The sequence below is a fragment of the Cuculus canorus genome, chromosome 11, assembly GCF_017976375.1.
Source record: "Cuculus canorus isolate bCucCan1 chromosome 11, bCucCan1.pri, whole genome shotgun sequence".
In the NCBI taxonomy this organism is placed as follows: domain Eukaryota; kingdom Metazoa; phylum Chordata; class Aves; order Cuculiformes; family Cuculidae; genus Cuculus; species Cuculus canorus.
This window is the reverse complement of record NC_071411.1, coordinates 12,623,794-12,893,442: the sequence shown is the minus strand read 5'-3', so window position 1 is coordinate 12,893,442 and position 269,649 is coordinate 12,623,794. Positions and strand designations below refer to the sequence as shown.

At 38.5% G+C, this 269,649-nt stretch overlaps 2 long non-coding RNA genes across 2 annotated transcripts; both read right to left on the bottom strand.

The window, feature by feature from the left end:
* Positions 1-42,006: 42,006 nt before the first annotated feature.
* Positions 42,007-79,297, bottom strand: LOC128853309 (uncharacterized). Its single transcript, XR_008451759.1, has 6 exons — positions 76,991-79,297; positions 70,801-70,959; positions 70,573-70,679; positions 67,475-67,552; positions 49,113-58,818; positions 42,007-42,112 (listed from the first exon to the last, which is right to left on the bottom strand). It is a non-coding gene; the product is annotated as an uncharacterized LOC128853309 (long non-coding RNA).
* A 4,560-nt stretch (positions 79,298-83,857) lies between these two features.
* Positions 83,858-196,934, bottom strand: LOC128853317 (uncharacterized). Its single transcript, XR_008451773.1, has 12 exons — positions 196,621-196,934; positions 195,928-196,055; positions 195,586-195,745; positions 193,221-193,320; positions 173,745-173,825; positions 171,884-171,977; positions 170,005-170,174; positions 113,312-113,522; positions 108,806-108,883; positions 91,721-91,835; positions 90,888-90,940; positions 83,858-87,663 (listed from the first exon to the last, which is right to left on the bottom strand). It is a non-coding gene; the product is annotated as an uncharacterized LOC128853317 (long non-coding RNA).
* Between the last annotated feature and the right edge of the window lie 72,715 nt (positions 196,935-269,649).

Sequence of the window (269,649 nt, the reverse complement as noted above, 5' to 3'; positions counted from 1 at the left end):
CAGGGTGGAAGACGTGTCCCACTTACAGATGCACCTGGAATTTCATAAGTGCTGTGGATGAACATGTTTGAAGTGTTTCTGACTTTTTGGTGTTTTGGAGCGGTTTTTGTTGCCTTTTTTTTTTTAAGTATGAAAAAAAAAGCTATAGGAGGGGGTGGATTAATCTGCACATTTTAAGGTTTTGTGTAACAAATGTTGAATTTCCTGGAGAGACTCCAAGGGGAGTGTGACCTGTGTTACAGCCCTCACATGGGACGTATGAACCTGGGGAGCACTCAGATGGGTGCCCGAGGAAATGTGGTTCTCATTGGAAAGCAGCGGGCTGATGCTGAGTATTTAGCTAAAGATACCAGATTTTATCCAAAATGGTTCCTACTTGTTCCTCAGGGTAATTTAAAGAAGATCTGAAAGACCACTGAGGTTCTCACCAGTGCATCACTGGTCTTGGAGACCTTCTTAAGTGTGGTCCTAGGGCAGGATTCAACCTGGGAATGACTGGCGTCGCTCACTCCTGTGAGCTTCTGCCATGCTGTATCTTTGCAGATGACTGGACACAGAGTAATTGAGATTACTTACATTTTTAAGTAAGTTCTTTTTATGATTATTTATTCCATGATTAAAAGTAGCAATGCGGGTTTTAATAAAAATAAGGTTATGATGTAAGAGGGATGTTATCCTTTATGACTTCAGACAGTCATCATTCTGAGTGTTCTTTATTTTACTTTAAGTGGCAATTTATACAAAACACACATACAAAAAAGTTACTGGGCTGTTTTGACTGACAGTGGAGCGACAACTTCTAATGGCACAGAAGTTCTGGTTAATTATTTGTAATTAAAATCAGAGTACAGTATTTCCAAATGCAGCATGGAACAGAGATGCCACTGAGTAAACAAATTTGCATAAAGTGCAGTGGAATCAGATCATGTGACACACTAATTTGCCTAATGTAAAAAAAAAAAAAACTTCTTGAGGAAAAATAATTGTTCCAAAGAGTACTGTCAGCAAAGAGATCTGAAAGTGGCAGTGGCAAGTGACAGGAAATAGCTCTGGAAGAGTGGTTTGAGGAACATTGTGAGACAGAGGTGTGGAAAGCGTCATTGCAGCTAATAAATCCACTTGTTTTTGTTGTTTCTTCATCGGGAGTAGTTTAAGTGATTTTTGTCCCAAGTTTGCAGAGGGAGCATGTTTTTTTTGTTGAAAAATATTTGGTTTATTTCAGTTCCTGTGACCATCACTGGTTGAGGATTTTCAATTACTATAATTTATTTTATTATATTATTATACCTTATGTTTTTCAATATGTTTCTTGAAAAATTTTTACTTAAAAAGTAATGAAAAAACCTTTACCTTTCTTAATTGCTTTTTTAACAACTCTAGATATGCCGATGAGCTAATTATAGCAATGTCATGGTTGCTGTCTCAATGCCTCTTAGCTGCCATGTTTTACACATTTTTCTGCCTTTTTTTCATGCAGCTGGTGCTGAGCTCTGGTACGCTCAGAGTGGTGCTGCTCTCCTGTGCAGGCACTCACTCTTCCAGGGCAGAAGGGTCTCTATGAGTTTACTTGATTCTGATTTTTCTGAAACTCCCAGCCCTTGGAGTCCCAGGACAGCAGAATTCTGAATAACAGGGAGAACTTGGCTCTTCGCCTTGTTTCAATAGGGACAAGAAGAAATTCAGTCTACCTCGAGGCAGAAAAGTCATCGAGCTCATTCTATGGCTTACTGACAGTTTTACATTTTGGATATTATTATATTTTTTTAAGAAATAGTCACAACTACCACCCCATCACCCACCCCCCATTTCCCCACCCTTCACACACCTTGTGGAGCTCTGAAAGCTTGAAGCCATGAGCCAAAAGGTTCAAAAATCTGTGGTGAATGGAATGTGCAGGGCTGTGACTATGTGCCCGTCTCTGACTTTCAAAAGTAAGAGTTTAACTGCCTGAATGAGAAGCTCGTATTTTGACTAATTTTGGCAAACCTCATAAAAATATGGATTTCTCAGTCCTATTATTTATGAGGTTAAATTTGTCTACGTCTCTCCTTGCCAAATGTTCAGAATATTAAAATTTTCTCACATCTGCAGTTTAAGTTTCCTGTTAAAGAAAGGAAACTTTAAATTCAACTGGCTCGTTTCATCAGCCTGTTATCAGCGCCCATTGTATTTTCAAGTCTGTGTCAGTATGACAAGACATAGCTGAATCCATTTCTTCTTATAATCAAGATAATAACTACTAAAAATTGATGGATTTTGCTGCAGTTGAAAATATGGACTAATTCTTGCCATAATTATCAAGTCTTTAAATGGTAATTGCACGCTGTTACCATCCATCTGCTGTCAAATTTATTTCAGTAATTGACCTCCTAGTCCAGGAATTAGAGACAGACTTTGATTATTGGTTCAATTAGTCTTAAAGCATAATGTTTCTTTTTTTCTTTAAGGTATTTTAGTTATCCAGCCAGTCAAGGAATGCTGCTAAATATTTCTTGTCTTTATGACTTTATATCAGTACTTGCTGCATCTCATTTTAAATGGTACATATACATATATCGATAAGGGGTTTGGTGATGAAGCATTGACTGGCTTTGTGCTGTTTTACTTTGAACCTTTAGTGACACTTTTCTTGGGCAAGGGACTGACCTTTGCTGCAGAGGTGCTATTTTCTGACAAGAGATGGCGCATTGGCTGTTTCTGTGTGGTTTGCCTGGGCTGCTCCCTGCCCAGCGCTCCCAAACTGAGCTGCTCTCGGCAGTCTTTTATTTGCCTTTCAAGGGAAAAAAAAAAAAAGTCAGGTATAGGTTCCATAGAATCTTATCCACACTTGCTAATATGAGGGAGGAAGAGAAAAGGATAGATATTTTTCTGGGATTGTTATAATAAGGCAGGCGTTGCACACAGAACAGCCAGGGCTTGGGTTGGGGGAATGGAAGAAAAGAAACATTGTGTTCTTGATGCCCACAGTTGATTTGCCAATAAGGGCCAAAAATAAGTGGACTTTTTGCTCTAATTTATTAACTACTTTAGATACTTGCTCCCCAATAGCCTTTTTATAAAAGAAATAAAATCCTTTGACTCCCTGACCATGGACCATGCTCTTTTCTGGGACAATGCTTGGCTTTTACCTGGGAAAGGAGGAGGGGTAAAAATATGGGGGCAATAAAATTCACATTCAGGTAAAGTGTCTATGCAAACACTATGCAAGTCCAGCTTAGGCTTTCCAGCTGAAATAAACACTGACTTTGTTTTAAGATTTATGTGGAAAGGTGAGTTTTAGACAAAGCCATGCCTGATAAGCAGCTGAAAGGGCAAAGAGATTTTGGGTGGAATTAAATCAGCACTGGACCTGATCTTGTCATGGAGGGATTAAAAAAAATACTCACATGGTCTTAAACTTGCCCTTCCTCCTTTTCTCTCTCAATAGCATATTTACCTCCTGCACATTTTCCTGTTGGAAATTCAGTGTATTCTGTCTGTTTGCCTAGGAATACGTTTTTCTGCTTTTTTTTGCACACACACGAATGTTCATGCAGGAATGGAAGAAAATGAATGGAATGAAAATGGTTTTCAGGTTTCCACCCTAAGAAGAACAGTGAATAGTAAAATAAAATAAAGTATGTAACAGATAGGTGATACAGACTTTTTAATTATTTCTTTACAATGATATTTTATGCAGTTCTACGTTAATTTTAATCACCATTGTGAGGCATCCCTAAGTTATATTTTATAATCCACATCCCTCCAGGATGGTAATGAGAGCAGTGTAGCACAGCTCCCTTTCATGCAGCCATCTTCTCCAGGTCTTAACATCTGCTGGTGTTGCAAACAGAAGTAACGCTTGCCTTTTTTAATTCTAAATAATCAACATTTGATAACTTTTTTCATAAGAGCAAGCGGTTGCTAAATATAAACCAACACAGCCTGGAATTTCATATTCTGCCGTATTCATCTGGAGTTTCTGCTCTCTGCTATTATCCCAAATCCCTTCTGTTCTTTGCCAGTCGGAGCAGAAAAGCAAGTGTTACTGTGGTTACACTGGGGAAATAGGCAGATGCTGCAACATGCATGATGACTCTTCCAGGAAATGCTTCAAGATAATTACAAGTAGCAATTGTGCCAGGGATATTGCTTGTTCCTGTGTCTCTTCAGATAATAACTTTTATAACCTACTTGGCTGTGTCCTCTGGAAGGATTTGAGGGCATAGTGGTTGTAAGAAATCACCTGAGATTATTATTTTGCTGAGTCTTCTCCCTCCTGGACTGAATGACAGCCTTCCCTGCACCTTGATAATGTGTGTTCTAACTCTCTCGCCTCCAGTTCTTGAGCTTTAACTGTATTTCAGCATCTATTTTTTTATTCTTTAAACTTTTGCTGCTTGAGGATTTAAGATGAGACCTTCAGAACAGCTAAAACACCTGAGTCCAGTGCATAGCTGCTGCCTAACCTGCAAGTGCTTGGCACCCATGGATATATAGGTACAGATGTATTATAACACTAAACTTTACCACCTCCGTGCATCACCTTTCCTGGGTGTGTGTACCCCAAAGCATTTGCTCTTAACAATGTGGAGCATCTTGCGCATGAGCTGGCAGAGGGATTTCCAGCAGAGTTTCTCTGTCTCCTCATAGCTTCACTTCTGCAGGTACGACCAGGGCAGACCTAAGTGGATACTGAGGCAGATGGATGTTGATATGTATTCTCCTCCAGCATCCCTGTACTGATGGGATTGGGCTTCCAGCAGGGTAGAGGGCCCTGTGACAGGAGGTGAGACACACAGACCTGACACACCTGAAACTGGGAGGTCCCCTTCCAAAAGGGGGTGCTCCAGCCTGTGAGGGTGAGAAGCAAGGGTGGGGTGCTATAAATAAGTAAATCCCATGGCAAAAAAACCTCTATCCTGTAGTCTTATTTCATTATTATTTGTTACTCTTGCCTGGCAGTAAAATTCAAAAGTTCCAGACAGACAAAAGATTTAAGATATTTGAAAGGCATCTTGGGCTTTGGTGTTCTCTGTTTACTGGGACCTGACTTCTACCGAGGCTGCAAAAGGATTTGCCCCCAGGTCTCATATGTTTGTAAGAAATCAAAGCATCGTACCTGTGCTTGAGAAAACAGTGGTGGAAGCACGCTCTCTTTCAAGTCATCTTTGAGAACTGGTCTTCAGTCAATTCATTCATTACATTATTAAAAGGGCATAAACAGTTGGGGAATTCAGAATTCCCCCCTCTCTGTAACTTAGCCTTCATAGCAGAGTTGCCAAATATATGTATTTTCCCTCTACCCCCCATACAAAACAACAAGCTTAGCTGTTTCTCGGAGACTATTCATTTTCACCACATCAGGAACTTATTAATTCTTGATGAGAATTCAAGAATTAATCAATTCTTGATTGAATTCTCCCCAGAGAGAAGAAACTGGGCCAGATTTGCCTTTTGGCTGCTTTGAGTCTGTCTCTGACTCAACACACATGGTAACAGTGGTATAATCACTCTGCTCAGCTTCAACTCCATATCAAATGCATCTTCACAGCTAATGTAGGACTCTGAAGACAATTTCCCTGCTACAGGTACTGTCTGATGAGAAGAAAGTGGCTGGAGACCCCTGTAGTGCTTTGGCTTTGCAGTCTCCCTGCAGCGGTTGTGGCGAGTAGCAGTGAGAACAGCCTGAGGGTTGCTCTAATGGAGGGCAGGTACAAGGCCAAGGCAATCAAAAGGAGAGGAGAGGGGGGAATAAAAATATATACATAGCTTCCTTCAGCTGGATTTTATGTGTTGCAGCCGTAGCTTGGGATCTGGCCACTGGGTAAGGATACAGGAGGACTGAGCGCTGGGAAGCTAAGTCACATTCGGAGTCAAAGACCCTCAGTGTTTTGCTGATCTAAAGTCAGTTTAGAGGCAAGGATGTTGGATTTCTGCAGTGGAGTCTGAAATTGGGCCCTTGCTTGCTGTTAAGAAGTTCTTACGTTAAAGCTGTTTGCTTCTAGTGCAAATCTTACAAGTATACTGTCTGCATTAAAGACAAATCAAGTCAGATTTTTGAACTAAGATTTCCTCATGGTTTCATTCAGTCATGGTGTACTGAGGAATTTACATTTAGATTTATAGTGTTGACCTACTTCCTTGTAACTGTATTTTGCAGAAGGAAGTTTCCCTGCGAGATTTTTAGTGCTGTTTAGATGAATTTTACTTGACAGCTCTATGTCATTTATTTATGACTCCCTTGCAATGAGTTAGAAATAATTTGCTGTTGTGCTAAAGACTTGCCCTGTTTTCATAGGGAGATAAAGTTCCTTTATTTTTCTTAGACTTCTCATGAAAAGTAAAACGTGATGACTTCAATTTCAAGGTGAATTAGACATGGCATGAACCCTATAGGGATGCTTACAATATACTTAATTTGAGCTGCACTTCCATTGTCAGCCTGTATAACTCTTGACTTAGTAGCATGGATCTATTGGGCTTTTTTTAAGTAAGTTTACTATTGCTTCTTCAGAAAATATTTTCTCTTCCTCCCTCCTCCTTAAAGGTAGAAGTCCAGTCAGACTGTATTCATAGTCAATACACTTCCAGATTCTAGTGTTTACATTTCTTTTTTCTTAAGTATCATACTTGGATTTTTGGCATTTGATACTGCATGCAATTCACTGACAAAGTGAATTTTTGGGTGTGAGCTCTTAGTAGAGGAAAATAATAGATAAGACAGAAAATACATTGTTGCTTCTACACAATCTCTTGTCCCCAGCAAGCTACTCTTCTACCTACTGATAAAGCTGGTGTTGATAGCGTAGCTGGGATTAACAGCCATAGTTGGTGGTGTTCTGCACTTACTACCCTCTTCATTTATATGTAAACCGTTTTTTTCATGATCTTTTCATTTGCAAAGTGTTTTGAAACTTACAGATAAATGTGATTTATAAGAACCGTTGCTATTATTAGACTCCCTCATTCTAGAAAATAGCATAAAATACGAACTTATTAAAGAATCTGTCAAAACCAGCCAAGAAATTTTTGTTCCCATTATTTGCAAGAGAACCAGTTGTTGAAGTCCCCGTTGGTGGCTGCTCTCCTCACCAGGGAGTGCTGTGCAGCAAAGGTAGCATTTGATGAGATGGAAAGGAGCAGCGCCATGAGTGTCTTCAGTGTGTGACAACTTCAAGTCAGTTCTCCATACTTTTAGAGCAGTCTAACTCATCTCTCACTGCACGGTGTGTGCAGTGGAGCCATCCAGCAGCACAACGAATGCTGATTTCTGAGCACATCCGCCTCTGGGGATGGACCTGTTGCACTCAGCCCCAGCAACGGTGTTCCTTCCTCCCTCCCTCATGCTTATGCAGTTGAAAATTTTGTTTCATTTTTATTCCTTCCAGTCCTTCAAAGACAACCTCTACTGCTTTGAAGAGATTGTGGTTGGAAGCAGTAAACTCACCTGCACTTGCGTAACCCCACTGTGAGCACTAACTGGAAGTAGTGAGGGCTGTAGGAACTTTCCTGCCTGACCCAACAAAAAGGCAGGTTCAGAAGGGAATCAGAGCATGGGACAAGGGCAAAGCGTTTAGGCTTTTCCTCTAGGCTTGGGCAGAGAGCTGAGCTAACCCAAGAGAGAGCTACTGAGAAGCCACAGAACAGGAACAGGTTTTAGTCTTTATTCAGATTTTCAGGTTTCTAAATTGCAATGGAAGTTTGGCCATGGCTCTCCTGGGAAAAGCACACTGGAATGTGCTGAGTTTTAACCTCGGTGCTGGAGCATGAGAACTAGAGGTGGGAATCTAGAGGGCTCTCAGTGGGATGGGGAGGAGTAGCTGCCTGCGGGTCAGTCCTCTCTGAGTTTGTGCTTAAAGTAGCAGGGTGTTTTGCTGTTTGTTTGTGCTTTGGAGAACACTACAGTGCCTTTGCAGTGCAGAGGAACCGCAAGCAGTGCCTGTCTCAGCAGCCTCTGGATACCTACCATGGTGATGGTGATGAGCTGCATTGAGGGTAATTGTGTTGTGGCCACCGATTTCACCTATGAACGGCTCTAGAGCATTTAAAAGAGTGAAAGAAATGTCCTAATTTTCTTCTCAAAGCCTCTGCATGCTCTAAGTGAAGAAGATACACTGGCAGTGATAGAAAAAAATGGGGTTCAGGTTTTATGGATTGCTGTCCTGACTCCTCTGGCAGGAGAAGGCTCCTATTTTAACCAGCCTCATCTAGGACAGTGTGAATAGCTGAGTGGGAAAGGCACAAAAAAGAAATCTTAAAAATAAATAAATAAGTTCACCAGGGGACTGAGGGAGCACTCAAAATGAAGATGTCAGCACAGAAAAGGAGATTGATCAAATCTAGTGACCTGTATAAACAGATGAAAGAAATTGTAGCTGGTCACTTATAACCATGTGAATTGAATTAAACTGACATTGCTTGCTGTAAATAGAGTATTGAATATACGAATTGGTGGCTCTTTCTGCTCTTTTTCGAAGAAGCAAGTAGGCAGAAGGCACAGGGAAATGGCGCTTGGACCAGACTGCGTTACCCTTGTCTGTCACAGGCAATTAAAATGAGCTATTGATGTTAGAGTTCAGTTCCCTAATAGCTAAAATACAAGATGGGGCACTTGGTCAAGTCTGCTAGGAAAACAAATCCCGAAGGACCTTTTCCAGTCTTTGTTTTGCAATGTCTGTTTTTAGGATAGAAGGAGGTGGGCTTATGGGAAGAGCAGAACAGTGGTATCACAGGGTCCATTCCTCTGAGAAGCAGATGCAGAAGATCTCAAGTGTTTATGAGTTGGTAAGAGATTGACCTTGGTGTTTCTTAAAACCTGTGGTTGACATTTCCCTAACTCAAGATGCATTACATCAAACAGAAGGGAACTCTATATTAGATCCTATCTCTATGGCAAGAGACCCATTGATCACTGAATGAAAAGCGAGTGGTTGCTTGGTGCAAGGAAGCATGGTTTCATTATGTCTAGTGTCTGCTAATGGGAAAAAAAAAAGTCTCAATAATTTATTTACTGTTCTCCAAAAGATCCAATCTCACAAAGATGAAAAAAATAAAACTCGTCTAATTCTACTCCCCTCGATGCCCCTGGCAAAATAATGTATGACAAATAGTGAGTGGGGCGATTAGGAGCATATGGCAGAGAATATAAATGAGGAGTTGAACATGGTAAGCAAAAGAGCATGAGGAAAATGTATGGCCAGCAAGTTTAAACCTATTTCTGAATGTCTTTTATATATGACAAGAATGAAAAGTAATTTAACTAGTTGCACCTGTCCATTTGCAGATGGAAAGAGAACTGCCAGTGCTTCTGTCCTCTCCCCAGCAGGGAGGGATGTGGGTGATGATGCTGCTTCACAAGAGGGAATAATTTATATCCAAACAGTGATTAAGAGGCAGTTAAATGGCAGTGACTATTGTCAGACTCTGTTAAATTAGTAAATCTGGGTAACTGGCACCTAAAATTTTTAAGAGCTGTCTGAGTGACTCTTTGGATCATTAATGTTTATTTTTAATAAGTCCTGGATCACTAGGGAAGTTTCAATAGGCTGGAAGAAAGCTCATGTTCTGCCATTATTTAAAGAGGGTAAATGGGATGACCTGAGTAATTACAAGCCTGTCAGATGAGCATTCAATCAATATGTGTTTCATAGTACCAAAGTAAGGTCGTATATCTGAGAATAAAGAATGTAGCTGATACTTGCAGGATAGGAGATTTTATCCAGAGAAGGAGTGTACAATAGGAGAATACTGAATAGGTCTGGGGAGAAACGTTCTCTTTGTCACAGGGGAACTCTGCATGGCAATGTTGCTGTCCTGTTTTCACGTCCACGATTCATGAAGCTGCTTGGAAATTCTGAGGTAGTTCAGGGAAAATCAGCAGACTGATTAAAGATTTTGCAATCCAGCCATATAAAACTAAGTCTGTTTAGACCACAGAGAAAACGCAAAGGCGTTCCCTGATCAGTCTCTAATGATTCCTGCTGGGATAATACCAGCAGAAGATGTAGTAGCTACAGCTTGAAGCCAGAAAGCTCAGGCTACGAACAATGTGTGCAGTGTTCATTAATTACTAATTGGATAAATGATGATTGTGGCAAATCTCCACTACTAGATTTCTTTGCCACAAACTCAATTTGTCCAGCCATTGTTGATGGCCTTTAAACGGGAAGAAACATTGGTTGGCCTTCCTACCAGGGAGGCTTTGCCTGGTGTGCGGGGTTGCAGCTGGTGGCTGTTGCAGGTCATAAGAGTTTTGCTGTTGGCTTTGGCCGAGGACCCGCAGAGCAGGCTGGGGGCATGGCAGGGTGTATGCAAGGGCACAGCTTTCAGCAGGACCTCTGGAGTCAGAGCAGCCACCCTGGAGGAACGAGAGACGGCTGCCTGCAATAAAGTGTAAAATTGATAATCAGCCCTTTAGGTTGCCAAAATGTGTCCGATCACTGAGCTCGGAGACGATGCCTACATAAGCTCTTGTATTATTTATAGCTGTCTTAAATAGCCGTGCAGGCTGCAAGGCTATTTTTTGAAGGTGCAGTGTAATTCCGAATTGGAGCCTATTTTTAACAACTCTCCTGGAGGTCAGGATGTGTGTGGCTGTTTATGGCCTCTGCAAAATCTAAAAATATTTTCCAGACATAACATTCTTTTAATTCTCTTCAGAAACTTATGATCTTCCTGGTTTTAAAACAACCCCTGAAATCTCGTGCTGCCCAGGTTATTTTCCAACTTCCTTTCTTCTCTTAATTGCAAAAATTAGCAGCAGTGTCTTCCTTGGCTTTCCTTTTTAGTTATTTGTTGGATCTCCTGCATCGAAATACTATTGTGTATATGAGACTTGGATTATGCATTACCAATACAATTTGCACATTGATGTAGGCTTTATAAATGGTTTATTTTAAAAGAGAAACTGCCAATTATTTTAGTGGAAAAAAAATCATAAAAATCCTAAATTCCTGAAAGAACTGAATTTGGAAGGTCTTCTGGAGATTGCAGAGTAGGTATCTCTTGTTAGGTATTAGTATCCTGATTTTTCACCAGGAGTTAAGGAGATGTGGAAATAAAGTGGTGTTGTGGGAATAAAGATGCTTTTGACAAATATCCCCGTTAAAAATGTGTGTGTATTCATTGTATTGTTTGACTGTTAAGAAAAAGTTGCGTTTGGAGGATTTAAATTACATTCATTTTGGAATTTATATCAATACTCTGTATTTTCTTTCAAGGTTTAAAACTAAACAAAGTCTGTCAAATTGATCTTTAGAGGAAAAGTCTAGGTGTCAGGTTTTGTAGTACAATTTCCCTCTTTATTTTCACGCTTTCCTTCAGGTTAACATTTTAACCTTTCATTTGATTCCAGGCAGGTAAAATTTAATATTGATATTTCTCACAAAATAGGCCAATATTTGTTTCCTAGACATAGCTGCTAGTAAAAAACACTTCAGGAGGTTGAAGTCCCTTGATGCAGTAGACAATCATAATGGTACACGGCTGTTCTGAAAGTAAGAATAGCTCCTAACGGCTTTGACAACCCATTTGTCTCACCCCCACTGTGCTGAGGTTACGTTTTGCTGCATCCTCTAGAATATATTTGTTTCCAGAAATTCACTTTCATAGGCTCTCCTTTGACTTTCTCTTTCCCTTTCCTCAAAATTCCATTTTTTACCTCTTTCTTTAGGGAAGGGAGCCTTTGAAGATTTCTATGTTATTCATAGTATTTGTAATGCACAAAAAGTCCATAAGGAGGGCTACTAGAATTAGCATGTGGTTGGGAGTCTGATTTGTTTCTTCCTCATGCCTAGTAAATCAGTTTCTGCTCATTTGAAGTTGATGAGCCTGATTACCAATGTTCCTCTAGCAAGCAAGTGGAATTCTATTGATTTGGGTGGAACCATGTCAGATTTATAGTTTAACTTTAATCGACAGAATCTGACTCAACGGAATATAACTGGTAGGGTAACATTACATTCAAACCCAAATGATTAACAAATACATTTGTTATATATACACACAGATCTTAATCTAATGTTTTTCTTAGTGTGCTGTATATCTTTAGTGCTAAAAATAAGAAAACAAACATTGTTTTCATTCTCTAATAGTGAGTGGTTTGTTGGTTTGGTGGTTTTTTTAGTAAGTGCTTCTTTGTTTTTATCACTGAAAAAAAAGGTAGTGTCTTTGCAACTGCAGTGTTGTCTAATGAGACCAGCAAAGTTCAGAATACTATTGATTGACAGAGTTTTGCCAAATAATAGTCAATTTGAGTTAGTGTGGACAAAAATTTGCTCTCAGATGAGCTGACATTGGCCTCAGCTTTCAAGCCCTAAAAATGAAAAATATAGTCTTTAACTATTTTAATGTTTGCAAACATGCTTTTAATAATTGAGCAAAACCAGAATCAATGAGCAGCTAACATCTAATTTTTGTGAAACATATGGAAGTCCCTTTTTATAGCGTTTTTAATGAAGTCTTAATCATTTTAATACATATATATTTTGAGTGTTCTCAAGCTCTCTTTCATTGGTGTTAACGTTGACATGTGTTAATTGGCAAATGACTATGAATTACATTGTGCTGTAACTTCGTTTAGGCGTTCTGGTTCCTTCTTGAATCACTTGGGAGTGAACAATCAGAAACTTAGTATGAAACTTTGATTGCACAACCTCATTTATTCCTTTTTTCAGCCTCATGTTTTCTTTTGTTTAACATTATGGGGAATTATAAGGAAAGGAAACAGGTAAAATGGAGGTTGCTTCACAGAGTATGTTGACTATCAGTAAATTATTTCCAAAGAACTGTCGGTCGTGGAGAGCTGCTACAACATCTTTGTTGCAGCCTCTGAAACCATAAAATTTTGGACCTATAAATGGAAGATTAAGAGGATGGGAGTGGAGCAGAGGAGGTGTCTGTGTGCAGACCACCACCAGCATGTACCACCAACAGATCCTTTTCTGCTTACAAGGATGAGCTAGGGTCTCCTCTTGTGCTAAAAAGTTGTGATTTCCTTCAATTAAGAACAAGCTGAGAAAGAAACTTAGCATTAAGAAGAGAACAGCAAAGAGAAGAATCCCTGCCCTGGGATCTAGACTTGGACACTGGCTGAGCTCTGCAAGGTTGATAGCACCTTCATCTTATGCTCCTTGTGCAGGAGATGTCTCCTGGTGAGCATTGCAGCGGTGATCAGAGCATACGCAGTGGGTATGCAGCTCAGGTTCAAAGGCTCTAGCCATGCCTCTGATTTATACATTAATATATTCCTTATAATTTATGCTTTAATAGTTTTATTTTTATCATTGCTATTTTCCCTTGAAGATGGTAATTACTTTATATTCATGCTTCAGTCATTATCAATTGATGTGATCATTTCATTTTCTGTAGCTTTGAATGCTATGGAATGTTTCTGGTTGAGAAGTCTCTGCTGTACATTACTTATTTGTAGCCAACGTAGCTGTGAGGAGAGGTGCTCTGTGTGGGCATGTGTTTAGTTTTTTGGTTTACTGTCTAGTGACTCATCTACATTGTGCTCTCAAGCATCTCATGACTACCTTTGCACAGACAAAATACTGACACATCTCTGTTTTCAGGTATGCATATCTTTGTTTCACTTGTATGTTGAGACTTTACAGCCCAGGACACCTGGGGACAGCCTCTCAATTTGTGCTTCTATGAAAAGGAAGAGTATTTTGTGGAGAACCTGCCCCTGCCTGATCAAGGAGGCAGAGGTGTATGTCGGTTGTTTTTGATACCTGCGTGTGTAAGTGCCCGGACTGATCCTGCAATCTCATTTCCTGGGTCATGAGATGCTTGATGCTGATCCAAATCTTTTTCCAGTTATCCTCAGCCTTCTAAAATATCTAGTGCAGAGAGAATTTCTTTATGGTAATATATTTTTTTCAGAATAGCTCTTTAGTTTTCATTATAGCGGTGTCATTGCAAGGCTCAGCAGTTGTCTAAATATGGGTTTAGTATCCACAGATATGAGAGAAGGAGGAAATACCAGTAACTTGTTTCCAGCTACTTGTTTCCAATAGTTAAGCTGAAGCTTGCTAACAGAAATATTATTGATTAGCTTTCAGTGTAAAAAATTAGGTATGTTTGCACAGATATGTTCAGCATCATTATATATTGATTAAATGTATTAAAGATAGATAAGGTACAACAGTGATAACCATATCTTCTTGTCTGAAGCAATGGCTTTCATTAACTTTATTATTAAGTTGGGCATATTAACACTCAAGTCCTAAAGCTCTTCTGCATGCATACTCAACATTTGTGTCTTATAGTTTACTGATATGTAACTCAAGTTTTCCAACAAAATCATCTTTGGTGTAACATTTCATGCTTTTCTGAGGCATAGGTCGTTCAGGGGAACACAGTGCAGAAAAGGAATGAAACTACTTGCCAAAGCAATTTTGACTAAGCATGAGAAAAACATGTTTCTTTGACATTAAAAATCGATTTTTAAGTTTATGTTCACATTTGCTTTGAAAATGTGACATTCCCTTCGTTTTCCAGATAACCCAATTCAACTGCTATTTGCTGTGTACTGCTTGAGATCCTGAAATTCATATGTAAGCAGAGGTGATGTCACTGGAAGAAAATGAGGGTGTGCTGACCTTGTGGTGGTATTTGCCATGTTGCACCAAGGTTGCCTGGGCCAACTCCATTTATTCTAGACTTGGTGAGCACTGGAACTTGGCTAGTTATCATGATGAATTAACAGGCCAAGAAGATCAAGTGCTTTAATCATAATTGCATGTTCATGAGGCAGATTTCAAGGCAAAGATTTAATATCTTTAAGTACAAGAGATAATAATAATGGCAAAAGTTATATTGTAAGGAGTCATTTCAGTTTCTAAAATCATTCAGAAAAGGCAACCCCACTCAACCAAGTAATTTGTGTAGCTACATAAATATTCCCAGTATTGCTTAAAGCATTTCTTTTTTCCTCCTGAAGTCTGCAAATTACACTTTTATGAGATGCTGTACAAACTAACTACTATTTCTATTCAGAGTATGATAATATCTCCTTGCCTCTCAATGAAATATTTGTCCCCTGAGAATCTGTCAGTACCTTTCCTCATAAAATACCTGAAAATTGAATAAGGTGTTAAGCTTTATTATGTACATATAATACTGGTACCTGTGGGATGATGTGTAGTAACCTTATTTACAGAACCTTAAGATGTATTTGCAGAATATATTTTAGGGTGGGACAACTCTGGAACATGTATTTATAATATCTTCTTCTTACATGACTTGATCTTGAAAACATCCCAGGAGTCTTATCTCTGAAAAAAAAGTACAGTCAGAGTATAACTCAGTACCATCTGAGTATAACTTTAAATTGCAGCATTACAGAGAAGCAGGAATAAAATGTGTATCTAATGCAGTTATACTATGTCAATCTCTTAGGCAATGCTGGTTTTAAGTCTTTCTTGCTCAAAATGCAAAAAAATGATATGGAAATGTAACTTTTCTTATAAATAAAAACATTGTGGATGCTGCATTCACAGAGATTCTTCTTTTCAAACTGGGACATGAATTCTCAGATACTACAGAAATATGTTAGAGACCTAATATTGATGAAAAGTCTTAACTTTCTTCTTCCAAAAGTGCATTTCCTCTACTCTGGAAGGAGTACTTCCTCCAATAAAGCATACAGTGAAGAAGCTGCTCCTACAACTGCAGATATAGAATGGATTCTTTGCTGGGCTAAGATTACATGCAAGGTTAGAGAAACACACCTCTTTTCAAGACAAAATCCACTCCCTTTGGAAGAAAGGGGGGGAAAAACTTCATGCCACTTAAAAGCTATAAGAGGGCCTATATTTGCAGATTTTGAATTAATTTCAAATCTCTATTTTTTGAAAAAGCAGCTGAGAAAACATAGAAACATTTACTTGTCAGAAGAGGTATCCACTTCATCTGGTTTGTGTGTGAGAAATTCTTCTTGGCTAAAATATGAATATTCATTAGGGCTTCGCAAAGTAGTGTTGTTGCATTATCCACAGGGATGCTGATGTAAAAGTATTTTATAGAATCTTTTGAGAAGTAAAATACAGGACAAACCAGCTTTTTGTCTTAGCTCAAGAAAGGCAGAGATTTCCAAACATTTTCATTTTTCCCCAATCCTCTTAGCAGCTACTTCACAGATAAATAATTCTATTACGTTTCCATTTGAAACTCGCTAACATGAACACTTTGTTGGTTTTAGTTATTTTATTTTTCTTTACTAAACTGTTCTTTACAGGCCTGTTAAAAAGCTGGAACTGAATCCATGTCCAACCAAACTGATCAGCATTTTTGGGTATGACTTCAATCACAGCATGGTGTACAGTCATTTAATGTAACTTTATACAATGGGGCTATTTGGATTATTCCCTAGAGACTATCTGCAGGATCTTAAAGAGAGCTTTGGGTATCTCAGGAGTCTCAGCACTATATATATTTTTCATTACATTCCTGCTGCTTTTGTAATGTTTCCAATGTGTCAGTGTTAGGTACAATAGTAGAAGAGGGTTTGCAATTTACTTCATTTGGATAGCAATGTAGTCTAAGATGACTAAACAGACTTCACTTGTTTGTGGAATTAATTATTAAAATGTCCTCAGCGATAGCTTATATCAACCCTCTATGCTTTTACCGGAGTTTTTTCCCTTATGCAAATGCCACCAAAAAAAGCTTGATGGTACCAAGTAACTTTCTGTTAATGATAGCGGTCTCTCCTCATGTCCGTTGTATTATTTAAAATGTGACTTCCATTAGTTATTTGGTGTAATGCGTTTGTGGGGGGCAAAGTAAGCTTTATTAATTATTGTCAGCATCTAAACTAGTAAATTCAGATAAAAAAAAAAAGACAATGTTTTTGCTTCCTAATTTTCATTTAGTTGTTGTCAGATGTCAGCTTTCGAGTTCAGCTTGATACATTTTCAGAAAATGTGCAGATTTTTTTCTTACACCTGATTGATTTAAGGGTCGTCTTCTATATGCTTGCGGCAACTCTTGGTTTGTCCTGCACTGAGTAATTTAGGAAGAATTCTGTGGTGTCAGTGAGCAGCACTTCCATGAACTTGGCAAAGGAAATCTTACCAGAGTTTCCTGTGACGAAACTTCATTTAAAAATAACTGAAATGAATTATCTGTCAATAATTCTCACAAATTGCCCTTTCATCACTCAGTGGCTTCATTTAAAAGTGTGTATCTGTGAGCATATCTTAAAATTGAAGAATTTGGGAGTAGATGTGAAGCAGGACATTTGGAAGAGACTCTGCTGTGAAGAAGCAAGTTTAAAGGTCAGAATCATGGGATTTTTTTCTTAACTGAGATAATCTTTGAAATCTTTTCAATCAGTTCTCTCCACAGTCCAATTTCACTTTTATAACACCCCTTACTGTGCAAGTCTTGGCAGGAAACTTGCCCATCTTGCGGAGTCTTGCATGAATAATTCATTTAAGTGTCATGCTGATTCTCAAAAGGTTGGAATATTTCTTTGGAGAAAGTGTTTAATAAGATTCTTCCAACAAAACAAAATATAGCTTTGTATGAATTTTATGGGGTAGCATCTCTTAAAAGGTTTTGCACAATCAAGAATTTAATGTACTGAAAAACAAAACATTCTACATATTCGTTTCCTAGGTTGAAGTGTGGAGATGAAGCTGCCTAATTGGGGTCAGAAACTTCAATCTGTCAGATCTGAAGGCATAGGCAGAAGTTCTAGAAGTAGGATGCAACCCCTATTTGACTCCTTACATTTATATCTCCGCTTGTGTGATGCTGTATGACACAGAATGAAGCAGCACTTCCACTTGTTTTCCAAGCCAACAAAAAATATCACACAGTTGCTGCAAAATACTGTCACTCTGAAAGTCTCCCAGTTGCACAGCATCCCAGATGTTTTGTTCAACAAGGTATCATTTAGCCCATCAGACAGAGGAAGAGAGGCATTTGCAGTCTTCTGAAGAAAGAGTGAGTTCTGTGACAAATGATAGATGTTTAGAAGTTAATGAAGCTTATTAGAATAGAGAGTATTTTTGTTTTATTTGGTTTTCCTTTTGAAGATGACTTTGAAATGAGCTTTGGTGGCCCAGGAGCCTAATATGAAATGGGAATTCCCTTGAAATCTTTCCAAAAGAACTCTTTCCACTTTTTAAATTTTTCATTTTGTTTTAGCATTATTACAGTTTTTAATGGGAAATATTTTGCTAGAAAAAAATAAAAGCAAAGCCCAAGTAAAGAACCAGACAGTGTAGTTAGAATGCAACATCACATCAATCTTGTTGGTGTTCTCAGGAACATGTTGCAGTGTGTGTATTTGGCATCTATGCAATTAGGATAAAATATTTTGTATTGTTCTGAGGATGGGAGACCATCATGTTTCCAACAGGACTATTTGTTGAGGAGGAAAATAATTGACAAGGGAAATGTTCTTCATATATAATTGTTTCTCATTATTAACTGAATTAACTAGACTATCATTATACTGTTGTCATTTCAAGCCAATTCATCAGAAGAATTTGGCTCAAATCTAAATTAGGGCAAAGGGTCTCATTGGTGTTAAGGTGGTGACAGAATACACTTGACCTGAGTGTTGAGGCTATAGGTCTGACCTTGTCAGCAGTGAGTAAAGACAAGGAAAGAGCCAGAGAAATTTGGGGCGTGTTGACTGTCATACCATGACTTTGCCCTCTCTATTATTTCAAAACTGGAGTGAGTTACAAGGTTTCTTTCAGGTCTCTAGTTTAAGAAAGAATGGGGATCCCTTTCTTCCAAACTTTCCTCTGGCACTACTGGATCCTGCTTCCCAGTGAGCTGCGAAATCTCCATCCTTTGAGTTTTTCAAGACTTGGCTAGAAAAAAAAGACATGACTGACTTGCAAGAAGAGCTCTACTTTGAGCGGGAAATGATGATCTCTCGTGGCCCCCTCCAACCAAAATTTCTGTAAATCTATGAAATCTTTAAGGCAAGAGTCACTTAGGGCTTCCGTGAGGCTTTGAACAACACCCACTTACACGGGACTGATCATGGTCAATAGAGTGGGGTCATAGAGTATAGCTCCTTGAATTTCAGTGCAAAGATGCCAACAAAGCCACCTGGATCAACGGACTGCCTGTGTGCACGTGTGTGTCTGGTTCCCCACCCTGCGGTTCTAGCCTTTTTTTACAATCAAACTTGTGCTTGACAGACCTGAACACTTGCATGTTCATTACAGCTGAAATGTCTTCCTATATGGATATTGCTCTTCATAGTGCCTTTCAGGGAGTTCATTTAAAGATTATATTGGTGACTGGTAGTTTTCAGTGTTTGTGAAGTAGTTTTCATAATCAGGATCTAAGAGAACTGAACTCTTTAGGCTAGCTGATTTTTTTCTTTTTCCTAGTTGTCATTTAAGTTGAAATTAATATTGTAATTGCTTTCTCTGGAGACTCTATAGCTTCATGCACTTTCATTTATGAAGAGAAATATGGATGATGGGTGACTAACGCTGCTTAGTTAGGCATTTTTTAAAAATAAATACAGAATCTGTCAATCCTTTCTCTGTCATGGAGAGAAACAGCTCCCACTTTCACACAGTCTCTTCCTTCAGGGGATTCTGTCTCGGAAAGTACTATAATAGGGAGAAGCGTATAGGTTTTGACTTCTTTGGCAGATTTCACCCTTTCCTTTGCAAATATGCTTTCTGTTTTCTGATAACATTTATGGGGACTGAGAAATGTATTTTCTGTTGAAGAAGGTAGTGTGAACTTCTTGGAATGACATTTACCACAGCATGTTGAGTCCATATTCCCTCATTTTATAATTAAGGATAATAAAACTTAAACATCTTTAGCCTGAGAAACTCAGCTTAGTTTATTGACTGGGATGTCACTTTGTAGATTTAAATTAGCTGAGTCTGTCCTTGATTGTTTAGAGGAAGCAGACTGGTATGTCTAGCTCTCCATCTACGTCCTTTGCATGCTGCTTCCCACCAAGTTACTTTTTTCCCTGCCCATAGCTGGTGATTGATTATTCAGTTCAGATTCCTCTGACTTAAAGTGTCAAGAGGACACATTCTCGCTTTAGTGTTATAAATATACAAGATTTTCTTTCCTTCATATTAGTTCCTCGCTCTTCCAACATTCATTTCTTACCCCTTCTCTTCTTGTGAATGGTTGTTTGCTGCTGCTTTCCAAGCCTCCTTAAGCGTCAACCTGCTCTGTTTAGAAAATTAGTGTAGTCTAGAAAGTTCAGGGGAGCAGAGAGTGAAGCATAGCAGAATGAGCAATCAGCCTAGATCCAAACAGAAAAATTCATGACCTAAATGAAATGTCTCCCTCCAGATGTCAGAACACTGTATAAATGTTTCATAAAATTTGTTTTCCAGGTCAACTCCAAACCACAGTTTTATGTTTGTGGTTTAACCCTTACTGTTTAGTGAAAGCAGCACAGTGGGATTGGATAAGGAGCAGGGACTTGTTCCTGGATGTCCCTGTTCTGGGGAGTAGTTGCATCCCTAATGACTACAGTCAGGAAAAAAAATGTGCAAGACTCATACCCCAATCTTGAGGATGAGGAATAATATCACATGGGTTTTCTTTGTATAAAAATCCAAGGAAACCATCTCCAACCCCCATGAAAGTACATCATAGCAGGTGTAGTATCCTGGGGCAAAAGCATTTAGCAGTGACTGCTAATTCAGCTGCCATTGGTCCTGTGGGAGCCAAACAAGCAGTCTGCAAGGTCTCGCCCACATCTTATTGCATAAGAAAGCTTGTATTTTTACACTGCAATAGAGGAAAGAAGATGGCAGATGGCTGTGTTGAGGAAGTGAGGGCACAAAGACAAAATTGTTTGTAGGGTGAACACTTTTCCAATAACTTAACCCTTGCAACTCGTTGAAGCATTAAGTGTTTTACTTACCAGTGAGGGGGAAATCCTGTCACTGCTGCTGCACCCTCAGAAGTGGAGATGCTTGATTATATGTGCTAATTCTCCACTGTTGAGCAAAGATGCCTGGCACCAAGGCTTCACTGTATGCGAGATTGATCTATGTACTCCAAGTTGGCCCTTGTGATTTTTCCTGGTGCGAGGAACTGTATCATGGCAACCTGTTTGAAAGCCCAGCCTGAGCTCGCTCTGCCTATTATTAGCAAGCCAAATGGGACTGAACCTCACACATTTTTAAGTGGAGCATGGGGACTGTCAGCAAATTCTGTTAACAAGTGGCAGAATTTATGTGCTTGTGGACTGGTGCCTACATTGGAGATCTATTGTATTCTCTTTTCATGCTGTGCTGTTGCTGTTTCTTTACAATTGGAGAGAAGCTGGCATTAAAAACATCTGCTACCCAGTTGGCCCGTAGTTGCCAAACCCTTCACTCTTTTTCTGCCAAGTAATACCTTGCCAGCAGTACCGTTGTGCTTAAACGCTAGTTCCCCAAAGCAATGCTTGCAGACGTTAGTGCCACTGAATCAGCACTAATGCTGATGTTTCACTTCGAGAAAGCGAAGGATTTGTGAGAAAGCAGCACCTCCAGGAGCAAAATGAGCACGCAAGTGCAGAAAAAGATAGCATGTCCTACAAAAGAGCACACTAAGAGATTCCTGTGTTTTCCTGAGATTTCCTAACATTTGTTCTGGATTTGTTAGTTGGGAACTAGTGGCTTGATTCAAAGGCTGTTGTCCTGCACTGAGGTCCCTACCTGCTAGTGACAAACTAGGGCACACAGACCCCCTAGTGTAGGTGTCCCAGTTGTAGTCTGAAGTACAAAATTTCATAGTGTTCCCAGCGCTCTGTCCATTCGGCTGCATTTTTGCAAGCTGTCATTATAGTGCTGATGTTGTGGTGAGACGCTCCAGGTGGGTCAGAGGCTGTCTGAAGTGGTGTACAATCACACACTGAGAAGAGGTCATTGTCTCCAGCATTCTTTCTGCATGCTTTTACTCTATTTAAAAGGATTACCAATAGATAAAGAAGTTGTCAACTATTCATTTCCATTCCTTGCTCTAATGGTTAGTGGTTTTTTTCTGATTGCTTCTTGAGCAATACAAACACTCCTTGTAATGTATTTTCATAGCACAGAAAGAAGAGCAGGGACAAATTGCCAAAAACACTGTGCAGGAGAGGTGAGCCGGGGAGTGGCAATGCTTCTGAATGACATGAGTGCTGACCCTATCCTCTATAATAACAACATTTTGAGATTAAGTACCTCTGGGGATAGCTAGAGATCTGCAGCCAATATGCAACGGGCTTTGTTTTGCCCATCGTTACCTGTTACTGATTTTGGGGAGGAAGGCACTGTGTAGCTCTGTGCTTTGTGAAATTGTTGAATGGAGTAATATGTCATAGGGGAAGAGATGTCCATCTGACATGCAAAATTGGCTCCCAAGTTCACCGAGTACTGGAGAAGACAACATACATGCACAGAGGCAATATGTGGTCGCAAAACCATTACAAAAAACGTGTTTCTATTCTAAATTCTGTGAAAAATATGAATAGCGAGCACTACAGCTGAGGTTATACATCAATACAGCAGCCTACAACACTCCTCTGGGAAATGGGCTCCCAGTAGAAAAAAATTATTGGTGCTATTTTCAAATACGACTGAATCTTATTGATGCATATAAGCTGGAAGTTCTAGCTAGAAAGGAGTTAAATGTAAATATTATCAATACACTCCAAAAAATTGCTTGTGTGTTTCTTTCTATTCTTCACGGAGTAATGTGTTCCTTCCTCCAGGCAGCATTTAAACTTAGGCTGCTGTCAAGTTTCCAAGCTCGCTATTGGATTTTTTGCCTTTTCATAATTGCTCTGCTGTCCTATAGTTATCTTTCAGGTTTTTAAACTAATACAGTCTTTACACTTTTCTGCAGCTTTATGCATTTGTGACATCAACTCAATTGCAGAGTAAGATCCTTACTGCGTGATAATCCCCCAGCATAATACTATTTCTTGCTGAGATGAAATTTTCCTTCCACCTGTATCTGCTGGATGCAACAATGGTTGGCAAATATCTCAGGTTTTGCCCTATGTTATCACTTTGCTTATTAGCTAAACAAGAATATCAAGCTGGTAATATGTGTATAACAACTTATAGATATGAAAGATGGTGCTGGGCATTTTCTATTTTACTTCATTCAGCAAAAGAAGAGCTGCAGGCAAGTTTATGATGATTTATTTATGAATCCATGGGTTTGGCTGTGCCAGTTTTACTCTCATTACTCTGAGTAGCCAGAAGTCATAGTAAAGGCTGTTTGCGAACTGAGACAGTTTATCTCGATATACAGCTGCAATGCAAAACTCTTAATCGCTTGTTTTTCATAATGCACGATTAAGCTCACTTAATCAGAAAGAAGAAAAAAACCAGAGTTTAGTAACAATGCAGCAGGTGGGGACTGGGGGTACTAGTCCAAACCACAGGACTTAAGATACATAGAGATGCTTTTATTTTTAGGCAGTCCTGTCAGTACAGATCGTTGTTGCTAAATTTCCCTGTTGTCTATAGCTGCACTTAGAAAGACAGTGGTGAGGGTTAGATCCATGCGTGGTTGCTTTCTCTAAATGTAAACCCACGTACTTTGACCCTATTTTAGGCAGCTGTGAGCTGTTTTGCTGTAGGAGTAGAGCGTGGCTGGTTTAATCCAAGTGATCAGCAGAGGGCACTGATCTAACAGGAGTTGAACTAAACACAATTGTCATTTTACTTCAGTGCAGTCTAAAAGGACCCAAGATTAATCTGTTAATATCCTCTCGTTCCTTTTCCCTCTTATATCAGTGTTAATTGCCAAACAAGTGACAGCTTTCTCCGGTACATTATACTGGTACATTATACACTGCTGCTGTAGAAATGGTTATTTGCAAATTCGCTACAGACTCTGCCACAAACTAGAGAGGTTTTTATGTTGTTCTGTATGTATGAATACAAATAAATAGAGGCTGCAATTTCATCTATATCAAATTTAATCTGCATGCTGTGTAAAGCAGTCTAAATATTAAAAACAGATTATAGAAGTATTCCAGAGGAATAAGTTTATTTATCATAGTTTGCTTTTGAATAAACTTATCTGCTTCCTTTGGTTTTATTTTCCTTCAAACGAGGTATTCCTCTGAGGATTACAGTATTTTTTTACCTATCCAGAACCATATTTAAGGCCTGGTTTAAACCTGTTGTCAGCTGGGCAGATAAATGACTGAGACTTGACAGAAACGGCAGTCATAAACCTGGCCACATAAAATACCCCTGTAAACTCAAATATAAAACATAAACAAAAGGCCAGCATGGTTGTGTTGGGGTTGAAGGAGATGGTAAACAGGAGCATAAGCTACAGGTGGTGTTTCCCCACATCCAAAGGCAGAACCAAAGTCCTGAGCAGTGGCAAGGGATCACGGTAGCTGCAGATAGGGTTGCAGGTGATACGGTGTCAGCAGAAGTGATGAAGGTTGGCATGTCTGGAAATTGCTCTGACAGCCAGGGCCCTATAAAATTTTAATTTGAGAAATGAACCTGTGCTAAACTTTGTGAGTCAACCCTGCAGCCTTTACTTGGGAAAGATTTTTGCTAAGATAAATGAAAATAGACTTAAAGGCTCTGACAGTAGCCAGTGGGTAAGGCCCTGTCTAGCGTCTGGCAAATAACACGACCTGTGTCACAAGAGTGGGGTCAATAAATAAATATCAGTTTGGTGGAAGCGTGTCTTGAGTGTCACAGCGTTATTAAAAGCCTTTGAGACTGAGCAAAGGGCAGTTTTGCAAAGTTAGTCTCGGAAGGGTTGGTCTTCTACAAATTGTATTTCTATTGCCTTTTATGTACTAGCCTTACTGAAAGAATTATGGGAAACTTATATCCTGGGTGATTTTCTGAGATTTGGCTTGTTTGTTGTTTTTGGAAGAGTTTTTTGATGCTATTACTGAAGTTGCAGTTTAGATGTTTACTGACCATCAGGATCCAAAACAGAAAAGGAGTCTTAGTCTTAGCTATTTGGAATGAAAATACAAATGATGACACTTAAGTGAGGCCACTGAGGACAACACTTCTCGCTGTTTCCCAGAAACTGCCTGCCAGATAACAATTAAAATAGGCAAATTTCTTGAATGGCTGGAAAGGGGTTACCCCACCCTGCCCAGTTTACACTAAACCCAGCATGTTTAGTATTAATTTAGGGAAATTACTCTATGAATTCCATACTGTCAGGAGTCAGCAAATTATCAATTAAGGACTCATCTATCTAGCTTTGTAGTCAATTTCAACAGAACAATACCAAATTAGTGCTATCTCGGTTGAAGACAGATGACCACTTATTATGTTCAAACTGATCAGTATAAGAGATGTTAATTTCAAATACGGATGTAGCATCTTCCCAGTTGATGGGTAGTGCACCCTTGTGTGGGCTAACCACTTTTTAAAATACAGTATTTGTACTGCGTAGCCATTCTTTTAAATGCCTTTTTAATGTAAACTAATTTAAACTTAAATTTGGGGGCCTTTTCCTCACCAAAATAGATGCCATTTTATCTCATCAATATGCAGACGACTGGATTTTGTGCTTAATTATACTTTGTTTGTGGCTTAGCAATGCCTATTTGACAGAGAATCCTTATTCTTACCTGTGAATGTTAAGCAGAACTTGACTTCTGTTCAGTCTGGGATACACCAGACTTAATCTGTGATGTCTTTCTGTTTTACTTACTTGATTTAGTCTTTTTTAGCAAATATCTAAAAAGAGTTTCATAAACTAAATTAGGTCATCTCCAGTGAGGTCAGTCAAATTGGGTTGTGCAGAAAAATCCCTGACCTTAAGCTATATTTTGCATATTCACGGCAAAGGAATACAGCCCAGAGTTTCTACTGCTTACAGCTGTTCTTGGGTAGTTTCTGTCCATGAATCAATGCTCACCTTAGGTCCTACTGCAGGACTTAATCTAAAAGTAGATGCAAGTCCTCTCCTAACGCATATTTACATATTATACTAATATTAGAAACCCAGTAAATCTACCTTTATAATGCTTGAAGCAGAAAATGAATGTAGCTACAGCTGCATGTATAATCCTGCAGAGAAGAGATGCACGGGAGATATTTAGCCAATATTTCAGCTACTGTGGAAAGAGAAACTGTTCTGAGTGTCTTGAGTCAAGCAGCTGCAGCAAATGAAACGTGACTTTTTATCCATGATCCAAAGAGGAGTGAAGAACTGTGTGTTTCTGGTACAGGAGGCCATCCCAGTTGAAGGACCCGACAAGAGGGAGAGCAAGCCCAAGTGGGCTTTGTTTGAAGTGCTGTTCTTCCATATGATCATAACTTTTGAAAAGAAAACTAAAAATAAAATAAAAAAAAAGATAAAGAAAAAAAGGCCTTTTACAGCTATTGTACTAATGATACTAAGTCAGGGGAGTATGAAGGAGATGTTCAAAAAGGTCTTCGATCCAAGGTTACATTGCTGTGAGCTCAAGGTGAGGAGTATGGCATAAGTATTTTACAGTTGCCAGTGCAGAAAATTCACCACAATCCTTACTGAACTTGGTTTCCTTAACAAAATAAGTTAGATTTCCTCTCAAGTCATACTGCTATTTCACAGTAAGCAAAGATACAGCTAGGAATAATTGCTTTAGCGTTTAGTTTTGAGTAGCTTTTTCTTTCTTTTCACCTGCCAAGCAAATAGGAAAAGCACTTGTACTTGTTTAATGTATGCTATTATCTAGAAAGAAGACAAATTCCGTAGAGTTGAAGATAACTTTATTTCTGTCACCAAAGAAAAATATGTATTTGATCCAATCTATGCTAAAATTATCTTTGGAGTTCTTGAGAAATAAAAAAAAAAAAAAGAAAATCTATATATCGCACACTTGGCCAGTACCCGATGACAATAGCCTTCAGTTTTTCCTGCTGTTGTCTTACTAACAACAACAAAAAAGGTAGAATATAAGCTTATGTATTAGTAAAGGTAGAGTAACAGAGTTCCCATGCACCTCATTTTACAATTTGCTTTGATATGGAGTGAGAAATAACTGAGCACAACCTTTACTGCAATAATTGGATTTTTGCCATCAGGAAAAGCTTGTTACAATTGTGTCCTCTGAGAAATAATACACTTTTTAGGTTTAGTTTTATAGAATCCATTTTCTGTAACCTTAGAGGCCTCAAATTCCAGTGAGAGAGACGAGATGTACACGTGCTAGATCTTTCCCCACCTGAGTCAATAGTCTGTCATCATTCTGTCAATAGTGTTGGTTGGTTTACACCACCACAGACTAATTTTAGAGCAGTCTCCTTTGTCTTTCTCTTTTTATTTTGCTTTCTTTTTTTTTTTTTTTGGCTTCAAGCCATGCTGTTTTGCTAGTGATTTTTCTCCCTCTGCACAATTTCCTTAAAGAATTATAGGCAAATATACTTAATTTTAAAATCTGCATGGATATTGCACCTAAAAACGTATCAGTTATTTAGCCTACAAGGATCAGAGCCTAAGGACCAGTAGTTTAAGGATCTCAAGTGTTTTAAATTCACCTCTGGTTCATTCCTCCATCATACCTGGGCTCCCCCAACCCAAGAAACTGTAAACATGTAAATAATTAAACACGCACAGATATCATTAGTAGTACCAAATACAACTGTATTGCAAAAAAAATTACCATTTACAACTTTTTCAAGGACTTTTTTTGTCATTCTCAAACCTACAGTTGAAGCTGAAATCACACCAATATTAAAAAAATGTATGCAATGTTGTTGCTTCAGATCTCGTTATCAAACATATCTATAGTCTTACTAACATTGCTGATACAATGTAAGTAAAACTTCGAATACGAGCCATAAAGGAAGCCAAATATAATAAAGAAAATTTTTATTAAAATTGAATTATTATTTACCGTATTTCCACTCTTCTAAAATTATAACAGCCAGGAGACCGTTATGGTAAGGTTTAGGTTATTATTTTTAAAAATAAGTAGTAAACAATTTCACTTAGAAAAAAGACTGTTGTGTGCAAATAGTTAACAGAGTTAGCTACTTAGTGTATGTGACCTGATGGATTAAAATCTAACTGCAAGGTACCTGCGAAGACAATAACAGCTCATGGAAGTGAAAAATCAGTGGAGAATGCAACTGCTTCAGTTTCTGCCACTGTTGTCACTCTCTCTTTGAGGTGCCATTTTGGCAGGAAATCAGCAGAAACAACTCCGTAACAACCCTTTCTCCAAGGAGAGTGATTCTGGCAAAACTTGGCTGGATGTAAAAGACCAGCATGACTTCAAAGCAATACCATACCTGTGGGGATGTAGTTATTGCACTAGGGAATCCATCTGATCAGAAACAGTACGTTCAAGACTGGTATTCTCCAAAAGAAACAACAGGAAGGTTGCATGTGTGTATCACTGCTGATGTACTATTAAAGTCTCCAATGTATACAGCAAATTGTCTCTTCAGCATCACAAGGTCTTAGTATCATATGAGTAGTAATCATGTTTGAGAAAGCTATATACACAAAACTATAATTACATAGTGTATTCTTTGACTTTTCTAATAGTAAGATCTCTGCGAACTATCAGCTCTCTGAAATCTTTGGATTTTCAGAAATCTACAGCCATTTAATGGAGTCAATCTGATGATGCACATATCATGTTCACACCTTTTCCCTTTGGAGTCAATAGCAAATAGTTCCCACTGGCATTGATACGAACAGGATGGGGCCTTGAATTATTAACAACACAGAATAATATAAACTTATTTTATAAATACAGCCAATGTGAGTTTGTAAGTATGAGGTGGTAGTGGTGAGCCATTTTCAGTAAAAGAAGAAACATATTAATTTAAAGTGCTTTGATTAATTTGAATTTACTTCGGACTTTGCATAACCTTCTCTTCAGTGCTACACAAATGTCTTGATAGACTCATTAAAATCTGGAAAATGGGAGAGAAAAATCTCAAGATCAGAGATTCATGAAAGAGCTGAAATAAAAAGCTATAACCGAAGCGGGAAGTTACAGAGATGATCAGTGAGAATTTTAAGTTTCAATTTCTTTCACTTTGTGGGTTTATCACATACTAACTGTTACTGCACTATTTTTATGTAGTGGAACATACACGTTACAACCTATTGATTCATGTTTTTGGTTTTTTTTTTTCAGGGTCTTCACTCTGCTATTCTACTTGTGTTGCTCACAGTGAAGTCTCCTATGATGTCTGTGGTAGAAGAGAAGACCTGGCATTAGTAAGCCTGTGGGAAATAATGATTCTTGCATGCTCAGTTTGATGTTGTCTTGGAGGCCAAAAGAGGAGAGAACTCTGATTTGGAGGAATCTCTTAAGAGCTAAATGGCTATTTCGTCCTTCTATGATAGAAATAAATTGCAAATGCAATTTACCTCATCAGGGAATGTGCGTTAATTTGGTTTTCAGAATGCTCTTTGACTTGCTGCTAAGCATAATATGCCTTGAATGCATGTTTCTTACATGGTTTTTTTTTTACCTCCAAATAGACAGTGCAACTGGCAGCGTTTTATTTACTGCTCTACAATCAAGCCAAAATTGTTTTCTCATGTCTGCTGTACCACTGAGGTTAAAACTTGACTCTTATCCTTAAGGATACCTTGAAATGTGACTTTTATTCTGATAAAAGATTTTTGGTTGAAACTCATATTTACACCCCAATTTGATAGAGAAATTTGAGATTTTCCTTATCATGATTGAACAGTATGGAACAAATTGCCTCAAATTAGGATTCTCTCCACTTTAAATTGTTCTATTGTTTAGACTAGAGCTGGCTGACAGTTTCTTCATTTATCTTTGGTAGACTAACACTGCAGTGGACATATTCGAGGCATTAGGCTGGTGCTGATTTGTCAACCTTGACCTTCTGCCACATTAGCTCATTGCAAACCTGACACTCTTCATTTCTCAGTTGTAGATTTTTTTTCTGAGCTTTCTGAGCCAAGATTAGCCACCACTGCTTATGTGAAAGATAGATGGATATGTATCAAAAGCCATCATACAGTGTTTTCTTTTTTTATATTGGATCCCTATTCACCAACTTGCATGCTGCATTAGAAACACATCTCATTGTTCACAGCTCATAACAAAATCAAATTGCTACTCGTCTTCACTCTGATTTATTTTGTAGACTTTGTCTGCTCTAATAACAGCTTTTGCACAATGGACCAGCTTATGCATGAAATATAGGCCATTGACATTAGCAGTGAGTTCTCGCTACTTAAAGATCAGAACTAGTCCCTGTTGGATATACTGGTGATTCTTTCTAAAAATTGGATTCAGTCAAGTTTATATTTAAGCTTAATTTTTTGAAAGGATCATGGTTGTTGGAACTGAAATCTGAGGACCCAATTTTGCAAGTTTACAGCTAATACTAGTGTGTGAGTACTTCCATGACTGCTGAAGTTGATCCTATTTTCACTTTAAGTTGGGTAAAACTGACCACTGTTTCAAAGCCACCTGGAGAAGCAGTCATCAGGGTCTCATCAGCTGCTCTTCACCAGGAAACTTGACTCATTTCTTCACAATTTCTTGCAAACTTTGCACATTCAAACATTTGACCTCATGTTTGGTCCTAACAGGGATTACCACCACCAGGAAATTCTCATAGTAATTGTTCCTTTTATAGGAGTAAGGTGTGACTCCTACTAAAAGTTGTCTCTCCTCTTTCTTTGCATGTAGAAACCCATGGAGAAAAAACACCATTGCACAAACAAAAACCCCCAGTGATACTGCTCACAGTTAGGGACAGTGGTCTCTCAGACCAGTTCATCTTCATAGCCTGGTGTAACTCTCAAGACTTTAAAAATACTACTGCTCAAAATGATGATCTAGGGTAAATTGTGCAAACCCAAAGGATTTGAGAATCAGCTGCCAAGGAAACATGAAAACAAAGGTGCTGATTGCAAGTGGTGGGAGAAACAAGGCTAAGCTCATCCCATCAGGGAGTTTTATCATCAGTGTCATCTCAGCTGCTGTATGAAGAGGGGCTCTTGGAGGAGAGTGAGCTCTGTGACACCCTTCGGTCATCACTGAAACCACTTGCAGCTGCTTGACTGCCAGATGCTTTTGGGTAAATCACAGCTGTGCCACTGAAAATGCAGTACATTAGACTCAAATCTATGCCATTAAATCTTGATGTCTCATTTTCAGTTTACAAGTTTTCTTTCTTTGCAGCTATTTAGAATGTTTTGATTAGTTGGTTCTTGCTTTTTCTATCCAGTATTTGTAGAGATCTTTGTGAGCTAGTGGAGTTATGTGTGGTTATTCAAGTAAAGCTCAATAAAATAGTTGAAGCAATGCAGTCTTTAACTAAATAACACTCCTACAGAAGTCAATGAGAATTTAATATGTTTAAATACCACAGCCCTAGATTTAATTAAGTTGTATATTGAAAGAAACCTAAATTAGCCATGTAGGAGGTCTAGGGAGACCTTTTTTCCTTCTAGACTAAGCATTGTGTTTCATATAGTGACAGACATCCAAATGAAACTCGGGGTCACCTCCTTTCCTTGGACTACTGTTTCATAGATTATTTACATTTGCGGTACTTCATCTCTTAGTGTAGGCTGACCTGACAAAATGTAACAACGCATAATGATAACTTCTCTTTACTGACTAAAACTTACAAAAATAGAACGATTGCCCTTCATGAAATACTTGGATTTCTAATATTGGTTTAACAACACTCTTGACCTGCACATTCTTGCAAATTCTAAGTCTTATTCAAGCAAATGTCATGAAATGAGCAACAATTATTCCACAAATATGGTTACGTCACTAGCATTACCTAATACGCAAGTTATAGTTGTTGAATTTTCATGTCTTCATTGGCAGCGACTAATATTCCTTACTTCATAGTCTGTGGGGAAATAAGGAAAACTGTAAGATCATAAACTTTTTTGGAATTGGTGTAAATAACTGTAAGGCCAAGAATAATTCTCAGAACAGAGCTAGGGCCTTGTGCTTGGTAGAGGGTTTGAGCAATGACGTGTAACGAGGAGTTACTGCTTGCTATTTTAGAGTAGTCTTTTGTTATTGTGGTTCTTTTTTAAGGACAGAGAGTGAACATATTTTTGTCCTTTTGTGCTATTGCTATTCTTGGAGATTGCGAGATGCATATTGGGAGTGCTGGTTGATGAGAAGCTCAACATTAGCCGGCAATGCACACTCACAGCCCAGAAGGCCTATTGTATCCTGGGCTGCATCAGAAGTATGGCCAGCAGGTCAAGGGAGGAGATTCTGCCCCTCTACTCCACTTTTGTGAGACCCCACCTGGAGTATTGTGTCCAGTTCTGGAATCCTCAGTATAAGAAGGATATGGAACTGTTGGAACGGGTCCCGAGGAAGCCACAAAGATGATCAGAGATCTGGAGAACCTCTGCTGTGAGGACACGCTGAGTTGGGATTGTTCAGCCTGGAGAAGAGAAGGTTCCAGGGAGACCTTTTAATGGCTTTCCAGTACCTTGAGGGGGCTACAACAAGCCAGAGAGGTACTTTGTAAAAAGGCATGTTGTGATGAGATTTGGGAAAATGGCTATAAATTGGAGAGGGGAAAATTTAGACTAGGCACAAGGAAGAAATTCTTGATGATGATGGTGGTGAGGTACTGGAACAGGTTTCCCAGTGAAGCTGTGGATGCCTCCTCCCTGGAAGTGTTCAAGGCGAGGTTGGATGGGGTCTTGGGCAGCGTGATCTTGTGGGAGGTGTCCCTGCCCATGGCAGGGAGGTTGGAACTAGATGATCTTTAAGGTCACTTCCAACTCAAACTGTTCTATGACATAAAAAGCTGCCAACATCTTAACATCTTGTTCAGATCAAGAAAGAACATGGCGAACTGCAAATAATAAAGGGAGGTTAGTAAAGATGATCAGGAGAGACTGAGTGAGAATCAGAAAATAATTGGCAGTTTACAACACCTTAAAATCAGGCTGACTTTCAGATGGCAGAACTTCTAGGCATGTCCAGAAGATGAGTTTCTCATGACTCTGCACTTGCAGTGATGATGAAGTGTTGATCTTTATCAAGTCTGAGCTATCCACATTATCTCCTTCCCAGACAGCTGTGCTCTCTGAACAAATCTTATAGCTAAGGGGATGGAAAAGTAAAGTTTCCAAACTTGTTTTGACAAGGATCTTTTTCAGCCAGCACTACAGGCTGCTGAGGTCACACTCACCAACTCTTTGTCTTCCATGGAGCCCGGACTTCATCCTGCTGCTGGAGCACATGAAAGTTGTCATCATCTGATAGCCACTTGTTTACATGTAGAGGGAGGTGAGAATGATAATTCCTCTCAAGAACACTTCATGAGTTTTTTCTGACTCCAAATTACAGAACACACTAATCTATTGCCATTTTATTACGCATAAGACACAGGTGAGGCCATGCAACACTTTATTCATGTCTCATACCACAGTAACTGTAGTTTACATCAAGAGTTGTAAATTACCAGACAATTGGAAATAGCATAAAGTAAATGCTTTCTAAAATTCTTTAATATGAGAGCTAATAGCTGTAATGCATGTTTCCTGTAACTCAGTTCAGTTTAAACTGATAGTTAATTGGATTGTCATACTTACATGGGTAAGTATTCAAACATGTCTAAACTTCATAAAACCTCCCAGACAGAAAGAAAGACAGTATTAGAGCAAAATAAAAAACAAACTTTTAAGCACATTTGCACAGCAAGCTCGATAAGCACTTTTGCTGATCTGCATGAAACCTGTACAATTTAAATGCCATTATTCTTCTTGTCAATGTTCAGGCAAATTCTAGTAGTAGTGGAAAACAAAAAATATTAAGTTTACTTAATGAAACCTATTGAAATGGGTGGCGTGATACTGAATTATTTCAACTGGAATATATACACCAGGGAAAAGAAAGATCTTGAATATTCACATTACAGCTCATTGAAAAGGCAATGGGCTATGCAACAAGATTGACAACAAAGGGAAAAATGATGAGGAAAATTGCCTTACTTATCTGCTAGAGTGCTCTTGACTGCCAACTGTAATTTTATGGTTCATTATATAAAAAAATACCATTAATGTTAGTACTTGTGTATCATAATCATGCGAAGAAGGGAAAAAGTTCATTGAAATGTGCTCCATTTTTAATCAAGACACTATAATTGTGTGTTTTTCAGGCATCATCAATTTCCATCAATTTTACTGCTGCAAAAATAATGTGCTGCTATAGTTCTTCCAAAGGTCAATTCCTGCATGAGGTACATTGACTGCAGGGATGTAAACTGTAAATAAACAGAGGCATAATTTATCTCCTCTGATATTATTCGATTCATCATAAGCTTTAAGTTGATAAGTGAAGAAAATAGAATCTCTGGTTTTAAATTTTCTGATGCATCAGATAACTTAGAAATTACAGGAACTTTGGTTATATAAATGTTGTTATAGAAAATGTCAGGCAACAGCCAATATTAGCATTGCAGAGCCAGTATTACATAGCAAATGCATCTGCCAACCTATCTGTGTGCTTTCAGTAGTTTTGAAAATCACAGTATAGATAAAATTGTCTGAAACAGTGGCAGGCTCTGCACTGTGGTGTGTTGCATGCCTTATGAATTAATCCTTAAAACCTTTGAACATCACAGAATTTGGGTTCCTTTAACCTAAAGGGAACAGTAGTGTTACTAACCCAAACACCCTGTGTGTTTCTTTAAAAGGGACACAAAGGAATATAGTGACCCATTAGAATATGCAGAAAGTTTTGTGCAGAATAAGTTTCCCGAGTTAATATTTGCGCTGTTCCAGTACAATGTCAGGGGAAAGATCTACAGCAGAGCTTCAGACCCGGTGCAACCCCAGAGCAAAGGGGAGTCCCTATACCATGCGCTTTCTTCTCAAGAAAACAGAGACTATTACTGGATGACATTTTCCTAGAGAAGGGATGCTCAGGCTTTCTTTATTCCACAAACCTGTGATTGAGACTGACCTTGAGCAATAGCATCGCTTTTCCCCTGGGAATATGCTCCAAGCTTTGAAGCCTGGGCAAGTTAACTTCTGCTTAGAAGTTACAACTTGGCGACAAATTACCAATGCTCATGGTAGATACATTATCAATATTTTTAAAGGCTGCCTTTCAACTACTGCTGCAGAATATTGAAAAGCAACTGATTTGCCTTATGGGCAGACTCTGCTGCAGTTGATCTCTTATTCCATTGAACACATCCTCTTCTTGCAAAAGAAAAATACTACCAGGATTTCTTTTCATGCTCAGTCTTGTAATCTTAATCTAAACTTCTTGCAGGGCAATCTGCGCTTAGATGCCTGAGACTGAGGGCATGTCTTTGCAGAGGCCAGGCACTGCCTTTCCACCCTCAGAGAGAATCCCAAATGCACCAAGTCCCTGTTCTCTGTGTCGAATTCCCAGGGGACCCTGCAGAATGGACTACAGCACCATATCCCCTTGAGCAAAGCAAGGAAGGCAGCTTGAGTTTTTATTAGTCTTAGACACTACTTCGATCACAACTTTTGTTGCATCATGTGAAAGGGGCAGTGTTACACACCACAGCCAGAAAGAAACGTATTTTCTCTCTGTTATCCATTTTTTTGAAAGATCCCTCTCCTTAAATAAAGAAAGAAAAGCCCAATACACAAGAAAGGGCTTCTGCTGGGTAGCTCATATTAGGGCAAACAGATCATAAAGCTGACATTACTTGGATGATCTATTTGTGTAGTATTTCATCTGTACTACTATAATACGCTACCAGACTTGTGTTGCTTTGATGATATATTACTTGATAAAATAAGGTCAGCTGTCGAAAATCTATTCCAATGTCTGAGGCACTCAAAGTTTTGTTGGTTCATTTTATTCCTAAAGAGCGCATTCTTCAACACGGTGAAGTGAAGGATGGTAAGGATGAAGCAGAGAGGCTTTATTGAGGCTGGCAAGCCCTCCAGAAATCCCATCACTTAGCTAAGGTGATAAGGCCCAAAGCCCTGGGAATGAAGTGCAGCATTTGCTGCCAAATGAAACCTCTCTTCCAGCTCAGCAATAGAACCAAAATAGCTGAAATAATACACACACTAATACCTGTTTTCAGATAAATGGCATTGTATGCTTAACACATTCAAAGTGGGACCATCCTGCAGTGGATGCTGAGCAGCCGGGCGGTAAGTGGTGGGGAAGCCTCTCTCTTCTCTTGCCATCAGCAGAAGGGAACGTCTGGAATAATGCTTTGCAAATCTCACTGTAAAGCCATGGCGTTATTCACAGTGTACGATTAGTCTTGCGTGATTTCCTTGTTATAAATGTGTAACACATGCTACAGTGCAGAATGTGATAATATATTCTAACGTGATCTTTAATGCTGATATTTAAAAACCTGTTCCTGAATATGCAGTTTAAATTTCACACAAATGTACATCTACCATTTTTTCTGTTTTAAGGCATGAAGTCTTTCAGGCAAAAAAGTAGGTTTTATTGTCAATCCATTTTTACCCCTTTCTTCAGCTCTTCTATCTACAGCTAAATATTTTCTTTATCCTCCACAGAAAAAATGAACTATTCTAAACCAATATGTGCTGCAGAGTGTGCGTGTGTTTGTTGGTAAGTCAAAATACAAACGCTGTGAGAAGATATCTCATTTGTTTTCCATCCCAGCTCTTAAGTGATGTGTTAGGAAGCAATCATAATAAAGAGACGCTGAAGGAGCTGGAGAAATTATTTCTCAGTTAGACAGCAGCCTGCTGTTATCTATAATCTAAGAGGTACTAGATAGAGGTCATCTTCTGATCAATGAGGTGAATTTCATTTTATGATGCTGAAAACAGACAGAGAATGGTACAATCAAATGTTTTGAAAGAGAAAACAGAAGCAGTCAGAGAGTGATGGAAGTACCATAACAAAAATAAACAGATTTATTGCTATATATAGCCTATTTTCCAAGGACTTTATAGTACAGAAAGAGGATGTTACTCTGATTTAGCCCCCCAAATATACAGAGTATTGCCAAGATTTATAATCACTTTACCTGCCCAGGACAGTTTTCTGGACAAATGGAGTTAACGTAATGCACTGCTACATTCAAAGATTATCTCTCATAAAGGATAAGAAATTTAGTTTCTAAGCTGAACACTTAAGTATGTAATGTAATGCGACTTCCAGGAATTCCCATGCACAAATAGCGCTGACAGATTTTCTGTTTCATAGTCTTCATAAACTCCAACACAACTGAGTTTCTTCCACATGAACTGACTCCAGGAGGCTGGCTCTGGCCAGCTGTGGTGTTTGCCCGTTATTTGCTTTTCAAGTGCAAAGTTGCTTGGCCTGCAGCATTGGAGGCTGATATGACTTTGGGTCATTAAACAGTACAGATTACAAGGCTTGATTAAAATTTTTGCTATTGAAATTTTACAGCTGGTTTGGAATATTAAGGATGGACTTTTTGTCATGGTAATTGAGCAATTATTTTATGTATGATTTAGCCTGAACCTTAACCAGCGTCTGCTGTTCCATTAAAGAACTAGAGAAAGGGAGAAAGCATTTGTTGTGTTTTGGAGAGTTTGGTTACAAATGACCATCCGGCAAAAAGTTAAAAATATTTTCCCATAGAAATATGGATTTTCATCATAAGCACAACTGACTACTTGAAATGATTTGTCATGTAGCAATCTAGATAATTCTCATGAATAGAAGCAAGGTAACCAGTATTGATAAAAGTAAGTAGATAAGCAAGAGAAAAAGGTTGCTTAAATACAGAAAAAGATAAAGAGGTATGAAAAATGTATGTACCGGGACACAGGCAGTGTGTATCTGCCTCAGTGCATTGGGAAATCATCCATTTCTGAGTGCCTGACTTAGTATTTGTTTTTGATGTATTGACTGCAAATGAAAGTTGGTATTCCATGGTTAAGGTTTGAAGAGTGACATTAGACCTACACTTGGATCCCACACAACTGTAGATGGAAAGGTGTCACCCAGCCAATGATGGCAATGAGCAGATGGTTATGTGTGTTCATAAATGAAGTATCAATTGAAGTAAAACTGCGAGAGGAACCTGAAATGGCAAAGCAGCAGCATGCAGGGGAACCCAGAATTTTAATTGATCAGTTGCTGTTATGTCTGTTGGAGGATGCACAAACAAAGGTGCACTATTCTTCTGGCAATTAAATGTAGAAACACCTTTTTACATTCTTATATGCCACATCCAAAAATACAGCCTTCTGTATATGTAGATTTGGAAAGATAGTGCTTGTCCCAAGTAGCAGAGCTTACTTTTCATCAGCACATCTAGCAGAGAGGCGTTTTTTTCCAAACCTTGCAAATTATCTGCACAATCAATGGAAAGCAAAAGAGAGCCTTTTGCTGTCAGCATGGCTTAATCTGGAATTCCCTGGTGTCTTCAGATCCTCGTGCATCAAAACATTAGTTTGCTTCAAAAGTTTGAACAGTGACTCAAAGTCTTCAGGAGTTCAGAAAACTACAAGAGAAAATGAACTAATGCCTCCAATTTCTTTGGCTTGCAAACTTCAAAACCCGTAATTGTGCTGGAAGTCTTTGATCTCAGTATTACTTTTCTGTTGCCTTTGAAGTCAAAAGTGTAAGGGTATTGCAGTGGGATCCTAAGGTGTCAAGTGTTCATTCCCTATAGCTACATTTAAGGTACATCATATTAGCTGTTGACCACCAGGTGTTAAAGTACGTAACCATATGCAGAGAGTGTTTTCCTATTGAAGAGTGTTTCACACATCAGTAGCTTCAGGGCAGATTGATTTTTGCCAACAAAGAGGTCATGGTAGACTACTGATGCACAGGACATCTGGAAGATGTTTTCTAGAACAAATGATCAGTTACGCATTTTTAATAATCAATTGTTGCAGCTGAGCAGGAGTGAAAATGATGTCAAAAGTTACATACTGAACAGTGGCATGTGCTATTTTTGGAGTTTATGAGGGAGCCCTCCAAAGGGGGAAATCAGTGAGGGGTTTGGTTGGAACAGTGGGAATCTCTGCCTGCCCCAAGACTGGAGCTTAAGTCTGTAAATTGGTACCAGCATCTGCCTCTGTATAGCAGAAGTGGAAAGGAAAAATGGAAAGAGCTGCATTTATATGACTTGTAAAATATTCATTTATGTGCTGTGCTTGAGGTGAATCGATCTCTAGAGAGCATGAGGTTTCTTCATCTCAGTCAAATTAGATTAGAGGTAAGAGCTGAGTGGGATAAAATGTCACAGGGATGGCAATGGGGCAAAACAGTGAGGACGTGCTTGCCTCTGATCCCATGAATGAGGCAAGGGCGTCATTAGGAAGGGCTGAAACTGCAACGAGACCAAGGCACAGGCTTACCCCTGAGCAATTGTCTCTGGGTTTTGATTCCAATAGATGTCAAATTGTTGAAATATTTTTGTAGATTTGGTCTTCAGTGACTTGTTTTATCTGTCACGTTATAGCAAAGTTAAATAAGGTCAGGACGTATTTACAACATGACTTAGAGTGTATGGTGAAGGCAAATGCAGCAATGGATACAGCAGGATTTATGCTTTGCTCCTTAGCATTGCTCAGACAGCAGGTGTGCTGCAATGATGATAGAGAAATCCAGAGCTTTGTGAGGGGTCATATGTGGCTGGACTGACTTTTTTATTTCAGCTTCTTGATCATCAGATGTTGAGCAGTTGCCTCATTATTCAGAGCACGTCAAAGGCAAAGTTTGAAAATATGGTATGATAAACTGGAATTAGTAAAAGTTGTATGTTTTGGGCAAGATGTTAACTGGTGATTGTTACTTTTGTTAAAAGTCTGTCTTGAGTTACTCCTTTATAAATGGACATAGGCAACGTAATTTTCTGGAGAAAAATAACTCTAAGCAGTGCTCATCTGAATGTCAGTAAGGTTTCCATGGCATAAGAGCAGTAGTTTGTATCTAATTGGTTTCTCTAAGTTCGTATGACCCTAGCCAGGTCTGCGCACAGTGCGTAAGACACGGTGTGGGCAATCAGAGCTGGGTTAGCCCATGGCTGAAGGAACTAGTCACGCCAGTCCCGTGGGGTTTTTTTCAGTTAAAATGTTCTTTGAAGACTTTTAAGTGAGCTGTGGTGTTGTGAATACATTTTTTTCAGTCTTTTTCTGATGTTAAGGAATCCTGAAGAGTTTTTAACAACAGACTTTTACATAGTTAAACTGAGAAATAGCTTATATAATGTTTTCAGCTACTTCTGGTGATAATGTCTTTACCTCAGGAGCAAAGTATTCATGATGATGTCAATAAAGACAGCAACTTTGACAGCATTTTTATATATCAGCATAGATGTAAAGTGCTGAATATTACCTGTATTATCAATTGGTTAGCACCTTCAAATAGAAAGATGTCTCTTTAGAAAACTGTGCCTTTTATGAGTGTCATCAACTTCTGTCAGGCTTGACACAGCTGAGTTTGACTGGGTTTGAGGTGTTTGTTGTTGCTTAAACTTCTAAAAAGCAAGTGAGTATCTTCTGAGAAATGGGTGTTGAAAAATATGTTCAAATATTAACTGCTTCATTCTACTTTTTTATGAAAACTGAGATCTGGGGAGGAAAAGACTTAAGTAATAGAGTGATTTGCCATGCATGTGAAATGAAAATGGCACAGGTACAGTTCATGCATAGGCAGTGACTTATTATATCTCTAAATATCTCTCCCTTTAAAAGCTCTCTGATTTAAAATCTTTGTGCAGAGTCTCTGTTGCCTTTTGGATAATTCAAGGGCAGGGAAAGAACAGTCAGGGCAGCAAGTGCAGATGGGCAGCTGTGAGCCTACTGCATGTACGGTATTATCATACCAAAGTGAGTATTATCACACCAAAGAAAAACAACTTATTTGCAAGTATGACAAATACTTTTTTTTCCACATTATAGAAGAAAGATTCTCTGTATTTCTAAGTCAGTGCAAATTAGCATGTATTCATACTTTATTATCTATCTCAGATGCATCCTCCTGATGGATGGAGAAAGAGGGCAGGATTACTGACAAAATTCTATAATTCTACTATTTCAGCTTTCTCAAGTGTTTGTTGGTGAGCATAAGACAGAAAGAGAACATAACATAGGTCATATGTCACAGCTCACCACTGGCTTATGCCTGCAGCTGGTGGCTTACGAAGAGCAAGGATGGATCAGATATGCGTCCGACAGGTGACACAAAATGTTTCCAAAATCATCACTGCCAGCTTGTAAGGAATCACTGCTTCCAGCTGCAAGCCCTTGGACAACTCATAGAGGTGTGCAGTGCTGTTTCAGACCACACTGCTTGAGCCACCTTCTTTTCTGCCTATAAATCACCAGAGATGCAAACTACTCATCTCCCTCATCTCGCAGTGGCTTGCTGAGGTGAAATGCAGATGGAGACCAGTAAGGAGCTGCTTTCACTATGGGATACCTTTTTCTGAATATTTATACTGGAGATATAAATCATGCTTAATGCATTACTCAGTATAATAGATTCCTATAATTAAATGAGAGCTTTATTAAATAAATTACCACAGTGGTAATTATACATGTAATACACCGTATCTCTGGCAATTCCTTTGACTTTATTGCTGATAAAACAACTACCTTGTCTATTTTCATGATGCTTGGTAATTTAAGATGACTGAGAAAAGTTAATTTTTATTTGTCCAAGAGGCCTTTAAAAATCTTACCATTAATATTATTAGCTCAATATTGAGGCAACATCATTCCTAATAGTTTCTACATACTCACAGTGCCAGTGACACCTATGCCAAGTTTGGAAACACAAACTTACCTAAATGAGCAATGGAAACACATTGGTCATATAGTAGAAAAATGTTGGTTTGATCTGTGATATCCCCAAACTGATTTTTCTCGATGGAGTGGAGAGCCAGAAATTATATGCATCCAATCAGTAAGGACCTTTATGTAAATTATGTGGAATTAGAACAGCAGAGTATAACTTAATGATATTGGCCTTACCTTTTTGTATATTAGTCAATACTTGCTAAGTTTACAATTTTTCCTTTTCCTTGGCTAAGTTCTTTATATATACACACAAGAACAAACTCACCCATTGGATACTTAAATTAAGTTTCAGTAAGGCTTTATTTTTATTTACTGCTTTCAACAACATATGCACATCTTTCAAATCTCTACTGAGCTGCATTGATTCCTGTAGTATCATCTCTTAGTTTATTGAGCACAAGTGGTGACTGATTGTCCCTTGATACTTTAGGAAGACCTAAAAGATACAAGAATGTAGTTTTAAGCAGGCTAAGACTTTATTAAGCTGCCACTGCATCTGGGAAATTATTTGAGATGTTTGCAAATTTCTTGACAATCTTTTTTTTCCTATTGGAAAAAAATGCTGATTTTCCAAATTCTAAACTGTTTGCTAGGCAGAATTTGATTCAACATATCCAATTAAGAAGAATAAAAAGCCAGTGCAATAGCAGGTTGACACTGTTAACTGAAGATTGTGCTTTTTTCTGTGATGGCAATTTTTCAAAATTTTAATGAACTTAAAAAAAATTGAAACCAATTAATTTGACTGACCTAACAAAAAAAAAAAAAAAACGCTGGGTGTTGATGGGTGGAAAAGTGAGATCACAGATTAACACCCTGTCTCGCATGTATTTTCTCTGCAAACTGTTGAAATCTTGTAGGACAAGGAAACACAATCTCCATTCTACAGGGAATTTCCTTGCCACAATGCTGCTCTCCACCCAACCTCTGCTTATAGACAACTTGGGAAATCAGGAGAAAAAGTCAGCATCTCAATCTAGCAGGTATTAACAGTCTCTTTTCCTCCTTCTCGGTGTCTTATAGTTAGTGTCTTCTGGTTTCCTGAGACCAGCTGGCTTCCATCACCCTGGGTCCTGCAGCCTGGGGTCCTGCTGCCTGGGGTCCTGCTTCCCTTTCAGTTCTTCCTTGGCGTACGCCAGACCATCCATGGTCCTGCTTTGCTTTGCTGGGATCTTTCTGAGTATCTCCTCTTATTCTTGATCCACCGGACATCACATATTTGTGATAAACTCATATTGATCTAATAACAGCTTTACTTGAGATTTGTATTACTGTAATATCAGGCTCCTGTCAAGCTGCTTTGAAAACATGGTCTAGTTCAGAGAATGCACTTAAATTTAAGTCAAATCTGAAACTCTCTTGAATTAATAGCATTTAAAAAAATTAATTTGTACTTTCACTCAATAGATTGCAGGAAGGCTAGCAAGTCTTTTTATTGTGATTTGAAAAGAACATAGCATGAAATTGCTTCAGTAAAATAAAAATAAAGTAATAGTAGCTTTCTATGGAAATTTGCAGCATTTCTCTCTTCAGTGGCATGTGAAAATACATGTGCTTTGTATGAATATAGAAATGAAGAAATAATTTATCAAGCAAACATATAGGTACTTCAAGAATTTCTATTCCTTTGGAAACATTACTCTTTTTTTGACACAGTTTTACTGATCTGTTGTCTGGTGAATAGATCTAAGGTGGGAAAGAATACTTTGTTTTATGATAAAGGAAAGGAAAGAAAGAAAAACTGAGCATTAAGATGCCAATATATGTTTCATCTACTTAACTTCTGCCTGAGAGAACTAGATTCAATGCAACAGTTTCACCTTTGCAGAAGTTGCCTTACTTTCCCTGCCTTTTCTCACGAGTCTTCCTATATTTACTTACTTTGTATTTTACCTTTCACAAGAAAGCAAAACATCTACTTTCTAAAGCTATACAGAAATCAATACCATTGAGTACTGAAAGGCCCTAGGTCTGTTAGACTAAAGGGAATATTTTTGAGGGTGATATTCCGTAAGTGCAATTAGGCATTTATGTACCACTAAAGCTTATACGGTGCCTAGAGGTATCTAAACAACTAAAAATCTGCAGCTAGCTGCTTATTGATAAACAACATGAACAGGATTTGCCATAGAAGATTTTGCCTCAGTGACTCTATAAGCTCATCCCCTTCTGCAGGGGTGGACATTCCGGTCCACGGGGCTCCCGGCTGTGCCTGACCCACACCAGCCGCTCTGTCAGGGGCTAATGGACGGATACATCTCGGGAGAAAACCAGGGTTCAGAACTAAAAGACATATTTTTAGCAGTACCTAGAATCTTGTCCTATCCAGGATACACAAAGAGCAAGGCTGAAAATTATGCTAGCAACCCTCACCAGTCCTCTGCCCCAGCCACCATCAGCTACAATTAGAACATTTTTGATGCCTATTTATCCACCCTTTGCATAGGTGCCAGTGATGGAGATAGAGATGCCATGGACTGAACTGGTCTGTAATTTATAATGTAAACATCTTTCTTCTGATGCAAATAAGAGATTATATGGCATAGTATTTCTGATGCTTTCTTATTTTTGTAAATATAGTTAGAAAATAGATTTTCTAAAACAGAAGATACATTGTCCGCAGCCTTTTGGATGCGCCCGGTCATATTTAGAATCATATCCTCTTGGCTTCCTGGGGCTGGACACAACACTTTCTGGCATGAGCAATTACTTCCATAGCCGAGAGAGACCCTCGCTGGCGAGACTGGACATCCTGGCATCCTCTGGACAGCCCATTTTAAACTCCTGCCACACATCTGGAAAGGATGCAACCTGCTATGTAATTGAAGATGATGGGGTAGCAACTTAGCTCCTCCATCCAGACCCTTCTTCATGTTTCTGTAGCAGAATATACACAGGCAATGAAGTACAATGAAGAAATATTTGACTGAATATGCTGAGGCAGTGTTGTGGCTACCTCTAATAAACACGAACGCAGCAGTTGTTGTGTCAGGAATATACATACTCATTCGCCTCTAATGAATGGGAATCTGCTGAATGATGGACAAGGTGGGTACACACAAACCTGCACGCACACATGCATTTCTATCATCTTTCCCCACTACCTTCGTTATATTTAAAACACAGCGGAGTATGTCTTCAGGGCTGCAAGATCATTACAGAAATGAGTATTACTGTGACCTTGATCACTGGGGACATGTGCCAAAAGCTGCTCATTGCAGCTATGGCTCCTGAGGGTAAAGGGAAAAGATGCTTAAAAGTGAACTTTGTGCTTTGTAAATACCTGGCTTGTCTGGACAGATAAGCTGATGTAGTGTCTAATTTGTGCCAGGCATGACCCTACCTGGAATTTCAGTCTGGAATAGATGCCTAGTGGAGTTCACGGAAATATCCCACCTTAGCAGGCTGGTGAGTACAAAATATCAGCTTTGCTACTGAGACTCTGATCTTCAGACTTTTAAATTTCATTAATGCTTTTATCCATGCCACTTTGAGGGGAATATTGATCAGTTCTCTATCCTCAATATTATTCTTATTTCTCTGAGAGATGTTAATAGAAAAGATGGTGTCTTTGTCCAGATACAGAGGTTTTATTTATTTGAACCCCTCTCTCCTTACTTAAGTTTTTGAAGAGCTATCTAGCACAGGTATTTTTCCTTGATTGAGTTTTTCCTTGTACATTTCCCAAAGCAAATAAAACCAGACTGGAATGGAATTGAGGGAGTTCACACAGTGTTTTGTATTGGTTGGTTTAATAGGTATAAAATTCATCTAATTAGTTAAAGCCACACAAATGTATGTTACTTTGAAGCTTTATTATGTACATAACAAGTAAAGTATCTCCATCATGTGAGTTGTGGTTTTCTGAATGTAATGAAACATGATCTATTTTTAAAATATGGAGCAAATTTGGTTGTATCCATTTTTTAAACAAAATTTTCTTTGCCTACAGTTTTTGGGAGGATAGCGGAAAAAAACCTTTTGGAAGACTTCATAGGCACCTATCAACAGATACATCCCAAATCACTTTTAAAACACTTAATATTTTTATCTAACTTTACAGTTGGATTCTTCAGAGGTATCTACAGAAATCAGGTTGCCAGCTCCCACTGATCTTCAGCACAAAAGACTTTCTAAAGCCTACAAGAATATTAGATTTCAAGCAGTATTAGGAAATTAATCAGTTTATATTAATTTTAAGATTAAGAAGCAAACATGGGAGTCACTAATTTATTTACTAGATTCTGATAGCCTCACTGTGATTAAGCGTAATTTTCTTTATTTTCCTTATCTTCTTTGCAGTTCTGGCAGTTGTCAAATGTATTTGGGGGACAACACCCAACCAAAACCAACAAAAAGTGAATGCCATGAGTGTAAGAAAGTGTGATGTGAAATGCATAGAGAAAACTAGGATGGAGATTTGGTCCTGTGGAGTTCTTCAGCCCTATAACTCTCCAGGGAAGAAGTGAAAATGACCTTTCTTTCTCTTTCTGGCTCTAAGCAGAGAGTCGGTGCAGTATCTGGGTGGAATTCTCCTGTTGTATATTAACACACCAAGACTGTACAAGAAATCTCAGTGAGTCATCAGCTTCATATTTCTCTCTGCTGTACTCAAAGCTCCTGTATCTGAATTACTGTATATGTCAGGAAAAATGCAAAATCATTTTCCATTTAAATGTTTAAGTTTAATAATTTGATAACACAAGCAAACAAAGACTGGTAAATTTCATCTACTACCATGAATGTAACAGTGACAAATAGTAGTGATACTTCAAAAGAAGGTCAGCACTCCAAACAAATTACATTGGAGCCTTCAGCTGAGGCGTTTGCTCTCTAAAGTATGAATATCTGGTGGATACAAAATTTAAGGATATTAAGTTATTTAGCCTCAGAGTTTGACTTCATGATAGACAGTGGCACTGAACTCCAGAGCTGGCAGCTTGATTGCAGACCATAAATAGTGCATGTGTGCCATATTGGATACCTGCCCTCATTTCATTTATATTGAGACCACATCTAGAATAAGAAATAGAGGAAACCAAGAACTTCTTTTAAAAAAATATTGTTTCTTTCTAAAGCTTTTTTTTGGAGGAAGGAAGGGGCTGTAGTTGAAACCAAAGCTTTTTTTTTTTTTTTGTGGAAAATTCTGTGCTTTGCTGGAAGTTTCAGAGCCCATGATATTTTTTACTTAAAATGTAACATCCTCCAAACAGGTTTATTTTCCTGGATAAGCAAAGAAAGATCTGTTTTCAAACATCTGCTGTGGATCAAGCAGAAGAAAGACTTGAGACTGCCAGGCGGAAGTGCAAGCCCATCAAATTAGCAATACTGCAATGATAATGAGAGTCAGGTAAGTTTTGGTTCATTTTCTTAACTATATTGATTGGCTGACTATGCAAATGTGTGGTGTGAGAAAGCCTTGCTAATGTTCATGAACTGCAAGGTGCTCAGGTCAGCGAGCATCACAAGTTGATGATTCCTGATACACACTTTAATGAAGTTTGACATACAACTTCAGTGTGACCTTGTTTTGTACAAGAGCGGTAATATTGTGCTTTACATCAATAAAACCTGAGTAAGTTTTTTTTCACTGAAAAGGGTGTCTGACACCTGCACCTGTGAAGGTTTAATTTTGGTGAGACTAGAGGCTGCGATTATGCTTATACCAGAAGAAACTAAGCAATTTAGGATATTATTTATCAATACATAGTATTAGCAACAGTGGTCAAAGTTGGAGTTACACATGTAGATATGGGAAGGGTTCCATATGAGTTTACTGGAGATATTTAAAGAAGCTCAGCTCATTCAAGAAGTTATGAAGTATATCACAATGCACCAGTGCAATCTAATAGCTCTTGATGAGATGCTTTTATAGTACTTGTGCTACATCTAAATGCTGATTTTCCTTTGGAATATCCCAGGATTAGTTCTTTTTTAAGAAGAGTTCCCTGATCAAGGGACAGCAGTTCTTGCTGCTTCAAAGAACTAATGTCTTCATAGTCAAAATATGGCAACAAAGGTTTTAAATACTTTCATATTTGTTATCAGTTATAATTTTATTTTCTTTTTCTCTGGAATGTAAATATTAGGACCAAAGTTTAGGCTGCTTGATGATGGCTGCAGGGATGTGAATCAAGAGCAGTAATATCATGAGTTACATCAATAAGGTTTGAATCAGTTTTGTCACTGTAAAGATTGTCCTTTTTGACACCTGGATGGCTCCAAGCACACATTGGTAATTCATATTGAGTGGTATGGGGTTGTATTTCCTATTTGGATACTCAATAGATTCACATGATGATCTTCTATCAGTTATGCATTTAAATATATCTGCATATCAGGATAATTATAGCGATCAAATGTCCTGCCCAGAGTCCAGCATCCTGCCTGAGCCCTCTTCTGCATGAAGGGGTGGAGCAGCTGCTCCCCATTTGGGGAGATGAAACGAGCACATCCCAATTTCAGTAGCAAACGCATCCCAGCCAAATGTAGGCCAGCCTCCGCTCTTCTGCTTATTAAACAACATTCATCATGGCACAGCTAATGTGGCACAGCTGCATGTGGTAAAGTTAGTATTTGTGTAAGCATAAAAAGATACAACATCTAAATTGTTTTTCAGAAATCATCATTTTTTAACATTTATCTTTTACTCAAACTTAAATATACAGGCAGGATTGTTATTTTTAAAGACTTTTTAACTTCCGCTCTGGACACACTGGAAACAATTTGTTAAAAAATATCTATATATTAAAAGAAATATACAACTCTGCTTCTTGAACTCATTAACAGCCCCACTCTAGCTTTACTTTAATATTGCTTTACTATCTTAATGATGCAGTTTCCATGCAGGCAAAAGACAGAATGACTCTGAGCATATGAATAGGATTGGCAGAAACTCTTTGTTTCACCTTTAGTGAGAAAGGAAGGAAAATATGCAGGAAGTATGGCATTTATAGGTTAACAGAATCAGAGTTTTGCTTTTGTGTGTGGTTTTTTTTTCTTTCTAATGCTTCAGTCAGTGGCATTTGGGGGTCATGTGCTGAAATAGCATTGGAAAAGGCAATGGAGTGTTTTTATGTTACTCGGCAGCCTGTGTTGAGCCTGGGAGGGGCACAGAGAGGTTGGTATGAAACTGATGTGGTAGAGTTGTAACTGTACAACACAGGATTATGGATGGTTTGAGGAGAGGCTGAACTGTCCCTCTTGAAGACACAATTTCTTCAGGTCTAAAGTATTAACGATTTAAAGAACTGTAGCCCCTGACAATGTGCTTGTGTTACTACAGAATAGGACCTAATTTACTAATCAGACACAATGAATAGGCTCTCTAGAGAGAGAAAAAGAGAAAATTTAGCACTGAAAAGGGATAGAGAATAGAACAGAAAATGAGTAAAGATACAGGAATTGCAATCTAAATTCAAATTAAATATACATACTCATCCTATTGCCAGTGCTTCTCTTCTTTCACATGCTTTGCTGATCTCATGTAGTCTTCACCATAAAAAGTTGCCCACATTTACGGTGATGCTTCTAAAAGGTGAGTATGTGTATGTCAGGAGAAGAAATAACACTCACATTGAAGGATGATTTAAGATTATTTTTCCACACTTCCGTGTGAGATTGGATCTATTGTAACCTTCCTAAACCTTTGTTACCTTTGTAATTTAAACTGACAGGTTAAATGCTAATGCAATTGATAGGGGTGAACAACTGGTCAAGGAACAACCTGATCTGACTGTATAATGCATCAGAGAATTGCAAAAATATGCAGGTCAGATGTAATTTTGACAGAAAATGACTTGCTGCAAGGGTTTATGTTTCCCTGGATAGTCTTAAAAAGAGACTGACTATAGTAAGCACCACGTTGCTTGAAAAAAAAAAAACTTAAGTTAAACTTCGGGGAAAAAAGTCCAAGTTCTCAATATCTTCAGATTTCATTATCAGTTTTTACTGGAGCTAGGATAATAAGATTATAGAATTAAAAGTTATACCCATTTACTTCAGCTCAGCAGTCCTAATGTGCAAAAAGAAAGTGACACTCATTTCTCACCATAAATACAGAGTGAAAACTACTTGGAAAAAGAAGCTGCCTCTGGCCATATACAGCCTGATTTGATCCTTACTGAGGTAGAAATTCTGTTACTTCAACAGGCGTGGGCCATGGCACTTGTAACAGTCAGTAAAAAGACATTATCTCGTTAATTCATCCTGAAGTTAATGATTTTCCACTTGGCATAATGTGTATGACTGTTGAGTGAGACTGGGATGCGAATCAAGTACCTGGAGTAGCTGCTCAAAGAAGCAACCTCTCTTTTACAGGTGTATTTAAGTGAGTCTGCAGTACCTGGGAAGGTTGCAGGCAATTCAACCCAAAACACCTTATTACCAGTTTAGGGATCTTCCTGCAAAGTGAGGGACTCACATTTAAATTGCTCTGCTGATGGGTCGAGATGAGTCTGAAGTAAAGGGAAAGTTGAGCAACTTTCACCTTTCCAGCAATATTCTGTCAATCCCACCTTTATTTCCTTATATTAGTATATATGTGTGTAAAAAAGAGCAGCGTAACGAAATACAGATTGATTTTCCTTTGGGGGCATTATAACAGTTTACTCCAGCCTGAGCATCGCCCAGCAAAAAGCCCTTCTACCAAGGACATTGGAGAAGTATCGGTTCTTCTCCAAAATACTTCTGATGTAGAAGAAAGTCAATAAAATAAAAATTTGTCTGCAGTGATGTTATGCCAATGTATTTTTGGTATCATATCACTTAAAAGTGTTAATTTGTTTGCCTTTAAACTCTAAAATGCCAGAAATAACTCAGACTGTTGCCATTGCCAAGCACTCCCCAGCTCCCCACTCCAAAAAGAGGCCACAAACAGACAGTAAATGGATGAGAACAAAGAGAGATAAAATAAACATATAACCTCTCCCTCTAAGAATTTAAGTTATTTTTAATATTTTTTTAGTTTTTTTCCCTCATAGGAACTTTCAGGGCTGAATTTATCTTCTTTCCTGCGCAAGTGTTCACTATATTCTTCATCTATATAAATGTTTAGAAAGGAAAATAGAAATGTAAATTGCCTCTGTGCTTTTAAAACCTTAAAAATAATAATTCAGTGACTGCTCTATGAAATGGAACTAACCTTGCCACTTTAACCTGCAGAGTAGGTTAGCAAAACATGAAATCAATTATCTTACTAGACATATAAGAGCTGTCAGGTTTAATACTTAACTTCAGTATCTCCTCTGAATGCTTGATTTCCAGTCACCTATGTGAAGCTCCAGAAATAAAGAGACAGCAGATAGGTTCTGGGGTAAGTAATGTGTTTGACTGTCCTGAGTTATAAAAGTGAAATTTGGAATGAATAATGCACCCTGTGAACACAACTCCCTTTTTAATCAAACATTTCCTGGTCCCCTAAAGTACATCAGAGCACAAACTACAGAACAAATATTCAATTTTCGTTCTGCATTGTCATAATTGTGACAGCGTTTCCTTTCTTTCTCAGCTTGTCTGGAAACAGCTCAGCTTTAGCTGGGACATTATTCTCATTCTTTTCCTTTTCTTTTCTTCTGTGTGTGTGTTTCTCTACAGAGGAAGAATCCGCGACACAAAAAAAAAGCCTTGACTTTCACAATTTACTAAACTTTATTATATGCTTATTATAAACAATGGAATTTATTATTAGTCTTTCTGCTGCTATGTGCTCTATTATGTGACCTTGTTATAGTGAGCATTGCAATCAAATCAAAGCAGTTTGCTTTGGTAGCGCTGACCATGGACAGTGTGTCCTTCATTTAAGAGTCCTAAAAATGATGGATTAAACAAGCATTAAGGATTGTGAAGTGCTAAAACTATATTGATGGGTACAGTTTGAAACAGAGCTAGGCCATCTGTCTGGGGTGGTGGGGAATGAGTAAAAATTGTGATTCTGACTCCTTTCTCCTGCTACGTACTTCCATAGGGAAGGGGAGGGCTGGAACTCTGAGAAAAGTCACCTCAGAGCCTGTGTCCTTCAGATAGATGACCCTGTAACCCCTCAGACAAGGCTAACAGCCAGGACAGGTTTCTGTGAGCGCCCTTTGTACATGCCTGTTTAAAGTATCTCAAAAGTAAAGCCACTCCACTCAGTAGGGGGTGATTTGAAGCTCTCCATCACTTGACAGCTTTGGTGTATTGCTTCAAACACCAGAATCATTACTCGCCCATGGTCCATAATAGTTTGGTACAAAGAGTGACAAAAGCATGAAGCAGGAGAGCTCTGTATCATGGCATATTTCAAGCTAGAAATGATCCTAAATGGATTCCTTCTCTGAAATACAAACTCCATATTTAGCTTTTCTTAAAAAAAAAAAAAAAAAAAGAAAGCAAGGGAAAAGAGAAAAGATTTATCCTCAACATCAACTCTCATTTTCCTTCAGAAATTACATTCTAGACAATAAGTAATCATTATGTGCCAACAGACCTCAGAATCTGATTCTAACTTTCAGGTAACATATTAGGGCTATAACCAAATCTGAGGACTATTATCATAGCAAAATGACTGTAATGCTTCAAGGCTATAATAGTCATCACCTTTTTATCATTCATATTACCATCAGGCCCAGAAACAATGAATTTCTTTAACACTATTCTACCATAACCTTTAACTATATGCATTATTTCACACATCCAACATAATCGTTTATTTGACACAGTAGAATAATACATTTTCCACTCACTGTGCACTATAGTTTCCTAAACCCAGATTAGTGCAGAAACTTACATCTGTTCTGTACATCATGAAAATACATCTGGTCTTTCAATCGTGCTGCAGAATGACCTTTAAGAGATACATTAGTTGAAGGAATACCAACAGAAAACATAAGGTTCATAAAAGCCTAGCAATGCTCTTTCAGTTATATCACCATTATAAAAATGTACTGTTTACCTAGTTTGGGGAGAGCTTTGCTTGGCTAGCTCTCACACATTTTATGGGGAATGTACAACATAAATATCCCATGGGTTCATTATAAAACTGTGCTTGTGATATACCTTTCCAATGTCCGTTGTGTTCTCCCATGAAATGTTTATTTCTGTTATATCAAGTAGGTGCTAATGCATAACACTAGCACTATACATAGACCATCTTGATAAATAATCATGTGTATGGTCCAGTGATTTTGTACATAAATGCTCCTATATCTATGTTACTACAATCTTAGGCCCTGAATGGATCAAACTTGTAAATACAGCACTATATTTCTTACCTCTGTTGAAGTGTATTATGATAACAGTACCAGCACTTATCTAGGCTGTTGATATAAAGGCTTCTAGCAACACAGCAATGCATATTGCACTATGGAATTTCCTAATAAATTGCTTGAAGTATTTCTAGAGATAGAAGATATTGAAAAACACTAAGGGAGAACCTCAAGACAGAAAGATCCTTACTGCGTACAGACTGTTTTTGATCAGGTCCTTGCAGAATACTACCTCTAAAATAACAAGTTTGAAGAATTTAATTGTGACTTCTTCAACGTCATCATGTCACAATGAAAACTGTGTGCTTTAGTTCAGTGAAAGGCCTCAGCAATACAGAGGAGCTTTTTGTAAACTACTTCAAAGAATTTGAAAATGTCATTTCTATGATATAAGGCACAAAATTCAGTTGTACCAAAGTGCTTAAAATAATTGTAAGCATGTGAGTAGGATATGAAGGCTTTGTTTCTTCAGCTCAGTGGGACTGGCTTGTGCTGCTTCTGTAGGAGACTTGCCCAAGAGATCTTTGCTTTCAGAATCTGTTTAGAACTTCAGCCTCCAGTAGCAGTGAAATCTTCAGCACAGGTCCCAGGGAGGACACATAGGATGCTGGGCCTGAATAAAAAAATAGTAGTGCTCCAAAGCTATCAGCTGTTCCATGTCTCCTCTGCTGCAGCACACAGCTGGGGGTGATTTGTAATCTTAGCAAATCTAAATTTATTGGAATATTTCTAAACTGCATTAAGGAAAAGGGGACTCTGATATAAAGGATTCAGGCATAGGATAAAGGACAATTATTCTTCTACTGAACAAGCAAAAAATTATTAGACCTGTGGTCTAATTTCTCTGTGATTTCTTGTGTGACATTTTATCAGCCACACACAGTCTGCCCAAGGAAATCACAAAATGATTTCCATTGGCTTCAGTGGAGGAGAGATTAAGGTCCTAATTTCTCTTTGAATCAGTCTTCTCATTAGTAAATTACCAACCTCAGAGCTTAATGTTTCCAATGCTCTTCAGTATCCTTGAAGGAAAAGAGATATTGGAATGTTAACTGTCCTTATTGCCAAAAGTCACACAGCATAGAAATCTAGATTAATATAAGCATTTCAGGGGCAATGGCAGCACTGTGAAATTTGTACCCATGTTCCCTCTACCCCAGAAGTACTAGAAAAGAGTCAAAAAAGATTAAACATTTTAGCTAAAGGGAAATCTGGTTTCTCAGTGGGTACCTTGTATTTCCTGCAGGTTTTACTATATTTTAGGAGAGATTTTCATTTTCTGTCATTGTAGCACTCTACTGAACTACTTGTTTAATTCACAGAGTTAATCAGCAAGATAACTTCACCTGGATTTGAAATTTCTGAAGCTGAATGTTCACCTTGTTTCAGCACTCAAGGGCCTACAGTGTTCAAACAGCATTATGAACTGTTAGCTCAAGGAGAGGTAAAAGTTGTTCATGCTGGCAGTGGTCATCTTTAAATATACACATCTGAAGGCAAAAGGTAACCATTTCAGAGTAACCTTAGATGGAAAAGAAATGGAAGACCGATGGCAAATTTTCTGATGAGCTATGTAGTTTGAAGAGGGCTAATTCAGAATGTTAAAAAGGCCCAGCAGAAAATCATTAAATCTGAGTGATAAAACGGGTTTATTTTAATTTGCTAGCTTAGATCTTCATTAACAATGAAAGGATTGTAGAAAATATTCACCTATGGCTTGCAGCATGCCTTAGATAATAACAGCATAAACCTAGTCAGGCTTCCTATCAGCAGTTTCTGTTGGTTTTTTTTATCATTTGCTACAAAAATGTAACTTATCATATTGTTTAAGTGCCATGGGCTAGACCCACAGGAGTATTTAAATCTCTGTAACTGAATTTTGATGCAAACATTTAAATGAATGTCCTCAAAACCTCAGCTTAAATGCCACCAAGCCCTGGAGTTAGCGGCTGCTGCACTCACCGTGCAGATATGTCTGTGTCAGAGCAGGTACTCCCCATCTATGATGCCCAAAGGACCCAACCTAATAGATATCGTGGTCTAGACTTCATGCAAAACACAGCCCCTTCTATCTTTGCCACCTAGAGGGCTATTAGTTGCATCACTGACCTGAGAAATGGCAGACAGCGGCTGAGCTCTGTGCTCTGCTTGAGGAGGGTTGAATGCCTGCCTCTGGGTGGCCTTCCTGGACTAGGCCACCAGTCAACTCTCGAGGATGACTTCTCAGTGTTTATTTTAAATTTATTCAACTTGCATAAATTTAACTGCTACAGAGTCTTCACTGAAGAAGGGTAGAATGCAGATTTTTTCCTTTTCCAGGGTGGCTACTGTAACCTGTAGTCACCATGGCCACACTCACCATGGAGCACTCCATCTTGCTATGTGGCACAGAAGTAAAAACTAGGTAGATCTAGTTTTAGTATAAATCATTACTTGGAATAAATGTCTATCTTATCTCCCTTATCCCCACAGTGTGCTCCAAAACAACCCAATTTTACCATCACAAATTAAAAGCCCACCCTCACCCTGTCTGATATATGCTCATTCATACCCACCCTTTCAAACGATCCACGTGATTCCAGTACGCTCTTCTTAGCCCTCTATGCATATGATTAACCCAGCCTTTGACTCACTAGTTATACAAAATTCCCCAGCGGTGGATTCAATTGTATCCTGGGTGAACAAGTGACTGGCACTATGCATAAATTTAATATCAAATGACTCCATCCTTCTATTGGTGATAGCTAGAATGATAATTCTTAGACTGTGACAGATGGTACAGATATTTTGAAAGACTTAGATGTCTGAGAGTTTAGGCAGCAGATGAACAATAGTTCAAAATACATTAGTGATAACTAGAAGATTTAAACTGTGTGGAAGTCAGGATGTCAAGTCTAGAAAGATTGAAAGCATGTCTGGTATGCCCATGCTACCGTTGTTACTGGGATTATAGGTACCTACCAGTCTGCATGGCTGTTTTATTGTATCTTGGTAAAAATACACCTTTGGGCACAATCTCAAGCTGACTGGAGCGCAGTGCTGTTTTCAGGAGAAATATGTAGAGGCTTGAGTGGATCTCCCTCTTTTCCAATGGCATCATGACATGATATAAATCATAATCCTTCTTTCTACTTACTGTTGCTTGGTGTTGCCAGTGATGGAATATTATTATTTTCAGAAAACACTCATGCACGGCTTTCCCAGCCTGAATGTCCCACCTGGAACTGCACCGGTTAAAGCCTTGAATCAATCCTTCCTTTTAATACCCTGGGGAGTAGGCAAGCAGCTTTCTAAAGGAAGATACAGAGGAGAACTCTGACCAGGTAAAACAATAAAAAGGGTACAGATCTTACACTGTCTCATTTATTCTGTTGCTTGTGTTTCTGATTTTATCGATGTTGCAATTAGGCGCTTATTTTAGCCTTAAACCACAATATGCACACACATATCTTGTACAAAAATAGTTTTTTGTAAATATCTCCATCCTACAAACACATCAGTAGTCTTCTGGGTGAAGGGCTGGAGGTGTGTATCCGATAGCATTTCTTGGCAATGGGTTCTTACGGCTTCGTCCCTGTGAGAATAGAAACTGCATTTTCAGTAAATTAAAAAAAGAAACCTCTATCTTCGCTGCAGAGTATCACCTGACATCTTAGTGATTTACTCAACTTATTTTTCATTCCATAATTCTTCCAGTCTGTGTTCAAATGATCTCATCCTCCATTTGTTTGACGAAGGTTACCAACCTGGAAAAGCCATCTAGTTCCACCTTCATTATTATGACTGATATTTCTGCTGCTCTGTTTACCTGCCTTTAATCTACTTCAAGGCTAACATTTATTTCTCGGTCTCACACATAAGGAATTCAGCAATCCCCTCTCTATTATTCCCCCACCTAAGCACTGGGAACCTTTGCATGACAATGAATCCTTTATTTTTAGATTATTTTTAGCAATTTAATTTCTGACCTGGTGCTGCATTAAGAGCTGTGGAAATATTGCATGATGTAGTCAGAACAACGCTGACTGATTCCAGCCACAGCCTGAATAATTGGTCACAAGAATAATTTCAAATTGCTGCAAGTGATCACCCACAACTGCTCAGCTTTATTGTCTGTTGTCCTAACAATGGTGCTGGATTATCTCCTAGTCCCAGGGGCCAGCAGGCACCGTGAGTAGGGCAGAAACATTCCTAAATTATTTTAAAAGCCATCAATTTTCAATAGTGTGCCGTGTTGAATTAAAGCTTGTCCAAACAATTCAACCTGGTCATATTTCTTCACCATCAGTGTTGTATATGTCATCTGTTGTTTCACCACCTGTTAATCCGTCTGTGCTCTAGCCGTAGATTTGATTTATAAAGATGTCTATATCTTACTTGTTTGCTACATTCGACCAACCTAGCTATTTTTTCCATCATTGTTTCTTTTCATACTACATCCACCTATTAGTCTGAATTCTGAAAGACAGAAAAATATGAAAGATTGTATTCCTACAACTGTCATTCGCATTTTTCTACCTTTTTATTGTGAGTTATTGAAATCACAATGACAAATCAGAACAGTGTTCAAGTACATATTTTGATTTACAATTCTTCATCACTCTCCCTCAATTTTAACTGTGAGTGATATGTACATAAACCTGAACATTTGTATTCATAATCAGCTAAAGTTATCAAGAATGTCCTGCTGTGGTTAAAGTTAATGCATATATGAGCAAAATTGCTTTACTCATAGCCTGCAATAGTTTTAATAAGGTTTTTTCTATTTCTTTCAAAACTCTGAGAAACATTAGCTAGATAAAGGTCAGGCTGAAAGCGGCTTTGAGCAACCTAAGCTAGTGATCAACAGTAGGGGGGGTTGGACCTAGGTGATCTTTAAGATCCCTTCCAGCCCAAACATTTACACCAGCTTTGGACAGTAAGCGTCAGCTCAAGTATGGGTTTGGGGTTTGGTTTTGGGTTTTTTTGGCTGCCTTAGGTTTGTGCCTGAGCACCCCTGTTCTTCAGTTCTACTTCTATGTTCTGATATGCTGGCAATATTTTTCCTTTTACTGGCTCATTTAACCTATGCAATAAAGATGCTTGTCATGTCATAAGTTAAGTATTCTCCCTAGAAATTGCTTTAGGAGTTCCTATCAAGCTGGACATTTCTATTGATTTTTGAATTGGTATTAGCAGGTCTGTTTCTGCCTTCTTTTTAACAATTGACTTTTAGACCTTCATATCTCTTGAAGAAAATATTGCTGTAAATTGCGATGACCCAATATCATCTTGACCTCCTCTTTTTCTTCCATTTTCCCTCAGTGCTCTACTGTTCTAATAGCTTTTCTTATGCTCCTTACAATTAGTTCACAGAAAATTAGAAGAGATAATGGTTAATGAGCAACTGCCACTCACTGTCAGTGAAATGCTACAAACGAAAAGGCACTTTCAAAGTCAGAGAAATGAGATTATATCACAGGGACAAAGAGTCATTTAGAGTTGGAGAAAAAACTGGGAGGAAACTGAAATTTTCCTTGATCAAGACCCTTTTCAGACCTTGAGAATATTAATCTGTGTGGCCCTGAGGTCAAACCTTGAAGAACTTTCTGTTCTTCAATACATGCAGTGAAATGATCTCGTGTCAATTTAGGCCACTGATAGTTCTGGAAATAATCTCATGGTCTGTGTTAGGCTTGTTTCAGCGTCTTTAAAAGATACAGGAAAAAGACTGTTCCTGATATTAAACCTGTGTAACAGTAAAGTACCAATATTTATACCCTCATCAATGAGTGCCTTGATTGATGTTGTGGTCAGCGTGCTGAGATGGCCAGTTTATTCTTTCTTTCAGCATACAAATCCATGGTATTTATAACATTTGGATAATAATATTCCATGTATGATTGTTGCTGACGTGCCTCTAGAATGAAATGAAGGAAAAAAGTAATGAAATAAAAAGCATTTGCTCATTTGTTGCATAATTATGAAACAACATATATCTTCTTTAAGTGAGTGGCAGTAATATTTTATGAATGTATTTCTGCAAAAAATAATTTAACTGGCTTTAAAATACATGATTCTCATATGAGCATCTTTGTTGAAGTGCATGGTTGTCTAACTAAAATATGTGCCAGCTGTGATCTTTTCACTTTCTGTGTTTACATACATATTATTTCTGTCCAAACTACACTTTAGGGTTTTCTGGTGAGTATGGAGATACATTTTTTTTTTGCCACTATTAAACTGTATGATGATGATAGATGCTTAGGATCATATTTTTAAGTCTTAGTAAATAAGCACGAACTACAGGTATTTACCTATGTAGACAACATCAAGTGGTGGGTTTTTACCTGCAGTTCAGAAAAGTCAAAGCTGATAGTTTCATGCTAAATAAGATTGACAGAACAGGAATATCACTTTAAGAAGTAGCATTTCAAGAATACTGGAGAGTAATCCCACTTATACCCCTACAGTGCATGGTCAAAATGGACAATCTTTTATTCTACTTTTCTTTTGGGTATAAAAATAGATAAATAGAATTTAAAGTGGTTACTTTCAGAATAAGATCTCCTAGATGATAAAACTCTCTAGCAAGGCATTTATGTTCCTTATTTTTATTATTACAAGCTGAGTCAGAAACATTCCCAAACATGGTTTAGGATGCTGTTGTCTTCATCTAGAAAAAAAGATAATTCTCTTGTGGAAACACAGTGCACAGCATGGAATCACGCTAATTAATTTCAGCCAGCTTTGGTAAAACTAGCTATTGCTCTGAAATCCAGCAGCATCAAAGCTAGTTAATACTCACTCAGCTTTAATAAATGTATTAATGTTTAATATTTGTGTATATGATACTTGTAACTCAATAATCCTATCGTATTTGCATTATTAATAGGACAGGTATGTGCCTTTGAGGTGATTGATCATAAAGCCTATTAACTTAGATTTGTAATATGTCTCCAGTTACCTCCAAGGAACACTTGGGCATGATAGCAGGTAACGGATTCAGTGGTGTAAAGACCTTTTCAGATTCCAGGTGACTGTTACTGAAGAATTACAATGACAGCTCCATTTTAAATCTCACGTAAGCTGATGCAGAAGGTGATAAATGTCTAAAACTGAGGACTAAGTGCCCTGGGTTATGAGACTCCCAAACTCTTTCATCTCAAACTCCTCTACAGTAGAGGCAGAGTAGAAGCAGTAGAATTCTTTTTAAAGAAAAAAAAATAGCCTAAGCATGGACAAATGCATTCTGCACAAGAGAGAATTTTCATTACTTTCTTCACTCCACTCCACACATAAAAACCTACTGCGTAGTGCAATCTTATTTATTTAAATGAATCTGTGGGTTGTTTCAGGTGGGATATGAGTAAATAAACCAAGTGCTTTGCTAATGCATGTTTGAGAAGAACAATATTTTGCAATTTCCCTCCTACAGGCTTTGTGTTCTACAAAAAAAAAAAATAGTACTTCATCCTCTTCAGCAGCCTTGAAAGCTTTTGCTTATTCATACCTCCTTACAATAGAGGACAGATAATCATCCTGAAAGGGGAAAGCAACATTCAAACACTGTAGAGAGAGAATATGCACTTAGATGAATTCCATGTGAACAATAATAAAAAGAAGATATGAGGAAAAAGCTGATCATTCCTTTAGAGACTCATCTTTTTAATGCACTATTTCCAAAGGAACTTCTAATTGCTTCTTGTGGGATTGAAGTGTTTTCTCTTGCAACTTCAGTTTAGAAATTTGTCGCATTGGTTGGTACATTGTTCTTCAGCTTTTTTATTTTCAGGTTTGAAGAATTGTTTTCTTATGCTTCTGCTAACCCTCAGATATTTTCCCCATATCTCACATTTTCTTGTTCACATTGTTACTATCAATGAAATTTAAGCTTATATGATGCTGTGAAGCTGTATCCTCTTTTATTGCCACACTTTCTTATATGGTAGGACAGCAGTGAAAGCTGCTGGTTAATCATTTCTGAAGTCCTACATGCAGGCAGAGGGATGTGCTATTAATTGTCCAGTGAGGTGTATCTGCACAATTAACATGAATTCATTTTCCATTCTGCACTCTATTGCTTTGCTAGTTGCAATATCTTTATTAGAACGATGTATAAAGGGAATTAGAGGGGGAAGAAATCATGCTGTGTAGAACCTCAAGCAAAGAGCACAGATGCTGTGGCTAAAAAGGGAGACAAAATCAGGCAATATTGCCACTGTTCCTGGTTGTACTGCCCAGATGTTTCTGATCTTTTCAAGTGCAGGACTTTATTGTCAGCTGCCCCATGACAAGTTGCAAAGTTAAGGCCTAATAAGTAATTAGAGCAGTCTGTCACGAAGCTGAGAAAAATGAGGAAAACAATATGCTTTCAAGACCTTTGATAGAGTTTTGATTTCATTGGTTAAAAAATGTTCCTTTATTTTGCATAGGACTGAGCAAATCGCTCATCATAAATAATTTATTAACGTAATTTCATCGCCTTTACTCTGTGAATTGTTTCTGAGTATTTGTTTTGGAAGGGTATTGGTGCTTGAAAGATATTTTATCTGCATATGATAGTTACATACAATGAAAACTGAGAAACTTTGCATACATTATTTGAGAAATATTTAAGAAATAACTTCAAAGAAAATATGTATAGTTAAAACTAGTGTGTTAGAAATAATTTGTGCAACTGAAACTCACTCATCAAGTGCTTGAGGAAAGTCATTGTGAAGGACCCAGGCTCAAATAAAATTTAATTCTTTCTTAATATGCCAGTAAAATTATTGCTATCATTTGATCTGTTTTAATCAATAGATTCATAGCTTTCTGGGACAGACAATATCATTTCAGGTATACAAAGTCCATGTACTTATATCCAGATATCAAACTGTTCTAAGACAAATTGCCTATGCCTAACTAATATGTTCCTCAAGACTACCTCAAATCTTTTATTTCCCTTGATGCAATTCTGTTATTTCCCTTGAAGGTCTCTGTGTAGAAGGTTCAAATAGCAGGAAAAAACCAACTACTAAGGTAATGTCGGAAGATAAAAATGAAAAGTGTGTCCAGATCTCTGATGGAAAAGAAATTGCACTTCTGGTAAGCAGCAGAGATCAAATAAGACAGAAAGAGCTTGACTGCCCACGAGTCTATTGAGGGCAACTAGAGTCAATGGAGGATCAATATGTTTTGGGTAAGGCCTTGAAAGAGACCTCTAAATGTGCATAATTAGTCATTCTTGAAAGCGTCAAAATAGTTCACATTGAAACACTTCTGCATAGGTGCAGACCTGAGAATAGAGACACCATTTTCATGAAATCCAGGCTGACCACCATGTGTGGGAGCTATAAAATCCAGAAGAGTGACAACAACTAGACCCCAGAACATATTATATCAGTCGTTCATGCTTTGGAAAGCATGAATTAAAACTTTCATGGGAATGGCTGAAAACCAGTTGCTTTGGCTTTTGGGATCACAAATGTTTTCCAGGGTGAACAGCAGCAGCAGAGATTCATTCTACTTGTAACTATGCATAAGACATGCACGTTAATCCTCTACTGCATTTGAATAACAGAAGCTCAGAGACCTTACATTTAAATTGAGTTTTAGGATAATATTATACTGTAAATAAGGGCTAGAGTTGTTACACTCTAAAGAAGGACTAACTGCCATCCAGGAGAATTGCACAGTCTGTAAGGATTCAAGCAAATTAAGTTTTTACTGTAGTTTCCTTTCTAAATCAGCATCACAAGAGCTTTTTCTGATGGGCTCTTTGTGAAAGTCTGGGGTGCGCATATAGTGAGTTTGGACCCATGTTTCAGTACACTGTAAATGAAGTTCTGCTTTTAGCAGCTGGAGGATCTCACCAACAGGAGCTCTGTGTTATGCAGTTGTTGATGCTCAGAATAGCTTCTAAAAAATCTGGCAGTCTATTTATTATTCTGTTGGTGTTAGTTGATAACTCTCAAGAACTCTAAATGAAGCTGTACGGATGGATTGTTTACAAATGTTTGTATCTCTGGCTGCAGACACTCCAAACACACCAATACAAAAGGCAGCTATTGTTCATTCAATGCAAATAGGCTTTTACTTTGCAGTTAATAATCCACAAACAGATTTATTCTCTGAATAGTTAGCAATCCTCAAAACAGCAATATTTTTTTCAACAAGGCGAGGATTCCTGCTTAAATGACTAAAGGAACTAAACTATATTATTAGGTTTTCTTCTTTATACTCTCTTGTGAGATTAGACTGGCATTTGAGAATTATCATTAGAAGTCTCTGGTGGCTTTAGAGCTAAAATCCAGAAAATGAAACAAACTGAAAGATATAAAAAATATCTTCGCCCACCTCAGGATGGGATTGTGCATATATTTGGCCATATTGTATAAGATGTATAGAACACAGTGCATACATTTTCACTGCCTGCTACAGGTTACTCAAGCTCTAAACCTATTTATTAAAGATCGATTTTTATGACATCACTGATCCACCAAACGTGAACTGTCATCCTCACACAGGAGTAGCTGCAGTAATAACCGAAATACAGTCCTTTCTTCTGCATTTCTCTGTGGATTAAGCCCTCAGTATAGACATAATAGACACTCTCTTTGTGAAGATTATATGCCACTGGTATCAGACAAAAAAAAAGAACAACAATAAGGTAATATGTTTAAAAAATGTTGAGGAATTACATGCCAATCATTCTCTGCTCTGTGCAAGAGCAGATACCAGAATAAATAGTCAGATGATCTGTTTAAGCACTCAGAAGATAACAGATGATAAGAAAAGAACTAGCATGGATGTTTTGAGAACAAATCATATCAAGCTAACCTACTGCCTTTTGGTGATAAGGTGGCTAGGAAAAAAGGATAAGGATATCTGCAGGAGAGGAGCTGTGGTAGGAGACAGTAGGAGTGCCATTAACAGAGAAAAGTAGACAGCAGATCAGGATAAATGAACAGGAATAGCATCTTTTAAGTAATTCTTCAAGGCTACTCATCAGTAAGACCGCAGCTGGGGTACTCTGGCCTGTCTTGAACTCAGTATTTCTAAAAGGATATGGATTAAAGGGAATTCTGAGGACAACATGCCAGATAGAACTGCAGAAAACATGAAGTATGAGGAAAGTCTGAAATAACTAAATTTGACTATGCCAGAGAAGGATGTTAAAGGAGGTGAGATGCTTTCAAATAAGTGAAAGGTTGTTCTAACCTCCATGGCATTAGCTCTAGTTCTGTCCTCTGTGAGGAGGAAAGGTTGTAAAATGTAATCCTTGACATCAGGGAGGGAATAGAATAATTCCCATTATTAAATTGCAAGGGAAATTTAGGTTAAACTCTAGGGGAAAAAAAAAACACATCCAGCCTAAAGACTAGGTAGGTAGTAGAATAAATAATGTAGAAGTCTGGTATTTCCATCAGTGGAAGGACAGGTTAAGTAGACACCTGTCAGACACGATTTAAGTTCAGTTTATGCTATCTTGAGACAAAAAATGATGGAGTAGGTGACTTTGTAAAAACCCTTCTTCCCTTATCCCTGCTTTATATGACTCCACTTTTATTTTTGTCCTGTGAACCAGGTTAAGGTTAGACTTAATTAAAACATTTGAGGCCAAATAACATATCTATGATTTTTGTGTTTCACTATAAATCATTTCAGCTGGCAAAATTGATGGCTTTTGAGTAAACCGTGATACAGCAGCAGACTTCAAATGTATCTAGGAAAAGCTTGGCGTTTCTTTTAGTCCTTCATCTGATCACCCACAGCATGAAATCACCACTGATGCCTTTGCAATCATCCTTTCCCAGCATTGGCAACAATTCCTCCATGATGGCTACAGCCTTTTCAGGAATCCACTTGTAAAATACATTTCCTCATTTTATTTGTTCCAAATACTGTATGTTTTTCAAATACTCTTTTCACGGTGATTGTATGTGAGCTGCTACTGGTTTTCAAATGTCTTTCTGCACTCGGGGTCCGTTCTAGCTAATGCACTATAATGCCCTCGACTTAAATTAAGTCAAAAACACATCAACCCCAAAAATTCTCACAGGCTTGCACGAGCTCTTTTGAAGTTCTGCAGAGTTTGCCAACGTACTGTTTATAAAGCATATAATAAAAATGGTGAGCATTGGAAATAGAAAAACATTAATTCTTCTGTTGTGTGAAGTAAAGCACTGAGACTATTGACAGCAAATAAAGGATCTACCAGAATCACAGTTAAGGGTATTTTAAGCTGATGACATACCCCAGACAACAGGTGTATCTGAGACACAGTGAATTATGAGAGCTTCTTAGAAGAGGGAATGATCTGTTTATTGGGGTTTTTTTTTTGTCCCCAGAGCCCTAAAAAGTAAGGTAGATGGGATTAATATTTGTACCTTCTTTTATTCTAGAGTCCAGTCCTTAGAGGGGACAAAGAAATAATCTGTGCTCCACAGGGATGGTGAGCTGATAGGCTGGACAGTAAAACATTGGAATAAGTTGTCCAGAAATACTTTGTAAGATGTGTCCAAGATTATAGCCTGCAGGAACAAAGCTGGTAAAATATATTTTCAGACAGAGCATAAGTATGGTTGATCCAGTCTGGGCGCAGGGGAGACGGGACACAAATGGAGGACTTCCCAATCCCCATTCTCATGCTCTTATTTTACCCATTGTGGGGACAGGAAGCCATATTTTGTAAGAACTACAGATTTTTATAAACAAACATAGCTGAAAATGGGTTTTTAACTGGGGTATTAGAAACCTGTGGCTCCCTATTTCCATTCACGATTTAAGAGAAAAATAGTTCTATACGCCACATGTTTTTAAAGAAAACATAACCCTTGGATCACAAATCTGGGAGCTAATATACTTGTGAGAAGAAATTAATATATATCATCAAAGACAAAAAGGAAACTTCTTGTGCCTGTACTGCTGATGAGTATTAGGAAAACTCAGGCATAGGTAGGGACTTGCCTTGTTATCTTTTCACCCAAATGAAAAATGGTCATCTTCCACTTTTAGTTCTTGATACCAACAGTGACACAAAAATAAATTTCCGAATTTTTGTTGCAACTTGCTATTATTAATTATATTTTTTAATACACTAAGCTTTAGGGAGAACTTCAAGAGACATCATGTTTATTTTCAGTTGTAAGAATCACAGTCCCAGACAGAATCAACTTCAGTTAAAGACAATGGTCTTAATTTTCTGATCCCAGTTCTTATTTCTTGAGAGCAGTGAAGGTTTAGGTATCATTTGCACTGTTGATTCCATGGATTTATCTCTGAGTGTAAATATCTGTAGAGTCATGAGTTTCTTTAAATTAAGTGCTCAGTAGCCAATAGATATTTGTTGTTATTGTTCATGAAGTCTTGTTGTCATGAGAAATACACAGAGGCAACTTTTATATTTCACTTTGCTGAATTAATTAGGCTTAGTGATGGTTCATTGCTTTTTGTGGATTTTTTTTTAAGATTGTGTTTCCATCCAATTGTCCTTCTTAGATTTACAGTAAAAACAACTAAGGACAGTTTGTACCTAACCCTTTCATAAAAAGTGATTGAGAAGTTCAGCCTAATCTGCTCAGTGGGGTTTTTTTTGCTTGTCATCCTTCACAGATTAATTTCTTACCATTCCATCTAAAAATATTGTTTTGCTTAAGAAGAAAAAAAAAACTATCCTTGTGACAATTTGCATAATATGTTAATGCTGATATGCATCTAGACATCTGGATGGCATTTTAATATCTCATTCTCATTCAAACAACTAGAAACCACACAGATGGTAGAGGCAATTTTAAGAGCATTGTTGTAAACAAATAAGGCAGCCAGGAAATCAAACACGCTCCAAGATAGGCTTCAGAGCCTCTACTGCTTTCTGTCTGAGAATATGCATGTGACATGTTTTGACTGCAAGACAGAGCAGCCTTCTTCAATTTCAGAAAAATGAAGAGGTAAATGCAGAATTTTTAATTGAGATTGGGGATCATTTTATGGGAAATTCCTTACCCTGCCCAGCATAGATGGCACCACAGATTATACGCGGCACTTGTGAGACTAAGTTATTTGAGGCTCGAGATGCTGCTGGGAAGACTGTGTTTTATTTTATCTTCTTTTCAATTAGCAATAGAAATACAAAAATCCCTGATTGCTTCAGGAAGAAGACATGTAAATTCTATTTTCATACTTTACATAATAATGTACCTTCTCATAGTTATTTGCTCCTGTTGTTAAAAACTCATCTCCGTGAAGTTGTACAGGACTCAGTAATCCCCTGCAGCCCTCTTTAATCTGCTTCTTGTTTGTACCTCTTTATAGGTATGTAATCTTTCTGAACTAGAGCAACTCCTGCAAATGCTGATGTTTTGGATGTCTGCTCAATATGCTTATATAAGAGATATACAACAGCCTTTTCTGTAGGTGGAGCTGATGTCTCAGCAGATGCTGCAGATTGGTATATCTCTCTGGATTGCATTAAAATTACTCACTCCAATCTTAATCAAATAACAACATAAACTGATTATTTTTCCCTTCATTACAGCTGCTCTTGGACACCTTAGGAGTTACAGCTACAGATCCCACACAATTTCACTGACCTTACAGAGGTTGTCGAGGATTCAGCTGTAATCAGTGAAGTAAATAATACAAGACTGCAGGACGACCTCCTCTGTCTCCTGTAACAAAGGTAAAAAGTTACCATTTAAATTCTATCCCTTCACTATGTAATTATAAACAAAGGAAAATACTGCAAAAGCTATCGAATTTTACATTACAGGTCTAACTATCTAAGCATCTACTGATAAGTCAAGGAACATTTCAGGTAGTGAACACCAATGAGCTACTTAGAAATCCAGTAAAAATTTGTGTCTGATTCAGATTAGTTAACTGAAGACCACAGGACTTTCTTAGATTAGAAAGAATGGGATTAGAAATTCATGGAAAGCTGATGGATAGCCACCTCAGAAAGCAGATTATCAAGGAAACTTGTGAAAACAGTAGTTCCTAAAACATTTCTGATTTTCTTCTCATCTCAAGTCCGTGGATTTGTATATGGTAAATGCTAAGAAGGGAATGGAAGACAACTCACAGAAATGAAAGACAAAGCTAATGGAAATTCAACACAAAATAAGGCCGAAAGTCATCTCTCAAACCCAGGAATAAAAACAATACTGCATCATAAAATAACCCAATAGAAGTCTTTCAGAGCGAACGCTATGAGTAAACTAACTTTCCTTTACAACTGTGACCTGCTCCTAGGCTGACAACCATAATTCTTCTTTCCCATAAGTGTTTCTCTCTGGCTCCATCTCTTGCGCTTTTTCTCTCTTAAAGGAACCTCTTCTCACCCAAGATTGGTTGCCCTAACCAAGCTGTGAGCCAGGTAGCTACAGTGGATTGAAGACTGTCACAATGATTGGGATCAGTACCTCTTGGTAGGTGAACTGGAGGCAGCAGGGGTTGGAATCTGGGCCAAGAAGTTTTCTGCAAACTAATGCAGCTATGAAAACTTTATGTGCCATATTTTAAGTGTGCCTTAACAAAAAAAATCAATAAAACTTTAATCTTAAGCATGCTTACTTTGACAAATTTAGTTAGTGTCTGGCAGGAAAGGGAGGATAAAAATAGCCATTTAATTTTTAGTCTGCAAATTGTAAGATTGCAAACAGCATTTGCTCTCAAAGATGATTTTTTTACTTTGTTCGCACAGCTGGATTTTTGAGATGTCTGCTACATGCTTAAAGAAAATCAACATCTAATTGTTCATGCTTCTAGCCTGTTGATGATAGAGCCATTGTGGCAACTAGAATGGATGGAAAAATCATTAATAAAAAACAGTACAAACACCTCCCTCTGATCACAGAGTGCTGGATGGCAGTACAAAGTAAATTGGCAGTAAATTGGGGTAGGAATAGCAGAAAGCAAGAAAGAAACACTGTTAAAACAGAGCTAGTCTTTGTTCTTAGGCAAATGGGGTCAATGCATTCACATACCATGGTTAGGAGGGTGGTAGAGGAGGAGAGAGCTCCAGCAACAGGAGTGCTGGGCTGAGAGGTCATGATCAGTGCCACAAAGCTTCATGATATGCCTCCACCATCCCTCCTCTGTGATTTGCACTTTCCACTCTTTCAGGTTTTTACAGCAGCATGCATTAGTGAAGCAGGTCAGAGAATCCAAAGTTATTTTTGAAGTCCATCATTTTTCCAAATATTAATCTTCCTGCATCTCAAAACCCACAACAAACAGGCATTTTTATAGGATTGCAAGAGCTTTTGGTGAAAGGTTTTCATAAAATATGTATGAATTCATTGTATATACGCAGTAAAAAAGGAACAGATATATCACAGAAGATCATATTTTTGTGTCATCTTCGGTGAGAAAATATAGATCAATCGATTCTAAACTCTTGTTTTGCTGGTACAAAAACAGTGCAAAAAGCACTGAGGTAACTGATGTTGACACCCCAGGAAGAGTTATTATCTAATCAGTTTTCTCTACTTGGTTCTGTAACACAATTCTGCAGTGAAAACAAAAATCATTTTGTTGTCTACTATTCTTTATAAACTTATGAAGAACAGAAAGGCGTTCCAAGTCAATCATTTAAACCACAGAAACATTAAAGCATTTCATCTGAAAATTTACAAGAACTTTTATGTAAAGTACATGTCTTGTTCCTTAAACCTGTTTCCAAAACAAATGCCTTTTTAAAAACTTGAAATTTCTCCAGAACAATGTAGCTGATCATTCAGACTGCACGATTAAATTTGAAGATTTGAAAGTGATTAAAAACAAGGTATTAAACCGTGTAGTATTGATCTGCATTATGGATATAATCCCCACTGTATAGGTGGAGAAGAGGAATCACGATGACTGAAGAATTACCTTTTTTAATAATTTGTGCAGCTGTAGTTAGGTAACAGAAAATCAGTTGGTAAACTGAGAGATTATGATAGTCAACCTTATGAAGAAGTTCTTAAAATAGTGCAAGGAACTTAGTTTCTTTGACTTCTGTAAAGAAGCTGTCATTGCAGATATGCACACAACAGAATTAGGTGGAGATATTCAGATTTCTATCGGCATTATGCCAGTGGTATCAAAAGCTACGTCATTAAGAAAGAGGCATAATGAAAAGGGAAGGGGCTCCTTTCAACTCGTTCCAGGCTTTAGTTATTTACCTTAATCAGTTACAAAAAAAAGGTGGGATTGCCTCCTCCATTTACATGCCTAGAATAGCTCTTTTGGAACTGCTCCAACAGTCTGTGTAATTTTAGACTTAGGACAGCTGCTCACTCTAGTCAAGCTAATAAAATTTCACAAAAAAAAATATATCACTCTGTGTGCAGAATTAGATGGAGGTAAAGAAATACCAAAATGCTTGATTTATCTCACTACCTTGCAGGAAAGCTCTCTCAGAAATACTAAGGTGTGTGATATTCTGGAAAGTCTTTGAGTGTAACAAAGTGCCAAGGGAAATGATGGAAACGCAAGGGAAGAGATGAGCTTTCCCTGATGGGATTTAATTGTGCTGTTGACTCTCTCCAGGATCCCATCTCTCAGACATCTTGAAGCAAATGACATACAAAATGGTTTATAGTGCTCCACTGCAACCATCTGTGTTAGTCTCACCATCAGCCATGGAGACCTAAGGATGGGGTTATTTGAGCTCTGAATCAGGTTTATTTGGGAAACGACTTACCTTTATTACTGTCTGTGGCATTTGGGGAAAAGTTGTCTTTATGATCCTGCCTTCCACCAGCATGTCTTCAGACACACGTGTCTGCATGTCTACCATGAAGTCGCCACCTGCAATACATTCACAGATCAATTTACTGTCAAGTGGTTTGGAGTGATTCTGTGCTCAGTTTGAGATGGAGCTGCCCTAAGCAGCTGAATTTCAATGACTGTATTCTAGAATTGTACTTACAGTAAATTAAGCCATTTCAAAGGTTTTTCATTTAAACACTGGCAAGTGTTTCTGTATGTAATGTTTTGATTGGGATCTACTCTCCGGGACTCCTGCACAGCTCTTAGTCCTCTCTGCAAGCAGATGGAGAAGCAGAAGTTTCTATAGGATATCCTAGTTCTGCAAAAACATAATTGCAGACATTGCAAGTGAGGCAGGGTGATTTCCAAGTTACTCCTTCAATTCAGAATCATCTCACTTATGCATCAGTGGGTGCCCTTCCTGTGATAACTTGTTCGTATCTCTCTCAGGACTGTTTTTTTTTTTCAAAGCCAAATGTAACAACCCTTCCCTACTGATGTGCTTTCCATGGATGATTAGATTTCTTTGTTGGTATAGCCTTCCTTTTTACAGACAAGTTGACTAACCCTCACACAGTAAGGGTCAGAAATGACACATGCAGGCAAAACCCTTGAAGTCCAGCAAAAGGGAATTTCATTCTGCTAATGCTCAGTAATTCCTTTTTCTTTCATTTGGTGGATCACGTGGCAAAAGATCTGCTGCTTCTTTCTCTGATACCTTGCCTTACTAAAACTCATTCCATTCTTGATTACCATCCAAAACAGGTATTGTCCTAAAGTGATGTCAACAAAGCAAACTCATCCTGAAAAAACAGGGAATATTCCTCAGCAACATGTACAAAAAGTGTTTCATCAGTGTGGACAAAACTCTATGTGAACGGAGTGAGGAAAAGCTTTGCTTGTGCATGCATTATGTATGTGCCTACAGTACTTGTAATACAACTGGTACTTTTTAATTTTCTTAGCTGCTTTTCTGTGTAGCAACATCAGTTTTGTCCTCCTTCTTTGGGAGGAGGATATCTTTGTCATATTTATAGCATTTGTACAATTCATTCATACCTTCTTATATTTTATGAGATTTGAGGTATCTAGTGAATTTCTAGAAAGAAACATTCTTTTTCCCCCCAGCCTAACAGGAGATAGGACTGCATTAGATTATAAGAAATTTAAATGCATTAGCTGTTAGCCAAAGTGAATTTTCATATAAATTAATATTGTTATTGTATTTTAATAAAGCAGTAGCATTTATGGTGTTATGTAGACATCAATCACTTGGAGGTGTCTCGGAACAATTATTGACTTCATGCATCATCTGCTCCTTCACTTCAAAATTTGTTGCACTCTTCATAAATACCATATATCAGCGAGCCATAAAACACATTTTAAATGCCTTCTAACCCATCACAGACACCATTGTTAGGAAAAAAAAACCCTGAGCCGATGACATCCTAATATGTGACTATGTAATTAAAATTTTGACATATGCAAAGAATTGTAAAATAGATAAAAGAGTATGTATTGTAAATAGAAGTTTAAAAGCTCTGAGCAGATGGTTCGTTTGTGAAAGAGGTACAGGGAGTGCCAAGAAATGACAAACAGATGGCTTAGGTGTGAAGGACAGGCAGGGAAATTTGGAAGAGCTGAGGATGTAATGGACAACTCCGGATTTTTGCACACACTAAGTGAATCACAAGGCTGGAATAGAAGGTTAAACACTTTAAATTTTTCTATTTAAATTTATATAAACGTGTCAGCAGAAAATGTCCAGCAATAAAAGCCTGATAATAACAATCAAGACAAGTCATGCTTAATAGGGTTTAGGGATACAAAGTCTGTTCAGACTGCAGATATCAATTGAGTGATAACACAGGCACTTCTATCCCAAGTGATATGTGTGGTTGAGTTGTTTTAATTCAAACAGATATATTCAGCATTGTAGTAAAACCATATTGTCAGTATTTACAAGTGCCTGAAAAATAGTTTTCGTAATTTTCTAAATGAACTATTGTTTGCCAGCTGCTGCTCTTGCCTGTCTACTAACTGTTGTGTTAGCAGTATGCCATGTGAATTCAGTTAAAATTCAGGTGTTTATACACTAAAATCATGGCCAAAAATGGATATCATTTGGGCAGAAAGATCAGATCAAATATTGGTTTAGTGTTTTGCTTGGTGTTTTTTTTTTTTGAAGTAATGATAAGTCTTAAACTATGACCAGATTAAAATTATGACACTGCTAAATCTGTCCTTGAGTCTAATTTTCTGTTACATTTTGACTCTCTCATATTTGTCAGACTTCAGGCAAGCTTGAAAAGCACATCACCAGCTGCGAAATAGAAGAATTTGTGCACACAAATGGGCAAAAGATTATGTTTAGTAATCAAAATCAAATTTCCTGAGAACTGTGAAAGTGCAGGGATTTAGAGAGTGCTCTTTAATCAAATTCTGTGTGAAAACTTGATCAATGTAGTAAGGATGTAGTAAAAAAAAATTTATGAACCCTTTTGCAGAAGTCAGTTAGTTTTGCCAGCAGGTATTCATTCTGAAAATGGTGACTGAAACCAAGAGAACCTTAGGCATAGCCAAATAAATGTCTTAGCATTGGCTAATGCTCAACTGAGAAATCAGAAACTTAGAAGCATTGTGAAATGATTCTATATGTAGCTTTGGGAAAGCTTGATCGAGGAGATTTTTCAAAGCTATGGAGAAAGATTTCAGAGATTACTCCAGAGGAAAAATAAATGCACAAGATAGAGACCTCAAATCCTCGTGGAAATTGTTTGGTGCCCACCTTGCCTGGACTGAAAATCTCATCACAGCAAGTCAGCCTAGTAGATCGTATTAATGTGCCTTAATATTTACCAACGATCAAGTATTCAGAAGCGACTAAAGATACCGTAAGGCACTATATGTTTTTTCAAGATCTAGCTTTTTCAGGGCTAAAAAGAAAAAATATGTCTATTGAGTACAGACTACCAGAAGGCCAGCACCCTTCTGCTAGTAGTTAAAGAGATGTAAAAATCTTCCAAAACAGCTTAATTTTGTAAATTATGTAATTAATATTAATTCTTTTCTCTTACTACAAGAGGCTATTTACATTTGAAGTGGCATTTATGTTTCTGAAAAGTACAATTCTGCAAAGCAGTTGTTACATGGGAACCTTTTTTTAGGTTTACCTAAAGTCTGTCTTGCAGCTTTTTAAGTTGCAATAACCCCAACATGGTCATCACTTTTGCATTGTGTAGTTTCTTGCATAACAGCAATACAAATGGAATTAGCAGTTCAGTGCAGTGGAGGAAACACTGGCGTGCTAATAAAAACAAGGTCTTCGCTAGCTACTGCTATATTATATAAAGGCTTAGCATTGTTTATTACAACTATTAGAAAGACGAGCAGAATATGGTTCCTTCAAGAATCAAACCAGAAGTTTACTACAGTGTCCCATGGTAAATATTGAAAACAACTACCTATGCTTTTCTTTGAGGAGTTCTCATAAACCGGAAAAGGTAATTCTAGTTCTTCTGCCTTACAAAGCCTCAGGAATTATTTTAAGTCTGACCTGCGGAGCAATCTGCCTTGTGAGGTACGTGTACCGTTTTAGATATTATCTATACTTTGAACTCCGTTGATATTTATTTTGCTTATGGATAATCTCTTTAATCCCTGCCACACTACTTTTCCACAGCAATCTCATTCATTTGTACATGTCTCTCTGACTAGGTCATTTTGTCTCTGCATTTCTCAGGCGTGCCAAACAGTAGCTTGCATCCTCCCAGCTGTCACTCCTCTTTACAGTGACAATCCCTTCTCCTGCCAGCTTCTCCCTGATTTTCCTACTCAAAACCTCTTTATTGCTCTGCTCTCCACTTCTATGGTACTACAGTTTGCTATCACACAGCATAATTCTCATCATCGAACCATACTTTTTTTTCCTTGGATGTTGGTAAATTTATCTTCTTTTTGCCTGGAGAGGAGCTGCGTATTTGAGCTATATGTTATTCTCAGAAGGATGAACTTATTTGACCTCCTCTTTTCTTTTTTGGCTAAGAGAGAGGCTGTTACTTGTGATGGTATTTTATCTCACTCCTGTATTCTAGGCTATCCTGGTTCTTCTTGATTTCTTTTATCTGCTAGTTATCACAACATACCAGCAGTCCAAAGGAGATGAATTTTAGTAGGGCTGTTTGTGCTATGACAGCTAAGGTTGTGTCAGAAAACTATTACAAATGACATCCTTCAAAAGTTTCTAGTAGCCATAAACATTAACTCCAAAAATATGCATAGGTTTTTGCTAAGGATATTCTTTTTATGTTTATAAATCTAGACGTGATTCATATAAATAATTATGAATAACGTGTGAATAAAATATAATGATCTATTCTAAACGCTGAATACAGAAAAATCGAAGCATATAATAAATATGTATAAAAACTATAGATTACTATTATTCTAGTGGAAGAATTGCTCTTATGTAAGAACATTAAGTGAATAGCAAAGAGCATACCTATTTTGGGATATGTAATTTTCAATAAAATTAAAGCATAAAAATTATACTTAAATATAATTTGTTCTCAGAATTAAAGCAAAAGCTCACCTCCACCTATTGTCTATATACACTTCTGAACTTCCAAAAGTACATTAAAACAATCCATATAACAATATCTACTTTCTGAGTGAAGCACGGAGAAGGTAGCGGGATTTCTCGAGACAAATGTAAGACAGATGATGCCACATTGTAAGATTGAGACTTAAAGAAATAAAGCAAACTCAGTTAGAGGACAATGCAGAAATTAGAACATAATTGAAACAAAGTGATAGATCCTCTCTCATCCTTCCAGTATGTACATTTGTGAGGATACCAATGCTTCAACTATTTGTTTAGATTGTTTTAGATTGTGATAGATCCAGGACTATAAGGTCTAAATATTGAGGCTTCTAGTATAAAAGGGAATAAAGAGCCGCAGAGCTCCCTTTTCTCCCCATGTAGGCTGTTTGTAGGATGCATGGCAGGACAGCAGCCCCTGCACACATGAGCCTGGGGAGAATTGCTAAGAGTTGGAGGTGGCTTTGTCACAATGGCACAGTGAGGCCAGTCCCTGCCAAGTACAGCATGGGTGGGTTTGAAAGCAAGGCAGATACAAGAAAGAGAAAAAAAAAAGAAACTCTTGTGGATGTCTAACATAATCTTTTATCTCCTCTTCTATCAGGGCTGTGGCAAAATCATAGTAAATTTTGTTTTGTTCTGCTCTTCTCTGTGAGGATAAAAATCTTAAGCTTATTCCAATAAGGAAGGCTGTGCCCTCATTTACACTGAAGTCAATGATTTCTTCAGATGACTTCAGATTTATAGTGCCTTGAGTCAGAGAAGAATTTGACCCATAATTTTTTTAAAAATAGTTATGGTTTTTTGAGCAGTCTTCCATCTGAAGGCTCACTTTATTCAGCCATCAATATTCACATTTTAAAGGCTTATTTCCATCAAGTTCCATCAATGACCTTTAGAAATTGGTCCCTTCAAATAAGAAAAAAGACCTCAATTACAACAACATCTGCCTCCATCTAGCACTTTATTTGCCTTAGAGAAGGGATGGAATGATGATTAAGTTAATAGATAGGTCATTTTCATTTTTTACATTTACCACGTAAGTGGCTCCATGAATCTCTATTTATCTACAGCCCAGTCACGGAAGGCAGTGGCAACATATCCATTGACTTCCACAGGCTCTTTTCCTGCACACTTCAGAGAGAGAAAGTGGAGTACTGGCATTAATCAACCTTTACAAATCATACAATAATATTTGTCCTTTCTTAGGGCTGGAAAATAAATACTTTCCTCAGGCTCTCATTTCCCCAAAATCTCCACTGACTACCTTGGCTTTTTCTATGGACACTACGTTAGGCAGCATCACAACCTTATGCAACCACTTGCAAGCAATCAGCTGACACTTTTGCTCCCTTAGCCGGCATAAACCCGACTGAACGACAGCTGAAGAAAATAATTTCTTTTTTACCGATGCAAATATATAACCAAAGCAATACAGCCAGTGATGGAGTGAGACATTACAGTGTCCCAGTCATTCATCCTGCAAAGGACTGCACAATTCTACTTGATGGCACAGAAAACTATCTCGTGTGTGTGGACTGCAGATGCTGACCAAGGCAGTGAAGCCTTTAAGTGGAGGCGATGTGTTAAATATAGGATGTATATCATGGTAGGAGAGGATATAGAGAGAACACAAGAAGAGCTGATAACTGAGCAGTTTGGGATTTGGGGTGAAACCAAACTTCAGTTGGGAGAGATAACCATGAAGTCAGAAGGTAAGCCCCAGCTAGTCACTACCGCAGCAGCTTACCTTCTCCTGGGTCTTCTTGAAAAGACAGCCTGCAAAATGACCACCTTATTCATCGATCCATTTTCATCCATATTTTTGCAGAGTTTCTTTGAAGGGCTGAATTCTCTGACCCCTACTCAGCTTTGCTGGTCTGTTCTTGGACTTTCCCAACATAACGCTGTGAAATCCTCTGTGTACAAACACATACATTTTAAAAGGGAATGGAAACTTTTAGCAAATGAGGTTAAAGTTGTTATGTTGTCAGTGAAAAAGTAAACAGGCTCCTACTTTTACATTAAAAAGCAAATAAAACATCAATATGTACATTACCATGGAGATTTGTTTTCTGATACATGATGTATTAAAAAAGAGGGAGGAAGGAGAACAACTTGTTGTAGTGCTGGAAATGACATTGAAACTTTAAAAAGAGTGAGAGTGCACTGCGACAAATTGAAACAAGTGGGAAGCAAATACGCACAAAGCACAGCTCTCTCTTCAGAGCAGAAATGCATTATGGTGAGAGGCTGTTTGACCGTTCCATTTATTGACAAAGTTATAGAGATCAAGATCGTTAGACTGAGTAAGTAGACAAGAGTTACAAGAAAAGGAACAGTAACATGGAAAAATAGAGATGGAGGTTTTTATTTGAACTGACAAATTACATTTATTATTCAAACACTATAACCATCAGCGGGCTTAACACCAGAAGGAGCTTTGAAAGATGAGATATAAAAAGAACTTAAACACAAGGCTGGAGAGAACAATATGATCAGCATGAAAGCAATAAAACAGAGCCTAAAAAGTTGTATGTTGATAAACTTACGTGGCTTATAGAGAAGACACAAATTGGGCTGAATGTCATGACTTCAGTGTAAGCAGCGGCTGGACGGCAAGGCAGGCAACAGTGGCATTTTACTGATAGCAAATGACAACAGGAAGAAGCTGCAAAGTGTGTGACACAAGCGATTTTGTGCTGCTAACAAAACACAAAGCAAAGAGAGAAAAGCATTCAATGAAGTGCCTCTATGACGAACACGCTGCCTGCACTGTGGGACCAACAGCAGTAACGTCCTCAACAAAGAAATACAGAAGGTGCATAAGTTATCTGCATACAAATGCACACTTAGAAAAATGTCCTTTCATCCTTAGCGTTTTGAGTGTACACACACACACACACACACAGGCTTACATATGCTTTTTTTTCCTGACAGCAGAAGTTTGCCCTGTGTCTTCTGTTAGTGTGGAATGCCAAAATAAAGTATCATGTTGGAATACATCAGCTGAAAAAAGCAACGTACCTAGAAATGTGATAATGTAAACAACCCTGAAATTTTATTTCTACAGAGAATCTTTCTGCTTAAGCTGCTTTTTCTTATCCTTCAGGGATATAGTGTCTATTTACCTGAAGATAACTTATATCAATTTTAAACCACATTTATGAACTTCATTCACGAGCTAGGACTCCTCTGAGCTATTAAGCCATTAAAGTCCTCTGTCACTTTTCATGTCAAATTAAATAATCAAATGATTAAAGCAGTTTAAAGTTAGAACTGCAGCAGTAAAAATGCAACATTTTCAGTTACTTTTATGAGAACAATCCTAGATTCATCCACCCAAGAGTACTTAGGGAATAATATATCAGCAGTCCTGGTCAACAGGGGAGGTCCCAGATGACTGGAGGCTTGCCAATGTGATACTCACCAACAAGAGCCAGAAAGAAGACCTGGGGAACTACAGACCTGTCAGCCTGACCGCGGTACCAGAAAAGATTATGGAGCAGTTCATCTTGAATGCGCTCACCTGGCAAGCACGGGCCAACCAGGGGATAAGGCCCAGCCAGCACAGGTTCATGAAGAGCAGGTCCTGTTTGACCAACCTGATCTCCTATGACCAGGTGAGTCACCTAGCAGATGAGGGAAAGGCTGTGGATGTTACCTAGCTCAATTGCAGTAAAGATTTTGACACTGTCTTGCACTGCATTCTCCTGGAGAAGCTTAGCTTCCCATGGCTTAATCAGGTGTACTCTTCATTGGGTAAAAAAAACTGACTGGAAGGCTGAGCCCAGAGATTGTGAAGCTAAATCCAGTTGGTGGATGGTCACAAGCAGCATTCCTCGTGGCTTAGTGTCGGAGCCAGTCTTATTTAATATCTCTATCAATGATCTGGGTGAGAGGATCGAGCGGTCCCTCAGTAAGCTTGCAGACAACACCAAATTGAGCAGAAGGGTCGATCTGCTTGAGGGTAAGAAGGTTCCGTAGAGGGACCCTGGCAGTCTGGCTAAGGCCAATTGTATGAGATTCAACAAGGCCAAGCGCTGGATTTTACACTGGTAAAGGAACATTGTTTGTAATGCTATCAAAACGAAATTGTTTGATTCTCCTCTCCAGTAAGGAAATTTATCTTGTATTTCATTTAAATATATTAACAAACCTTCATCACTTTAATTGACCTTTGTTCAGATTAGGAGTCTGAATGTACTACTGTTAAAACCTTGGTGCGGTGAGCCACTTCATGTGCTGAGGGAGAAGCCTCCAGCATGGAGTGCTCCAATGCTATCCCTCATTTTGTGCTAATCTCCACTTGGCATTTTCTGTCTCCCTCTAAGTTTTGTGGAGGGTGCCCAGTCAGATATTTGTAACTCAGTCAAGCAATGCTAATTCAGTAATGATCACCACTGCATCATCTTGTTAAATTCAAGATTTGTGCGTACTTAATTAACTTTCTTATTGAAACTAACAGAAGTATTTATGTGCTTATATATGCGTGTGAGCATTTTGCTGTTGAGAAGCTTATTTTTAACAAGCTAACCAACAGCTGGAGTTAATGTTACGTGAAAAAATTTTATCTAACTCACATTTCCAGTAACCTCTTAACCTTCTGAATCTCTGCATTTGATTTTGAATCATCCAGACACAGCTTCTTTAAGTGCAAGCTATTCTGGGGAAACTTGAGAAAAAAACATGGATTCTTCTAAAATTATACGTAAATATATAATGGGCAGTGGAAAATTGAAATTTGCTGCAGAAACATTTGCTATAGAAACATTTTCCTGGAGGAGAAATGTGTTGAAATTCCTTCAAGAAATCTTGCAGACTATTTCACAGAATTCTATTGCTGTTTCTATTTTGAGACACTTTGTGAAGGGTTTCTCTGGTTTGCAAAAAGCTAAAAGATGGTGTTGTGGATTACATGATGATACAATTAATTTAGCCTTCATATTACCTTTCAGACTTGTGCACTATAGAAATCTTTCAGTTTTGTGATTGGATGCTGCGTATTAAATGTCACTGCTCAACACTACAGATTTCTGGCACCTTTAGTTACCTCTGTGTTGCTCTCAAGCATTGCTCCAACATCCAGATGCTGAATTCTACTGTGATAAAAATCCACTAACATATAGGAAATGATAGGACTTCCAGCCAAATGACTGAAAAAAACAATGGCATTTGAGACAGCGACCTCCTCATTCAGGTCATAAGATTAAATCACATGAAAATAATTTATGTAAAACAGAATAAAAAAGCAGAGACAAATTCTTCCAATACTTGTGCATTCAATCATCTAAGTCATCTTTGGAGAATTAAAAAAACCCATGTCCTTCAATGAAAACTAGCTTTGGTGCACATCAAAATAAAATCATAATTAATGTAATCGGTACCTCTAATATGTCATAGAAAAATGTACCTTTATTAATAAACTGCATTCCTTGCAGTGTGTTTCTATATATGAAAAATAAACTTCCTTAAGGAGGGTTCAGGAAACAGGAAAGAAATAGTAAAGATAAAGCCCGTTGCTCAAAATTTAACTTCTAACTTCTATTTGGATTAGATAACACGCATGTAGACATGGCAGTATTTGTGTAATAACTTGGTAGAAACAACCTACTTGAATTAACTTCTCGTTCTATTAGCTTGCTGTTGCTGAAGATAGCAACAGAACGTTGTAAAAGTCACTCTCTCAATGTATATTGTTTCTTTATAGTAAAATGTCATGATTTATTATTTTTATTTCCTATCGCCTATTGTTTTCTCTGGAGGAATAGCTGATTAGTCTCACTCCAGGCAGATTCAACCGGAAAGAGAGAAAAAGCTAAAACAAGTGAGGAAAAAAACACTACAGGAGCTATTTTGTTTTCTCCATAATTTGAAAGAGCTCTTCAGTCACCGTGCTGTTAAATTCCACTGAGTTCTGCTGGAAGAAAGAGAACGCTGCAGGCGAGGCACTGAGGAATTAACTTGGGTTGTTTTCAGCTGCGTCTCTCTCCTCTTTGTAAAATATTTTTAGATTAAATCCTGTTGTAGCCTAAAATAAATCTCATACTTGAAATATATACCAGCAGATCTTATTTACTCTGTGTGGTAGCGAGATGTCTGTTTCTCGGGCATCGTGATAAAATGGGACTCCACTTGTATGGTAAGAAGATTCAAAATGATGCTCCTGGAGCAAGGGCATCTTCTTGTTGTTCAACACAGTGGTTAGTGTCTGTGCTGGAAAGCACAGCTCAGGAAAAGGGGATCTCAGGGCAAACTGGTCCTGAAGATCTGCGGATCACAGGACACATATTTTCATGGCCATGCATTGAATGCTCCACCATACCGTGCCTGGACCACAAAGGCACATTCCCAGACTGTGTCTTCCAGAAGAGATTTAGTGTGGGTACTTCAAGAGAGCGAAGTGCAGTAAGGGACGACAATCATGAGATGTGTTTCAGAAGGGCACTACTGCATGGGCTGAACAAAACCACTAATGCAGATGCACTCATTTTTTTTTACAAAAGAGCAGAATAACACCATGGTAAATGATTCAATTGTTCAGACGTGATAAAGATACTATGGTACTGGCAGCAGAAACAAGTCTGATGAACCATTCTTTACTTTCAAGCGAAGTGATACTTTCATATGACAAAAAGGGAAAAAAAACCAAAAAAAGCAGTACCTTTACAATTTCTGAGGTGAGACTGGTAGGGAAGAACCAGCTGCCTTGACTCTTCATTGCGATGCACCTGGGTGAGGTGGTGTGGGCCACAGGCCAGTTTGGGAGGAGCTCAGGGTGGAGGGACACCCTCCCAGCCTGCACCTGCAGGAGCCTCGAACCACCTGCACAAAGAAGAGCTCCACATGCCATAGCTTTAGTAGCATCCAAACACCTAACTGCTCCTCCACAATAGGCTCTTGTAATCCTGTTGATCCTTGCTTTTGTGTGAGGCTGCAGAAGAGACAATAATCTAAGTTATTTCCATTTCTTCAACAAAACCCACTCAGAGAAACAAATGACAGCTACATAGAACAAAACCAATTCTTTCCAAAACCACAAAATAAGGCAACTGTAGGGGATAAAATCTTCATGTTATCTACTAAAATGCACAATAATTATATATATCATTGGCTTATTTAATCATCTTTAGACACATTTAGACATATTTTCCTTTCAAATTCAACAGAACATAGAGTTTTAGATTACATATCTTTATGAAAGGAATTATATGATGTGATGTGCCAGCAGGAGACAGGATATGCTAACCCAGGAGATCTTTTCCCACTTCTATTTCTCTTTCAGTGTTCCTGTGTTCCTACTTAGGAGGCTGGTATAATAAAAGTAGTCCTCACAATATGCAATATATTTTTCCAGATTACTTTAATAGTGCCAAAAAGATAACCAATGAATAATCATAACAAAATATATGTAAAGAGGATCACAAATCTCACTGATGCAGAACAGGAAGAATTTATTTTCAAAGTGTTGCTAATGACTTTCTGCCTGCCCCTTTGAAAATTGCTTTCAGCTTACTACTATCCCTCGGAAATCCAATTCATAAATTCACAAGCAGCATGAAATTCCAGTAGGCAATAAAACACTTTTATTTAAATGTATTAGAGCATGTTAATGCTGTTTCTTAGAATGTAAACTGCAGTAAACACTGCACTGAAATACAAGCAAGGAGTGACCTTACTGTATGGTTTTGAAAAGTTTTGGGGTTAAAAGCCACAGCTCAGCACACAGACAACTCACAGATTACAGAAAAAGAAAAAAATGGATGCAGATGATATTCCGTAGCTAATACAATCAAAGAGAAAGCGGTGCTCCTGTGAGCAGCATATCCTTTCCCTGTGTTGAGGGACTGGTACAGGGAGCTGCTGCTTTGGGGAGCTGCAGGGACAGGAGCGATGCTTCCCAACATACTGCCAGAAAAGGCAATATGCAGAGAGCAGGTGCTGCAGACTGGTGCTTTGGCAACGGTGCTGTGTCATTCAGCAGCTGCTGATAAGTGATCATTTTTCCTGGGAGCTATCTCAGAAGCATTTCTCCAAGTGGCTGGTTCTCATGGCTGCCTCTCATTTTACTCTGAGTGCTCCTCTGAAGCATACTCAACTGATCTGCTCTGCCTGGAGGGGGATGGAAAGTTGCTGAAATTCTATGTTTTGACACTAAACACATACTGATTTGTACCAAGACTCTGGAAATAACTGGTAGCCTCCTTGTATCACACTCTCCATGGCTCTGCCAAATATTTTTTTCTCTGTGCAGATGGAAAAGGCTCCTCAAACCATCCAGCATTAGCAGTGCATATTTGGCTGCCTTGTATTAAGTGCCTCCTGATTCTTAAGGGTGGGCAACCAGTATCCTTATACAATCATAAGAGGAAGCAAGAGAGGTATGCAAGACAGAAATAAAAGGGAGCTCGGAACTTTCTTAGTAACTGATGGGTGTGACCAGGCTCAGAAAGCTCCCATCCTGCATCACTGGAGGCACAACTGCTCGGGTACTCTGCCAAGCACCTGTGTGAAACCACATGGTGTGATACCACAATGGATTGAAATGGTAAAAAAAAAAAATCCTTCATTGCAGATCAGAGTAATCACCTTTGAGAAAAAAAAAAAAAAAGAAAAGATTAATTAACTGCAGCTCCTGTAGGTCCTGAGGAATGGGAGGTTGTCAAGCCCAGTCCAGTTCTTGAGACAAGAAGTGAAAGATCAGCCACCTGGAACAGCACCACCAGGGAAGGCTTCGTAGCAGCGGATGTGGCTTTTGTAGGAAACCTCACATCTCTGTTACCTTCTGCAATTGTCTCAAAATATTTAATGGTAAATTAAAGTGACTTCTGCAGAACATCAAGGCTTATGCAAACTTTATCAATAACCAAAGAATTCACCTCTACATAGCTCACATTTAGTTGCAATTTAATATTTTTTAATAATTCTGTTAAGTGCCTATAAAAGAAGAAAAGGCAACTTCATTGACTAGGATGACTGTATTACTGGAAAAACGGAAAGACTAAAAGAAAAGAAGAAAAAATCAAGAATAGGTTGATTTGGGATCAATGCTTAAAAATCTACATTTATTCATAATTTTTTTATAGTTTATGATGTATCTCTATTAGTATGCTGATTTATAGGAAAAGTTTTTAAAGCTGCCTACATTTCTAACAAACACTTTCATAGGTAGAAAAGTCTTGCTGAGTTATAAACTTTACTCTTTCCTCTTACAATGCTATATAGCATAAATGGGCAATTTCCATTGTCTCCTGGGCTCAGGTCTCAAGCACTGATTTGGTGCAAGGCATCTGCAGCAACTCAGACCATCCTTCCTTTCAGCCCCTGCTCTACTACCTGAGGCTAAGAGGCTATGGTCTGTCCCCGCACTTCTGCCTCTGGGATAACCTGCAGCCAAACAGCCTCTTTAAAATATTACTTATTTTAATAAAAGACAAACGAAGAAAATCTTCAACATAAACTGCATGAGTCCTTGTCTGCTTGAGAAAGAGCCTAGATCCAGTTGGATGGCCACGACCAATTTTTGTATCTTCCACTTTACTCTTAAAACTCTAGGAATTCACTGATCATGATGAATAACAAACACTCTGCTGTATTCTACTAATGGCCTCTCTTAATAACTATCTTGTACTTTGGTATTCTTATGCTGTAGCCTCTTAAGGATTTAGTGCATTATTAAATATCAATTCTAGTTCTGTTATTTCAGGCTTAACGCAGCTGATGCTGTCTTCATATTCAAAAATAAGGTCCTAAGGGATGACTATCTCTTGCTTAAAATTAGACATCTAAATTTACTTTAAATATCCCAATGAAGTCAGATGAGTTCTCGAAAATGCTAAGGATCTTCAATGTTCACAGACATCAGTGAAATCAGATGACACCCAGTATCTTTAGAAAGAAAGAACTCTGTTTCATAGCAAAATGTACAGGCTTACTTACTAAATATCAGGTACCCACAGTTGAATATCTTCTTCAGAGAACTCTGTATTTCATATCCAGAAATGTTTTCATTTCCTGGAATAGCTGTGTTTATTACTTTAATAAACTGAATTACAAAATATGGTTATTGGTTTCCTAACTAGGCTGAATTAAGTTTCATTAAAAAATAAAATCCAGGATTCCAGTTATACTTGACATAAAGACACTTAAAATGTTAAAACAACCATATTCCATTTCCTTTTTCTTTTAATACGTAGATAAAGAAAATCCTTCCTGCATTAAACCTAGAGCTATTCTCAGTGTTTCAAATGGACTAAAATGTCATAAATAAAACTTTTAATTAAAATATCTAGTATATAATATTTCTATACTTATTATGGGTATGGGTTTAGATCACAGAATAAAAACTGTAAAATGTAAATATCTTTATTAAACTAGGAGGGCGATGCTCCAAAGCTACTACCTTGTCTTTCCTGTAGGAAGGGAAGTTACTCAGCCGAGCTGCCGTGGGCTGCAGAAGGTCCTGCTCCTGGTGGACATAATTCCTTCTCTGGTAGCAGGTAAGTAACACGGAGATGGGCTGCAGTATCACAGCAAAGGAAAACTCTCCAAGAAATTACACATCATTCCTAGACAAAATTAGCTTGTCTCACACAACTGAGACAAACATGTCTCAGTTACAAAAGGAAACAAGAGCTAGTAGCATTTTGGAGGCTTATTACTTTCAGATCTAACACTGAGACAGTTAGGTCATGACTTTTTCAAAGCAGATATCACATTAGTTGTACATCCAGAGATAACTGTAGAGTGGCTCCTGCTGAGCCATTATGGTACCGCAGTGTCTGGATGATCTCTAATGGGCATCAGCTGACGCCTTTCTGAAAGCTCTGATTTTTACTGTGAATGAGGGTATCGGGGAGCAATGCAAACAGGTACAACATTAACATTGGATGCCTCATAGCAGTTTGCCTGCCGTGAAAAGGGGCCAAAATACAACCCAGAGAAAGATGTATAAACTTCTTTTGTTCTCTTGTGTATTTGACTGGACTAATGATCCGCAGCCTGTGGCCTCCCAAGCCCCATGTCCCTGGAGAGACTGTTTGGGAAACCCACCCAAGAGCCCGCTGATGTCCATCTTGCTAGGACTTGAGCCTGTGGCATGGATAGTCCACACGCTCTGCTCCTGTGAATAATAGCCCAGGCAAAACCTGCAACCATGCGTGCAGCACCAAGTCCTGAGCAAGAATAAACCAGCCTGACAGAAGTCTAAGAGTGCACTGCCCTTAACTGTGATCATCCTGCCTTAGCTGTAGGTCTCTAGCACAGCAAAGCTAATGCAGTAACACTGTTTTATTGGAAATCTCATAAGAGAGAGATACACCGTTAACTAGAGTCTCCCTATGACAGGACATCAAATTTAACTTGGAAAGGCAAAAGCAATAGTTACTGCTATGTGAAGCGTCTGTCAGCACTTTGCTCGTCACATCCCCCACAGACCAATTCCAGCTGCATTTATTAATGAAGAATCACTGAAGCACAAACTAATACTTTTATTAAAACTTTTTTCCCAGCAAATTAGCGTTTAATTTTCTGAATGAAAAAAAAAATGTGGGTGGACACCATAGCAAAGACAATCCCATCGATTCTCATCACAGCAACATCTAAAATACATTCCATACAGGAGCCTGTCCAGTATATTTACAAAAGCCATAGAGCTGCTTTGGTCTAGTTATTGTGTACTAATTTCCACTTGCAAGGTTTTCAAATGACAGCTTATTTCCAACAAAAGTGGTAATGAAGCAAAACGGAGAAGGTTCCCTAAGCTGAAAAGGTTTGGTTCCCTCTAAACATAATGGCATATTCGGTACATGTTTATCTTCTGCCATGAAAATTACTGTATGTGTTTTAGAACGAATTTCTGCAAACTTTTTTCCAGATTTATAATTAAATCACTGTCCTTTCCACTTACTTAATTCGGATGTTGCAGGGCTACAGCATGTGAAAAGAGAGAAAGCAAGAAATACAGTTTCTGTGACAGCAGTTAATAAAAGGAGAAATATTAAAAAAGCTTTGTGAGAGGTTTAATAAGTAACTAAATGACCAAAACCAAACAAAGTACTTACCACGGGGAAGGGAAGTCAAACTTCGCCAAAGCCCTATTTGCAAATGTTGAAGGCTTAATGACACAACCATTTAATTCTTTGTCTTCTCTCAGTCTTTTCTCTTTAAACTCTACTGAAATGTACAGACAAGGCAGCTTAAGATAAAGTCACATTCATGGAAGCCAGGCAAGCCAACCCGCTGAAATCAGCAAGAGGTTTTCTGACATAACACAGTTTCCTACATTAGGATGTAAAACTTGTAGCTTTTATTTTATGACCAGTCTTAGGATCTTCATGGACCTCAATGCAGCCCAAAGCACATTCTTTCCTTTGTCAGTCTATCAATAGTTAAAAAGGTAATTAATATATTTAAGATATATATCTGTCAGGAAAAAAGCAAAACAAAAAACAGATTCAGAAATCAGTGTCTTAAAGTATGTGCAGATTTTCCTGTGCCTTTGAGTATCTCAGAAAAGTAGCACTTCCATAGGCAGCAGCACAATATACATTCACAGGTCATGTATGGCATAAATAGAAATGCAGTAAAGTAAATCCCAGGGAAATAAGAAGACATTCAAGAACAAAATGTTTTTTCTAGTTCTCCTCTACTTGGAATCATAATACAGTCATCATGCACTTGGATGAAGGGCTGAATGTTTCCTTGTCCTGCAAACTTGTGCACTGCTCCTTCCCTGACATTAGAGGTGGGTAATTTTACCTTTTGGCTGTTGTTATCACTGCCTTTGTGCCCTTCTAGGCTTCACCCTTGAACAAGGATAATTGAAGTGATGAATAAAGTTGAGAGGAGCAGCAGTGAAGACTATCTTACGTTTTGGTTTCAAATCCACTTTTCATGGAAGTAACAACAGAACAGAGCATGATGTTCAACGCCAGCAGGCAAAAATGGAACCGTAAAATATGAAATAAAACTAAAATAAACCAAAACTGCAGTATTGCTTAGAGCCTCAAACCACTATTTATCTTCACTAAGAAAATAATTCAATAGAACATGCAGTATTGTCCACTGTTGCTCTCTTTTAGGAATACTTAAGCTGTGTTAAAAACAATTCAAGCTACAATCTCCCCATATACCCACTGGTCCTATGCAGACAATCCCATACAGAAGTTATATCCTTACCTAATTTATTCCCAAATCCTGCTGAAAACAATGGGAATTTAGCATAAGAATATATTACAACATATCACATCATAATCATCATGTTACAGCATGTCAGACCAACATGACAATAAATGGCTGAGTGGAAAGAAACAGCAGTTTAAACTGACATCAATATATAATAGCCCCACAAAGCAGTTTTACTAACTCCCGCAATGGTAATTGATTAACGGTAATGGTAAAAAACATGTAAATAGATGCATTAGCTAATTACAAAAGAATCACCTTATTGTCTAGTTGCATGAAGAGCACAGGAATGATTTCCCAGCTCATTAAGTTAGTAAATGAAAGAATAATAATAATAAAAAAAAAAAAGCTTCCTGTGGTAGAAGCCATTTAGTAGAGACAGATCCGTGCGCAGAGGCAGAGATTTCCCTGCTGGTATATAGGTACAGCAAAAGCCCAGACAAAGGGAGGCAAAACCTGAAGGTTTTTTGCATGGAGTATATTAACAGGCACATACATAAACAGGATAGATTTTTTTTTTTTCCCTCTAATATTCATCCCCAACACTGTGTACCTCTCAGCCTTTCAGGCATTAGGTCTTCACTGAGCTTGATGCCTTAGTTCACACAAAGACAGCAGCCAAGTGGAGGTGCTCCAGCTGCCCACCCAGTGCCAAGCTGCTGGTCTGTACCAGGGCGATGGCAAAGCCCAGCTCGAGTCTGGAGGGGAGCAACGAAGGGGCTGCGCAGCTGGGGGAGCTCCTAGCACGGCGGAGACCCGCAGCCAGGCTTCACTGGAGGTGTCAAGACGTGAGCAATGCCTAACGCTGTTATTGGGCCATGAAGCCAACATCCCAGTAATGAATTGAATGAGAAGAGGTCATGAAAATGAGAACAAGTAGCTTATGTTTGCTCCGACACAAAGAGGAGCTAACGGCGGAGCACTGCCAGGGAGATGAAGTGCTCAGATTAGAGAGCTCAATATTCGTTACTGAAATATTTTGAATGTATGACACGGGGAACACAATGGGATTTGTAAAGGCCAAAGAAGGGGGTGATGTGTCCTATCTGTCTTCTGTCCCAGGCAGAAGTCCCTCTGAAAATCTGAAATCCTATTTTTCCCACCAGAAATGAACCTGCTACACTGTTCAGGGGTTATTGGGAGCTTCTGTTTGCACAGAAACCCTGTGGCAGCGTGCATACAGAACTAGGGTAAATGGGCAGTTGTAATAAATATTTTGATTACAGCTAATTTGTCAGCTACAGCATACAGGCAGAAAACTAATTAAATGAGCCAAGATGCCGCTCACATAAGCAAAGTCAAGATACCAGGTGTTAGAAAGCAAAGGGAGAAAGAACTGCGAGGATTTATACTTTCCACAACTTAGAGAAGCAAAACTGCTGATCTGATATGTGTTACAAAACTTGCTGTGAACAGCATGGCACAGAGGTTCAGGCACATATGCTGTAATGAGATGCAGAATGTAAAAATAATTAGTCAAGGTTTATGGAGCCTACCGGCTAAACACAGGACGCTGTGAAATTATCAAAGACACTGTACAGGACTATAATAATATGAAAGTGTTGCACGGCAGATTCTGAGAGTGGCTCTGCAGACCTTTGTAGCACAACTAATATAACTTCATTCCCAGTTAGTCTTGTGATCAGTCGTTGTAAGTACAGCAAAACATGGATAAAATAGCTTACTTGCACCATATAATCCATGTCCTTATTTATAACACAAACTGCTTTCTCCATTTCTGCTCTTAACACATTTTGAAACAAAGACTTCTTGAAAGCCATCACTGGGACTCAGATGCTCATTTCCCTTGAAACAAGTGGACTCCAAATACCAACATCACAGAAGTAGCTTTGAAAATGTCCGCCTTCATCCTTCCCTTCTCTCATCATTAAAAATATTCTTTCCACATTGCCAGTAATTTTCATCAACCAGGATCAGAGAACTCTGCACTCCGGGGAGGAAACACAGACAGACACCTGAACAGCAAACACCACAACCTCCTGGCGAGGCAGTTGTACTACCATACAGGTAATGCAGTGAATCAAGTGCAAAATATGTACCTGCAGAAAGCTTTAGAGAAAACAGTTATCCCAGGGGAAGGTGCAGACTAATTAAAAGTAGTGCTACAAAAAGATGTTACTGTTCTAACATGTGTTAGTATGAGCTTGTGCACAAGAGAGCAATAAAAGAAATGTCAAAGGAAGCGAGTAATTGTGGAAGAGCCCGAGCTAGGGGATGCAAAGACAAGTGTCTAGGGAAGCAGGGCAAAAGCCCTGTTTGTAGCAAATAGAGTTCTCTAAAAAACTAAAGGATGAGGGAAAGAATGTGCAGGTGAGTCTCTCTGCCATGGAGACAAGGCGTAAGCAGTGCTCTCAAAGACAGATGCTCATATCTGAATGGACAATACTGCCAAACGACACCATTTAATTCACATATAATAATTGCCCAGGACTCAGACTCACCTATGTATATCCACAATCCAAGATACCACTTGCCCAAGATGGCTGGAACAGTGCTGGAATAGGAAAAAGGAAACAGATTTCAGGGTCCTTACCTAAGGCTCATTCTGCAATCAATAAATCACTCCTCAGTGCTCCTGGTCAGCTGTACAACTCATACCCTGCCCACTTTTATTACAGCTGTACCTTGAAAGGCCTACCATCCCCTCTTACGAGCATGTAAGATAGGGCTTGTCTCCTTGCTTCTGCTCTTTCTGGCTCTGAGATCACCAAGGCAGTGGGCAGACACCTGCCCGGAAGATATAAATTCTCAATATTGTTATATTATCTCAAATATACTTCAATACCTGAAGGACTGAATTCATTCCTAGTTCACATCCATTATGATACAGAGCATAGCTGGATCTTTTGCTAGAGACAGTTTTAGGTGGCAAAATCATCTGTGTTACAACCAGTGAGCTGCAGACTGAAGTTTAATGAGCATCTAACCCTTCTCACAGAGGAATAAAGAACTGGGAGTTCACCTTCCCCTCCTGTGTTCAGCCTCCTGGAAAAAGAGAAAAAATAAATAACTTCCCAAGCGCCTGAAACTGGGCAATATCCAGTGTCTGAGCCTCTGGAAGCAGTATGATAAATCCTTTCCCATCTGGTTGGTCTTCAGCTAATTAACTGACATGGTTGAAAATGAGCACCAGATAATCAGAGCACTGTTCTCTCTTTCCTTCACAGGAAAGAAATAGATTCCAAATGAAGAGTGGTTCAGCATTCTCCAAGTAATCCCAGTTCAATGCCACCAATCCCGGACCAGCCTCCCAGCAACTTGCACACTTTCTCACCTTGGGCTTTGAATTCAAAGGGCATCGTTGGAAAGGGAAACTTGATAACTGTCCCAAAGCAGTGAGCACACAAGTATAGTCTCCAATTCATATGATATACTGGAAAACATGCCACCTGCAGATAATGAGAGGACAGCTGAGCCACAGGCCTGCCTTTTCTCTCTGAAGCCCATGAAACCCTCCAAGCTAGCCCATGCAACCTAAAGGTCCAAAGGCCCTCTGCAGTGCTCTTTGAGAGAACCGCGGTGTGAGTGCCCTGCAAGTGATGGGTGCCAGATCTCTGAAGCAGAAAAAGCATCTGCATGCCAACACTGAGGAAAAGGTGTTAAAGCACAAAAGAACCTTGCATTACTTTAAAGCCTTGTGGTCACAACCTACACCAAGAAGCACCCTGGCCCACCTGGCAGGCAAAGCAGCACAAGACATCTGCAGGCTTCTGGGACCAGTGGTTGGGCAGAGCCCTCATCTTACAGCCTGCCTGCCAGCCTAGCCCTGCTCTCATCCAGACCACAGCTACACTCTCACTCCAAATAAGTGATTTTTGAACCCCAGCTGTCATATCTTGTTCCTCTGGGAAACTCCTTCCCTCATACTTGCTGCCATGAGAATATTTATGTCTCCATCCTTTCATGCTCCAGCTCCTGCCAACATTCCCTTCCTGGGCTCCCAGTTTCTTTTCCAGCAGCTTTCATAGTGACATTATCTACTCCCAAACACAAGGAATAGCTTTCAATGACAGCAAGCAATCCCTTAAATACTCTCCATATCTCCTAGTTTACAGAATCAGAAGAATAGGTGAAGCTGCTGTCACCGCCAGTGACGAGCCAGCAATATCTCCAACCTGTTGTGGTTGTTTACCCACAGATGGTTTCAACACTCAGGTTTCATAAAACACAAACAAGCAAATGAAAATCACCTCACCAACACATAGGTCATCAAAACCATTTGTAAAAATACTTGCAGTAACACGAATACCAAAATGCCATGAACATCGGGCCAGATGTAGCGATTCAGCTGTATTATGAATAATATTCCCCTGAAATTCAGGGATGAAAACTGTAAGGTCCACATGAACATAATATGTAAAGAGATGTCTTTTAAAATATGATCATATACAGTGATAAATGCTAAAACCAGTTGGTTTTATGTATGAAACAGTGCACAACAGACGATGGGTTTTATTTCGTCCTCAGTTGCAACACCATAAAGCAGGGTTAAGCCCACTGCGGTCATTAGATGGGCTGCAATGAAACTGAGGTAGAAGAGAAGAGACTCACATCTAATAGAGGTTTTCTTTATTTCTCTGCAATACGAAATTTTTAGAATTCTCTTGGTGTGTCTTGTTTTCTGCTCTTTAGTGGATGTTAAAAAAAAATCACCTGTTTTGAGCCCCAAACTATGATAAATTCAAGGTTTTTTTTTTCTATTTTAATCCTAAATATTAATTAAATTAATATCTAATTAGATTAAAAGCTGGATTAACTAAGAGGAGTTCTACATATCTGAGTTTTATTTCTGTGTTTATCAAGTTTGGAAATATGAAAGCATAAATAAAATATCTCCATGGGATGCTAATTCACATCTCTAACACATGAAATACAATTGTGGAATACAGATCATCTTCTAGCTAGCAGCATCATTTAATATTTATTACTGCACCATTTGGCTCTGCAGATATAAGGAGGGTATCTCCCCACTTCTTGATCCGTGATCTTTTGGGATTCTGCCTTCAGAATGTACCACTAAGCAGTGGTGGGACAATGTTTATTTTGCCCCAATAAGCAAAATTAATTTTAAACTACATACGTTTGGATGTTTCCCAGTCTCAGACTTTTAGAAGCACCAACAAAAAGTTCATCTTTCTTCATTGTAATACAAGCAAACAGCTTTGAGAAACCAGTTTAAGGAATTTCTTTCACTGTGGAAATGGAAGCCTTATCAATTTGGAAGAAATCCTGTGATCCTGTAAGGCCAGAGTCATGCTGAAATTGCCAGTGCAACAGGCTGCACAGTAGTTTCTGATTCCCAAAGGGCTGCATTAATCAGGCTATAAAGAGCTTCCAAATAGCTTCAGGGAGAAAAGTAAATTTCATATTGTAGTAAAAAAGCAAACTATACTTTTCAGGAAAATACAAATGTGCTCCATTCCTAATAAGTACTGACATTTTCTGTGGATTTTATACATGCTGAGTAATTTGGTGAGTGACGTTCTGACGGGTGATGTACTGTATTCTTCATAGATGTTTACTTCTGGATTAATGGGTTCAGCTCTGCTGTATGTATGTGTATAAATACACACATACACGTGTGACTCATATTACCTTAACATAACTTAATACAGTGTGATGTACCTATATGATAAGACTGATAATAAGTAGTGATTTTTAAGTACTAGTGACCTCTCTCCTTTCTTCATACACTTCAAAAAGTGACAGTTTATAAGAGGTAAAAGCTAATTTGCTGGCAGTAGTCACCCTGGAGTTACTGTGTGCTCTGAATCTCTAATGCATTTTAAGTTACAGTAATAAACTTAATACCATTAATGGCCTGCTCTGTCTCCCAGATGGATATGACACAAACCCCAAGCATGTCAAAGCCAAAAACACTGTTGATTTCAACAGCTTTTCAGAAGAGTGATTTAGAGAACAGTGGGAGCTCTTGTGCATAGAACACTTCTGAAGATCCAGCTCCTTTGAACAGGAGGCAGAACTGTCTTAAATACCTGCGCCTTTATGCTCCCCTTCAGTTGGTAACATATCTTCCTTCCAGCACAAGAAACAGGTGCTAAAAGGAGGATATATTTTTAAAAAAGCAGTCACCCTAAAGCTTGACTGTGTCTGTAGCAAAGAGCTGTTGTTCAATAGCCACTTTGGTTCGTGGTTCAGCAGGTACAAAAGGTACTGCCAACCACAACAAGAATCCAGGAGAGGACCAGGACTAGAAAATGGCTTCAGTTCCTTCTTCCTACCAACACTGGTCAGAAGTGTGTACTACACCTTCACTCACATACAAACACTTTACTCATTATGGTTGGAGGATTTGTAGCATTTAGCCCTTGGATTTCTTTTGATCTGAAGAATTGAGCACACAGTGCTGTAACACCTGCTCTGGGGCTGGGCAGCCTTGCAGACAGACCACTCTGGGGCAGCACGATGAGCAGATCCAGCCCACCACCAAGTCAGTGGTTCCTTGGACACCTCAGGACTGCTCTGTGTTACCCCAACACCACGCATGGAGGCAGTCTCTGCACAGGGCCCCTGAACTTGTGTCTTCCATAACAATGAGGTCTTGAAACCAGGAAAGATGACCACCTTTCTCAAACTTCTTGCATAATACTGCCCTTGGACATACAAACAATATGTTATAATGAATCCTGAATCATCCAACAGGTATAAACTGCATGCTATTGGCATTGCAAACCTTGGGGCAGTAGTTGCTGTAATAGCACTGATCTGGGTGGTTGTGTGAACTATAAACCAGATGACAGTGTTATTATTTCAGCTCTAATTGCACTGTCATTAAACATAATGGTACATTAAAAGAAAAAGTGCATTTCTATGACAAAAGGGTTAAAATGGTGTGACTTATGAATTTCCATCTCTGTACCCCCAAACGTTCCTTTCCTTAAAATCAAAAGCTGATTTACATGCCTGACTGCTCATTTACAGAGAACTGAAGCAATCCTTTACCTCCTTCCCATGTGAAAAACCAAACAACTTTTTTATCATTATTAGGTATTGGCAAGGCAGACAGCAGCCAATTATCCTATGATAAATATGTCATCACCCTCCCCTCAAAGGAAGCCTTACGTTGCCAGGTGACACAAACAATAAGCTACCAACTGTGCACAGCGTTTGCTACAGCCAACAAACTACAGGCTATTTCTGTCCTATGCATGAACCGAGCATCCAGGATCCCACCACATTCCTTTTCTGACTTTTCAGATTCTTGTCAAGCTCCACGTGCTTTTGTCAGAAGAAGGGAGGATGGCAGGCCTGAAATCTGCAAGCAGATGGAAGTAACTAGAATTGAAACAAAATGTCCTAAAGCTGTTGAAATAGAGGTTGTCAGCTCCTGTCTCCAACAGGCATTAACCCTGAGCCTACAAAGGGTCCCAAGCAGATTCAGTTGCTAAAACAGATGGATTTTCTAGAACTATATATATACTTAAAATACAGTCATGTCCAAGGCAGACCTAGTAACCATAAAACACTAGGTGCTGCACAACAGGAAATATAGGAGGTGAATACTAAAGGTTAGGACACTGCAGTAAACTTGACTTGTATGAAGGAGCACCACAGGCAGTTCATAAGCAACACCAGGAGAAGATTTTTTTTCTCACGAAGTGTTAGAACTTCAAAGTGTTTTCCATTTTCAGAGGTATAAGCACCCTTCAGTTACCTGTACCAAAATCCAGTTCCTGGTTTCAATTCACCTTAGCTTACCAAAGTTACACACATGCAAATATTTTTTTACTGCTTTAACACAAGTTATTTAACATTAGCAATCCTTTGGAGTGCTGATAGTGTAGCTCCTGAGACCGAAACCCTGAACAAGAAACACAGAAAGATAAGCAGAATACAAAAGGCAGCAGATTCAAATGGGGAGAGGGTGATGGGGGAAATTATTTGCTCCCCTAATGACTTTTGTTATTAGGGTATGATCTCCCTCACAGTCTGCCAGTGCTTCTAACCATGCAGTGCCCACAACAGCACACACTTTTCCAGCTGTGGTGGCACCTTATATACATAGGAAGGGTTTAGTGAGATTCCTCTATGAGCAGAAATTTACAGCAGACTTCTCTGTGAGCAAGATTTCATGTGTTTTAAATTATTTTCCCATAGACATACAGGCTTGTATGATTTTCTTTTTAATATCACTTTTTGCAGTCCTTGCTCAGCTGTTTTGTCCTCCTTTTTATGCTCAAATTCAGCATAAAAGGAATTCTGGGACAAGGCCAGACGCTGAGCTCCTCCAAACTTCCATTTTCATGTGAAATGTTTCTTCACAGGTGCTACTTGCTCCCAAACAGATTAGGATCAGTGGAAAATGCTCAACATCCTTTAGGATATCTAGCATTCACACTGTTATATAATTAACTCTCGTTACCACCTGCATTTGTTTAATTCCAGCAAAACCAACTTTCTTGCCAGTGACCTCACTTTTGGAAGAGAGAAGAGCGCAGTGACTCAGCCTGGGGGTAGGTAAGAGCTTTCACTCCAGCACAGAATTGCTATACTTGGTGCTGAGGATATTTATTAGTAATTGGATTGCCTCTGAAATTGCTACAACAGTGGATAATCTACCCCCTAGAAAAAACCTGGATGTTGTTGGCTTGCTCTGTGATAGCGAATGGAAAAAAGATAATTACTATACATGCCAAATGCATTGGCCCAAACGTGTGCATGTTCAAAGCACTGTGTGTCATTTACTTTTTCTTACAGTGGTTTGGAGAAGCAGCGTCCTTTAAAGAGAAAGTCTGCAGAGGAGATATGAAGCAAGTTCTTCTTATCTCACTTGCCCTAAAAAAAAAAAAAAATCTCAACTGGTTTTAATTAAACTAAGCAGAGGGTGGCAATTTGGGCCACTTTTAGAGAACTGGGAAAAAAAGACCATCTTCAACAGGTACAAACAGTGATCGGGATCCCTGCTTTACATCAGCCCAGCCCATACACAAGCTGGGGCTCAGGTCTCCAGTTCAGTGGTAGATGGAATAAGTTGCAAGGATTGAATTTGGCCCTGAACAAATGTGGAATGTTATTCCACATTTCAGAATGCATCGAGAGAGACTACTCTTTGTGCTCATATCTTTTCTTTGTCTGTTTATCTTTTGGCAGAGGTGCTACAGAATATGTGGCACAGCTGAGGAGATTTTCTGCAAGGACATTTTAAGCTTGCAGGTATGAAAGTTGCTCAAAGTCTACTATTATTATTACCCTTCAGGAAAAACATCTGTGAAAATTCTGATTGCATTTACTTTAAGGCTTGCTGTTGTATTTATAAACTGAAGTGTTAGTGATTTGGTTTCTCAGAAGCCAATTTTGCTGTTTATCTGTAGGGAAAAAATAAAAAGAAAACAAAATAGAAGAACAAGTACATTTCAGAGGGTTGTCTTAAACAGTATAACTAGAAAAAGTTTCCCATCTGCTACAATTCCATTAAATGCTAAAATGTAGAATTTTCAAGCTTGTGATTTGGGTGGTAAAGGTTTAAGCAGTTCTGTTCACATTTACAGTTTGAATCCATCCAAGCATATGGGGATTGTTTATAAGATGCCTGAAAAAAAGCCTAAATTTGTACACCCAGACAAGTTAATTTTTGTTAATGAGTCATACTGACACATAACCCTCTAACTGTATGTCACAGACTTCTGAGTATACAAACATCTTCTGACAAGGAAATAGTCCATTATTAAACAGAAATTAATTTTAAAAGATAATATCATAAAAATAGCTACTACATATCTCTCACTGGTATAAATTGCACTATTTTCAGCCTATGTCTGTCTTTATAATAATTTTAAATTAATATATTTCTTCAACAGTTAGCCGAGTATAAAACCTGAAAATATATTTTCAGAATCGGCTCTCTTTTTGTTCCAGTAATATAATGAAATAGTCTGGGTTGGTTAGCTGGTCTTTTCATTAACAGCTACACCGTGTTTTGAGGTTACTCGTACTTAGCACATGTTAACCCAGTTTATTTGTTATACAATGAGCACAACGTGACCAGCATAGAGGCTAATTACATTCAACTTTCATAACACTGACAATAATTACTTCCTACAAAAGGATGAACTATTTTATATCTTTGCTGTCAGTGGAAGGCAAGGCATATCCTCAGAAGACATCGTATGCACTAAGAGAATCCCCTAAACCTGTACTGTTTGAACAAATGAACAACACTAGCACCTAGAAACTGAATGCCCACAGGGGCAGGTACTGATCTAGAAACTTGTGCTGACGTCTGTATTTAAATGCAAAAAAAATGAAATTGCCATCTTAATACATTTAAAAAAAAAATCTTGAGTTTTTGGTAGCTTGACAGTTATTCAGTTCTGTTTTAAATAAAAATAATACAGAAATATGATTATATACTATGACATACAGCTGGATATTTCATGCCACATAGTATAAGACCAAAGATAAATCTAGTGAAGCTAGATTTTCTATTTCTACCCAGACTACAAGTTATTAGAACAGAAATAAAGTGTGTGGAAGGTTACAGAAACATTTCGTTTCTTCCCTTCACACTTCTGAATAGCTGAGACAGCCCCCTAAGCTCCTAAATCGTCAGAATTAAGGCAGGAAGGGAGATGTTGTCCTCTCAGGAGCTTTTGCGGCAAGAAGGCTGCTATGGCAAAAGCTGTCAGAGAGCTAGAAGAGGAGCACACACCTGCTGGCAATGCTTCCCCTGTGGAGATGCTAATTGGAAAGCAGAGATGGGAGGTAAGAGAAAGGAAAATGTGTCTCAAGACAACAGAGAAATTATTAAAGAATTACATGATTAGTGGAGTTTTCCTTCCTGACGAACTACTGAAGGACTCCAGGTGTGAACAAGTTTGTTCTGCAGCCAGCAAACTGAGCTCCACTCTCCCAAAGAAATGCAGTTGGGCTGTCAGTCAGAGATGGAAGGGACTGATCTTGATGTAATGATGGCTTGAAAGGACAAGATTGTGCCCTTGTATTGGTAAGGAGGAGAACCAAGTTCACCGAGTATACAGCTTTGCAGATACCGATATGTTGTGTCAATTGTCTACAGCAATTTCTATGCACCTTATTAAATGCAAAATAAAGCAACAGTCTTGATAGTCTATTTTTCTTCTCCTTCTTTTGATACTTCATGCATCATTTGTACATTTTTATGCTGGAGGCAAAAATGGAAAGTCTATTGCTTATGGCTTCTTCCCAGCTTTGTTTTTTAAAAAAAAAAAAAAAAAGTTACACGTTCAGTTATTTTTCTCACAATCTCATCTGAAATTTCTTGACCTTCTTTAACATCAAAGCTCTATTTTTGCCTCGCCCAAACAATGATCTAAGAAAAATCTTAATTGTATTATACAAACCTAACGTTTATTCCATGAGATACTTAATGCACGGTGCTGTTTGCAGCAACATGGGAATACTCACAAGGTTGTTTTCCTTTGACTTAACTGCATAATAAATTTTGCGAAATCTACAACAGACACCTGCCAGCACATGTACTGAGGTACTGCTGAATATACAAAATCAGAGCAAAAAGTCACTCCCCCATCCTAAAGTTTAAAGGATAAAAGGTATAAACCCTATGACATTACTTTCTGTGATAAATGCATTTCAATTACAAATGCTGTTATTTTATTAAATATAAGTCTTCAATGCCTCAACAATCACTAGAAGATATTTATATCTCTCTGCACCGTGTGTCTTTCTACCCATCCTGGAAAGTAGCTTTCCACGCTCTGTTGTCCATCAGATACACTGAAGGATGTGCTGGAAAGCTGCTATATAGGAGTACAGATTCACTAAGCCTAAAGAAGTTCTTACTGTTATTCAGTTATCTCAAATTACAATCCAATCTCAGCTAAGTTAAAGAGCAGATAAAGGCATTTAAACTCAGACCAAATGGTAACAAATGACATTAGTGAAGAAATAAAAGAAAATCTATATCTCCTGGGACCACATCAAAAGTCATCTCCTGCACTTAACTTGCTAGTAAACAATTCTGCTTCAGAAAAATGTAAATGTCTTCCTCCTCCTCTTTCTCCTATTGGTAGTGACATTTTGTTGTTCTGTAAACCACACATGATACCAACATTTGATACCAAAATACCAATGATACAAAAAATCATCTACTGCCGCTTCATGAGAGAAAGTCGAGCCTGCAGCAACCAGCCACGCTACAGCAGAAACAAGTTTGGGGCAACGGATATTTCATCTCTTACAGTGCACACTGGAACACATCCAAATAGCCCTTTAAAATTATAATTGAAGTTTTATATACGTAATAACCTGACTACTGAAATGCAAATTAAAAATAATTACTATTGCTGTCATATATCTATCTTCTGTAGGCACAGGTTGTCCTACAGCATAACAACTGATGGCTACTGGGGGTCTGGGGGACCATTTGAGCTTTGATGCCTTATTTCTTCAGAAGAGGGGAACAGGGGAAAAGAAGGCTGGAGAAACATTTGCCTCCTATTTCCATGTAACCATTCAAGCTTCAAATCCTACTCCTGGTCTTTCAGGAGTCTTCACATGAAACCCTTAAACATGTAACTGCAAATTCTCCCAGGACTGAGCACAGTGGTGTTCTTGTTTCCTCTTAAAACCTAGTGAAATCAACTGTATTTCACCATTTACGTTCTCCCACTCATTTTACTCATCTGTTTCAGATACAATGTGCTCAAGAAGGGATTTCCAAACTGTTACATCCCTCACCGCTGGTGATACAGTATTATGAAAAGGCTAATTGAATAGCTAAATTTCTCTCCTCAGACATCTACATATGGAGCCTGGCACTGCAGTAAAACAAGAACAAAATAAATCTGGTGATCCATGAGTGCTGCTGATGCAGACTGAAGATGACAAATATGTGGATCGTTGTGGCAGAGACCTCATCTGAAAGAGGTAAAGCTCATTTTGGAGTAGCAGGTGAGAAGCACATTTAGCTAACCTGATGCCATCTAATTTTCCAGGCCTTCACAGCACTTGGGGAACAGAGACTGGGCACTAGTGTTTTGGCTGATTATTCAAAGCATTTCGCCTTTCTCAACAATATAATTTTTATCTTTCCTGAATACAGCCTGTGCCAGCTGCTCCCTGTCCATGACCTCCTTTCCTTCAGGCACCATAAACCTGATAGAGAATGTGAGAAGTTTGCACAGTTGATAAATAAACTCTATCTTTCCAGGAAAATGCCATCTGTATTACATACTAAAATTAACCAAATCTAATTGGTTGCTACACACAGCATGATATGCTCTGCTTGATAAAGTAACAAATGTATTAGTAGATTTAAACTGTTCCATTATTCTCCATTACAGAAAGTGTACTCACCCTATTAAACCCATGGCATTAGAGCTGCACTGCTGACTGCACCACGGGAAGCAAGGAGTCTGCTCCTACATGCTGAATACGGCAACCCAGGCCAGCCCCAAGAATCACGGCTCAGAATTAACCAAAAGGAAACAAACCTATTTAAAATACAAATCCTGACCTTTCACATCTCTTCGAAGTTATCTGCATGTAGAACTTCATTTCTCTAAGCCTCAGAAACAGCCATGGATATTGAACAGCACAACTTTCATATTGATTCGTGCTTCCTATGACAGCAACGTTATTTTTCTTCAGATCCTTTAGATAGAATTACGCTGGTCACCACCAGAGATTTACAGCTGGAGAATTAGGACACCGTAATCTGTTATTTCGCCTTTTCTTGGACAAGGTAAGTAGCAAACCAGAGACAATGCAATGAACAGTTCAAAGGAGCGAGTACTTCATATGATTACCCCTTCTGCATCAGCACAGGAAGCTGCTAACATGGGAAATGGAGCCTCTCATTCATCCCCAATCCCTTCAGCAGCCCACGAAGCAATCAAAGAAAATATCTATCTTTAATAAAACACACTTTCTCACAGGATTGTGCTCTAGCTCATTTGGTATAAAATAAGAGCTGAGATGTGCATCTGTTACAGTAAAGAAATATGACAGAACTTTTTAATATATTAAATGATGCTATATTGGATAAAATTCCACTTTAATTTGAAACTCATTTGATATTAAGGGCAAGTTTAAAAAGTTATTATCTAAGGTTTAATTGCATACATTATGATTGTAGCCTTAGGTACTGCAGGTAGTTTTTTAATATTTCCTGCAATATATTGAGATCATGGAGCAATCATTTAATTCTGCTTGAAGAACGTTCCAGAGATGACTATGAGAAAGAAACTTAGAAAATCCAAAAGTTTTGGCCATTGAGTGAAAGATGTCTACGGTCTATTGTAAAGAGGCAAGACTGAGGTTATGCAAAACCCTTGCAACCTTTCCTCTAACAACAATGGATTTTGGATGACCTACAGAGAATTTCACATAGACAAGCACTTCTCCAGCCCAAATGCTCTCATGCCAATTGCTGTTGAAGACCAACATGAGAGATCTGGACCCTGCCACAAATAATTTTATCTTTCCAATCTCACCACATTACTTAGTACTATGAGTATTTGACTTTCAGGGAGATTTAGCCCTCCTACAAGCCAGTTTTCTGAAATCAGTAGTTAATGATACAATGACTTTGCTACGTTGCTTAGGTACTTTCGAAAATACCAAATGGCCTCTACTTTCTTCCTTTCATTTTTATCTATTAATTCCTCTTTTATTTAAGAAAACAGAAAGTCCTGATTTTCAAGTTTTTTTTAAATTACTCAGAGTTTCTACCCTGTTTTGAATGTTACTATCTATACTTTTCTTTCATATTTATGCATGAAAATCCAGGAAGATGCACTCAAAGCATATTCTGTATATCAGTTTGATATCTTCTGTTTGACATACCTCGTGCAAGCCCACACCTGACTATCACTAAAGCAGAAGAGAACTGCAAGTAATGCACAAAAAATTCTAATTCATAAAAATGCCTTCCAGAAAAGATTAGATGGAACAATCATTTGATCCAGCACAGGAAACAGCATATTTCCTTCAATGCACATGGAAGGATCTCTGAACTAAGGATTCTGGTTTTGCTAAATGACCAGAGACCACGACAGTATCTAACATCCATGTCTGGGGAGGATGAGGACAGTATATTTTGATTCCTTGCTCTTAGTTCCTGATTATTTGGTAATGCTGAGTTTACCAAATGTTTGTTTAACTTAGAATGTTTCCTTAATTAAAAGCAATCTTTGGAATAGAAATACACTGTGTGGTGTTTTATTTTGAATTGAGAAGAGGGGACAAAAGGAAGCCAAACTAGGCTATTATAGAAATACTCTACACTGAGCAAACAAAAAGATACAGAGTTTTCATTTTTTGTTCAATCTTTTCAAATGAATGCAAACTTTTTTTCCTTGTCATTTAATTTTAAATTAGTCTAATCAGACATCTGCTAGGATCTGTCTGAATTAACAAAACTGAGCACAAATCTGATATGAGCACTCAAGCACTGCTTTCCTCAAATTGCATTAACTCACATGGACACTCTGTGGAACTAATTGAACATCCTTAGCACAATACTCTAGACTTCCTGATTTAACTTTATTATAGTCAGATGAAATAACAGTATAGAAGGAAACATGTTGCTAAGGACTCGGCAGCATACAGTTCTGAAGTGGTTCAATAAAAGCAGGCTGCTTATCCTACTTCATTATCTCTATTATTGCTATTTAAGATGGAAAGAGAATATCCTCACAAGTCAGAAAAGCCAAGTTTGTTTCAAAAGTCTTTGTTTTCTTTTGAATAATAAGGCACAGCTTACTTCTTAGAATTCTAGTGGATTATTATTCTTGCCAGTACAGGGAATTTTGATACTGTGGTGATCTCCTCTTCCCATGACACAGTATGGTTGTATTTTTTCAGCATTTACTAAAGGTTTTGAAATGGTGTCGAGGAGCACTCTGCTGATCCTGGACATACTCTGAACTAAACAACTTTGCAAAATTCCTGAAATTATATAGGAGCTCCATTCAGTAACACAGAGGGTCATTTCAGGTCTATGTTTCTGTCTGATCCATTAGATAGGACTTTCAAAAAAAGATTGAAAAACTTGACAGACTCTTCATTTGTGTGTTTGTGGGTTGATACTCACACCAATATAATGATCACCTGAAAATCCCACTAATTTCAGCAGTCAGACTGCTAGTTTATATCTACATTGAGTGATATTTTAGTATTGGTTTAAAAAAAAAGTTCTGAATAAAGAGACAAGTTTCCTTACTTATTTTTAATCAACTGGGTTTTCTACTGAGAATTTTAAAGGTATCTAATATTTCAACTTGCAAATTCGATAGGTAGAATAACCTCAAAATTCTGTGACATACAGTAAAAGAAGCATTTACCTAAGAGGTTAAAACTCTTGGCATCTTCATCTACCACTTGGTGTCCATGGGCTTTAGAGGATAGGCTAAAAGAGAAGCTTTCATTCTTGAGGTATTCCTGTTGCTCAGGGTTACTGCCAAAGCTGTATAAGGAAAAAAACTGTGACTTTTCATGAATTTTCCAGGTATCCATAACTCTAGCATCTCTGTAAGGAAAAAAACCAAACCACAAAAACAAAACAAAAATAACCACAACCAAACCTGAGCCTAAATGTCCCCTTTTTTATGGATAATGTGAAATGAGGAAGAATCAATCATTGGCAAAGTAAAAGATGTTTAATATTGATTGTTTTTCTGAAGGATGAGGAAGCGTTTCTAACGGTCTTTGGGGGACATGGGGAGGGGATATCTTATAGATTTGTTTTCCACTCTGTATTCCCAAAGAACTAAGGAAAAAGATGAGGCTATGATAGATTATAATTCTGCAAAGAATGACTAATGAGTAGCTGAACTACCTTTGTAGCAATGGTGAAGGAAGTAATAACCAGAGTAATTGGGTTTATTGGGCTTCTGCTTAGCACACATCCAGTCCTCTCTTAAACACCCTGTCCCTTCAAATCACTTTTATGCTCGATGTCTTTCCTTTCAGTTTTATTATGCCTGACTTATTTCATGAAATTTGACCTTGTATTCTTAATCTCAACTACTTGTTCTGAAGAGTTTATCTTCTTTATTTTCCTTCAATAACTGTTTTGTCAAACAGTCCACATAAGCATAACATCTTGGTCTGTAATGCCAGCCTCTGTCTAACTTGGACAGTGGGTAGACATTAACATAGACCAAACAGCTCAATTTCTTCTTCTCAGAGAAGCCAGATGAAGAAATAATACTCTAGGACAAATTTTGTAGAAACATATGACCCTTTTACACAAATCCCAATGGTAAATCTGTGATAAAATTAATTACAACATCTATTTTCAACTAAATGTCATTTTTTTAAACAGGTAGGGAACAGCAAGAGTTATATGCAAGTTAGAAAAAATAGTTACTGTTTGCTATGGTTTTTTTTTTTTTTCTAAAAAGCTTTTAGACTCCTACTGTGAAAATATGTCTCTGCAGAAACATATTCTTGCAAGGAAAAAAAATCCCACATTTCACATTTCCTGTCAGTGACATTCCGATTCCCCAAGAACAAACCAGACATTTCATTCAAGCCTAATGACACAGTAGCTGGTTGTTCCTTCAAAGTGGGTGGTTTGCATAGTGAATTTACTTCTCTTGCAACATTATGTCATGCTGTTTCAACAGGATCTCCCTTTGGGGAAGTGTTTTCAGACCCCACTCACGCTCCCAGCATATCTGGTACTTGTATTCACAGATTTCCCTGTGGTGGCTCATTTCACAGTTACTGCAAAGGCATGGCTCACAGTTTCTTATTTCTACTACATATGCTCTGGTCCAATTTGGCATCATTCCCTCTTGAGGGAAAAATCATCATCCACACAACGTTTGGTCTAAATATTATTGTGTCTCCCCAACAATAATTTGAATGTTTTGTTTATAAGATAGATTCTTTTTGGGAAAGAGAGAGGAAATTGTAGAGCCAGTCTGTACCTTCCACCTACATAAAAGGGAAACTGTGTTGCTTGCCTCCTTTCTGAAAGACTAAGATGAACTGATGAGAAATATTGCTAGAAGAGCTAAGCACACATTCGATACTCTGTTCGCTTCATAGTTTTTTTCCCTCCAGATCTTTGCACAAAGGAAAATAAATAAATAAGTATGAAATCCACCCAAGGCCTGAAAATTGCCTTCTAGTTACTGACCTTCTAGTTACAGACCATGCAAGGGCATATAAATAAGACAACCTGCAATTCAGGGAAGGACGAGAAAGGTGTAAAGAGGTTTCAGAATGTTATAGTGGCCACGTTTGCTCTTCACCCTTTAAAGTGCGGTCTCTTGGGATGAGCTCAACTTCCACACAGGATCTACAAAGCAAATAGTCCTACAGGTTTTGTGAAATGGATATGGAATCCGTATTTGAAAAGTTAGGCACCTTCGCCTGCTCAGCTACAAAGCATACTGTTTCCAGTCAGGCAAGGGAATACACATTTGCATTTTCTACATAAACGTATTTGAATTGTTATATAGTTTCAGTGCGGATGAACAACATATCACTGTCAGTCAACTATGGCAATTCAGCATTTTTCGAGGATTAGCATTGCTCTGGCTGTGCTTGCAACTGTGATGACAATCGTAATGTGGCCAGGTCTGACGCACACCCCTGACAATTAGGCTCAGTATAGTTTCCTGCAAATTAATAATAATAATGAATAGATAATATAGTAAAAAATTCCAACATATAGGCATTATTAGAAGGCTTAATTCATCCTAGAACATCACTTTGAAGTCAGTAGGTGCAAGGCAGGGCTCTGAACACAGGCTGGCAAAGCCCTGCTGCCCCAGGAAATCCCAGAGGGGTCTCATTAGCATCAATTTCCCTGTTACAGAATCTTCAGATGGGACATGAATTAACACTGGTCCTGTAGGTTTTCAAACATTGTGTGTCATATTTCAATGGTTATATGCACATCATTAAGCACAGAGTAGAAACAAAAAAGGACTTCTAATTGAGAAAATAACATACAATAAAAGAGATTAATCTAGTTTTGTGTAACAGATTCTTAAAGTTTTTATATTTCCTAGATTCACTGTAGCTATTCAACGAGTAGAGTCTTATAGTGGCCTTACTGCTTTATTCAGAAAATCTTGAACTGAATGTCTTTTGCTTTGTGCACTAACATTCTCCAGCTCTGTTAATAGAAAGATCTTGGCACTTTTCAAATCCACAGAATCTGGCTGCAGCAGAAATAATACATACAAGACTAGATGCCTTAAATTACAGAGAATAACCAGCAAAGGTAGGAAAAGAGACTGAGGATAATAAGTACAATAGTAACTTATTAGGCCAACAGGGTCAACAGCTAATCTTGCTGCAGTCTGAAAAGGTTATTTTAATTCCAGTAATTGGCCCCAACCACCATCAGCAATTGATGTGCTGCCACTTTTATCTGCTTGCTGCTCGCCATGTTCATATGCAGCTGCACTGCAAGATGAACACAAATTACCTGCTGAAGTCAATGAAAGTGATTGCTTCTGCTCACATTATTGATCAGTTGTGTTGCTTATACAAAGCTTCAGTCATTGTACCATCTCTAGCTTATTGAAGATGAGTTGTCTGTAGGTACCACAGGATACAGAAAGCCAGGGAACAGGCTAATTATTATTATACTGGCAATCATTATTATGATTATTTTTCTTAATGACTAACATTTATATGACACTGATCACGCAGTAACCCTACAAAAGTCTGCAAGCTTCACAAAGCATTTCACAAACTCTTTCTGAGCCTGAAAGCACTATTATTACTTAGCAACTACTTGTAATGTGGCCTAGGGCCAAAAGGAAGATCAGGAATATCTTTAGTAAGTGTCATACAGGCACATTTTGATGACAGACAAAACATCATGTCTATCTAATTTTAAATACACAGATCACTGAATAGAACCTACAGCTGTACTGGGTATATGGGGGAGTCACAGTCATGGGGTATATGGGGGATGTGCTATGGGTTTCCAGTTTACCAGCACCGTAACTGAAAAATCAAGAAAGTCACTAACAAAGGCTGCCGCAGTTCACAGGCACTCGTGCGTGTGGGTCAGCCATCTGAAGAACCACCTTGGTCGCCCTCTCAGGAGGCTCCTTTTCATTTTCAACTTTTCAGGGGTTATAAAGCTCATAGCACACACATTCAGTAACTTTGTTAAATGGAGTGAAAGTAAACACAGAATTATGCTTTTGCATGAATACTTGAGTCCCATGTCAGATATAGTTGTCATCAACATTTTATATTGGATTTCACTTCCTCAGTGGAAAAATAAAAAAAAAAAAAAAAAAAAAAGCTGACAGAGATCTATGTACACAACGTTTCTTTTAGTGCCCAAACAACCTCTGCCTGAACTAACATACTGTCTTTACAGACCCATCCCTGCCATCACAGACATGTTCTTAGGTACCTGCATCTTCTGCTGGTTCTAGATTTTAGGTCCTGTTCCAAGGAACACGTTGTTATATAACTTTTCCACTGTTTAGCACTAGAAAAAGAAAAAAAAACAAATGCATGTAAGTGTTATTAAACTACCTTATGAAATGCAGAGTAATAAATAATCATATTATAGATCTATAACATTTAGATAAAGTTCCCAGAACTATAAAACCTCGGGGATAAAAACTTCATATATTATAATATTAATAACAGGAGCCTAAAAACAGAGGGGTTTGTAATATAGGGAGCTCCAATGGACATAGGTTCATCTGCCTTCATAGAAGGAGTGTCCAGTACAGAGTCATATTCTGTTATGCCCTGTGAATTTATAATTCAAAACTTTAACTGCTTCACCACCCTTTGTACCACAAACAGGAGCACAGGGAGTTAGCAGCAGCCTGTTTCAGAATCCTGGCTTTTCACAAAAATAGGCCACCTCTAAATGTCTTTTCTTCCCGGTGCTTTAACTTCACATTTGTGTGCTATGGTGGAAGAAATTAATTACAGAGATTTCAGTGGAGCTGAGAGCTCTTCACTGGAAAGCACCTTACTATCGAGTGTACATAAAGCAGTCCAAGAACCTTGGACCCACTCCAGGAGTAATGCTTGTCTCCTTTCTTTATAGATACTCAGAGAGAGCTGCCCCCACTCCCAAAAAATATTTCAGGAAATTATTTTTTTCCACCTGATTATTTGGCCAATTCCCCATAGCAGAGGTAAGAACCACAACATATGCATTTTGCAGATTACTGATCTCTGCTATCCTTGTACTTGTAGAAAGGAACTCATTTTCTACTGGAGTATTTCAGCCTAAACAGCCACATAAAAAATAAATTAAATTAGAAAACTCTGTTCAGCAAGGAGAAATTTAGCTGTCTATTTTCAAGGCACACATGAGATAACAAAACTTTTAAGTTTTACTTTGTAAACTCCTTCTCACTGGCTTAGCTAGGGGAAAAAAAACAAACTAAACCAACCAAACACACACCCCCTCACCCCCAACAAAACCAAACTGCCACAAAGGGTTTAGAAGATTAATCTAATCTGAGAGAAAATCTGAGTAGTTCTTCCATTGATTCTCAATAAGACCAGTGACCTGGTAACTACTCCCATGTATCAAAGAGAACGGAAGTTACTTCCAAGTTTTGGTAGTTAACCAGTCCTTGGTGTTTCAGGGATTTTCATGGCCTTTTCCAGAGGACTTTCCTGAAGGATGGAGAAGGGGAGATGTTCTACAATTCCCTCAAATTCCCCAGTTTTCCCTCTTTATGTATCACACACTCAGCTTGTATAAACTGGAATAGCTCTCATTTTGCTATTTGATCTATATTAATTTCTTCTATCCGGGGCTTTGGCTGATTGGTCCGTTCTGGAGATCAATACCAAACTCCTCATTGCTGTCCATAGGTTTTTGTGACACTGCATTTGATTTTGTGTTGATTCTGTCCAGTGGGAGCCCTCTCTACCAGGAGACAGGCTGCATCAGTGTTACTAATGACATTAAAGTTGGGCCAAAGTTTTGTTCAAGAGACAGAACACTGCATCGATAGTTGCTATTGCAAGTGGTATAACATTCCCGACCTAGGTATGAAGTGCAGGAAGGACACAGCAAGGACATACTTTTATATTATCAGCAGGAGGCAACTGACAGCTAACAAAATATGAAAGAGTTGTTCCAAGGACTAGATTCATTGTGGATTTTGTCCCACATCTCTTTATGGAATTGGAGTCTTATGAAAAAACAGACATAAAACAATCTTTGTCATTCAAAAGTGTAAGTTGTCTGATAGATCATGAAGATGATGGACAGTTATCTCCTTAGAAAAACCTGATGCCTGACAAAATGATGGACAGAGTGATTAATGACACGATGGGATTATGACAGGTTAATGAGCTAAGCCTATCCCAGTACATGAGCAAAACACCATCATGACTTTTTAGGCAGACAAATTGCTATTCTCCTCACACGCTACTCTTACAGTTTCTACTTTTGCAACAGAAAACACCCTTTCAAATGATTACAAGTTTTATCTGGCTACTCAAATTATATTTACAAATCATCAACAAGCTTTCCTCTTGATCTTTGACTGAATGTATAAAGCCAAAGGTAATTTCTGCTTTTGATCATGCAGCCATCATATTTAAGTCTCTGCCCTCTAAACGATGCCTCAAAATCAACAAAGGCTTCCTCTATGTCATTACGACAAATGCACACACTTGAGCACAAACTTACAAGCTGTGCAAACGCAGGCGATTCACCTTGCTCAGTGCCCAGTGCCAGATGCTTCTCAGCACATAGGACCCACAAACTGTTCCTTTCCTTCAGCAAACCACGATGGAAGGGATAACTTTGGTTAAATACCAAGGGGAAGCAATCCAAACAACTGGTAGAGGTTATAGACAAACTTTTGGTTAGGATATCTTGGGACTTAACGTCTTAACACCCATCCCTATTTTAGGTTGTCGTGCATAAAAGTCAAGTGGCATTTATTTTCGATCATAGAAGTTAAACTTAGTTGTGATCAACAAACTAGATATCTGCTCCTACTGTTCTTACAGCTTAGTTTAATACCAGCTAAAAACTTTTAAATTATGCCTAAGGTGCGCAGCTTTTCCTTCAGAAGTATAAGCAAGATAATACAGCTTGTGCACGTGCTTAAAAGCAGAATAAACTAAAGTTTTGTGCTGTTCTGTGGCTCTGTTCAGGTTGCATTGTGATAAATACCTAAGTAGAACATAACTTCCTGAATTTATCAAGTGAAATTAGGATGAAGCATATTATGAAACTTCAAAACAACAATCTCAGAAAGCACTTACAATAAAATGAGGTATTTATGAGTAATATAAAACAGTGATTAAAGATTTAACATGTTGTTTTGCACTCACAGTACAGCTATTCTGAAAATCTGTAACATGCTTGTAGGATTTATAATTCCTTATGGAAAGAATTATAATTCACTTTGAAGAAATTAAGCCCATTTGATCTTATATAATTTCAAAGAATTTATTGAAGCTTATTAAGAGCAGAAAATAGTTGTCATGAAATCAGTGTTAGATCTTATGATAGATAATGAAAAGTATTTTTTTGCAAAAGCATAAAACCTAACACGAACTACTATTAATTTAACTGGAATTTAATAAAATATCTTTACTAAAGCAACCACGTTTTTAACAGATAAACAATAAATAATCTCTTAATCCACAGTCTAGAAACTTTTCCATTAACATTACTATGCCTTCCCATTTACCATTCAGTATATCTATTATTTTCATCTGAAACCATTTAGAACTCTGTCAAAAAACCCCATAATTTTAACATAAAACACATGAAGCATTCAGATGCATATTTGCATATAAGTTGAAGTTATATTTCTTCCACATATTATAATAAGCTTAATTCTATCACCTGTATTCAAAGAACGTAATCATCTAAGCCTAACCTTCCCAGATATTGTGGCACTAAAAAACGCAGAAAGTTACTCAGTAGGAGTTTCAAAAGCAGCTCCCTGATTAACTCATTTTAGCAGCAGTGCTTTTATTTCAGTAATACAAACTAAAGATACACAGGCAACCACACATGAAAATAAATGTGCTCTAGATAGGTGTTGTGCACATAAGCTCCTTTGAAACTTCCATTTGACAGGTCTTTATATTTAGGTGCATCACTACTTTGAAAATTTAGCTCTTAAGCTTCTGTGTTTTCATGGACTTATCTGCGAAAGAAAGTTAATCCCTGACTATTGTAAAGGCTAATGAAATGAAAGACAGCGTTGTTACTCATACACTAGAGCAAAAGGTTGTTTAGCACCTGCAAAGACCAGAAACAGGACACTGTAAATGAAACATAAATGTATTGTGTCTTATTGTATTTTTAGGAAATTAAGAATTGATATATCACAGAGTTCAGAAAAAGAGGAAGAATTAATGAGAAGAGTATAGTTCTGTTTTTCCACCAAATCTGGCATATTCTGGTGTAAAATATTAAAATCTAAAAAACCTATTTTTTAAAAAACAATTAAATGGAACTCAGTCAGGCCCTTTGTTCTCAAATATAAGTAAAATAATTGTTATTTTTACTAGTTATACCCTTCCTTCACTACTTTGCTGATACAGCTATGGTTAAGGCAGCAGCTGTGTCCTCTGTGTATTTTCAAATAAGCCAGTAAACGCTATCTCTCAGATGTCCTATTAGTCCCAAGAGCAGAAACTGGGATGTCAAGGTCTTTGGAAAAAGAACAAGTCAGAGCATTACCTTGAATCCCTAGAGATCTGCTACAGGCCTTGCTTAGAGAGAGAAAGTGAGAGATTAGGGATAACAGAGATGATGGTTATGAGGAATAATCCCTCTGGACGTTTGCCTTCCTGAAGCTTAAATCCCTCTCTGCTTTCCCCTCCAGCCTCAAATCACTTAGGACTGGTTCAGCATCAGCTTCTGTAAATAAACATCATAGGGTGGAAAGAGTAAATCCTTCATTACCTTTTACGAGTAACTCCTTTGGTGACCTTGAAGCAGTTACACAACCGTGTTTCACAATGCACCGAGCCATAAGTGGGAGCGAAATGAGGACCACACTCAAAGCCAGCTGCTACAATTCATCTTGTCTTTCTTTAGTAGACTGATTGCAATACATGTTGCAAATAGATTAGTTTGTCTGAGAGCAATCTATTTTTGGTTCCCAATTTGTAATCTGAAATTACAAAAATATTGTTTAAGGGAAATGTGAATGCAGGCTGTTGAAGTGTGATATTAATGCCACTTCAGTCCAAGTCGATATAAAATGAGATATCCCTCAGGCTTTTGAGAAACGATCTATAGGAAGAAGTGAAGGGTAAACTCAAGTGCTTTGTTGGAAGCCGACTCTGTGTTTGCCATAGAACAGGAGAGGTGGATCTCTCTAGAGCTTGTGCATCTGTCAAATAGGTCTAACGCCTGAAAATGGCTTTGCCCAGCATTACCCACCCTTCCTGCCCACGGTCAGTTGCCATTGCTTCCCTGGATGAGCTCAAAGTAGTCTGAAACTTAAGCTACCCTGTGTAACCAGAGCGCAATGCTGTGTGAAAGTGATCACCACTGAAATAGAACATATGAATATTTTGAATAGAAGAAAATCAATCCAATCACATGTAATATCTATCAGTTGAAATATCATTTACTCTGGCACTCTCAAGCACTAATAATAGGCAAATCTGAACTACTATCTCAGCTTTTCTGCCATCTTAATTTTGTGTACTTTCAGCTGTAGTGAATTACAGTATTTTTAGACTCTGAAAAATAACATAACTCTTAGACAACGGCATGAATATTTGTATATGGAAAAAAAGAACAGCTGCAGCTGAATTATCAGCTACAGACAGAAAAACACATGGCATCAATACCTTGAGAAGTACCTTAATTATTTTGCTAGGCCTGGCTGGTTCTAACTACTCTATATGGAGTGGTCTCATGAAAGTCCTTCAAGGTAACCACTGTCTGAAGTACCATATTTAATCCAAATACAACTGAAATAATAATTTTGCATGAACTAAATCCACAGAATTTCTTATGAAGACTTTGATAATTTTCTAAAAGCATACTTGAATGCTTGTAATTCCCTGGTACCTTCGACTTGCCAACACTGGTTATCCATCGATTCCTCTGTGTGTATTAACTTAAGAAGAGTCATAAGGATGTAAAGAGCTACCATTCAAGTCTCACTGTCACTGAGACAGCCAAGTTTCTCTACCACTATGCTGGCATTATTTAAAAACCATAAAGAACAAGACGACAAGCAGTTGAAGCCTTTTTTCCTCTGGCTTACTTGACCTTTTCATAGTTGGCTGAACATTAAGAGAAAACTCCACATTGTACCAGGCGGAAGGATACAATTGATGAAAGATATTGCCTGAAGCAGTGGTACTTTTCCTTTCCCCACTAGATGCATTTTTTGCTGTCAATATACCTTACTCTACTTTTGTGTGTATTCATTACAACCACTTCCCTGAAGTCACCAAATTCTAAATACCATGCGTTTTCACTTCAAAACCCTGAATAAATCTCAATTTATTCTTGAATACAGAGCTTTTAGTCTCCAAGCTTTGTCCTAAGTGAATAAATCAATTTCTATCTAAGTAGCAGTGTCTTTCTCTTGCTGTTTAAGACTGCAAGAATAGCTACACATACTCTACTCAGAAAAAAAATTCACCTCCTTGGGTACTTTATAGACTTTGGTGTCAACTGGATTACTAATTTATCCTGTCATATCAAATTCATCTTGCCTCAAAATTCACTCCATTGTGTTCAATGGATCAGAGATGAACTGCGAGTAATTCGATAGAAGGTCACATTTAGAATAAATAGTGTATTACAGAAAAACAGTTGGAGAAATTAATAGAATTAGTTTGGCTGTGGGGAAAGATTTCCATTCAGAATTTACTTTCAGAGAAAGGCCTGAAGTTTTTCAGCTTTAGTTCACAACTGTCCCATATTCACAAAGCTTCAGTCATACAGTTTATTTTTCATTATAAAAACGTAACTGACACATCATAATACATATGTCCAAAAGAAGTTTTGTCTGAATGGTACAGAAATCAATATACTCTTTCAAAATTGCAAAATTAGCTAAGCCAAAGCTAAATCCTTTCTACAAATCCTCTTCTACAAACACTCAAATATGCCATTTTGGATTCAATACAGCTGTTTCTATTCCAAACAGCTTACTGTTCTCAGATCATTGTGGCTTTTTTTAGATCAGTAAAACATAACAGAACAAACAGAGAAGGTAAAGAAGACCAGCTGAGTTGCAATCTGAATCATTTGTTGATACAAATAAGATTTTTGCATTATTTTTAAAATGCTGTCCCTATCATCAAACTTAATACTGTTAAAAATTCAAGAACTAAAAAGAGATCATGTTTTCTAAGTTCAGGGTTATCTAATTAAAATTTTTCTCTTTTTCCTTTATGAGGGATGAGACACACAACAAACATCCACAATTAAAACCTTATCTTCCATGGTAAGCCTACACTAATACTATATGACAGAGCTTGCAGGATACAGATAAATGGTAAAGCAATGCTGGCAGAACAGTCCTCAAGTTCCTTTTTACTAGCAACATTTAATGGCCTTTACACTTTCGCAATGAATTAGATGCGTTCATGTCTGACACTTAAGAAATTAACAAGACACAAATCATCTGTAAAAGACTTTTACTACAGTGACAACTGATTTCAGCTGTCTTCACTTGCAAGGAAGAAAATTAGTCTTTTGTGAGCAGCCCTGAAAGTACTGAGCAGGAACCATCCTTTTACATGAGAGCTGGGAATTCAGCAGGAGCACTCAACCCTTCGCAGAATCAGACCTTTAATTTTCATTCTGCAAGAGGAACTTGGAAGAATTTGCTTTAGCAGAATTTATAGAGATGTACTTTATATGCACAGTCCATAAGACAGATGAATAGCACTAGATGTTTACGGTATATTTAAGTACACTCATGGGAACCATCCCAACTCAATTCTGTAATATCAATTTTGTTATATATTTGCTGTGGGGAAGATGTTAATAGGCTGTTAAGACAGCCACTAGAAAAAAAAAAAATTGTATCAACTTCATAAATCCTAAAGCATCTGATTTCAGTTTTATGTTTATTCCTTTTACTAAGATATCCAAAAGAAGAGTTAGATTCCCAGTAAATGTTTTATAGGCTACACTGTTTTATAGTCTTAAAATGATAGCACTTGGTAGTTAATTTTGTTTCAACAAAAAAAAAAAAGCAATATTATGCCTATATCACGTCCTCAGCTTAACTGCACATTCTGTTCCCATTGCTCTTTAAGGAATCATAACTTAAAGCCAGGATTTTCATTTGCCTCCCTCTTCTGAGTTTCCTTGAGCAAAACACTTCTTCATTATGAACCAACTTATTATACAAGGGAGATTAGACTGCAGGGGGGATTATCCTACTAAGGTCAGCGGAATCATTGCCCTTTACCCACAGTATCAGGGACAAGAAAGACAGCCCAGATGCATCAACAATGCAGAAAACAAAAACATGCAGGAAAAAAAGCAACAAGAACCTGTTCAATGGTTTTCACCTTTGAAGAACTTGTATGTACATTTCTACCTACCCAAGGCAAATGTGACTTTAACCAGGAGCACACAGACAGGCAAGCAGAAGCAGCAGGTTTGCTGTGGCAAGGCTTGTGGCAAGTGCTGAACCCAGAGATGATGGGAAGAAAGGTCTACTTAATTCATAATATCAGTAACCACCTCAGGAAAACTGAGCTTTGTCTCCTTGTCCATTTATACCAGATGAGGACTTGGCTTTTAGCTTTTAGAATTGGCTGTGGATGAATGGAACAGTGAGTGAAATACTAAATATGTACATTGCAGGTTTACATCATGCTCACAATACCTTATAAATTACACAGAAAGCTCTCGGCCAAATTATTAGGTCTTTTTTTCAAAATACTTTCAAGCCTTTTTTTCAGCAATACTTATAGATAACACAGCCTGATTCTGCATACATTGGACGTTGTAAGTCACAGATTTAGTCAGTGTAACAGAAGGATCCCTTGAGGTCAAATCACACACTCCTTACTTGATAACACTCTCCCCAAATCTAATGTTTGTGGCAGTTTTTCCTTTCTCCGCAGACTGCTTTAGGATGTTTGACAAATTTAATTTCTTAGTTGTTAAGATTTAGGGGACACCATGCAATGCAAACTCAGGTGAGCTTTGCAAAGCCTTTGAAGTCAGAGATTTCCAAGAGCCCTTGTACCCCTTTGCTCCCTATGGGAAACTTACATACTCCAATGAAAGCAAGAAAACAAAGCAATTCCACAGCCAATTGATAATAAAACTCAGTGACTCAGTGCTCACTACATCTGGAAACAGTAATGAATATGAGAGATAAGTGCTGCTAAAAGAGAAGGAAATTTGCGATAAAGCACACTATTTGTAGCTACCTGGTCCAGTCTCTTCTGGAGTATCAGCTCCCTGTTTGCAGAGAGGAACTGTCGCCTTATAGTGAAACACCACACCTTCTAAGCAAAAACAATTTCCTTCCCTGTTCCAAAAGCACCTCAAAACACATTGAATGAGATGGTTTGCTTTCAGAGATAATTGAAGGAATTGGTCTGTGAGGCAAGTCGAGTTAAAGAGGGTAACTGTCTTGTCTTTACTTCCTCCTACTGCATTTTCTCCATCTTTTCTGCACAAGTTCTTCCTTTTCTGCCTCACCACAGAGTAAGCAGCAGTTCCAGTTCTTTGGCTAAAAGGGTGCTAACAGCAACTGCTGCACTACTACATATTTTTAGTTCATTCCATTTTGTACCAGACTATGACCATAGCTGTCAGGGGATAGCAAATTTAAATTCACACTAATTTCCATTTTGGGACACAATTTAGTGGGTTGGGCTTTGTTTTGCTTTATTTTGTTTTCCTTTTACTCCTTTTCAATAGCCCTGTTTCCCAGTTGCCCAGAAAAGCTGTACCACCTTCGGTGCTGCAGTAATCCCTGTGCCTGGCACCTGCTCCCTGCGGTGCGGGCAGGCTCTCGGGGCACGATGGGCACTGGGAGATCTCACTTTCCTGTCTCTGGCATATGCCGCTGTTCTGGGACAGACATTTTGCCGTGACCTGATGTCTTCTTCCAGCAAAGCACAAACAGGCCTCTGCCTGGGCATTTTTAATCTCTCCCCCCCTCATCAGACCAGGGATGCTGCAGCTGAGCCATCCCTGCATGGACCTCAAGCGTTAGGGCAAACCTTCACACTAGTGTTTTACAAGTTCTCTCTCCATTGTATACCTACACTACAGGGAGAAGTTCCTGGAACTTGGGACTAACCTTCTCCCCTGAACATCAAAATGCTTGGCTACTGGTCTAAAGAGAAATGGAAATATTTTTTGAGAAGTGCATTCCTTGAACATGCATATTCTGTTACTGCTTCTCCCAGTTTACGTCAAGGGTAATCTCGAGCTACGTCCAATGCAAACAAGCATTAGCCTCTCCAAATGCAGACTGTGCCCTGCCTGCCTACCATAGGAAAACGCCCAGCATGGTTGAAATCAGTGTTTATTTCTAAGGAAAGCAACAATAACACCACAACCATCAAGGACTTCATGCAGTATTCATTATTAATAAAGTATTCAGGTCAGTAGTGACAGGAGAACATGCAACCTTCTTTGAAGCTATGAAGTTCAGTCCCCCAAGCCAATACAAAAATCTCATTTAGCAGCGTTTGGCTGTGTGATGAATTGGGGGAACTTGTCTAAATATGATGTATGAATTCCATTGTGCTTTTACGAACTACCTGTACTCTTACATCTTGTGACTCGATGTTCTGTCTTATGACTACCTTTTATTGTATTTTGCCTTATGGTTCTTATCCTAAGGACACAAGAGAATAGTTTTGGTACATCTGCTCTTAAATAATTGGCAGTTAAGGACTACAAGTTGCTGAACAGACCTAATCTGAGGAGAACAAATGACTTATGGCACTCTAGATAAGCCAATTTCCTTGCAGAGACCTGGGATTTGAAAGGTTGTGCTCTACCCAGAAGCAAAACAAACAGATGAGATATTAGCAATACTTCTTAAAAGACGCATATTCTGAGCCACTTACTGTAGGGACTTGGAATGGAAGTCCACTCAGCAGCAGTACTTCTCACTTTTAAGCTGTGGTCGCTAACTTAGCGTAATACTGGAATTCATAAATACATGGGCAGCTTCAACAGGGACTGTCTAACACAACCCCACTCCTGTGCCTGTGAGCACCTATGGTTTCCCCAGGAGAGCAGGTCTCCTAATGCTGATTGCGCTGCCACCTCATCCCAGCCACAGGACAGCCGAGCAGAGATCACCAGCCACACCACAGAAACTCCCTCTGCAGCGTGTGCTCTGTCTTCTGCAAATTCTGGCAATTCAGCCAACTATTCCAATGCCGTTGTTCATGGGGTCATCCCAGCCATGGCTTGGGGAAGGAGGAAGTCAGTCCTACTGAAGTCATGGCCTTTGAGAACCTAGCTTGATCTACATGCCCAGAGCCTTGTATAAGATATACTTCAACAAAGTCCACTGCACACCAAAAACTTCCAATTTTTAAAATAGCTTTTGCTACACAAATTCAAGATTCAGATCTGTAACTTAAGTTTCATTAGCAAAATTATCAGTGAATGGCTTTTTTTTAGAATGCAGTCAGAGCAGAAAAAAACCCACAATAACCAGAAACTCATTTTCAACATCTGTGACCGAGAACATGCATTTGCTTATCTTTTATTTCCTAACTTGTCAAAGATACAGTCAAAGAAGGGCAAGAAATCCAGCCATTATAACTGATAGAGGGTAACAGTCTTTAAAAAACTGTTCAAGTGTGTTACTGCTGGACTACTTACATTATAAGGCTTCCATGGTTAAATAAACAAATAATATTTTATTGCTGACAATTTATACAGGATTTTATGTTCCTAACAAGATCTCTGAGCCTTATAGTCAGCTCATGAAAGAGGATGAGCTGACAGTACAAAGGAAGAGCAACAGCAGAAAACAGAGCATAAATGATAAAACAGAGTTTGAAGCCAAACAGCAGTGGATGGTTTTGGCACAAGCATCTCTTTCATGAGAGAACATTCCTCTTCGTAAACTTAGCCAGGAGCCTTTCAATTTCAGCAAAATGGAACCAACTCTAACATCTTTATTTCCCTTTCTGTAATACGATCATTTTGCCTCTCAAAAAGAAAAAAAAAAAGAAACAACAAACAAGAAAAAACAGCTCTGCTTACAGTTTAACTGGCTTCTGAAAAAAAAAAATTATTTTGAAAACAGGTGGGTTTGCTACCTTAGAAACCAATAAGAAATCCTAAGTTTTAAGAAACAGCTACATCAAGTTTTTGGAGACTACTTTGGAGACACAAGAGAGCCCCAAAGATGTGATAGAAAGACCAACATACTCAGTGAAGGTATACATACCTACTTCAAGGCCAGACAGACTAGATAAGGGGTTTTGCCAGACTACTGCGACCTAACATTTTGCTGTAATTTTACTTTGTCAGAGAGCAAAAAGTTGAGTTCTTGAAATGGATATGCCTGTCCGCTGCAGGAAAACGCTGCCACTGGAGGGAAGATGGATTTGTCATTGCCACATTGGAAAGTACTGTACCACAGTCTTTTGAGGGCGTTTCCCCTTCTGTGGCATAAGACAAATTAACTTGAAATAACATATAACTTACAAAGCAAAGCCATTTTGCAAGTAGAAGTTTCAGCTCCTGCAGCTTTCATGTCACCATTTTGTAACCCCAGAGGCACTGCAGACCCTGCTCTGTGAAGCACTGAACTTGTTAAAAAGGCCAAATAAATAAAATAAATGCATGCATAAACGAGTGACATTAATTTCAGCAAGTTTTAGTCTGGATAGGTTTATATTTTACCTTGATTCATAAAAATGCAAGCTTTTTTAATGCCATGAAGCAAAATAGGGTTGGGTTGGTTTTTTTTTTTTCAGTCCGTGGGAACACCAACAATCACTAGAAAGCAGATCTTTTTATAGAGATATATGTCTGCCTTAGTAGAAAAAATGGAGTGAACAAATATTACCCAGTAAACAATGTATGAACACATACATTTGCAATGTTTTAAGTGTTGTAGTAGGAGAGCAAATTTTCCTTCTGCTATTTCCTTTTTATACACTTTCATAGACTTTCTACCCTGTTCTGCCTGAACACAGCAAATATTCCATGAAAAATCTAGTAGAAGGCAAACAAATAGGGCTGGGTTGCTATTTAGCCCCAGTTGATAATTTGAGCTAAATGAGACATTTTAAATACGTAATTCTGGTAGGTTTTCTTAGATCTGCTGCAGCATTGCATTCCCATGAGAGGTCTGTAGGCAAGATAGAATTACATTTGTATTTATAATTTTATTTTATATAGAACAGGTAAACAAGAAAGGTCAAAAAAAAAAAAAAACAATAAAAAACCCACAAATTTTTTCTCTTGTAAGAGTAGGTTAACAACTATACCAGCCAACAGTCCAAACTCTCTACATTTCAGCGAGAAAAACAGCTAGTAAGACAATACTTTACCATAGAAAGCGTTACTTAAAGTTATTCAAATAATGCTACTTTTGAAATTACGATCCCCCCACCCCCACCAATTTAAAAAAAGTTCTCTCAAGGATCTAAAAAGATTACTGCAAACACCTTTTAGATAATGGTATGAGCCCCACACAAATAATTCATTTAGGAGGTTTATTTTTAACAATTCCTTTGCGCAGCAAAACTCAGAAAATGAAGTGCTGGGAAACTGAATATGAATAGCAAATAAAGATAGTAGAAGGACATAAAGACAGCTTTAATAGCCAAGGAACATTTAAAAATAGTAAGTTATGACAGACATCTTCTGTACAAAAACAACTCTATTGCAGGGTGACATCAGCTTCCACTAGAAGAGGTGAGATATTCTGAAGCTATTTTATAGTCTGTTAAAAGACATCAATTTTGAGATAATTTTAGGAGAAGGATCTGACAATGTTATTTTACAATGACTTTGTTTTGGTTGTGTCAAGTAATCACTGCAGATATAAGAACATGCCTGCTGTAGGCTGGAACATTTCAGTTTCAATGCTATTACTGAATACCTGAGTTTTAATTTAAAGAGCAAATGGGGTTTGTCAGAACTAAAAAGCAGTTATTCCCCAGGGAAACTGGAGTGTATATATAAGCAAATTAATGAGCGAACTACTTAAGTTTGATAATTCTGCTTCAGTAAGCCAGTATCATTGGGATATGACTGACTAATGTTAATCACAGGGACGTGTAATCATTATTCCTTCAGTATTCATAATAGAGAACTCACATACTAGCTTGGGTTGTAGGTCAATGCTGTATTTGTTATTTACCACTAAGGGACGATTGTACTCCTATGTTCCAACACTACTTAGCCCTGAAAAGGCTTCCCTGTAACTAAGATCCCATGACAGAAATTAGTAAGTAACCCGCGCTTTCACAACAGAAAGTGAACAGAGATAAAGGTCATCAGCAAAGATCTCCCCATTTCTTCCCAATTTGAGAAATTAATAAAGTAGGGCTGGGAAGAAGCATTCTGGCCTCTGTAAAGTTAATGGAGCTTTGATACTAACTTTATAGCACAATGGATAACTATACCGCAAACTCTAAGGTATGCTGAGCTTTTTTGCCTCTCAGCACAAAAGAGTGACTGTCTCTCATGGTGCTGCACTGCAAATGAGTGGAAATGTAGCCACCCAGCCAAGCCTTTCTTTAGTCTGAAAATTCAGATTATCTTTTAGGCTACCCTAACGAAAGCAAGTATGTCTTAGTTTAACCCCAGTCAGCAACCAAGCAGCACACAGCTGCTTACTCGCTCTCCCTTCAGTGGGATGGGTGAGAGAATTGGAAGGGTAACAGCGAGAAATCTCATGGGTTGAGATAAAGACACTTTAATAGATAGATAGAGGAAAAGCCACGCATGCAAGCAAAGCAAAACAAGGAATTCATTCACCACTTCCCATCAGCAGGCTGCTGTTCAGACATCTCCAGGAAAGCCGGGCTCTATCACATGTAATAGTTTCTTGGGAAGACAAACACCACCACTCCAAACGTCCCTCTCTTCCTTTTTCTTTCTCCAGCTACATATACTGAGCATGGCATTATATGGTGTGGAATATCCCTTGGGTCAGTTGTCCCAGCTGTGTTCCCTTCCAGTTTCCTGTACACCTCCAGCATCCTCACTGCTGGGGTGGGAAGAACAACAGAAAAGTCCTTGAAGCTGTGTAAGCACTGCTCAGAAGTAACTGAAACATCCCTGTATTGTCAACACTCTTTCCAGCACGAATCCAGAACTAGCTGCTGTGGAGAAAACGAACTCTATCCCACCCAAAACCAGCACACGTGCACAAAACATCTCCCATTTATCACGTCTCATCCAGGATCTTGCTGCAACTTTTATGGCTATAACTCATACACAGCAATCTGGTTCCAGTCTGAAACCACTGAGCTGGCAATCCATTTCCCACTGTTATTTGGGTTGAAAGCTAAATCTAAAAATGAGACTACTAATATATTACGAGTATGTACTAAATCTGCTAAGAACAGGCTGTCAGATAGCATTAAAACACGTGCCCTGAAGCTCTAGGTGGCATGGCAAGTGATCTGTGATACATGATAGCATTATTGACCTTTGAACTGCACAATTTATAGGAAAGAAAACATCAGGGTTTTTTTTTGCCTTGCACATAAGCTAAACCAAAAGGGGAAAAGTTTCATGCTGATATTGTAAGAAAAGTTGCCTCTAAAGCCTGCTAAAAGTGAATATTGTGCATGAATTCCTTGATACTAATTTTAAAGCAAATCCTATCTTTTTTTTGTTGCTTTCAATTTTTATCTCTATATATTCCATATAGATGTGTCAGTCTGTAGCTACTATGACTACTATGTTGCTATAACAGTTTTCACATCTAAACATGCTTCAGCTCTCCATCGAGGCTCCAGGACCTGCAGGATACAGATCCATGCCTGAAAATCCTGCCACAGGATCTTTCCCATGGAATGGTTAATATTGGTTTGAAGGCAATCATCCAAAAAAAAAAAAATATCTGCAACATAGGAATTTGGTTGAGCAGTAAACATCCATTGTAGTAAAGTGAAAGAAAGAAGAGTGAAGAATGAACTCCTGGAAACTAGTTATGCTGCATGTAAGTTCCAAGTCCCTTACAACTAGTTTTGCCACTGGGAAGCTTGCACAGGAAAAGCAAACTATAAGCAATTCTTATGGATCTTTTCATTCTTTCCATTTATAATGCACTAAGGACTCTGTTTTAATTCACGTTTCTTCACTAGTCCATGCGAACCACCTGCTTTCAGAAACAGACAAGCCATTTGGAGATTGTTCTGGGCACTGTTAAGATAGCGATCCATACGCCATGGTGGGGAACCCAGTGCCCTAACCACGTTCTCCATTGGCTCAACTGACTGTCACCAGGCCTGCTCATTATTTGCTACTTTTTGGAGAAGATCTAAGACGGGAGTCAAACCAGAAGCTCTGCAGATGGCAAATCCATTGTGGCCCATATCCAGAAGTCAAACGTGCAGTACTACCAGTAGCAGGGGATGAAACATAGAACAGTTTCATAGATACTACAAATGGCATCAGTAAAACCAGCGGCATTAGATAGCAACTGTCTTTTGGATGAATCATTTTATAGAACATAATTGTGATCTCGTTACGACTCCAAGCAAATAGAGAGACATTTACTGAGGAATGCATTGTAACAAAGAGTTCAGTTTGGCCTCATTTTTAACCTCAGAACATCAAACAGTGGACAATTATCTCTGATCACATTTCAGACCTATGTCCAAAGACCAAATCCAAATGATTAGTGATCCTGGACTTCATTCTGTTTCAGTTCACGTTGATATAAACCAGGAAGAGCACCACCAAGTTTCATCAGTGAAAGACTAATAAAAGTATTATCAGAATCATGTGTATGATTTAGGGTTTATTTTGAAGTCTGAGCACACTTATGCCACTGGGACATGTTTTCAGCAGCAGTAAACTGGTACATATTCACAGAAATCAGGGAAGCCACAATAATTTTGACCAGCTGAGCGGATGGCCTGTATTTTCAGAAAATATTGATTTGAGAATAGAATCTGAGAAGTTACTCACACTTCATTCTACAGGGAAGCTCTGCTTCTGTTGAATTCCATCTGCAGCGCTTTTACAGACCATTTTGAATTTTCTTGCTAGCTTTCCTGGTTTTTAAAAACAGTTTGCAAGCCACTTGCAGATTTTTTCTGACTGTGAAACTAGAAGAAGAAAAGGATTTAAAAGCCTTCAGGAAACATTTGAGGTAATCCAAAAAGATTGAAGAGTACAGATGTACCTCCCAGGATGTGAGGACTAATGCATGTAATAACTGTATTTCTTTAAAATGACTTTCTCAGGCAGAGTTAAAGGCATAGATGTAACTAAGGGACTGGATTCAGGCCAAGTGGTAATGGCTCTGCTGTTTATCTTTTCTTTTTTTTTTTTTTTTTCACCCCCCTCCAGCAGAAAGAGCAGAACAAGCATTTTACCAAGAGATTTAAGGTTTGCTTTCACTCCCTCTCTTAGCTAGACCTCCAACCCCAAACATTCTTGGATCACACAAATCAAAAACTAAATTGACTAAACCGCAGCAAAAACAGAAACCCACTGCTCATGCTATTTTTAAATTCTTTGTCTGCTAGGAAGAAAATAAAGATAGATAAGACAAAGTACTCTATATTTTAGTATTAATATATCAAAATAGGAAGAGCAAAAAAAAAATTGTTATAGAGAGTGCAATTTAGCAGTGGACACTGTCACCAAGGTGACAGGAATTTGTCTTACATAGAAGCTATTTTCTTTACATTCTTATCAAGAGCCCATGGAGCAGATCCTGCAACGAGTGTTTTTATTTTTTTCTCCCTGTTCTTCATATAAACACAACTCTGCTATGCTTATACACGAATCTCACCTGAAGAGACCAAAAAGGATACTCTGTGCATCCTCCTGCCCATGAAGGACTGTTCTCTGCTGTGCTTATCTACACTCACAATTAGGTGGTTAAAGCCCTAACCCATGCTGCCCTAACCCTCTCTTCAGTTCACATCTATATCCAGTTATTAAACAGGTAAGGCACATCCTTTCCCCTTAGATGGCTAATATGAACAATTAAATACTTACATAGAACTTATAATGAAGTTTTAGGGCCCTGCTCTGGATATTTTAAACTGCTCAAAAGGCAACAGCAACTGTTTCTACCCCTCACTGTAAATGCTGTTTGGAGTCGACCCTTGTGGAAAGCACATCTTGCATTCTTGCCTCGGCCAGAACACGAGACTAAAAAGTTAAAACAAAAGTAAAAAAGAATGCCTTCAATGCCTCAGTATTTTATGCATTTCTAGGCCTCTTACAGCCAATAACTTCTTATACAGGCCTTTAGAACACTAATTTACAGATACAGGTCTAAAAAGCCTCAAATATCTAGCGCAGAAGCGATTCAATGCTACGTTTGTTTCTATACTTATTCCAGTTCTCTACTAAGACAGTACAGTGAGAGGCCTTGAGCTTTGGCTAGCAGAGCAAACTCTTTTTTCCTCTACTCTTTTTAGCCATGCTATTGCAGCTTATTTTCCTGTGCCTTCCCCCAGGCTAAGTTCTGCCTTTTGGAAACCATGCTGCAGAAAGCAAAATTTGGCCTGTGTCCATCTTCTTATGAAGTAGTTTTCAAGGTTAACCACAGGAAAGGCAGATGAATTAGGTGGAAACAATCATCTGCAAAGACCTTTTTTTCAGGTGCTCTTCCCCATCCTGTCCACTTGCTCAGCATGCACTGTGACAGTGGATGGGCACTGTGACAGTGGATGGGCACAACACACTATTATCGATCAGCAAATTGGTCAAAGAATTTATATTTATGCAGTGCAATAATAATGAGGTCCACAACAAGACTTGCAGGGAGAAAATAAAGAAGAAAAGTCAAACTACATTCCTGCCAAAATCTCTGGAAAACAAAAACAACCCTATAATAAAATCCTCTTTGTAAAAGTGCTTCAGGGTGCCTATGTTCCAGAGATGGGAGCACAATAAATTAACTTAAGTAGTGGATGCCTAGGACAAAACCCTGTGGGATACCTGAGCCAACCCAACAGGTGGAGAAATCGAAAACAAATTGATAGCCTTGGGAAAGGAAATATTAGAACCAAGCAATTATAGTGCCAGACAGTCTAGCATGAAAGGCAAGGAAAGCCAACAATGATTTGCATTGATACAGCAGCGTGAGTGGTGCATGTCGGGTGATGTCCCCGAGCTTTGCACAGCAATGGAACATCACAGCGCACCACAACTGAAGGTAAAGAAGAAAAAAAATCCCACAAAAATCCAGACCAATAAAAACAGGAGACTTTTTTTAAGCCAAAATATAATGTTTTCTGTCATGTGGGAGGAAAGAGGCAGGCAGTCACTCTGAATATATGCCTTCAATAGTATCCACGCTCTGAGAAGTTCAGGTGAAGTTAGGGTTTTTTTGACATGGTTTGCACAGCACCCCTGGAAATCAAAATGTGCACAATGGTTTTGTTCTCCAGCAACAACAGAAAAAACAAAAGGAGGGGATCCCTTGTTACACATGCTGCTCCTTTTCCCCAATTTCATTTTTTTTGCCTCTATACTCTTGCAGCCAGCATGCTATCTAAATGCTGTTCTTTTGGCTCAGTACATTTTAATTTTTGTTCCATGTTATGTGATGCGAACAGGCACTTGGGCCACTCTGTACCTCAGATGTAGCTTTCAGGTGAGAGACAGATTCTGCAGAATCAACTCTTGACAGCTTTAAATTGTGACCTTTGGTTGAGTCATACCTCTCTTAGCAGCTGCTAAAAATTTGTGATTAACTGCAGCTTCAACATTGCTGCCAGCTCTGTGCTGTTCTCTCTCTATATATTGTTAGATTCTCTGCTTATATGTGCATTATTAGCACTAAGGTTCAGAAAAATACCACACTCCATAACTGGCTGCTTAAGGGCCTATTACAGGAGAGAAAAAGTGAGCAGATGACAAGTTTTCCACTTTGCCTCATAGGCTAGAACAATCACAGACCTGCTCCTGAAATAGTTTAGGTACCACCTTATCTCTGAGCTCCTGGTGCACAATCCATCCGTACACCTTGGAAGGAAGAGGTTGCCCTACAGCAGATATGCAGGGAAATGAGATTAGAATGCACCATTTCAAGACACAATACATGCTGTTCTCTCTCCTAAGGAACCAGGAGCTTGGCATTGGAAGTGTGCATCTAAAGCTTCCCCAGGAAAATCTTCCTCACAGATATATTTGAAAGCTTAATATTTTGAAAGCAGCTATCCAATAGAAAGTGCCAAAAAAGCACTCTCTATAATTACAATTTTACCACTTGAAAAGCTTGGCTATGTCATAGCAGTGGCTCAATTAAGTTGAAATGCAGGACTGCTCCTGGTGGTGCAACGGTTGTGAATAATATCATAAAACATTTCCTAGTCTCCTGGAAACATGCTGATTATGGGCACAAAGTACAGTCTATTTTCTTTCTGAGCACTGAGGCTCAACACATTCACTTATATTTGGAATCAGGACAGCTACTGTCTTTTTTAATACAACTTTATGTCATTTATGCTTCACATCAAAATAGCTCTGCTACAGGCAGCACGGGAGTAGATACTTTTGGGAGTCTGTTTACTTCTCAGAATAAAGTCTCAGGTAAAACTGCCATAGCTCTCTCCCTGAATGCTGCAAAATTCAAGGCACTTTGTGGGACAATGGGCAACTGAATCAAAGGGAGCCAGGAAGATCTTGCAATACTGCTGATTAGACTGCACTAATTAAAAAGGCCTGGGATTCAAATGATCCTACAAGAAGAAACTTCATGCAGACGAGACCCGATTTAACAGATTATTTCAGCAAGGCTTTCAGGACATTTTACTAAGCAACTTCATGCAAGAATGCATGCGAAGACCAGATAAGCAATTCTGGGTAACAATCGAAATGCAAGAGCAATCACCTCATCTGCTGAGATAGGTGAATCAGGGCAAGGGAACGATTTAAAAATCATTCCCCATGATACACAGCTCCTTTACAGAGACTATGGAAGGATTAGATTCACTAATTTTTACTCTTACAATGCAAGCCAAAGAGAAGAGAAAAAAATGTTAATGCAGTTGCCTGCTCATGCAAGTAGCAGATTACTTTCCTGTCTTGTGAGCAATAGACAAACACAGAGGTTAAACTGTTTTTGTTAAACTGAAAATTTACTATTTGATTTTTTTTCTGGATCTTTTTCCAGGATAGATTGGCTAATATCCATGAAGAAGTCAGAGGATTTATTGGATTTATGTTTTCATAATAAATAAGGATTTATTCCATCATCCTAAAAGGTTTAAAAATAAGGAAATACCATGGACTTCCAGAGTGGGCCTTTAAGAAAATGTTGTGTTCAGCTGATTCCTTCAAGTACACTCAGTTTAACTGCATTATTTGCCATGCTATGTAGCTGTGATACTTCACTACTACTTCAATAGAGTTGTCTCTACTTATGCTCAAGAATGTAAAAACTATACTTGGCACAAAATAAGAACAGTTAGACAAACCTCACACTCAATGCCAGTATTATTCTTTAGGTCAAATGTTCAGTGCGTCTGAATCTGGGCTTCACACAAGGATACCTGAAGGTCGTATGTACTATGCTAAACATTTCCAACTTCAAATGAGAATAGCGAGTGTGCTGTTCAGTAATCCCTCTAAGCCAATTTTTTTTGACAGTGATATGCTTCATTTTATATCCAAGTACTAGCACAGTGTCACACAATCCTCTACAGAGCAAAAACACCCGTTCTGACAGTTTAGGACAGTCCCTGAAAACAGTTTCTTGCAGGCAGAACCGTGCATGAGATTTGCTGTTACAGCTTAGTTCAGCATTGCCATTATCCTTGACAAGATATATCAGATAAAAACGTGCAAGTAGCCATTGGGTCTATGGTTTGCTCTAAGAGAAAGTACTGAACATGTTCATTTTGGCCATTCAGCTGGACAAGGGACCCTGGAGGAGCATAAGTACACATTAAGCTGTTATAAGGAGATATAAATCTCCTTTGACTGGATAGCCACTAGCCATTAAGTGGCTACATAATAAATGTTAATCATTTTAGACCTGATTCAGGATTAAAAGAGTCAGACTTACTTTTATGTTTTAAGTTGTGAAAGACTGTGGATGTCCTAAAATTGATCGGTTCTGTGCAAGAGCCAAATGGATGCTGTAGCCTGAAGTAGGACACATGCAACCCAGAGCAGCAGTTACATCACTATAGAAATTGAGTTTCAATTGATATCTAGATCTTCCCTAAAACACAATCTTCGGTTTTCCACATTTCTGCACCATGGAAGATAGTTCAGGTTCCTTTACAGATTTATTTTTCAGTTAATTCAGCACTGTAAAGATATCTTTAAGCACATTATAAGCTTTTTCAAAGACAACAAGGTAGGAGAAATGCGATGTGGTGGCGATTTGGACATAGAGGGGCAAGCTGTTTCTCCCTCCACTTCTCCATTCCCACTTGGGGCTACCCCTTCAGTCCATTCTCTAAGAGACGACAGAGGTGTTCTCTGACAGATAGACACATTGACACAGTCAGGGAGCTGGAGAGAGCAGCTGAACGTCCATGCAATCACTTCCTAACTCTCATTTCCCAGCTCAGCGCTACAGAACAGACGTACTAGAACTGCCTGTGGAAGCCCGGCTTAATCCTGCCCGATTTGCATTTGCTCCCTCTAACGGAAGTGTATTTTAGCACATGTGCTGCATGCTTTAAACTCTCTCAGAACTGTCACACTCAACACATGTAATCTCACCTTCTCCCAAAGTGAAAATGCAAAATGTTATCCCAGCTAAACCCGTAAGTTCTTTCTGGGTGGGAAACAATACTAAGCACAAATACATGAGTCGCCACCACATTTCCAGCATTGCCTCTATACCAGTTGTTCTCTTCAAACATTAAATTCTATTCATACCACTTAATTTCTTTGCCGTCATTACTCCATATTTTTTTTTTTTTTTAATGAAGCACTAAGTGGCTACTGAAAAAAAAAAAAAAAAAAAAAGAAAATTCTCCTCCTGGGCTGTTATGCTTATAAAACATGCAATTAAGATGACATTTTCACTCACTTCATTATTCACCTTGCTCATACAGTATAATCTATCTACATCTTGAATTATCTATCAGACCACTCTCTTTGGTTAGGGCCTTCTTCATATTTCTGTATTTCTACAGTGGCAAACAGCTAAACTCGGTTACTCCCTAAACATTACCTTTCTACCTATGATCAGTAGTTCTACTGTTCCTGGTAACTTAGTTTCTTCATTTTAATAATTTTAAAGTCTTTTTGCACAGTCTATCCAAAAGAAACTGTGACGTTAATGTGAACAATGCATTTATAACCACTTTGCCTTAGCTTGGAAGTGACAAATACTCCTTGTTTCTAATGTTCCCCTCAAGCCTTCTGTAGGGTGTGACTTCTTATTTTATATTGTAAGCTTAATCTCTGTTCTGTTAGAGCCAACAATGAATCTTTATATATTATACACAGACGTATACACAAAATTGCCAGTCCAAAGCTGGAGGCAAAAATTTTAAATTTTATTGATAAATTATACTAACTAGATTTGACATTTGACTAAACTTGTTAAAACAATCAGAATACTTGATACTATTAAACCTAATAAAGATGAAATATCCAGTATTACAAATTATACCATGCAGCCCAAGACTTATCTTTTGCATAATAATAAAAAAACAAACTGCCTTTATAAACTTTCAGCATGGCCACAGAACATGTGCTTGTGTCTAGACTAACAGCTACTGCAAGCAAATCTAAGGGCTACAAATTAATTTAAGGTGCATAAACACATTTTATAGTAATTCTGGGATCTTGCAGCATCAAAAAAAATTATAGATTGGAATAATTCAGGAATCGACTGTCTTTTTTTTTTTACTAAGATACTATATGTCACAAAAAAAACACTGAAAGACAAATCCACGAACAAAGAATTTCTATTATAAAGGTCACATATATAATAAAGAGTTCAAAGGACTTCACTAAACAAGGAATTTCCTCTGAAGGATAATGGGAAAATTAAACATTCTTACATGCCAGACAATGGATACTAGTTCAAGAAACAATAAAATTCTAGTTGTACGTGGCTAGGAGGGAAAGACCAGAGTCAAGACATTGGTGCCTACAGGCATACAGTTAGAGCAGCTGTTTAATTATACAGAGAGAAAGAAAGAGTAGAAAAGAATAAAGATAAAAAATTACTTAAAAATGAGGCTGTAAAAGACTTGGATAAAACATTGAACTTTATCACCTTCTCTGAAGAGAGATGGTGGCCAGGACATGATGATGGAGGTGACAGGATGAACAACTTCAGTGTGTTAGTATAGTTTTAGTTTCCAAAGCTAGATTTCCAATTATAAATACACTGATGACTGGCAAAGGTTGGATTAATGAAAATTCTAAAATAACCTCCCTCCAATATCTTTTTTTCCAATTCTTTGTTGCAGTGCATGCTGCAGATGTCTGGACACTAACGTCTATGCCAGATTTTCACTTCCTGCTAAAATTCAAGAGGAAGTGGATTTTGTTTGTTTGTTTTGTTAGAAAAAAAACCAATGTTGTTTCCAGCTGAACTACATAATACCCAGCAAAAAAGAAGTAAAAATAATTAGGAAGGCAGAGGAAGCATTCATTTGATTCTGGTGCACTATTCCTAGAGCTATCTATAAGTTACCTAGGGAGGTATCCTGAAGAACAATGAAACATCTAGCTTGCAAGCCTCTTGAGATACATAGAATAAGACTCCTGAGGTCTTAACCATTTCAAGGCAACTTTCCTGTGTTGCTAGTACAAAATTCTGTACGTCAGTTCCTCTGAATTAGAGATACTGGCCAGAGAAAACTAAGACTTAGAATAACAGAAATGAGACTTAATCAAAACCCCAGCATTAACTCCAGAAGGGCTGAGGCAGACACTGGAAAAGAGCCTAAACAGAGGTCAAAATAATATAGTCTTAGCATAGTCTACACCTTTAAAGACAAACTATCTAATGCAGGACAAGGTTAGAACCGGGAATTCTGAAGAAGATGAGTGGGTGGCGAGGACATGGGCATAGCTCCCTTGGGATGGGCAAGGACCTACCAAGTAGCAGAGCAGGCTTTTAACAGGCAAAGCTTAGCTTATTCTCTCTGTATCAATGCTTCCTTAGTTCTGGTTTCCTTTGCCTCAACCCCCTCACAAAATTTCATATTGCAGAATAAATTTGCATGGAAACAAGGTCTTTGTTTTATTGGAATCTATCAGTTGCAGGTGCTTAAGCCTTACAAAAGTCATAATCTTTTCTTTGTCGCCATCATCATTTTGCCACAACCAAATGTAATGTCACAGATGAGATTATGACTTCACAGAAATCAAACATCTGGATCCAATGAATCCCTATGGAACAAAGATCCTGTTTTCATGCAAATCAGTTCAGTAATAGATATTAAGGAAAAACATAAATCCTCTGGAAATACACTGCAATGTACGAGCAGAATTCCCCTTAGATACAGGGAACTGCGGTCCTATGTTCTCATGACACATCAACCAGATTTCAAAAGAACAGATCTATTTTCAGTGACGCGTGAAATCCCTGTAACTACACACATTAAAAAGTAGCCATTTGAGCCTTTTATTTGGTGACCGCTATCAAAAGTTTTCTGTCTTATTGCAGCCATTGCCACTGAATTTGAGTGATCTGTGCGAAAAACTAATTGAAAAGAAAATATTTGGGATATTTGGGGGTGTTTCTTTGTTTAAAAAAGACCCAAAACACTACTGTGAGAAAAAAAAAAAATCATCTGATAACTACCAGAAACGTGAATATTTTAGGAATTCTTTTGTACTTTTTATTAAAGAGACATCCCTGAAAGAGACTGTAATTTCTGTTCTTAACATTGTTAAGAAATCTTTTGTTGATATTTGTAGAGGTCATATCATAAAAGGCAATGGAAAGAGTTCCAACAGAAGTTTTCCTCAAGCTACGTGTTTAAAAGTTTTTGTTAAAAAAACTTAAATATTTACCTCTACACGGGAATAGACCATTGATTTAAAGCCATTGTAAAATCACTGATTACCATTGTGAAACTATAATATAATGTTGAATGCAGGACTCTCCTCCTGAGACTGCTCGTTTCAAGTGAGATGTTTCAGATGTACTTGCCAGCAGAAAGTATATTAAAATGCTATCAACACACAATATTCATAACCTTAATTGGTCCAATGGATCATGCTGGCGGATAGCTACAAGTGAAAGTTAATGAATGCACATCTCTTCATAGATGCACTAGATTTACACGCTGTGCACTCATCCAAAGCTTCCACCAGATCAGAGACAAATGCAGTGTACAGGCAGTGAAAAGCCAGGACTGAGGTTATTTCAGCTTTGAACTGAACTACATAGCATCAAACAAACCTGAATTTTCTATTTATTTTCAGCATTACACTTAATGGAATGCTCCCAACATTTTACGTGATACAGAAAAGCTGAACAGTGGTGATGTAAACCAGTCTCAAGCAGAGCTTCATCTGTGTTCAAAGTGCTCCTGACTTACCCAAAGTATAAAAGGCTATCATCTTGTCCTCTAATCAAGGGCCTGTTATCAGTCTGAACATGCACAAAGGCATAGATGGTGGTGGAACAATACAAATACGAACGTCATGTGGAAAGCTGTCCAATTTAGCTACAGTAAAAAGCCTGACTGTAAAACAATAATCTGTGCGGCAAGTTTACAAGCTTGTATTCACCATTTACCAGTCTGCAAGTTTACAGAAAGGAGCAAAGTCCTTTATAATCAGTGTGCTCCTGGAATTTGCTTGCAACAACGTTCTCTTTTCTCACTTTGACAATTCTCATTAACGACTGCCTTTCCCACATGCTATGATGTGGAAAGGCCTATGTGACCTGCATGCTTACACACATAAGGAAAGCTTATTGCAGTCTGCAAAATTTAAATTCAGTACAAATGTTCATGGAAACAGGAGGGAAGGAAAGAGAGGGAAGAGAATTTCAGAAAGCGTTAATGAGCTAGCCAAACAAAAACGTAATGCATTAGCCAATCTCTACAAAGAGTAGTAGGATGCACTCATTATGACAGTCTGCCCATGGAAACAGTCCTTCAGTTTCTACTATTTTCTATCTTAAAACTTGCCTTTGCTTGAAAAAATTAGAAATTTAAAAAGGAAATTGTGAAGTATTTTTCTTCATATCTAACATCACTATTTTTACTAATACTTTACATATTTTTACCTAATAACAGATTATCAGCTATTCTCAAATGATTCCATAAAGTATCCAAAGAGCCAAATCTGACCTTGGAGGCTAAGCCATGAAAACCAGGTACCCAGCACACAGCACCACAGCACCATTCAGCTCATACTTTATGCTGACTGAAAATTTTGGCCTAAATGAAAAATTTAAGTGAGCAAGTCTGAGTTTTTGTTATTTATCAATTTACCCACATAACACAGTATTGATGAACTAAATGACAAATTAAGAATACGTCTGATATTAAAAAAGAGTTACAAGCAGTCTTTTTTTTTGAGCAAATTAAGAAAATCAAGTATGACCCCCTTCAAATAGTTCTCTTCTGAGATGACCCACAGCTGCATACGATGCTTCCAACTTTCAAAGTAGTTCTGTAGATCATTTTCTGAAAGGCTGTTGAGGATCTCTATCATTTTTGCTTTCACATCTTTTACCGTCAAAAAATGGGTTCCTTTGAGTACCGACTTGATCATTGGGATCTCACTGTAAGCCTCAATCAATAATTGAAATATTTCTGCTGTGGATTTCTTTAGTTTCTTAAGAAACTAGACGTTAACTCACTGTTCACTCTTGCACACTGACATTTCCAGCTGAGAGTAAGAAAACATCCCTATTTGAACACATGTCCACTCATACTGAGTAAAGTGATTGAGTTGAGCCTTGTCCCACTGTGAAGGGTTAGAACCATCTTGTTACCCCTCCTACTCTTGGTTCTCAAACTATAGGGTTAGCTTTGGTGTTTTTTGTGTTGGACCTTGTAGCTGCTCTTAACGATAAGGTGATAGTTCAATCTAACACAGAGGTCAGGGCTATCGTCAATTTGACCTTTTTTTGTTGTTGTTAAAAACAAACAGAAAACCCACAAAACAAACCCACAAAACCACACTGGAATACCCTTTTCTACCAATTTTTGCAAAACACCTTAAACACTAGAATTATTGTGAATTTATTTTGCCATCATACTCTCCAATTCTGTAAACTACCACTTACTCAGAAGCAGAGGACAGCGTACACTCACTAAACCTTCCTCTGAAGTCCAACATGCACAGCCAAAAGCACTAGTTGCCTCTCTGTGATATGTTAACTCTGGCTCAGTACCAGACTTCTCCAAGAAGAATCTGTGAAACATTTCTCTCCTGAATGCCTAATGGCTTTTCACTAATACTTGCTTTTACTCCAGAAATGTCACTCTGCTACACAGTCAATACTATCTATTTAAATCATCCTCTAAAGCACATTTATTAAACTTCAGGGTGCCTGCTCAGACTGTGACTTCCGTAGATCTACCACGGCCAGCAGTTATTTTACAATGGTGCTATAGCTTGTACAAATAATTGCTCGTTTTTAAATATTGATAATTCTTGGGATAAAAATCAATCATTTGTTCCCAGATGCTGAAGTGAAAAATGCTGAGCAAGCACTTTTGCAAATGTGGTGCTTCAGCACTTCATCAGCAGAACCATGAAATTTAGGCTAGTCATAAGAATAAATGAGTGCTGGTTTCCATCTGATCTGGAGGCCACTGAGACTTGGTCAAGTCAGGAGACTTCTGCTGTGATGAATCATCCTTTATATAGCACCTCTTTTAACATATATTGGGCTGAATTTAGAAAACAACTGAAGCAGTCAAGCAAAATAGCATGCTGATACCAAATATATAATAAGCAGTAAAGCATGCATTTTCATATTAAAAAAAAGATTGAGCAATAAGCGTTCAAAACATACCCAAAAGCCAGGGATTTTTCTTGGTTCTTAAAGCATGTGCATTTCAGACGAAAGAAAGTTGGCTTAGACTAGAGTACAATTACTGCAAAAGAATATAAAATAGAATACTGTCCCTGAATGCTCCGATTTTATTATTAATAGTGCTTTCCTAAAACAATCACCTGGTTTAGGTTTTGGGGTTTTTTTAAGCTCTTATGCTGTATTTGTCACTACTGACAACTAATTTAAATTCAGACAGAACTTACTATTCAGATATTAACACTCTCCATTGATTAAACATCTTTTTAATGAATAAGAGTAATTAAGTGTTACTCTGACTTGTCTCCTCCACTTTTTTGTAAGTGACTATGGTATTTCATGAACAATTTAGTTTTCTTTTCAAATGAATGCGAAATGCACATTTTCCATTTCAGTGGTGTGGAAGGAAATACATTGATTGGCAATTCTCAATTGCACAGAAAAATACTGTGTTTTCTCAAGACCAACTTACTCAAACATAGATTATGTTGGGGAAAACCCTAATCAAAACTATTATGAGTAACAACACATCTGTTCTTATTTACAGACATGAGAAGATGCCATCAACAGCTCCCAATCAGGAGGAAATGGCATGGATTTACTGTTTGCAGACTATAAAAGTAATTTAAAGGCCACCTCCTCCCCATACACATGAACTCTGTGTGTGTGCATGTCCCACTTTCTTTCAGAACACTGTTTGGACAGATATTTATGCTGTTATTGGCCATAACCTTCTACTACATTTTCAATTCAATAACTGCAGACATCGTTCTAGAATTATTTTGCTCATCTCCTTCTAGCAACTAATCTACAGAATCTGAGGGTCTTAACATCATGCTAGTCCTTCTCAGTATGCGTGCACACCCCTATCTCAGCCCAAGGTCATGGTATTCCATGAAAACACCTTGCTCTGTTTTTTCAAGCATGAAACTTATGGCTAGACACACATCAAGACTTTTTGACAGCACATAACTTTCTACCTCCTCTCTGAGGAACACCCCTTCAGAACAAAAATGTAACATAGCTCAAAGCATCATTGGAGCTGTTGTAAAATGCACTTGGGCATTGTGAAGATTCATGCTTAACACCTTCACATAATTTGTGGGAATATGATCAAAATCTCTACTGCATACTAATGATGTATTATGCAGAAGAACAGGATTGCATTAAGTAAAACTTTTTCAGATGATGAAGAATAAGGAACAGAAATACAAATAGATCCTTTCACCTACCTATGATGACAAAAACATTACAGAATCGTGACGCTAGTTTCTGCTCCAACATAGACTCTGTATTAAACTCCACAGGGATGACCCTAGTGTCAAAGGTTAGCTCATTCTTATGGCATAGAGAATGATGGGCAGTCTGTGCACTCCAGTAGATAAAATAAGAGAACTATGACTCAAAGTCCAGATTTGTCCAATTTCCATGACCTCATAGATTTCATCTAACATTTCTATCTGCATTTCTTGGTCTAGTAAGACAAACTTCACTACTTTACTGTATTGGAAGAGAATTACCACTTTTTTGCTTTTTTTCTGATATGAAGGTATAAGTACTGATGCTGGCCTTTAATAAAAGGTTAAAAGGCTGTAGCCAATATTCATTTCACTGCAAGACAGGCACACTTAACTATCTGGCTTAGCCTACATCCTGGAATGAAAAGTGACTTAACTAATCTGGCATATTCTTACAAAGATGAGCCAGAATTGCATTGTTCTCTCTTTTGTCTTGCTCAGTAGCTGAAATACTGTAGGTAGTGAACACTATAAGCTTTTAATAAAAGAGAACTAGGACACAGTTTTTATTATTATAATAAATACCATTTGCATTCAAACAGCACTAAATACTGTTCATAAATATATGAAAATAGAGACACTGGCTGATAGAGCTTACAATGTAAAACACAAGTTTTATTTACTTTTTAGAAACCTTTTGGTTCTTTTAAGCAGCAAAATATGATTTCATAATTATTACCTTATGCTATCCTGACATTTACATTACCATACAGTGCTGAAAGCCAGAAAATACCAACTGTTCTGCAGAGGATTTTGTTCTCTGCAGGGTAAAAATCTATTAAATTGCATTTAGACCTGTTAAAAAAAAAAAAAAAAAAAAAAGGTACACTCAGATTGCAAGACAGGGAGAGTTTTGAGTCCAGGACTGTGTGGATTATTTGAATCAATAAATGATAGTAGCTTGGGAAGGGTTAAACAGGTTTTATGAAGTCAAAGGATAGAGTGCATGCACTTACAAACTGTAGGGAGAAGGGGCTGTAAAAAAGTAACAAAAATTTAAGATATATCTCTGTTCTCCTGTAGTTAAAAGAGTCAAGATTCAAGCACTTCTTTGAAATGTAGATATGTCTGCATAATGACCAAAAATATTGCACTGTCCTATATTTGCATCATTTACTGAACTGTATAGAATGTGCACCCACAAAACTGGAAGGTAAGGTGGGAGTTAGAGACTGGGACTTAATCCAAACCCCTTTATATCCTAAGGCAAGTCTCAACCTCAAGGGTCACCGAGAGCACTATATCTGTACAGAGACTTAATCAATCCCCCTCCCCGAACTTTGTACCTTTTACAGCATCCATTGCTCACAACAGTGACATTTAGTTGGGATTGTGAAGGGCTTACAGCAGCACTAATTTTTTTCAATTCTCACTGGACTGACGAATGACTCCTATAAAAGGTTAAATCATCACTTATCCTGCCCCTCAGAATTGCAGTATTTCCTAATCTAAACTGTGCCGTAAGCACTAAAAACACAAGGGAGAACAGTGTGAGTAACACCAGCTTTTACCTAATAGCAAAGGCAGCGCTCCCCAAAGCGCAATTACCTTTACTTTACTCTGCCTTTAGCATGATGGTCTCTAGTTACCTCTCATCCACATAAAGACTGGGAAAGGAAAATGGATGGAACAAGTCAGTCACATGCTGCATCTAAGGTTTGTCCTGACCTTCACTCATGACACTGGAAGTTTGCTATGATGGATTGATTAGTGTCTTAGCTGATGGAGGGCTGTCTGATAACCAGCTGCCGCCCCAGGGTAACCCCTGGGGACCCCACAGCAGGAGCCTATATTGCCAGAAGATGTAAGGATCCTTTCCTTGCACTAGAGAACTGGCAAGAGGCTGAGCTAGGAAGAGAACTTGGTTAGGCAACTTCTGCCATAACAGCTTGGTCAGTTCCATGGCAGTACCACTCTTTCAAAAATGATGCAACTTAAGTTTCAGCAGCCCTGTAAGCAGCCTGGATGCCACTCTTGAAGCAGCATTTCTGGATGAGGAGTGCTGGTTTTGTATTTCATATAGTGTCCTTAGCGAGAAGGAAAGGCTGGGCTGGGAGGCTTATTTTCCCTACTGACTTGATAAAAAATAATTTAAAGCTGCAGTCTCTACACTCAACCACGCTACGGGGAGTACAGTACAGCCTATTTACAGATAAAAGTCATGTATTAAGATGTCTACTCTCCATTGACTGAAGAGGGAACAAAGATTATTCAGAACAGAAACCTAATTCATGTGCTTTCAATTGCCTATGAAGGAGTCCTGCTCTCTTCCCATCACTGTCTGCTCTGGCCATAGTCACAAACTGTCTGCGTACCATCTAACCTCTAGTTCTGTATCTGTATCACCCACACCAAGCATCAGTATGACATCAGATTTGCTGGTCCCTCTTGTCTATTGAATAATAATTAGTTGGACAGTTAGAACAATGAGTTTTGATGTTCCATTGTTTCCACAGGACCTCAGTCTAGATTGAGAGCCAGAGAGAAAGAAACGGGTTAGTTTGTAATTTAAAAGCACACAGAACTTTGTGAAAACAATAAATGAAATTTTCTGGAAAATTAAATTTCTGCATTAACGGAGAAAATACCAGTTAACAGGTAACGATGATTTATGTAATTAAAATACTCATGTACTATTAATAATCCTAATTTGCATGAGTATTAGGTCATTTTTATGTAATTAGCTGAAGCAGAAGGCTTTTTGTCAATTAAACTAATTGTTTTTCACACTAGGAGTAGATTGAATATTGATCTTTTTAATTCAGCTCACTTACATAAGCAAATTAGATCTAATTGCATCCTTACCACATCATTACTCAGTTATTGTAAAGTACAGAAAATATACTCTCTTGCAAAATAATGCTTTCTTTATGGTATTGATGTTGAAAAGAGGTTAGTTAATTTAAGTACTTCAAACCATTTATTCCATCTGTCAACTTAGTAGTTATTTGCATCATACATATGTCTCATTGTTACTTAACTTATCAGCAGAGATCTACACAGATACAGGAAAGGCCCAAAAGAATAGCCGCTTCTTCTGAAAACCTGCTAGAAGAGCTCAAGCGACTACAGCTGATGCACACAAATAATGACTTATGACTTTTTAAATTAAATAATATTACTACCAATTTTCCAGAAGGAATTCATGCTTTTGTCTTAGGAAATATTTAAAAAAAAACCAAGGAATTTCACAGTTTGGATTTTTAAGGTGGTTTTGGGGGGGTTGGGGATTTTTTTGGAGGGAAGATGTGGTTTGGGTTAAGGAACACTTAACTTGTGACAGGGGAGAGAAAATCACCCATCACCTTTTACTTGTAGCAAATTCCAATCTCTCAGTAGTTTTACTGTATGTTTCACACACATCTGCTATTTTTATTATAATGGGATAGAAAAATTAGAATCTCTAGATTTTATTTCTACATTACTCCTCTATGTGATCTGTTACATATTAGGTCTTGAAGAAAGCCTGGAGAGAAAAATTCAAGCAGCTCATATTAGAAACTTAACAACTTTGAGGACAGTGCAAGGTAGATTGCTTCCATCACAGAGACTTAGTTCAATCCTCAGAGCACCTCCTACTAGAATGCTATAGAGATGCAAACTTTTATATTACTCAAGCCATACATGGCTTTTCACTTTTTTTTTTAATTTCTATCTATACCATTACTTCATTCCAAGCTCCATATTTACAGTGCTCCATACTGCATGTACTGCAAGTAAAACAACAATAGTTCTTCACAGTCTTTAATTGACATGCACAGATTTAGAAATTATTTTTTTTGTGTTGGTTTTTGAAAATTCCCAAAATATAGAACTGGTTTTGGTAGCAGATATTGCAGCTAGCTATGCCATCTCTCTCCTTAAGCACTTTTTCTTCTGCCTTTTACTTTCAAAGGAGGTCTTTGACTCTGCAACAGAGATCAGAGTCCAATTGTTCCAAACCTGGTACACATCGTCCTCATCTCCTCCACACTGCTCATGCACACACCTTTCAACAGCCCTCCTCCCGACAATACTATACATTAAATCCTGATTTGAACTGGTCCTGGTGTGTATTTAAGCAGCTTATGCACTACCTCTTTCTCATCTTTCAATTTCCAAGTTTCTCAGGAGCTTATATCTAGAGACACATGGAAAGAATCCCAAGTTGCCTCCATGGTATAGGAAGGCCTCCAACTTTGTTCAATGTGAACACAGTTCTTTGCAGATGTCAGGGTAGGGATCTTATTTGTGACCACATCTATCCCCAGCCTAAACCTTTTAACACTTAAACGATTACAAACCATTTCCCTTTCACTGTAGCGAAAAGCTCAAGGTAGCTTGTAGATAAAAATCTGCATGACCATGCAGTTTGTGTCTCCTTCTGGCTCCTCATCCATGTAGTTCTTTTAAATGTAGGACGGAAGGAAGTAGTCTATCTACAGTACCAACTATTTTTTCTAAGTATAGCTGCTGGAATTGTGCTAGGCATCAACTGACTAAAACTGTTACAGTCACGCTCTTGTTCAAAATCATTTTACCCTTGGAAGATGGGATATGGACCACATAACCTCTGGACAGATTTGCTATTTCAAATGCATAGCTTTCCTTTCCCAGATTTTTTGCAGATTTATCAAGAAAAAGAAAATGCAATTTTCTTTAGAGTTGTTTGAAAAACAACTAATCCTTGGTCACCAGGTATTCAGGAAAGCAGAGGCCTCACTACATCACCTCCAAAAATCACTCTCCAAATGTTTTCTTACAGAGTAATGCAGCTATTGCCTACACGGACACATATTATTTTCCTTAGATAATCTGCAATTTGATTGACTCATCACCTATGCTCAGGTATACAACTGCTCTAAGAATAGTGGGGGGTTTGACCTGAAATAGCTTTGAAAGGCCAATGTCACAACTGTAAAGTAAGAAATCAACACAGAAAGACATTGAAACCAGGAAAATTCATGGGAACTAGGACATTTTTTTAATCACACATATTCATGTATCAACTCAAATAAGCAGAAAAGGGATAGGATAGGTCTTTGGGATCTAATGACTCTATTCTTCAGACGCAAAGGAAGAAGTATCTGTTGAACTCAGATGGGGAAGATTTTTTTTTTCACTTGACTGGGGATCCTCCACTGAAACAGAGCTGATGAAGTTACACCATATTGCAACCTCATTTGATTTCCACAGCCAGAATAACATGTATAACACCACCCTCACTCGCCTCTTAAGGTTGCTCATAACTTTCTCAGATTTGGTAAAAAGAATGATTTGTATTTCATAGCAATACTTCAGAGTAGCTGCAACCCGCAGAGGACTGCTGCAACTCTCATTACGACAGTAAGCATTTAGCGTGGATGTTCCTTCTTACTGTAAGGATGGCTACCCAGCAGTACACTGTATTTGCTTCAGAGAGGTAAGAAAGAAAAAAAAAAATCTAGCTTGGGCAGTCCCAGCAGCAATCTCCGTACCATGGTGTTTGGCCTCTACTAGTATGTCAGCTGCTGTGTTAAAGCTGCAATAGCCACAGTCAGTCTCCAGTGCTTATTTAACTGTGGTACAAATTTGCATATTCTATCATAAAACAGAGAAGTCTTCAAGGTGTATTTGAAGTTATTTCTGCAAAATCTTGGATGTTTTGCAAAGGAAATCATACCCGTGCTTTCTCTTTAGTTCAAGCTAGAAGTGATGGTTCTGAAGAGAAGTCACTGCAAATAACATGTCTCAGTCCAGTACAAATTCATTTCCCTAAAAATAAGAAAGTAACAGTACTTAAGCTTGATGGATTGTTCATCCTTTTCATTTGTTAAAATTCTCTGCTGTTAAAACTGGGCCATATGGAACATAGTTGTTGGTGTTAGAGCCCAGATGCCAGCTGCCTACATTCTTATGGCAACTGCATCTGGATTTCTCATCACTCTGGTTTCAGAGTTAAGAGGAAAAAAAAGTTAATTTTCAAAGAGAAAACACTTCTTTTCCCCCTCCCCCCCAAAACTGAAGCAACTACAGTCTATCAAAGTCGAGGCAAAGACACAGGATTCAACACAATTCTCCTCTGCCTGCTGAGCTACCTTCACTAAACACATAGCCAGTACTGGCCCATTGCAGCTCTGAGGTGAAACACATTCACTTTGGCATTGCCATAGATGTCTCAGGTGACTGGATTTTATTGCTCAGTGAGGTACAGCTAACAACATTTGCAACATCAGTGATAGAAGCTCAGCTGGCAAGTGGTAACTTGTTAAATCACTATGAAACAGTCGTGTTCAATCTTGTACCAAGAGCCTACACAACAAAAGGGGTGGGAAGATAAAGCCCTTAAGAACAAATAGTCTACCATCAGCTAAATATAACCACCTCACTGAGCTTGAGGAAAACAGACTTCCCATGAGTACAATGCATCTGGTCAAGATATTGAAAAAGCCGCTATTTTATGTTACATATTCCCTAAGAAATGCAAGCATCTAAATATAAGCTCTTGATATAGATTTGCAGATTCTTATTAAATGTGAAAAAAAAATACTTTACATCCTCAACTAAGACACTTAAAATCTCATTTTTGATATTTTCGCCGATAAGATTGTGTAGAAATATAATATTTCTCTTCAACACTGAGAACCACCCTCAAAATCAGCATGGACAAGTCTGATAAAACATGTTGTCAACAGGCTGCAAATATTTAAATTGTTCTAAAACATCTTAAACTTATCTGGACTAAGGACACCAATTGTGCAATGCTTTCTTCCTTTTACTTAATCAGAAGTAGAAATTAAGCGACCTCAAGGTCTGTGATGATTACGTAGACCCTTATGTAGGGCATTTTTCAGAATTAGGAAAATGCCTTCTTAAGGCACACAGCAAGTACATAATGTTAAGTACACAGGGCAGAACAGAAGCCACTCATTACTTCAAAGAACATCCATTTACTTGACAGCTTCAAGTTCACAATGAATTTATTTATTTTTGTTCTCTGAAGACTACACTGACTGGGTTAGACACAATTCCAAAATTCCACCCCCCAATCCTTAGGTTTGCTAGCCACTTTTTATGGAGTTAACTAAAAATGCATGAAGTTGGAAAACTTAGGTTTGGGTTGACTTCAAGCCTTGATAAATTTTGAAAGGCCCTGGCTAATTAAATTCTCACCTACGAAACTCTTGCATTTTAGAGCAGAGTGTTTAGAGAAGAAGCTACTGCTGGCTGACTTTATAGAATAATTTCATTCTGCATAATATTCCTACCTTAGTGCACTCAAATCTCTGAGGATATTAATTTGGCATAATTAAATTACAAAACCTACATCATGCACTTCTAATAGTCTCAATATATACAAGATGGATAACACAGTCAAGAACAATTTATTTGCTACACTTGGGAAGAGAAAGTAGTGTTCTTTTAGGGCTTGACATTAAGGTTTTCAAAGATGCACAGAACACCAAGTGCCACAAATTAAAAAGCACTCAACTCCACATATAACCTTTTCAAAGTAAAGGCTCTTAGCATCTCACCTAATGTTTTCAGTCTAATCCAAAGCCTATTAAAAGCATGTTGCTCACCTTGAATGATGCTTAGCATTTTTGGAAAGCCTCACCAAGTACCTTCAGCTGCCACTGAAATCACCAGGATTTGCAAGGACTCAGCATTTTGCACTAGACAAGCGGCCACCATAATCAAACACCTTCTGAAGTAATGTTTGTCTCTCCTGCTGTGACTCACATTCTGCATCTGGTGTTCTAACCTTCCTTCTCCAAGAAATCACCCTCAAGGGAACATCCTGACTCAGAATCGACTGACTTGTCTCTTTTTTCAGTAGTTTCTTAATTTAGGTTCATTCTTTCCTCCTGGAAAAGCAAAAGCTCCTCTGTTCTTTTTGCTTTCTGTGCTATTACTCTAATGCGTGTGTTATTACAATACCTTCCTGCTACTATTCTTCCTGCCAAGGAAGAATCTAGCATCAACTTTAATACAAAGGTTTAGAAGCTCCCTTGGTTTATGGACAAGTTTTCACTACAGGTCAGGGAGGAAAAACCACCACACCTAGTGGCATTCTGTCAGAAGACATATCTTCCATTACTCCCATTTTTTCCCCCTTGCTATTACGCTTAGGCTTGAATATAGATTAAGAATTAAAAGTTAAATGAACCCAGTAAAGCATTCATCTGCAGGTAGCAAGCTCAGACAAAAAGAAAGCTTCAATATTTTTTTTCTTGATGTCTTGCTCCCTTTTTCAATTTTAAAAAGCAAAATCTCCTGGAATGGTTTTTACAGTTTTTATGACTTTTACAAGGCTTCTTTAACAACCCTTGTGGGTGATAAAAAGTACAATTAAAACTATAGTTCCCTCAGTTAATTCATATTTTCTTCTTGTGGCACTAAGATGTTCAGGTTTATAATCCCTATGACACACCTTTTCTGTAGACCATAATTAGGTTCCTAAAACTTTCCAAAGTTCTTAATTTCATGCCCATCTTTTAGAAAAGATTATTTGCAAGAGAGATGTCTCATCTCTCAAAGGTGGAAATACTGAAAGAGACTACCCACTGTGTTTCAGTTATTAAATTAGTAAAAGAAATGCCTATGTTTGAACACTCAAATGTGAGGCAAGTCCTACACAGCCATTATCCTGGTCTGGAGGTACACAACTCGCTCAGACTCGCGTGGGGCTTGCAGTCAGACACATTTTCACAGCTATGCTAACAGTCACAAAGATTGCAAAGCTGCTTTAGGATGTTATTTTAAGGAAAATCCCTAGAGCATAGCCACATATGTCTACCTTGGAAACTACAATGGAAGGTATTCAAAGACTAGCTGCTCCCCTAATGCTGAAAGACTCTCTCTGTTACAGCGAGTTGTATATAAGACAAAGCATGTAAAACTACTCAAATTTAAGTTACAGAGTAACCACATGAAGGGAGCTCAAAAGATAACTTAAGTCAGGGGCCCTCATTCCAGAGCAAAGCTTTGACAAGGACCAGGGCTGTGGTCAAGTTCAGATGCAAAGTTTTATTTGGCCTCACATCAGACCTTGGAAGGCAATGTTCACACTTTTAATATTTTCGATCAAGCGTGAGCAAATCTTCTGCTTCCTTAGGTGGGAGCTGAGATAGAATTAAAATGTTTTGGGTGGGACTGAGAGCACACCAGGATCACTTGCTTGCCACTAGATGCACATGAGTTTCTTAGAATAATGAATACAGTGCTATTTCGGTGTGTTACATGGACTTTTATCTTTTCCTTACAATGCAGTCGCTGTACCTTCACCGTCTTTCTCATTAGACCCACTTCTTCACTCCTGACTTTCCTTACACTGTTTTCACTTCTTTATTCTTGTTCTCTATCCATGTATCAAAACTATTCTGTTGAAGAGCAAACGTCTGAGAGTGAAGGTTTTTTTGGGTATCGAATGTGCTTTTTGATGCTCAAAGTGCAGCACAAAGAATTAAGATTAAAAGAACTGAGTGATACAGTGGAGATTAGAGAGAGCAGAGAATGCTAAAGACACACAAAGAGTGCAGGAAAGTTAAAATCACTTCAAACATTAATATCCTCTTTGTGCCATATTCTACAAAAAGTGTTCTACATCTTAAGCTTGAATCTTTTATACTTTTTATTTTATTTTATTTCAAGCAGTTCTCTGATAAGATGAACATCCAAACTTTTAAAAAATTAATGTTGTTATATAGGTATAGGTAAAAATATGTATTTCAGGAATATAATACCCTGTGAGGGCTTCTGTTAAACCAATAGTTAGTACTTGAAAAACACTGTCATGAAAGTTTTACTGTACAAGACTATTAAAGGAAGGAAAAGTAAAAAAGGCAGATATTATATTGGAAATGTGATGAGACTACAAAGAAAAATGCTTTGCCTCTTTCCTTCATACTTTTATTTTTTTTTAAATAGTAGAGAAAAAGTTTTTACTCACTACAACCATTAGTGGATGCTATGACACAGAAGGTGATATGAGATGTCTCCTCAAGGAAAGTAAGGCTGAAAGAAAGGCTTAGGGGTTGTGGGGGTTGTTGTTTTGGGTTTTGTTTTTGTTTTTTTTAAACTTACACAAGGTTGAAGTTTCCAATAAACTTCCTCACAAGCTTTGCTAAGACCTTGTCCAGCTCCTCCTAATTGTGGTCTATCCATCAAGTACATTGTAACCATGAAGAACCTGATGAAAAGTGCTTTAAGGTCAAATAAACTAGTAAAGAAAATTTAATTCCGATTACTGAGTTTTGCAAAGAAACACCTAGAAAGTTAAGAACTTCAAGCTAAGACTGTTCAACTATGTCTACATTCACTGGAGTTTTAAACCAATTTCTCTTCATTGCAAAACAAACACGAAACAGGATGCAAGAGCAGAGAAGTCTCTCCCAGCAGAAACAGACATTCTCTGCAGCGGATCCAGTTAAGTACTCAACATGAACATCTTTGCAAGTTTCCAAGGAAAACATTAGCTTCTCATAGGATGAAGCACAAATACTGAAAAACTCCCAAAAGTGATGTACACATGGAAAGGAAATGGCTTCTTGCCTACCTCAAATTTAATCTTCTCTGCTTCTGGAAACACAGTGAAGACATATTTGCTTACCATGGAATGCAATGAGGCAAATGCATCGTTTGAGGCAGAACATAGGCTTCAATTCATTCATCCCTTTAGCTTTTTCCCTTCAACGCTTGCCTGGACTTTTTAAGGATTACACTTGTCTGACTATATAGAAGTACTTCAGGTACTTAGTGCCACAAGAAAGGTTGCTTCATGCCACTTTGCTGTGGCTCATTTTCCTGCATCTGCCCCCTACTATGTTCTTATGTGGATCTAGAAATAAAAAGATAGGCTCCCCACCAGGCCAGTTCTGTCTCAGCCCAGCACTCACCACAGCCCAGATGTTCAACGGGATGTTTTCAGTATGACAGGTTCCTACAGTTTTTGTCAGAGCTCCGGCCCCCAGCCTTAGCTGAAGGGTTTCCAGAGCAATAAGAGGAGTCTGACAAGACAAACAGTTAGTATTTGTAACTGGCCAGCAGCACAATACAAATTCAGGTCTTTCAGAACAAATAAGACTAAATTTGTCTTCAAAATGTTAGCTAGCTGTGGAAGAAGGCAGCAGCATGAAGAAGCGTGGCCCCAACAGTGACTTGTCAGATCAGTGTATTTGAACAAATAGGACAGATGCGCAATGTAATAGTCACCAACACAAAAAGATCTGTCTAAAACTGAACATCAGTGTTCATGAACATCACAGGAGATAGCTGCGCACCCAGCCTGTATGTCCGATTTGCAGTTTGTACACAGATGGGCAGTTTCTTTAGCCTAGCTATGCTGGAAGAATTCCCAGAATAAAAGTTGCATTATCAGAGCAACCGAATTTATATATGGCAGATGCCTGAGAATTACCACCAACTTCAATCAGAACAACAACACACTAGATCAGGGCCAAAACACAGAACTGAGATGTACAGCTGACCCTCCAACAGTATGAAAAACAGAGAGCATGACTGAAGTAAATATTATATCATTATTATTAGATTAGAGAGACCTACATCACTAGGAATCCAAAGGTGCTGAATATTAACTTATTAGGAGACGTCCTTATAGTGAGAGGAAGAAAAGAAAAAAAAAAACCAGATTAAACACTTGTATGACTTCTATCATGTCTGATGGCATTAAATTTGCTCTGGCCATAGTTACTAAATCACAACATGCAACTTACTCCAAGCTGAGTGGCTGATACATAGGGCCAGAACAAATGACAGGTTTGCAAAAGAAAAAAACAGAAGTGAACACAAGGTGGACATTACAACTGAAACCCTAATGTATTTCCAAACTAACATGATATGAGCCATAAAATAACTTGGAGAGCACCATAATTTTCTTTGGGCTGGTTTATACTTCATACCGTCATTGAAAAGGAAAAAAAATTAGAAAAAAAAATAAAGTAAAAAAGACACGCTTTACATTTGCAAGTGAACATCAACTTAGTGTCTGTGAGTTTAAAAAGAGTAATTAGAAAGAAAGATACAAGGCCTGCTAGGTAAATGCACTCCTCCACCCCAACACACTGCAGCAGGCAAACTCCCTTCCAGCAAGCATTGTCATTAATCCCACACAGTTCTCATAACCTTGCCACTACTAGGAATTGCTCCCAGATTTCCTTTGCTTAGCTACAAAGAGAGACAGTTGTTCTCACCAGGGGAATATCAAGGTGGCAGTTTCCCTAGCAACAATAGCTTAAGAACTCCTCCCTCCTCAGCCTTCATGTAAATTCTCAGCAATTCAGGGCAAGTGCAGGGCAAAGGATTCAGCCTGGGCTTTATCACTAGAACACAGCTGATACAGTCACATACATTCAGTAGTTTGTTAACCTAACAGTGTTCAAGGTATAGGTATAATATTAATGAAATTGCAGCTTGACTCTTTTTGTTTTCTTTTTAAACCGCCTGCAAAGAACCCCACTCTGGTCAATGCTTTACCTGACTTTAGAGGACAGCAAAACCCTAGGCTACTTTAAATTCCTAACCATATCAACACTTCTCTTATTTTTCCTTCGTTCTAAATCTAAATCATCAGCTTTGGCAATGAAGTCTTATATTGTTTAAGTGAGGCAAACCCTGCTAAGATGCCTGTGTGTTTTTTTGCAAAGTAAAACCCAGAGGTATAAAATGTCTGTCCTATTCCAAAATTTTGAAGTTTCAAAACAGATATGACAGCCTTAAAACTGTAGCTTGTAATTAGAACTAGCAGAGACTCTTTCATCCCATTAAACATCACCTCCATACTATTTTTCCAATATCATGTGATTATGTCCTTCATTAAAGCAATTACAGTGTATTTATGAAGAGCCCCCTTGTCTCTCCAAACATGGTTATCAAATGGGGGCGGGGAGAAATCTTATTTCTAAATCTTTCCTCCTCTTTCCATATTTTAAAATATTTTAATTAAATCCCTGGGCACAAGTAGATATGATTTAGAAGGCAATTCAGGTCTTTAGGCCTACACAGATGTCACTTAAAATCATCTTTGAAGGATGATTTCAGAAACAACTAAAGCACCATTAATGAGAGTAAATTGGAGGTGCACGAGTAGCAACCACTATTATTTTGACAGCATTCAAGTTTAACAGCAGCTACAAGGAATGTCTGCCCATTAACGCCGAGCTGATCAGCATTCAGAAGAACTCATTAGAATATCAGTCAAATTTTTTCAATGAAAAACCTCAATGCAATGAAGAATTTGCAAGATGCAGATAAAAACATGAATTTTCATAAAGCACCACACATACAGGAAATGAAACTGATTCACAAGGTTAAATATGCCTACTGAGATCTTTTCACATTTGGCTATGCTCTACTGAATTATTTGTAAGAGGTATTTGATGGTTCTTTCAAAAGTGAGTGGTGTAGCTACCAGAACGTGGAAGTTAAGATGATATTAAATATAAAGCAAGGTAAATTTCAGGTGACATCAGGTTTCTTTGGAAACTGAGATTTAGTGGCATAAGGACACATTTTTTTCCACAGACTTTTGAGCTAAACTAGACCCAATTTGAAGTGAACAGTGAGCAGCTTACTCTAGGAGGCAGCATGTTGGGGCAGCTTCTGACAGCCTCAGAGATGACTCAACCTCCTTGACCCACTGTGACAGGCACCACCTAGCCCAAAGTTCTTGGCAAAATGCTATGGGCTCAGCTCTACTGGCAACCCTTTTTACTCACCAAAGGCTTCAAGACAAACTTACCGTTTCAGAGCAACAGGGGCCTGTCTTCTTGGATCATTATTGCCTCTGAGCCCTCCTAGACACAAGGGTAAAATCCCTTCTAATAATTTCTGCTTCGCAATGCCACTCATGCCCAGACACCGTGGCAAAAGAAACCAGAAAGCAAGGAGGCAAGATCTCATGACAAAATTAACAAGTATCGCAGCTCGCTTTCTTAAACTGAGCAAAACAAGGCACGGAGCAAGTAGCTGCTAAATACAAACCAAACCTCATAGCATCAAGATTTGCAGTGCCCCTTCAGCTCTATAGAAACGTACATCCAAGAGAGTCATGCACACAAAATTATTTTCAGGCTGTTGTGATTCAAAGTGAGCACTCTTTAGCAAATATTCCATTCTTTCAGTAGATGTTTCCTATAATCTTTTATGCTTCTGTGTGAGCTGGGTCAGGTAGTATCAACCAGTCATAGAAGCCAGAGATAAAGAACAACTTACTCCAGTTTGCTTAAAAATACAGAGGGCGCAATGCAGTGCAGAATCTACAAAATTGTGTCACTTCATGTTTGTGAATATGCTACTGTGCTAGTTTTGACCAGGATAGAGTTAGTTTTCTTCACAACAGCTAGTATGGGGCTATATTTTGGATTTGTGCTGGAAAGACTGTTGACAATACAGGAATCTCTCAGTTACTGCCAAGTAGTGTTTTACACACGTCTCCCCACCCCAGCAGCGAAGAGCCTCGGGGTGCTCAAGACAGCTGGGACGGGTGATCCCAGCTAACCCAAAGGATATTCCACACCATATGACGTCATGCTCACCATATAAAGGTAGAGAAAGAAAAAGGAAAGGATAAATGTTTGGAGTGATTTGGATTCTTTCGGGGGAGTGAGCAGCTGTGTAGTGCCTAATTGCCAGCAGGGGGTTAAACCACAACAGCTGCTGACAAAACTCGGAGTATATAGTAAAAATATTAGGAATGATATGCAAGAAGACAGTGCCAGGGAACCTACCTATTCAGAGGTAAAAGTAACCCAAGGTTTCCTTGCTTATACAATTCTAACTCCTGCCTACCTTGCCTTTCCAGTTATTGTCATCAGGGTCATTAATCCCAAAAGAAAATAACCAGGATGCTGCTTCCCGTGGCTACGTTTTTTCTCATTACCTAATAAAGGAGAATGTTATAGTTTTTAACCTCAGGGGAATTCAGAATTGTTACCCAATCACTTTGGGAGCAGCACGTGAAAAGCATGCAGGAACACAAAACATCATCCAGCCTCCAATTTAACAAGCAGGTTTACTAGTCCAAAACTGAAAGTCATCTTAAAACATCTCTCCAAAGGTCAAACAAAGCCTCAAACAGGCTACTCACCCATCAGCACTCCACTTCTCAGCAGGAGAAACAAAACCACCTCCCTTTCAGGGACACCTCAAGATGCAAATGAAACCAATCAAGTACTTAAGAAACAACACGCCCACAATCCTCCCTCGTTTCTAACTTTTTAATAGGGCTGAGCTTCCTTTTTGTCCTTACTTGACTGCTGCAATAACTCTATGAGATAAAGCAGGGGTCTCTTCCTAGGGAGTTGGTGAATCTTCCCTTTCTCCACAGAGATCTCAACCTGCTGTTGCAAATGGTTATAAAATGCATCTTTGTGCAGTAATACTGTTAGGTGCCTTCCTACTACCATCATCATTTTCTGAGGCCAAAGGAAAACCAAGGTTCAAGAACCCTACCTGTCCCAAGTTTCCACATCACTTTAAGGAAGATTTGTCTGCAAGAGAGCAGGCTGTGGGAGGGTTGATTTTTCCCCCTCCTTTTTTTCTTATTTCTTTTAGTGAAGTCTTGGGCCACCGCTCAGGCATACACCTTGAGCTGCAGATGAGAGCTGGGAAGGCAGAAGATAATACGGAGGGTTGAATTGCAGGGTACTAATAGAAATAAGGACTGGCTCCGTGTGCAGTTCTCCCGGAGCAGAGCTGAGTTAGTGAAATGGCTGTTTACAGTAGAAAGGGGGGGATTTACTCTTTTTTCCTGGAGTGTACACGACCCCTCCTGTCCCTACATTTGTATCTGTGAGCTTGTTGCTGAATTTTTTGCAGAGAAAGGAAGTTAGGATTACCTGGGCAAGAAGTGATTTCTCTCTGATGCGCCATGGAGCAACCCAGATGATAGACGTGTGCAAACGTGAGCCAGCAGTGAGTTGCCCTGGTGGTGTACACAAACACCATGGTCCCCCCCCAGATCCTGCTACCTGCCTTTCCATCACACGCAGTCATGGCAAGCAAATAGCAAACCACACGTCCTTGGAAGAAGGGAAATAGCAAGGGCTCCCTTGGGAGGGCAATGATGAAGCCGGTGGGGCTCAATGACTGCCCCTTATCCAGTGGGCTGGCAGGCAAGGGCTTGGTCCAGTGGCTGCTGCCATACCCTCTACCGCAACACACCCAGATAACCTGTTCTCTTAAAACCTAGAGAAAACGCCTAAAAGATACTTCACCCTCTACTGCAGCCCACAAAGCATTTTGGGCACTTGAAGGGGGACTAAAAGGGCGATACCCACTCTGTGACCCCACTTAGTGGCAGTCCAGGCCAGGGGAGTGGGCATTCCGCGAGACCCTCCTTTATTAATGTGAGGACTTAAGATTTTAATTCGGGGGTGCTGAGAGCAGAAGGCCTGACACCTCCCAACCCCTGACACAGCTTGACAGTTTCCCAGTGTGAACATGGCATTTCTGAGCATGCAAATATAAAATAAAGTGGCTGCTTCTGTTTAAACAACAGTCAAGTTTATGTCTCCCGTTTACCAAACTCCTTGGTATTTACGAAAGTTTATTTGCCCAGTAAGATTCAAATACCTCCTTCCAGAGCACATCCTAATACAAAATTTAACAGCTATATGGAGGTGCAGTTGGTAGTAATCTTGCTCCTCTGTTGCTGAAACTGTTCTGCTTTGTGGAAAAGAACCAAATTGTCAGAAGACAGGACAAGGAAAATGCCTGTTGCCTACAGTCAGGATGCTTAACCTCTCTGCAGATTATTTCTAAACTTGCATCTAGCAGTCTGCTCTGAAAATGAGCATTACTCAATACAGTTTCTCAGGTAATCGGAAGAGACAAACCTTTCCCATTCCTTGCTTCTCCTTCAGCGAGAGTAGAGCATGTGTCTGCTTTTATCAGTCAGCTTATTCCAGCAAACCGCCCATAGAGACGCAGCGGTGCCAAAGGTGAGACCTTTGGGGGAAACTGGTATCAGTCCTTTCCCTTCCTCTAACAACTTGCATTGCTTTTTCTGTTGCGCTCCTCACTTGCAGCATTTTCTTCTTCATCTGATCTATCTTCTTATGCTTTTATACTTTAACTTTTAGGATGGTGCAAAAAAATATAACCAAATCAGGTTTTCGGGCTCATCTAAGCCTACGTTCAAGTGTGTGTCTGTTTGCTAAGTAGTCTGTGCTGTATTATTGAATAGCTGAATGGTTTTTGCCCTGCAGCTAGGTTAAGCTTCTAGGGAGACAGCTTAGACAGGCAAGAAAACTCTTCTAGAAGAAAAAAAATAAAAAAGAAATCCCAATGAGAAGACTCAGAGATGGACTCTTGAGGCAGGGTCAGGGCTTACAGCTCTCCCTGGGGCAAACCTCTGCTGCAGAGGCCTCCCAAGAAGGACAGATCCAGTAATCACCCTCAGTCAAAACATCACCACATGTCAGAACATATGTGACACGACTAATGCAATCCAAAAAAAAATGGAAGCATCTAAAAGAAGAAAAAGAAATCACTAAAATAACTTATATTTTTCCTAAATCTTTGCAAAATATATCAAGAAACAATGAGAACATTCTCTGCACATAAACTAAAGGAGCTATATTGTCTCCCACTTAATTTTAACTCATACATTACCTAAATATTTTAAAACAGAGCACAGAAACAAGATTACCTGTAAATCAGCTGGCAGTTTGTAGAATGTTTTCTTTTTTCAAGAGCTCAGGCTATTAATCTAGTGAGTAGTTAGCAATTTACCTCATGCTTATCTCCAAAACACTATACAAACCACATAACTTCTCTAATCACTGAATGTTTCAAGGGTGCAATCCAGGCAGAGATAATAGTTGCCAGCTACCACATCACACCACAATTCAAGGTGAAAATAGCTTCCTCTGGCAAATTAGAGAGCGATCAAGGACAAAAAAATGGAATGAGGCAGATAACCAGGGTTAATAACTCACAACCGCTGTGGCTTGGGCTAGTCAAGAGTTCAACTAAATATTTTATTGGTAAAAGTACTTAGAAGTCCGTCTTCATTCTTAACTCCCATTACAATGAGGTTTCTTGGCTACACTGCATTGAGGGAACATCTTGTTTGACCCAAATTCTTCAGGTAGGGCCACACTCCGGGGCAAGAGAGGCAACACTGACAACGACTGATCAATACTAAATGCAAGTACCACATGAATCTCTTTAGGAGGCTGCTATTGGAAGAGTTTTCAAACTCAAAGTATCAGAGAAGCATTTTTTTTTTCAGAGTTTCTTTAACTACGTGTCTATGTTGCAACATAAGAAGGTGTTATGGAATTGGTTGTGTTGGCAGCTTTGAAGTGCACCCTGATTTCCAGCCAAATAAAAAATTCTTTTGCAAATGTTCTTAAAATATGTGGGGAAGCAGGAAGAAAGGGAATAGAGAGGCCTAGATCAGCAAAGCCTCTGTTTTGGGGTGTTTTATTTTTCTCTCTCAACCTATGTACACAGAGGATCTGTATCAGTTTGTGTAAAAATTAAAATTCCAAAAGCCTCATGTTTTTCTTACCTGAAACGTGGGATACTCAAGGTCAAACCTCTTCTACCTTTAACAGAGCCTGTATTTGAACCTGATTCTTCTGCAAGTTTTTATTCCTGAATATTTTGGGAGGACTCTCCCTCTTTGACCAGATATTCTACTCCAGGATGATAAACGCCCAGAAAAATAGATGCAGTAAAGGGGTATTCTGCCTTCAGAAAGGGTGTTTACACCAAGAGAATCAGAGTCTTTACTTCTAACAAGGTGAATAAGGGATAGCAATGGTTTAAGAATCTAGATATCAGCCTCTGACGTTTTCATTTTATTTTTCACAATATTATTTGACTTTAAAGAAACAGTAAACATGTGAATAAAAGACTAGAAAAAAATCAGTTCTTCATATTCCATGCATTAATGGAAGCAAGGAAAAAAAAAAAAAAAAAGGCCTTACATTTTTCACTCAGACCAATGATATTAAGGCAAAAAACATAAGGCTCACTTTGAAATTGTATATTAAATTCATAGGTCTAAAGGCAAATATGCCTTTAACTTCATACTGAGTAGAACGTGCTGTTTCTGCTTTGGCATTTATCACACGTTTGACAGAGAAGGAACTACTGAATCACAATTAGGGATGGAAAGATTTCCCAGGGTCCAGATATTTTGAAGAATTTTTTTTCCGGCTCAATGCTTATTCAAACTTTATTAAGAATTTTGGATAGTACGTTTCCTCTAAAATGGGTCACAGATTGTCTGAAGGTCTAAAAACCTCTTGGTACCAGAATACCAAAGGTTAGAACCAACTCTTTTATTTCCCTGAACATTTCTGTTGTCCCCTAATCATAAACCTGTCATTCAACACAGACATTATAGAGTGCAGAAAAACTGAAGCTAAAGGTCAGATTTAGCAGATGAAAGGTCTGTTAGAAAGGTGCATTTGTGGAATTGGATTCCTTCTCATGTCAGGATGTAGATTAGGAGTAAACTCGAAATCAACAGAATAAGAGCAGCCTTCTGATGTTGGTAGGATTTGGTTTTGCTGTCTTTGTGCAAGGAGAGAGGATCAGTATGAGCAATGCAGTCTAAAACATGAGACTAATTTATTACTCAACAAGACACAAACACTAATTCCTAGCCTAAAAGCTTTTATGTTTCTTCAAGCACCACTTGATAGGGTGTTCGTGATTCAGTTACATGCTTATAGTGTTAACTATGAAACATGTATTTCACCAGTGGCATAGCTGAAGAAATACATTTAACACCTTCCATGTAGACTTGTGATACCATGATGGGTAACATTCCTAGAATGTGATATTACATAGTCTCCAGATTTCATACCCTACTGCATATACTTCTTCTCAAATCAAGTACAGAAAAAGCGCTCAGATCAAGCGATTAAGATCTCTTGATTCACATAAACTTGCTTTTATAGGCTATCTGCCAGAAAATGTATCTGCAATAGGGTGATGTAAACAACTGACTCAGTAGAAACGGAGACTTTGAGGTTTTTCTCCAAATTACAACAGCTTATTGCTGGAACAAAGATGGGTTTGGATTAATTTAACCTAAGTTTATCCATTTACGAGTTTGGAATCATAGATTTATAGAATCATAGAATGGTTTGGGTTGGAAGGGACCTTAGACTATCTAGTTCCAATTCCTCTGCATAGGCAGGGACATCTTCCTCCGGATCAGGTTGCTCAAAGCTTCATCCAACCTGTCCTTGAATCCCAGGGCTGGCGCATCCCTGACTTCTCTGGGGAACTTGTTCCAGTGCCTCACCACTCTCACAGTAAAAAATGTCTTCCTAATTCCTAATTTAAATCTCCGCAGCTTAAAACAGCTTAAAACCATAACCCCTCATCCTATCACTGCACTACTCCCTAATAAAGAGCCACTTTTTAAAGAGATTAAATTACTCTTACCTGCTTCCTCCATAGTCGGTGAAAAGCCTTCTGTCATGGCTGAGGACAGGAATAAACCCTCCAGAGTGAATTGTTCTATGCTAAGACAGAGAGATGGTCTGTGCTGTTAAAATGCTTGACTGCCCGCTGTGTGGGGTAAGGCTTGGAGTCTAACCCCCTTTCTATGGAATTCAGTGGCTTGCATCCTTTTACAATGATTCACATTGAGACTTCATTCTTCTTTTACTTTCCTTGCTATAAATCTCAATTAAACCCCTTGAAATCCTTGACATAACAGCAATTTCTAGAAATGATTATATTGCTATCGTTAAAAGAAAAATTTTCAAAAGGAAAATAGCCTAAATAGTACCAAATCCAACAAAAGAAAGCTGAAAACTTTAGATGTTGAATATTAAACTGTTTTACCTGGAAAAATCAACAACAATGGTTTAAGATAAGTTTGTTTAAAATATGCAAATATTGATCAGAGCTGAAAATTAGAATTTCTAGTCAGCAAGGAACTATGAAATGCTAATATTTCTTTCTCATTCCAATACAAACTGCTGAAGCATCAGCATATTTCCACATATGCCACAATTTTTGTCAAGAATTTAATTAACAGTATTAATTAAGAATTCCACTGTTTGGCTAGCTAAATGTGTAATAACTGAATGATGAATAACTATCTCAATAAATAATTCTAAAACTCCATAAAGCTTTCTTCAAATATGCACTGATGAATGTCTACATGATCTCTGTAATCAGAGCACTCTTTTCCAACTGCTTTTTTACATGCTCCTATCTACCCTTTTCCCTAGTAGCAGGGTCAATGAAATTCCAAGAAAACTGGACAGAAATAAAACATTTAAATTATAACTTCAGCAAAGAGATTTTTAAAGGCATTTAAACAATTATAATGGCAGGTAGTTACCCCACTAAGATGTGGTAAGTGTGTCTATGCCTCTATAAAACTTTTGACATACTCAAAATGCCAATCATTACATACAGGCTAAACTTCCCAAATTCAGCCATAGCATTACAACATCTCATGTATTTCTAGACGTATTTTTCCCACTAATATTCTTGTTGCACCGAATTCTTGATGCATAAAATTCTTTTTCCATTTATATGTGTTGTGTGGTTTTGACAAATGGAAAAAGAACTGTTGTTGCTGTTATTGGCATCACACTTCCATTTCACCTCCTATGCTTTTAAACTCATGGCCTGACCTGACTGCTAATATATTTTTACACTATACATAGTCTATACTTTTCTCAATGAAACATGACCTACTTACTTCCACTTGTTTGTCCCAGCTTATCCATCTAAGAACTGTGAGTTAGGTTTGTTGTGACAGATTGTGCACTTCAGAGCTGTCAGTCGTGTGTCGTGGGAGAGAATTTTGCAGGTAATTCTTCACCTCCATTTACCAGTGATAAAACTTAAACTGCTTAAGGAAATAAGAAGAGTTTGATCAGAGCATTTTCTTTGTGCCCAATTCCACTACCCTTTTTGACAGAGACGACTACTCCTCTGCAAGAAGCTCCTGTGACATCAAATTAGATCTTTCAATATTGATATGCAGGTTTGAATGTAAGCATTTCTTGGAGATAGTATGAGAGGGTAAAAGACAATAAATTTCCTCTTCCATAGGCAAGTACCTTCCAGGATGGGGAGAAAAGCTTTATTTGACTGCTACTGTCATTAGTGCATATGCAGGGAGAACAGAGGAAGAAGCAGTGGAGAAAGGTTATGGGATTGCCAGTGTTGCCAACTCCTTGAATGCAAGATTCAAGTCCCTGAAATCATAAGATGTATTTCAAAACAGCACACTTTGGTTTCAGTATTTCAGTTTTGCATAGTTCAGGTTCACTTCCTTTACATCTTGAAATTTTTGTTCATAGGCTGAGACATTAAAAACCTGCTGTTTTCAAATGGACCAAAATCATCCTCTCTGTTAGCTTCTACAGCATATACCGGAGTCATCAAATCATATGGAAAGAGTGGGGAAAAGAAACTGGCAGTGTGAAACACTGAATCAGAATTAGTATATCCTGCAGGGTCATTTTCTTCAGTTAATACCTTTCATTATGCTAGTAGAGTGATTCTGTTGCACCCTCTATTTTCATTAGAGCTGGGTAATCTACGATGTGATACTGCAGTGCTGGTCTTCTTGCAATCAAAAGGCAAGGCACTGGCTCTCCGCAAAGGAATAGGAGCTATGCCAGTAGCTCTGACTGTGTCATTGGAAGGTCTGGCTGTGCCAGCCATGATAGCACAGGAGACCAGAATTCCAACTGCAGAGGAGTCAAAAGCCTGCAAGGCTTTTATCAGAGGAACTTTGATAAAAATATGTATAAAACATTTGAACTTTGACTAACAAATAAGTTCCTCCCTAAAAACATATTTTTTTTAAAAAAATATTTAGCTCACTACAATTGGCACTGTCAAGATCTGTGCACTGATCTCTCCTCTGTGATACAGCAATGCTACTTGTCTTTACGGTGACACAGACAGACAAACAAAAATAGGATGTAAATAACTGTGTTTTGAGTAGATCTTGAAGACCATTAATGATAAAATGAGAGTCTTTTATTTGAAAGCTTCTGAAATTTGAAAATCTTCAGAATGCACCCTGAGACCAGGTCTAAATTTAGCAGCATTACTTTAAGAAAATTATGTAAAGTTACCCTTATTTCTCCTTCTAAAGTAGATTTGTTTTGCTAATGTAAATAAATCCCTCATGCCCAGTTTCTTGGAAAATTACCTGCTTCCCAAAATAGTTGTTTTCTTTCTTTTCTATAGTGAATAAATAATATGCATCATCAAAGAAAATTGCCTTTTCAATTGTATAAGAATACTGAATCATCAAAATGAGGCACCATAATGATGAATTTCATTACAACAAAGACTGCTGACATACAAGGTCAAAGAAAAAAAAATTGTATTAAAAGTCAGCTTTCTTTACAGCATATGAGAAACTACTTTTCATACATGATCAGACAATGTGACTTACACATTATGTGTCCTGGTAGAACTTTTGGATTGCCAGGAAATGTAGGCTAGTTTCTCAGTAAAAGGATAAGAAATATGTAGAGGTAACTCAAATTCCCATAAAGTGTACTTCTCCACATGTAGCACAGATGTTACACGGTAGCTACACTTATTACACTCTCCTTGACATCCCATTTCTAATGAGATAATGGATTTTTTTTTTCATGGGAGTTAAATCAGCTTAGCTTCCAAACAGATTTTATCAGCATTACTGGTCAAAGTATATTGCCGTCATTGCTCAACATATTACAAGATCCTGAAAGGAAACCTGTTATTCTTTATGAAGAATAATTTTCAGTGGGGCAATTCTATCTCAGCTTTGCAAACGGGGCTGGATAGTGAGATGTGGGAAATACATCCTAATGCTCATCTAATTGTAGCGTTGAATCTGTGGTTATTCCATTTTTTCCCAGTGCTTTTCTTCACTTTATTTTAAAATTTTATTTGTCTATATTTCCATATTCATACATGTGTGTATATCTTCACACATACTTGTAAAAAGTATCTATTTTATTCACATATTTCTCACATAGAGAAAGGTAAACCCCCTTCCCCCATGGGTTGGAAATCGAAATTTAACTGAAATCAAATACTAATGTGTCAATAAAGGGTTCAGTTTTGATTTAATTTTTTCAGAGGACTGTTGTTCAAATACTATTGTGGTAAACAAATAATGTGGGAAGCAGATTTGTTTCTTGTAAGCTGGACTAGAAATTAATAACATAAGTAATAATTTTATGCTTTTTTCACCACTGTTCAATTTGAATGTAATTTATCTAAGACAGGTACAATATACCCTGGCTTCTGCTCATGTTTATACACAAATAAGATGTGAGACTGTCTATATATAACGGTGCCGTGTATGACTGCAACTGGGGTAACAAAAACTCTCTAAAGGCAATTTATAACTTCTGAAGTTAGTAAAGTCTGAAAATTATGTCTCCAGTAAATCTCAAGAATTTCTCTGAAGCAAGCAGCATCAACTACATTATAGAAAGTAGTTTTGAAAATGTATCTTCATTGATTATTAGTTGTAAAGAACATGGAAATTCATTACACAAGAATCTACCTTTAGTATAAAAATCTTGGTACTGAAAATTTATATCATCAAGACATGCAGGAACATCTAAAGGTAATTAAAGACTGACTAGAGACAATGTAAGCAGCCCTTCTTGAAAATTATTTTGTTTTACTACCAATCATTCATATAAGAACAGAGAAGGTGGTTTACAAGAAATCCTGACATAAAAAATCATGGTACTCAGCACATTTTTCTACATGGAAAGAATAAAGATCAAGCAATACAATTAACTCTCGTGAACTTTGGTGGTGCGATTAACTGCTCTGATTTAGTTGATGGTAGAATCCTCTTGGGTTTCCTGATGGATCAGTAGTTAAGAACATGACCAGACAGCAGTATGACTTAAAAGGATCAAACAAGATTATGCCCTGTGTGCTAGAGAATGGTTAAAAAATGTCCATGCCCAATACTGTGCCTGATAAGTGTTTAAAACAACAACAAAACATACTGTTGTCCTGAGTCCTCAATATAAAGTTATTTATGAAGCACTAAGTAAATGACCAGGATTTTTTTAAAAGCTGTGCTAGTAAAGAGGGGAGTTTGTACTTGGGACAATTTCATAATTGAGATTTTTAAACCAGTGAAATACTCTATGTACAAATGAGAAAAAACTATGCCCATTACCCTTACAGGAACCAAACTCTGCCACCACTAGGAAGCCATTTACTGTCATTCAAGATCTCGGGTGTTACAATCTACAAAAACTTAATACCAAATTCTAATCCCATTTTTGTATCAGTTATGACTATAAATTTTAAGGATTATTTACACTGGTGGCCCAGCACGCCTACTCTTTTCAGACCTTGTGTGAAAGTCTTTTGTCCATATGAGCACATTACTGCCCCTGGACAGATAAGGAATTAATTCACTTTATTTACATTAGTATATGGTTTTCAGACTAGAACTGTGTGATGTCTAACCAGCTCAGAATAAAGTGCTGAGATTTGCCTGTACCCCTCCATATATTATTCACAGATGTTTCCCTTTATAGGAACAAAAATGACACAAACAAGTTGATTATATTGTCTTTACGTGATAACATAGCTTTCAGTAGTAAGCAACCAAAGTTTGCAAAGTCTTATCTGTGGAATTTGTTTTATCTGTTTGCATCCAATTAATATGTACTTAAAAGTTATTTACTACTTGAATAAAACTGGGTAAAACCTGATCTTGATCCATTCTTTGACAAGCCTCAAGAGGACATAAATCAGAAGTCAATAGTGGCATGCTGTTTGCTTTCGAAATTACTCTGACTTTTCACTTAGAATACCTAGGTATCTGTCTCAAGTGTCATAATTTTAACCTCTCCTTCCTCTTAACTCGCATATTGACACTATTCATTTCAATTCTTACTAATTAAGTCAAATTAGATGAAATCTTGATATTTGACGTACTTTAATTAGCAAGAAAATAAGGCTTCAGCCATGACAAGAATTTGCAACACAACTTTAAACCTCCAGGTAAGCCTACTTGAGTCAGTAATGTTATTCCAAAGCTTAAAATTAGGTACAGATCCTTGGCTCTACAGAGTTATGACTTTGGTTTTACCACGGGTTCTATTACAGTACCCAGTAAAACAGTAGCAGAACAAGTCAATATATAGACAAAAATAAATATTTTTTAGAAATATATATCATTTTGCCTCTTGTCCTTTCTTGTTATGATAAGTGAAAGGAATGATTTAATAATATACAGCACAATTAGTAGATTTGTTCTTTTTCTTACTTGACATACTGCATCAATTTATAGTCACTGATATTTTCTCTTTTTTTACTGAGTTTGCACAGCCATGCCGAGAAATAAATACGGTGTGTTGTTAATCTATCCAGCAACAGATGTCTGACAGAAACTAGCTCTGTAAATCAAAACATGAACAAAAGCAACTTTGTGTACTGCCAAAGAAAGAACAAGGCATATCTTTCATTTTTCTTTTAGAAACCAAAGACTTGGGGTCAAATACCAAACTTAAATCTCCAAAGTCTGTAGGAAAATGCTGGCAGTCTTGCATCTAAGGCAATAATATGTCTTTGCATTCTTTGTAAAATTCCCATTCATTATCATTTTCCAGTTCTTGAGAATTACTAGTGAATAATGATGCAAACCTGTCACCTTCTCATTTTCCTTCCTACTGAAACATTAATGTTTGGGTTTTCATATCCAAGAATGTCAGCTGTTCAGCCTTCGCATGTTCCAAGTTAAAGTATTCATTTACTGAATCTTTCATCACAAAGCACCAGTCAATATATCCCTGTTGTAATTTTTCATTGACTGTGACAAGTGTCTCTTTGGTACTTTCATTAGTGAAGTTCCCTGGATGAGCCACAGTAGATTTTGTTCTTTTCCCTTTCCACTAATACCCTTGAATTTCTCACTAGTACGAAATGGTCCCACACAGCCCCAAGCAGACTGCAGCACACCAGGCATGGAAAAAGTGTAGCTGGATTCACATGCCAAAGAAATGTTCTTAGTGACATCTTGTAACTCCATCAATTCTGCATTTTCAGGATTTACCTTGAACCTAAGCAGCTCTTTGTGACATGTGGATTCACAAATAAAAAACACCAAACATCAGCGACTCTTCCAGTTGCTTTTCTCCCATTTTGCCACCACTGCCCCAGTCTCATCTGCTATAAGCTCCTGGCAGATAGCTCCATCCAAATCATGAGTTCCTTCCTACGGACACTATGCCCTGCACAGGTGAGATGGCAGCTCTTTAAAGCTGAGCAGTGGAAGCATGTAAGTAACAGCAGACCAAGAACTCGCACCCTTTCACCTCTGCCTCTGAAGCTTCACATCTATTTCGAACAAGGCAGTGCAACATACACTCAGAACAGCCATCTGGAAGTTCCCCCAAGCACTGATAGCCCCAAAACAGCTAGATTTTCCCATTATAGTTCCAGTTATAAGGGAAACAATTACCTTTCACTATCATTTATTTCCTAGTAAAATAAAACTGTAGAGTTTTATCATCTACTTTTCTTCCTTCTACTTCTCTTCTTTCATTTGTCATCTAGAAGATAGACAAGTGTATAAGGTACACTAACCAAAACAAATAAAAGGAAAGTAGTACCTGAGCTCATCTTTGTTTACTTACTAAACGTACAGAATGAGAACTGACTGCAACTGAGATTTACCTGTTGGTATAAGACTGGTGGCAAAAAAAACCCCAAACAAACAAACAAAAAGAGCAACTAAAGGATTTACTGCATGTGCAAAAGGTATCACCCGTGTGAATCACGGAGGCTGTGTATGACTGCACCTGAAGACACTTTATATCACAAGCTTTGATCAGTTGATTTCTGGCTTTCGTTTCTTCAAGGATTTCTGCAGAAAGCAAAGCAAAACTCTAAAATTTGCCAAAGGCCATTTTCTTTTATTATTCATAAGTGGTAGATATTACTAACGATGGCTTCATAAACTGAAAAAAGTTTTCTCAGTCCCATCTGCGTAGTAACATTTTATGAGAGATATACTACACACATTTATGCAGTATTGAGAAAAAATGCAACATAACTTTAAAATTCTCTTACCAGTAGGGGGAAAAAAGCCATAATAAGCAGCATTTGGGAGGGAGGGAAATGGTGAAGCTGGGACGAAATGTATATAAACATCCCTGTCCAGGGAATACTTGTTATACACATGCTCCATCTTAATTCAAGTCATCTAGCATGACTCCATCATATATATCCAACAAGGGCCAAGAAATACATATTCGTCTCTCCTTGGTTTGTATCCAGAACAAATCTATTTCACAGAGCTCAACGTAGCTGCTGGTTTGGGAATATTTGTTAAATGGCTATAATGTGATATAGAAGTTATTTACTACTTGTGGCTGGTGAGAAAATTGAGGTTTTTCATAATGTTATACTATGAAAAATGTAAAAAACGCATTTATGAAAAATTCTTTGGGACTTCTTTGATGTTCTATATTTTTCATAAGGTAAATAAGATGCATTTATGTGCCTTTAATGTCATCCAGAAGAGTATGAATGCAGTTCTCTCTGTAGGAATGGCTAAAAAAGTAAAGATACGTGCCAACAACCAGATAACATCAATAGTAAAACACTACCCATCACTATTGTACACTGATTTATTCCAGAAGTGTCAGAAAACTTGTGTTAGTGTAGTTTATAATAAAATGTCGTGCTTTCCCTTCAGCTATTCCACTCTGTCTCCTCAGAACCTGATCCAATCTTTTTTAATTCAAAAACCTCTCTTTGGCTTCACTATTTGTTGGGCTCTAAATTTCTTCAGAAAATAAGGTAAACAAAAACTAGAGTTGAAATCCCCATAGCCATGAGAGTGCTACACTGCCTAGTATTATTTCACAAGGTATTGTCAGATCCTAAGCTTTCACTTCATACTGGAATGAACATTTAACACTGTTTTAACACACTGCCTTTCAAGTTAGTAATATTTTTAGGCTTGATCTATACATAATGCTTTACTAGCATTAGCATGCCAACAGAGGCATGCATCAATACACCAGCACCAGCTTATGCCTTACCATACCTATTTTATCATTATCCAATGCCACCTTAGACACTTTGTTTCGATTCACTAAATTACAATAGGCTGTAGCAGGTTAAGAACTTCTCTAACAAAATGGTTTAATGTATATACAGAATACAGTGTCTGTAGCACTACTGCTACAGTTATATGGCTTAACTCAGCAAACTATTAGTATGGTTTTATGCAAAGAATCAAAAATCACACTTAATCACACATGTATCATGCCACATTGGAAAACAGCAATCTTTTTTTCTTCCTTTTTTTTTTTTTTAATGAAAACTTTAAAAGTACTGAATATTTTATCCTATTTAACTGCTACTTAATGCTTCATCCAGATATACTAAGCAGCTGAAATGGAAACAGGGATGTGTCATCAAATGTAATGACGTTTTCCTCATCTGGTTCATTTAGGACAGTACTTCTTATGCCTCCAATTGCCATAGTGATCGCAAGAGTGGAAAAACTGTCTTGCAACAATCTGTGGTTCGCTGTCATTTTTACCTTCAGGGCAAGAGATTGAGACCAAACTGCAGTGATTGGCTGCAGCTGTAAAATAGTCAAGATTCCCACAGCAGAGGAACTTAGCTGCTGCCAGAGATGAAAGGTTTGCAGTAGCTTCCTGGCTTACCCCAACCTGTAGAACCCAATTTGTAAGCCTGTAATTTGGGAAGAGGTGTGCAAGGTCGCAGTGAAATCTAAACAGTCAGTTTGAACTGGATTTTCCAAGGCATACTGAGTACCTGGCTACAAACATAGAATTACTTACCGTGTTTGGTTAACCGGGTAGAAGATTTTTAATAGTCTTTGCTGAAACACAATGCCGTCATGCTACAGAATCAGAGACAGGAATATAAGGGTCTGCAAAGGTAGTGGGCAAGAAAAAAAATCACAGGTGTCACATTTTGAGAAAAAATTGATTTCAGACAGCAGCAGGCTTGGCCTATGATGCGAGTTGTTATGGAGAAACACAGCCAAGCAACCTTTTACTAGAAGTTACCGGTATTTTTGATAGAGATCTCCTAGGCTGGGTTGCTCTTATAAAACTACATAAGTTCACCAAAGCAGGAGAGTAAAGTCAGAAACTGAGAGAATAATGCAGGTCAAGTGTTCCTGCCTTCGATTGAAAAACAGTACTTTAATGAGAGAGAACCTTACCAAAGCTCCAGTTTTCTCCATCTGACACTGAAAACAACAGCAGCCTGGCAGTCTGCAAAGGCTTTCAGAGCCAAAGGGAAAAAGCTTAAGGGTCATTTCAAGTTTTCTCTGCGGGGAGTGTCAAGAGAATGATTGAATCTCATAACTGGCTGAGCTGCAATGAAAGACAGTCTTTTTGATGAAGAATGGTTTCTGTTGGTTCCTCTATGGGTGACTTGCCCTGCAGAAATAACTTGTGTATCCGCCATCTCCGCTGCAAGTCACTGATTCGGCTTTATGTCACTAATATTCACAACTAAACCTTTTTTCACAAGTTGGTGAAAATGTTAAGGGATATTGCAATATAAAGAGCAACTTCTGTTTCGGAGTTTTTTTGTTTGTTTGTTTGTTTTCCCCAAAATGTGGACCACAAGAAAGCTTTACGAATGATCCATTTCTTGTATTTTGAAGCAATCTACAAGTGAGTTAATCTCAAAGTCTTCTTATGGCAAGAATCTGTTTGCAAAATGGAAATCCTTGTATTCAGCTTGACCTGTTTACCAAAATAACAGAAGGCGGCACATAATTCAAGCTTCCTGTACAGCAGACAAACTAAAATATAATGCTATCAGGCTGATAACTTTTCAAATGTAATATCTTAAATCCAAGGGTTTAAAAAACAGTTCTATCCAGCTAGGCCTCTCGTGCATTTATGCAATAAAGATTTCTTCTAAAAGTTAATGCTCCTGCTCAAACTTACCTTTCAATATGTGAAATAAGTGAAATGCTCCAGTGATGGACTCCAGGCACAAGAGAATAAAGAGAAAAGAATTGCTGAGGCATAGGAAAAAAAACAGAGCAAATATCTGGGTTTGCACATGGTCTTTTTTTCATCTTGCTTTTTTCCTAAACACCTGAGAGCTCACATTACACACACAAAGGCAGACATAGTGTTATTAAAAGGATAACACAAATAAGGCTTCAATTTGACAACCGTAGAAGATAGAAAAGACAGATTTGGGGCTGTCAGTCCAGCTATGCAGGACACAAACCAGTACCATCTCTAATGGTATTCTCTCACCTTTCTTTTCCTCCAAGTCTTCAAACCTCATACAGAAAGAAACTACAGAACCCATCTTAGGTTGCCCAGTGAAGGCTTAGAGCATTTCACTGATTTTTCGATGAAGTTAGCAGAAACAGAGGATGAGGCAGAGGATTTCAGAAGGAAGACTGCTTCTTTGATGAAGGCAACTGTAGGAACACAGAATAACAAACTGTATGATGACAAGTAAACCATTGAAACTCAGTTTTGAAAAATACATATTCTGATTACATATTCTATAACATATGGGTTCCCAGCTTGAACTCTGAGGTCCTGTTTCAGAAGAACAGAGCAACTGAAGCAAAAATTATTCCAATAGCCCTGGGAAATGCTAAGTACTCTGAAAAAAAATCATACTGTAGACCTTCTATACTGGCAACCTGAATTTCAGTAGACTTTTGCCATCGATGTCAAAATACCATGCCTCTGTTTCTGAGCATCAAAAGGGAATAATAAGGCACCCCCTCCACCCACCACATCAGCCATGTGAGGATTTGTAATACCCCAAATTGTAGCAAAGCAATCAGAAACATGGTGAAAAATGAATAATTTTGCAGCTGGAGCTCGATTACAACCAACACAAGGCCTGCAGCCACAGATTAGAGTGAGTAGCTGTTAATTTTATGGGCCCCATCCCGTCCCTTCACTGAATGAAGCAGAAGCCCAGCGTGAAATACAGTGTATGCACAAGGTACCGCGTGTACTCTGCTGACAGCAAAAAGTTCTGAAACTCCGCAGGCTCCCAACTGCTTCTCTGAAATCTTAAATTATTTTAATACAAGTAATATATAATATACCACAAGAAATTTATCACAAGAAGAATGCTGTCGACTTCACATTTTTGTCCGATTGAGGCTGTTTAAGTCAACGTAACTAGTTGTGTTTGCTTTGGGTTTGTTTGGGGTTTTTTTTTATGTAAGAGCTCATTGTTAAAACTTGCTTAATACTGAGTGACTAAACTGACGTGCAGGAAGAGTTATAAAGCAGGTATGTTGGTATGTTTTATTTTGACGCGCCATGCTGGCAGCCGGTCTATTATAATGTCAGTATTTCTAGGCTGGAACAGCTCAGGGGTTTAGCATAAAATACTGAGCAAGGCTTGACATTAACTTCATGATTGATACTGTTTTGCTGAACTAAGAAAAAAATTAATAAAAATAGGAAAGCCACGGTTCTGGAAAGCTGTGGTTTTCACCTGATTTATACCCAAACCTGCCGCAAGTTTTAGCGTTTTCAGGGTTCGGTTTCCAGGCCTGCGGCTCTGCAGCCCCGGGCAGCCCCGCCAGAGGGCGCCGCCGCCCCGGGAAGCGGCCGAGGCTCCCAGCGACACAGGCCCATCAGGCAGGTGAATAAATAGTTCTTTCCAGATACACATCCTTCAGGCCCTCCTGTAATTAATCTTAAGTTTCTTGCGGCCTTCTGCTGAGGCTACATAACATACTACACCTTCCCCTTTCGTACCGGAAAGCTGGTGTTGATAATCCTATTAGCAGCCTCTGTGTTTATTACCTGTAATTAAATGTTGCCGTTTTACAATGTAAAGAGCCAATAAAAGAGCTAGAAACTGGTTAAATCCTGCCTTAAACCTACAGCCTTTGACAAGAGGGAAAACATTTGTTTTTTTCCTCTCGTCCTCATACATTTCAGACTCATGAACATAAGACTCTTAAATGGATTTAACAAAGCATAACATAAAAATATTCAGGAAAAGCGCTGAGCTCCTGGCCAGACAGTTATTGAAGATGATTTTGTTTCTTTCTTCCTTTGACTTCACAAGGGATATCAAAATGGATCCAAACAACACCGGCAGACGCCACATCTATCAGAAAGTTCTCAATATTCATGAGCATTTGCTTACACGGTTCCAGTTTGCAGATTGCTTATTAGCTTTGCTGACATAAACACAGTGGTGGTAGTGGGTTTTGTTGTCGTTGTTTTTTTAAGTGAATAGCCTGGGTGGAAAAACAACGATATAATTAAAACAAAACAGGACATGTATGTGTTGTAAACAAAAGGACTGGTGATCTTCTTCATACAAATCTTCACTGAGCTGCCATCTGTTCATTATAACAAGCTTCTATTTCTCGAGTATTCACCGTCATTTTAATTTCTGTGTAACACTGAATAAAATGAAGGGAAATTAATTTCTGAGCGTTCATGAAATTGTTTCTTCATGGAAAAAATACCCTTCTAAGCGTATTCTGCCTATCTCAGCCCCCCATGAAGATGCAGTCTGAGACTTCTACTGCAACAACCATTTCCAGGACAGAGCTGTACCCACCCTTTTTAAACTCACCATAGTACTACCTAGCATCAGCACTGGGCAAAATTCTAAGGTTCATCATCTTCTGTGCCAAATATCAAGATGTGTTGCCCCCAGTTACAGCTCCAGTCTAATCGCAGCGAAGCTTTCACTGATCTACAATCCCAAACCACTCTGCATCTTCAATCCTAAGCATAGCAGAAAGAAGTTGCCTTCTGCCTTTGGAGCACTAGTCTCCAGCTCTTACTCTAGCCATAGTAATCATCTACTTGCAGATGAGTTGTGACCTGCCTGATGACAACCTCATTATAAACCTGAGAGTATTTTTTTTCTTAATTGCTGCTCAGATTCCCATCTCTCCACGTCCAAACCATATAAAAGAACTAGGTTAAATCAAGCCTGCAGGCAAAATTGAATCTTGGTTGAGTAGCCAAACTACTTCCAGTTGTATTTAGATTCTACATCTAGGTGCCATCCTAATCCTGTCCTGCAGTCCCCATTACTAGCTATGGCTCTGTCCAACTACAGGACTGTAGCCAAAGACCATCTTGACCATGGTTCTGACCCAGGACCACTGTCTGCTTCCAAACAAATGCAGTCTCAGTCCAGTTTCAAACATCATCTTCCTTAACAATGTCCAAATTTAATCACCTAGAAACCTCATCTAGCCCATATCTTGGTTGTCATCTGCATCACCAATTTCACTTTCTAACTTCAGCCAAATCAACTGTCCTTGCAACTGCAACCTTTTTGATCATCTGATTTACTTGTGTATTACCAAAGCTTCTGCATCATAGCCAAATGCTTTAATTTTATGCTTTAATTTAATGCTTTAATTCCAGCATTACTCTGGTACAATATTCTGTAATCTCTGTATTTCTCTGACCTCATCTACTTTCAAGCATATAAAATGTGACACAATTTTTTTTTGGCTGATGATTTCTGACTAGAGCAGGTGGGAGGTCATGGTCTGAATCTTTTTTTTCATATGGTTTACTATTGATACCACTGGATGCTTTTTAAATCAGAAGAAGCTGTTAATAGACAGGCACAGCACTATATTTGTAGCACTGTGCCAACATGCTTGTATTCTAAGTATCATAAAAGGCTAGTATTGGAGAGCTGTTCAACAGCCATGAGATCTCTACTATCCTGTATAAAAATGGGATGCAGGCTGAATTAGGATAATCTTATTTAAGGGATCATTTTACCTTTTAAGACAATGTTGAGATACAATTTAAACAATATATAATCAAACTTTTATCAATACAAGTAGTGCAGAATAGGCTTGGCTGCAAATCGAAAATTTAGTAATAAAAGCATAATTAAAATCAAAATTCCTTGAAGATCAAATTAAAGCTAAATTTGGCAGTAAATGTTCCTAGTTAAACTGAACAAGTCTATTGTATTTTACAATGATACGAAGAAAAATAAGAATAATTAAAACACATCTTACAGGAACTTGTATTAGGCTGAGTGCAACTTCAGAGAAAAAGAAGAGGGCTCCTGGTTAAGGTGCAGGTCATTTTTTCTACTCCTGTAGAAACAAGAACGATTATACAGAGAGATCCTCCTGGGCAGTCTGTCACCACTGCAGGCCTGTCTTTGCTCTCAGCTAACCAGAAAAAAATTTATTTGATGTTTGGAAGCCAAGGATTGACAAAACCTGCTGCCCAAGGTGGTCTTTCTTCCACAGGCATGGAATAACCTTTTGGATATCTTCAACTGAATGAATCTTGCTTGAAGAAACAATTAAATTATGCAGCTGCTGTCCCTTTGGAGGCTTATTTCACATTTGTGTCCCTTGTGCAGATATGCAGTGAATATCTTATCATGGATGTTTTTACCAGGCTGATTGTAAGAGTTTAGAGGGAACCAACCTCCTGTGACCCAGCCTCAGAGGCCTCATGTTTTCACAATGTTTTCAAAGTGCTTTAGAGTAGAGCATCTCATGGAAACCTTTAGCTTCCCATTCAACTTCCAGTTCCTCCCTGAGGAACTCAGGGGAAGGATAGAAATTCTCCTCTGCAAGTCAGAATAAATGAAAACTAAAAGACACTGAGGAATAATAAGTTGCTTTCTGTGAACTAAAACTTCTTTGAAAGTTTGGGGAAGTGAAGGTAAACCTGGCTCAGACAGCTTTTCTCTTTGGAGAACAAGTTCAACAGTTTGCCAAACTGAAAACTCGGGCTGCTGACATCTGGTTGAAGAGGCTTGAGCAGAACCGACCCCACAGCGAACCTGGAGTTCTCCCGGCTGCTTTGTTTCTGCAAAATGAGCTCACAATTCAATTCCTAAGGCTCACACATTAAATAACAGACATTACACCCTTTTGCTACCGCAGATTTCAGGGGGAGGGATAACTGACGTTGGACATTGCTCCTGACCCACCCTCCCCATCAGCACAGCTCTCCAGCAGGATTCCAGCCATCCCACAAAGCAGATGTGCATGGGAACAGTTTCTTCAGCGGCATGAACTCACTCTGAAAACTTAGCTTTGCACGCACAATTACAATATTGGGAGACATTCTTGTTACAGTTTTTTAAATCAGACAGACTTCTTCACAAACAAATTGATCATGGGACACACAAAAGAGCTGACAAGGGATACGAAAACGCACATGGCAAAATGCAAAAGGTGACCGACTTTTCCAGAAACAAGGTGCATCACCTCTAATAACATGCCCTGTCAGAGAAACAGGTTATGTATTGAACACATCACTCAACTTGTACAGATGTGGTAAAGGGCACATTCTACATTGCCAGTTAAACACAGGTCTAGAAGTCAGCCTCTCTAAGGTCAAACCCTGGGTTACCATGTATCAGACCTTAATTAGCACAGATACCTATATCTGTGCTAATATACCTATATAGCCATATACTATTTCCTGCCCAGTAAAAATTATTCTAAAAGTTTCACACATCAATGCGAAAGTGAGGAAGAAAATTATAAGTGTTTGAGCCTCTGCTTCAGTTAAGGGCATGTCCTTATTTCCCTGGAAAGCCACGATTTCAAACAATCTATAGAGCTGCACCCGCTAATTTCTTGGCATAAAATGGAGGTGGTGTTTGTGCTTCTGGGGGTATCACCTGCTTGAAATTAGCCAAAAGAGTACCAGCATGGTATCCACAAAGAAAAAACACATGCAACTTACATAGTAAATGTATCAACAGCAAAAAATCATTCTGCAAATGCCGTTTGTCACTTCACACTGAATTTAATTACAGTTACGGATTTAATTAGAGTTTTTCTGTTATTCTACTAGTTTTGCCACTTTTTTTTTTTTTACTTGACTGATCGTTTTGTTGTTTCACTGATGTTCTCTTTATACTCTGGACTTCAAACAGCTTCATGCCCTAGGGATGATAAATACTTTCAGGCTTGATTACATGTAATGATGGATGCCTATGTTGCAGGTAAAGGAGGTGGGGAGAGTGATCTCTTACTGTCCCTGTTCTCCTCTGCCAAGCAGAATTCTTAGAGGCAGCTGCCTGACTGGCACTCTCACCTACCTGATCCTTGAGCAGCGAAATGTTATTAATTAATGACTTGCTTTCTGATAGTGACTTATACCATATATTTTGCACACCACAGAGATCTGGCAAGAGTGGAATAACTATCATTTCTGAAGAGACCTGAGTGCCATCTGTTTTTCTTGGCACCAGCATTTCTTGGGAGGTTAGAAAGGTTGAGTACCAAATATTTTCTCGTCCACTTTTCTCTAAATCATTGTGAAAGAAAAAAATTGCAAGTTTTGAAACACTCCACTGCCTTCTTTCTCTCAAAGTACACATACAGAGGCTACATATACTTTTCCAAAACATGATCTTATATATTTTTTTTCTGTTGCCTGACAAAATCTGTATGTTTCAGGCTCAGACCATCTGTCACTCTTGATTCTTTTGCACAAAAGTTTTTGATGCATTTCTCTCATGATTGATTTCTTTCTATAATTTCACAAGAGGGCATTTGACAGAAGGAATTTTCATACCTCACCACCCCAAGGTAATCTACATGCACAGGTCTCCTCAGCAACAGAAGATTGGACGAATAAAGAGCTTTCAGTTGCTAAGCAAAGCAGGGTTTAGGTTTGTTTGGTTGGGATTTCTTTTTTTTCCCCCCACGACAGCAAAGTACCCCTGGAAGACAGTAAAGTAGTAAGAGTTGTTTGCTACAATTCAGGATTAATAGTTCCTTGCAAAAGACATGTCTCAGAGAATTAAGCAACTCCAGTTATAACAGTAATACCAGATTCGAGTGGACTAGCTCACAAACACTGTAAATTTTAGAGATGTTTAACAACAGAGCTGTGGGATGCATTTTGTCAGAAGCCTTAAGTACGCAAGCAGTAACTCTGTTGTTTGTTCTTACTACTGGACTATGGATTTATAAATTACTTTCTTCTCTTTGGCTGTCCAGGAGTAGAAATGGAAGATCAGAGTGTATTTCAAATGGGAAGTAAATCATACAGATTGATTCTGGTTTCTAGTCATTATAATTTCATATTCCATGTGTTGGTAAAAGCATAAATGGGTTCCAGCACTGCAAAAAAGTTGCCTGTGTTAAAATCAATGATTTTTTGGTTGCTACTCTTTTTGCCAGTCACTTAGGATGTCCAGTCTTTCACCAAAGTAATCTGCAACAGAAGACCCTAAGGTCAAAAGTAAGGTTACAGAGTTGACATTACCTCCTACCCCTACGCAGAACATGACAATGAGAAAAATAAAAGCCAAAATGACATTTTAAAGTGAAAAACATTATTATTGGGCAAAAAATTATCAACAAAATGTTCAAAAAAAAAAAGGCACTAAAGAAGGATGTGAAGTCCAAATTATTCCCTATAGAGGCTTCTTTGTTAGACTGTTTCCCCTACGCACCATCATATAGAGAAGAGAGTAAGTGATTCAAGTCCTATGGGTGAAGTGAATTACAGGAGGTGCAGGGTAACCAGGCTGATGCTACACTGGAAATGGAGGCATAGGAAAGCATAACTAGTATTTCCAAAGGAAACTGCGGCTTCATATCCAAACTAATTTTTTCAGCTTTCCTTTGAAATACTCAGTCATGGAGGGAAAAGAGAAAAGATCACATCAGAGCCTACCCCCTAAAATGAAAGCCCTTTTCTATTAAAAACATTTTCAGAAGAGGAAATTAAAATCATATTGTGATCCAAATCCAAACTTTTCCAAAGTCAGAACTTAATGTTTACCTTCATGTCCACTACAGAGCGCTAGCATGTAAAGCAAAGGTCTGGAAATCAAACTGAAACTCACTGAAATAGGAGCCATAAATATGGACAAAGTAGATCTGATGTTTCCATGCAAGCCTACCTCTAGTTTCCATAGGTACCAATTTTGCAAACCCATGTAATGGAGAGCTTGATTGTACCTCTCCAGAGCAATTGCTGCTAAGAGCAATTGACTGAAACCCACCATCTCCACAATGTCATATCTTGCTCTGATTTTCTGAGGCTGCTCTGTAAAGGGTGTTTCAGTGTCAGGAACCTCTGAGAAGACTGGGCTGTGTGCTGTGCTTGCGAATTCTGTCTGACAGCTCCTGTTCACAGGACTTCAAATAAACAATGCTCCGTATCTGTAATTCTTGACAGCCTGCTCTATTGTCTTGTACAAAAAGTCTTTCTTTCTGTTGACTGTAAGAAAAGAAAAACTATAACATAAACAAATAATTTCCCTACACATTCTGCTTCACATTATTCAATGCTAGTCACATTAACAGATAAAATGTTTCAAGGTAATCCAATTCTGTGGCATAGTATGTGTTTTTTGAGCTGTAACTTTCTCAGCATGTCTAACTAAAAGGGATTTGAGGCATCTCTGGGAAGCATCAGCATTGCTGAATACATAGTTTAGATAAGGTAAGAGCAACATTTTTTTCCATGTTGTTTTACCTTTTTAGGATGTTTAAATAGTGTGGGGGGGTGTGTGTGCGCGATGGGAGGTGTCCTCTTTTGGACATTCATTCCATTACAACCATAGTTCCACTATGAAGAGATATTTGGAGGAACTTATTACCTGGCATCAGGTCAAGCAGCAGGAAAGAGATTGATTTATAGAAGTCTGAAAATCATAATGACTTTGTGCTTTCCTATCACCAAGGCTTGTTTTCTCGCCTAATCTATTTTCAGTTGCTTGCAGCATTTAGCATGCGCAACTTGTAGAGTTTGTCAAGCACAACAAGAACAACAGGTCATAACCAGCATCCTGGATGGCTGCAATTACTGTTTCATCATTAATTCAGCAAATCTTTTTCTTTCCAATTTTACTATTAATAAACATGCTCGGCTTTTCTTTCAAGGTCAATTATGATCAGATGTTTGGCTTCAGTGTGAGTTTACCCTTGACTCTGGCTGTGCTAGCTTAGGTGGCTTAGTGTGATGTACGCTCAGGACTACCGATGGTGCGACAGAAAGGCACGACAAAGTATACCTCATCGACGCCTGGAAGACCATTGAAAAGAGAAAGTCTATGAGAAACAACTATGAGGACAATCTTAGGAAACAAAGAATGTAAATAAGAAGCTTTTCATCTTTTGTTCTTTTTTCAACTATAATACCCTTAAAAAAGTACTATTCAAACCCCCATGCTTGCTTTCACACACCCATTTCCACAGGTTCTGAAAGCTGTATTTTTCAACTTAAAAAAGCCAAACAAAATGTCTATAACTTACCATGATGCTTCTGAACATTTGAAGAAGTATCCCAGATTTCATGGATGTTGTTTTTTAAGGAGACAGGAGAACTTTTCTTAGATTTAATTACTGACAATGCTAGAGATGATCTGTGTTTCATTGGACAAAGCACTTTAGAAAAACTTTCATGAGTTATTAGGCATGTTAAGATGCTCATGAGTGCCTAACAGGATTCTTGAATGATCCAAGTGAGGCAAAAATATATCGTGCCTTGATCTAATTTATTTTAGGTTTTTTTCAACATAGGGTGAAAAAAAAAAAAAAATCTAGGGGTAGACATTGTATTCCTACCACACTTAATATTGATAACTGAGAATTGCTGCTTCAGTGCATTGCCTGCATTGCTCTTAAACTAGCCTTATACATCAGCTGTGTCTCGGTATTTTTTTAAGTCAATCTGCATGAGCCTTTCCATGCAACAACAATAATCAAATTATAGCTTTTTAAAAAATAAGTCAAATTATAATGTATTTGTTCCTTATTCATGTCAGATTCAGTCTCTGTAGAAGTAAAAGAAATTTTTTGGCTTTGAAAGATGATCTCCAGAAAATAATTAATTCTGTCCTTAAGTCTTTTATTTTGACCTTCTACCTCTGATTTCTGGCAATAAAGAATGTGTAATATGAACACAGCATAAGCTTTTCCAGCCAAAAAAGAAATAACACATGACTAATTAAGAAACACTAAAAATGGTGTTAGAAACCTTTCAAAATTACAGTCCATTAATTTCAGCTATACAGTAGAACTACATATTTCCACATTAATAATAAATGAAATCCTCATAATTAATATTATTTCAGTACAAAAGAACTTATAATACATCATGCATGATTTATGTCTGATTAGTTCTGTGTGACATTAACAGTCCAGTGGATAATTTATAATATTCCCTATCAAAATCAAAGCAGAACTAGTATATCCCACGAATTGTTGAAAGTAAACTCAAGACTTGAATTTGAAACAATCTAAATTATTTATTGGGAATAATGAAAGTAGGAATGAAGATTTTGACTGTTTCTGTACTAACAGTTGAATATCCTCTGGTTTGCCTCCATGCTCTTAAACTAAAGCTGTCTGGATCTCTCTTTGGACCTATTTATTACTGCTAAATTCCTCTAGTTCATGCCAGTGATACTCTGTTCATTTTATAAAAATAATGCAGGAGAATGGCAAATCCTTTCTCTCTCTCTTTTTTTTTTTTTTAATTTTTTTTTTAAGAACGTTTCTGTACTGCTATCACCCACAAGGTATCCAAGTTCTTCAGTAGTCCCAGAACTATTAAAATAAAAATTTAAACAGTACTTCACCCAGATGAGACACATCCTGCCCCCTTTTGCCTCAATTACTGTGTACTTTCAACTCTCTCCTCTGACTGTCTAACCAATTTTCTCATGTGGACAGATCCTTTCTAAGTTGCTAGCACTGGTTCATTTTCTTTTATGTTCATCTCCATTAAAATGAAGAAAAAAGAAGTTAAAATATCATCTCCGCTTTAGATGTGGGCTTTAGCCTTGCAGCTCTTATTAGAGTTAATAGGATTTTAGCCTCCCTGTACTGAAGGGTCAAATAGCAGCATTTACCCAGGCATTTAAACACATTAATTATCAAAAAGAGAGTTATTTCTTTTGGAAAGGTCTTGTGAACCTGCACTGTTTACCCTCCTAAAATAGGCAACCTGTACTTTTCAAAGGGTAACACAAGCATTTGTCTTGAAAGTTTATAAACTGCAGCTGCCAAAAATGTCTGTGAAAAGCACTGCGTAAGTTTCTCTCACATTGTATCAGAAACGGGACCCAAGAGATGATATTGATTTTGTTGAAGACCAAATAAAGTGTTTTCACATGTTAGTAAACAGCATATTCTCCTGCTTTGTTTCATTCTGCCATGTGACTCATCAGCCAGAGCACAAGAAAGAAAAGAAAAAAAAAACGATAAGAGTTAGTACTTCCACTTAATGTTTTTCCAAAAGATTGGATGCATGTCCTTATGGTTTGATGAGAACTGGCCAAAGAAAAAGGCAATTTGTGTTTAAAATCTCACACGCCATTCCTCTGCTCACTAGAGACTTCAGTAAGGTCACCTGTGCTGATGAAACTAGGTCTTTAAGACATAAAGGACTAAGATTTATCTTTTGTGATTTGCCAGTTGGTGATTAAATGATTTTGCAGGGGACAATCACCACAGTGGGAAACTGAAAGGAAAGCCAAAGTACAACAGCAGGTTTTGCTCTCATACATTTCTTTCATTTCAGGCTTTCCAATTCTTGGTGCAACGTTCTTGGCAATTACAGAATTATTACAAAATCTCAGAAAGGTAATGGACGCATCATGTCCCTGTTCACTTTAATGTTGTCCAACGTTATGATATTAAATAATTAAAAAAAAAAAACAGTACTGCAGTGCCTCCCATGTTATTTAACGGCCCGGGTACTGGTTAGGCAGTTCATGCTTTGCAATGGTAAAACTGGATTTTGGGATAAAGCACTTACTAAGGCAGGACTGAGCTTTACTACTCATGAAATTTTCAGTTCCAGAATTTCTGTATCATTAGTCATTATGGAGTAACATTATTAAAAAAAAAAAAAAAAAAGGCTATGTTGAAGCACCAACAGATCGAATGAATTACCAGAGATTCACCTTTTCAGTGCGTGGCTCAAACCAGAGAAAATAGGACTTTTCTGAGACAGTGAGTTTCTAACACCTTAAACAGAAGGAAAATCTCAGTTGATGGTGTCAGCACGTGCTCCAGCACACAAATGCAACAGAGGAACTTGCACCGTGGTGAAATTTAAACCAGCTCAAGTTAAAGGTGCTGCTGGAAGAGGCTGCATCTGGCCTTTCCATTCCCAGATACTCATTCCTTCTCGGAGATCCTCCCTTCTTCCAGTGTGAATCTCACAGTTCCCTGTCTTGAGGAACAGACCCAAGTTCAAGTTTAATTGGAAGTATTTACTTCAGATTTAGTGAGCTAAATTTAGGTGCTACTGACTTTGTGACACTCTATAGTCATTGCTGCAGCTCCAAAAGTTGAATTTGTGGGGTAGATGTGGGCTACAGAGTCATATAAATACTGTCTAGAGAGAGTTAAGGTGCTACAGTGAATTATTAGAGCCAAGACATTATGTACTGTCATATTTAAACCAGATTTTATTAAATTCCTAAAGGAGGGTGAAATACTTTCTCCTACTGGCATTTGTTGAAGACTTTTTGATGTGAATTCTTGCCACAGCTTAAGCATTTGTTAATATTTCTAGCAGCCCATATGCAACAAAATAATGAGTCAGGAGCACCTTTAGATCCCTCCTACATTAAAAAAAAAAAAAAAAAAAGACCTAAGAGCAAAACTGGTTTAAAAGCTGCAACAAAAAAAGGAGAAGACTACATCTTGTTAAGACTGAATAAAAAACTGCAACACAGTGAAACACATCTGGAGCCTGCTCACAAGTAACCGAGAGAAGCACCATACAGACATGGAACAAAAGGATGGTCCCCAATTTGATCCCCAGAGCTTTCTCTCCAATATGGAAACAGAAACAACAACCAGGTGGGGAGAGCACAAGACAGCAGTTTATAATTAAGATTACAGCAGTAAGCAAGGCGCAGTGCACACTGGCTGCCTAACAACTGTTTGCATGCACTTTCCGGATCACAGCTGCTGATCAGCTCATTTTTATTTAACTTCTCCGTTAGGAACAGCGCAAGCAGGATCTATATTTTCCCTTTTAATAAACAAAATTAAAAACTGCCCTCTCAGTTCTTCTTTAAAGCCATTCTCCTTTGTTCATCTACATTTTTACAAGCTTTTTTAATGTTTGGAAATAATTATTGCTGACTACATGTTTAAAGAAATCCTGAAAACCCAGACAGACATCATCATCACAATGTGGAACGAGAGACTTCTGAACCTTTGGCAAATTATTTTCTATGAAATCAAAATCTGCTGTTGGTCCCTTTGGGCTAACTTTTTAGTGTGTTCACCACATGCAGAATCATACTCAAGCCAGAGCAGCAAGCTACATCAGAAGAAATACTTGAAACCGCCCAAAGACAACATTTCCTATTACATATATTTACTTATTACTAGCATTTCTCACATTCCTTCTGTACGTTGCTGGCAGAAGAGGTTTAAAAATCTTTAAGGGGGTCTTGTAATGTTCTTTAAGTCAAATTGTGACATATTTGAGGTTTCTTTCTATATAACTAGTACTAAACAAATAAAAGGAACTACACTTTAGTATTTAATCATGAATATGACTAGGATGTTGTTAATGTGTTAAGATCTTCCTTTCAGGTGCGCACATTGCTACTCAGATTTCTTTCTGCTGCTATAAAGCTTCAGACCAAACGCTAATCAGACTACCCAGTGAATATTAAATGGGATCATTCAGCTTTACAGCTTATACCTAATTAGACTATGGATACTCAAGGAACATCCACATCGTGTTCTCTCTCTCCCCCAAAGAGAACTCCAGAGAAGCTTAAGACCTACCAAGTCCAAAGCTTTATTCAGATAATATAAAAACTGCATAGCAAAACAATACACTTAGTATTTTTAGTGCTCACTGTTGTCCTAAAGCCTCAGGTCACTCCTTCTGAAGAAAATGTATCGGAAATTGTTCTTAAGGTTACCTTGAAATGTTGTTCTCCCAGAGGAAGGAGAAAGAAGCATAAGCAAAATTTTGCCATAAGATGACATCTCAGGAATGTGGGGAACAATGGAATACAGTAAAAACTTAAAAATCAGTATACATGCAGAAAGCCTGTACTTCAAGTAACATTCAAGAAATAACCATTACATAATGGTTCTAGCAGGCCAGCAAAGCATCTGCAAGGTTTGAAACTGCAAACTCATGAGAAAGATTTTAACCTAGAAGTGTACACGCTTCTTCATTTTCCAGTCAGCAAGAAGAACAAGAACTAATTTATGTTTACAATCACTCAGTTTGATTAAAAAGTCATACTTCAACAACTCTAAAGATGCATTTTCTGAACATCCTCCTTTCCATTCAATTAATTCCAAATGATATTTGCCCAGAAAATGTAGAGCATGTTTTAACGGCAATAGAGATAACGCTAAAGCAAGCAATCCCTGGTTAAAACTTGGACTCACTTCTGTCAGCACTCTTGCAAGAACATTACACCTTGGTTTCCTCATTAATATTGTTCTACATTAGCCTAATGTAAAACTAAGTAACGCGTCAAGCAGCAGAAACAAGCATGCAAACATAAAGCATTTTACATATGGTGGATTTCAAATGACCTTCATTATACTTACAATAAAATCAGTGATTTTCAAAGCTGCAACTGAGATTTTGCTATGCTCTTAAACGGTGAGCATCACTTGGAAAAAATGACTGCTACTAGAGTCACGATGCACTAGGGATAGGGACTCAGACTGAGATTTAGGACACTGGTTCTGTTTTGACTTGTACCAGTGATTTACTTCACGGGTAAGCGATGTGAAGTTGGACACGACTGACATAATTTGAAATATTGCTGCTAATGCTAGGAGAACAGGTCTGTATCTCTCTCCTGTTTCAGTTTCTTAGGCTGCCAAAATAGAGAAAGTGATACTTACACTTCATCTTAAAAAAAACAGACAAAAATTATGAAATTCCAGATGAAGTTACTGAGACTTGATCATTTGCAGCAAATACAAGCCAGCATGCGCTTGCATCAGACTGTCTTACACTGAAAAAGCATATTCTATGCCTGCGCCTCTTCGACACAGAGACAAATGAGGCTGGAAGGGACCTGAAGGGGTGATTTTGATCCATTTTTCCATGTTTTTCTCCAGAAAAATAAGACAACTTTGGGTTGTACTGATCTCTTGAGAACTGCTAGCAGAGAGGTACCGCGATCTAGGGAGCAGCTTCCACGAGCACTTCCCAGGTCAGCATTCATGACTAGGGAGCTCTCAAGGTAAGGGCAGCCTCTGGCAAGGGAGAATCTGTGACAGCACTTCAGAAGAAAAATGCAGAGAAGAGGGTGTCTGTAGCTGTTGAGAGCAGTTCTACCATCTCTCAATAAGGCGAGATAAGCAGATAGCTTAGGCTATGGAGTGGCTCTTAACATCTATTAATTCCAGTGCTTCACCATTCTTCCCCTCAGAAAGGATTTCTTGACATCCTGCAGGCTATCAATCGCCTTTCCAGGATTTCCAGAGCTTAGCTAAAAATAGAGCACTATAAAAAATATCCATGATTTCAATTTAAAATGTTTGCACCTTACTGCCTTTTTCCAGGGTAAGGGCTTGGCAGGGCTTTTACTGCCCACATGTGCCAATTCCAAGCCACCTACAGGGATGCTAGAAATCATGTGAATAATTAACCAGTGCAATTGAGCATTTAACACCACACTTGCAAAGTTTGTTAGCCATGAAAAGTTATAGTTTAATAATGTTATATGGGTTCAGTTTAATGTGCAAAATACAGCACTGCAATGGAAACAATTGTAAATTTTCACGGCTAACAAACTTTGCAGGTGTGGTGTTTCATGCTCAGTCACCCCAGCTAATTATTTCTATGTTTGTTGAGATTCCAATGGAAGATCATGAAACAGCCTATCTTTGAAAATTGAATTATTTTACTTAAAATCATGAGCGTGTAATCTTAAGTTGTCCTGTTACACCTGTAACTATATTTTAGGTTATGACAGAGAAATCCCAGTAGAATCAAAGTAAATTGCATTTTGGTGTGAACAGAAAATAAGAATTCATGTTTGGAAGGAAGATTATGAAAGAGTGACAAGGATACTCAAATTTCATGTTCAGCCCAACTTATATGATACCAAATTGAAAAGGTTGGTTGAATCTAAGGCCATAAAAATTAATAGAAGTCTTTCCATTGGTTTGAATCATTTTCAGATCAGGCTTTACTATTTTCAGGAGCAGAAGCTCGTTTCTTCCTTAGTGAAAACATTTATCAGAGAGCAATTTTTCATCTCAGCGTTCAAGTGGTGACTCGCCTAGAGTCTGAACTTTGATACCTGCTCCGACAGAGGAGCAAGCTGTGCCAACACCTTTGGTTTACAAATCACTGTCAAGCTGTCAAATCCATCAGGAATTCAAAGCACCTAAGACCTTTTAAATGGTGCCAGTGTTCTGTCATGAAATATATTTAAATATTATGAAGCTTTCAGATTCAATGTCATTTCTTATAGCAAAGTGTTACAAGGGTTTTCTAATCAGTGTATTCTTTTGTTTTTCATTTACCGAAACTACAGAACCCACTATTTTTTTACTCAAATTTTGTATTATTCTGATAGACAAGAAACACTTTTATCGTGGTAAGTGTGACAGTTTGCAGACCTTTAGATAACACTTGATACGAGGGTTGTCCCTCTATAGACTAAAAGGCTACCTACTATTCTCAAATGGGTCTTCAAATGGAATACATGAATATTAGTATGGTAGAAAAATTTATCTGATGGTATATCTAAGGATAAAGAGAGTTAAGAGAAAATCCATACAGCTCAGGATCAAGGATGCTCTTAAAGCGACTTTTGGACTGATCCAAAGCTGCTGAACCCCTAAAGCTCTTGGAAGAATTCAGAAAACAGAAACAGTGACTAAAACCACCTAACGATAAGCAAATGTCCTCTTCCTCCCTGTACATTTCCTCTTTTTCTTGCCAGAAACTGGCAAGAAATGGCACTGGCTGCCATTGGAGTTACCCTATCTCAACGTCCACCACCAAAGCATCTCCTTAAGCAGAAACTCTCCCAACCGATCCAGTTCATCTGATCACAGCAGAGGATGTAGGCAAAACTATTCAAGAAAATTTCTCAGGCCTTACAGAATGACAGAATAATTTAGGTTGGAAAAGGCATTAAGTCCAACTGTAAATGCCTTGGTTGAACCAACAGCTTCAGAACAGATATCAAAGACTTCACACATTCTTCAAAGCTCATACAGAAACAAAAACACTAAAATAAAAGGCTTTTAACAAAGGAGAGGTTTCTATGGACTGGAACATTTTGGTTATTGAATCATAGAGCAGCTGGAGAGAAAAAATATATGTCAATGTTGTGCCCTCCACTCTCCCACAGGTGCGAAGGACACATGCTGAACCTGGGATGGCAAGATGCTGCAAGGGCACTCAGGCATGCACGAGAGAGAAATTCAGGAAAAGGGAGTTTAAATCATGTGATATTGGTAACGTCAGTCTGCAGAAGAACAACATGGAGGGACATGTCTGTTAAATGACGTAAAATCTGTTGTTTCCAACACACTGATTTTTATAAAAATAGAATTAATACTGAATTCTGCTACAAGTAGATATGGTCAGCGACTAGAGCATATTGTTGTATTCGGACAGTGAACACTTGGATAATCTAAGCAAATCTGATTTTTAACACAGTATCTTGTGGACAAAACTGAAGTACTAACTTGAATTTTACTTTTAGTTAGTCTGCTCCCATCAGCTGCAACATTTGAACAGATATTTGTCTGAGTAACAACTAAGCAAAAGTCAAGAGGACCTACGAAAATAGAAAATAAAACAAATTGCCACCAAAAAAGTGAATGTTTCCTACTTCTAGCTGTCCACTGTAGTCCCCGCATCTAAAATACTGTATAGTGGTAGCCATTATATTTGCTGCCACATTCAGTTCCAATGGTAATTGGATTTCAGGTTTTGGTGATATAGTGTGATCCCATGATGTACAGCATTATAAATGAAATACCTTGTAGCAAAGCACTTCGGTAAGTGCCTAACTTTTAAACATGGAAGTTGTTTCACCAGGATATTGGGCTGGAGTTTGCAGCTGTATATAACATTTGGACATGCAATTGGATATAGCACTTCAGAAGGCTTGCAAAAACCTAGAGATAAATAACAAGTCTAATACATCAGGGATGAAATATTAGTACCGCTGAAGTCACTAGAAATCTTGCAATTGGTTATACTTGGACCAAGATTCCACCCTAACTCTTCTGCAGCTTTTGAAGTTATCATAAATAAGAGTATTATTTGGTATCGTGAAAAGAGATTACGAGAGTCGCAAAATAATCATCCATGTCAATGAAATCTTTTCCCCTAGAAATTTCTCTACCAATTTCACAACAATAAATCTTGTATTCATAGGAAAAGTGGCACTTCCTCCAGCAGAACTGTTCTAGTGCATCATTGCAAGTCTGAAGAAACAAAGAACATGTAAAATACCTGCACGGTGATCCACGCTGATATAATTTTTCTAGGTTATATCAGAGGTCAGCACTTCACAGGCACAGTTACTTTCACTAAAGATATTTCTGAGGATTGAAAGTTTTAGTAGTTAGAAATTATGCGTAAATACTATCAAAGTTAATACGTGCTGATTTCTAAAAAGTTATGCCAAGCTGACAATAGGAAAGCACAGATCTGGTGGTTCACAGCAGAATTGAACTGAGCACCCACTCTGCTGTGATTGGATCAGGTATCAAGCCTGCCAGTGCTTTTACTATTCTGGCCTGAGAAAGAAAAGCAAGTCTCATTGTCACAGCTATTTTATTTAAGGCCAGGGCTGTAAAGAAACATTTTTTTCTTCTGGTTTGTTTAAGACTTCTCTCGCTATCCTGAAGAACATTTCCAGGCAGCCGAACTAGAATAAAGGAATTATTCTGTTCACTTTTATTCAGGGATTAGAGTAAACATAGATGTTTAGGGTTTTTTTTAAACCCATCAAAACATTCAGTTCTCCAAAACTGCAGGAGATAGAATAAGTCATCCTATTCAATTTTATTTCTTGAATCACAGGCTGAAAGTTTTCATTTAGTTAAAACTTCCATTATCTCCTCCTGGCTGGACCTCCCACTGCTTTATTCTGACTATGGATTTTCTCCAGAATAAAAATAATAGCATTATTTACAAAAATGCAAACTTTTTTTTTTAAATACAATATTTTTAAAGGAGATTTTTATCTCTACAACAAAAGTAGCAGCAGAAAGAGCTCACCTGAGTTATCCATAATAATATTTTCTACTTGACAGAAACATCGTTTGAAAACATTTTTTCGTGAGCATTAGTGGGAGCAGTTTCATTTAAAAACAAACAAACAAACAAAAAAAAACCCACTAAGGCACGGTTCCTGCTTTTCGGAAATACTTCTCCTTCCCAGTTTGCACTTCTCAGCTGTACCACAATGACAACTGGAAGTGAAAAGGAAAAAAAATAAAACCGGTAAGCACTCCATCTAGTAATTAGAGAAGCAATTTTTCCCAATATCTTTGCATTAGCTCATTGCCTCTTCTCTGTGGCTCAGCTTGAGCTGATCCCCTAATGTGGACACAGGCTGCACATCTTACTTTAAGACATATCTTCCAAAATGACAAGCTGCTTCATTGTTAAAAATAACAAAGCCCATCAGACCTTTTCCAGTATCATTTGGTGTATTACAAATAAATGTAGGATACCTTTACGGTGAATGTGGTTGCCAAGACCTGAACTGGATACTGTAATCATTAAGTTATTCACTTAGCTCCAGAAAAGATCTAGTTCTGAAAATAATTTCAGGACCCCAAAAATGTTTCTGAAGACAAGCTTCACTACTGTGCCATGACAGTTTTTTATCTCCTCTAATAAATTACTATTTTCCATGAAAAATATCAAAATAGAGTATGTTTCAGCAAAAAGTCAGTGATTGCATTTGTCAGCGGTGCCTAAAGCAGTGAAATTAACTCACTGATTTTATTAGTGGAGATACAGGGGAACCATTTTTTATATGACGTGATCATGTCTACAACCTTCCTGCATTATTTTAGTATCAAAGACATCCTGAGAAACAAGGCCCTGGAGAGTCTAATTATAAATGAATTCAGTTTCCACAAGAGATTCGCTATGCCCTGTATAGATAAATAGGGAGCTGCCTTTCTGCAGGGGCAGAGTTCACAACCTGAGGACGACACTTTCTGCTAATGAAAGTGAATATGCTGGCTGTGAGCCTTCCCCGCATTACGCTGAAGAACAAAGACATAATAAGGCACAAGGCAGCCTGCACTCATTTGCAATACGCCACAGGCATTTCTAGCTAGGCTAAGGAGTGTATTGTAAATAAAAATGCCCAGTGGGACCACCTAGTTCCAATTTTGTGCGGATGGCACTTGTGTGTATCCTTCATGCCTCTTCTTATGGTTTGCAAATAAAATTGCCACCTAAGCTGAGGATATTGGAGAGCTGACCTTAATTTGGCTAGAGATTAAAAGGTTAAATTTTACTCCCCTTCTCATATCTGTAACTGTATTTCATAGCAGCTGAGTTAGAAGAAAATGTAAGTATGATGTAATTTTAATTATTTCTGGTAATTATAAAGAGAGCACAAATTAAACTACATAACATCCTTTATTTAATATCTTTGAAGATTGTACTTTTGGTCTCTTTCTAGTACTGTAGCATCTGTGCTTCTGAAGAGAAATCCTTAAAATAGGATCTCATCTGATGCTTTTTTTTTTTTTTTTAAATTCAGAGTGGTGAAGGAAACGATTTTACTATATGCTTGCTGCGAAACTAGGTATTTCAAATATACATCCCTCTCTGCCATCAATAAAACTGGCTGGCAGTACCTGCAAGGCCCATTGCTGGGGTTCAGCTCACTTAGCCTCCCCCTCTCCAACAGGTCTATCGGTCTGCTAGAATTAATCCTTCCTCGGTTAAAGTTCTAAATAAAGAGATGAAACATTGACTCAAATACTGCAACATTCTCTCCTATTATGAGAGAATTATACCTATGTCTGTAGTTCTGGGCATATTAAAATTTGTACCATCTACGTTAACTCCAATCAAAGCATATAATTAATTACAAATGCAAAAGCTATAAGTTAAAAATGGGTGTGATGGATTGTCCCAAAACTTTCAATTTCCTCCTTGGTTTTGGCAAACAGTTTAGCAACAGTGGCATTAAAGCTAGGAGAAGGTGCAGATTTCCTTTTACCTAGATTAAAAAGGAAGGTTATTTATTTTAGATTAATAGCGTGAGTCATTGTTCTTTTTAGTCACTCAAGTTTGACTCACCATGCAGAGTAGAGGTCACCTAAGGCAACCATGGAGAAGCAAACAAACCTTCCCAACCTCCTTTGTTTATGTAATAATTAATCTGAAAAGTGACAGAGCGGGATAACAGGCTTACAAATGATGACGTTTTAATTTGCTAAAATATTTTTTAAGTGGGATTTATTCGCCAAGCATCTAAAGAGACATCTAAAAATAAATCAAGCGAGTGCTGCTGGCAGTTGTACTCCGCAGATGGGGTTTTGCACAGTTCTGTGTTTGGTGACTTTATGAACATGTGCCATCGAAGGAGCAATGCAGCAGCTTTTGGGGCTTTCAGAGAGGAAGGACTGTTCTTCCCTTCTCCTTACAGAACAGTCCTTCTGCACAAGCAAGAAACTACCACACCTGATACTTGCACAGCCGTTCACCCTGGAACTTAATGACAACCATTTAGATGTTGTATTGCCTTAATTCTTTCCTAGCTGATGCATTAGAGGACTTCATTTGTTGTCTCACCAGTAACTGGCTTGTGCCGAGGACAGTATGGTACCTGGGTACGAGCAGCAGTTGCTTACGCAAGGGTAACAGGGAACAATTTGTCCTTTACAGCCAAAGTGCTATTAGTACCAAAGCTGTCCGAGAAGTCAGATTAGTCAGCTAGCATGCAAATAGTCCATCTCACACACCAAGTCGAGACATTGATTTTATTTCAAAGCTTTGCAAGGCTGAGTGCTTGGTGGCTTTCCACAAACCAACCACACCTGACCAGAGCCTCCACACTCAATTTATTAGAACAGTTACAAAGTGAATACATGCCAATTACTTCCCTCTATAAATGATGAATGATTTACATACCATTGTAATAAAGTTATACGTGATTGCATCACACAAGTTTTCTACTGCACGTATTCAGTGAGTAGGGGTCTGCTCCTGGAGACAGGTAGCTTTCTCCTTGGAGGTATGTACTTGTATGTGTATAGGTGTATAACAAGGTAGTTCATCTAAGGACACTTCCCCCCTACATTTCTCAGCTGAACTGGCAATCCTGATGACAGGGCCCAATTTAATATATCCTTTGCTCCAGGTGTCCAAGATTTTCCTTACATCAGATTATGAGTCCTTTGATCTTTTACTTAGTACGAGTTCTACTATTCTATTTAATATAAATAAATGTTAGTCCTTTACTGATTATTAAGGTATCAGAGCAGTGCACACTCTTTTGCAACAGCAACACCAACAAATTTTCTGTAGTACAAACATTCAGAGCACCCCTTTTCACAAAGAAACCGTGCACCCAACACATACCATGTAAATCATCAGTGCTGCAAAACTTATCAAAAGAATGCATTGTAAGTAATTAAAAAAGAAAAAATAGAAAAACGTGTGTCACGTGGTGCTATGCATTCTCATCTTTTCTAATTAAACACCTTAATTGTCAAAACTATTGAACTTTCTTCTGCAGAATGCACTCGGTGAGACCCAGATTTATGATGCCTTTCACACAGCATTTAACTTTGTTGTAATGCCGAGTACAGGTGGCTTTGGCTGTAAACTACCTTCCATCCCGAAAGATTCGCACTTAATCAGCTACTTAAGTATCACCGCATCTCAGATGAAATGAAGTCTGTGCTCAACAAGCATAAAGCAACACAACAATTTACAGCACAGTTCTACAACTCATTTATACATAAATAAAGTAAATGGGATCTCCAGGAGCGTAACCCAAGCTTCTCAAGATTATTTGGAAGCCTCACAGTGTCTATAAGTACATTTTAATATATTTTCTTTTTTGTGAAACAAAACACAGATTGTTTTTAACCTCCGTGTAGCTGAACAGAAGAGACGGGGGGCAGATACATTCCTGGTTTAACCACCTACATGAAAATGCAAGTTGCACACATCTCACTCCATTAGGATTTTACATTGCAATAGGTATTTCGGGTTAGCTAGCTTGGTATAAAAACACATTTTGCACAGTTTTCAGCCAAATGAAGTTCACATCCATTGAATCTGGCAAAGAAACTATAGCCTTCCGAATACCAAAGGTTTCTTAGAGATGTTTCGCTCAAGATAAAAACTCCAGCCTAATCAGCTTAGGGACTACAAGCAGCAGAGAGCAGCGGGCGCAGAACCCCCTGCTGGGGCAGCCCCCGGGCAGGGCGGGGGCGAGGCAGCAGCCAGCCGAAAAATTTCCTTTAAACTAAATTAAAAATCCAGACCTCAGAGGGATCAGACGAATTTTTTCTTTTCGGTGTTACCTTTTTTCACGCCCGATTGCTCCTGAACTCCCAGGATGCTCTTTCTTGTGTAGTTTTTCTTTAAACAAAGCTCTCCTGCATCCCCCGCCTGACTCGGGCGCTGTGATTTTTGAGAGGAAGAAAAAAAAAAAGTAATAAAAAAAATAAAAACCAAGAAACATTTAAACAAAGAAATTGCCGAACGGGAGAAGAGCGGGGGCAGCGCCCCAGCCCCCGGCAGGGAGGCATCCGGGGGAGGATGGGATGGGCGACAGTGAAAAAAACACCCTTCTTAAAGTGTCGGGGCTGCCACGGGCTGAACTCCGCACGGGCTGATGCTCAAACGCCCGTGGGACCGCGGGGCGCGCAGCTGCGCGGGGGGAGGCGCGCAGCTGCGCGGGATGAGGTGCGCGGTGAGACGCGCAGCTGCGCGGGGTGCAGCGCAAGGTGTGGGTCGCACCTGCGCGGGGATGAAGAAGTGCACAGTGAGACGGGCAGCAGCGCAGAGCGCGCAGCGCATTGAGATATGCAGGTGCGCAGCTGCGCCGGGTGAAATGCGCAGAGGGGCGCACAGCAAGATGTGCAGCTGCGCGGGGTGCAGTGCGCAGTGCGGTGCGCAGCTGCGCAGGGTGCAGTGCGCGGGGTGCAGTGCGCGGTGCGGTGCGCGGGGTGCTGCGCGGGGTGCTGCGCGGGGTGCAGTAGCGGTGCGGCGCGCAGCTGCGTGGGGGCTCCTGGGGGAGCTCCGTGGGGGAGCAGCTTGGGGGGGTCCGTGATTCCAAACTGCGGGAGAGAACCTAGAATCGTGAGGAAAATAAGTGAGAATTGCGTGTTTTGTTGCCCTCCCCCAATATAGATAATATTTAAAAATATATTAAATAATTAGTAAGTATATATTTTAAAATTTATACTAAAAATCAAAAAAAAAAAGTGCAAGAAATGAGTTGCTGAGGGACAGAAGCATCGCTGGGCCAGTCCTGGCACTTCATTGTGGGAGTATCAACAAGAGAGTATTTACAATACCTAATGGTGTTAATTAATGTTTGCAACAGTTTTATCGATATCCGAAACAAAAGCGATAATGAAGGCAAAAGTTTTATTTACCAGGATTTTATTATTACTGAACATTAAAGATGGGGTTGCATTAGAGAACAAATTGGTTGTTAGAGGCTGGTGGGGCCCGTGTAAGGACATCCAGCGCTCATGTAATCGAGTCTTAAATTGGTAACATTTTTTTTCCCACCGGGATGTGAGCAATTAAGTAGAAGAATTAGAGCTCTCTTTGCGATTGCTAACAAAATTGCCTTCAGACTGATGGAATTTCCATCTCCTGCCGCCACTGTGAGGACCAGAAGAAGTTGCAAAGTGAAGGGTTGATTCCTCATCAAACTTGTTAACGACCGTTTACAGTAGCTGTTCATTAAACACCTCTGAAGAGTGTGACCTTCAGAGAGGAATCAGAGTGCAGTCTGTACAGATAAAATAAGCTGAGGCTCTAATCTTGCAATACCTGTGGGTTATGACATGAAGACTATCTCCACGAGCTTGTAGCAGAATACATATTCACCACCTCTGCATAACTTGTTGCCTGTGGTAAATACTGACCTGTTTACATTGTATAGGTATGCGTATTTTCTTTCAACAGATGAGAAAAATAGATATTCGCGGTTATCACTTTGTGCTTCTTAATACTGCTGCACCTGACAGAAATTGTTCAGTCACAGAGCTTCAGTTCTGTCCCCTTCTGAAACACACACTTTATTTACTTGTTTTACTTTATTATTTCATTTCTTATGATTGCATTTATTATTTGAAATATAAAGTATTTTAGTTATTTACTTGTTTCATTTAATAATAATAGAGGGTGTAAAGTTACCCTGTTCCTACATAGCAGCCTTCTGCTTTCCTACATGATGCGAACTCCCATTAGAGCCCATGGCAGGGACCAGCATTAACCTGCTGGAGAGACTGTGAGGGTCACGCCAGTGGATACAGCTTCACAGAATCACAGAATGACCTGAGTTGGAAGGGACCCACAAAGATCGTCGAGTCCAACTCCTATCCCTGCCCAGGACACCACCAAAATTTACACCACGTGTCTGAGTGCATTGCCCAAATGCTTCTTTAATATTGTTAGGCTTGGGCTGTGGGTACTTTCCTGGGGAACCTGTTCCAGTTCTCTACCACCCTCTGATTTAATGTCCAGCCTAAACCTCTCCTGGCACATCTTCCTGCCATTCCCTCAGGTCCTATTATTTGTCACCAGAGACAAGAGATCAGTGCCATCTCCTTCCCTTGTGAGGAAGCAGTAGCTGCTTTGAGGTCCCCCCTTTGGTCTCCTCCAGGCAGAGAACTTCTGTTATACTTAAAAAAAAAGAAACAAACAAACCTTCAATTTACATCTTGTGTGAAGTACAGCAAAGCAAACCAACAGCTTCCAATGTCCCTGTTACTGAGACGATGGTGATGAGATTGCTGCCATCCTCTGCGACAGGCTCTTATGCAGACTCCCCAGCTCATGGCAAACAGAAGTCAGGGTGTCCTTCCATCTGCAAACAGAGTGTGATCTCAGCCTTCAGCAAGATGATGACAAACAATGCAAAATCATAGCTGTTTGTCCTCACCTACATCTCCAGGGGCTGGATTACCATCTAGTAAATGCCCGTGGCTTCGCTGATGCCAGCTCTACTTCTCCATGGCCAGCCAGAAGACCTGCAGAAATATGCCTCACCTGGAAAGTGCCAGTCCTTCCTGAATGTGGAATTTATCTCTCCAAAACAGGTGCTTCTCTTAATCTCTGTTTGCGCAGCGTTCAGCACAACAGGGACCCATTCCTGATCAGGACCTTGAAATACAACGCTGATATTCCAGATACAAGACAGAGTGGAAAGAAGGAGAATACACATAACCAATGGTAACTTTTGGGATTTAAGCCAAGGGATATGCATAAAGAATATTTAATGTCAAGGAAAAGTGTAATTGTGGGGCATACAAATCCTTTCTAGAAATAAAAATCAGGAATTTAGATAGCAAAGACAGTAAGAGATGACAAGCTTTCCTTTGTGGTAGCACCGAAGACATCAGGACTCGTTCCCACAAATTATGTTTTACACATAGTAAGGTTTAGCGATGTATCATCTTACCAGCAGCCAGGCAAATTGCTTAATAACACTGACCTTGCTGCCACTGATGCTTGTGAAGGCCTTTGAAAAGGAAGGAGTCTGACTTTCCCTTCCAAGGGATTACTGCTCTTTAAGTAGCTGTTAAATTATGTGATTAGGTTCAGACAATATCCTAAAATGCTTAATTTAGCTGTTATCTCATGGCATATTAATTCAGGCTTTTGGTCAGTTTTTCTCCCTTTAAGAGCCTGAGTGGTAACACAGGTAAATTAAGTCCCTTGTGAAATTCAAATTTCACTGACCTTTTTCTAGTCTCCCAGCTGACAGAGCTCCTGATGTCCCACCAGGTCCTCAGTGACAGCAAATACACAGCAACAGCTCCTGACCCTCTCGACTGAATGATCAAAATCTTGGTGTGGCCAGAATCCATGAGCGGTATATTACAAACCTTGGCGCGTTGAGGCTCTTTTGTGAGTGTTCAGAGGCCAGTGAGAAGGGCAGCTTCCAGCAGCTGTCTGCTGTCTGATGGGACTGGGCAGGACTGGGCAGCCCGTTGCCCATCAGGAGAGCAGGGTAATTGCATTGTTGGCCAGACCACTTGCTCCTCTAGCCAGAAATTCAGATTATCCAACTGCTCTCGAGCATCAGAGTTACACTAGAAATGTGCAGGAGGCAGATATGGGCTCAGAGCTGGGAGGTGGCTCCTTCTGCTCCGGTCATAAAATCCCTTGTTTTTCATTTTTTTGTTTCAGGGTTTGGAAAGTTCAGCTCTGTGTGTGCTCTCCATGTAGCGACACCTTGTACCGTGGCACCAGAGGACAGGGTCTGGCAAAACACAAACAACAACACTACAAAGCTAGGTTTAGGGGTAATTTGAGATTTATTTTATTTTTTTAATTTTCTTTCCTGTAAAATCTCCCTTGTCTAACTGTATGACATGAATAATTTACGAGCACAGTCTTAGAGCGCTGCAAAATAGACAGGCAATATTAAAATCTCTCTTAGTCTGCTGCAGATTTGGAAATAAGAGCAGGGCTGGGCAAGGGCCCAGGGAGGGTTACAGGCTGTGGGCACGGCTTGCAGCTACGGCTTCTGTTTGAATCTTTGAGTATCCTTTAAATACTTCATTGGAAAATGCAAAGCAGGGATGAGAGCACAAACTTCAGGTTCATTAAGGGTTCTTAAGGTGGTGTTGGGATGCAGGGAAAATTTACAGACATCCTCCTACTTTTTCCATCTCCTCTAGAAGAAAAAAATTTGGTGAAGGTTTTTTTTTGGGCTTTTGTGGTTTTTTTTTCTTGTAAAATGAGCCATGTAAAGACACCCAGACCCTTACAATATTTTCAGTGTGCCTGTCTTTCCCACTTGGTGCTGCTGTGGTCTTGCAGTGGGGCTGGAGGAGGCTGGGGCTCTGGGTGGCCCTGTGGACAGGGGGTGATACCCACCTCAGCAGCACTGGGCTGTGCGAGTGAAGGGTCGCAGAGGATGCCGGCACCCAGCACATGAAGCTTTGAAACGGTTTTCATGACTTTTTCTCTCCATCTCCTTTTTTAAAAAATTAATGTTAATATTTTTATATCTCCTCAGCTCCCAGGTGTGCCCCAGGCTCGCGACCCCTCCATTTACAGTCCCGCAAGGAGGTGGGGAAATGAGGTCTGTTAATTGCTGCCATTTATATCTTTCCGCTCATGGCCCCGTGGCTAGGATCACTGTACGGTGTCTTCTGTCTTAGGCTGAAGGCACAAAGTTGAAGGGAGCTGAGGTTAATGCACCCGAGCTGAAGCTGAGACGTTCCCCGTCTGCCCCGCGGCACATTGCTGTTAGCTCAGCTCAGGAGCATGATGCATCCAGAGCCCTTTGCTAGCTTTCAGGTTCACCTATGCATGTAGCTACTATTTCCAGCTTAGCGTTGACAGTCTTGACTCAATGGTCATTAAGCAAATGCTTTTGGAAAGGTTAAAAGAAGTGGTTGCCACTGTGGGTATACAAATTCAGATTTATTTTGTGGGATGTCATACTAGTCTTTTACAGATCACATCAACAGCATGTTTTTCTGCATCTCATCTCTTGCATAAAACGATTGGAGTCTTTCTGCATATGTTTGAGTCTGTGATTAAATTTTTCAGTTTATCTGTCACTGGAGTGGAGGCTGGCTAAGAGGACAGAAGCAGCTAATCCACCTTGATGTGTTCAGCTGTGTCTGAAGCCGCTTATCCATAGAGGGAAGGGCAGACCAGGGAGCTCTGTTTCACAAGCAGAGACTGCCTTGATAGATCAGAAGTTGCAAACATCACAAAATGAGAATTTGGAATTAAAGGAATAGGTAAAATTCCTGAATAAATAGGAATTCTGGATTCTGTAGGTTAAGCATGACCGACTTGTGCATATGGAGCTGTGATTTCTGTAACAAGAAATATGCCAGTGATTTTTCCAACATAGCAGAGTTTGTCCCTGACACAATTGTACTTCTGTTCGGAAACCCTCTGCTCGTGGTAAGAGGATCCCTGGGTCTCCATCAAAGATGAATAATTACCCCACAGTGGGGAGAGGGCAGCAATAAACTCTTTTGGAGATGACAGTTAATACATATTCTTGGTTTCAACCACTTTCATTCAGACTGGGACATTAAATTAATCTGCACTAAGCATTCACTCTTATGGTCACAATTTCATCATCCATGTGAAGAAAGAGAATCCTAATAACAAAGTAGTTAATCCTACAGTATTTTACCTCCTGAGGCTTCTCCCAGACAATTCCAGCAGTATCTTTATTAGTGCTATATTCCTCTGCTGGGAGATGTCTTAATTTATGTATATGCATTGCCACACGGAGTGGTATAACTACAAGGTTTCTCTCCCTTACCAGGAAGATCCTCTGTGGGAGAAAGCTATAAATAATAGTGCAGTAAAGAATTCCCTTCTCTTGTTTTCTTCTTGTCTGCTTTATGGCTCAATGTGAACTGCTGCCTGTTACATGGAAAAATGAAATACAAAGCCAGAATCTTCCCTTTATGTAGACATTCTTTGCAGTATGTTTCCCTGGAATAACTAGTTGTGAAAAGTGGAGTTTGAGCCTAGAGTAATAATATGAGCATCTCTCTGTGGTAGACTGGGTGCTAGATGTAGTACAATGAGGAACAGGTAAAATGAGATCTTTAGCTGTAATGACAAATATTTTTTTTCTGCAAATGAAAAATATTTGAATTTTGAAATGGTGCTCTGTAGGACAGTTACATTGTTGAAGTCAGTTGTGCTATGTCTCAGGAGGACGGAAAGTTTTCAGCCATGAAGACTTATCTAATTAACTACCAAGTCTTCTGTCATTTCACAAAAATTGGGGAAAAAATGGCTGTAAAGAAGTGTCAAAAGACAGAGAAGTAGAAAGCAGGAGATGGTAGTATTTTCTTTTAACAGATCTTTCTTGCCTGAGTGCTTCTGCAATTTTGTACATTCAGAAAGGGTTGGATTCAGCAAAAGTGGAAGGAAAATAAAGTTAAATATTATATTTGGTTTTCAAACTGTGTTTTAGTATAAATGTGGGACTAAGCATTTTTCAAAATGTGAAAGTTCAGCTTTCGTTATCAGCTGTGAATGCAAATGGTAGAGAATGAATGGAAGAAGCCTGTTAAGGCAATGTTAGAATCCCATACTTCACCCCTGGAATGGGAGGAGGTGCTGCAAGTGGTACTTGACCCTTCTGGCAGGCACTATTTTTCCATGTCTTACATGCAAATTGACACTGAGTCCTCTCTTCTGTCAATGCAAGCACGTGTGGAAGAGAATTTTTTCCCATGCCACTAGTTATTCACCAGGTTATTGTGGCAACGTAATTGATGCATCTCTGATTTTCACTAAGTAGCTATTCCTCTTTCTGAAACTAACAGTGGGGTTAGTTCAGTGTTCATGCTCTGAGTTATTCGCCTGAGCCTCTCCAGTTACAGACATCTGCAGCATTAATTTAGTGCAGTAAATTGTCCCAGTGGGTGTAAACCAGAATCAGGTCTTATGTCTGCCTTCTGCTCTCAAGAACTGTCTATTAAAATACTCATGCTGTCCACACAGGATAGCTGTGTGTAGGAATACATAGCTGTCTGGTTGGTCTTCCTCAGGAACACGGGGGCAAAACACTAACTGGTTTGAATATACTCTTGTCTGCACCGTGATTTTTAATAAAAATACTAAAGGAAAATACAGCTTCATGAGGGGCAAAAATACCTACTATAATCAATAATTTATATCAACAGATTTGTGCTGTCAGTGTTAGGTAACACCCGAGACATTATCCATGCGTGATGCATGGAGCTGTTGGACACTCAGCCTGCTGAGAGATAGAGTTTGGATCTGAAACTGAAGAGGGTGGTACTTTTTAGATCCGTAAGACAAAACCTGACCCATGGGACTTGTATTTCTTTATACAGGCAAATTGCTTCAGGCCTTTAAAGCTGGTGCTATAGGACCAGAGCGCTGGAGTATCCTCTCCTCAAGGGTTTTGCCCAGTGCCCCGTGTTGGTGTGGGTGTTGTATGGGTTTCCTCCTCCAGTCCCTGTAAGATGGAAAAAGTGTAACCTGTGTCAGTGGCTGCAGTGAGCTGGTAAGAGACAATCTCCTCTCAGGGGGCTGGGAGAGGTTAATTCTTGTTTCCGCTATTGCCCTCTCATCAAGCACAAGTGCTCGTTGCGGGCACACAGCATGGACAAGCTCAGCTGACTCTCCTCCGCAGGCAGCACTGTATGCAAAACCATGCGAAGCTCTGCTGCTGACAACAGCTGGCCCTGGGCCAAACTGAAGTGTAGCCTTAAATTGATTTGAGGGTTGGATAATACATCAGCTAGTCTGCATGCATCCTGCAAGATTGACATCCGAGATACAGCACCTACAAAATGCAATCAAGATGCATTGATCACTTCATCTCATAAGGCACCACCTTTGTGATGGGTAACAGAGATTTAACACCCACCTCTTCTCTATCGTGCAATTGTCCTCCTTGCAAAAGTGATGGGACCTGCGTGTTTTCCTCTCCTGGTACTCTGTTCAAATTTTTTATGGATGTAACACCATTTCTGTTTTGTTTGATGTGAAAGTATGACAGCTTTTGGGGAGGGAACAGTGGCAATGCAAAGTGTGCAACATGGTGCAACAGTTTAGAAAAGGGATTTGATCCAGCCGTATCTGCCAATAGCTTACATTACAATAGCTAGTCATGCAGACTAGGCCGATGGGGAGGTTTGGCACAACATCAGATCTGGAAACTCTTATTTTTGATGCATAAATCTCCAAGGATTATTTTTTTTCTGTGAATTATATGAACCAGAAGCTCTGATTTTTTTGGACCCGATGTCTGTTCCTTTGCCCCAGGAGCAGCAGTGGTGCAGCTGTGTGTCTTGGAGGTACAGTTTCTACCACGAGAATATGCTGTAGTGCAAAAGCCTTTGAGGTGTCTCAGGGTATCTCTGATATTAACAGAGAGCAGAACTTAAGCTTTTAGCTTTAGCTTTTCCCTCTTAGCTGACAAAGTTGGGCTCAAATACATGTTATGACCTTTTAAGAAACAGCTATTACCTGATGCATGTAAGGGAAGGGAAGACACAAGCGTTATTTCCTCAGAGAAGAATCAAAGAACTCAATTTCTCATATATTTGATTCTTTTCTCTGTCTTTCTCTAACTTATTTCCTGTGAAAGGACAACACTCTGGGCAAACTGGAGTGAAAAAATACCTCATGCTGTATTTAACTCCTGCAGGAACGAGGAGGGAGAGGAACCTGAAGCCAACAGCCTGATCAGCCGGAGCCTTTTTCTTGTCCCTGAAAGATAAATATGTAATGCGATAGAAAGAATAAGTAAAAAATGTATGCTTTCATATAATTCTGAAGGACTCGGGGTATGTAGGGGGGAAACATCTGAAATTAGTTGTAGATTCCTCACAGGATGTCTAACAGCTCCCTTGCAGAGTCTTCCCTCTTTCACTGAATGTGTGAAATGAAATCCAGTCCCTGATTCCATGTTTTCTTTGATCCGTGGCTACACAGTGATTGTTCATAGCAATTTCTCTCACATGAAGAGAACCCTCCACATAAACTCATTTTAGACATTGAGAGCTCTAAATGTACGACAGACCAAACACTCGTGTTTTGCTTGTAGTGTGTGAATTCATATTCAGCAGGGTTCAAAATGAGCTTTATAAAATCAAGCAAACCATTTTAAGACACTCGATTTAATGGATTTCTGGGAAAGAGTCCTGCCTACATACGTTTTACTTACAGGAGTAACTATAAATTTAGTTACTTCATAACACAATACATCAGAAATGTCCTCAAAGTAGGACAGGAAGAAAGAGTAAAAGCATTAAAAATGCCAATAGGTGTATATATACAAGTGTCTCTGCATCCACATACGGACATCCAATAAATGTCTGGGTCATACAGCAGTCCAGATGCTGTGATCTGGAGTTGCGGGAAGTTGTTCAGCTCCCCTGTTGTATTGTAATTGATACTTGTTTAGTTTTATTGCAAGTATTTATTTTATAAGAAGATAATTGAGCCAAACTTTGAATGGAAAGAGTTGCTGGAAAGCTGTGTGTACTTGTTAGCGCACAGGCAGCGGAGGGGGCTTCTCAATTCTGAGCTGGGTTTCAGCCAGAAGTTTCCCATCTGCTTTTCCTAACCTTAACTTACCTATTAGCATATTCATTAAATGCGTTGTGGCGGGCATGCTGACTGCAGCATTCTCATGCTGCGCATGAAATCATGAAGCTGCAGTTTATCTGAGTTTGGATTAGATTATAAATTAAAACCTCAGGCCAGTCTGAAAAATTCATGGATGTTCAAATATCTCTGGGGTACACCTGTGTTAATTTACTATTATTTTGTGTAGCAGGTGTACAAAATATACCATTGTTCAGTAGTTTATGTGCAGAACAAGGGACCTCTCTATTTCTGATAAAATTGCAACCAGTATTACATACACTGAAATCCTGCTGATCTCCTCAATAGCAGATCAGTGAGTGGAAGGTAATTTCTGGTGGATCAGGTAGGAAAATAGTATTCACTAATCGTGGAGTACCACAGCTGCCAAGCTTCAGGCAACTCTGCACTTCTGCATGGTTTTGCCTTCTAAGATCAGAGCACAATACTGTTCATTGATACTTGCATTCCATTTATTAATTCTTTTGGCACCATTAAGGGTTTCTCACACATGTGATGCTGACAGCCAACATTGGAGAAGGAGCTAGAATAATGGAGCAGAGTAGGCAAACCCTCCTAAATCCCATGAAGCCCTTACTTTTGGGTTAGCATGAAGGGCAGGGAGTCATGCCAGCTGTAACTGAGTGTGTCACACATAGGATTATGACTTTCCTCTATTTCTTCAACTCTTACACATGCAAGAAGATAGATGTAATGCTCTCTCAGAGTTAGAATTTTTTCCTTGGGTTATAAAATAGAGCGTAGTGCAGGAGCAAACCTACACCCTCTGTCTATCAACACTTCTCTGCTGGGTGCAGGAGTGCGATGCCAGCAAAGATGTGGCTCTCTGAGGTGTTATCCCACCTGAGGGCCACCATGTCATGCTGGCAGGGTCTCTAGGCTTTGTTTTGCCCTTTGAGATGATGGCATCAGCCTGTCTGCAGGAGATGCCGCAGCTCATGGACTGGCAAAGTTGGCTTATGTGTTTGATGAGATTGTTCATTTGCTGGTATGGTTGTCTCTGGAGTGCCAACACTTGAGCTTGACCAAATGTAGTTGTTTTGTGAAGGAACATAAACTAATCGAATTTTAAAATAGAACAGAGCAATTTGAAATCATGCTCATTTACTGTGTAAACACTGACCACAATTAAATAAGCATTCTTCACTTTGGGGAAATACAAAGTTATGGATAGATGGGGAGATATTCTGCTCGGTTCGACAGTTCCAGGCAAGCATCATGATAGTAAGTAACTTTCATTTTTACAGTGATACTGAATTAGTGCCCTTTAGAGAACCGCTGGTGAAATTCAAATCAGAAAATAATCAAGAGCCTTCGTAATGTGTACATATGGTAATATATAATGTGTTACACAATTAAGTCAATGTTAGTTCAAGGAAAATCTTTGAAAATCATTCACTGCTAATGCAGCACCAGATTGTGGTACCACATAGCCCCCAGTTCAACCTCGGACCTTCATGGCACAATATTAATTTGAGCTTGCACGGTTTTATGCTTGATGTGAATGGGAAAAGCATTTCTTTTTACACCCCAATAAATACTATTTTTGTATTTCCTTAACCCAAGTTTGTATATCCCCCAGCCCTCAGGTGAATATTTAAATAAAAGCTGGCTGCAACCCCAGTAGCATGCAGAGAGGAACACCCCCTGGCCAGGAGAAACTGCTGTGGGTTCGGGTCCTCCCAAGAGGGGAGAGGCAGCAGAGGGAGACCAGGAGTGGACCGTGCAGTGTCTCCCGTTTGGATCTCCTTCCCTGACTGCCCACTGTGGATCGATAGTCTGAGAGCAGGGAATAGAGGTTTTGGGGCAGAAAGAACAGGTTTCAAACAAGGATGAGAACAGACCCTCTGCGGCAGGATGGTGCAATACAGCAGTGATCTTCCCCTGGGCCAAAGGCAAATATTCAATCATATCTTAATACTTGTCCAGACTGATTTGAGAAATAAGTTTGATTCCAGAACTGTGCTCTTTTTCTGTCTTGCAGCTGCAGAGGTTTTGTGATTTGTACTAACCTTGAAGATACAAAACAAAATATGTGCTAATGATATTCCTCTCTCAGCTGGTGTTGGCAACTCTTTTACTGCGCTGCAGGACAAGTGCAAGTACAAATGCAAGTACCAGAACCTTGTTGAGAGCAGTGTCCCACATTTCAATCTAACCATTCAAACTACAAGACATGTAATAAAACAGTTTCTGCTCTGAATGAATAATTGAGCTGCTTCTGTGGGGAGGCCTCTGAAGAGCCATGCAGTAGAATGTTTTTTAAGGCACTTATGAAAGCTATCCCACCTGGAAACCATCCCACACACAGAGCCCACGTTGCTCTTCCTCTCAGCGTGGTTTAATTGCTCGTTCCACGTCTGTACCTAATCTGAATGGTGAAGAAATACGGCAGGCTACATGAAATGCTGTAATTATTTTTAAGGTAGAGCAAGACTTCCTAAATCATGAAACTCTGTTAAAACTGTGCAGTTTTTTTGTTTAAGAATTCCTTACATATGTCGGAATTCCTTCCAAGGGTATAAAAAAGAGTTTAAGAACACTTCAGTGCTCAGTTCTTGAAGCAATTGTGTAGCACATGAAATTTCACTGCTGCATCCTCTACCATACAGCAGGGGATGCGACACACACCCCAGAAACTTCCACCTTAGGGAGGTGCCTGGTTCAAGCCATAGAGCCAGATTGTAACAGAGAGTAGTTTTTACATCCTGAAAAATATTTTGAGATAAAAAAATTACCTTTCCCTTTGGGATGTAGTAGAGAACAACAACAACAAAAATAATGTGACAATATTTGTGACAGATAAACATTTCCTAGTGTAGGATGTTTTGTCAGAAAAATCCAATCCACTGGATGCTTACCATCGATATCGTGACAGTGGCTGCATGTGTGTTAGTGGTGCGTTCAGCAGCTTGAATAACATACATCCTCCTATTCCTACTTCAGCAAGTAAGCTGGGAGTAAGGTACAGTCTACATATCTATGAATATTATTTATGCCAAAGTTAGAGTCAGAGAAGGGAGATAAGTCACTTTGAAAGCCTCCAAAGATTTTCTTTCCTGAAATACAGACATTTAGGTAGACGGGGATCTTTCACTATACCCTTAAAGAACGTTGGTTTGTTTTCAAAGGCTACATAGGAAACTGAAGCAATCAAGTCAGGGAGACAAATTCCATGATTCTCCTGAAATGCCCTTATAATAAGTCCTGCCTGATACATGCAGTGTTACTTTTTCATTCTAGCAATATATTTACATGTTTTGGTAGATGAACTGTTCTGTATCTGGAGTGAAGGTAGGGAGTGTAGCAGTGACTTGCAGCTCTTGCAGGGACTCTGCTCACAGTATCTGATTCTTGAAAAATATTTTCTTTCTTGCTCGCTTGATTTGAACCCTTGTGGCTGAGGAGCAGATTTTTCAACCATGTTCTTTGTCTCAAAGTTTTAGGTTATCTTTGTTTTATTCTGGGTTCAAAGCATTCTGTTCCAGAATGCAGGAACGGAGACCACGATTCTTCTACTTGGGAAGATGGTATTCATGTTGAACACCCATTCAGAAAAAGGACATTCTTGTAAAAAGAGGGCACACCTAGAGTACAAGTTAACTTTATGTTTTTTTCTAAAGAGTTTGCATATTTCTATTTAGTATGCAGTTTTCATACCTGAGCCTGTCCAAACTATTTAGATTGCAGATTTCTCCTCTGTGGCACACCATACTCTCCTCTGTGTTATAAATTAATAATTATAATACTTAAGTCACACGAAAAGGGAAATGAAGACAAAATATGGTTTTATTATTCATGTTACATGCCATTACTTTGTCTTTGGGGCTTTTAAAAGTGCTTTTTTTATGGTTATTTGGGGAGCGGAGGGGGTAATCCATGAGCAAGATAAAGCTGAACTAAACAACAAATGCTGGAGATGGAACAAATACCCCCTACTAAGATTCAGTTGTTTTATGCTTTAGGAAGATACTGTCTTATCCACATCCCTACCTTTCTGATGGACATAATACCATGTTTTTGACATAATTTGTGCAGAGGACACCTCCAGAGGAGAGAGCTTTGAAAGGAGCATTACTCTGTTGTAGCGGAAACACTGATTTGTTGGAACTCTGCACCATACATCAGGACCATGCCTTCCGGGAGTGGTGTTAACTCACAGCAGGATGGAGAGATGCTTGAGTTACTGTCATGCTTGTGCTTATTTGAGAATACAATAACTATCCATCATGTAAGTATGAACTACTTTTGAACTAGAAAGGAAACCAAACGTTCTGAGGAACAACGCAAGAATCGAATATGCTCTTCCTCATTCTAAATGCTGTCATTTGATTTAGATGAGACAGTTCCCTTCTTTATGACCCACTGGATATTATATAATTTTTTTCCCCAACAAATTTCCTCTTGAACTTTTTCGTATTTCAGTTTGATCGAAAGTTCCGGGGATTCAGTAGAGAATCCCTATATTAGCTTCAATAACCTTGTATCAAGGTGCTAGGTCTTTACTTGGTCTTTAAGCATCTTCCTTTCTAGATAAGCTTCCTGCTAATTTTTAAATGCTAACTCACCAGCAGACAGTGGTGTTACATGCGAGTTTTTTCCCATTTCTGTAATTGAAGTTACTAACTCAGAGGCTGTAGAATTTTAGGACAATTCATCAATGCTGTACAAACTGTCAAATTTCTTTTCTTGATGGTAAGCCACTATTTAACAGTCTTAGACATGATGTAATTGGCATTTCCTCCGATACACACTATTATTGCTCTACTTGCAGTGCAAGATGGAGGGTTTCATTACATACATATTGCATAGAGAAATACGGGAGGTGTTTATGTATCTACCACAGCTTCTAGATTGTGCAGGATTAGAAAACAGATCAGGTTCACTACAGTGACCTTACGAAAGATCTCTTTGTTGCTACATGCAAAGAATGGGGGAATGGGAGAAAACTCTAAGAGAGTGGAGAAAGTTGGAAGATACATTTATAATAATCTATTTATTTTTAAGAAGTTTTCACTTTTTTTGTTAAAAACTTTCCCGTGAACACATCATGACTTTTCTTGATTTATATATTAGTTTCAATGAGTAATTTATCATCTACAGCTCATTGATGAATATTATTTGAATAGAAATTTGGTTAAGTTTGGCCATGTGGAGTGGTTAAGGATGTCAAAGAGCTCAAACTGACCAAAAGGATATTCCATACCATACGATGTCTTGCTTAGCAATAAAAGCTAAGAGAAAGAAGGAAGAGGGAACATTTATTATTAAGGCCTTTGTCCTTCAAAGCAACCACTACATGTACTGAGGCACTGCTTCCTAGGAAGTAGCTAAACATAACCTGCTAATGGGAAGTAGAGAACAAATCTTTCTGTTTTCCCTTGCTTCCATATGTGGCCTTAGTTTTTCTTTATTGACTTGAGGAGGGGGAGTGAGAGAGTGGCTCGGTGGGCACTTGTCGCCTGCCCAGGTCAACCCAACACATAAGTGTATCAAATATTTCTTTAAACAGGACAAAAATATGTCAACAACTTGTTTCTGTTCTTAGGAAGCTTCAGGTGAACGTAAAAAATGTGGGTTTTATTTCCTTATTTTCTTTAGTTTATTCATTCCTTTGTTACTAAAAATGCCCGATTAGAAATACTTATGCTTAATTACTCTAAAGTTTGTATGACTTGTAAACTCTCTGGTTAACACTACATTTCTCAGCTCAAAGTAATACCGTGACATGATCTGACATCTGTTATTTACTTCAGCGTTATTTCTTTTTTATTTGTAGAGAAAAGGCTGCAGACACTAGACCGTAAATTTTCATTCTTTGCTAAGGAGTACAGTGGAGAACAGAGCATAAAGATGACCCAGAATATATAAAGAATCAGGATATAACATTGTGCCCAATGAAAAATTGTGCAGAGGAGGATATGTTACAGAGAATCCTTTTCTATTAAAGCACACACAAAGTTTCAATAGATTTCAGTGCTGGGGACTGAAATACTCAGTTTTAGGAACTGAATAATTTAATTCTGGGTTGCGAAAGATTTGTAGCAGGTATTTCAAACAGAAAAGGGATTCTATTAACTGCACAGAAATGCAGTCCTGCAGCCTGTGCAAGGATGATCAGAGGTATTCTAAATGTTCTCTGGTGATTTGGGTTTTTTTTTTGTTTGTTTGTTTGGGTTTTTTGCATTCCACTGCATCTGGATTTTTTACACCCATCCAAACTTGTAATACCACTTCTGATTTTCTGGACCCTGTCCTGTGGTTGCATTTATAAGGGACTACCAATTTCTAGCAGCAGCATACTTTGCAGGTAGATCCTTCAGTGAGCCTTCTTGCTGAGTAAGGCACTTCTCAATGAGAATAATGATGCCAGGATTTGATCTGTACCATTATAGAAATAAGTGATTCTGCTGACCCCATAGCAGGTTAATAATTCAATTACACAAGAGGAAAGCAGACCTGTAACAGTGTCTGTGTTAAAAAAAAAAAAAAAAAAAAAAAAAAAAAAAAAAAACCCAAACCAAAAAAACCCCAAACCCTCAACAAAACAAATGACAAAAAATCCCAAACAAAAACCCTAAAATCCCACATAGGAGCATGAGAAAAGCCTGCCTCTTAATAAGCGCATTGTGTAGGATCCTCTCCTCCAGCACTGACACAAAACCTGCAAAGATTTCATGTCTTGTTAATAGTTCTTCCTTTAGGGGAGTGAAAAGAAAATTACCTGGAGAGGAACAAGCCTCATGGCAAGTTCCTTTCAGGCTTATGGACTCCAGAGATTGAAGAATTTTTGCCTTCAAATATTTTTTTAAGTATTTACGTAAAGGGTTGTCAGAACAGCATTGTACACCATCTTTTAAAGGCAAATAGACTCTATCAACAGTGCCACGAGCGATAAAGCTGTTCACTGCTGGAGCACGGATGCTCAGGGCCCCTTAGCTTCCGTTACTGTATCCATCTCCTATATCTTTCTTTTTATTTACCCATCTCCTCAGCACTTTTAGTTGGACCAATATAACACATCTGTTTATTACCACTGCTACTCTGTATTTCTGAAACTATATACAAGGATCTGTATTCTCATAAGAGAAGAATAAATTTATTACACTAACATTAGTTTTCACAAGCCTTAGCTCCCGAGTTGTCTGGAGACAACACAAACAGCTTTTACTAATCTCACACACAACAATCCTCACAGCTTTATTCTGCAGCTCACTGACAAAATGTTGTATTATGAAGCTGGAATATAGGCAGGGCTTTGTTTAATAGTGGATATTTATGACACCTCTGGAAATGATTCTTTTGTTTTACTAATGAACGCAGGGGTATTGCCAAGACTGGCTGGAGATGTGTTTCAAAAGCCTTGTACTTACACTGCCGAGGCTGACAGTCCTCCCTGGGGCATCACAGAAAAGCTGCCTTCGCTAACCCATGCCTCCACTATTTCCTTACACAAAGAGCATCATAGAGATCACATCTTCTGAAGAAAAAAGTCTGTTTCTACTCTACGTCCCATAAAGGACCAAACCATCAACACTAATGTGTGGTGTAAAGGCATTATAATTTTATTCCAAGAGGTATATTGTCCCTCTGAGAGTTACGGAGGCATTTATGAATTGTCATTTTTCCCTGTTTTTGTTTTTAATGAATCACTAAACTATTTCTGGGTAACAGTGTGATAAATTAATGGCAAAGCAAAATAATTTGTTTTCATGTCACGGGTAACACGACAAAAGAAGCACATAAGCTTGACTCTCTACAGCAAATAAACTTGAAAACTGTAAAGCTAATGGGTAAATTGTGAACTTTTCAGAGAAAACAGTAGGAAGAAATTGAAGCATTTGTGGTTTTGCAGAAGTTGATCTGATCTTGGGAGAAGGATGAAAACACAGATGAAAGTATTTTCAGATAGTCAGGAAATGAAGAAAATGAGAGACCAATTCCCTGCTCCGTGGACTCTGGACCTCCTGTGTGGATTTGTTTGTGTTATTCAGCCCTTTGGTACATCCGTAGCCTATAATATCAATTTAATATGGTACTGTGAAATAAATGACAAATTTAGAAGGTGCTGAGACGCTGAGGTAACAGGGACCACAGAAGCATCTATCTTACATAAAAGAGAAATACAACTTATCCCTGCTGGCATTTTGCTTCTGTGTGGGTGTGTATGAACAGCAAAGATATGTCTTTAAAAAAATGTATCTCTGCACTCACTACTTTGAGCTGTTTGCTAGCTGTGCATAGCTTATTGCCCAACATAACAGCGGGCTGTATCCATCACTGTTGCAAAAAGCTGAGAGTTTGCTTTAGTCCCAAATCCTACAGCTTATGGCGTTCTCCTCACTCCAGCACTGGATATAAGTTTGGAAAGTGCCCAACCTTTGCTACCCCAGAGCCTGATTTCACTAAGAAAGTGTTTTCCCAAAGAGGAAACCATGAATGCTTAGCACAAGTGGGTACAGCACACAGCCCGCCCGAGTCTGGGGGCTGCAAGACTGCCCTAGGAGCCCTGAGCATGGCTTCATATATGGCAGGGAAAAAAACATGGGAGAGAGACTTTTTAAAGTTAATTTCTTATTTCCAGTGATAGGAGGACAGCTGATGACCTGATAGCCACAACCAGCTGTCAAAGCGAAGTCCAGTGCATGTTCATGCCCAGCAGCAGGAGCCCAGGATGAGGGTCCTACACCCACAGGTGCGTAAAGACAGACCCTGTTTCAAAAGAGGTGTTTTACTGCAGCCTGGAGCGAGCTGTCAAAGGGCCTGAAGTTTAAACTGTGCTTATGCTCTCAGATTTCTCAATGGATCTGCTGAGCCTGTTCGTTTTATGAATTTTCCTTCTCAGCAGTTAGATGCAAGATCTTCTGTCTTTGCTGTGAACAGGTCCATGTGTGCTATTCCTGCCTAAAAGATGCCGGATATACCAAGTGCCTAATTTTCTTGGTATATAATAATAAGAGTCTCCATGGTGGCTTCTTCTGCCTTCTCCAAGGCACAGAGAGTAGGAGTAACAAAAGCTGCCACTTAACTGCTTACATCTTGCGCCTGATCTAGTCCAATTTACTATATAGCCCATTGCATGTCCATTAGTCAACTACCTCCCACTAACGATAATCAAATTACTTTCCTTTTCCCCATTTTATTTCCTTAGTAAAAATACACACACTTCTGCCTGTCAAATGCTAAAAAGAGCTTGTTAGGATCGGTCATAAAAAATCCATATACTGCCTACAAATAATTGAAATCCTATTTTCAGCTTTCTAGATGCATAAATCACTTTTCTGCTCGGCAATCCATATCACAGCCACTAAAACCTTTGATCCTGAAGGACAACAAAGGAGAAAGTACACTTTCTTATCTCTTGCCTTGGTCCAGTGGGAAATATGAGGAGATGACACCAGAGGTCTTTACAGGCTCAGATAGAGAGGCATAAAGCACTCTGACCCACATAAAGAGTGGGAATGAAATTGAACTTGTTGGAGAACAGCCATTCTCTCACGTCAAATGCTTTCTCAGCACCTAACAATCATATTGCCATAACCTGAGGAGCCTCTGCAAGAAAACATGAGCAGATATTATCTGGTGAGATTTTTCCTTAAGCATCCTACCTAAGGTAGAAATACTACCGGATGTTTTAAATATGTATGTAGCTGCAGTTAAGGAATTAAAAATCTGAACTCTAGTTGGATCATAGTTCTTGCAAGTTGATGGAACTTGCATCTTATTACACTGGAAAATAATGGTTTCATTCGTTTTTTCCAGTAAGTGAAGTGAGAGTGAGTTACAAACATGGATTTAAGTTTTGACTGAGCTTGAGTGCAATATCTGTTTACAAAGCCACTGTGTCCCTGCTAAAAATCAAGCTTCCCAATTAATATACATTTATTCATTTACTTATTTATTTATTTATTGCAAGGTTAACATGCTAGAAGCTCTAGTAAGATGTTGCAGCAAATATTGTTCTACTCCCTACCTACGCTAATACAAAAAGAAATACTTGAAAGCAAATGCATTATTTATTGTAGAAAGCATAGTCTAACCCAATTTTACAAAGAGAAAAAATATTTACTTTTGCTGATTTGGTGTCTGAAGCTGAGTTTAAAATCACTGAGGTTCTAAAATTGCTGAAGCACTTACTTTTGTATTTCTATAAACTTGTCACTGACAGTCCCTGATTCCTCTATCTTCACAGCGATCTCTCAGAAAGATTTGTCAGAGCTGGATTAGACCCTGAGAGCAGGGAGGTAGCTCCAGTAAGGCCTGAAGGACGATTAGAGACTACAGATGCAAATCAACATCACAGTTTGGGCTGAAGACCTTAGTTATTCAGAATAAAGTTTAGGGGTCTGTTTATGAACTGCCAAGGTCTCTTTGTGGACTGGGAAAGATGTGAAACCATGGGCCAGGCTGTTATTTAAATGTTTTTAATATTGTATAATAAAGCTAATTCGAGGCATTTTTCTAGACAGGGGAGAGAATAGTACGTATTCGGTCCTACCTAAACTATTTAGTATAAATAAATTATCTGAAATATTAGGGCTGTTCTTTTCTCCAGTCATTTATACACATATTGCAGTCTCTATGCATGTATTTTTCTTGCCTAAGCCCAGCATATTTCCACCTACAAGTTTTTATCAAATTCTTTATCTGAAAAAACTCATATTTTTACCTTGCTATATCTCAGCTGAATTATGACGATTTGTTTTCTTAACCAATGCTTTTGTCTCCAACTCTTCAGAGCACTCCTGCATATTCTTCCTGAAAATTTTAAATATTTCTATCCATGCTGCAGCCTTGAGCTGGCCCAAATTCTGAAACAGTAAACCATCTCCCACGGTGCTCAGAAAGTCTGGTTCTACCCAAATAAAGGCACTCACCAGCATGATGCTGCCCCAACCTGCTCTGTGCCCGATACATGCAGTGCTCCCCGCTGCGGGGAAAGGAGGGTGGTGAGGAGAGGGCTCAGCTCTGCCCTGCCACAGCAAGGCCTCTCCTTTTGCCTGAAAAGCCTAGAAAACAGTTTTTGCCTGTCTTCCACTAAACTGGAGGAATTCCCCGTGGACTGCATAGTCTCTGATGAGTATTCAAGCTTTTGGGCATTTATTTAAGTTAGAGCAGTAACTCATCATTTCCTGCTTGTCATAGTAAATGAAAGTCAAAAGAGATATAAACTGCCACGGAGAAAGTCATAATCCTAGGAAATACATCAAAAATGCTTAATAAAGTGCCCTAAATATTGCTGATGGACCCTTAGGCTTTGGAGAAGACTCTATTAGGGAATGGTGACCAGTCAATCCGCACCCCAAGTCTGGCTGAAACCTCCTTTCCTCGAGGGGCACTGCTGGACTCATCTTTTAAAATTAAATTAAAACCAGATCTGTTTTACAAATCATCTGAGAAGTCTATCAGGCTTCCAGGCTACATCAAAGGCGAGGAAAACCTTTATCTTTGGTGCTCTTGAACATCATCTGAAAAAACTTCAATAAGGAATTGTGCAAAGACATTGCTTTATGCTCTGAGATTATTTAAAAAGTTTTAAGAGGGTGATAACACGTTGTAATAGCAACCAAATTTCTCCTTGCTACTGTAAGTGCATTGGCTTTCAATTCTGGGTTAACTTTTCTACCAGGTAATTTCATATGAGGAGCTCTTGAACGTTAACTTTTTCCTACACGTGTGCAGAGCAGTCAGAGGCGCTGCTCTCACCCTGGGTCTGCACAGGACCTTTCAGTCTGCTCATTTCCACTGCAACCAACAGCAAAAGCTGCCTATGCCTTCATTTCATAGGGTTTACTTTTTTAGGAACAAAATGCTGAGCATATGTTCACAGCGAGCAACACTTTATTTTGCGAACAGGTTCTGCTCAGACCGGCGGATCTGTTCTCAATCTGTGATACCATACGATGATAGGGAAGGGATGAGAATTAGCCTCCCTCTGCCCCAGCCATCCACCTATCCACATTTACACTGCATCTTATTTCTAACTAAAGAGTTAGCTTTGGAGAAGCTTCTGTTGCTTTTTAGAAGATTCTGTAGTCTGTTTTCAATTTTTTTAAAAAAAGTTTCAGTCAACATGACATGAAAATTTGTCTTAGCTTCCAGCAGATTTAAAAATAATAATTAAGCTTTCTTTCCAGGTTGAGCAAAATGTTCCTTTCAAATCCAAAATTAAAGACGCTTTTCTCTCTGAAAGCTTGCTTGAACATCTTTACAAACAAGATGAGAATGCAGTTAGAAAGTAAACATTAATGCTAACAATTAAAAAATCACGTATGGACAAGTTATAGACAAACCTGGTGCTGTACCTCTTTTTTTTCCTAGTTTCTTTTCACTGAATCAGTCTGACAAAATTTAAATTGTTTAATAAAAGCTTCAGATTTTTAAATAGTCTGCAAGATTTTTGAAATGGTCCATAAGAAAGGTTATAGCGCTCTTTTATGCTCAGGGTGGAGAAGTTAAAAGACCGATTTCTGAGGATGCTCTTAAAAATATAAAATGGTAGATAAAGCCTTGCACTCGTGAAGGACTTATGCTGGGTCTTCATCAGTCGTATCCATAGTTTCCAGCAGGAAGGGGGGGGTTTCCAATTTTTTGTTCTACTACTTGTCTGGCTCTTGGAGCCGTAAAGCGTGAGCCCCCCTGATCTCCTCAATTCACCTGTGCATCACTGAGTCATTATGGGGTGTCAGGAGCGAGTAAACCCCTGGCAGAAAATGAAGCCACCTGAATCCCTCAGCCAGGAGCTGAACGTGACCTGGGACTTGAAGGGGAGATTCTGGCACTTGTGTTTTTCATGGGCAGTGAACAGTTCTGAAGAGATGTTGAAGACAGAGAAATCCTCTGTTTGTTCCAGGTGACAGGCTTAGAGGGGTTAGGATTAGGCAGTACATTACAGTGGGATTATGAAGAAAAGTGCAAACTGCAAGACAAAATAATTCTAAAATTTCAAGACAAAATACCAAACCTGTACTTCTTCCAGGAGCTTGAAAAAAATCTGCTTTTCTCTGCAAAAAAACATCTGCCAAGTGAGAGCACTGATCATGTTGATGCAAAGCCATAATACGGCTAAATCATGTGAATTTGAACAGTTAACAGCTGGACTAATTAGAGAGCACAATATTATTGGTATAACTGATAACCAGGACTAAGCAAGGTTATTTTACAAGTAATAGATTTGACTTTGCAAAGAACAGTGGATATTTGCAGAGCTAATGAAAACTGCGCTTCCCAAATTAAAATGTGAGCAAGCAGGGAAAGAACCAGAGTGCACCTAATTAAAAATGCATACTGAGGAAGGAAGACAGAATACAAGGGTAAACAAATGGCAGAGACCAGATTTGTTTGCAATAAATATGGAAGAAGGCACAATGCAACTGAGAGGTGCCCAGCCTGAGGGGTGCCGTGGTGCCTGTGCAGCCTGAGGAAGCATTTTGCACCGTTGCTGATGCTGCCGCCTCTTCTCTTTGAGTAAACAGCCCTTCAGGCTTCAGGGCTGGCAGCCCAGCAGCTTTCACCGAACCAGACACATTACTAGTCTCTCCAAGAGACACTAGTACAGTACAGCTTACAAAGCTAATACTTAAAGAGTTTGCATTTTTGCATGCAAATAAGCTTTGATTTACACTCATCAGCATATCCCTTTCTGGCTCTTGGTTGAGTTATTCTTAGACTCCTTTCTCTTGGACGAATTAGGACTTATTTATCTGACAGAGTGACTACGATACCGCATCTCGCTTTTGTAATAACCGTCACAATTCTCAACAGCTTTGTTTCACAGATACCTACAAAAAGGAATATGTCACAGGTATAGCTTGTGGTGTTTGCCTTTCACAGCCAGGAGTTTGCTTAAACCTTCCCCTTTGCTTTGGTGCTCGATGTTTGTACAGTAAGAACGTAGCTCCAGCACCAGCTCTGGCAGAAAAGCCAAAGGGTTTGACTGCTCCCAGCTCTCCATGGCTGGGGTAAGGGTGGTAGCTTTTCTTGAGTCTGTCTCTGCTTAATATTATTTTGCTAGGAGAGGATCGCTCCTCATCTCTTCAACAGGATATTTGCTGGCACCACCAGCAATAATCATATATAAGAAGGATATATAGGATAAAACATAACGAATTTTCATTATAGACATAACCTTCTGGAAAAAGTGTAAACTAATCCAGCAGATGCACAGAATAAAGGTTCACTGACCACTTGTTGAATTTCATCTTTAGTTATGGAAACAACTTCTGCATCATCATAGGCATTAGAAATTAGCGAGGCGTTTGAAAAAGTAGGGTTCTTCACGAGACAGAAGAAGAGGGAGCATTATATGAAATAATGAATGGCAGAGAAAATGTTTTTACCATTTCAGATTGTACAAATGAGTGATCACAGAATAGTGATGTAACCTCAGTGGATAAAAAGGAACAGTTTTCAGATAGTTTGTGGTTAGTTAGTGAAATTAACTGTTGTGAATGTTATTGGTGCAAAAATGTATCTGTATTCTAAAATCTGGTCATTGATAGGGTTAACAAAAACATTCAGCATATAATGACATTAACTTCTTAGACTTTAATAAAAAGTCATAAGTATATCTAGAGCATATTTAGCCAGAAAATTTCACAAGAGACGTGAAGCTTCATGCACCTGGGTTTAGAGCCCCCTATTTAATGATTATGAATAAAGATGGAGTGGCCAGCATCCGGAATTGGCATGTTGCAGACATCTACTCCTTTCCAAAGCATATGGGTGCCAGCTCCTTGGCAAAGAGAAAATGCAGAAATAAGAGAATATGGGTCTGAAGCAATTGAATTCCTATAGCTAAACAAGAAAATAGTTGGCAATATCCCTGTAACAAACTAATGCCCCATTTGTCATTTGTGGAAAATACTGGCATAAACTGCCTGTTAGGTCTTAATATTATTGCACTGGTTTCTGGTTATAAAAACTTTCCACATTTCAAGAAAAACTCAGATCCATTACTTTTTTCCCATCTTTATGTTAAAACCATAGGGGACAATTAATCTTTTTAAGGGACTTCACCCAAGCTTGCTGGAGAAGTTGAGCTGAAGGTCAAGGGCTGTCACAGAGTGGTCACCTCCAGCTCTGAGTGCCACCTTCTGACCCTCATCACCTGAGAAAGAGCTTAATGTGCTTAATGTGCGTCTTGCTTATTAGCTGAGCACCTTACCTGTTTGCTGGGGGACTGACGGATAGTGCTAATGTTGTTATACTGAAATGGCTGTAAAATCATTAAGCATATCTTGTTTTACTTAACCCAAAGTAATTTAAATCATAAGGCTTCTGGAGAGTGTTAGTGAGACTAGAATTCCCTGATGTGGTAGGGGAGACTTTAATGCAAAATGAAGTCTTATCGTATTAAGCATAATTTTTATCGTATCAGTGACTTAACAGATTAGTAAATGTTGTTTTTCTGAAATTATAAGGCAGCTCCTGGTATGAAATTGGATATGTCAGTTCATTTTCTCCATCAGCTTTACAGTACTGCAAGAAGCAGTCATTAATATATGGAAATCACTCAAATTTCTCTCATAGTTAAACTTCGCCAGCCTTTGCTATTGACACACAAATATTGACTTGTGTCTTAGAGAAACCCCTGTTTCTTTTAGATAATATAGAACAAAACTTATTCAAAGTAAGAAAGGCTAAAAAGTGAAAAATTTTTAAAATTTAACTGAAGAGTGCAGAGTTCTTTGACTATTTGTCAGGGGTGTTTTAAAATGATTTCAGCTGGTGGAACTGGAATTATTAAGGTCTTTGGAACTGTGGCCTTTTTTTTTTTTTTTTTTAAAATAAACTCAGCTGAATCTCATCAGATTTTGATGTTTGGTGACTTCAGCCCAATTTGTGCTGCTTTCCCTAAGCCATTCAAATCCATTGGGCCGTGAGTTTGTGGACCACTGGAATGGTGACTGCCATTTGTTGAGTGAGAACAAGTACTAAAGATTATGCACATACTCGAAATCAAGTTCAAAATAGCATAAATACATCTCTATACAGTTGTCTTCAAGTTACATCAAAGTCACAGCTGCTTCTTGTAGCGAGAAAGATTTTCCATAACTTATCTGAAGCTTTTAGGGTCACCCTTGCAAGGAGCTTTGACAGTACTTAGAGACTGATCCAGCCCCATAAAATCAAGATGAAGACTTTTCCCCTATCTCCCTCCTACGGCACAGCTTATGAAATATACCCCTTATTTACCATGCAGATGCTACGTGTGACATCTGACCACCCGAAATAGTTTTTTTATTATTCTCCTGCTATTAGCAATGCACATATTATTACTGCAAAATCATCATAATTCAATGACAGTATATCCAACAACACCGAGTGCAGTAAACTGGTATTATCATAGAATCATAGAATCATAGAAGAGTTTGCGTTGGGAGGGACCTTAAAGATCACCCAGTTCCAACCCCGCTGCCATGGGCAGGGACACCTCCCACCAGATCAGGCTGCCCAAGGCCACATCCAACCTGGCCTTGAACACCTCTGGGGATGGGGCAGCCACAGCTTCCCTGGGCAACCTGGGCCAGTGTCTCACCACTCTCATGGTGAGGAAATTCTTCCTTATGTCTAGTCTAAATCTGCCCCTCCCCAATTTATACCCATTCCCCCTTGTCCTATCCCCACAAGCCTTTACGAATAGTCCCTCTCCAACTTTCTTGGAGCCCCTTCATATACTGGAAGGTCGCTATAAGATATCCTTGGAGCCTTCTCTTCTCCAGGCTGAACAAGCCCAACTCTCTCAGCCTGTCCTCGTAGGGAAGGTGCTCCAGCCCTCCAGTCATGTTTGTAGCCCTTCATATTCATGTATAAAATTTAAACAGCCCTTTGTATTCATGTATAAAATTTAAACAGCCAGTCACATTTTAATTTTCATATCATTCACTCTCAACTACTAGTAGTAGCATTTTGAATAATTAGTCACAATTCAGCCTCAAGGTCTCAAATTGAGTTTAACTAGCAAACTTCTTAAGCAGCGTACATTAATAGTTTTAAATGTCATAGCAATGATGAGTCATGCAAGACAACATATAAAAATACTTTAAAATAGTTCTAATTGACAGCACAGTTATTTAACTTATTGTCTAAACTTAGTTGTCATATACTTTGCCCAAGACTTCGAATGAAGACTTTCCAAAATGAAAACAGAAAATCAGCAAGACGCTATCCTGCAGGCAACTCCTTTTACTGCTGAGCAATGTCTTATGCCAGAACTAGACCCCCTAATATGGCACAGTTGATGAGGAATGAAGGGCTGAAAATGCTTTATCAGAGGTGTTGTATATTTTAGAACACAGTTTAAGTGCACACAGGTCTTGCTTTGGGTAAGTGGGTACACTTTGGAGCAGGGCAAAGTGCTCAGTGAAACACATGCCCACTTTTTTTTTGTGGAGCACAGGCACCTGAGAATTCCCACACCAGCCTAACCATAGTTCATCTTCCTGAAAAGCATCGATACTGGTGTAAAAACTTCTAAAACATGCTTTATCAAAATATGTTCCTCATTCCACAGTAAACACCAGGCAAAGCTTGCTCACACCATCAGTGCTATTTGCTTCATTGCAGACCCAACTGCCCTTAGCCTCAGCTTGCAAACACTAAATCTTGCTGCAGTTTTCTCTGCTGAACCAAAGAACTTCCCACTGTCAGGAATTTTCTATTCATTTAGGTAGTCATATGCCATCTAGATAAAGAGATAACTTATGAAGCCGGGAAGTCTCACAGGTACTCTGATGAGCCATATCTGTATTTTTTTTTAAAGACACATCCACAGGAAACAAGAGCTGCCATATGTGCCCCTCTCTCCCTGCACTACAGTGTAGGTATCTTGCCAGCAGTGGAGGGAACCAGTCCTTGAAGTGAGAAGCATAATTAAGTGAAATAATCTTTCTTTACTGTGTCTTTCAATTCTCTACTCGCTGTTCTGGCTTTACTCTTCCCCGGGGAGCTTCGCTTTTCATGTTAACACTGCTTTGCCCCAAAGGCTTCATAAATCACCTTCTGAAGATCCAGGGTATCACCTGTTGCTGTTTCCATTAGTACCCCGTGCAACAGTTCATCTTTAGCAGTAGTGCAACTCTCCACAATTTTATCTCAGATACAAATTAGGAAGCAGAATTCAAATAATTAAAAAAGTTTGTAGTCTCATCATACGGTCCATTTGATAGCCAGGGTTAAAAATTAGTAACAGTTTGAACAGGAGAGAAATATCTTGTTTCTGATGTTGTCAGTCTTAAGCAACATTAGGAACATAAGAACTGCTACAGCTGGTCACGGTAGGGATATATTTAGCAAGCTTCTGCTCTGCGGCAATGGTGATTATAGAAGAATTTAGTAACATGGTCAGTAAAGAATAATCCTTCCTGCTCTTGGAAATCATCACTAGCAAATTTTATACATTTTGAACTGTCATAACAAAAGCATCAAGACTGTGCCTCAAGAGACTTGAAGCAGCTACCACTGTTTTCTCTGTTCTCTCTGCACTTATTTCTGTGCCTCTGCCTGTAGAAAGGTGATAACTACACTTCTTATATTCCACATGTTTTTTCTATTTCCAAACCCTGTTCTCAGGATACGGAAGGTGCAGGTAAATGGAGAGCTCCTCACTCAGTGGCTCTAGGGTTACAGCAGGATACTGGTCTTATTACAACACAGTAATAATGACAACAATGATAATAATACCTCTTTAAAAAGATAAAATAATGAGTAGAATATTGAAAGAAACTGGATTTTTTTTTCCTTTTCATCACTGTTCCATTTCCCTTTTCTTGTTCCTTCTCACTGCTTCCCTCCCTGCCAGCCCTGCAGAAGATGAAATGGATTTTGCCATTGCAGACGTGAGCCCTTGCCAGCGGATATTGTCACTGTGTAATGCTCTTATTTCAAGGTGTTGGCAGGTATTGTAAAGCAGAGCTGAGAAAGTGAGTGAATTCCAGACTTAAGAAATTACATGCCTACAGCACATCATATGGTTAATAAAATGTAAAAATCGAAACATGAGTCCCATAAGTTTTCTCTTTTAAAGCACAGACACCTTTAGTTTATGAATTAGTAAGCCTTTTTCATTTCATAGTCCAGAAAGAATTGCTGTTTCATGCCCTCATGGTCTTGCTATACTTTCTTGTAAGTTTTATTTTAACCTTCTATTTCTTTTCATTACATTTGAAGAAAAATTCTGCTCAGGAAAGTGCTGTCTTCCTCCCTAACTGACAGCAGTTGGCTTCGGAAGAGAAAGAAACGTCATTGAAAATTAGAATAATTTCCACTTCAGATATTGCTCACTTATAGTATTTCAACCCGACTCTATAGCCTCCGAGATCAGTAAACAGATTGTAGGCCTGTGCTTCTCCAAATGTCCTAAACTGAATATCTAAAGCTCAGCTATACCTGGGGTTAGTCTGCATGCATTAAACATACAATTATTGACTCAAAACCTGCCATCCAATGTATAGACCAATTTAACATACTAGTAAAGGTTTCACTGAGTATAGCAGCACTAATTCTGTTTGATCATGCATTTTCATTCCTGAGTAAGTGGCTGGATGAATAATATCTCTAATCGCTCTAATAAGAGGCTCTATCAATACTTTCAAAATGACTAAAAGCATTTAACTCAGATTATATTTATAAATGGTTGCCACTTAACGGATTCTATAGTTGACTTTAATAAGCGCTTATTGAAGGCTTGTGTAGTACAAATATGTTGCTTAGGCTGTGATAAAATGGTACCCCTAGGAATACTTGCAACAATGAGTGGTTTGGCTAATCATAGAAAACATACATTTGTGAATGCCGTATTTACACAGCTCTCTGATTTATGTTTCGCTTTGTTTCTGGAGTTGGGTAAAAGAATGCTTCCAAAACAGGCAGAACATGCAGGGAAAGTGTATCAAATATTTCTTTTTTTTGGTGCGTTATTGAAGTGCCTTTTTGACTTTGAGTATTTTAGATACAAACCACATCCACAGTCCTCCGCTAAGCAAAAGAGGCTTAATCTCTCTGCTCTGATCTCATTTGTGCTAAGGAGCATCTCAGCTGCTAATGCAGGTAAGGTGTTTAACATGTTCTGCGCGTTAGACTCTCGACAGAGCTCTGGATTCACCTCCCTTCTTGACATTTGTTTCTTATCTCTGACAATTAGTTGTGCTGAAATCACCTTGCTTGTTTTATTATCATGGAAAGAAGACAGTTTTACACTCAGAGCACTGTCTGCAATCTTGGTTTTTTTCTTCTACAGTGCAACGTGTCTTATTAACCCTTTGGTCATGTAGATTTTTTTATGTTCAGAAATTTTTGCTTTAAGACTTTTTAATGTAAAGGCAGGGATTTAGGTTTTTGTTTTACAATGTCATTAAGGACAGTAGTGATAGCTCAGAAAAATGTAATTTGTATGTTATTTATATATATACAGCTTGTAAAGTTGATGAATCTCTTGTGAGTCCATCACAGTTAGAGACTGCATGGATGGAAGACATATATCTGTTATTACAAGGAGCTGGGTTACTCAGTATTTCTTCAGAAAACTGAGAGAAATAAAGGGGGACATAAGAAAAAAAGTCTAAAAATGGGAATAAAAATATAATGTTTTAAGTTAGTAATAACAATTTTGCTAACAAACTCTAGTCATTTTTCATTCTGAATGTATTTTTCTCTGCCTTTCACAGCTGCTTTTCATGATGAATCATGGCTGTTGCTGTATCTGCACAAGCTCTGCCGTAGTGACGTGCATTTGGGATTTTCGGTGGTTCTTTTTTAAAGGAGTTACATGAAAACTGTCTTTACATGTTTGGATTCAAAAGTTCCTTCGAAAGGAAAAGCAAAACAACACAAACTACATAAATCAGATCAATTATAATTGTTCTGACTGTCCAGGTTTGGTAGGTGGAATAACTTGTTTCACTGACAATGTTCAGCATCCTGGATACCTCCAGTTTTCTGCACTGTATGAATCTGTTAAGCTTTCAGCAATGGTCTATTCTCTGGGTTTATTCTTCCCCAGATAGGCTGCAGTTCCACATACAGTCAAGGTTCAAGCTTTTTCACTCTGTTTAGGTTAAAAGGTTTTGTTTCTGAAGCAGCCATTATCTTGAGAAAATAGATCAGTCTTTAAGACCTTTCTCATTAACACCTGCCTATTAAAGTGTGCATTATATAGCAGACAATCTGGAGGCACCACAGAGCTCACTGAATATTTGCTCTTTCTTTAAGAAGGCTTTTTTTTGTGAATTATAAGTGATGCTTAGTTTTATGCTTTGAACTCCGTACTGCTGGTCCCTGTAATAAATGCAGCCCTGGAGGACTCCTCTGAAGAATAACTTCGTTCGTTAATACTTGATAAGAATATGATGAGCCCAGCAGTGAGCCATGGTTATGCTTCATGACTTTTTAAACATATTTTTTATATATACATATATATTCACTTACATTATTCAGAACTGTTAAACTTTGTAATCCTGATCCTGACTCCTTTTACTTATCATATGGTAAAACTTCCATAAAGCATGAAGTTTCACCTAGGACATGCAAGATTATGTATCACAGACATCAGCGGAGCAAATCCTCTACTTACTTCCACCCTCTCAGCTCCACCGACTTTAAATTAAAATATTACTATGCAACTTTATTAGTACAGGAGCTGCAATATGTTTCTTTTTGCTTTTATGTAAGAGTTAACTTGATAATGAGTAGATACGTTTTTTTACTTCATGCAATTAAACAGGTGAACCATCATGAGTCTAAAAGACAGAAAGCACCATTTTAAGGACAGAAACTGCAAAATAGAGACCTCTTCTAAAGAAGAGGGAAGCTCAGAGAAGAGGAGGAAGCATAATTCAGCATGGATCAATCTGGCATCAGTCCCAGCAACCTAATGGCCACCAGCACTAGCAGGAGGGACATTTTCATACCTTTACCTTCATATAGTAACAAGCTCTGCTGAAATCATTAGAAATCTTTCTACTGACTGAAATAAGCTTTGGATCAGGCCTGGAGTACAAAGGGGAAATCCAAAGGAAAATTATGTGTGAAAACAAATTCATTGTGAAGTGACATTAGATGAGAAGAATACAGAGACAATATCTCTGATCTTTCCTTTTATAGAGCTCTTCAAAAACAAGTTACTTCATTTGCACAAAAGTTTCATCTTTGGGAAGTTTCTAAGACAACCACCACACAGCAACAAAGTCCTTGCCACAGCCAAGACATTTCTCTCTGACATTGCTTTGAAAACGATTAGCCTAATTCTCTCAAAATTTGACAATTGGAATTTAGATACTTTCAATCACTGGAATGAAAGCAAAAAGGGGAAAAGTATAATGAGGTAAAGCTGGTAATAAATTACATAACCTCTGTTCTGTTTGCTTCAGAGTTGATAAAACCTTTATGCAGTACCCATGTGTTAAACGTCCCAGGAATACAACTACCCAAATGGAGTAAAATCCCCAGGGATGGTGATTCCAACTGGTTTAGATCATAGGGGACCATCCACACAACCTGGATAAAGATGCACATCACTGCGAACACCTCACGAAGTACCATACATTGACTGATCCCTCTTCAGCAACTGCAAAGATTAAAAAAAAAAAATGTGATTTTACATGGTGGTAACTGCTGGATGTATGTTTTCATCCCAGGTTTTAGTCCTATTGCTGTACACTGCCTACGCCTTATGGGTCACCGACTTCACATCTGGAGGATGCAGAAGACACCAGAATTTTTGAAATGTAGTGAAGAAAAAAGAGCAGGCAAATGTCTAGGAAGATAAGGATTTGAAAATGACTTCTAGGGCTGAAGTTTTTCTGTCAGGCTCAAAAGGCCCCTGCCCTTGCCTTGTAGAAGGATGGAGGAATTGCTGGATAGGAAAAAGGGACTCTGAGAAAATAATTCTTTTACTCCTATAGATAAATCAAGGCAAATTCTGGAGAGCTTTGTATGAATGCAGCCACGGAATTTTCAAATTAGAAAACAAAAGGAAGACTAAAGCTCCAAAAGAAACCTGAAAGTGAAAGGAAATTGTGTTGTCTTTCCCTCTTGAGGCCCACTGCAATGTACAGGGACAGTCTAGCAGACATTTTTGGGGGTTACTTTTCTAGTCTCGGCTCACTCCCGGTTTAAGAATGGTCTACAGACCGACCAGATCTAAAATCCTTAGGGGCCATCTAAAAATTAAATATCAGGTTTAAAAAAATTCCCTGTTCCACTCCATGCCTCTGTGATGGGAGCTGGAAGATCCCAGTTCAGTCTTCTTATCAGGCTGTCACAAGAGAATTTGAACCCTTAGCTATTAAAGGAAAAAAATAATATGCCAAAGGAAAACATTACTCTGAATAAAGCAAACACACGCTGATTAATGTACTTTGTGAGTTGACAGCAGAGGTCAGTGAGGAAGACAAAATCAGATTTTCTCAGCTTGGTTTCAGATTGATTAGGAAGTACACTAGGAGTAACAAAAGTAATCACCCACCTGGGCAATGAAAGGTTACCTCCAATTACTTGCAAGTTCGGTCACTTTTTATACAGGTTATTCATTGTCACATATGGAAACCATCTGCATGTTTTCACCTTTGCAAATATTTGTCCTGAGACACTGGATTTCATACATTTCTTTGTCCTCCATGGCTTTTCATTCCATTATAATTATATTCCCTCCAATAGAAATTGTCTTCTTTTAAGTGTTTTGCCCTCTTTCTGCCTTTCTTTTCAGTTATTATTGGATAGTGAAAAAAACAGAAGTGGGAAAAATGCCAGAGCTGCCATTTATTTTAAACATCTTCTCTAATCCATGCTTTTTTTTTTCCTTTGCCTTTACATCCAATAAAACCTTGTTGTTTAAATATTGTACCCTTTGAAAAGCTCATCCCCTACATTTTTACAATAACAATTAATGTGAAGTACTAGCTGTCTTAGTGGTTCTTAAGCTTACTCTTCAACCTTAATCTTCTATCCCTTTCTTTAAACCTACCTGTTCTCCACACTCCATAAACCTGAAGACTGGTATTAAAGTCATACATACATTTTTACATAAAAAGAAAGTAAGATAGGTATGGGATCGTATCATTATGGTTTTAATAGAGGGAATGAATTCAACAAGTTGAAAAAACACAAGAAAAATCAAAATCGCCATGAATTTTATAGTACAATTGATGTATATATAAAAAGAGTGACGAATACAAATGTTGCAGGTTAAATATTCATTGTCTATCTAGGATTTACTCAATGAAGAATTGTTTTATTTAGAAAATTTGGGTTTGTAACAAAAAAAAATACCAGGGAAAAAATATTTATTTCATCATTAGAAGTTATGGAGCTCGGTAGATTTTTTTTTGTCACTTCTGCAGTGCAGTAGTGAGGTCTATTTGGGGAGAACCAGAATACTTCTTTGATGTGGGTGCTTTTAAATGACTTAATTGCAAGGCAGATGGTAAGAAACAAAAAAAAAAACCCTGATGAAACATAAGAAAAAACCCTGCATAAAGGTGGAAAATTGCTTGAGGAATGCTGTGGTCTCACAGGGAGAAATCTTTCTATTTGTAGCTGGTAACTGCAGACTCCAAGTCTGTGATTAGCCTTTAATGTAGAAAAAGTAACATGATGTAGCTGATGAAAACATGTCAACACAGCATGAGGAAAAGAACAAGAAGGCAACTTTTCCCTCAAATTAAAAGTTTCAGATCTTCAAACATGCTCTGTCTTCAGTAGCAAGAATTGGGGAAAAAAATGCTTTAGGATTTGTACAAAGCATCCAAAATATTTTATCAAATTTCTTCAGGCTTGTTAATGGACTGCACAAAATCTAGTTTTTTCATTAGGTTTTTAATTTTACGTGTGATAAGATAGCGTGGTAGGATTTGGTCACAGGACCAAACACAACTGAAGGTACGTTCCTTTTGAAAATGTTGTTGGTGCATCCTTCCAGGTAGAGCACAGCCACACAAGTGGATAATTTGGTGGTCTTTTGTGGAAGGAGGGATCTCCTGAAATACATGAAAGCTGGCAAAAAGGACCTCAACTCTAGGCTTGCTACCTGCTTTAACCAGGCTGACAGTAGTTGTATTATATATGTCTACAGAGACAGATGCTTCAAGCCAAATGGTGCAATACAGAAGAAAACAAAACATCGCAGGAAAGCACCTATTCACTACCTATGCAATATTTACCTCTCTTCAACATACCGAAGACAGAGCTGAAATGCTGGTTGAAATGACACCTATGTATAGGCGATATAAGCATTGAGGCAGGGGGAAATCAATTTGCGCTACATTGCAGTCAAGAACCACAACCCTGGTAGTCCCTGAGGGGTTTCACCTCAGCCCAGTAAAGGCACAAGGAGCATATTACCCAGAACACGTGAAATGGATTGAATCAGTAATCAATAGAACAGACAAGGTAGAGTATTTAGTTGACAGACCATGGTAATAAGCACTCCACGTTTTCTGTGTAATGATAGTAAGAGAAAAAAAAAATCTGACCTGAAACTGTAAATTCACGTGTAGGCTCACAAATCTTTCTGATGACTTCTAAGTTATTACATTATCTAAACTGCGTGTGTATAAGCCAGATATTTGTTTCTGAGGAGTTGCAATTGTCATTTTAAGCAATGTTGACTTCTGACCATGGCTAGGTCTAAGGAAATGGGAAAAAAAAAATAATGCTGGGATTAAAACATCAGATAGGGGCTTTGTGATTTGCACATTGTTGTTTAGACAAAGGATAATAATTTTGCATTTTTGTGAGGGAGGAAAAAGGGTATGGATACTCTGAAGGGTAAAATCTGGACTTGGATATGAAAAGGTTTACAGATCCCTAAACAGGTATATTTAAAGAATTATTGAGATTAATATAAGGGAGATTATGACCAATAGCAGTGAAATTAGTAAGAGCTCTCTGCAAGGTTTTACCTCTAAATTTCATGCCTGCCAGATCCTAATCTCAGATACGTATCGTGCATAGTTTGTTAAATAGAAAATGCTCCTGCATTGCTGCCTGCATACTCATTAGCAACATTTTTTTTCTTTTTCTTCTGAGATTCTGAGTTATATTGCCCTTTTGAGATTAAAATCTAGACCTAAATCTTCAGAGCAATTACACAGACAAAAAGCAGCAATCTCCTCCTGCCATACAACATTCAGGGAGTAGAAATCACCAGATCAGAAAGCGATGGTAGATATCAGCCTGCGAAAAGGCATGATAGGATATCATGTAGAGGCGATCAATACAAGATCAAATATTTCTACCTTGATCTTGCTCCTCTGTAGGACTTTGTTGCAGCTTTTAATGGAAAGACATTGGACAATATAGATTCCCACCCTCCCTACACCCCCAGAAAGGGTGCATTTGAAGAGTTAAGCAAAACAAATGAAGAATGGAAACAGAAGGAAATCTATGCTTTCAGCCTCATTTTGTTTTCTTCCTTTGTTTGAAATAAAATGCTACAGATTTTATTTCTGTCTTTGAATATGTTTGTGGGAAGATTTATTGAAAAGAAATGAGTAAGCAGGGAGAAAAAAACCTGCATTTTTGAATGTAATGTACCTGTTTATATTCTAATTACTAGGAATAATATAAATTCTAATTACTAGGAATAATATAAAAATGAGTTGAACATTTTTACAAAGAAAAGCTTATAATGCATCAACCCCAAGTTTCATTATTCTGCCTTTGTTCCGGCATGCACTTAAACTAGTAATGGCATCTATGATTGCTACATTGGTATTTATTACTTATTTTAAACGGCAATAGGCAAGATTTTTAAAATGATTGGTGTCATTGTGATGCCACAGCTATCAATAAGTGAGGAGGGTTTTTTTTTTGCCACTGGAAAGAGGCAGTTTCATACACAGGAAGAAACTGCCTACAGTGTCAACAGAGCTGAGATTTCACTGAAATGAGTCAATGAACTCTTCATTTTTTAATCATTTGATTATGATGGCAGAAATCAGCATATTTTCATGCTTTTAGTTCATGCACAAATTGTTTGATGAATTTGGTTATTTTGAAATTATAATTGCACATAGTAAGTGATGGGTAAACTATGGTCTGCATAACATGTTGACTGTAATCTAGCATAAAACAGGTTGAATCTTCAAATATTGAAATATTTTTGTTACTACTGAAATGAATGGCCATCAGAAACATAAATATCTAGGAGGATAGGGATCAAAATCACTGCAATCTGTCAAGAAAGTAATTTTTTAGCATATTACAGAAGAGGAAACTTGGGAAACTTTTTTCAACAGTTTACTAAAATTACAGAAGACAAGCAGGTCATAAAAGGATTAAAATCGAAGAATTTTTGTGTCTGATCATGAGCCACAGTACTTCTAGTCTATTAAAAGTAAATCCACTGAGGTTAACAAAGATTTTTTTTATGAAGTGTATTTATTTTTAAGCAGTAACAATTAAATAATGCTGTAGCTGTCTCAAGAGGAAAAGTACTCCTAAAGATCCAACATCTCCTTTAAGATACAGAGGGGATTAAATGGTATTGCAGAAATTTTCTGTAACTGTATTTGAAACCATGAGTTATGTATGTAGAAAAATATCTGTAGCAGAAATAAAACAAAAAACCCTACCCAATATAGGTGACATTTATAATTTCAGGTACAGAAAAAGCATCTCCTGTTGTTTACCGTAGCACTTAGTTGTAAGTGACAAAGTTATATAATATTGCACCAATAAAAAGGGAAATTTGGATCCTCAATGGAAGAATTGAAAAGGGTTTTTATCTACCCGGGTCCTCAAAAATCAGCACTGTGCTGATTTACACTAACAAGATGGTAATTCCACATTGCAATAGATATTTTGATGTGCATATACATTATTTAACATTATTGAGAGGGAAATGATGCTTAGCTAGAGTAAAAACAAGATTGTACCTAAATCAACTCTTGAATGCCTATAGGAGTTTGTTTACTGGTAACCTCTCATAACTTTCATTCTGTATTTTGTTCAATATTCGTAATGTGTTTCAAGCACTTCCTGGTCTTTATGTAGAAGGAAATAATCAACTGGGCTTACAGCATATATATATGAATTACAGGTTACAACTTCAGCTCTCCCAAACTGCTATGGGAAAACATTCAATGAGTGTTTGAATGGTGATGGTTCATTGCCCACTTACACTTTCCCCTTGTCATTTTGAAAAAAAGGAAAAAAAAAAAAATCCTCCAAAAGCACTACCCCAGAGTCCTGTCCCAGACAATGCTGCCCTCTGACTTTGTAAGTGGTCTTCTCTAAGGCAGTGGTTCTGGTTAGTGACGCTTGAGTTTAAAGCATGCTTCAGGTTTGATTGGAAAACAGGGATGGCTCAGGGAGTAAAGATCAAGCCATTTTGTGGAATACACAAAGTCGTGTTTCCGTTCTCCCTTTTACAAGCTTGGTCAATGTTAGAATGAGTGCTGGTCTGCTTTGACCCAGGATTTTCAGATGCCCATCTAGTGTTACGATGGGCTAGTTTCAACGTTTATATGAAAAAGAACATGGCTTAGTTTCTCTGAACATTATTAAAGAGCAGCTTTAATTCCTCCCTTTTGTTTTGTGCAGTTTATTTAGCTGCGCAAGCAGGACAGGCAGGTGGACACCTAATACCTGCACCTTGATTAGGTCTCAATTTTGGATAGCTGCACGTACAGCTGTAGGCATAGGAAAATTTTGACACTAAACTCTGAGCTACCCATGGAGTTTAGGTGATTTCAGGATCTGGTGGTGGCGGGACGTGTAAGAATTCTCTGTGAAGGACAAGAGGAATGTCAGAGTCTTACTATGAAAACAGCCCCTGGTTACACTGTCAGCCATATTTCTGCTGTAAAATTGAGACTGCAGCAGATCTCTATTTCTTAGGCATGTTATGAAGATAAATGCACCTACAAGGTGTTTTGATATGCTCGTGTGTAAAGTCTGCGGAATGGTCTCAGTAATTCTATTGGAATTAAAACTAGAGCTTAATTTCCTTTCTTAAGATTTATATTTCTTGCAGTTCTTTTTAAGGTTTCCAGAGGGAAAAAGAATTGAAGATTGTAAACCAAAGAGAAAGAGTCCTTAATCCTTTGATTAAACTTTTGTTATAATGGTGAAGACTATCACCTGAAAGGAAGGTTTTATTACTGAAATATCATTAGATACTATGACTGAGATATTTAGTATGTGCTATAAATTTCTCTTAACTACTGTTGATACTTAAATATAATCCACATCTAAACCTCACATCTAATCAGCCAACTAATCAACTTATTAATCAATGTTTCACAAGTGGTCTTGACCTCTCTAAGACCACAGCATTATCAATGGTGCCGGAAGGCACTGTTCTGAGATTTGAAAAAACTAGGCCGTATATGAGAGTCATACAACTAGAATTTTTATTCAGTATTTTGACCTTGAAACCTCTTGATTCATCAGACTTGTCAGTGACATAAGTGAGGTCAGATCCTGGGCAACCGGGGACCCTCTGACAGTCTTGTTTCATTTTCACAAGAAGTCACGGGCATGCAAATGGCAGAGCCGGCAGCCCTGCATCAACAGGGCCATCCCCAAGGCCAGCAGACCCGGTCACTGAGGGGGTTTGCATCACAGCTGGCAACCAGCAACAACAATCGTTGTTCACTTAGCTTCACTCTGGTGCTCACAGCAGAAGACACAGCACTACTAGGCTCCAATTGCATTTGATGTCCTGCATTCAGATTACTCCACAAAACCTGTAGACAGCTTGACCTAAAGCAAACTACCTTGAGAGCGGTCTATTATATTCTGGGGACTAGACCAGGTCCTGACAACCTGAGATCTTGAGCTCATGAAAGGGGAAAAGTCATCCTTGTGAAGTTCTGTGGCAGACATAACTCAGCTGCTTAGAAATCGAGCCAGATGCTTTTGGTTTCAAACAACAGATGTTTGAGATGTTTGCTTTTTCAATACAGTTTATGTACCAAGATGAGAAAAAATGGTGCAACAGTTGCCATAAGCCAGTTGAAACAAATGGCATTAAGGGGACGGGTACAACTAAACATAGTCTATAGATCTTTATGGGGAAAATGATTTTGGTAAATTATTCCTTTCTTGTCGACTCTGAAGCTGGAAGATTTTGTCAAGGATTAGTTGCTTTGGTATAAGTTAAATCAACATTGGATTTAAGAGTGGATGGTACATCTTTGTGTCATTTCATGCTGAAGCTGCAACATTTTTTTCAGTCAAGCAGGTACAAGGCTGACCCATTTGAAATGTAAAATTTCCTGAAATCTTGTAGAAATCTGGGAAACAACTTTTTAGAATAGCAGTGACATAGGCTGAAAGCAAACCATTCATGAATGTGAACCTCTAGATTTCGGTGCTTAATGTCAGAACTAAAAGGAAGGGTCTAGAATCAAGTTTGGGAATAGAAAGTATTCTATAAAAAGACCAAATGGTGCTCATTTCCTCACACATTTTACCTAACAGTTGCAACTGCAGTTTTATGGAAGAAGCACCACAGTCTGAGTGATTGTTTCGCCTGTTTTACTCAAAGCAGTTCTGTACGTGAAAATGCACAGCTGCCCACGAGACAAGTTTTATTTCATGCAGGTAACACAGCTAGGCTATAACCTTTCTGACATTTCGAAGGTTTGATCACTGCGCTAAATGCTTAACAAGCAGAGATTTGATTGTATGGCATGAAGCCTGCATAATTTATTTTTAATAGTCTGATAAAATCCCTCACACAGTTGAAAGATGCATAAAGATTTGGATAGTGGAAAGGGACTATCCGTACAGAGATTTACACAAATAGCTATGTTATGGGAAAAGTGATGGAGTGTTAAACTGCTGGGAACCGTTTGAATAAGAGCATATTTTGAAAATGGGCTAAATACTGTCATTTTAAGGAGTCCATGAAAATCAGATGGCTCAATAGCCTTCTAAAAATGTGACAATATCTGACTCCATTAAAGGAAAAACTGTCTCACTATGTACTGCTCTTTGTAATATTTGTTATCTATTTATATCAGGTTTGAGTCTGTAAGCATCTCCAAACAGGAGAGCAAACATGGCATTGGTTGGCATCCATTGCAAATTTCCTATAGGTTTCTCCTACCATTTTGGGAAGACTGAGCAAACAAAACCCTTCCCGAGATGAGATTTGTCTTTCATTAAGCTGTCGCCTTTGGAAGATTTATCCTTGTAGGCTGATATGTACCCCTGAAATGTATTAGGAGTTTAAAATGGAAAGCCACTCTGATCCTTGATTACAGTATATCTTATTACAATTCTACAAGCAACAGCAATAAGAAATTGTCATGTGTGATACAAGAACTAACCTGCACAACTTCATTATAATCATAAGCGATGGTCTGTTTTAAGAGAGTGTAGTTTTAATTAAGCTAATCTTTGAGAGGGAAGTTGATGGGATTAGATAAAGAGATGTCTTTTTCCTCTTAATGAATGTTGGTATAACTTTAAAAAATTCAATTATTTCTATCCAATGCTGCATAAGAAATATTTGAGAAACGACTGAAACAATTCCTAAAGTAAATTATACCACTGTCAGAAAACAAGAAATCAGTGTGTCAAAACATGGGGATATTTCTATACAAAGCATCTGGCAAGTGACTTAATACAGACAATCCCTGTCTGAATACTATATTCCTCTCATTAATTTTATCCTAAAACTAGAAAAAGGAATATTTTCTGTTTGCCATTTGAAATTAAAAAATAATAATCCAAGTGAAAAATGTCTTCAAACATAATCCAAAGAAGGATGCAGAAAAATGTTACATTTTTATTCATCTAAGCTTACTCAGTACTGAAAAACCTAGGTACAGGTTTACAGCTTTTGAGATCTCCAAATAACTTCACTTTCTGCAGTAAAAACAGACCTTTAAAATCCCATCTACTATTCTCTTTAATAAGTGGATTTTATACACTAGTTACCTAAAGGAAGACCTAATATAGCAGCAAGTGTTAGACATGTACACTCTACCGTTTTTACTTCCAATTATATGAAATGGTGTTAAATCTAGAGATGCTCACACGTTGGCCGGGTGAGCCTTGTGGAAACTGGCTGGCTGGATAAACGCAAAGCTGGCTAAATTGTTCTTTTACACTGATCTAATTTGGCCAACATCAATGCCAAACTTGAAATGGAGGAACCAAAATAATACGGTGCTATCACAAGGAACAATACCACCCAAAGGATTTTGGGTATATTTTTCTAAGAGTAAACTCAGTGCAGTCTAATCTGGCTGTAATTTATATGAACTGCAACAATATACATATTTTCTTCTTTTAGAAAAAAACAGATAAACTTTGAAGCTTACACCCTGCATTTTCTTCCAGAGCTGAAATGTGCTGAGAAGGGAGACTAAAGTCTTTAAAGGATCCAAAAATTATGTAGAAAAAGTGAATACATTTTCTGGTTTTAATCCACTCTTTATCTATCTCTGTCTCTGCAGAAACTGTGATTAAGATGCAGCATATGTAGATTTTAATTCATAATACCTTAGTATTAACTATAATTCTATGTCATTTACTGGTCAAGCGAATCTACATTATTGTCCCTGTTTCTTTCATTTATAACATTTTCCAGTCTATGTTTCCATAATCAACTTGGGCTCCAGATGGAGAGAAGGAAAGCAGATGCTTGGATGACTATCTTGGTGATGGATCCTTCCTTGCTGTAATTCATGCATATCGTTACTGATCATTTTAACTTCTTCAGCAAACTTTAGCCTGTAAATCGTGCAAATCAAAGCAGCATTGCCATCCTTTAGATTCCTAGTGCAAATTAATAATGTTGCCATTGGCAAGGTTTTTTGTTTGTTTTGTCTTCGAGTTTTTTTGGGGAGGTAGGTTGAGTTTTAGCCTATAAGAAAACAAATAAACACATAGGATATATCTGGCCAGATGACCTGGGTTCATCATCAGACAGGACACGCTAGCATCAGAAGTAACACAGAAGAGACTTCTATGTAGTTTTGTTTTCTTTCTCATAAGGGCTGAACTGCCAGGGCTTGGGAGGGGTCGGCAAAGCATGGCTTGGGAGGGGTCGGCAAAGCATGGCTTGCATTCAATCGAGTCACAAAATGACAGGTCTCCTCAGGTTTCAAGACTGGCACCAACTGAAAACTTTCTCTGAAGCCAGCTCTAGACAGGGCCACTCCAGACGTGTATTTACATCCAAGCCAACATACTGTCTTTTCACCTACTGCCAACCTTGTTACACTTACGATATTTGAGCATGTTGGAGAATTACAAAAATAATAACTCCATAATTCCATTGGCTATAAAGATAAAAATAAGGGGAGATGCAAAGACATGTACAAATGGGCATTACAAGTATGAGGCTTTACTGCAGAACTTGAGTAAGAAACCCACTTTATATTCTCAAAAAAATCCCCTTTAAATTTTGTGCCCATCCATGTGTGCGCAGCTTCACAGTTGTCCCAACCTCATCTCCTCTTTAAGTCTCTGAAGTCCATCAGTGCCCTTGGCATTGAAGAGGCTTCAGGGAACATCAACCCATCACAGAGGATTTCCGAGCTATTTTCTCTCTTTTTCATGCTTATTTGCATTAAATGGGCTGATCAGACCCCTGTGGTTTGAGAGAAGGGGATTGACAGAACCTTAGGGAGGAGCTGAGGTTGTGACTGAGATGCAGACCTTCTCAAGCACAGCAGTGGGTTGTTCTATACGGATAGTCAGCCATTATTATTTAGATATTAAAATATAAATATGGGTGCCAAGGCTTAAACTGTACTGTTTCCACTAGCTTTAATATTTGCACTTTTTACTTTAATTTTCTTTCACACTATTAGTCACTCCTAGCACATACATGTAATTAAAAACCAAGATAAAATAATGGATTTTCAAACTATTCAAAGGTAATTCTTTATCTTATACAGCGACATTTTTTTTTTTTCTCAGGAGATAGGGAAAATTTAAGAATTATTGACTTCATCTGAGTCCATATGAACCAGCATAAAAATTCCACACCCAAGACTTCTCAGCTTCTGCAGACATTTTTTTTGCATTTGTTAATTTTGATGAGGGGGGCAGTAGTGTTTTGGTGCAGAATGCACAGATGGGTGTCTCAGGTTAGGGAGACAAGGCTAATAGCATTACACGTGAAGTAAATTGTAGTAGCAATGTACACTAGAAAGGCAATTTTATTAAAAGCCATAAAAATTTAAAGCCAAAATGGTATCAGAAAGAGCTTCCTTCTACCAGCTGCCTTTAACCCCCTAGAAAGGGATGTAGGGTTTTTTCTTCAGATATAAAATTGGTACAAACTAGAAGACTGAGGAAGAACAGCTAGCAAAATTGTGTAGTAGATGTATTAGCCTGATGCAAGAAATGCCCTTGCATTCCGAGGCAGAATTGGAGTAGAATTGCAGAACAACTGCTGAGGAAGAACTGAGGCATTGTGTGCTATGCAGGATGGCAGGAATTGTATATCCTTGCCTTTATTAATTCAAGGAAAAGAGCTCAATTGTAGAAACAAAATTTCTTAAAAGAATTGTGATAAGGATGTGTACTATAGGAAATGCAAAGTGTGTGATGAAGAAAAGATTTACTGGAAGTATCAGAAAAGATTTTTATAAGACTATTGAAAAACATGGAATGTTACCTGCTGACTTTTTGTTTTCCTGGGGATCTGAAAAAAACTAAGTTTTCATTACAAAAATAAAGCAATGACGCCAATGTCACTGGAGACTTGTAAAAGCGTGCACACACGAGGGAAAATAAGTGCACTGAAAACAATTGGTATTAGCTGGTGTTATAGAAGCTGCAGCAACTTCATGAAAATGATGGAGAACACGGATCACAAAGAGTGGCAGTGCCAGCAGGAGATTGCCTTCTGCTTGCACCAGAATGTCTGTCCAAAGAGATGCATCTACAGAGGGAACGGGAAACACCTGCAAGCACTTCTGCAAAATGTGACCTGTGAACAGCATTGCGAGTGACAGATAAAAGAAAGCCATGCTTGAAAGGAGCAACTTAGTTTGTACCTTCAAAAAGTTCTGTAAATTGAGAGGTTTTGTGAATTATTCTATTTTAGTCTAGTTTTCTGAGCTCTCTCCCACACTACTGAATGAATACTTCCAGCTGATACCCATTATGTGACATTTACTATCCTATACTTATAGCCAGTGATGTGTTTGTAGTCTTCTCCTCTACATAGCACAGATGGTGGACATTGATCCACCGACCATTTAGCAGAATTGTGAGGTGCAGTAATGAAAGTTCGTTGCAATTCCCAGACTCCATTCTTCTAGTTTTCTCCCTTAAGGAAAATCAATGTGAAAAGTGAACCATTTATCTGATACTTCAATCCAGGAAGCTTCAACCACAAATACAGCCCTAAAAATCTGGAAACACACAACTGATGTTTACTTAGGTATTTACTAGAAACACACATACACAAAATAAACAACAAAACAAAACAAAAAAACAACTCTACACAAACCCCTAAAGGATACAAAAATATAAATAACCCCCTCAAGTTGCTATGAATAGGAAATCATACCAGAGTTAGCCACAAAGCCATTCTAAGGGCATTTTGAAGTATCACTAAGAATATTGCAATTGTCTTGATAGCAAAGGCTGTTTAAAAGTGTTCGCACTTGGCTATGGTTTCAAAACAGAAACCAGATTCAATAACACTACCATAACTAAATAACTTTAATAAAAGCCTTGGTCTTTATTTTTGCTTATAACATTTAAAATTTCCTTGTCCAATTATCTTCAATCGGGCCTGATATTTCAGTCCTGCGGTTAGGGAGCTTCCAGTTCCATTATAGATAAGCTTACAGGTATTGATTTGAGCATTTCCCACCTCCAGTCAGAACCAGGTATCTGCAGAGGACAGAAAGTTTTCAAATCCATTGCCATGCAGCAAAACTGAAATGGCATCAGAAACTAACACAGATTGAATGAAAGCATAGAACCACTTGGGCTCTCCTCGGAGAATTATTCATGGCTCCAGAGGTCACTTTTGCTGGAGCGATCATTAATAAGGAGCGCATTTTGCAAGGATTGACAACCACTAAACCTTTGCATTTATTCTAGAGATGAAGATCAATGTGATACTTTAACACCTTGACTAACGATATCTCTGAACAGTTCCTTTCCCTCTCTCATCCTCCTCGTGGGGAGTACTGTCTCAAGAGTTCAGAGGGCTTGTGTTCTAGTTTATTTTTGTGTGTGTGCACACATAAGTGCTTATGTGCATGTGTAACTGGAAACTAATTTCTCCCTGTGTTACCAAAGCATTACCAAGTACAGGATCCATGGATGGGATTGCCCGTACATCAGTTCAGTCTCTATAAAATGGACACCTAACCAAACTAGATGCAGGAAACAAAGACTTAAATTCAGACGGAGGAAATAGTTTTGTGGAACATAAACAAGGGCTGACTTAGTTGATTTTTACTCTTCAATGGACCTGATATGAAAAAGACCAATAAGAGCAATTTTTGTAGTTGTGTCTTTTTACAGTCAGCAGACAGCTAAGTGTACACTCTGTTTAAATAGATTATGTTAAACCTGCAGATCATTTTTCTTTTAGTTTCTCCACCCTCCCTACTCCCCCAAATAAAATAAATTCTGTAAAGACTACAGAAGGAAGAACTATTCTATATTAAGGTGAATTTCCTACGTATTATATTCATTTTTCTGCATTAAAATTCTTCCACAAGTTGATTCATAGTGCTAAAACATAGAGAAGACCTGCTATTGAGACGTTGTGCTCTCTCCAATTGCAGGACAAGAAAAGAATAAAGCTTAAAAAACTCTCTTAACAAAAAAAAAGGGGGGGGGGAATGAACATTGCTTCCAGAGAAAATTCCTTTCTCCTTCCTGGAAGATGGCAGAAATAACTCTGTAAGGTCACATAGTATTTGTTTGAGACATGGAGCTGTTGTTCAGCCCAGGTCTGTGAGCATATCAGCCATCTAAAGATGTTGCCCATTGAACAAATAGAAACAGACTGTAAAATTTTTGGAGAACTCCAGCTACAATGATACATTTTTCTGTATGATTTCAAGGCCTCTTCTATGCAAGATCAGATCACTCACAAATACTTGCACAGTTCACAGTCCAACTGTCCAGCCTCTCTAGTTGCTCAATTAACTTTATAGTGCATTTTGATTTTTACTATAATGCAAGTGAATTGTTATGAATTTTTGCTCTCAGGTTTCCATTGTCCATGTGTTACAGTATCTGTCGCTGAGAAGACTTTCAGGAATATTACAAGAAAGAGGTGTTATAACTGTGTGAATTTGAAATTACATAGCTTACTTCTGTATTAAAAAAATTGCAAAGGTGCATTCATCTAGCATTTAGTTTGCAATTACTGTGTGTTGCAATTTCTTTTAGGATATGTCTAATAGGATTTGGGGTAAACTAAGCCAATAATTTGAAAATTAGTTACCTGCCAGCGGTACACAGGAATGCTGTGAAGTTTTACAAAAGCAGTGAGCAGTAGCTTTAGGTAGGGGCTTTCTCCAACCTCACACAGTATGCCTGCAGCAGACCCACCTGTTATATCCAAATCTATTTGGTTAGTAACTCAGAGTTCTGCCTCTGGAATGATTACTGGATAAACCCTTAAAATTCACTTTCATTCTTACTTGAGCATTACCTATGGATTCATAAAGTTGAGCGAAGATTTTTGAGTAACCAAAATCCTATGTAGAGCACAAATGCCAAACAGCAATTTAGGTTGCTTAATAGATGAGTTTTGAAGCAGTAGGTGGCACTGCCTGAATAAAGCACTTCACAGGATACAATCACATTCCTTTGTTCCAAGGAGTTTCATCTGGGGCCTTAAATTTTGCCTTTGTGATCGTAGGGACTAGCTCAAGGACAAGATGTTGTTTGAGCACAGTGGAAGGAGTCTAGGTTATATTAATCCTTGATCTAATTCACTTTAAAACGTTGCTAAAGACATCTTGGATTTATATACTCTGTCTAAAGGAGAGAGAGAAAAACTGACACAGCCGCAAGAAGTCAGCAGTAAGCTGGAAAGCTCTATCTCCTTTTGAAGGCATAGTGACAGCTCTTACAAAACAGTACATGTATCACTTGTAGCCATCTCCAGTTTTTACAGAGGAAACAGAAGAGGAACCATCTTCCAGATCTTTCTTCAGCAGAGTTTTTTGCAAGAAACAGCTCAGCCCAACTCCCACTAATTCACTTCTGTCTTCCAGTTTATGTTCCAGATTCTATCTGCCATCTACTTTATAGACCAGATCCTATCTCTGAGTTATTTTTAGCCTACAACAGTGTTCTCAAACTTTGCAAGGACTTTGTGCAGTTCATTCTGAGCTATGGAAACCTTTTCCACTTTGTCAGCCAGAGCCAACTTTTGGGGTGATCAAACCCCCTTTCTAGACTACTGAGGATGCTCCAGTCTCATCTCAGATTGCTTTACAATGCAGAGGCAATTGCCTGTGCTCTGATATTCCCAAAACCCAAACAGGAAGAGCAAGAAGGCTTAATGATTGAGAAAGTTTGTGTGAGGGGCTTCTGCCTGCTGGAAACACAAGTTACATGTTAAATTGGGGGGTTTTGGATTTGTGGGTTTTGGGGTTTTTTAGAAAAACAAACTATGGTTAGACAGCTTTTTCTGTCAGAATGTGGCAGTTCTTCAAAAGTGAAAAAATCGACAAAGAAACATCAGTGTCAATGGCATCTTCTTTTGAAAGAAAATTGGGAAAACTCACAACATTTTGGTAACATTTAAATACTCTATCTTGACCTTTAGGAAGAAACTGCTTTAATAATAAATTTTGTCATCATCTTTTATATCATTTCTAAAGGATATAGGCATAACCTTTAATAGATCACAGTATAGTTATGAAAATCTCAATCAGAACTTCACAACTTTTAACAAAAACACAATTCAGTGGTTCAGAAGTTGAAAATTCAGACATCTAAGTGCTACAGTTTTCCCTGAATGAAAATATTACATCTTAAAAATAATAATTTACCTCTAGAAGGGACATTTCTAAAATGTTACTTTCAATTCCTAGTTGGAAATAGTTTTCACTGCATTAGTTTCCTCGGGGACAGAAATTCTCTTCCCATACAGTCTTGTTAGACAACAAATGCATAAGCAGAATGATTTGTTTTGACATAGAAAAGCTTAGATTTTGAATAAACCTCTAAAACTGGCAATGAGAGGCTTGGATTAATCTGTTGTAAGCAAATCTTTGTCTATTTACCCATGATGTAACTTAGAAATTTTCCTTTAAATAATGTCAATCCTTTTTTTTTCTGTGAGGAAATACCTAAAATTCCATTTCAAATTTTATTCCTAATTAAAAATAGAACTGCTAATGATAATGCCTGTCTACTTTAGAAGATGCTGCAAGGCTTAATTAATTGTCGGTAAAGCTCATTTGAGAGTCTCACACGATGGAAGTGTAAAGTTATGTTAATCAGGAGGCTGGCTAGGAGAGCTCTGAAATGGGAGGGGAGCTCTCACCATACAAGCCCCATAGGGCTTCCACAGCATTCCTGGCACTTCTATGCCCATCCCATGTCTTCCTATAGTCCTTTTATCCCCATTTTACAAAGGAAGAGCGGACAAGAACTGCTGAGGTGCTTCCAAAGTCATAAGAGAAGGCCTGCAAAGAAGTTAGACTGAACTCAGATCACTTAAACCAGGTCCAATGAACCATCCTTCTCTGCAGATGAATGATAGAAACCTCCTCTCCTCTACTTTTAGAAAGGACATCATCTTCACCTTATCTGCTGCTGCTATTACTTCACGTTCTTCAAAGATATCTTAACACAACGATCACCTCAAGGAAGAGCAACCGCATCATTGCTACTCAGCAACGCCTTTGCATGGGCTGACAATGAGCCCAGAGGCTCAGTCACAGAGCCATAAGACACCACACCTCAACACATCCAGACTGCACTGAGGCGGAGGGAGGAAGCAGCTCAGAATGATGGGTGTTGCGGCAAAGACATTGAGTAGATGCTCTCAGACCCCTGGTGCAAGTTCTGCACAGTCAGCAGCTGTGCTGGAACACAAATGTACTCTCAGTTTGGAAGTGGGGAAAATTCAAAATAAAAAGGATGCACACTCCTCTTTTGTTGATTGAATTATTGTTTTGGTCTGCTCAAGGCATCTGCATGCCACTGTGTGTTTTTGCCACCAAACTTCCACGTCCTCTGCACTCCCCATTGCTCAGACAGGCATGCAATTAATCACATTACAGACTAATGGATTTACACTGAGATTACATTAAATCATTGTGAAGCAATGCCTATGACACCATTACACTTTTCTTGGCAGAAACTTTCTGAAAACTGCTGCTTCCGCTTCTATCCTCTGTGACTATAAATAACTTTTGCTTACTAATGTAAAGGCATTCCCCCACCTGAGCTTTGTGTTTGGTCTGTGCTGAAGCAAAAAAAAAAAAAAAAAAAGTAAAATATGGAGAGGTAGTTAAATGTTTCAGGAAGACAGTCAGGACTGGGATGTAATCTGAGTGTTGGTTTGCATCATATAAACTTAATTTTATAGAGCTCAAGAAGTGATTGTAGGACCCAGGACTAAACAAAATTATTTCCATTCCTGTTTTAAACCTAATACTGAATACTGACCCAGTTTTCAAGAAGAGAGGTTTCTGATTTCATGACAGGAGCTCATATTTATACAAAAAGAATAGCAAGAGCACATTTAATCTCTTATGCTACTAGTATGACAGCTCCACTTTCGGTCTCTCAGCTTGCTTGAAGGATGATCAACGCAAAGCTAATTTTTATATATTCAAGATTGTGAGATAGGAATATGCATAAAATGTAGTAGCTGTTTGCCTGATTCAAGCACTAATTGTGTGGGTCCTAGCATGAGTACAATGGGAAAGCAGTGTATTTCACGGTTAATGCCAGTGAAGAGACACGCAATGCTCAGTGGATAAAAGGCTTGTAGTCCCAGCTGGGAAAATAGTTCCATTATCTCCCAGCTGCATAGACCTTCCATACGGCTCCGTTCTGCCTCGATGAACACTGTGGCTTGCTGAGAGCTTGAAACAGTTCTGCAGAAAATTGTAAAGATCCTGAGACATTTCACTGTTGAGACGTGTAAGTACAGAATTGTGCTGTCTACTGCAATGTGAATAATGCTGGGGGAACTGCATTTTCTGTGAGCTTTTTTTTTTCCCCCTTCCTCAGTAGTTTTCATTAGCACAAGGGGTAGAGAATGAAGCAAATTCAATGCTGTGTTTATGCTGTGTGTCTGTAAATAACTGATGCTCTAAATATATATTCTTGCAAGAGAAAAACGTATATAATGAATTTGTATGCATGTGAGGTCCGAGTCAGAACAGGAGACTGCTAGTAACAGACACCACAGGTATATTATTTGAGTATATCACAGCTCTGTGCTGCAGTAAAACGAACAACAGAGGATGACAGTGCTAATTTTGGTACTTTCATATGACTTTCTACAGCATACTTAAAGATGAAGTGGATAATGAGAGCCTAATCTAATTTCTGCCAGCTGACAGTATAAAAGCAATAAACATAAATCTTCAGAAAAAATTAAGTAGAGTCCTAAAAAAGAAGTTTTCCCTGTTGCTAATTTTGATGATTTTTTTTTAATAATAATCAAGATTGCAACCTATACTAAACTTTGATTTTGGATCCAAAGATTTGCAAGAGTTTTATTTCTGATGTTGCCATTTATTTACACTGTATAACAGCTTTAAAAGAAATTTAATACTTTATGAATAAAGTTTTGGAAGTCTGAGGTTCCAGAAACAAGCAACTGCTTGACTAAAACTTTAGTTAAATCATATATTCCCATAGTGCTTTTGGGGTGAAAACTTTAATTCAGACAATTGTTGCATGTGTAAAAGGTCTCCTCCAACAACTTTTGCACAATCAGGCTCAATGCTAGCAATTTCCTGCAGTACTTATGTATTCGAATGATTAAACATGATGCAAACACTCTGCAACTATGCAAATAACAGTTACTTCTCATTTTGTTAATGCTGTTTTCAGATAAATATTACAAGTTAAAATCTGACTATTTACTTTTCTGAAGTAGGATTTGCACCTCCCCTCCTCTTATTTCCCCCCCAACAGAGAGAGGCGAATTGTCAGACTACTCCTTCAACACCCAGTGTTTGGAAAGTTCTGCAAGTTCAAGGCAATTTTTTATGTGAGCATCTAACCCCTACAGTATTTGTAATTCCAGGCACCACATCACCACAAATAACCGATCTTCATCAGCCAGCTTTTGCTCTGGTGCTCCAGAGGCACCATGTCGGTGTTTCGCATTCCATGAGTCTCTGCTTCAGAGGTTTTATGACACTAAAAAGTCCCAAATCAGTACCTATATGAAGTTAGCAACTACCATATATCACATTTTATTGTGTAAAAAGAAAAATAAAGCACGCTAATATATGCAGCTATAGTTTTCAAATGCTGGTGAGGTACTGATGGCCATGTATTAGAACTGATACCTTCCACACTGAGGACAAAATTATAAATAATATATAACAACTTAAGTGCTTTAAATCAAGTAGGAGACATGTCTCTCTTCCTTTTCTTCCAGCTTTATGATCGGTATTAAAATGCTTTGTGGTGCATAATAATCTACCCTAAAATTAATTTTTTGAAGTTGAAGCAAGTATTTCCATCACAGAACAAGGTGTCAGCATCCCCACGGGGCCTTGAAACACAAAGTTGTATGTTTGCATTATATAGGCATGAAGCACTATTTGTATTTGAACAGAAAGTTTTCATTAGGAGCCTGTTTGTCTCTGTCTTGTGAATATATGAAAATATATCAGCTCTTCAAAATGAGATTTGAATTTTTATTTTCTCCCAGAAACTGTATTAGCTGCACGTTACTAGAAGACAATATTCCTTTTGTTTAAAATCACGACTGAGTTTCTTCCAGAGGATTGCCACAGATTGCCTTCCGCTAACCCTTGCCCACAGGTCAGCTAGATGCTGTTCAGCTTCCTGGCGCAGGGCTTGCTCAGGGAGAGCGGGACATGAAAACCATCTTGGTTCTGCCCTGCTTTCCCACTCTCTTACCCAGCCCCTGGGTGCATCCAGGCCCTTCTGACCTGCTGCAGAGGAAGAGTTACAAGGAATGCTCTTACAGAGGATCAGCACCAGAAACTCTGGCTCTTAAAGTTCTTTCTTCCTTCTTATCAAGGCTGCACTCAGATTTGATTAAAACTATGTACATGGGCAAATTTATAACCTAGTCTTGTAGGTAAGAGGTAATCTCTTTTTGAGAAATGAAGATGCGGAGAACTTCAGACACAGTTTTACAACTACCTGCACTGGCAGTTATAATCCCTGGGGCACTAAAATCTTGCTTTGTAGGACCACACCGGTAATTAGATGGTTAGTTGACGTTATATGCATTCATAAACTAGCAGGCTCCTGCAAATTTCTCTTACTTACACAAAGTCTTTCAACAGGTACAGAAAAAGCAAGAAAAAACACCACACCATTAAAAAGAGAACCAAATACCTTTGAGTAGCTTAATCATGGAAAATAAAAACAACCCCGAGCAAAATGAAACAGGACATCGTACTTACAGTTTTCTGTATTGCTGAGAAAACAACCACATGCAACTAGTGTGAAACAAAGCACAAGGAGATACACAAGACCCTGCCTTAATGCCAGGAGGCTGCTGAACAGACCAGGTCAGCACAGAGTAAAACTTTAGCAAGAGCCTTTTTTTAACAAAAAACAAATATGAGGACTTGTACACATCAGTTTCAGAGGTTTTAGGATGTCCAGACTGAGGTAGAGAGGAAAAGCCTAAGCTTTGCCATACCTTTCTGCTCGCAGCTCCATCTCCTTTCCCCAGAGAAGCTCCTGCTGGTTCCTAGCCCAGCTGCAGTACCTTCAGCACCTCCAGCCAGGAATCTGCCTGGTGCACCAGGTGCAGCTGATCAGCACTTCCTTCTGCTTTTACTCTTGAGGACAAAAAGTGTTTCCATGCATTTATTTAGGGACTGTAAAATTAATTGTCCCATCATAGTTGAACAGATAATTAAAGACTCAACAATTCACTCAATTTTAGGAGTTTGCCTTAGAAAACTGCTTTTTTTGATGGCTTTTTTTTTTCACTAGGATAGCCCTGTAGCAGCACTGCTGAGTTAGCTCAGGTGAGTCGCCTCTGCCCAAGCCTGAAATGAGAGCCCCAGTGCCAAACTCTTGCCTGTGGTTGCTATTCTCTCTGCGTACTGATACTTGCCCACAGGAGTTTTCTGGAGCAACTGGGTACTGAAATCTTCTGGGTGTTCCCAGATGATTTGATCAGCTTCAGAGTGTGTGAGAAGGGCACGGTAGGAGAAACACCAGAAACATCTCATCTGAGCTCTCCCTATTGAGTAGCCAGCTTCCAACCTGAGTCGCTCCACACTTTGCTCTTTCCACAGCAAGATGCAAAGGCTTTCACTTGCAAAAACCTCTGAAGCCAGACTGATGTTTGCATGTGTGCAAGGTCCAAAAGGTAGTGGGATAGAACCTGCCTTGAGTCACCCAAAGAGGGAAGAGGACAAAAAAATAAATCACTGGCATGTACAGAAAGGAAAAACTCTCCTACTTGTAGAAGATTGGATTTTTGTGAGTACAGCAGTCTCCATGCTCTGTTTGAGGAAAAGAGGCAGATGATGCTTCTTCTGTATTGCTAGCAGCAATTGTGCAGCATTTAATCAAGTTACATATTATTAGCATATTTCCTGGTGTGTCCTATATTATTTTCCTGGATGATGCTGTGATTTGGTCAACCGGATTTCAGGACATTGGTGGATTGTTGCTTTATCCATCCTAAGGATGTTCTTTAGCTGTACCACCTTGCTTACCACAACTGGGCTCTTTTGAGGTCCAGCCATGAGCTCTGCCATTATCTCAGGCCTTTTTGGAGCTCAGTGCAGGAGGCAGGGATGGGGATTGACTGGCAGTCAGTGTGACTATGTATCCTTATAGACATATATTCTGTGGCTCTTTATTGGGGGAGGTCTTTGTATTTTGATTTCCTGCAAGAGGAAAAACTCGACAGCATGCAGTGCTCAGGAAAATGTCTGAGAGAGAGGGATGGGGAGGAGGAACTGGGAGAGAAATTTGCCTCACTTAGACCCTCTAATATATTTCTAGCCTATAAAGCCAAGAAGAAATGGATAAAGATGATCACAAAGGCAGCTGGTTTTGTTAAAATTCTTGACAACATCTGCTGTAATGCTCTTGTTAAAAGAGATAGAAAACAGCAGAAAGACGAGAGAAAGTGTTACGTCCTTGCTCTTCACACAAGATAGTAATATGGGAACTAATATAATTGGCTTCCAGACAACTGCTTCTATTAGCCATATACAAACACAAGTGACCCAGCTGCACGGGTACATGATAACCCTCTCTGGGCTCTGATCACAGCTCCCACCAGAGGCACCTCGAACAAATGAAAAATATGCTACACAATTTTTCTAAACTAAGTACTCACTTTTCTCCAGGACATCCATATCAGTAGGATCCATTTCATACATAAGATTGCTTGGAAAAAGAATATCAGCATTTCATATTTGGTAAAAAATTAAACTCTTCTGTGGCTATAACCAAAATACAAAGATCTCGAGTCCCTATTTATAGTAATGCCTGTGAGGAATCTCCTATTAAATTCATGTTATGTGGGAAGGCTGGGTGGAGAGCAAGATCCTGTGCTATCAAAAGTAGTGTAATTTTATTTATTCTCATTCCAGTGTGGAAGGGATGAAGCAGCCTGTTTCAGAGAATCTGGTGGTCTAGGAGGTAGGGTTAGCATCTCAGTTCTGCAATATTTTGATGAGCAAAAAATAATGATCAGTGCTTAATTTGTTACTCTGGATCAGGTAATTACCCACTGCTGTTCTTGCTGAACCTTTCTCATGAGGGTTTTTCCAGGGTCAAAATGATCAAAACATGGCATAGGTCTGCCCACAGCAGTCTGGGAACAAGTCACTCTGCAGGAATACAGAACATCACAATTTAGCTACAGCAGAAATTTCATTGCTTCTCACAACCTTGTGCCTAAACTCCAGGCTATTCTAGAACCTCGATCCAGCAGTTTTTCCATATATTTGAGAAATCTTCCCACAGAGGATTTTGTCAGAGCTGGTGTACTTCTAAAGAGGTCGGGCTTTGATGAAATAGTATCTTGCTGAGTACTGAGTGTGAGAGCTGTTGCTATCACACTGCACTATGAACTGTGCGTGTTCATCTTCACAGTGCTCAAACCCCACTGCTAATAGACCTGGGGAGAGGGAGATTTAAAAAATTCTGCTAATGAGGAAAACATTTTCTATTCTGGGCAAAGGACATGCTATGCTGGGTTGTCAGCAGGTGTGAGAAGACAACTACCTTTCACCGGCACCTTTTTTTGTTCACATCCTTGTGATTAACACTGGGAATAATTAGAGAAGCTGTTTGGGCCGAAGCACTGAGCTTCTTACTGTCAAATGAATGAATTTTCAGATATTTAGTACTTATTTCCCCTTGAAACACATCTTTTTCTTTTGTGCATTTTAGGCTTCATCCTGTCTCACTGCCTTATCCATTGGGAAGTCACTCCACCACAAACAGGTCTGGCTGGACCACAAAATATTTGCCTCCCTTTCTGAAACCCTGGTGCACCGTGTACTTTACCAATTCAAATCCATTTCTCTCAGACATTCCCTGTCAAGCAGTGTATTTGCTGAGTCTGGTGTATACAGCAAACAGGTGGTACCTTTGGTGAGAAAAATGGGGATTAAAAGCACTGACGTTACTGCAACTTCATCTCCTCAAGCAGGTTCTGATAATCCTACCATGAAATTACAAAAACAGCGGGACCAGAGCGAACCTCACTATAAATTGTGCTCCCTCCATTTGTAAAGGAATCCAGATAAAATGTAGATTTTTATCATCTAAATTAGACAGCTGTCCCACATGGACTATCCAGCATCCTTCATGGGCTCAGTTTCCCATCCCTTGGATGAAAATTTCTTGGTCTTGCTAAACTGAATCTGTGCTTGGCTGCAGTGACCTGTGCCCCATCCCTGCCTTTCTTATAACTTCCAAGGAGTATGTCCTTGAGCCAAGTAAAGGAAACCAAACATCTTAGTTGTACTGTGTGTTTTCTGCAGAGAAAGCAGGTTCAGTCTTTAGAGAGCCACATATTCCAGCACTTCTCTGCTATGTCTGATAACAGCCACTATTAGAACAACTATTAGTGATGCTTGCTTTAGAGTTGGATAAGCCCTAGATGGTGACTGCTGTATACTGTGCTGTTTTGCATATCGAATTGTAGCTGGTCTCTGGTTCTGCAGCATTTAAGCTTTCTTCAAACTGATGGCATTCTGCTAATTTCCTTCATTCAGGTACTTAGTCCAAAGTAGTTCTGTTTTCCTTAAGTTGTTAATAGCAGGGAAGCTCTGCAACTGCCGGCAGATCTAGATGCTGAGGAAATTTCTCCCCCAGAAATTGTTTTGTCTGCTGGTTTAACAAGAGCACTTAGGCTGCACAGCAGGTTAGAGGTTTTACCCCTATTATACTCACTTAAACTGCCACCTTTTTCTCAGCACTGACATCATTAGCTATGACATATTGCTGAAGCCTCTTCACAGAGGTGACCCAGTCCCTTCTGGAGCTATCACACAAAGCTAAAAGCCATGTATGTTTTTAACCCTCTCCTTTCCAATACTGCTCACTCTGAAGCCTCTGGAGGTGCAGGTCTAATTTCACTGCCCTAAACTCCCTCTGGTCCCTCTGTTCCACTGTATAAGATTTAGACCTGTATTTTCAGTCCTTGTTCACTTTTCCTACCCAAAGATCCATAATAAACAACAATATTTACTAACTATATAACTGTGTAATGCCCAGTCAGCTGCATAGCCGTCTATTTGGTGAGGGCAGAGCCACAGTGGAAAGACTTGTCAGAGTGATCCTCTTCTACTTACAAAGAAAATCTTGATTTCCTACACAGCTGAAATAGGAACAGTTATTCATGCATTTTTTTACAATAAATACAAGGCAGCTCTGACCAGGATAAGGTCAGGCTGTTACATGTGCAAACATTCCCCGTGAAACACCCAGGCAGGAGGTATGGTATGGTGAGAGATGGAGGTATGGTGAGAAATGGACCTCACTCGGGTGTGGCTGCCTGAAAAGCAGGTAACAGACCTGTGACTGAGTTTATAGCGTATCCTCAGCATACCCTTGCTTTCCACTGCTCAGGGAAGGCTCCTAGCTCTAACAGCCTCAGCTGTCACCTAAGCCTTTCTTTTCCATGTTTGCTGGTGGGCAGTTGAGCGGAGGGCTATCAGTTTATTGCACTGTTTGGCCACCTCTCCATATGTGTTTCTGTCTGGTAATGGGATCGTTCACCCCCTGTGCTGGTGCCTTGCCCCAAACACCGGTCTGTGCTGCAGAGATTGTCCTTGCCACAGCAGCAGGGAGGCTTCATGCCCCACTGCTGCACCTCTCTGTTTTCCTCTCTATCCGAGACATCATGTTGGCTTTCAATAGCTGCCTGAAGCAAAGGAGAATCCTGGCTTATCAACCTGTGCACAATTGCTGCAGTTCCAGCCAAGAATAAACTGCTCTTAACCTAAATACTCCTCTGAGGACACTGAGCTTGGGGGAAGAAACATAACTGTGCTACATCTAGTGCAAGCAGGATTAAGTGTGCCTAGCATATACTGGATAACTCTAGGAAGACATGGGGAGAGCAGTTGGAAAGAGAGGGGAGGAAAGGAAGAACAGCTGTGAATGCAGCTAAATAATAATGGGCTCTTTAAATTGTAGTAAACGCAATGTATTCAAATAAAACATGCATTACTGCAGCTATGACGACTCTAAAGACATCCAAAGCAAAAGCTTTGTCCAAAGACAGGTTGTAGTGTGATATCTCAAAGAAAATAAAAACTCCAGCATGATATAGCCCTCTTCCATAGCAGTGATTAATGGGATGCGGGTGGGGGCTGTGGTTGGTGCTGGGGGTGCTCCCCATCACCCCTCCTGTTGGGTCAGGCTGGGAGGGCTCTGGGACAGGGGCACCTACAGAAAACACTGGATAATTTATGTGACATGAAAGAGTGATAAAATTGATAGAACAAAACGAAGTGGGCAAAGCTCATTAGTGCAATAAGCAGCATTGGGGGTACTTTTTGACCACTCGAATTTGGCATAAAATGAGTACACTGTGAGCTGATGTAAAGTTCGACGCTAAATTTGCAGGAAAAATATTTTTCATTTTAATGCAAAATATTCACTGGGTGAGACGGGATCTACCACCACATCTTAAAGAACATTGATAACTAGACACTTCAGGGGAGGTTATTGGTATTTTGAGATGCTCTGAGAAAGGCTATGGGGAGTGCTATTTGGAATTATTTTGTACTAGAGGTATTTCTACATTAATTGCACAGCTTTACTGAGAGATTACTAGTTTTAAAGTTAGTCTTATTGGAGGTGTTGAATAATGAATGATATTAAACTTTGGGTTAGGGATTCAGAGGATTGATTTGGAAGACATAGACGAGAGATACCTAAAATCAAAGTCCTTCAAAAAAATGGTAGAATAAAAGTTACGTATGAAGTGTGAGAACTGACAAAGGGTACCTCACTCACTGGTTCAGGTAAAATATAAATGACTAACCAAGTCACGATTTTCCTTCGTTGTCTGGCTGACTTTCTCAGCAAGATTGATTCAAAATCCATCTAAGCCCTGAAAGGAATTAGCAGGAAACTGTTTTGTTTGATAATGCTGACTGGGTCATTCGAGCAGCCAGAGGAATCAGCAGCAATACCCCAAAATAAAGCTCAGGCCCTGACTAACCAGGGGTCCCTGCTAAGTGCAGCAAAGCATAAGTCATACGAACTGCTCCTTCAAACCCACAGACGCAAAAGAATTATTTTGAGAGGAAAAAAGAACCAAGTTAGAAATTGATTGTGAGATATCTCTAAAGCTGAATCACAAGTATATCAGTCACTGGTGATTTTCTAGACTGTCCTGCAGAAGGTTATCTCATAAAATATTTAAAACTTTTTTGTTTGTTAGCAGAACAAAATCAAACATGAAACTGTGATCTATACCGCGAATGTCTGGGTGATGTCTATGACCTTTGATTGAGTTAAAAGTAGTAAGGAAATGCAAGTACAGGTGCCACTGAAATAAAATCGGGGCAGATCCTTAGTAAATTTCTTGCTGGGAGCTCACATATCAAATCTGTATTTGACAAATTAAGAGGCTGAAAATAGAAAATTTGGTGAAAGCTCCTTTGCATATACTGGAACTATATGGCTTGGTTTTACTGCAAGAAGAGACAAGTTTGCTTCTTGACACTCTCATCAGCAGTGTATGGGATTTCTTTCCTAACTGAGTGGTTAAAGCTGGTATTTCAACTGAATGTGGGATGAGATGATAAGGACACAGTTATAAACGGTGTTTAGAAAACAGCAGGAGTTTAACCCAAATTCGCGTGGGCTGATGAGGGCAGTGGCATCATGCGAGAGCACCCTGAGGCCATCTCTTGCAACTTTTTGTTGACTGCCCATTGCCAGCATAGGCAACTTTAGCAGCGTTTGGCATAGAAGTCAAGGGAGCATCCAAAATTGACACCATCTTGGGAAAACCAGACACGTCACTCACTTCAAATGACCCAGAAACTTGAATGTGCCAAACTACAAGTGATCTGAGGGACACTTATTTATGCAGAATGGAGGTATTTTTTCAGACTCTCATGCCTGGGTAACAACAATAAATGCATTGTAAACTTTATTTCTTGTTATTTTTATACATATTTTAGTGGCTACTTTTTTGTATTAAGCTTAATGGCTGTATACACTATTACAAATACATTATTAGTTGTCATATAATTTATGCCATCTCATTTATTCTGAACAATACAGCAGCCCATGCTGTAATTCATCAGAATCAAACACTGATTATTGAAGTGGGTAATTGCACAGGCTGTGGCCAGGTGATCAACTCTGGGCAAAGCACAGTCCAAAGGCAGGATCAAATACAATTAATGGGATTGCAGTGAAGGTGTTTGCTGCTGACAGGTTGTATTCTACCATGCAATGTAAATCACAGGAATATAGCTTGTGAAATATTGGTGCCTTATCTTCATCTGCCAAGAGATGTGTAAAATAATACTGGACCAAATGCACAGCCACTATTGCCCATTTCTGGATAGAGTAATACTAATTAATACCAGTAATAAGAGTCTTGTTTGTGCCTCACCTTGCTGCTTTAAGGATCAGTAGTTTTTATTGTATACCTCTGTAAAGAATATGTACATCTGCAGTCCTTCTACTTCATATGTATAAAGTCCTACTTTTGATATAGATATACACACAAAAAATTCAGCCAAATATTAAACATTACTATTAATCCAATCAATAGCCTTCTCTGGAGAAAGCCCTCCTGCCGTATAGTCTTTTACCCATATTCTCCCAATTAAAAAAAGAAAAAAAATACAAAACTAAAAAGCCTGCAACACCACTACGTAGTCTTGTAAATATCTCTAGAGCAGGGAAAACATGGAAAAAGGCCAGTCTTTAAAAGGTCTTTTTTGAAAGATGTCATGAAATGAGTATAGCTTCTGAGAAATTGATATAATTTCAGTAAAATCAGGTTTTATACACAGGCAGGAAACGCCTCCAGGTAACATACCAGCAACGCTGTCAGTTTTATTTCTGGTGTTTCAATGACCTACCTTGCATTTTTTTGTCTGTAGTTTTTACTTTGTAATTGCACATGTATGTCTGATTGCTGTCCAAGTCTAGAATATCAGTTGTTGGCCACCACTGGAAATATTATATTGGCTTTGGTGAAACACAATCTGCACCCATAAGAAAAATATCTGTGTTTCCACACGTCCATGAGGTAAAAATCATAGCCTTCTTGTTCATTTTTGGTTCTCATGAAGCACTGAAAGTTACTTGGTTTAAAGTGCTGTCTCTTTGATATATCCCTGTGGATTCTGAAGTGTAAACGGTCAAGTGAAGATGGCTTTGCAGCCTCTCCATTATTTGCATTGACATTCTCTCCCACAAATCTCTGCAAACTCTGCAATTCAGAAAGCAGATGATTGTGCAAAATGAACAATCCAAACTCTTGATTTTTCACCCACAGTTCCAGGCAGTGCTATCATTGATATAAACACTAAACCACTAATATCTCACAGTGGGAATGTGGCAACACAGGAGCTTTACAGAATTGGCTTGCAATTACAGCCTGGTGTCAGAAGCTGTTTCTCGGCTTTGGGGTGAACCTCAGTGCTAAGCTCCTTGCTGGAGCTGATCTGAAAGGTTTTCTCAATCACGTGCGGGGAAGAGACAAGGTGAACTCTAGGCTATTTCCAGGAACTTGATTGCATTGTTCAGAGACGTTTCTGGTGGCTACACTTTAAAAAAACCACTGTAATAGAGATTTCTGCTTTCCTTTTATTTCAGTATTTTGGAGAAACAATAATGCTTTGCTGTTGGGTAAAATTCAAATCAATGCAAACCTCATAAGCCACTAAAATTTTATAGATTGTTATCCAATATGTAATTTGTTACACAATATCTATGTGGCTTCTGTTTATTGAGACATAAAGACTTTACTTTTTTTAAGGTAGATTTTATGTGAGAAGTGCATAAGAAGGAATAACCTTTCATACCTTTGGTGCCATAAACTAAATTATTCTTAACCTAAATCATTTATCATGTAGTGGCAGCCTAATGAGACCAAAATAAACAGAAACAAATTATCTGAAATTTTCTTTAAGGGACAACTTTTATTTATATCAGCATAGTGTTTTGCTTGGAGCTCCACAGGTTGTCCACATGGATTTTACAGTGGATAACATCAGATGCTCTGAGCAATAACTGAAGAAAACTTATGAGGCTATAAAGTTTGTGAAAGGGACTTCTTCACACTGGGATCACATATTACAGGTTCTGAGTGCAGAAGAGATGTTACAGGACAGTTGCATACTTTATGTTTATTTTCTGGTAGTATCTTTCTGCTGGATGTGACTAATACAAGGAAGGAAAGGAAGCCCTCATTACGCCAACACATCTGAACAGCAGCCTGAGGGGTAATCAAATACAGATCATCATGGCTTTTGTGATTTGGATCAAGAGGCGTGGAAAATCTTTCAGAAAGGATGATAGCTACCATACTTGTGAAACAGAGAGTAATATATTGTGTTTACTGCTAAGATGTTCTTTTTCTAATATAATGTTTCTCTTTGCAATATGCATTAGCCTGTACATAACATTTTTTCGCTGGTGTAGTTTTTTTTAAAAAAAGGAACAAATCTTTGTTCTTCTTCCTTTTATTTATTTTTTTTTTAATAGCAAGACACACGGGTATAGAAGAAGCTTTTACTCAGTAGGTCCTGCTTGAAGTATGAGTGCACTGACCTACAGATACACACAGAGCGTATAAGCCTATTTACTGCAACATGTGAATATATCATAAGATCCAAATCTATAGGAAGCTGATCCTATCTTACTGAAGTCAGTGAGATATATTTCCCTGGCATTCATAAGACTGAATCAGACCTTGTATGCTGCTTATGAGCTATGTTAATTACTGTGTGATTTACCCTCCACATAATGTAATTTTGGTTGATATATTCTGGTGTGTACAGAAATTGAAATATGTATTGATGATCTTGCACATTGATGAGGAGTGATTTGCTTATTAAGGAAGTAGTAGAACCCTTCAGACCTAGTACTTGCTATTTCCCCTAAGAGATGAGATATTTTTCTAAGAGGAGCAGGCCAAGAGAGGAATATAAGCAATCTATTTGTTGCTCTTAGCCTAGAAGTAGTGAAAATTTTAATTTGTGTGACTATGCAGTAGCAACAACGTTGTTTTATATGTCAAGAAAAAAGAATAGTCTATTATTGAGATCATCACCAGTAAATGAATGTTTTCAAGAATGAAATGCAGGTCCATCATCTTCTTCTTATCATCTCTGTTCTATCTCCTAAACTCTTGCTGAACCTATAACATATGCTGTTAGAGAATATCCTGGGCTGTGAGAGAGGCTGAGTCAATGATCAGAGTGACATGCAGCGTAACATCAGCAGAAGTTATTAGTGCCTACATGCAATTTATGAGTGCAATCAAACATGCAGATGGCAAGAAGCTGGGGAAGAACTGCCGTATCCCAGGAAACAATCTACATTATTAAGAACGTAACTGTGGTGAAAGTATGATTAGCATACAAAGCTGCAGACACTTGACTTGAAGATCCTCCTCAATGTCTCTTTTTCAAAACAGGAAGGACATCTAAGCATATTAGAAGCTGAATTCTACTTTGAGGATTTACAAATGCAATTCCAAGGAAAACTACAGAAACTTGCTGATAGAGAGTTTTGTAAGAATACAAAACTGAAAATGCTATAGGAAAATTTTTCTACCATCATTGACATGGGTTTTATGGTCCTGGAGAAGCATCGTATTGAGGTTCTTCTGGCTCATTTATAGTACACTGTTCTATACATTCATTCATAGCTCTGAATGCCAAACATACAACTAGCTCCAAGGGTTGGCTCTTACTGGTATCAATGTTGGTATGCCAATTGAACTGGTAAGAGCCTATCTTAAATATGCTATAATCACCATAGTCTCCTCAACCTTAGGAAAAAGATACAGAAAGACTTCAAATGAATACTTCATTGTTTGTGTGTTTTGAATGCCTATCCCGAGGAAACACTCACCAAATGAGAAAGAGGGGGTATAAGCACGGGGTTTTGACTGCTCAGATTTACTAATCAAACTACTCTCTCAAAGGAAAGAAGCTTCCAATATGTAGCCCCAATGCACCAAAACACCTAAGTGTATGTTTTGTGTTTAATATGAGAGTGGTCCCACAGCTACAGCAATGAATACACAGGAGCACCTGAAAATATGCTAATTAGTACCTTTACTGCCAAGGACCAACTGTTCTACAAAATTGGTGTTAGACAGACCCTGAAGCAGAGAGCTTACAGTATAAAGTGTGCCTCTAAATTCAGCATTTTCCTTAAACAAGTCCTTATGTTCCTCTTGATGTCCTCTGGCTAGAAATATTAGCAGGGGTGAGGAGGAGCTAAAGAGTGGCCCTGCAATCTATGATCCTGAAATTGAACCAAGACAAGGACAGAGGGATCATGCAGTCACCTAAGAGCATTACAGCAAACAGGTTAAACATGAGAAACTGTTTCCTTAGATCCTTATGAATTAATTAATAATAGACTGAATTTTTACTCTGTTCTTTAGCACTTAAAAAAAAAAAAAATAGTCGAGTCTTAGACCTTCAAGAAAGATTTTGACTGCAGTACTCCACCCTCCTTCCATGACTGTAATCCTTCTGAGGAACAAACACACATATTTTCATGGAAAGGGTCATTGGGCATTGGCAGAGGCTGCCCAGGGAGGGGGTCGAGTCACCATCCCTGGAGGTGTTTAAGGGACGGGTGGATGAGGTGCTGAGGGGCATGGGTTAGGGATTATTAGGAATGGTTGGACTCGATGACCCAGTGGGTCCCTTCCAACCTAGTCATTCTATGATTCTACTATTACTTCAGTTTCAGGAGTCACGTCAGCAGCAGTACCGCTGCACTGAAAACAAAGCTGAGAACCTGAGAGCAGCCATATAAATCTTGGAGAAAATTTCACCTTGAAAATCTCACTTATTCTATCACTACAACAATACAGCCATGCATGGATTAAGAATAGAGCAATTGTTTAAGTACTCAGGAATACTTAGAATAGAAAATACAGAACAGGAGAATGAAAAGGGAATGAATAACGGCTGATCTGGAAGGTGGATGTTCACCATCTTCCATTAACTGACAAAACAGTAATATTCAAAACTTCAGGATTTTTCATTATGGTAATTTCTTTCGCTAATTTCTAAGTCCAGTGCAGCTTACCTAGATGCTCAAGACTGTATTATGTTGAGGGATATGCATAGTTCCCCAGCACCTAGTTAGATTTGGGGGTACTTGATCAGCAGAATTATTTGCATAAGTGCTTTGCAAAATAAGTGCTCCTTGCAACGGCCTTGAGTGAGATAGCAGTGTGTTTAATTCACTACTATTTCTTTTTTGTATTATAACAGATCATTTGGCATTGTGCAGTTTCCTCTTGATTACTCTCTGTGATTCCAACAACATATTTTGGTGCATAAAGAGAGTCTAAATGAAAATGCTGAATAGAAGAGTATAAAAGAGGCTTCTCAGAGCATTGATGTTACAAGAAAACAGGTTAAAGTCCTATTAGCTTTCAATGCACAGCCTAATAGAAGAGAAAACAAAACAGAAATGAAAAGTCCTGCCTCTAGAAAAAATGCAATCCAGTAAAAATCTCTTGCTAAATATTTATATCCAGTCATGGCCAGGTTTGATGCAAATAGTTTTCTTGGACCTCCACATTTTAGAATAGATATATTTTAAATAAGTGCATACATAAATAAGTGCATCCTAAATATCTGTCTGAATATAAGGAAGCTCTAAGTGAAATCATTATTCTTATCTTACAATAGATAAATTTAAAGTTTCATTCTCACAAATATCTTTATTCCTGACTCCTAGCTGGTGCAAATTAACATTTCTCCATAAACTCAAAGCCATTCCATTTACACCACTGGAGTACCCAACCCTGTTTACCTGTCAAAAACCAAGAACACCTCCAGAATAGTAAGTTCACATTCAAATCTCGTTAGTGTATCCAGGAAGAGAAAACATTCATAAATAGTGATTACTATTCAAGCTAACATTTTTCTTTTCTAACACATTCTGAATCTATATAAATTGTTTGCTGCATATCCAGCAGATGCAACTGTATTGATGCTTGTGTGCGTGACTCATTTGGAGTGCAGTATAATTATCAAGAAATAGAATCAATTTTTAACAAATCATCTGCAATGTGCAAAACAGGAGTCCAGTAGCAATTAATGTAATAAAATTTGTTAATGTTTCTCTTGATCTCTTTCTTTTACTTGTTTGCTGACAGTTGATAAGGTCTGCTTTCTGAATGAGCAAACAGCTCATACATGGCTCCTAGGAAATGGGATGAATAGCTGAAGAAAATCATTAATAAACAGAAAAAAAATCAATTAATCTTAGACCTAGATCTACATCATAATTTTCAAACGACATGATACAACTGATACACGTTATGTTAACTGACTTTGAAGTGACTTTGAAGTAACTTCGGTGGGTCTATGGAATTCTTAGCAAAAAGAAAGACACCTCTAATTGTGGGAAAAAGGAAAATAGATTAGACTTGTTTAAAATGTACAAGTGATTCTCTGAAATAAAAGGAACCTCTAATCTCATGCTTATATTTAGATCGCGTTAACATGTGCTTCTCTGTATATATTCAAGTACACAGCTTATAATCAAGTTTTCTTTTCCAATTACAAATTTAAACAGAAAAAAGAAGTCTATAAATTGTACTGTGCTTTGAAACATGATCATGTTCTAAAAATAAAAACAGTGCTTAGTGATTGATATGTAGGAAGTTGCTAAACAAAGACACGGCTGTTTACATTTATTAAACACTAATATATCATTTCTGTTCAGAGCTTTGAGACTGGCAGACCCAGACCCTCTTGGACAGGAAAGCATCATCCAATTTCTAGTCCCTTGCCCTTCCTCCTCTCTGGCTTAGCCAGTGTGTAGTTTACAACCCCGAGGCAGGCATCACCCTTTATGTGCTCATCTTTGTCTCACAGATGTGAAAACAAAATTGTTTCAAGTAGCTCTCTCTGGCACTGCTGCTATGTGTGAGTGCTGCGGGTGAGGACAGGGCTGTGGGTTCTTTTTCTCTGTGCCTTGTCCTGGAAAAGGAAAATATTCACTGGTTATTTCCCAACAGCTTTCCTATCAGCCTTTGCAAAGACTACATGCAGTGTGCATGGCGTAGATCATTTTCTTCATAACTGAGCATATAAACAAGGAAAAATCAGCCTGATTTTTGATATTCAAACCATGAACATAGCTGAAATACAAGACCTGTGTCACCATTTCACTGGGCGTAGGTTTAGGATGCTAAAGTCTTCTTGCTGTTTGCAGATAACTCAGAGTTTCGGTGTTCTAGCATGTGGTGAGACAGTTTGTGTGATACACTGGCTGTGCCACTGGATATTCAATGTCACTCCCATTGTCACTACAGTCTGCACCTCTCTCTTTTCAGTTTTTCCATTCATAAGAGCAGTGACAAACCACCAAAGCCAAGAAATTGCCAAGAAATTTATCCCTATGCTACTGAATATTAGGGATATATAAATACAAGGGAATAGCACAGAGAGATAGCCAATATCAGTGAACCTGTAGGTTACAAAATAATGTTTTAATGATAGACCTTCATATGAGCTGGCTTTGCCTTGGTTATTAATTTCACCATTGTTGATTCAGTCTGAGGCCCCTTTGCTCCTGTCTTTTGTAGCACCCAGAAACCTTCTGTAGGAAAGGTACTTGATATGATGAAGCAGTGAGAAACTCCAGCACTTTTCTTCTTGGCTTTTGTTTAAAGGACTTTATATTTTTATTTTCAAGATTCCACTGGCATCCAGATCTATCGTTTGAGCAGAAGAGATAAATAATTTCTGTCTGTTCCCATCTCCAGATCATCATGAACCCCATCTAGACATCAATGCAATCTGTTTGCTGCACTGATTATTCTGCTTTATACATTTCCTACCATGCAATATATAGATTATGTTGAATTAAGACCAATTTCATCTAGAAACCATCTGATTATTTTCTTCTTTTCCTTATTATCAAAGAGATTCTAAATGATAGCACTAAACAGAAATAACATCACCAAGGAGGAAGGAATGGTGAAGATCATCATTTCACGCTGAATCATTTACTTGTTAAACAATAAGCCCTGAAATTAACTTTCCCTCCTGACGCACATGCATGCACATATGCGTGTAAATAAAATTATTAAAAACTCCATCTTAGGCAAAAATAATAGCCATGTAAGGTTCAGCTAATCTTAAAGTCACCCTGGCATTACAGTCCCGTCTTGTTCCTATTTATATTATTTAGTATTCAACCTAGTCTCATTGCTGGCTGGTTTAAATTCATCTAACCTGTAAGCATTCATGTCTGCCTGGGTCAGCACAGAAATAGCCCTTGCCTTCTTATTTATTGCTGCACAACAGTGCACGGCTATTAAAAAATCTAAATATTTCCTGACAGCTCTCTGGGGAAATCTAAAGTTAATAATCTACATTCATGGTACTGTTAATACTTTCTGCCAGGCTGAAGACCACTCATTAATAACTTGGCAGATTTCCAGGTTCTTGTCTAAAATTAAGTTTGCTTTCACTTTTTTGTTTTGTTTACAAATATTAACTCTGGGTAATGAATTCCCAAGGCAGGAGTGCCAGGCAGACTCCCTGGTCCCCTTCTGAAAGTATTTCTCCAAGCCCTTGTGCTCTCAAAAGAGCACGTATCTAGCTCTTCAAAATTAAACTCCGCAGATGTTTTTGTCAATGGTACATTCACTTTGGGAAGAGAGTTTGGTGGACTGGTGAGTGTCTCTGTGCCCCGTGTGGAACCACACTGCGTTGGTCACTGAAACTCCCATGGATGCCTATCCCAAGACTGGGATCTGCAACCCCCAGTGTCTTTAATTCCATCATAGAAGGCCACCAAGTTTGTCAAGCATGGTTTGTCCTTAGTGAAGGCATGTTGGTTGTCAACAGTCACTCCCTTATCTTCCCAGTGCCTCAGCAGAGATTTCAAGAGGATCTACTCCATGATCTTGCTAGACTCAGAGGTGAGACCAAACAGCCTGTAGTTCCTCGGGTCTTCTTATTACTTTTTTAAAAAATGGGAGTTATCTGTCCCTTTTTCCAGTCAGTGAGTACTTCACCAGACTGTCATGACATCTCAAATATGATGGATAGTGGCTTAGCAACTTCATCCACCAGTTCCCTCGCAACCTGCGAATGCATCTCATCAGGTCCCATGGACTTTTGGGTGAGTTTAGGTGTCAGTGGGGACATCTTGTCCCACTACATTTCTTTGGAAAAGGCTGTTAAAAGCTCTTATAAACTCCCTGCCCTTATATTGCTGCAGTATCTTTAAGCTTCCCCTTCCCAGGAGAAGGAGAGTGCCCAAGTCAAGAGAAGATTAGAAGCATTTCATTAGCATCTTTTAAACAAAAGAGAAAAAAGGACTTGGACACATTTCCCCAAAGTCTAGAAAGTCCTTCTGTTCCCTAGATCTTAACCACAAGATCCTGTTGTTCAGCTTGAGAAAACCTATCTGCTTGTTTTTCTTCTGAAGTAGAGTCCCAAGATGGCTTGCTGCCCTGTAAATAAGTCTAGAAAGCAGATAGGGGGTTTCTGATGTACCATGTAATTCAAGTGTTGTGTTTAATACCCATTCAAAACCCCTCACAGCACAACCTATGTTTGGCTTTCTTTCATACCTTGTGCCTCACATGCTCCTCCCATTTCTCTTTCAAAACAGAGAATATGAAAATTAATAATTTCTTAACGAAACGGCCATAGCAATATTTTTTTTTAAGCAGGAGAAGCTGGTAGCCATGTGCTGAAGAATAACGGGTGCCTGTGTTGAGTTTGGAAACCCAGCATCTGAAGCTCGCTGACCATAATTGGGAGGAATAACAAACAATGAGCAACAGTGAAACGAGAAAGCGAGAGATAATTTCAGATGTTAGAGCAATAAACTGCAAATGAGATTCAGTGCTGGTAAATATATAATTCATCAACAAGCCAAGAACAATAAAAAGAAGGTCTCTCTCAGTAAATGTTAAATTCCTGTTGCATACAGATCGAATGACTTTTGTGATCTATTGAAGGGAAATCCCCTCGACCATAAGCTCAATGTATGAGTGCCAGGTAAAGTCATCTGTTGGGTGTCTCTTGCTGAGAAGGACTGCCTTGTTATTATGCTTCTGAGAAGGTTCAGCCCTGGCTAGAGTGAAAGGTACCAAGTGAGGTGACCTGAGACTGCATCAGTCCCTCTGTGCACTGTGATTCCCTCTGTGGCCGCCAGCTGGAGGTATAGATGTATAAGAAATGCAGAAGTAAGAGCTTTGTCACTAAGGATATTATTTTGTTTGAAAGGAGAGCACCATAAAGATATCACACTAACTTTAATATGGATTTTAATAAAAAAATCTGGGATACTGAATGTGAAGCAAGCAAAAGATTAAAATGAAAACACTGAATAGCGGACTTTACAGCTGCACAAATTAAAGTGTTCCTGTGATATAAGACTCATATTGAAACAATTGCTGCATGAGATCTTGAAAGAGGTGAAGTCTTCAAGATAATGCTGTAAAGGTTTATCAGCAGTCCTTTTATTAACATCCCTATCCTTCAAGAAACCTACACAGTATCTTTTGATGATGTTCTAATTTTCATCTTACTTTACTGAAGAAGTGGGAATTTTCCTACTAACTTCAGTTGGAACAGAATCAGGTTTTTTGTCATTATTACAGTGATAATATTTGGAAGGCTCTTTTTTACAGTTCTTAAGCTTTTACTCATAGATATGAAGTAGATATTGAACTTTTCATCTGTGAAGAATAATGTATGCTCTTCAGTCTCAGTATTAGGGCACCATCTAGACACTTAGTTTCAGTGTTTGTGAACATGTTAAAAGAAATTTGATAATTAGTTTACAGATGATATTGTCAGGTTTGGTAAATTATAGAATTTTAGATGTCTTCAGAAAATGTATTTCATAATGTATTGAATTGAAAATTGATCCACACTTGCACTTCTGCCAAACTTTTCAAGCATTTGTATCAGACTTTCTATCTCAATGTTTGCTCAGTAGATACTAAAGACTATTCAGTGATTAGTAGAGAATCTTCTATTTGTTGGAAACCATCTCTGTGATGAAAACTTATAAACTCTAATCCACATGGAAAAATGTTCTCTTCCGCAGTTCACAGAAATCTCTAAAGACTAGGATGAAATTTCCATCTCACCAAAATTCAGGACAGATTTCATACAGGTGTTTGAATGTCTATTGCTAAATATGTAGAGATTAAATGAGAACAGCACTATTTTAGCTGAAAAATGTATAGAGCTCTTGCATTTTGGTCCTTGGAATTCTGTCACTTACTTGACAAAGAGCTGGAAAATCCTGTCTCCCAGGATTACTAACTGGAATGGCTCAGGAGTATTGAAGTCATAACCCAAGCCCTTACACGAAGCTAGCGTAAGGGTGAATGTATGCTGTCATGTTGCTGCATATGTTAACATCTTTCTTCTGTGTCTTTGAATAAGTATTCGCGTTAGTAGATTCTAGATGGCAATTTCTACTTTAGACAGTTCTGATAAAGAATACTGCTTTGACACATACAACAGTATTTGGACTTTTAATAACTATGACTCTTTATAGTTTTCCTCTATGAACATTTTGAGTGCAGGCGATTCTCCTAGTGCTGGTACGATGGCTTGAAAAAGGATGAAACTAAAAGAGCAAGAGGTCTGTCACCTCTGACCTGATGAGAAGGAAAAAGGCTTAGCTGACCGAAGCATTGTGTTGTCACAAAGGTAGCATTTAATCTTGTTCCTGCCATCGTGAGGAAGGTCACGTTCAGAAGGGACAATGGCTGGAGCACGAGAAGTTCAGCCCAAGCTCTCAGATCTCCTTTCAGTGAAAACCTGATGTGAAAACTTGGGGAATACCTGGATCTTGACTCCATCTGGAGTTAGGCTGTGACTGGATTACACACTTGGGCTAAGGACTCAACATATTCCCAAGTTCAGTAATATAAATAATAAATTTTGCTTTTTGTCTCTTCATGCATACCACACATTATAGAAAAAAAAGACTTAAAATGTAAACAAAAATGGAAGTGAAATGGAAAATTGCACATGTTTCACTCTTCCAGCATGCCTCCAGGATCTCCGTATCTTCAAATGCTAAAAGATGGCAAGTCAACAGCACATAATCTTTGGTGAACCACTGTACATATCGCCTACAGAAACTGCTAAGGTTGAATTAGTTTTGCATTCCTTTAGTAGCTGGAAACATGGCAGCCATTGGTAAATAGTACTATCACTGCTACAAGTCTTTCTTTAAGGCTATCCATTTTGCCCAAGGAAGCTTTTGTGGCTGACATTTTTCTTTCTATCAAACAACATAAGATAAATAGTTACTCTACTTTGCTTCACTCTACTTCCACCTCACTTCTCTTTAGCGTATGAAAAGAGTTGCAGGCTAGAAATCCACTGTCAAAACCACCTATGCTTATCCCAGCTACGAATTTAATGTGGGAGACACATTTTCCTGAAATCAGAAGCAATAATTTCTGCTAGGAACAGAGAACACAGCACTGAGACACATGTAGCTGAAACTGCAGCACAATTGCAGTAGGATATAAGACCCTATGTTTCTTAATTTCACATTTCAGTATCTAGAAGAAGAGAAGCTTACTCAGTGTAAATGGATGCTGATCTTTGCTGCTGCCTCCAGGAATATCAGTAATGAATACTAACGTTCATGACATATTTCTAAACTACTTAAACTGATATAATTGCCTTCTACATTACATAAGGTGAAATGAGGTGACTAACAAAAAACAGTAATTCACTGAATATTTTAACAGACACATGCAATGATGTGCCTCATTTAATTAAGTGGCAAATATTTTATACTAGCCTGAAATTGGACATTAAAAAAAAAAAATCCTCCATGTGATAAAGACTATCACAGTGTATCAACCATGCAAGGGCACCCTAGCATTAAGTAATGTTTAATACCCTTGTTTCCCGTGTCCACAGTAAGAGATGAATAGACCACCCTGTGTTTATAATGAATAGAAAAGACTTCACCACTCTTCAAAATAAACCAAATTTTGTACAAGTTTTATCCCACTACACCACAGCGAGATATTTCTGTCTTTACTTATTGTACATATCACTGCAAAGAGTATAAATAGCACCGTAAATTTATATGTTAAAAAAAAAATACTACTTGAGATGATTGGATCAAATTATACCTTTGTTTATGCTGTATATATATACACATACAAACTCACATACATATAGACACATAAGTATATAAAAAGCTAATATGTCTACATCTCCTAAGTTACAAGGAAACACTACCAGCAATGGTGGTACGTAAGCAATGTGAGTATGTGAAGCAAAATTTTGCATTTCCCATGAGACAGCCCTTTCAGAATGATTGCTGGCATTGCACACTGTGTATAAATTGAAAAAAAAGAATATCAAAGTACTAGTAAACAAGCTCCAAACGACATGGTTCATATGAGATAACTGCACCTTTACTGTGTTTTCCTAAGGCTTGGTTAAGCAGAAGGGCTGTGATTGCATTACAACAGTTATATTCATTATGACTTAAGCTGTTTACTGTTGAAAGACATTTTTATGCTGATTTGTCAACAACGCAACACACTGGGGTTTATATCTTTCAGCTTTACGTTTGGGTTAAATACAGCAAATTCTCTCATTGCCTTTTTCCTATTGAGACACAGTTACTTACAGTTGTGGATGCCCACACAAATGTTTGTGCTATTGCTTTAAACCAGTCATATATTCATAATGTTCCTAGGAAAAGCGTGTCACTCACTAACACCTTCTCAGGGCATTGCAACAGCAATGCTAGCGGGGTGCTAACTGCACATAAAACACACAGATAGATTCTGCAGTGCCTTGATGGCATAGGAGTGTTTCTGGCTCAGCTTTCTAATTTAAATTCTCTCGTTGCTGTCTATGAAAATAAAATCATGTTAAAAATCAAAATTCTTCTTAAGATATGGAAATCATGTGGTGTCTTATATTTAACTGTCAGAAGAAGTAGTGAATCCTCAGAAGGATCCTCCGTCATGGGAAGATGAGTAAAAGTTCATCTGATGCATGGATGGTGGATCCTATTTTTTCAGCAGCTTGCTCAGCGCTTGTCCCTAGATGTCACAGGACCGCTAGAGTGTCATTATTATTTAGTAAGCCAGCTATGGTCTTCATAACTGCTTATTTCAATACTGGTAAATCCATCTGGGGAGTTCAGCAAGGCCTTGTCAGACACCAGAGCCGAGTCCAGCCCATTACTGATCAAATGCCAGTAAAGCACCTTAATGCGGGGGCTGTAAGAACCAAAAACATCTGTAGTTTCATACCATATATAAGTCCCAATGTCAACAGAAATGCAATGAGCTGTTAGGGTTTAGGAAAATGTTTTTGAAAACACAAGGCTTAAACCCTCCCTGAAGGATTTATGTACTAAATTTGAATTGCAAATAAGCTAAAATACTTTCTCTTTCCCTAGGAAAAGTAAGCAGTCGGGAGTGAAAAACAAATGAGAATCCAAGTCCTTTAGTGAAAAGGGGAAAATAGGAGTGATCAGTATTGAAAACTTTAGTTAAATAACACTTGGTACTTTCCTCCTTCAGAATATGGTTCAATAATTTTAAGTAAGCAGTAAGTACTACAACAGCATAAGTAAATCTTACTGGAGACTGTAAAACTGGTTGCTTCTGCTTCTACTCTGGTAGTTACAATTATTTGCTATTCAGTGTGTTATGGATATCTGGAAAATAGTTTGAGTGCAGAAAACGCCTCAGGGATAAAAAGTTTGAAAAGAAAAATGTAGCTGTATATCATTGGCATTCATGAGAAAAATCCACGTTAGATGCCTTCAAATCAGGTGCTCAGGAGACAATATAGAGATCAGGAGCAATGGTGTGCCAAGAATGTAAGCCTGGCTGGGACAGGCTCAGTTTATTTCCTGGCAGATGAGGAATACAAAAGTATGTAAGGCCAAATTCAAAAGATAATATAGATGTGTGGAAGATGGTGGGAGGGAAAGCTGAGGATGCAGAATAAAAAGGCTATGCATACACTCCCTGGATTAGTCTCTTATCTTCACATTTTTATTCCCTTCCTCCTCTATGCATTCAACAGCTCTTTGTCTATAGGCAGTTACACAGTATACCAGACCTGGAGTGAAGCTCCTGTGTCAGCACCACTGTGGAATTGAGCCCCAGGTCGCTGTTGTTAATCATTGTTTCTTTCACCAGGTCAAGAAGTTACTATTTCTGCAAACATAGCTACATTTTGCCATGGGTAAAAATGTCAATTTGCTTGAATTTAGCTAAGAGCAAAATCTCATCATTCCTACTGCCTGACAACTTTTACCTCAGAAAGATGTCAGTTCGCCACCTGAACCCACTCTTTCTTTCTTTTACAAAAACTAACAGACATTTGTGGCAGAAATGTGAAATGCTGTATATTTTCATGAAAATTCAAATGACACCAGAATTGCATTTTCTGCTTTGTCGCTGACTTGATCTTGTGTTTTATTACTCAAAAACTAAGCAGTTAAACAAAGTATAGGTCTTGAAAACTAAAGCTTAGGCACTAGGTTGAGCCCCAGCTCAATAAAGAACAAAATATTAGCATTTATGTTGACACACTATATATTAGTCAGATTATTTTAATTAATTAGTGAATCTATAACATATCTCCTTCTAAATTTCATTCCAAGGGAAAACACCAATACAGCTGCAAGCTTCAGACACAAAACAAAAAAACCCTTTTGCTTTATGTGCTAAGTAAAGCGTCTCTAAGTCAATGCATCTACGGATATCGCGTTTAGAATGAAATTTTCAATATTTCAGATATCCAGAAAGAAATGTTTGATGACAGCAAT